The sequence below is a fragment of the Caloenas nicobarica genome, chromosome 26, assembly GCF_036013445.1.
Source record: "Caloenas nicobarica isolate bCalNic1 chromosome 26, bCalNic1.hap1, whole genome shotgun sequence".
NCBI classification, from domain to species: domain Eukaryota; kingdom Metazoa; phylum Chordata; class Aves; order Columbiformes; family Columbidae; genus Caloenas; species Caloenas nicobarica.
In genome coordinates, this window is record NC_088270.1 from 4897854 (window position 1) to 5128404 (window position 230551).

The 230551-nt window shown below is 44.9% G+C and overlaps 3 protein-coding genes across 15 annotated transcripts; 1 reads left to right on the top strand and 2 right to left on the bottom strand.

Annotated features, from left to right (window-relative positions):
• Window positions 1-50454: 50454 nt before the first annotated feature.
• On the bottom strand, window positions 50455-92269 carry ATP12A (ATPase H+/K+ transporting non-gastric alpha2 subunit). Its single transcript, XM_065651889.1, has 23 exons — window positions 91729-92269; window positions 67001-67194; window positions 65484-65543; window positions 64405-64608; window positions 63708-63821; window positions 63415-63549; window positions 62755-62872; window positions 62215-62483; window positions 61174-61372; window positions 60333-60442; window positions 59470-59604; window positions 58999-59191; window positions 58343-58518; window positions 57613-57749; window positions 56765-56915; window positions 54614-54782; window positions 53811-53965; window positions 53519-53642; window positions 53038-53183; window positions 52282-52415; window positions 51678-51779; window positions 51006-51097; window positions 50455-50814 (listed from the first exon to the last, which is right to left on the bottom strand). The coding sequence occupies exons 1-23, from the start codon at window positions 92267-92269 to the stop codon at window positions 50786-50788; spliced, it is 3687 nt and encodes a 1228-aa protein (XP_065507961.1). The 3' UTR covers window positions 50455-50785.
• SCN3B (sodium voltage-gated channel beta subunit 3) lies at window positions 87285-100009 on the top strand. The gene is made up of 7 exons (XM_065652095.1): window positions 87285-87356; window positions 92235-92419; window positions 93978-94141; window positions 95612-95837; window positions 96698-96836; window positions 97400-97496; window positions 97717-100009. The coding sequence occupies exons 2-6, from the start codon at window positions 92365-92367 to the stop codon at window positions 97461-97463; spliced, it is 648 nt and encodes a 215-aa protein (XP_065508167.1). The 5' UTR covers window positions 87285-87356; window positions 92235-92364; the 3' UTR covers window positions 97464-97496; window positions 97717-100009.
• A 3944-nt stretch (window positions 100010-103953) lies between these two features.
• Window positions 103954-191791, bottom strand: GRAMD1B (GRAM domain containing 1B). 13 transcript variants are annotated; one of them, XM_065652116.1, is made up of 22 exons: window positions 188532-188930; window positions 186256-187113; window positions 178783-178860; window positions 136770-136980; window positions 129465-129485; window positions 128372-128395; window positions 121761-121845; window positions 120784-120887; window positions 120543-120638; window positions 120324-120404; window positions 118063-118178; window positions 117418-117574; window positions 116585-116774; window positions 116058-116201; window positions 115441-115559; window positions 114122-114264; window positions 113363-113466; window positions 112768-112971; window positions 112503-112593; window positions 110562-110669; window positions 107035-107152; window positions 103954-106363 (listed from the first exon to the last, which is right to left on the bottom strand). In XM_065652116.1, the coding sequence occupies exons 2-22, from the start codon at window positions 186615-186617 to the stop codon at window positions 106274-106276; spliced, it is 2646 nt and encodes an 881-aa protein (XP_065508188.1). In that variant the 5' UTR covers window positions 186618-187113; window positions 188532-188930; the 3' UTR covers window positions 103954-106273. The 13 variants fall into 13 exon arrangements, with proteins under 13 accessions (XP_065508188.1, XP_065508193.1, XP_065508192.1 ...); XM_065652121.1 differs by lacking the exons at window positions 186256-187113; window positions 188532-188930 and adding an exon at window positions 191704-191791; XM_065652120.1 differs by lacking the exons at window positions 186256-187113; window positions 188532-188930 and adding an exon at window positions 189078-189098.
• Between the last annotated feature and the right edge of the window lie 38760 nt (window positions 191792-230551).

Below are 230551 nucleotides of genomic sequence, written 5' to 3' on the forward strand. Positions count from 1 at the left end.
AAGCTCTTTCTGTTCTCCTGTGTCACACCATTTAATTTTCCTCTGTGTAGTTTATTGCCTCTGTAAATTCAGCGCTTAACTTCGTAAGCTAGGTAGCGATCAAGTTTTTGTGCAAAACAACATGCGAAGTGGAGCTACAGTGTAATTTTAGGTTGCTGTTTTATTGCTGCTGTTTCTCACAGAAGGGGCAAAACTTCCAGCTACCTGGGAAGAGCAGCTCGATGTTGTGTGTGTTGGCACCCTGGCCCTGATAGCGCTTGCATGGATTTAACATGTTGCTGAACTTGGTTGTCCCATATTATATTTTTTGTTATCAGTACGCAACTTGCTCTAGGACTGTAGAACAGGAGAATAGCCCTTGTATCACTGCAGCATCTCTTAGTATGTCTGTAGATTTTTGTATTGGCAAGCGTTGGTTTTTTGTGGTATTCATCCCTGTCTTTATTTCCGAGGTGCTGACAGATCTTTGGGACGCACATTAGAGAGGAGCACTGCGGCAGCCATGAGCCCGCAGTGAATTATGTACGTGATTTCCAGGTATCATTAAAAGGGACTTGCACACTTGGGTTTTTTTGTCTGGTTTTGACCTCTCTGTGCCTTCTTTTCCCCTTCCCCAGAAAGGCTTGCCATGGTTGAAATGAGATGTGCAATTTTGGGGTTTGGCAGGTTTTTCATTTAGAAAATGGACATTTTATTGGGTTTGGTGGCTGAGGAAAACTGCCTACGTGGAAATGGTAACTGATTTCAGGGAGACTGTGACTTTCTGCAAGGTTTGAGGTGGTTCCCGTCCCTGCTGGTGCATTCACCACAAGAGGATGATCTTCCTGCCCTAAGGTAGGCAGCGCTGCTGCCCACATACCAGGAGTCTATTACTGCTGGCAGTGAGCTGAGCAGGGCTGGTTTTTAGTGATCAAATAACGAAAAACGGTGCTTTCCTGTTTCGTGAGGGACTAGTCATGTTACAAGGCTGACTGGTTTCTCTAGGACTGGCCAAAAAATTCAAGAAAAATAGGAGCTTTTTCAAATACGGTCATGTCTGCTGAAGCAACAGTCAAATCGGTGGTGGAAAGATGAGAGTGTCGGCTCTGGAAGCTGAGCTATTTTGTATCCCAGAGGAATGAATATGCTGATACTTGGTACTCCTCCAATGCTTGCAATCGAGAAAAGGACGAGTCTATTTATTTTCCTTGCTGGAGTCATCTTTGCATTTCTGTGTGTTGCGTCCAGTGGCCTAGATTTATAATTCAATCTGTGTCTATTTGTTTCTTGACAGAAGAGGATGAAATAATAGCAAGGTTCTGTTTTCTTTATAGCTGGGAATAGATAGTTACGGCTTACCATCAGCGTAAACTGTGCAGGGTTTTGTGAAGTTTCAGACGAATGGTGCTGCTGCTGCATGAAAGTAAATCGCGGTGTCCTGGAGTCCCAGGTTATTTTGCTGCGCTCGCAGCAGCTCATTTCTGTAGCAGCGCACTTGAGGAGAAAAACCTCAGGCTGCATTCTCCTTTTTGCTAACACCAGGAGCCAGTGTGGCAGGGGCTGGATTTGACCTGTGGGTTATCTCTGTATAAATCTGAGATTTCTATGGTTAATTAGGGAACTGGAAATGAGACAGAGCGAATCTAACCCCTTGTCGTATCTTTTCTGCCTTGCATTATATTTTCCGTCTCTTCTGAACTTTCTGAAGTACAAGGGACAAGCAGGTCAAAGGAGGAAAAAAATCGGAAGCAGTTGGCGTGGTGCCTGCCTTTACACTGCTTTGATCAGGTTTTAATTGGTAATTCTTGCTTGTAATATAAGATAATTGCAGAGATTTCCAGGAATTGTTTGTAGAATATGAAGAAGCAGACACATCTGAGTTCTAGTGAAGGAGTTTAATTAAAGACTTTGTAAAGTGCAACAGATGGTGCTTTGCTAGTTAAGAAGACGGGCGTGAGGCCTCTTAGATGTTCAGCTGTGATGGTTGGAGCTTCTGCTCCCTGCTGGCTAGAGGTGCTCTGACATAATTGTAACTTACAGAAAAAAAAAAAAATGAATTTCTTTGCAGTCTTCATTGGAGCAGGTACTGAACCTTGTGTTTTTCGTGTTATTTCTAAAAGTAGGTTGAAAAACGTCTGTTCTGAAGCTGCACGTTCATGAAATGGCTTCAGGATACGATCTGCTTGTTTACTTTTGCAGTAGAACTGCGGTTCCGGTTTGCTCCCCAGCACTGCCGTAGCTTTGAAATTTAGCCTCGTGCATCATCAAAGTGTTATCTTGGGAAAGGAAAAATTAGCTAGTGGGTAGTGGACATTATGAGGGAGAATCCGGTTGTAGGAAAAGTTCCTCTGGGTTTTTAAATTCCAGGAAGAACCTCAAATTGCAGAACAAGTAGCTGGCAAAGAGGGATTATTTAACCTAGATGTTGAAGTAAAAGAAGAAATTACTGATCCTGTGGGGTCCTTTTCATGGGATCATCTTGTTGGACAGTCAGATCTGCAAAGTGTTGACAAGCATCCTTTTAAGCTCCCTGCATAGCGGATGGTTGAAAGATATGCATTTATTTCATGTTTAAATGAGTTTTCTCACTTTTTAATGTCGGTAATGCTGCAAGGGAGCTTCCATGGGATTAGCGCTTTGGCCGTATTTTCTTTCCGCAGCTCGGTGTTCATTTCACTTCAGGCTGTATTGAAAAGTGATTACTTGGGAGGGATTTGGTTACACTGGGCTTCAACAAGGGCAACACCAGATGCTCAAGAAACTCTGTAAACATAAGCTTTGAGGTTTGTTTTTTTTTTTTTCTAGAACCGTTTACTAACCCCTATGGCAAATGCTTTGAGTTGGCTGATTTTGTTCTGTAGCCTTAGGATCCTCCTGAGAGGTGAGTGGGTAACTTTCTCATACAGGCCATAGGTCATTTAGCTTGGAGTCTTGAATTTTTGTTCATTTTAACTTAAATTTAGGTCTTTTGCTTTCTTTTAGGGACCTCTTCCCTCTCACCAGATTGCAGCGTGGACCGCCAGACCCACTGTCTCATAGACTGCACACAGGGACGTTACTACACGGCTGGCAACTGCTTGGAATGTCCGACAGGTTTCTAGTAAGTCTGTTCCTTCCTTCCCGGTCAGTGTTTAAACCCATGTAATAAGAAAGTTAAACATTTGGAACATCATTTGTACATTGAGAATATTTCAAGAGCTGCCTTGTTATGCAGACAAGGAGGTGGGACACAAAGCCTAGTGACAGTCCCTTAGAGATGGATAATCAGCTGACCGGGAAAACCACCGTCTTTGACTTAAAATGCTCTCTGGGGCTTTCTGCAGAAAATGGCACTCACAGCTCCCCTTGAAGTCAAGGAGAATGATTGTTCTTCGGTACGATAGTCTCCGTAAAATGCGTGGCAGTCTCTGCGTTTGTGGGGAATGTACAGAACCAGATTCCCTTTGAGATTGCTTGGGAGGGATTTTGTGCGTCATGCATTTTGTGTACTGTGTATTTAAGAGGAGCAGGAATGTTATTTGTGTTTGGAGCAGCAGCAAAATCTAGGCTGACTTTCAGCTTAAAAGAATAATACAGGGTATCTTTGGCCCCCAGTGCAGGGAATTCTTCCCTGGAAAATTAATTCTGTGTCCTCGCTACTTACTTACCAACACGCCATTCAGATAACGTGATGTAAACTGGGCACAGAGCAATAATCTGAGAACAGAGAAGCCTGGGCACAAAGAGCAGGGAGTTGCAGGGGGTTGGTGGTTGCTACGCAGAGGTGCTGAACCCAGCACACAGACTATCAGCCAGCCTGGGGCTGCGTTGCAAGCAAGCCCTCAGTTGGAAAGCTGTCTTAAACTCTGGTTTATCCTCACCAGCATGCTCTGTCTTCATCAGAAGAGGAAGATTAAGACCGCTTTCTCTGCCACACGTGGCCCGCTTTAAATGAAAGTAGAGATGGTTATTCTGGAGTTTTCAGACATGATCTCAAAACAGATTACAAAAAACAGGTATTGTTCAAACTGTATTGAACCTCAAGGTCAGGTTGCTATGTGTCCTACTGCAAGTTCAGTCCTCGTGTGTGCAATCCAAGCAATGCACCTCACGCTCCTACATATGCGTTAGAATCTTATGAGATTCTAGAGGGATCTGATCTTCTGCGGCTAAAAGAACATTTGTTAGAGCAGTTAGTGAGGATGATTTTCCTGTGTCTGTACAATACTTATGCTGCTGGTAGGGGATGGTATTCCAAAGAAGTGGAAGAACTTAATTTTATAACTTCATTATTTTTGATCCAGTTGCCCTGGGGGTCAAGCGGCTCCAAGGAAATGCCCGCTGGGAACAGCCAACAGACTGACTGCTCAAGCAGACGTGACAGCCTGCCAGGTAAGCTGAAGGACAGGGGAAGAGAGCAAGCAGGTGAAGTAGGACTTCTTGCTTCTACTTCCATGTATTTTGAATCATCCGATTTCGGGCTTCTTCCCAGATTTTGTAATCTGCTTTGAAATTTTTTCCTGAAATTCCTGCACTGTATTGGGCTCTGATTTGGCTCAGAGGAAGCAAGTTGCCTTCCAGGTAGGCAGCAAGCAGCGCTCCTCCATTCATCGTTTACACCACTGACAGCTAAAAGCACATGTTGGGAGCTCTCAAGAGGTTGTAGGCTGGATTTTGAGAATGATCCAAGATCCTTTCTTTCTGGCACTTGAGCTGAGAATGTCTGAAACAGCTGTTTTACATTATTCATGTAAAGAATATGTTTCTGTGGACCTGATGCCCTTTGTGTCGCTGCAGGTTTGTCCCCGTGGCTATCTCAGCCTAGAGAGCGGAGCTGGGTGCCGTGCATGTCCCGATGGCTACTCCTGCGATCCGCGTAGTGGTGTGCAGAGGAGCTGCAGTCCTGGCCGGTATTCGCCAGAGGGAGAGTTAGAGTGTCAGGAATGTCCAGAGGGATACATCTGCCCAGATGGACGGAACAGACAGGTACGGAATGAGCATGTTATTCTCCAAAGGCAAATTTTCATCCTTCCGGATGGGCAAGGCCTGAACGTGAATATGTTGTCAAGAGAAGACAGGCTTCCCTGGTTTAATAGAAGGATGTGGACCTTTCTGCATCAAAGAAAAGCGTGCAAAACACTTCTGTGGTATAGTAGATCCAAGATCTTCTATAAGTAGCCTGTATTAAGAGAAATAAATATTTCCCATCTAAATTCTGAGCATGTCAGTGCTCCAGCCACCTGCCACCACTAAAACCCTCAGCTGAGGACCCAAAGAAGCTTAAAGTTTGAAGTGCCATTTTTGCTTCTAGAAATTGTCCCTAGAGAATAGAGCTGAAGCAGTGCTGGGAGGGAGGAGAGGGCAAAGAAGGAGAAAGCATAAGATAGAATGGAGTACTGGGCTTTTTCCTGACTCGGGCCTCCCTGGGACACAGGTTTGGGCAGCAAAACCTTTCAGTGGTATGAATTTGTATTTCTTCCCCCTAGCACTGTTTGGCCGGTCAACAGCCAAACCCAAGCCGCACTCATTGTGTAACCTGCACTCCTGGTTCCTTCTCAACTGAGGACGCTCTGCTGTGCCAGCCGTGCCTGGCAGGTAAGTACATCTCACGAGCATCTTCTGTACAGTAAAACATAAAACTTAAGGAGACGGAAATGACATTTTGCTCTGGCTGCGTTAGGACAGAGATAGGCTCCTTGTGTCAAACTGGAGGCTGAAATACAATTCCTGAGATGAAGCAGATGTGATTCAGAAGAGTTCATGAAAAGCAGAGTATGAAAATGAGAGAACACCGAGAATCACATCTGTTTTTATAGTCATCGTGCTTGCTGGGTTTATCGAGGAGGTCCAGCTGATGTAGCCTTGAGACATCAACTAATATGTCTGAATGTGCAAGTGTTGCTGAGCAACAAGGGATGCTTTTGCTTTCTCCTTACACACAGAAAACAGCGCTCTCACTCTGAATTTAACTGATCATCTGTAAAACTGATGCGCACACAGTTACAGCTTCCTCCACTTCAGGGTCTTGACTCACTGGCCATCACAAATACCCATTCATAGTGGGTGCTGTATTCCCAGGTGACAACCGTAGGCATTAGGAATCAGGGACATGTAGTTTTCTTACCTAATTTCTCCTTCTGCTTGATGCTCTCAAAGAAATCCAAATAAGCTCATGTTTAGGAAATTGCAGTGTCGTTGTTGGGTGTCACAAATTCCTTGCTGAGATGCTGATGCAGAATTAGGTAGCAGGGGAACAGACTAGGAGGGACTATGTTTTTGCTGCAAAATAGTTATCTTTTGAAATTATGATAGGTATAGAATGTCATTCCACTTGATTAATTAGCTAAAGACATCCATCAAAGGAAATGATGGAGTAACTCGGGAAACCACCTCAAGTTACCTTCTGGGAGCGTTTGCTATCTGGAAATAATCCCAATACAAAAAGCCAAAGCTTTGTTTTTGCCCAGGCTGGTAGCCTGCCTCTCTTTAGTGAGGGTACAGGTTATTCCCTCCGTATACCCTCAGACTTTAATTCCTATTTCCTAGCCCACCTGAACCCTAGCTAGCAAAAAGGTATTATAGAAATCACGGTGTAGCTGTGGATTTGTAAAAGAATGCATAAGTCACTGCAGGGATGCAGTCTGTGATCTGCAGTCCTACCAAGCTTTTCTCTCTCCTGGAAGCCCTGTACTGCATGTGAAAATGAGTTATTTAATGAAGAGCTCCAGGCGCCTCCTGCAGAGTCACTAAACCCAGTAACTTGATTCTTAGGTCTGTAATTAGAATCCCTCTTATTAAATAATGAAGAGTTCCTGTACTCTGGATACCTTACGTGTTGTCCAGTAGAAGGAGAAATGGAGTGGCTAAAGAGATCGTGCCGGACCAAGATCTCAGTAGTTTAGATCCAGTTATATATAATGCATAGGTGAGAGACTAGAACAGAAGATTTCTTATTTCCAGTGCCTGGGGTTAGGTATGAATAGCAAATAATTCATCTCTCACAAGGCCAGTCATACATGGAAAGTGATGGTGGTTTTGTAGATGTCTGTCACATTACACTTTACTGTGCTCTATAGAGGGCACCAGAAAAAAAAAAAATCAGGAAACACTGGCTTCTTTGGACTTAAGGTAGTATTTATAAATTTCACTTTCCAAACGTTTGAACAAGTGAACAGACATGGGCATGTTAGAGCGCAGATTTGCTACTGTATTATGATTATTTATAGTGCAAGGTCAGCCAAAGGCTGCAGTCAGGTTTCTCTTCCAGGCTATCAACCACAGAACCTAGAGAGAGCAGGGGAAAAATCTCTGAGCAGATAATCAACAGGTTGAATATATGCAGAGGATCTCATGCTGAAATTCAGTCCTTTAAGTGTTAGTCCTTCTTGTGTCCTTAAATCTGCATAAGTCACTCAGCCCAATTGCAAAGCCCGTCGATGGTAAGGAATTTGAATACCATCACAAGCCGGAGAGGCCTGAGGATTCCCAGCGTTCTTTTTCACGGTTTGACTGACTTTAATTATGTATAATCTGTGTACTTAGTATTGCGTGCGTGTGAATGAAGTGTCATTGCTGTGCTGGTACATAGCAATATATTTCAGCATAGCAGTGGTACTTTGATGCCACAGTTAAATCCTTTTTTCTTCTTTTTAGCCAGCAAGTATTTGTGCTTTCCCATTTGTCCTCTGCAACATGCACTCTCTACTCTGAGTCTGAATTGTCCAGAATGTCACTTCTGAACCACGTGTCATTTTCTTCTTCTCTATAGGTCACTTCTGTTCCGATGGCCTCGCAGTGCCTCCGTGCCCAGCAGGGAGTTTCAAGCCCAAAGAAAGACTTCGTGCACCCAGCAGCAGCTCCTCCTGCTTGCCAGGTCTGTGCCATAGCAGATCTTCATTTTAGGCAGTGGATGCAGCAATTCTCACTGTAAATCACACTGTTAAGTACATTCTTATGAAGGGTCTGGCAGTTAGAGTACTTATTTACTAGCCTCTGGCGCAGGCAATACTGGAGCTGAATGAAAGGAACATCCGTGGAATCTCCTTAGAGTCACCAGGTTTGTGGTGGTATCTCCTTCAAATCAAGCCATACATTTTTCTATTTGATAACTTCTTTTCTAGTGGATGACTGAGCTGCTAAAGCATCTTGACTGCTGAATGATTTTTACTCACCAGCTAAGTCTAGGAAATAGCTGCTTTCTGCCCCCTTCTGAAATTAAAAGCAGAAGTGCATTTACACGGTGCAGCAAGGAACAAACCTTACATCTCGTCAAGACAGCAAAATTCAAGAAACAAGGGCCAGTGCCACCTGAAAAAACATTGCAGAAGCTGCAAAGTAGATTAGAGTTTAAGAACTCTTTCGGTTTAATAATGTAAGCTGTTATGCTATGCCTGTACTACTTCTTATAATGATGTTGTCAAATCTCCTAAGGAACACTTGTCAAAGGCAGGACAACGCCTGCTGCAAAATAGGCAGGGGACACATGAATAAACTGTGACAAGCCCTAGGATATTTCGGGTATCCTACCACGAGGTAAATGATGGCTTGTATGGTAGTAGCCCGCGTCCACCATTTGCACTACACTGTCTTAAGTGTGACATACTTCAGGCAAGAAATGGAAAATTTCTGTCCCTATAGCCAAGTGGCATGGATTCTGGTTATAAAATGGCAGTACCTCAATTTGCTAGGGGTGCTGATCCATGCCATGAAGCTTCTGTCAGCTTAAGGCAATTTTTAAAGAGCTCCATGAGTTCGCAGCAGGTATCCATGTGTTCGTACTGAGTGTATCTCCAGTCTCTGAAGCTCGCTCATCTCTCTCTGTATTCAGAATGCAAACACAGAAACAGCTCAGCTTTTGTGGAAACCCCAGGCTCTCTTACAACTGAGGACTGAGCATCATGATTATTACATATACCTGCATCAGAGAGTGTGTTTTAAGGCGGCTGGTTTTGTTTATTTTTTAATGTATCCCATTTCTTGTATTATCGACTCAGAACACAGCCCAGATGGTTTTATTGCTTCCATCAGCCGCTCAACCGCAGTAACATTCAGCTAATCCAATACCACCACCTTCTGGCTTTCCAGTAACTTTATTGTCGGTACGAATGAACCTCCCCTATATTTTCTTGCTGTAGGTGAAAGCAAAGGAAACATATTTTCTAGAACCTTCTGTTTTGTCAGCAGGTCATGCTCCCTTTGGGATCTTAAATATGTTCTCTCTTTAGGAATGGGATTGTGTTTGAAGTGCCCAGCTGGGTATTTCTGTCCTGCTGGAGCAAATTTTCCAGTCCCGTGCCAGCCAGGTACATACAATCCTCTCCAAGGACAGGACACAGCCGCTGACTGCAGAGCCTGCCCGGCGGGGAGGGCTTGTACTCAGGCTGGCTTAGCCCAGCCTGATGCGGAGTGCCTACCAGGGTAAGCCGTGGCTGTTTGCTCTGCTTCTATTTGTCTGCGCGTGTATTTCACCTGCATTGGGTTTTGCTTTTTGCATAGGGAGGTGTAGGTGGCATCCGCTGCTATGTCAAGATTTTATTACAGCTTCTGGTAAATCAGTGTGATGTAGACTGTTCTGGTGGAAGGCACTGCTGCCTTCTATTGCCACAGAAAAGGTGGTAAAAATAGACAAGAATGACACCAGGCCACACTTCCCATGGTTATGAACAATGCGACCTGGCTGAACAACCCACTTTTCTTTTGGTGAAAAATGTGTGACACCACCAGTCCATTCACAGTGCCTCATTTTAATTATTTTTGCATTATTGGTTGTCACTTACGTTGCTGTCAGCCACAGCAACAAGCGCTTCACCTTCTTCCCAGCTGCAGCATTCATCCTAGTATTTTGGTAGGGTACAGGGTTTGTTTCTCTCTTGCATCGAAGCAGCTGTCCCAGCTAGCCTGCTGTGTTTCGTTAGGTACGTGTGCCCAGCGGGGTCGTCCAGCTCTCATTCTCCCAGCAACGCCTGTCCTCCAGGAACAGTTGGCAATGACTTCAACCTCTTTGATAAGTCCCAGTGTGAAACATGTCCTGCTGGATTTGTCTGTGTGAGAGGTATGTGGCTTTATGACAAAGTGAACTGTGTATTTTGCTAGCCAGTATCACAGAGCTCACCAGTAAGAACTCGAGCAGGTCAGTGAGGTATCACAAGGATGGTAAATGAGAAAAAGTTGCCCTTCAGTGTTACTGCAGATATTACTGTGCCTGCTGGACAAATTAATTTTAATTTTACTCTGAAGTTTTCTCTTTATGCCACCCATGGTTACTGTTTTAACTTCGTCACCTAGAAGCAGCCAGTTTTAACAGTCTTCAAAGTTTTTAGCTTATTGGTGGCCTCTTCACTTTAATGTCTGTTCCAGCTTTGGTTTGGAGCACCATGTGGGATACTTGAGGTGCTGAATAATTGCTTTAGTAACCAGTTCTCTGATAGACCCTCTCATCAACAGAGGAAGTCATTATTGTTATCCCATTTCTGATAGAGAAAAAGCACAAAATGAGGAGCAGACTTAACTCAGGGTTACCCAGCAGAACTGGCAACAGAATGAGGGAACTGGATTTTGCGAACCCATTAGGTTACATTGCTTCTCTTACATTTGTCTTTACGTTTACAGGAACTGGGGGGAAGCAGAAGCCTCCCACTCCGTGCCCAGTTGGTCACTACTGCCCACCGGGCACAAAGCACCCGATGCAGCACAAGTGTGCCCCAGGCACCTGGAGCAACAGGACGAGCCTGACCTCGGAAAAGGAATGCTTTCCGTGCCCCGCGGGCTGGTTTTGTGTTGGAGGAGCCCGTAGCCCTACTGGGATGTGCAGCTCAGGGCACTACTGCCCTCAAGGTAGGCAGCTTTTTGCAGGAATGAAGGAGATTTGCTTTATTTCTGTCTTTGGAATTTTTGTGGACTCTGATAAAGTCACGTGCTGGCTTTATCAACATATTTTTTCAGTGTGGAGCTGGATAGAAAACTCTCCATTCTGTATAGTCAATGTTGTAAATCCGTACTGTTTGTTCTGAGCATCTTTGTGTCATTATCTTCTTTCCTGTAATTTGGAAAGAATTAAAATGCACAATCAAGCGTCTGATACAAGCATGATTCTAAATTTGAAACTTCTTGCAAATACATATTTAAATATGTGTTTACATCTAACTCATGTAAATACTTAATAGCAATAAAGAACAGGGGTCTTATTGCCTTCTGTCTTTGAGGCTATATTAAGAATTAGGATGATTCTGTCCTCTTTTTTTTTTTGGAAAGGTACACAGAGGGGCACGCAGCACCCCTGTCCTGCGGGAACGTACAGTCCCAGGCTGGGCAATGGCAGAGTGGGAGATTGCGCTGCCTGCCCCGCGGGAGCTTTCTGCACCAGCGGGACCTCCAAGCCAGTTCTGTGCCCGCTGTGAGTAAACTACACACGCTGCAGTCATATTTCTACATGGCATCTCAGAACACTTCTGATTTTAGGTAGTATCTTTTGCACCAGAAACATTTGCAAGTTCCTTTCACCTTGCATGTTACTGCGTGGTCCGGGCAAGTTTTTCCTGAATCAGACACTTTCTTGGCTGCAGAAATTGTACATTTCCTCTATGAAAAGACTAAGAAAGCAGATGAGAGGTGCACTGTGCTTTCCATGGTCACTTTGCTGCTATTCGTGACACTCCCTTCTGTTGTACTTTCTCCTGCAGAGGAACCTATCGCATGGAATATGGTGCAAAAGCGGCTGCAGATTGCATCCGTTGTCCTGCAGGGTATTACTGCCCTGAGCTTGGCACTGTTACTCCTCAAACATGTGGTGCTGGCAGCTTCTCAGTAAGTAGCAATAATTTTATCCTGGCATCTTGTTCAACATAAGGGCTGAATTTTGGCAGAAAAGGGAGCTTCAAGGGGAGGTTGAGGCTTCGAGTGCCTCGAAGAAGGCGCTGGAAGGAGTCCGCCTCCTTGTGTGATGAGTCTGAGTGTTTGGGGTGGTAGAATGTGCACAGTTTTTCTTCATGTGGTAAGCAGTAATACCCCATATCTACCAAGTTCTTCTTATGTTCCCTCTTCAGGGCTATGGTCAGTCCCTTTGTACAGACTGTCCAGAAGGTACATTCTGCAATGAGACAGGCCTGGCTGCACCCCAGGATTGTCCCACAGGGCATTTTTGCTTGGCTGGAAGTTCTTTGCCTCTCCCATGTCCAATGGTAAGAATCAGATACAGACTTGTTTTTCAGTCAGTGATTTTCAGCAGGCTCCCAGGCCCTTGGCAGGGCGCGCTCACCAGGTCTCTCGTTGTGCAGGGCACTTACATGGATGTGGTCGGAGCAGGTTCGTGCAAGCCCTGCCCAGCAGGCATGTTCTGCAGCGTGGCTGCTCTGACTGAGCCAGAGGGACATTGCCAGCCTGGATACTACTGCATTCAGGGTTCCAGCAGCTCCTCGCCTGTGAGTGCTGAATATCTCACGTTGCTTCAGACCTTTTGGCGCTGCAAAAGCTTTCATAAACCATATTCATTTTATTTTCCTTGCTTCAGGTGGGGTTTCCATTTGGAGATCTTTGCCCACAAGGACATTATTGCCCTGCTGGCACGACACACCCAAAAGAGATGCCATGCCCTGCTGGCACCTGGAATGGACAGAAAGGAGCCCAGGATGCCACATGGTGTCTGCCTTGTGCCCCTGGGTTTTTCTGTAATATGTCTGGCCAAGATGCTCCTGTAGGACTTTGTGCACAAGGTGAGACAAAGCCAGAACTTCTTAAATTCATTTGGTTTTGAATGGGAGCCGAGACTCAAACGCTTTCTGCTTTAAGGCTATTACTGCACAGGAAGGACAAAGACTGCAAAGCCAGAGGATGGTATCACTGGAGATCTCTGTCCTCGAGGACACTTCTGCCCTGCAGGCTCAGCAGCACCCTCTCCCTGTCCCAGCGGAGAATACAGTAATGCAACAGGTTAGAAACTGGATCTTTGCAAATTCAGTGTGATTTGGGGGAGACAGAAACACAGATGGTATTTTTTTGTCTGTATTCCAGAATGCCTTGATAGCCGCTGGCCATTATGAGCAGTCAGTATTTGGTTTTTTTGGAAGGAGGTAGCCTGTCGGTTTTTTCCTCGTGTCATATGGGGAAAATATTTCACCCCTGCAGCAGCCCACATATTAGGATTGTAACAGTGAAACTCAGTGTGCAAAAAGCTAGTAGGAAGTTAACCAGATTTCCTTGCTGTTCTGCCTGCCACCTTATGGTGGGATGTGGAGGTTAATTCCCGTATTTCCTTTACAGGTCAAGACAAATGCTTTCCTTGTCCTGCTGGGTTTCACTGTTCAAAAGGACTAAGACGTCGCTGTCCTCCTGGCTTCTATTGCCCTCAGAAAACTGGAAGCAGTTTTTATCCTTGTCCCCCTGGGACTTACAACCCCTCCTATGGACTCACCCATGCAGAGAGGTGTCAGCAGTGCCCTGCAGGTGAGGAAATGACCTAGTATTCCAGTTGTCCATGTAGGGCAGTGTCTAAGAGGGTGATCTCTCTGCGTATCTCTTTTCTTAATCCACTGGTGTGTGTTTCACTGTTAGGAAACGCAAATATAAAAATACACAGTCCAAGGAGATGCCTTGTCCCTCTGGTCGTGTCTCCCAGTGAGCCATGGGGTTTTTCGAGGCTTTGCAGAAGACTTTGATTTACACTTGGCATTTCCCAGAGGAGCATGATCTGAGTCGGAATGTGGTTTTGTCCCAGTAGTGCTGAGGCTGAGGGATTTGCTTTCTCAAAGTCTTCCCCTTTGCCTTCCAATCAGTGCATGCAGCACAGTGGCCCTCCTGTTTTCTCTCCCAGTTTACTGATAAATCTTTTCCCTCTGTGGTGTTCCAGGAATGTTCTGTGGAGAATGGGGATTATCCTCTCCAAGTGGTCCCTGCTGGCCAGGATTCTTCTGCACAGCAGGTATTGAATTTAGTGTTCACGTGGCAAAAAGAGAAATGAAAAAGTAGGAAGCTGCAGCCCTTCAGAAACTGTTTTTTGTACATTCTCTGTACGTTTCCCGGGGTTTTACTGCAGAGAATGCCAGTATAGTCCTGAGGAGTGAAGCTATGTGACAAGGTTATACTCGGTCACATCAGAAGTTTCTCAAGTACTTATGGTACTTGCTGTTTATTATTCCATTCTGGTGTAGATTTTTTTAGCTTTATTGTAATAAGTGACAATCAGCTGTTCTCTCCTTCCAGCTATGGAAGTGTTTCTTTAGGCACGGAGGACAGACTTGCCTGTGAATAGCAACCCATATCATTCAGGATACCTTTTTTCTGTCTTCCTCATGTAGGAGCAAGTGTCCCAAACCCTAATGGAGTCACAAACACGAGCACTGGTGGCCCGTGCCCACCCGGACACTTCTGCCCAGCTGGCACAAGCATCCCACAGCAGTGCCCCGTGGGCACTTATTCAGACAGGTAAGCTGCTTCCTGCTGCTGATGCTCATTTTTGTTTTCTTGGTTTCTTCATGAGTCTTTTAAGCAAGAAAGCACAGCTCAGTAGATCTCGTTGGACACATCTTTGCGTTGATCATAAAAGCGTAATGGTTGTTTTCACTTGGCCGGAGGTGTAGGCATCAGTGGTCTGCCTACTGAACTTGCACACTTGCTAACAGGAACCCTGCTCTGTCCCTCACCAGGCTCTACAACCAGCACAACTCCAGCTGCACTGTGTGTCCCTCTGGGTATTACTGCAGCTCTGCTGGCCTGACGGCACCCTCGGGACCCTGCTCAGCGGGGTTCTACTGCCTCTCGGGAGCTTCCTCACCATCACCACTTGGTAAGCTTGGTGTCTTCAGCTGCCCGTGTCCAATAAGTAGGGGTTTTGGCAACAGGTAGCTTTAAAAAAATGTGTGGTTAGGCCCCTTTGTTGGCATTGTCTCTCCCTTTACTGGCCATGTCTTCTGCTTTCTGTGTCCTAGATACGTGGGAGAAAGGAGGCCCTTGTCCTGTGAGCCACTTCTGCCCAGAAGGAACCAGCTTGCCCTTACCCTGCCTTGCGGGGACTTACAACAATCTCACCAGACAAGCTGCGTGCTTCCCTTGTGCTGCAGGCTACTACTGCCCAGAAAGCACCACCAGCTACAGTACGAATCCTTGCCCAGCTGGCTTTTACTGCCCCAAAGGTGAGATGGGCCCAGGGAACAAGGCAATCCATTGGCCAGGCTGCAACATCCTTCGTCTTAAAGGCAAGAAGTGATGTCTGTGAACAAAATGTTTGTTAGTCTGGTTCTTCACAGGAGAAAAAACCCAATATTTTAAACCACAGATATGGCCGTTGCTTAACCCCTTCACAGACAAGCTAAACAGCACCCAGAGACTCTCTCTCGGCCATGAAGCTGTGCACTGTGGAGATCAGCAATGAGAGAAACTACAAAAGATGAGATTAAGTGACACAGCAGGACCAATAGCCATGATAGTATTTATAGTCCATGAAAGTTTCTTCCTCTCTTTATTCCAAAGGAACCAGGTTTGCTACCGAGTTTCCCTGTCCCCGGGGTTACTATAACCCTGATCCTGTGACACAGAGCTTGGATAGCTGCTTGCCCTGTCCACCCGGGCACTACTGCGGGAGGGAGAGCTTGACGGCCGCCTCGGGCAAGTGCGACGCAGGTGAGTCTGGGTCTGTCTGGCTGCTGTATTGGGCTGCACTCGGGGGCAGTATGTCTGGGAGGTTGATGCTTGTATCTCACAGCTTTTACCACAGCCTTTCCAGTCTGAATTGGATGCTGTGTCCGTAAAGCAAAAATACTGAATTTAAGGTTTTAAGATCTCTTATTATCTTTGCTGATGTGGTATTATATAAAATCATCATTGCATGTTCTATTGCATGGACAAATATGTCATGGTGGTGTTTAACTTTGTTATTAACCTGTCTCATATTCTGTGTTTTTGTAGTTGTGCCGTGCAGATGTTACATGCAAAGCCATCCTATCTGCTTTATTTATGATAATTTCTGGGGGTCTGTTATTCCTAGAGCTTCTCAATCATGTTTTCTGTTCTCAGGTTGGTTTTGCATCTCAGCTGCTTGGACTTCACAGCCTTTCGATCTGGATAACTACACGAGTGCCAACTGCCTCTGCCCAGCCACTGCCACCGGAGGGAAGTGCACAGCTGGTTTCTATTGCCCTGAAGGAAGCCCAGAGCCGCTTCCTTGCCCTCCAGGCTTTTACTGCAATTCCTCAGGTTAGTGTGTTTGGAGAATAGGAGTTTTGAGGGCAGTTAAAATAAAGAAATTGTGCGGACAAGGAAATGTTTGCTATCTAAAAACTTGTTAGAGGACCCTAAAGCTAAGTTCTGCTTCTGGCTGGTAAACCTGACTTTGCCCAGAATTTGCTGTGTGACCTAAAGTGACTCACGTTGCCTCTGCAGCCTTTAGAGATTGTTTGTGTTCATTTGAAAGATTTTTTACAAACTATCTTCAGTAAGTTTAATTAAGGGGGCAGATTACGGTGTTTTTGTTCAGCAAAGATTGTGAATCCAAAAGCCAAGCAGGTTGTGTTCTAGCACTTTTTCTTTTCTTGGTTACCTCTTAGCGGAAAGACACATACCGTTCAGCCCCTTCTGTAAAGGCGATCCTAAAAAACTGTTTAGGCCTTTAGCTATCTGGTAATCAGTTGTGTAAGTAAATATGGAGACTATAGATCAAGCTTTTAAATAACAGAGCTAGTGACAGGCCTGGAGACTCTGAAATCATTGTGATAACAAGGCTGGTCTGGTTTGTTTAGTCCAGAAACTGTGATTTCTGTAATGCCACGGCCTTATTTGACTTGATGTTTCCTTTTCTTTAGGACTCTCTTCCCCAAGCGGTCCTTGTTTGCCTGGGTATTACTGCACTTCAAAGGCACGGATACCCAGTCCTGTTAATGATGAGACGGGCAGCCTCTGCCCAGCAGGCCACTACTGCCCGGCAGGCAGCAGCAAGCCAGAGCCATGTCCCACTGGCACCTTTTTACCTCGGTCTGGGATGGTTTACCCTAATGCCTGTCTGCCCTGCCCTGGGGGCAAGTTCTGCCAAGGAGAAGGCCTGGCCAGTGTTTCTGGTGCGTGTTGCATGTATCTAACATCTTTTTTTCTCTTCTAGTTTGGATTTTTTTAATGTCTCTTTTTTTTTTTTTTTTTTTTTTTTTTTTTTTTTTTTTTTTTGCTTAAACCTAATGCTGAAACTTTTCTTTCTTGCAGGAACATGTTACCCTGGGTATTTCTGTGATCTTGGATCCACACAGCCAGATCATAAGCATTGTCCCCCTGGCTTTTACTGTCCCGAAGGCTCTGAATTGCCAGTGCCATGCAGCCCTGGAAGCTTCAATGCTGACAGTGGGAAATGGCAGTCAACAGACTGTCAGCTCTGCCCGGCTGGGTTCTTCTGCAGTGGTGAGTCTCTGCTGGTGTGTTTGGGAACTGGAGGGTTACACAATGAGTCAAGATGGCCATGCACAACAGCTTTATTTCTTACAAGCTTGTTTGTAGCAGATATAGGAAGAACAAACTCAGCAGATGCCACACATCATCTTTGGTTAGTGACGGTTTTTGCAGGATGTGCACTAAGTGCTCTGAATCATTTGTCTTCCAAAACTTCACAGAATCACAGAATGTTAGGGATCGGAAGTGACCTCGAAAGATCATCTAGTCCACTTCTATTGGTTTCTCTCAGTAGCAGTCTCAGGTCACCCATAACAATTCTTGCTATTACACCTCCTTTCTTCCTTGGCTCAGCCACCTCTTCTAGATGTCTTCTATGTCTTTGGCCTCTTGAGGAAACAAAATATCCTGTCAAACATGTGCTTGGTACTGGCCAGCAGCCAGGGTCTCTGCTCTGAGCAGCTGCTCCTTCTCGGTGGTTCTCACCATCTGTCTGTACAAGATGTTTATTTGCTCACCCCAACACTGAAATATTTGCGGTCACGCTGACAGTAACAGATTCACCCTTCACCTTCCATGGGACAAAGAGGCTTTTCCTTTCTCTGAGTCTTCCTGTAAGACTTAGTGGAACAACAAAAAAAACTTTGAATGCTGTGACTTCCTTTCTTCTGATAAGGGTCTACAAAGTCAGTATGACATGGATTGGACTGGACAGGCAGATGCATCGGTTTCTGCCAAGAATGGAAGTCAAAACACATTTCAAGGAAGATGAGGTTGTAGGTAAACATGTAGGCTGAAGCCAAATCTGTCTCCTATCTTGGGAAAGAAACTCCATGCCCAGGAAAATACAAGCAACGCAGATATCCCTGTGTGGCAGGTTGTGTAAGCAACAAAAGAAAGCAGACATCTGTATCTGAGCTAGTTTTCTGTACTCCTGTAGGGAAGGAACAGAAAGAGGCACTTCTGTCATGCAATTTACTTTTCTTGTTGTAGATGTCTGCCTTAGGATGAGATGAGTTGCACTTGAAGTGCAGTTCCTCTGGAAGTGCTACTTCTCTCCAATTACTGCAGTGGGAATCTGAACAACTAAATCAGAAGTCCGCACAATGAGTCCCATGTCCTGGGTCTGGCTGAACTAATAGGGGAGGAAGACTGACAATGGTGATAGAGAATGACATTGCCTGTCACCTCTTGTAATATGTGCTGAGGAAGATGCTGTTCTTTGTATCGTAGGTTCTGGAGCACGTGCTCCTGAGCTGTGCCCTGCTGGCTACTTCTGTCTGCCAGGTACCAAGTTCAGTACAGAGCATCCCTGCCCCAAGGGGACCTTTGGCCCCAGGACTGGTGCTGCTAGTGAGTCTGCCTGTGAGCCCTGCCCAGCGGGTAAGTACAGACTTGGCACAGGAAATCCAGGGGTGTACATGGGAAGGCTGAGGGAAATATGACTTCTTCCTTCATGTTATTGACTCCTCCACTGATCTCCTGCACCGGCCCTCACGCCGAGATTGCTTTTCTGTTCATTTTAGGCATGTATTGTGCAGCACCAGGTCTATCGCAGCCTTCTGGATTTTGCTATTCAGGTTATCATTGTGCCGAAGGAGCCATCAGCCCAGCCCCCTTCCAGCACAGGGTGAGTGAGTGCCAGGCAGCAGCACAGTAAACCTGGTGACCTGGGGACAAGCACTGATCTGTCACAGTCCCGTAGCTGCTGGTGTGACATTTTCCAAGCATTACTGCTCTGTATGGGGTTGCTCGTGCCTTTTACTGCTGCCCTCGAGAGCTGCTCAGATGGAGTGACGTGCTGCTCTTAATGTCTGCTGGAGTATGCTGCTGCATGCTAATACATTCTGGCCAGAATTCTGTTTCTGGGGATTGCACTGGAGTGTGCTAATATCTCCTCCAAAAGATGGCATCAGGGACAGGATAGCCATGCCTCAGCAGCCAGTGCCTTTTTTTTATGCCACCTGAAGCATAAATCTTCTTTCGGTAACATTTTTTCTTTCCTTCTCTGTATTTTTGTATTACAGGTGGAATCTTCCAGCCTTGGTCTGCCTGCCAATGACATCTGTCCTGCAGGGCACTTCTGCCCCAGTGGTTCTGGATATCCTGTGCCCTGTCCTCCTGGAACCTTCTCCGCCCTCGCGGGGCTGCAGGCAGAGGAGCAGTGCCAGCCCTGCCCGGCCGGGCGGTATTGCGGCGGGGCAGGATTGGCTGATCTGGCCCAGACATCGCCGTGTAACGCAGGGTGCGGTGAGACGGTCGCTTGTTAGTGGGGAAAATACAGCCAGCAGGTTGGCTGTAGGTTGTAGTAGAGGGGCATCCAAACTAAAAGATACTGGGCCTGAATGTCTCTTGTCAAATGTCTTGCGTGCAAATATTTCTATTCAAGATGAATTAAACTGCAAAGACTTTGTTCTTAGCTCATCGGGTCAGTTATACAGCATCTACTTGGTCTCAGTAAAGTTTTAGAGCCATTCCTTTTCCCTTTATGTTTGCCTGACATTTTGTCCCAGCCTTCTACATGTTTTTTCACTGTTTTCACCGTAGGTTTAGTGTTACAAATCCCTTATTTATCCTCATAATCACCCTTGCTGAGCATTTGACCTGGGCATCCTTTTTCCCTTCTGTATTTTATCTCTTCTCTCACAGGGTGGCGCAATAACCAGTGACAAGGGAGCATTTCTAGCCAGCAAAACGCAAGCAAAAGTTGCCGTTGCAATGTTTGTCCATCTTGTCTATGTGCCTCATAGCAAGAGGTCACAAAAGCAAAACCTTGCTTTGTTTTATCTGTGAAAGAGCATCCTAGAAGTGATTTCACCGTAGTGCTACGAGACTTCATGGGGAAAGATTTCTGATAGCACATGGCTCTTGAATCTAGTGGAGAAAAATCGCAATTAAATTTGGCTAGAAGTCGAAGCTAAGCTCAGAATACAAGTAAGGCCTACATTTGGAATGACTAAAAATAATTAGCCACAAAAACAGTCTTCCTGGGAATAAGAGGGATTTGCCACTTCCTATTTGAATTGTAAGCCCTTCCAAAAATTCATTTGACCCTAGAAAGCTGTTACAGCCTGGCTGTAAAAGTATTAAGGTTTTCTGAGCTGGGAGTTACTGGCTATTACATGATTATAAATGTCCCTCAGCTTCCAAAATGTGTGAAGTTCTTGCCCTCCAACAGGGTATAATTTGTGCTATGCCCAGCTTGCTTTTCAACATCTCTGCCGTATAGCATCCATCACTTCTCATGGCCTGTTCTTCAGTCTGAACAGGTCTTGCTTCTAGGCAAAAAACCCCACAGCTTTGCTGTTCTTTTGTTCAGGGATGTTGCTTTTCCACTCAGTCATTTGCTTTAAGGATTAGGAATTGTTTCTTCTTCACAAACTACATCCTTTGAATCCTTGTTTGCAGCATGAGATGGGATCATGGCTCTCATTTCCTTGTTGCTTAGCTCTTATGAACCGTGGTAGGTTTTGTGTTTCCTCATCTTTATTTGTTGTGAGGGTGTAGGAGGGAAGTGGTAAAGAGAAGAGTCGATGATGACATTAAAACAAAGGCTTACAAAAAGACTGGGGATAAAAGGAGGCTAAGCAAAGTCAGCAAGAACTGAACACTTGGGCTTTGTGCTTTGAAGTGAAAAAAACCTTTCATTTTTCAAAGGCGCTTCCTTCTAGAATGAGAACGCTTTCCAGTCAGCTTGGTGCAAAAAAGCCCTTTACCAGGATTTTCAAGTGGGCACTAAATTACTGATGCAGGGGGAAAGTTGTTAGCAAAACTGAAGTAAAGACTGTTTTCTTTTCGAGGGATGTTTAATGTGCTGATCCCTGGTTCTCAATAAGTGACTCCTCCATCTATTACCTCTGAACAGGGTTGTGAGCTCATTGTTTAAGGTCTGAATTCTCTCTTTACAGGTATGTTTGCCTGGAAGGAAGCTCTGCCCCCTGCCCTGCTGATGGGATTCACGGATACAGATGTCCCAGTGGCTTCTACTGCCCTGCGGGAGCTGGGCTGGAGCTGCCGTGTGAGCCTGGCACGTTCAGCCCTGTGCCTGGGGCAAGCGTCTGCCTCCCTTGCCCCGCCGGCATGGCCTGCAGCAGCACGGCCACTGTGCAGCCGCTCAGCTGCCCCAGAGGTGAGCAATGCGTGTGGCAAAAACCCAAAGCACAAATGGGAAAGGGGCACGGTGGATACCTGCACGGCTCCTTCTGGCTGAGCCACAGCAGTGGTTCAGCCTAAGGGGTGGGTGTTTGCCGTTAGTTTAGCAAGCTCAGCATCCCCACCTCTTTCTCCTTGCGTTTTTTGAGCCCGGTCTCATTCGCCTCTCTCGTTGTACAGGTTACTATTGTCCGGTCCGCACTGCTGTCCCTCTGCCGTGCCCCGAGGGGACGCTGAACGCCTTGGAGGGGGCGTTGGCCCCCACTGCCTGCAGGCTGTGCCCAGCGGGGAGGTACTGCAGAGGAGACGCCAACTGGGAACCTGACGGTGAGTTTGGTTAGTGACACAGCACCCACAACAGAGGGATTGTGATTCAGGGATGAAGGGTGCAGGGAAGTAGGACACATACCTCAGTGAACAGAGGTAGTAAAGGCAACTGGAGGGCACCCTTCTACCCTTCGTCTGCACCTGTCAGTCATTTCTCTGTTTCATGCTTTTAACTGAGCATTTAGCTTGGATATCACTTTTAGGTTGCTTCATTGCTTTCCTTGTCTCCCTTAGTTTCTTCTGTTTTCTCTTTCTTTGCTTTTAACCCTTTCATTGCTGCTCTTTCTGTCCTAAATCCCTCTCCTCACTTTTAAGCACAGAGTAATTGTCACTGGGCCAAAATGCAAAGGTTAGACACATGAAGAGGGGCAGAATTCTTTCCATAGGAAACAAAATATGCGGAACAAATTAGAGAAGTGAGAAGGTAAGCAAATGCCAGATGACACCAACACAAGTAAAGAAAGGAAGTTACAGAGGCCAAAGCTTGGTGGGAAGGCCAACCAAAGGTGAATGGCCCAGGATATCAGCAGTGATAAAACAGGACAAGGATGGGCTTTGGCTTCCCTACTCTGAGTTATCTGCCTCCCTCTGAGGGTTTGAGGAGGCGTCTCTACACTGCCTGTGGCGCCGTGGGCTGGTGATTGTCACCCTCTCTGTTCTCCCATGGCAGGTCTGTGTTCGGCTGGGTACTACTGCGAAGGAGGAGCCACCGATGCCATTCCGCAGGGCACACCTGCGTTCCCACTCAGTGGGCCCTGCCCTCGTGGGCATTATTGTCCAGAGGGTACTCATTTCCCAGTTGCCTGCCCAGCTGGGACCCTGAACAATGGCACAGGTGAGTGTGACTTCTCCCACAGGTTTCTCCTGTGGTCCCCAGGAATGGGAGACTTCATTGCTGGCAGCCGTGGTGAGGTATTGGTATGCTCAGCCAGGCCTGATGGTGGCAATGTTATATATTGATAGAAGTGCTGATGATGTGCACTTTCATCTCCCACGCTCATTGGCACTGACTTTTGGTTTCCTCCTCAGGTGGTACCTCCCCAGAGAGCTGCGTGCCATGCTATCCTGGGTCTTTCTGCGCTAGCGTTGGTTTGAGTTCACCAACAGGACCTTGTACTGAGGGGTTTTACTGCCCAGCAAACTTCAGCTCCGTCAGCCCCACAGCATTCATCTGCCCTAAGGTATTGCTTAGTGACAGCGGCGCAGTGAAAGGGGTGGCTCTCAGCTCTGGGCAGGAGGTGTTTGTTTTCTGCAGTGGCAAAGGGTTGCATATGCCTGATTGAAATGTGGATTACATCCACACAAGGTTGCACTAGGCTTTGGTACTTCTGGGATTCATGCTTTACACAGACCCTGAGTTTGCCGCCATCTCCATGCAGTCCTCTTCCTTCTCTGTCATTGCCAGGGTCACTTCTGCCGGTCAGGGGCAGCCCACCCAACACCGTGCCCTGCCGGGGAATACCAACCGGCCACGGGCTCTGCGTCCTGCGTTTCATGCCAGAGAGGATTCTACTGCCAGGAGCTGGTGACAGGAGACCCCAAGCGCTGCCCACCGCATTCTTACTGTCCTACAGGTACACTGAGACTTGCACACCAAGGTTTCCGCTGTTGTGTGCCTCACTGTGATCCCACAGTTGTGCAAACCTAATGTGTGTCTTCCTGTAGGCCAAGCGCTGAGAAGGTGGCAAAGTTGCTCCCTTGCTTTCTGGGAGTCATTTGTTATGCTCTAATATGGTTCTAGAGTCTTGTCAGATCAGAGCAGTCTTCCTTGGGTTTTTTGTCGTCTCTGTCATCTCCCTTTCAGGCACACAGGTTCCTCTCACGTGTCCTGAAGGCACCTTCACTCCTGCAAACATGTCCGGCCTCTGGAATGAGAAGGAATGCCTGCCCTGCTTACCTGGGCACTACTGCAGGTGACGATTCGTTTCAATCTCACATTTTTTCACTTAAGCAGTTTGGCATCCTTGTTTTGTGCTGATAAGCCAGTGCTGAGTTCCTCCCAGCTTCTCTACCATGTGAAAAGAAAATAAATATTAATATGAACTTAGATACGGAGATGTTGGATCTGCAAATTTTTGGAGGCATCTCAAAGCAGTGTGACATCATTGTCATGGTACAAAGAAGCATCTGAAAGAGACAGTAAGGTAGCATTTGTGAAAACGTGGAAGTAATCCAGAAAGTCTAGCCCAGTATAAAGTGATTCACAATTTCACCTAAAGCAATTTGCCCGTGTTCGTGGAATTTGAGCTCAAAAGTGCCTGGCTTAGTCTAGCAATCAAAAGGTCTATTTTCTTTCTCACATGAGTGTAAGAACTCCTCTTTTTTTTTTTTTTTTGTTGCAGACTTCAGAGTTTGTACCGTCAATACTCACTCTGCCTCTGCACCGAGTCATTAGCAGTAGGTCGTTTATAAATCCTTCCTGTGCTCTCTGCTGCAGGCACGGGCGGCTGCAGGGCCAGTGTGCTGCTGGGTACTTCTGCCTTGCTGGGAGCTCTCAGTCTACTCCGCAGGGCCACAGCTTCTCCTGGCGCTTCCTCTCGGGGTGCCGCTGGGGTCAGATGTGCGCAGGGCTGTGTCCTGCAGGTAAGTGAGAACCTTGGTAGTATTTCAGGTATAGAATATGGACTTGCTTCTAACCAAGTGGAGAGCATCTGTTATCTTGCATTATATATTGTGATCCCTTCTTTGAAGTTGTCATTGCTCATTGGGTTCCTCTGGTTTTACATCTTTGGAACTGAGAGGTGTGTCTGTCTGAAAAAGACACCTCAAATTTATGGCGCTAGACTGCTAGTCCAGAAAAGTTTGTAGGCTCTTGATTTGGCTCTCTGTATGCACAGCAGCATCCCAATAGCTGTATAGAAGTTCATTCTACAACAGGAGGCTCTTGCTGAGTCATTTTTGCCATTGGAAGGCTTTCATATTTTACTTTCATCTCTTTCCCATCCATTTCTATAGGTTTTTACTGCCCAGGGGGATCTGAGGTGCCTACACCATGTCCTGCCAATACTATTAGAGATGTGCCAGGGGCTGTGACGAGAGAAGACTGCTTGCCCTGTCCGCCAGGCAACTGGTGCAAAGCAGGTTGGAACCTGGGGCTAAACAGCGAGGAGAGGGAATGGGAGTTGCTTTTCAGGGGAGTTGTATGTACCCCTGAGTCTGGTGAGGCTGGTTTTGATACCAGATACCGCACTGTGGGACAGCCCTGGCAGTAGGACACGCTGTCTCTAGTGATGAGTTCTAGTGTCGACAGAGAAAAGAGACATTTAACACTATTGAAAATGTAGGAGAGCCTGAGATCAGAACCAGTCTCCAAGCATCCCTGTGTGCCATCTTTCAGAAGAGGGGCTGGATTGCAGAGGTGCATTGTACACGTATGTGCTGTAGTTTATGAGAGACCCAGGGAGGACGCAGAAGAAAGATTTCCCAATTACAATGACAAGATAACTCCTGAAAGCCCTGCTTTCTGCTTGTTAGGGGATCCAGAGGCGTATCCATGTCCACCAGGACACTATTGCTTCGGAGGCAACGGCAGTGACAACAGCAGTCTCTTGGCACCTCAGAAATGCCCTCCACAAACTTACCGCAAGCACCCAGGAGCTCAGAGCCTGACAGATTGCCAGCCATGTCCTCCAGGCTATCGCTGCCCTTTATCAGGTAAGCGCTGGGTGAAAGACATCACTTTCCTACCTCTAGAGCTGATTACAAAGCTCCCTAAGATGAGGTAGGGAAAGGGAGAGGTTATTCTTGTTCACAGCAAAATAAGAGCCCTTCTCTAAAACTCCTCCTGGCCATTCAAGTTCCCTTTCTTTATTCGTTTCTCTTACTAACAGGTCTGACCAGATTTGAGGATTATCCATGTCCCCCTGGATACTGGTGTCCTGGTAAAGGAGACGCCTTCCTTTGTCCAGCTGGCACTTCTAGGATCCAGCCTGGTGCGAAATCACTGCAAGAGTGTGATCCCTGTTCACCTGGATACTATTGTCCAGACCCAGCACAAACAGGGCTGCCTAACACCCTAGGAGTACCTTGTAAACCCGGCTATGAATGCCCAGCAGGTGACATGACCTTGCTCCTTTGTTTTCTTTATTTCCAGCTATTTCTGAGTCTAGGTGGCTGAACAGTGCACAGCAGGCATGGCCAGTGCATTTAGCAGTGACTATAATCCCATTCTTGCAGCAGCCCTCCTGGGAAATGGTCACCAATAGAGTGGCTTTAGAAGTGGATCTATTCCATTACTCTGAAGCCTTTTCCTGGCTTTTGGCCTTTGAATTCCCATCTCCTGCTTCTCTGCCCTCCCTTCCTGTTCTTATTTAGCTGAGGTTCCCAAAGGAAATGGTCTGTGCTTGGAAAAGGAGCACATATCTTTCATCATCCAGGGCTAGCATGCTAAATCGCAAACTGGTTCCCAACAGATCTGTGCCCTTTTATGAGCAATAAGAAAAGTGTAGTTTTTATGGACAGTCACACTTAATAAAGCACCCCAGCACATGCTCTCCTTTCTTAGAATTGCCATATAATCAATCACTGCTTCCCTTCTTTTCCACCAGGTTCAGTAAATCCAAAGCCCTGCAGGCCTGGCTTATACTGTGGTGCTCACACAGCCATGCCTTCCCTGTGCCCTGCTGGGTATTACTGTCCTGAAGGATCGGCAGCATACAACAGTCCTGAGCAGCTGTGAGTACCCAGAATGTTTGGTGCAGCCGGCTTTAAGTTTCTGAAAACTCCGAATATTGTGAAATGTGCCTGTGGTAAAACCTGAGTTAATGCTTCAACCACGGTCTTTGTGCATTGCGCAAAAGCAAGGTATCTTTAATTACGGTTGTGGGTTTGGTGACTGCTAAGACTGAAGAGGGTGATTTATGTTTTCTACTAGTTAGCTTGAGCCTGGAACCAGATGAGAACCATTTTTAATTTTGCCCTCAGTCTATACTGACTGTTGAATCCAAAAATCAAAACACTTTCGGAGACTTTTCTCTTTTCCTGCCTTGTTTCACCTTCCAGGTGTGTGTTTCCCTACTTCTGTCCCCCAGGCAGTGCCCATCCGCTGCCTTGTGAAGGAGGGTACATGGCCCTCAGCTTGCCTGGTCCAAGGGATTCCTTTGAGAAATTCTGCAGGATCTGCGGTGCAGGAACCTATCGCAGTGACCCTCTTATCACGGCACCCTGCCAGCCCTGCCCAGCCGGCTTCATCTGCCCACCAGGTAAATGGAGCTGCGGTGGAGGAGTGGGGCAAGAAATAGCAGCCTAGATTGTAACCAGAAAGTTTTAAGTTCTATGCGGACAAAGCTCTCAATCCTCTACAGTTGTGAATCTCCGGTGTGGGCTGTCACATCAGTTTGTGGAACGTTTGTTGTGGTAGGTTCTCCTGAGAGTTTAGAGGGTCAAGAGTGGTTTGGATTTTGGTGTCCTGTGTCTCAGGGGGTGACCTCTCAGGCCCTTGCGAGCCTTGTTCTCTCTCATTCTGTGACTTAGCTGAGAGGCACAGAGTTAATGTGTCACCAGAAGTAACAGAGCGAACCTGGGGGTTCCGAGTTTGCCGTGTGACAGCCAGCGCTGCTTGGATCCTGCTGGGCTAGGATGCAGGAGTAGCTTTACAAGCATTTGAAAGTCTTTGTTGGCTGAGATGCACCATTAAGTTCTCTGATGTGTTTGCTCCTGCTGGAGAGCGTGGAGGAGATCATGCCTACCCACTCTTGCCACTAGACTTTGTCCAGTGAAGTAGACGGGACAAAGAAATAAAGATTTACTTTGAAATATACATTAAATTGAAAAATGTTGATTAACTTTATATATACATACATATGTATTTATTTATTTGTATACGTAACTGACGGGTGTATATGTGTAACTGGAACAAATAAGCGATCTCTGCCCGCCTCTTAGCGCTTGCTTGGTTCCTTAAGCAGTGTCCGCTTTCTCCAGGCAGTGAGAGTTACCACAAGAAGCCTTGTCCCCGTGGCCATTACTGCCCTCCCCTGACACCTGCCCCTCTGCCCTGTCCCCCGGGGACCCACGGGAGCCGCAGCTTCTCAAAGCACGTAGAGGATTGCCAGGCCTGTCCTGCCGGCTCCTTCAATCACCTTCCTGCTCAGGCTGCTTGTTTCCCCTGTGGCAGCTCCTCTTCCTCTCAGCCCGGTGAGTCGCTGTTTGTGAGTGAAACTTTCACCTCTGTTAAGAGAAGGAATAAAAAGGAAATCACCTAGAAATGCAATTCCATCGCATGGCTTCACAACGGACCACAATCGAGGTATTCCCTACCCGATTACCACTCTAAATCCAACCTCTTCTCGAAGGCGCTACCAGCTGTACCTGCCGCGGGCTGAACCGGGCTTTCCAGCGGTCAGACGCCTCCTGCATCTGCCAAGCAGGGTACGTGTACTACGATGAGAGAGGCAGGAAAGATCCTGACAGCAACGGCGATCAGGACTGCCTGCCTCAGGTACGATTTGGCTTCCAAACACATTTATTGCGTGACACGCAGGAGAGGGGGTGTGAATTTAGTGCTTTAGGCCCCGTCTCGGGCTGTGAGCTCAGTTCTCTGGGCTGTTGCGGACACAATCAAGGCCTTTAACTGTTTTGCTTGAGATTCTCAACCCTTCCTTGTAGGACAGTGGCACTTGTTGTCTTTACCAGAATCTTGTGAGGCCAAATTCGTAAGGGCTGGAGACAAAGGATACTTCCATGTAAATTCCAGATGCTGGAATTTAAACCTCCATGTTGTTACTATGGAGTTTCTCGTCAGACCTGCTTGAGGAATTCAGATGAGATGTGAAATCGTCGTGATCTTTCTTCCATGCTTTCCAAGTTGTCGTGGATCGGCCGTGGTTGGATTATCTTTGCGTTGAATGTCAGCAGTGCGGGTGGGGGAGGAAGAGGATTTTAGAGCTTGTCTTGTTTCACACGCTGGACGAGTGTTGCTCTTCCAGGTGGATGAGCTCTGTGCTCCCGGAGAGGTCCGGCTGGCATCTACGCGCCAGTGCGTTTTTCCTGAGCGATACGACTGTTCTCCTGCTTGTGGGCCTGCGGGTGGAGAGATCAACGCGGAGCTGGGCATGTAAGTGTTGGCCCAGCCTCTCGTTAAGAAGCACCTCACAAGTAGTTCTGACCGCCTGAGTTACTGATCCCATGAGGTCATTCCAGGGTAGGGCTGTGAGAAGTGTTTTTGAGAAACTTGCCATGGCTGGAGTTTCTTTCTGTGGAGATACCGGCCTTCAGTCCTCATTCATTTGGCTTATTCCTCTGCCTGGAGATTATGCCTGGGTTTTCAGCATTACCTAGTGCTTTTGCATGCTTGGGTGGAGACACGAGAGCCAACACTGACAAGGTGAGGGTAGGCAGAGCTCCCATTTTCTGAGGCAGACCTTTTCCACTTATCTCGAGTTGAGCCCCCTAAAGTAGATGATCACTCTAATAGATTTAGACCAGAACTGAGGAAATCAATCCTCATTTCCTCCCCTGCCCATGCCTTTAATGCTGATTAAAACGTTTAAACTAGATCTTGTCATATGATGCTACTTTTTTCTCTTTGTGAATGAACTTCTGTATTGCAAAATTTTCTCTTGGCATGGATTGCACAGAAGTCTAGTGTGTTAAAATTATACTTTGTTCCTTTCAGCCACTTTCTTAAAGCAGAGCTTGAGGGAGGGATGCACAATGCTCTGTTACAGGACTGAGGCTGATCTCTATAAACAGAGACCAACAGAGGCCTGTTGGATAGTGGGGTACCACATTTTGGCCTTTTCCATCCACTGAATAGCAGACACAGTACTGGATGAGATGAACTGTGAGTTTCCTTTACCATCTTTTCCATGGATATAGAGTAGGCCCACTCATTGTGTAGATTGTAAGATACTGGAGCTAGCCTGACCATCACTATGTTGTAGCTGTTTGCTCAGAGGTCATGAGTAACCAAGACCTTGTGACCTTGTGCTCGCTTTCTAGTTGTCACTGCAAGCAGTATGTCTCTGCCGAGGAGCTCTGTGACCAGCTGTGTTTGCTGAGAGCCCCACAGATCTCCTTGGGATTCGGCATCAACAGAGAGCTGCTTCTGCGGATGAACGAAGGAGAAGTGAGGGTAAGTCTGGTGTGGGGGGCTGCGTTCTCAGCTTGCAGGTCTGAGTCCAGGCTTGATTGTGTCAGTGACCAGTGTTCCCCTCTCCTTTTTAATAGGAGGTGGCAAACGTTCTGGGCCCTGACGAACATGTGCAGAAAAGCCAGCGGGTGCATTTGGTTCTGTTTAGTCCCAGCGGAGTGCTAGGCTTCATTGTCTCCAGCACAGATGTTCTGGATGCATTTCTCACAGGTAAGGCTTGAGAGCCCCTGAGAGTGAACCTCAGTTCCAGTCAGACTAAGCCATCCATTTCCTTTAAAGTTGGCAAAGCAAGTGGACGGCGAGTTGACGCAGAGGGAATTTATTGTTAGACGTTCCGACTGTTTACAAAGTAGGGAGAAATCCCATTCTACCCTGTGGAATTTATTCTGGTTTGTTCTGTTGCCTGTGGCAGGAGATTTTTCATCAAACCAGCTGCTGCAGAAAGGCCGTCGGGTCCAGAGGACTTCTTCCAAAGATAGCCATGCCTTGCCCCTCATTCCTAACCCAGTAGTATGTTTGGAAGCGGGAGACACGATCCTTTTCCAGCTTAGTGTCAATTCCCACAGTGAGTGTTGTTTGGGTCTTTGTGTTCTTTGCAAATATGTGTCTAGACCTGTTCAGAGCAATGACTCTGCGTTTGGTAGTACTGCATGTGTCAGCACATTCCTTCACCTCCCTGTCTCTCTTGCCTTCAGGGGATTCCAGAACTTTAGTCTAGGCTCTGCCAGTGACTTACCTGGTGTTTTTTGCTTTTTGACTATGTATCTGTAGATAGCGATAAAATTTTTCCTCTGTTAGAAAGTGTAAGTCTTTGTTGAGCAGTAACGCATACCTCAATTAGATGAGTTGACACTGCATGACCCTATAAAAGAAATGCAGTTACATAGTTCTTCGCCAGGCCAGTGTCAGCTGTCCTAACTGAAGTGGGTCAGAGTTGCTGACGCTCTGCTGAACTGTTCCCAGATCGTGCATCTAGCCATTACCCTGTTTATCAGAAGCAGCACCTATATAACAGCAATCCCAGCTGGGATTTTGGACCCTTCCGAAGGCTGGACCACCTCATCCAGGAGACTCACCTCAACATCTCCTGGTAATATTTGGTGTGATTAATAGTGCATGAGTTATGGGTAGGACTTGAGAGTGAGTCTTTCACAGAATCAGTGGGTCCTTGGCAGTGAGCAGTACATGAACATGCCAGAGCTGGGTGTGTTCAAGACCATGTATTTAACCATCATCACAGCTGGAAGCTAAAGGAAGCTTGGATCACACAGTGCCTGCCTTATTTCTCCCTTTTAGGTTTGCCCATGTTTTCCTGGAGTCTGGGACGTATGTTTTCAGTGATAGGACCATTCAGGAACACTTCCTTGTTGTGACTGTGAATGAAGCAAATGTGGGCTGCGACCCCAGAAATGTGTCCTTCCAGCCCTCTTCCCTGCTCCAGCTGGCCAAACATGGGGTTTTGAAGCAACAGGATCTGAACTTGGCTCCTAACTGGACTGCTATCACAGGTACAGCCAAAACACTGATACCTACCTTGAATTTTGATGCTTAGCCATGACCTTTCTGTACCTCTTTGGGTGTGTTTAAACAAGCCCCTTTTTTTTTTTTTTCCTTTTTTCTTTTTTTTTTAAAAAAAAAAAAAAAAAGTCGATCCACTGGCTTTGTCAGCTTTCATCCCTTTCTCCTGTGGAGCTTCCCTTCCCAAAAGTCACTGCTCTCTAGCCAAGAACCTGTCTATGTAGTAGCTGAAGAGGGAAGGAACAGTTTTGCTTCTCCCCACACCCTGCTCGAAGAACTCAAATAATAGAGGGCTTTGTTTTCCTTGGCTTGAAAGCAGAAAGCACCAATGTGTTTCCATGATAAACTAAACTGAAATTAAATGCATCACTTAGAAGTTCACGAAAGACTAAACACTAGAGCAGTTAAGATCTTTCCTGAAAGCCGTAGCTCTTTGTAAGTACTGTGCGTATACCAGTCCCTTGTCCCTCAGTGAGAGGACATGGAAATGAAAGAGAAATTAAAGGCGAGTAATAGAAATGAAAGTGACTTGCAAGCGTGATCCTTGGTTCTGTCACCTTCAGCTACCAGTGCTGAAAACTTTTCACCTCCTTGCTTGCGTGCACCGGGTCAGCAAGGGGAGAAGTAGAAACCCATGTAATGAATATGGAAGTTGCCAAATGTTGGGTTTGTGTGGGAGGGAGAATGTTTAGTAAAGTGTAAAAGGCAGATTGTGCTGTTGATACGCACTGCTTCTTGCCGTCCCTCTTGGCTTCCCCAGTGGCGCTCTTTGTTCTGGGCTTCCTAATTGTGGTGCTGACAACCCTGGCGATAGTGCTCCAGCCTGCTGTCCCCATCATCAGCCCCCTGAAGAGCTGGAAGCCACGATGGAGGAGCCTGGGCGAGCCACATATCCCACCAGAGTACATCCTCCTTAAAGACAGGTAAACTGCCTTTGCGTGGGCAGGTGTCAGGAGCTCAGACCTTGGTAGCACAAAGCATGTCCTACTGCAATTACTGACTCCCTGGGTCACTGATGCTGGACTTCTTGCCAGCTTTACAGTTTCTTGGTATTGCCCAGGAGTTCCCCAGCAGCATTCCAGCTCTCTCAGTGTAGTGTATAACAGCTTTGTTGTGTCTTCTGCACAGAGCACTATCACCTGAATTACCTTGCCTAGGCTTCCCCTGCATGTTTTGACTTCTCAGTCTAGGTGAAAACCTATCCTTCTGCTTGAACTTAGGCTGGTGATACTGCAGTATCTGATTTTACTGAGAAGAATGACATGCTCTTCACCATCTTCTGTCATTTCCCCTAGCCTTCAGTTCTATCAGATGGTTGGTCCTCGTGGTTCTGGACAAGATGCTGACTCTGGAGAGAAAGGAGCTGCGCAAAATGCAGGTGAAGTGCTGTGCCAACCCCAGATGTTCTCCCATTGGCTTCTTACCACCTACTCCACACTCTGTTGTCTCCTCTTAGCTCTCTGGTATGATAGTTTGATACCTACACACCCAGAAGTTTGTACACGCACACAAGGTCACATGGGCAGTTTAGCTGCTAGATACTTGCATGTTTGTGCACATTTACTCACACACACCTCACACACTTCCATTCTAGATTTATTAGATCTCTTCAGCTGGGGAGAGTAACTGCCTGTCATTAGAACAGGTTAGTGTTTTCTTCCTTGGGAGTTAGGAGGGTAAGCAGCCAGCTCTGACAAGTTCCTTAAAGCAACAGCAGGTTCAAATAACTGATGAAGAAAACAAAGATCTTTAAAAATATTTCCTGGGGTTCTCCTGTTGGTCATTCTATTCTCTGAAGGCACATGACTTACGGGCCTTGATTACCTTCTGGGGATGACCTCATCTTGGGACTTTCAGGATGTTCACAGCGTACAGCAAGTCCAGAGCCCAGCAGATGGCACCACCTAGCGATGCTGAGAACAGCTCATCTAGAAGTAGCACCCTGACAGTTTACTGGGCGAGTTAGGGTTTGATAGTAACGGTCTGTCATCCTCTCCCTCACTAAGGAACGAGACCTTCTCTTACATCTCTTACCTTGTCCATTTTCCTTCTTCACAGTACACAAAATGCTGTTGTCTCCTATGGACAGGCAGGGCCCCTTCTGGGAAATAAATTAGAATAGACTTGTGGCCAGTGGTTAAGTGTGAGAATTACCTTGTATTTCAGAAGAGCGTTTTGCACTGAGGGTTCTGGAGGATTTCAGTGTTCGCACCCTGTACGATAAGCTGGAAGATCAGAATTTGCACCTGGCATCTCAACTGGCAAAGCACAGGATGGATGTGTTGGTGTTTTACAACGGAATCAGGCAGCAGATTCAAAGTCTCGTGGTCAGTGTGAAGAAACAATTGAGGGAAGGGTGAGATAAATGGTTCCCTTGAAGTGGCGGTTTACTGAGGGATAGGTCTTACTCCTTTCAGTGCCTTATTTTGGAATAAAGTAGTTATACTAATGTCTGTTTTGATATGAGCAGCAGAATGTGGAACGGGTAGATTGTGAGGCTTGCAGGATATAATGCTGCTGTTTACTGTAAACAGGACACGGTGCAAGCCCTGGATTCTGAAAGCCTGGAAGTCTTTGCCAGGCAACGGATTCGTGGCCGTAAACCTACAGACAGCAGCAGGACAGCAGCGCGCGTTGAACAACGTGGTGAACGCTGTGTGAACAGCAACAAATTCCAAGCAGGTGAGAGAACCAGAGTGCAGAGCAAGGGAGAAATGGAGTGTAAGGGTAGCATCAGTGGAACAGTTAAAAACCAAGTGTGGCTCATACGCATGAGAAGACATCCCACTGTCTCCCAGTGTTGTTGTAGTTCTGTAAGAGCTGACAGCCTGTCTTCATGTGAGTTCAATGAGAAGATAAGTCTGGCAGCTTAGGAACAGGTAAGCACAGAGCTATTTGGAAATGTTACAGCATGAGGCATCCTGGAGCCATCTTGTGGAATTTCCAAAGAAAGGTTCCTGCTCTTGGTTTTTCTCTGGAGGTAATTACAGTTCTTTGCATGGTTCTGTACAAGCCCATTTAAGTTGCTCGTTGGGTTCATCAGGTGCTTCGTGGCAAGAGGCAACAGAGTTAATGAAAGCTCTGGAAATGCTGCTTGAGAATGCTCTGAACAAGAACGTAGCTGTGAAACGAGCAGTGGAGCAGAAGCTCCAAGGACAGGATGCGGTGGCAGTTGTACCCTCACTGGACAGTGAAAATAAACCAGAAGTGGAAGGGCAGGTGAGGTCTGTTAGACCATCGTTTACCTTTCTGCTAGTTTTTCCACTTGTCCATTTCTTTAACTCTTGGCCCTTTTTATTGCACAGGATCACGAGCTGCCTCAGCAATGTGAGCTCTTCAGTGAGAAAGATGCTTTTTTCAGCTTCCCTGGACATGAAGAACACGGTAAGGACAGTGACTTTGTTGTGGGTGCTGTGGGTACTTTTCAGAGATCACAGTAGAAGACTGATTTAGTGAGGTTTAGGTTGAGAGAGGCTATGTGTGTTTGCTAACAGAGCAACTGTATAATTACTTTTTCCCATATATACTATTTTTTGCTTTCACATAAATTTCTTTGAGGTGGACAACTGAAATTTCCCCGGTTCAGGAAAGCCATTTCTGCCTCCTCTATTCCTCTGTAAGAGGAAAGTCAAGGAACTTGGTCCCCTCAGACCCTTTACACTATATATTAAGCGATTAGAAGACATTTGGTTTCATTATACTAATTAAATGCTAATATGGAGAGGTCAGGAAAATTCTATACCATCAGTTCTGTGATCCTCGGAGCCTCTGGGTGAAAAGCCTCTTCTTCCTTTAGGATTAAATGTGCCTGCCTGTTTTCCTCACGTTTAGATCTCCAGTTGGCATACCTGACTGAGTTGGAAGGCCTGATGGCAGCTTCCCCCCTCGCCAAGACGCTACGTGAGGTCAAGCAAGCTTTGGTGAATCTGCAGCAACCTTCAGACCGTGTTAATCCAGGTAACAAATCTGTTTCCCCATAGTGGTTGGGATATAAGATGACAAAATGGGGGGGAGAGGAGTTGTCTCCCATCCTCAGCGCCTTGCACACGCTGATGTTGAGCTGCAGGTCATTAAAAAGATGTCGCCAGAAGGTGAATAAGCAGAGCGAAGTGCTTGACTAATTCACATGTGTTAGACTTGTTTCCTTCTTTCTCTCAGCAGGTACATACACAAACAGAGCATGTTTGTTTCTTACGAATTAATTTGTTAGAGCTTTCCTGTTAATCACAAGAGGTGCCTGGGAAAAATGTTGTTATGCAGCCAAGATCTGTGACCCCAGGGAGCAATTAACCAGAATAAGGTGGCTGGTTCTCCTCATGCGTACTGGCTTATAGCAGTAAATAAATAAAGGGTTAAGATAAGCAGGTTTTCTTCTGAACTGAACTTTGTCCTCAAGCAGTTGCTGAATTTTAGACTGCGATGCTTAGAGTTCGAAATTATTAATGGCGTGGTTTTGTTGTGATTATGGGCGGATCATTTGGATCATTGTTTTGAAATTCAGACACAGCGAGCCTTGCAAAGGCCTGTCTGTGCTATCGGTGAGCACTCTGCCCCTTGCTCTGCAGTCACTGGGTCGGGGTGCAGTGCTGGCAGTAGATCCCGTCCTGGCGTTTCACCCACTGGCCTGGGCTGCCTTAGCGGTGGCATTAGCAGTCCCTCGGTGCTGTCCGCTGAATTGCACTCTGCTTTTGTTTTGAATTTCTGTAACAGACAGCAAACACGAAACAAGTGTGGGGAGCTCAGCCCTCTTCTGAGCTGCTGGAATCGTGGGTCACAAAGAGGAGTGAAGCTCTGCTGCTGGAGATAAAGAGGAGCTGCGTAGCGCAGATGATGGAAGAGACAGAAGCAGAACTATGTCATCTTCTGCAAAGTAAAATACCCACCAGCTCATTTCCTTGAGGAACTTAGCTTATCCTTGGCAATGGCTGAAGGTGGATTGCGGGAGAGCGTGTGTGTCTGCAGACAGAGCTGCAGAGTGTCAGAATAGATCTGCATTTAGTTACGGATGTACTTGGTCAAATATGTAATGAATAATGCATACTGCGTTTGCTTAACCTGGTTGAAATACTTTCAGACTTCCTTTGGATTATCAATAACTTGTGTGCGTGAGAAGGAAGCTGTGGTTCTTGACATTGTTTACTAATTTTATAGTTTCCATGGTTAAGTCAGTAAAGCAGAAAACATGCGAGGCCATGGGTGGTATAATGGCCCCTACTTATCCGTGCATTCTGTATGGCGTTCATGATCTCTAATAGGAAGGATATTTGTGAGGGTTTTCAAGGACAGTTTAGAGCCATGCTTCTAAGCCTTGCCTACCATCTTTACATTGCATTTGCATGTTTTCAATATACTTAAGTTGATCTTGTAAGGTCTACTGGCAGAGACCTTGGAAGTCCGTAGAGATGTGATTTTTGAGCAGAGAGTACACTGAAACAATTGTCTGTGGTGGTAACTGCAGACATGAGTGTAGCTGCGCATGTCCAGTGCTCTGGGAGCCTGATCTTTAAACTGAAAATATCCTTTCCACCCTTCTTATTCTTTTGGCCTGTCTGTACGATGCCAAGAGAGCCTGGCTGTGAAGTGCGCTTTGCTTCTGTGGAACAAGAGCGGAATCAGAACACCTTCTCCATCTTTCTGAACAATATTCCTTTGCTCCAGGTGAAGTGCAGCAATGTAAAATTTCTTGACCGTGAGCAAGCACGGTACCTCAGCAACCCCCACAGGTAGGCTTCAGCCAACTGTTTCCAACAGCAAAGCATATTTATTCTCTTCTCATTGCAATATTTACTGAATTGCTTATGTGTGAAGAGGTTTGTGAACCCACTTCTTCCTGGTTCCTAGACACAAATCTGTGTTTACTTCTTCTGTCTTTGTATAACCATAGTGGGTACTGAGAGGGTGAGCTCTTAGTTTCAATTCCGCTAACTGGTGCATCCAGAGGAACTGCAAGGTCTTTTGCCCTCGTGTACTCATTTCGGTGGTTCCAAAACCAAAAGGTTTGTTTTGGTTCCTTTGCACCTTCACCTTGGGAGAATTCGAGTACTTACTGACACTTTGAAGGGACTTTGAGAAAATAGGAGCATTTTAGGAAGCAAAACATCCATACAGCCAAACACTACCAAACACCTCTGGGTGACTCTCTGGTGTTGCATCTTCTAGAATATAGTAGTGAAAAAACTGTCATTGCTCTGCTCATTTTTCTTTTTTAGGTTGTCAGCAGGTACGTTTATAACAGTACTACACATTGGTAAGCATCTCCAGTGATTCACAGAATCACAGAATGTTAGGGATTGGAAGGGACCTCAGAAGATCATCTAGTCCAATCCCCCCGCCGGAGCAGGAACACCCAGCTGAGGTTACACAGGAAGGTGTCCAGGCGGGTTGGAATGTCTGCAGAGGAGGAGACTCCACAACCTCCCTGGGCAGCCTGGGCCAGTGTTCCGTCACCCTCACTGGGAAGTTCCTTCTCAAATTGAAGTGGAACCAAACTGTATTCCAGTTTGAACCCATTACCCCTTGTCTTACTGTTGGTTGTCACCGAGAAAAGCCTGGCTGCATCCTCGTGACATTCACCCTTTATATATTTATAAACATGAATGAGGTCAGCCCTCAGTCTCCTCCAGCTCCAGAGCCCCAGCTCCTCAGCCTTTCCTCACACGGGAGATGCTCCACTCCCTTCAGCATCTTGGTGGCTGCGCTGGACTCTCTCCAGCAGTTCCCTGTCCTGCTGGACCTGAGGGGCCCAGCACTGGACACAATATTCCAGATGCGGCCTCCCCAGGGCAGAGCAGAGGGGAAGGAGAACCTCTCTGACCTACTGACCACCCCCCTTCTAATCCCCCCCAGGTCCCATTGCCCTTCTTGGCCACAAGGGCCCAGTGCTGGCTCATGGTCATCCTGCTGTCCCCCAGGACCCCCAGCTCCCTTTCCCCTACACTGCTCTCTAATAGGTCATTCCCCAGCCTGTACTGGAACCTGGGGTTGTTCCTGCCCAGGTGTAAGACTCTACATTTTCCCTTGTTATATTTCATTAATTTTTTCCCTGCCCAGCTCTCCAGCCTGTCCAGGTCTCTGGATGGCAGCGCAGCCTTCCAGTGTCAGCCACTCCTCCCAGCTTGGTGTCATCAGCAAACTTGCTGATAGTACATTGCTGGCTCTGGAACTTCCCCAGGGAAACATGGTACCCAGACAGGTGATAAAGTTATCTGTGTGACTAGTGGCTCCAGGTTATATTTGTAGAAGGCAGGGTGGAAGGCAGTAGCAAATAAAATTTGATAAAATTTTTCTATTGTAGTGGTTTTCCAATGAAAAGTTTTTGGTTTAGATCAAAACAAAGAAACACATATGCAATTTTGCTAGAAGTTTTCTTATTTCCCCACTGTGGTTTTCTTAACAAGCACACTTCAGTTATAAGTAAACATTTTTGAGTTTCAGAATGTTTTGGGTCTTTTTTTTTCCTCACAGAACCAAAGAACATCAATGAAAGACCAGAGTTTCACACAGTGTTTCTTTTCATGCTCTGTTAGTAGGTCCTTGGAAAGGAAAGAACAAATAAAAAGAGGAGTGGTGCAACCATTGATTTTGTTCTAGTTCTGAAGTATTTACTGTTTGATAGCTGTTTTTCTAGTGCTCTGTGGAATCTTCTGGAAGTCCAGCACTGTCTGGAGTAGCTGTAAAGTCCCCTGACATTCGGAAGGGTGCCATTTCCCCGAGACCACTGATAAGTGATCGAGTGCAGGGTCACTTAATTTGGAATTTGGAGAAGTGTTACGGGGCTGTTGGTTTTCCTTCGGTTGCTTCAACTTAGGCCTCTCCTAACAGAAGACGAAAAGGCCCTTTTCAACATTCAATGTAAAGTTCAGCTTCCCCTGGAGAGCATCAAATACTGCTGTGGCTGGAAGAAGGAAGGTATGGTTGAGTGCTGAATTGAGCTGAGTGGTTTCTGCTGACTCTGGCTTCCAGGGTGAGACTGTTGTCAAGCCACCCAGTGCGTTAACAAAGCCAGAAAATGTTCCTGAGGATGTTTGTCACAGTTACTGAGACAGCCCTTGGCTGTGCTCGAAAGGTTAAACCTTGCCTCTTATACATACAGTGCTTCTAACCTGTTGTTAGAAGAAAAGGTCCAATGAAAATGTATAACGAAAATAGCCATCTGAAGAAAGTTAAGCCTCGCAAGTTGCCACTGATGAACATACCCATCATGGCTATTGACTGAATTCTCCTAGACCATAGCAAGAGAAGTGTATTATGAGCCAGCTTATTCCACAGTTGAAAGTTAAAAAGGTTTTGGTTTGTTTTTTATTCTGGATTCCAGCTTGAGCCTTTGAGCATCCTTAGCTCCACTCAGAGAAAATAGGACCTAATGATGTTGAACATTTACTGAAGACAGAGCTAAGATACCAGAAACTGGACACTGATTTTAAGGCTGCTTTTGAAAATGGTCTAGTAGAAGTCAGGCTTACCTCCACATAGGGCAGAGATGGTCTCAGTTCTATCTCCAGGTAATGTTATTTCAAAAGTTTCTGGTTTTAATACTCTGCTTTTATCCCTTTCAGGACGTGAAGGTTCTCAAGAAGCTGTTCTTACTCCACTGCTAAAAAACGACAGCATTGTCGTTCCAAAGTTCCTGGGTAGGTAGCCTGAAGTAGATGTTTCTATAGCATAAAAAGAGAGAATATTGTATCAGTTTTGTTCCTAGCAGAGGAATAAAAGCCTGAAGTGAAGATGAAGGTTTTTAATTTATAGTCAAAATAGAAAGACTTTCTTTCCAGAACTGGGGGGGAAAAACCAAACAAAAAAAACCAAACAAACAAAAAAACCCCAACACTAACTAAAGAAGAAAATGCTTGTTAATCTTTCTATTGTGTGTGAAGTACTGGAGTTGTAGATGACACGGCACATAGCACAGAAGTACAAGAACCGCATTTGATCTTCTCTTATCAGGTTGTTTTTCTTGTCTCTGCAGCTAAATTGGGGAAGTGGGAAGATTCAAAAGTGTCACCTACCAGAGCGAAATCCACAAAATACGGAAAACAGGCAATCTTGCTTTTGGAAGTTCCATCCACAGAAGGTGAGCCCCTGACCTGCATGAAATTAATACTTAACTTTCTTTAGGTTCCCAGCATCTATCCGTGAGTGTATTGTGTTTCTACAGAGGTAAAAAGAGTCATCACAGGGCAACAGGAATAAAACTCCGTCTTCCCCTTCCAAAAAAACTGGGAAGCTCTAATAATGGCAGATCAAAGGAGTCACTTGCTGTTGAATTTTGGAGGCCACTGGAGGCCATCTTCATGCTTATTACTTTACTATTTAATGAAAAAATTTGCCGGGATGTTTCTGAGGCCTGAAATAGTAAATTCCTCGTTGCTGAGAGAAAAGAATAGTCTCACTTGAGCTAATTCATCAGTGAAATCAGTTTGAAGCCAGATACATGCTTAGTAACTTTGCCAAATGAAACCTTGATCCTTACAGACTCTGGACTCATTTCGTGAATCACAGAAACGGGCAGAAGGACAAGCTGACCAGTCTCTATAAATATCTTTTATAACTCCTCGGGCGGGTCGTATCTTCACGGGATGGACCCTGTTCCATCTTCCACATACCTGTTGAATCAGCGATCCTGCTGACTTCCTGTGCTAACTGCTGCTATATATGCACCACAATGAGAAACATATTAAAGCTGCATATAAACATTTAGGTAATCTTGTAAAAGCTATAGGTGAACCTTTCTTCTTCAGGGTTCCTCTTAAAAAAAAAAAAAAAAAAAAAAAAAAAAAAAAGGCTGTAAAACCAAATCAGTGAGAATATAACTTTTCTCTGTACAACACCCAGTGGTACATTGATCTTGGATAAATTCACAAGTGAGTTTAAAGTTGCAACACTTGCAACTCAAGTTGCTGAAAATATTTCAAATTAAACACAAAGATCTTCAATATGTATTCTTTTTAACAATGGCCCCCAAATAAGAAATGGGCTGTTGGGGCTTTCCGGTAAGATTCCCTACATACTGGTGATCATGGAGACCTGGAAAATCCACTTACGTGTACCAAAAGCAACAGGCATTGATTCCCGATCTCCCCCTCACCCATCTGCCAACCAGCGTAAGTTCTGACAAATCGAAGCCCAAAATAGCACAAAATATGCAGTGTTCCCTGAGAAATCTGTTGCAGCCCTTCACTCCTGCACCTTTGAGCAACAAAGCAAATAATTCTGCATTTTATAGTTCCAAAGCCATACCAAATGCACACCTGTGGTATTCTGATTAGGAGAAAAGCCACTAATAAGCCTATTTCTTGGAGAAAATTTGCCAAGCCAAACATAAATAAAGTGACAAAGGTGGCATTAAAACAAGCTGGTGGTTTCCAGATGCCCAACTCTTGCTAAATTCTGCTGGAGAGGCATTGTGCGTAGGTCTGCCAGGCTGGCCTCTCTAAGTGGTGCCGGAGTAGGTACAAGCTGATAACTGCGTTGTGGTCAGCGAGAAAGTCAATGTGTTGTATAGGTCAAAAGCCTCTTGTAATGCTGGATGTTGAGCCCAGTCGCTTTTTGGCAGGTGTAAGAAACAGCTTTTTGAAAAGCTGCTTGCCTGGAGCACCAAGTTCTTAGAACCCACAGACTGAGCCATACTGCAACGTTAGAAGGCGGGAAGGGTGAATTACCAGAGTCCTATGTGTAGATCCTGGGCTCACAGCCTTCTGGAAAAGGGCCAGATAATGAATATTCTCCAAGTGATATCATGGGAGAGATGAGAGGAAAAAGTGCATGCTCGTGGTTTGGATTTATGTTACACCACTACTGCAGAACTTAGAAATAGGAGCTATAAAAAGACATAGTCTTCTCTTATTGCATGCTGCTGTGAAGCTGTATTTACCCCACTTACACGAAATTTCTATATATTTTGCTATAAATGAGATCAGGACCTGTGGAGTGGTTTTGGTTGTGTCAGAGAAGCCAGAGTTTATTTTTTTCTCTTCTAGCAAAAGAAGTGTTGTACATGAGGTAAACAGTCCTTGAACTCTCTCCTGGAGAAATAATTTTAAATCAAAGATATAAATGTTGTTTGATCCATAATAAGTCCATCAGCAAATGGCCCCATCAGTGTTTTATACCACCCCAAGGAGGTTTCGTGCAGTGTATTTGCCTGCGCTTTGTAGGTCAGCAGTAACTAAGAATGAGGAAGACTTTGTAGTGTTATAAATTCTTTGCTTACCTTGGCTTCTCCACCCTCTCTTAGCAAACTGCAGTTCCAAAACTCTTAGCTAAGCTCATAAAGGAAGTATTCACACAGCAGAATTTCTCCCCATGGGTTTTATTCTTTTGTGAGGGTTTTTTTTTCTTCCCATCACGTTCACCTTCTGGACTTGGGAGGAAATCTGAGCCTGGGTTGTGTAGATCCTGGACTCAAGGAGAATCTCACCTTGTGGCAGAGTTCAGTCTCAGCAGCAAGCAAGCTGGATCCAGCTGCGATCTGCACAGGAGGCTGTGCAGCCAAGCGGCTATTTCCCCATCCAGTTACTGGTCATACTTCACTGGGTGGATGCAGTTCTCCTGCATCCCAGTTGACTTGCCCTGGTACGTACCTTGTAAGAAAAAAAAAAATAATGCTCAGTTACAGCTGGTCAGCTGGGAACTGGGAGGAGATTTGTTTTGGGTACATTCTGTCTATTCAGGATGTCAAGAACTTTCCTCATAGCTGGCTACTCCAGGCAGAAATATAGAGTAATTTAAGCCTAATCTAGCAGAGCTGATTTGAGCCCCTTGGGAATTCAAAACGAAATTCATTTCCTCCACAATGAAGAGACAAGACTGGCGCTGTCCCAGCAGAGGAGTGGAGAGAGTTAAGGCAGAGCAAACCCTACATTTCCCAGGATGACTGACTTGAATGCCCCAAATTAAAGAGCAATGCACCAGCATTGTGCTTCTGACCTCCCGTGAGGACATGCATATGTAAATAGGGAAGTTGCTATGAGTAGCTGCTTTCTCTGGTTCTGCTGGTAAATGATTTGTGGTAGATATGTTAATGTTTGTGCTTTGGGAGTTATTTGAACATCGGTGGAAAATTGGAGCTGAGGTTCTTTGGACTATTAGCAGAGGTTTATGCTCTCCTTTCTCCACAACTTGTTTTTTTTGGGTAAACGGAGCCAGCTGGCAGCATTACATCAGCTTGCTTCTCCAAATCGTGGAGGAACTCAGGTCTCCAATTCTAGAAAACACGTGGACCTCCTTAGCTGAAAGGCCGAGTGCAGAGTAGTACTGTAATTAACAGTCTCTGCACCAGCACATCAATGAAGGATGGTGAAGGGGCCTTGCAGGGCTTCAGACCTGGCAAACTGACAGCACAGGAATTTCTGCTTCTACAGAGCAATGTGGTTTTTCTTGTAGTTTCTCAGTTACATAGCCCAAAAAGTTGTCTGTTTTCCAGTTTTACGAGAGTGGTGGCTGGAGAAATATGGAGACTATGTAGGGCTGGAACAGTGGGACAGAAGTGCCGAATGACTGAAGAATTTATAGTTTGGAAAAATAAGTAATGCAATCACTTCCAATATTTTTATTGTCAAGATAGTTTCAGGTTAGGGCATTTCTTTCCTGGTGACAGTAGGTGACTGACAAAGTACCCTGTGCTTTTCCCATTGAGATTGAAATGAGATTGGGCCAAATGGGTATTAATCCAACAGTGGGGTCTCACTATGGTGAAGAAAAGGGCCAGTTACAGACTCTTTCTTAGGTGAAATTTGGAGGAACAGAGGCTTGACAATAGTTATGTTGCATGTGAAGCTTCAAGGCCATGCTATTTGCATCATAGTTATTACATAAAAATCACTACTTGTGTTTATAAAGGATTGGTTAAGTAGAACAGATCTCCGGTACCACAACAGCCCATGTGTTTGTTGACTTGCAGGGGAGAGATTTCATAGTTGTTAAACCCACTTCATTTGGCAGAGAAATCTGTTACCATTTTTACTGTTTTTAATCTTTTCGCCTATTTTACACCTAAGTGCATGTTCTTCCTCATGGAGAATCTTTATCACCTTCATCTGAGAAGCTCTTGTGAACAGAGAAAAGCTTCTGTTTCATGGCTGTAAGTCTTGCAGGTGCACATACTTTGGTTTTGTGCTGTCTGCCTGCAAGGAGCTGAACACATCCCCCGCAGAACTGGAGGCTGCATTTGCTTATTGCCCCTATTTGTGGCATCTGCACATCTTGCTGCCGCCTCACTGCCGGTTGGGAAGGGGCTTGGGTGTGCTGCTCCCTCCTGCTAGAAAGTTCTTTGTTCATACTGGGCATAAAAGCCTGTCTTTCTTTGGTTAATAACCTGGACGTTTTAGGAGTGTAAATACCGAAGTGTATCTGTTCCCAAGTGTATTTATTTAGCTTTCATTTGCCTTAGATTTTTGCCTGAATTTTTTATGAAATACAGGACAGAGAGAATTAGTCTTCTAGTCTTTTCAGAGCAAATCTTTGCCGGTTGCAATTCATTTTCCAATTAAAGTGGCATTAGTTGAAAAACAGTGGTGTTACAGAGTCAGTTGTTAAATAAAGGGCATAGTTCTAAACTGTTTGGGGATTTTGCTGTTTTGCCGTACAAGTCTGCTAAAAAAATGAAGTTTGTCCTTAAATCCAACATACTGTGTTGCTTTGACTGGGCTAGTGGCTCTCCGCTTGAAATTCTTAGCAAACTCTACAAGGGTTAGCAGCACCAAACCAGCTAAAGTTGATTCCAGCTAAGCTTTGTTTCCCAAATAGCAGACTTTGTAATGTGAGCATTTAAATGATGCCAAATGAGCTTTGAAGATAGCATCTCATGGGTAACAAATGGTAGCTTGTGTTGCTCTGGTGATTATGATTAGTCCAGAGAATCTGCCTGCTAGACGAGAGCTGGGGGTAAATGCCTTTGTATCTAGCATTTCTGTGTTTATTTGGTTTGCATTTATGGCCTCAAATTTTGCGCCTTCAAATTAGAACTCTTCTTCCAGCTTAAAAATACACTTCACAATGTGGAGTCAAAGGAAACTCAATTACAGTGTGAGCAAGAAATTGAGTGTGATTATGAATGCAAACTACATCATGCTTTCTGGTGCTGTTAGCTGGAATTAGATGGATGGAGTGATTATGGGGTGAGCAGTGCTGCCAGAAAATATCTGCTCCCAGGGCATCTTTCACACTGGTGGGTCTGGACTAGTTTTTCAGTCATTACAAAATAATGTTTTGGAAAAAGTTCGTGAAGAAACCTGGTTAAAGCAGGTGTAATAAGGCATGACTTAGAAGGTGTTTTTTTCTCTGTGGAAATCTCTAGCATCGGAAGAAATTAATGCAGCCACCTTAACAATGCCTGAGAGTGTTTGTCTGAGGATGGGGCTGGAATAATTGGGGTCTCTGAGACTATGTCAAGGCCCAAGAGTGGCACCATGGCCATACTCTGTAACTGCAATATTTACATAAAGGTTTACATTAACGTACGATGTAGATCTGCAGTAGGGCCCTTGAGAATTTGTTACCCTCATGAGTAGCCAGCCCAGAGTTCTTTGTGCAGCGATGCACCAGCAGTAATCTCTTGAATTACAAAAATAAATGGTCTGTGACCTAGGTGTGTCTTTCTAGCACTATTGTGATCATTTCTATTTTCAGTAAGTGTTGACACTGTAGTGATAACAGCAGTTGACTGCAAATGTTCGCAGGAGATTAATTTGTGTGTTTTTCTTCCTTCTCCAGTGAAGACACACGTGGGCCAGTAATGTCATGGTGTCTGCTGAAGAGGTTGCACTAGAGCTGGTTCTGCCAGAAAAGATAATAAGAATGATTTTCACTGTATAATTTGGTTACAGTTTTTATTTCAACATGTCAACTCTGCCTATGAATTAATGATAGGGAAGATATCTCCACCTCACAGGAGTACAAGTCTTCACTGTATCCATCCAGTCTTCACTGAAATCTCAACATCGCAAGTTCTCTCAATCAATTCTTCAGCTCTCGCATCATATTATGTGGTTAAAAATCTAACACTGAAAATTCCTGGTTGTCAGTCATTTTCAGAGGGGATGGGTATCCTCCACCATGAGGTCTGGAAAACTGATTTATAGGAAAGGGAATGTGCTGCATGTATAATTGTCACTGAAAAGTCTACATATTACACTTAAATTTTACATGTGTCCCTACTGCTCCTGGCAAAATCAGTTTTGTATTTGAGCATAAGGGGAAATTCAGACCTGCCACACATAAGAACTTCAGCTCTTAACGCAGTTATGTTAGAAGGTAGGCACTGTTATTTGTTACCATTTTGAAGCTTGACTAACCCCAAGATAAATCTCCCATAGCGCTGACTTGTTCGAAATCTCTGTGTTAGGAAGTATAATATAAAATCATGTTGTCTAAATCCAGTATGAAGTCTTGCTATGAATAAATTTTTGAGCAACATATTTACAGGGCCAAGAGACAGACCTCACGACACAGAAACTAATACAATTTGCCTGAGTACATAACTTTTTACATTCTGCATTGCACAGCAGTTTTTGCCATCCTTAAATTCTCCCTTTCTCCTTTGCTGCAGAGTAGCACTTTGCCTTAAGCCAGCTCTCCCTTTTCATCTTAGTTGCCTCTTGACCAGAATGCAGGAATTGTCTGGTAACGCAGGTGAAAGGGGAAAGGTGTTCGGGTTTTTTGGAGGTGGGAGGGGGAGATGGCGAGAGCTAGTTTAAACTAGAGAAAAAGGAGGTAAAGGAAAGCTGTGAGGTTCAGCGTAATCAGTAGGGACATCAGACCTGTCTGGTCTGGCTGAGGCTGGAGCAAGAAAGCAGAGTTTTCTGTTAAAGGAAGAATTCTCAGTTTATGAGCTAGTAAATTAACTCTTGGCATGCATGCAACATAGTCATAGGCAGGAAAAAAAGCAGCCTGCTTGAAGGTATATTAACTTACAGGTCAAAATCTGCTTCTCTTGTTGCATATCTTTGAGTTATTGCTACTTATTCGGCTGAGGAAGAGCAGTGTTTATTCCTGCTGAGGCTGCAGAACTGACTAAAGGAATTTACAAGTAAGAACTGACTGGAGGGATTGCATTTCCTTTTTGGCTTAGTATTTAGCACAGAAACAGTTCTCATCATCCATGGTTATGGTTCCTACATGTTTTCTCACCCCTCAAATGAGTATGATAATAATAATGGTTTACACGTAGTAGTAAGAAACATACACAAGGTTGAAGGCTGTTGGTGGTAAAGACTGTGGAAAGCTAAATGAAAAAGCAGTACATAGATCTGTCCAGGAAAGTAAATTATCTTCCTTCCCAGCTATAATATAAAGAGCTTGCCAGCTCAGTTTTCCAGATTCTGGATTCTAGTGTTTGTGTGTGTTCTGCCCAGATTTGGAATTGAACTGGAAGTCTATTACATTTTTGATTTGGAAGCCACTAGAACATGAAGATCCAATGCCATGGTGAATATCTTTGACCTGCTTGCAAAGGGGATACAAAAGAGATCAAATTAAGTAAATGATGCAGCACTAAGTGTAAGAATTGATATCTGATGCTGCCACTTAAAGACTCATTATGAGACTGGAGGGAAGATGCCTGTGTGTGCGAGTTGCTTCAGTTTACAACTGGATTGTAACACCTTCTTTGCACTTTTCCTTGTGAATAGTCTCGACATCGTTGGATGGGTACAGCAATGTTTTCTGGGTTTATCGGGTTAAATGAGGCCTATGATTTGAGCTCAGTTTCCCGTTCGCTTGCATCAGATACCGTAACCTTGTGCCACGGATGTCAAGGGAGGATGGTTGTACTGACCAGGAGGTCCTACCTGCTGTTTCCCACATGTGCTGTTATGCAATGACCTGTCTTGTCCTATGCAGTAATTCCCAGACTTACGAGTTCTAACAAACATTATGCATGCCGGTGAGCAAATGCGGGATTCACTCTTTCCACGCCTGTGACCTCTTTTGTCCGTTTCACCTTAATGAGGTCTTTTGAAATACTGGAAAGTTTCTTAGATTTAGAAACAGTGAATCTGTCTTTAGGTGTTCATCAGCTTTGCCCTTCTTGAAAATCATGTTTATCTTCTGATTTCTTCACTTTGCAGTTGCTTTGCAAACCTCTGATTCGGACTTTCTGCTCAGGCACTGATACACTAAACAGAGTGCAAAGTACCTCTTGTCTTCTCAGGGAAAATGTTGGTGTGATGGAGTCACAGGCGGCCAAGCTCTAGAGCTGTCAGGTTGCCTGCTGCTCTTAGTCTCTGAAGAGAACTTTGAGCTAAGGCAACGTTTGAAATGCCGAAGGCATGCTTGTTGGCAACTCTTGCTAAAAGCAAAACTTGATCCTGCAGGTACTAGAGCAGATTATTTCAGAATCATTTGCTGACTTTGAGGTTTTTGCTCCAGACCACCAGCTCCCTTTTTCCCCCCCCCCCCTCTTGTTACTGATCTTCTAGATGGCTTTTTCTCCTTAAAATGATTATATGTGTGGGAAATGTGATGCTGTAATTCCTCACCACTCACTTTTGCACAGAGGGGACATGGAGACATGTTTGCTGGTTTTCCAGATATTACTATAACATAATTATTTTGCTCTTCTCTCAGGAGCATATGTTGGTGCTAAATCGGATGCATCACGTCCACCTTTTAAGTTTTCCTCTCAAAACTACTAGGTGATAACTACCAGGAGTTAGAGCACAGCAAGAGAAATTTCTTTCTGTAAGAATTCGTTGTAGATTTGGTCTTCAACCAGCAGGAGAAAAGAGTCTTTGCTTTTTAGATCGTTTTGCAGAGCATTTCTCAGTGCATTTAGAGTCTTCTATATTCTGCGAGTGAGCAGCCTATCCAGCTATCTTTCCCACAAGTATTTAAAGCAAGTGTATTTTGGTTTTGAAGTAAAACAAATGTAGCTATATTCTTTCCTGGTTCTTTGCAATAACTGCCCACACGTTGTGCCAAAACTGCTCCCTCTTTTTCTTTCCTCTTCCTGTCTATATTTGAACATGTCATTTTGGCTGAGTACTGCAAATCTATAGCTGGTATAAAGCGGGTTGTGTTTCTCACCCATGTAGCTTCTCCTCATATTTCCCCTGCCTTTGAGGCAGTCCTGAGTGCTGACAAATGACAAGGTGTTGAAATGAGTCAGCTTGGCTCCTCGTGTCCTTGTTGCTGGAGTTACGGGGTTGCATTGCCAAGTGATAGGTAGCGCATATATCTGGACCTTGGACTCACCCACTGTTTACATGCTTATTTTTTTTTGTTGCTCTTCCTTCTCCCTTCGTAATCCCTCTTCTTCATGTCTATATGTGAAAAGCACTGATACCCAGTAAAATTGACACCTAGCCAAATATTAAGGAGGGAGGTTCACAAAATGCACAGTAGCTTCTAGCACGTAAGGGTGTGGACTTTTGGGAACAGGCAGGCTTTAGGCTGCAAAACATGCTTTTTTTCCCTTCCTCAGTTCTTCTCTTGGTTTATTTCTCATTGCTAACCCCTCCTGTTGTTTGCTGTAATAGGATTTCTCTTTCTGCCCCTGTTTCTTCTCTAAAACTCGTGTAGGCTCATATTTAAATGTGAAATACCAACATACATTATTAAACTGGGTAAAGCCTTTGTCTAAACAAGATGTGGTACCTACTGATTCTTGCTAAAACTACCATATTAAAGACCTGGTTCCAAATAGAACTTTAACTGTGCATACCTAATGTGTACTAAGGTCTATTTTGCCATGGAGATTTTGGCCTTTGGAAAGTGAGTATTGAATTTGTGTATTATATTATTTGTGATTGTGTATTTATCAAAATTGAGCAGGTATTTGAAGTACGTTAGTCTGTTAATGGGGACAAAAAAGCAGGTGTGTGCTTCTTTCCACTCCTTTCCTGTTCCTTCAGTTTCTCTCAGTCTTTTTAAGAAAATAAGATGGATAACTGTTTTCTGGAAAAAGTTTTATTATCAAATTATTCCTATACAGCATTTTTACCCTTGGTGAGGTAATATAGATCTATGTATGCACTCACTTGGAATTCAGTTCCACCAAAAAAGAAAATCAGCAAACACCACCTTTAGTGCAAATTCATGCCTTAAGTCATATGAATTTTCTGTCTTTTCTGTTTTTCCTCTATGCATGTTTTCGTCTCAGAGTGGTCTCCAAGTTTGTCTTTGAATGAGGGAAGATTGTGCTTGTTACAAAAATAGGTAGCATTTCAATTTCGAGACAAGTGTCAGCTTTACAGTACAGTGGGAGGTAATTTATCAACCTCTAAAGTCCTTATTTCTTCATGAAATTCATGAAGTCTCATCACCCCTTCCTGGGGCGAACCCAAGCTTGATATTGCACAGACAGGACACGAAGGCAGCAGAGGTTGTGTCAGGTGGGGAAGAAGCTCTTCACGAGGAGGAAGGAGACCAGTGATAAGGACTGTTTCAGTAATACATGTTCTTGTCCCACCAGCCTGCAGTAGAAGGGAGGAGAGGAAAAAAAAATCAGTTATTTTTGCTTCAGAAAGGAAAAGTTATTATTGAGAACAAATGGTCCATTTTTAAGCTGTCTACCTGTCAGCAGCAGCTAAGATAGATGTATGAGCGTAAAGGCAGGAAAAGGACACCTTATGTTACAATACTAAATGTAGAAAAATCTACTCACTTCCTGGGTATCTCCTGATAAACAGCTTGCGGACTTCATCGTAGACCCATATCAAGACAGCAAACGGTACGGCCACAAACCAGTACTGAAACCTGGGAGTGAGAGAAAAGGTTCTCGTTCAGAAGCATCTACCGCTCAGCGGGTCTCTGTCTATGCCGTCTGATGTCACTGAAAGAGAATCTGGCCTTTTTGTCTTGTTATTTCCTTATTTAAGCACTCAAGATGATGTCCATGTAAGCCTCCCAGTCTTAAGTAGTGGCTGCATTAATTTATTCCAGTAACTGTTCAGAAGGAAACATTGCCTGGTGGCATTACAGCCTCCGAACAGGGCAGGAAAATGGAACAGTTCTGACAGTGATATATATAAAAGAAAAGTTATTTGCCTAAAATTAAGCAAAATGCTATCTGATCTCACCAGAATATTTGGGATCCTAGAAAAAAAAATATTAAAATGTTTATTCTACACAAGTAGATTTCTGAATCCTTGGTAGTAAATCTAGTAGAAAAAACGCTGCATTTCCACCCTGTTCTTCATCATGAATATTCTTAAGTATTTATCCTTGACTTGTGCTGCATGGACATCCTGCTCCCATTTGCCTGCTGCTGGCAGAATGGTAAATCTGTCTGTTTATATGTGGAGGACAAGGGCAGTACGTGAGCATCAAACCTCACCTCAGTGGTGTGAAGTTCAGGGCTGTAACATGTCCAAGACCATAGGTGAGAATCAGAGCAATTCCTATCTGGGAAAATATACCCACCCAGATGACTTTGTTCCTACAAGAAAAGCAAAGAGGAAGGGTTATGATGTGCCTCAGACGACGCACACTGCAGACTCCGTAGCGCTGTCTGGCATTGCATACGCCCGTGTCTTTCCCGGTATCATTCCTGACCTACCTAGATTAAAACAAATGTGATGTAAAGCTAGAAATGCAGCGTGCATTATTCACGTCTTGTAGTTGCTGTGAATGTGCGCATTGTGGCTCAAATGTAAACGTAAGGAGGATATATAAATAGGTGTAGGCTCTGGATCTGCAGATAAAGAAAGCAGTTTGCTTTCCTATCAGAAACACTCTGACTAAATGCCAGCTTTGATGCGTGGCCTCCGTCCCAACAGGCAGTTTTAACCATTTGTTTGAGATTTGCGATTGCTCGAAGCCAGATTTAGTATTTGTTCAGACTGAATGTGAGTGGGCTAAATCACTGAGCTAACCTTCTAAAATTAGCAGTAGGCTGACTTATCCTCTCACGTGGCAGGTAAAGAATCTGCAAAACTTACCTGAAAAGGCCCTGCTGGAAAATGGAATTTCTTCGAGTTTTCCTGATGATCAAATCAGCAACTTGCTGAATTGTGATGCTGACAAAAAAGGCAGTATAGCCAGTCCACTGTAGGTACAGCCTCTGGTATTTAGTCTGCAAAGTGAAGGGAAAGTCAAATAGCATTATATCAGACACTCCTATCTTGTGCAGGTGATTACAAACCTTGATAGTAGGATTTCAGTAACTAAGGTGTAAATGCAGAGTTATTCCAGATTTAGATACATAATGATTGGATTTTGGCCAGTTGTTCTAGTTCACTAGTTACTGTGGATGAGTCATGAGGCCGAAGCACAAGCTTGGTGTAAAGAGGTGTTTATATTGATTTATTAATGGCTTCTGTGTCTTACGATTTGGGCAGAATGAGTGAGGGGGAGTGAAGAGTGAAAGGGGCAGGGAGAGTCTGCAAAGTACTTTACAGGAGCGCTGTTGAGAAGCAGGGCTGAGAGATTGAGTCCAAAGAAGACGACGCATCTCCAGAGGCTTTGAATCAGGAGGGAAATTGCAGAAGAATGAATGGAAGAATTGAGTCTGAATGAAAGAGCTGGGTGGCAGGAATTCTTAAGTGTCTATCCTGGGGACCATTAGATGAAAATGAATTATTGTTGCATTTAGATCTCAGTCTTTTTTCCTACTCCTTTATTTTGGAGGAGAGTAGGGAATTTTTAAGCAACTGTTGGGTTAGAGACAGTGCAGGGATGTTTCAGTGCTTCTTTACCCATTCTTGTCCATACGAATCCTCAAAGTCATTAATGTTACTGTCTTCCCATTTGATTCGCACGCCAAGGAGTGTGGAAGGGAGGAAACCTTGTTCAGCATACACGGTGAAGTAGGTCACAAAGGCTCCCACTGACTGCATGATACCTGCAAAATCAAAGGGGTAGAAATGAGGAAGAAACAAAATTTAGGAGCACCGTGGAATGTGCTGGGTATCGGTGTTAGTCTGTCTCCTATGGTATGAAACTTGCCATGAGTCTAAAGGCAGTTTTAGAGCTAGAGCTCTAAGGTTCTTGACCTCTGTACATAAAAACCTGTTGTATTGTTGAATAATGAGCAACAGAAGGGAGTTAATAAGTTTGCTTAGGAAGGCAGGGGATGGAGTTGAGTTTCAGCTCCCGCTTTTCTGAAAAAATGGATCAACTTGACTGTGTCTTGGTTTGCTGATAGAAGAACGTGTTTCAGAGAACAGGCCAACCTACCGATGTGCAGATAGGAGTATACAGCGAGCTGCTCGTTCACCAGTCTGTCTTTTCTCTTGTTACGTGGTCTCCTGTTCATAATATCACTTTCAGCTTTCTCGTAGGCTAATGCAACAGAAGGGATCTACAACAGAAACAAACCAGTTCTCAGGGGGTTCTGTTGGCATCCCCTGCCTTTTCAGGATACAGATAGCGAATGAAAAAAGGATCCGTGCAGCATTCTTTTGACAAAAAGTAACCCTCTTGTTTGTCGTGATATTACGGCAGAAAATAACTTAAGAGACCAACTTACAATGTCTGTGCCCAGGTCAATGAATAGGATGGTGATAGTGCCAATGGGCAGTGGAATGCTGGCAATAATGTAGATGAGAAAGGGACAGAGCTCAGCAATATTCTTAGTCAGGGTGTAGGCAATTGTTTTCTTTAGGTTGTCAAAGATCAGGCGACCTGGAGGAGAAGAAAACACTTCTGTAAAAAGATTATTGTCAACAGTGTTTTCCAGAAAAAAGTTCTGTTTTTAACTAAATGAAGTGAAAACATGTACTGCTTATGTCTGCTTTCCTTATAAATTTCCTTATGTGTTTTGTTTGTTTGTTCGTTTGGTTTTTTAAACTACTAACCTACCTTCCCTTAGAGCCTTGTGAAAATTCAAGTGAAGCTAATAAATCCCTTTCAGTGAGAACGACTGAAGAAAAATTCCCATTCCACAATACGCTGTAATTTCAATGGAAACCACAAGCTCTTTATGGAAAACAGTGGAATGAAGCTGACGTGTGAGCAAGTAGCAGAGTGAAAATGTAGGGAAAACAATGTGTGTCTTTGTGAGGCTCAGAACTGCATAGGAGCAAGGTGGGAAGTGCTTTTGTCTGGAGCTTGAACAAGCAGCGATAGCAGAGCGATGCTGAGAGGGGGATTATTTCCTTAGTGTTTATAAGCTGAATTAAGTCCCGGTCTTCCCAAATATTAAAACCACATTTCTAAGTCCAGAAAGAAGAAAGGGGAGGTGAGTGCAGAAGGGAAGAATCAGGACCCGCCAGTGCTGTGTGGCTGTCAGCAGCTTTCAGCTAAGAAAGTGGATAGCAATGTTATTTTTACCTTCCTCCACTCCTGTGACAATAGAAGCAAAGTTATCATCCAGCAGTACCATATCAGCTGCGTTTTTAGCTGCGTCAGAACCAGCAATACCCATAGCAATTCCAATATCTGCTTTTTTAAGAGCAGGGGAGTCATTCACTCCATCTCCAGTCACGGCAACAACTGCTCCCTGGAACACAGAAAAGGATCTCGATGTGGGGTGTTTGACGAGATGGTGCTGCCATCCCCTAAGGCCAGTTTGCTCTCGGCACACTCCCTGTCCTTATATCTCTAGAGCAAAGATGCTGATATGAAGTTCTGAATCCTCTTTGTATCCACATAGAACATAGCCAGTGATTCACAAAGACACTGGGTAGGATTAATTCAGCAACCTCAGACGTCTCTGTGATAGATGTCTGTGTCTGAGTTTCTCATCTAGACTCCCTTCCTAGTAAAGAGAAGTGGGAAATTCAGGGATGTGATTTGCTACATCCTAAAGAGTAGACATCTAAATTAGGTGCACTTAAAATGCAATTAATCTGATAATTTCTTTCTGTGGAATAATAAGGGAGCTTAAAAATTTAGACATCTGTCTATATATATATATATATATATATAAAAATATATATATATATATATATAAAAAATATGGTCTGTCACAGTCTGAGCAGACCCAGGCTCATCTCTGGCATCTGTGAGAGATTCAATTGACAAAACATGTTCTGTCCTTGTCTTTTTTTTTTTTTGTGAAGTGCTTACAGAATGAGTCAGCTTTCATCTTAATTATAAATTATGTAAGTGTTCAGTTAAACCATTCTCATCCTGTCCCAACAACTTCTAGTCATTGCCAGTCTATGCTAGAATTGTGCTAGCAATCCAAAAGATGGAAAACTCTAATTATTCAACTCAGCTGCTTTGTAATCTTCCAATTAAACCATCTACCGCAGCGAAAGGTCCTGTTGTAGCTGATGCAGAAGTTCATGGCTTGATATCAATACCAAGTGTTCCGAGTGGTGAAAAAGCCCGACGAACTGATTAATACAAATACTGAATGTCCTGTCTCTGTGGGGATTTAGCTCAGTGTCACTACCTATAAATAATGCCATGTACAGAAGGGTGCTTAAGCTCCAAGTACTAAACATAGCATGTAGACTGACTGGCTTGAGGGGGGAGGATGTTCCTTTTCATCCTTTAAAGAGCCAAATCTCCCAGGAGTGTGGGTGTCTAAGCAATGCAGAGCACATTTACCCTGTCTGCCAAAGGCCATTCAAAAATAAAATAAGAAATGCAATTGAAAGATTTTTATCCTTTTTTTTTTTTTTTTTTTTTTTTAACTCTCCTGAAAGCAGTTCAGGCTTAAACCCAAAGTGCTGATAATGCTGACTGGAAGCTTAGCTCTGGTATAATTACGAAAAGAAAATAATGTCTTGTGCCACTTCTCCTTCTCTGCAAAGTTTAGGAACAGCAGTAATGTGGCATTCAATTTGCAGCATTTACTTGGTAGATGTCATATCTGAGGGGATCTTTTGATGACAATTTTTCAGAGCTCTATACATGTCATTTCTTTCCCTTCTGCCCGCTTCGCTGGCTGCACTCCGTGCCCCTTTACATAATATTGCCTGTGGATGGGACAAACTCTTGAAATTCTGCTTTCTGGGGGTTGTTTTACAGGCTTTGAAAGTAACGTAGATAAGGCTCGGTCCTACATAAATCACGCTAAGACATTTCGCGGGATTCATACCTTATTTTGTTTCTAAACGTTCCTGTGGGTGGGAAGGACACAGGTCTAAATGGCCGCAAGAGATAAGATGAGACGTGGTAACATTTTGCTCTTATCTGGGTTTAAAGAACACCTGAGGGAAGGCTCCTTCCCGAACCGTGTCCAGTCTCAGTCCACAAGACCTCATGTGCAGCACAGCAGCAGAATTATATGCAAAAGCCAGACCCTTGGTACAGCTCCAAGCCAGTCTAACTCAGGAAAAGCTGCTTTTGTCAGTAGGAGTTCAGAGTCTGTAACAGGAACCTGAGCAGCCTGGATTCGGTCCAGACAGCGTTTGTGGTAGATAATGTTCTTGCACAGTGAAAAGAGTATAAACAGAGCTCAGAGAGCACTGGAAGTTGGCTTCCACCTATAGCCATACCTATATATAACCTTTTATACCTCTTACTCACCTGCCTTTGGCAGCCTTCGACTATAATCAGTTTCTGTTGGGGCGATGTCCGAGCAAAGACGATCTCCGAGTGGTTACACAAGATTTCATCCAGCTGCTGCGAGCTCATGTCCTTCAGCTCCATCCCATTAACTACTGCTGCTGTCGCTTCCCTGGAAGAGCCATCGGAAAGCTGGCTAAATTTTCAAATCAAAAGGCTCAGATAAAAATAGTGCGCTCGTAGAATGTGTGTGGCTTGGTAGTAAGGAAAGCAGCAAATAGAGTTAATTTCAGAAGCATTAGTCGGTAATCAGCAGGTGTTGAATGAAAGCCACTGTAGAAATTCAGAGTGAATTAGAGTTACTCAAGTACAGAGGGGAGTAATTGGCGCTTCCTTCTGAGCAGCCATAACAGCAGAAAATGCATTTTAAAGAGGACTCTGAGTGGAAGCGTGGGACACTAGAGGAGGAAGACATTTCTCTGTAAAGAGCTTTTCTCTTTCTCTTAGGATGTTACTGGTTTTCACATTTAATGGCTGAAAGAGGAATTTGGACTGATGGTCCTTAGGTCATATGATTCTGAATGCTGCTTTTCGTATGTGTGTCTTTTGTCAAATGGGGAGTGACAGCAAAGTCCAACATGGTCTGCAAAGTATAATCTGCTAACCTTTTTCAAGGGCCGGTGAAGATGAGAGGCACTGACCTAGACACGTAGCTCTTTGTGTTGGATGGACACAGTGGCTGAGAATGTATCAAGGAACAGAGAAGCAAAAAGCAGCCGTGGTGTAGAGATGGGCTATAAAAGCATTGCAGAGGGAGAAGGCTGAGCTTTCAGCACATTAACACATAGGTATCCCCTGTTCGCTCGTACCGTCTATTGACTTGCTCCACGGGAATGTTGAGGCGCTTGGCGATATCTTCCACGGTCTCGCTGGTGGCTGAAATGATGCCGACGCTCTTGGCAATGGCCTTGGCCGTGATGGGGTGATCGCCAGTGACCATGATAACCTGAGGAAGGGACAAGCACTCAGCGTGAGTGGCAAATGTGTAGGCAGTGGCTGGAGTGAGATAAGGTGAAATGTCTATTGTTGTCGACCAGGAAGCGGTCTGAACTTGGAAAGCCGCCATGTGTACATAGCTCTGACAGATTATGACTATTACTTAATTAGCTCTATATTGACATGAGGTCTCTACCTTTTGTTATTGGTGCTATTTTATCAGGGCTGTAAAGAAAGAACTTGTCACAGGCAGCAAAGTTAGAATAATGCAGAATAAAGAAGGCTTTATGTAAGAATTTATATTAGATATACTCAAAGGTGAGAGTTCGTTAGAATATTGTATCTTAAAATGGATACTTGTGACTGAGGTATCTGGACAAATAAGACTCATTTTTCTCTTGAAAAGCTGCCAGGTGCCTGATCTGTCTTCAGAATACAGAATGCCTCTCAAGTAGTTTCTTAAAGTTACAATCCTAAGATGGTATTAACAAATGTCTAGCTTCTTGGTAGAGGTTGCTAGAACGATACTTAAAAGATCTTAAAAGTTACGTTATCGCAAGTCTTTCTGTAGAATCACTCTATGTTTCATTGTAAAATTCCTACCTTGATCCCAGCACTGCGACATTTTGAGACAGCATCTGGCACTGTGGAACGAGGTGGGTCAATCATAGATAAGAGCCCGACAAAGCACAGGTTGGAGGTTGGGAAGTTCATGGAATCTGTGTCAAATGGGTAGGTGTCTGGAAACTCATTCTCAGGCAGGTATAAATGACAGAAACCTGAAAAGAAACTGAAGTTGATGTAGCGTACAGGCAATAGTGGGAGACATAGGAGAGCTTGCTGTCTGGCATCGGGCTTTGCTCTGGTTCATAGAACTCCAGCGCATTTAACCATTAACTTTTCATGGAGAATTTTTTTAACCTGCCATGGTAACCTTCACATGGAAGTTCATAGAGAGTCAGTGTTTCCACATGGCAAATACTGCCAGCAGGGAGGAGTGATTTCCTTTCTGGGTTACTTAAGGGTTTTTTTGGCTGCGCAGTGTGGCAGGTCAACATCAGTACAGAATACAAGGGCAGCCCTGCTGCAAAGAGCGTACAGCACATCAGTGCGGTTTTAACACCCTGCCTAGGAGGCTGTACGCTTCCTTTCTTCCTCCGCTGCAGGAGGAATGAAGTCCAGACACACTGGATTGCACCAAGATTTAAAACCCCACTTTACACCATAGTTCTCTGGTTAATCCCTCTAGTTGGACTCACCCAGCACTCTCTCTCCCATGCCTCCCAGCTCCATGTACGCTGTCTGGAAAGCTTCTGCCTTTTCACTGTCCAGTGGTTCTTCCTTGCCATTGATCATGATGGTGCTACACCTCTCTAAAATCCTCTCTGGAGCACCTTTCATCACCAGCAGAAAGCGTTTGTCGTTGGTATCCTCAGTCTCGTGAATGGAAAGCTGTGTGCCACAGATAGGAAATGGTTTGAAAGAGCATACGTGATCCTCATTTGTTTCTAGTTTTCATCACTTTATATGGGAGTAATGTTTCTTTTTTTCCATGAGGATAACATGCATTCCATCAAATGGAATGAATGGCATTTATTATAGATTAGATTTCCTCTGTTACTGAATTACCACATTAAGACTCTGAGGTCACAAATAGTTGCTTTACGCCCAGTGATAGGAACGGTTTAAGTTGGAAACAGTCTGGCATAATTTCTACAAATGAAACACACCTGGAATTTGTTGGTGGAGTTGAAAGGAATTTCAGCCACTTTCTTGTTCCGCGCCCTAATATTCATGACATCACCCAAAATGACTTCTGCAAATTTCAGCAGGGCTGTTTCAGAGGCGTCACCTACCACAACTCTCTGTGTGCACAAAGAAGAAAGAGTTAATAGCACATACACTTTTGCTCTCCATCAGGAGAGCTTGCATGTTTCTGTAACATGTCATATGCTTAAGCAGCAATGAATCTACGCTGCTACATCCAGGTCATCCTGGAAAATTATTACAGTAAAAATCTGAGAGGTCTGTTGTGCACTTGCTGCTAGAACTAAGCTACAGCAAATAACTGAAATTAGAACTTGGATTCTGCAAAAGCACAAGATTTGTGATCTGTTCCAGGTTTGTGTGGAAGCTTTAATGTGTTTCTAGGGGAGCAGCAGGCATGTACGGATGAACTAATTGAGGCACAAAATCAAGTGGCTTTGAGGAAAAAATTGATGGAGTAAACAGTAGAAATCAGGGATTTGTCCTGGTCGTCTGGTCACCAGAATTCAGTACCTTCAGCAGTCATGTGTAAAGACATTAACTAAGGCATGTTTACCTTTTTCTGTCTTGCTAGATTAAATTACTAGTGTAGAAATTCTTGCTACCTGAATTGTTGTTTTCCTTATGGGGACAGTTGCTCTTGGCTTTGTGGTTTTATTACCCCATATTAAACCTTTTGCGATTGTATAGCAGTAATGCTGCCATAAATAGTAACTCAGAAGATTGCCACGATAAAATGAAGGAGATTACTAAAGTCAAACGGAACAAGTTATATGTATCATTCTTTCAGAGGAAGAGAAATAAGCTGATATGAAGCAGGCAGTACCTTCATTATTGGGAGATTCTCCTGTCCTGGCGCAAATTCTGCCCGGTTGCAGAGAGTTACAATTTTTGATAACGCTGTCCATGATGGAGAACTTTGATCGAAAGGCTGGGCTGAGAGGAAGCAAAATAAATATTGCATCCCTTAGTGTATTATATGATGGAATTAGAAGCTTAAGTTCGAAACAACAGGATTGACTTATTTGCAGAAGAAGATTGCCCTTTTGACAGGTTCTGTTACAGAGAAACAATTTGCCAGTGCCTCACCACCCTCATGGGGAAGAATTTCTTCCTTATATCTAATCTAAACCTATCCTCTGTCGGTTTGAAGCTGTTACCCATTGTCCTGTCACTACACGCCCTTGTAAAAAGTCCCTCTCCAGCTTCCTTGTAGGTCCACATTTGGTACTGGAGGGCTGGAATAAGATCTCCCCGGAGCCTTCTCCAGGCTGAACACCCCCAGCTCTCTCAGCCTGTCCTCACAGGAGAGCTGCTCCAGCCCTCTAAGCATCTTCATTGCCCTTCTCTGAACTCCAACAGGTCCATGTCCTTCTTACGCTGGAGGCCACAGAGCTGAACGCAGCTACTCCGTTTACTGTTGGCAAAAGGGTCTGAATTAGAACTTACTCCAAACTTAATTTATGTGAGTAAAGTTCAAATATGAATTCTTTTTTTCACATCTCTGCATAGCTAAGAAGGGACTTTCCTGGTGCACACTACACTTCTACGTGGAAGGAAAACATGTCTATTTTAGCTGTCAAAAGATTCCCATTGAGATCAGTTTGACAGACAGTAGGTGTGAAACACCACAGGTTTGATTCCCCCTCCCCAATTGCCGTATTTACTTGTTTGATCTTCACTGGTGTCAGCAGAGTAGATCTGATTATCAAACCAGAGATGAGCAACAGTCATCCTGTTTTGTGTGAGAGTCCCTGTCTTGTCGGAGCAGATGATGGAGGTAGAACCGAGTGTTTCTACAGCTTCCAAGTTCTTGACCAAACAGTTCTTCTTCGCCATCCGCTTGGCTGTCAGAGACAGGCTCACCTGGCAGAAGTAAAGAAGTTCAGCTCGTGGTCAGTGAGGTTCAGTTACAGAATGATGCGATGAGGTTACATACTTCTGCTATGCTTTTTGTCATCATTTTTCTTTTAGCAAGAGAACATTTTAAAAAATTTATTTTTTGGTTGACTGCGGTGCGTGTTTTTTTTTTTTAATAGCATTATTAAGGTTTGGCTGTGACTAGAAAAAAGTACATGTGCTGCTGAGAGGAAGCTGCTTGCTTGCTGATAGAAATAAGAATGTCATATCAGTTCAGAGGCTGTTTCAGATGGAAGGATCTACAATGGCAGGGGAAGCTCCTAATCACCAACTTAATGAATCCTGAAATGAGTCTGTTCATTTTTGCAGTGCTGCTGGTTGTTCTTGGTGTAACTTTAGGGCCAAGAGTGCTTAGCAGGTGTGCTGTTTCTCAGCCAGGGATTTTAGTGATGCTTTCTACTTGTTAGTAAGTGAAATTTTCATGTGACTTTTAGAGTACAATATCCTCATTTCCAAACAGGGACAGGTTGTGGGGAAATGAGTCACAGCATATTCTACTGGTTAGCAATTGAGGGAGAACGATACTTGAAGAACCTTGTTTCAAATTGGGTTGTGCTGAAGCTTTTAAGATTATTGGCTCAGTTATGCCAGAATTTCCAAATGAAATGTTTGTCCTTTCAGTTTAATGGAAAAAACCACCCTATTTCAAACCAAACTCGTCCAAGTCATTTAACAGATAGTCTGTTCTTTGCTAATTAGTGTTGTGCTGTAATGAACTTACGAGTGATGAGTCGTGGTAATGACTGAGGAACTACAGTGGCAACCAGTGAACTCAAGCATAGACTTACCGTTACTGTGGCTAGCAGTCCCTCTGGCACATTTGCCACAATGATGCCAATGAGAAAGATGATGGAGTCCAGAATCTTGTATCGCAGCGAAATAGATATAATGAAGAAGAGAACACCAATGGAAACGGCCACTCCTGCCACCAGGTAGACAAAATGTTCTATCTCAATAGCAATGGGTGTTTTCTCATTTCCCACTCTCGATGCGAGAGAGGCAATCCGCCCGATGATGGTGCGGTCCCCGGTGTTGATTACAATGCCAGTAGCAGTGCCTGCGAAGAAATAAAAGACTGTCAGCTCCAGGAGAGACTGATCCTGTCTTCTGTACCCTGTACTGATTGACAAAAACCCTTCCCAGCTTTAATGTGACTGAGACTTCACCCCAGAATTACAGTCTTCCCCTTAGAAACCTTGGATCGGTGAAGAGAAAGACACAAGCTATTTTCATTAATTAGAGTCTTTTTTGATTGCATTGCAGTAGGAATGTGGCGTTGTCCTGGGCACTGCGCAGTCTCACAGCAGACAGTCCTTCTCTGTACGCACCTTCCACGCAGGTGGTGGAGTAGAACGCAATGTTCTTGGTCTCCAAGGGGTTCTCATGGGTGAAGTCACAGGATCGAGACTGTGGTTCTGATTCCCCTGTGAGTGAAGAATTGTCCACCTTTAATGAAATGGAGACATGCCCGTGTTAAAGTTAGTAACGTGCAGTTATGTCTAGCCTAGAAAGCAAGGTGGCAGCACTTTTAATAAGCAGTGACAGGGCCATAATCTCTCAGTGCCTTTTCTCTGAGAGATTTGCCCTTGTCATTGAGAGAATCTCCTTCTGTGAGAATTCAGTTCAGTCAATGTTGTGTGTCTGTCAGTGGGATTTTCAGCGAAAAAAGAAAACGTGGCTTGAAGATCTGCCTCCAGGTCTGTGGAGACTATTGATACTGTATTGGTATTTCTGCCTCTGCCCTGGCAGAGCTTTGCTAGAAGATGGTATGGATGTAATTGCTTCTTTTGATGTCCAGGGAGTGGAGATGTTAGTCCTAGATGAGCCTGAGCATCACAGTATAGATTCTGCACTCTATGATTTAATTAGATTATGTCTAATTAAAGCTCTAATAAATCATATTGGGTGTGAAGAAATTCTTTATATGTAATAAAAGTCTCCAAACCATGTTCCTCCTCTTTTCCCATGCTCTACAAAGTACTGTTTACCTTACAACCCTGAGCAGAGATGAGGCGAATATCTGCTGGGATCCTGTCTCCACCCTTTATTTCCACGATGTCTCCAACCACCAGCTTGTCTGCTGGCAGTTCCTTCTTCTCTGCATCTCTGATGACAAGAGCTTGCTGCAAGACAGACGTGCGACAAAGATTAGCGTTGTGCCATCCTCTAAACCTCCTACCAAGAAGTAAAAATCAAGCTGGGCTTATTGTGCTTTTGTCATTTTGAGGTTCGTTATTAGAATGACCTTTCATCTCAAATGAAATGCATTGGTTGTTCTCACCTGTGGAATCATTTTACTGAAGCTGGCCATGATGTTTGTGCTTTTAGCTTCTTGATAGTAAGCGAAGATACCAGTGAGGATGACCACCAGTGCCAGGACTACACCAAGGTAGAGCTAATCAGTAGAAGACATAATCCAGTTAATTTAAGACAAGTGTTCAGCAATTCCTCTGCTATAATAAATCATAGTTCTATTTTGTTTTAGGAGACTCTTAGAATGAGACATTGGTCAGGTTAAAAGACAGCTTAAGAAAAGAACTTTAAAGTTTTGCCCTGCTAATAATCACGTAAGGCTTTTTGAGTATGAAAAGGGCTTTTAAGACAAGTTTCCCATCTCTCTAAAAGTTTTTTCTAAACTAAACCTGATACAAACCCAAACAAACTGTATTCGTAGCAGAGTGTGACTCATAAGGGAATCTGAGTCAAAGACTCCAGAGTCCTTTGTGGACTTCAGTATTGCTCTTATAAGTACTCAAGGATTATGATTATGGGCAGTGGTTATAAAACCTTTGGACAGGCACTCTTAGACAGAAGCAGTATGTCAGCTATTTGAACCTTTATCAGAAATGTTCCGTAGTAGAGGGAAAGTTTTGAAAGAATAAAAGGCTTCCTTGTAGTTACTGAATAACTGTGAAGTAGTATTTAAATTACTTAGATTGTCAAAGGGTCAAATACCTTGTGGTTATTCAAATACTTACATTGTCAAAGGGTGATTCAGCTCCCTGGGCAAACTGAATGCCAAATGAAATCCAGGAGCAGACAGCTCCGATCCATAAGAGGATGGAAAACCCTCCCACCATCTGCTTGAGGAACTTAATGATTTCAGGTGTGGCTTTGGGAGGAGTGAGCGCGTTGGGACCATCCCGAGCCAGAATCTCTGCTGCTCTTGCACTAGAGAGACCCTGCAAAGGTAAATGACACATTTAAAATGAGGTCTCAGAAAACAGATTTTTGTCTCAACTCAGAACAAAATTCGCATGCTGGTTTTTTCCTTAAATGTTTGTGTCACAGATCAGCTGCCGTAAGCTACATCTTTGATTTCCAAACTTTCTGCTTTCTGGGTGGCTACTATTAGTTATCTGCTGTGAAGAAGCAGGTATTTCTCTACCGAAGCATTGAATTTGGGGCCGTGTCCATTAGGAGTTCTCGTTCTATCAGTTATCTGTCAAGTATATCTGCTCTAAGTGTTTGGAAAGCTGGGGAAAAACAGACACCAGTTCTTTTGCTGCTATTTCTGCATTTCTACCAAGACGTGTAGTTCATGGGTTCCTTGAAATTCTTGTACTCTGGCCATGTGTCAACGCTTTGATATTTGAACATTAGGTGTCAAAGGGACTCAAGGGTATAGTTTCTGAAATCTAGTGTTTCCTTCAAGATAAAATCATTTCCAGTGCATTCTCTTGCTATAGATTGTTACAGACGCTGCCAGTGAAAAATGAATTGTAGCAAAATCGAAATACCAGATAAAAGCTTTAGAAAAAGCTGAGGTCCTGGTGCAAACTTTGAGGTCATGTTTTGTGCAGGGATTTTGATTTCAAAGCAGTAGATCAGACTTGAAAGAAACTCTAAATCCAGGTTGGTGCTGCACGTTGACTTACTGGTTTAGGCTTTATTGGGAGTTAGTGCATCATGCTTTTTCATGCACGCGTACACACATCCATGTATGGATGAGTCTGATTTGAATGCTTTCCTCCTGCTTCTAGGGAGCTTTGGCTAAACCAGAAGAAAGTCAGGCAACCGATTCACGCAGTTTCTTAATGATACCCTATGGACTCACTTTGCTGATGTTTGTACCGTACTTTTTCTCCAGGTCTGAAGGGCTGAGTTGATGGTCATCCTGGATTCCAAAAGAAAGAGAAAATGATAGTGAGCGGGATTTCAGACTGTTGGAAATCTTATTTCAGGATCTGGAGAATATTTAAACTGCGTGGATCTGGGACCAGTTGCTCATATGACATCCCACTTTCATGAATAGACAACATGCAATTTGCGTATTGATAAGCAAAATATCTTCCACTGGAAGATGGTCTTTTCTTTTGATTTTTAGAGTACTTTTGTAAATCACTCCCTCCTCCAGCAAATCTGTCACAAGAACAGAATGGTGTTCTCACGTTAATACTGCTTGCCACAAATGTCTCTGCTGCTTTTGGATAAATAGTTCTTTACATGCTACAGACTCCAGCATTCAGTACCATAGGCAAGATGTAGACAGAAGAAAGGGTGTGGTGTCAGAATGTGTGACAACAACCTGCACTTGATTGGCAAGGCAGGGTATGTGAAATTATCCACCACAGTCTTGTAGAAAGAAGCAGCAGGTTCAAACCACAGTTTAAAAGGGTGTGGGAGGGGAAATCTCAAAGCTCTTCTCCTTTCTTTCCCTGCAGTGACACTGCTGTGGTATCATTGACCTAATTATATCTTGTGCCAAACTGAGATTTAGAAGCCAAGAATTTGAGAGACCTCACAGTTGTTTTCACAGAATGATTCATTGGTACTCGGATGAGCCAATCAACTTGTCTCTGCTTTGGTTTCTCTTTAGAAACATGAGAGTAAAGTTTCATCCCCTGGTGGCAAAGACGAGATATATCGAGAATTATTTAGCTGCTACTGGGTAGATCTTGGAAACATGATGGGTAAACTGATGGCTGATTTGAGGGGTTCCTTACCTTGGAAATACCATCTAGCCTGTAAGTAGCCCCTCCTTTGAGTTGCTCTCAAAGCAATTCAGAAAAGAGGTCAGTATAATTACCTTCATTTTTTAGATTGGGAAACTGAAACATACAGAGAGGAAGCAACTTGTCCAAGATCAGCCAGCAGGTTGGTAGCAAGCCAGAAATAAAATACAGATTTCTTGAGCTTAGTGCACTGTCCTCAAAGTACAGTGCAGTTAGTTTAGGGAAAAAACCCTGTGCTTAAAGATGAGGCATGCTTTTAGATCTGCCAGCAATCCCTGGAGCAAAATGTTGTGCTTCTACCTTTCCCTCCGATTCCTGGCTCACTATGCAAGTGGCAGTTCACAGGAGATACTGATGACAGTTATTCCACCTGGTGAATAGCTCTTCTTTGGGGAGACAGTGTTCTGTACCGTAAGTGGCTTATTTAGACCAGAATCATTCTTTCCTTATAGACAGTAATCCTGCACAACCTTTTTCCGGCACACTTCAGGAGCATGAGGAAGCAAATCCTTCCCTGTGTCAGGATTTTCAGTGCAGCGTGTCTGTTAAACTGGTGCTACATTGGCTTTTCACCCCCTGTCCTGCCAGGTGGAATGGGAGCTTTGTTAGCAACACTCACCAGGTCCAGCTCTTTCTTAAGGTCTTCTGTCTTCTTTTTTTTCTTGTTGCCTTTCAAGTCTTTATACTTCTCCTCTTTATCTCCCATCTCTGTTTTTTCTATATCTTTGGTCCCATAGATCTCAACCGAGTAAACATCAGATTTTTTCTGTAAAAGAAATAAGGTTTTGGCATTGCTGTGAAGATCTGCTGGGACTTGAAGGAAGCAGTAAAAATTACCACAAACAGGTCAAACTCCAACGAACCTACTTTTTGAAGACAAGCTACAAATTGCTACTCTCTCTTTCTCCTGGCAACTTAAAGTGCGAGTTCCTGTCTTACCCTGAGATCTCTCCAGCATGTGTTACAGCAATCGTGGTCAGGTCTTCAAAAGATGAAAATTATAGTCATTCTTGTAGAGATGTGCAACACTTTTAGTAGTTTATGGTCTAACACAAAGTGTAGGAACACTGCCCCAGGAGCTCAGCGTTGCTAGTGAAAACCATTAATTCATTTATCAGCTCCAAGGAACAGATGGATGTAAAAGCAAAAGATATTTTAAAGGGGAGGGGAAAAGTATTCATTGAGAACTTGCCTGTTCCTAGAGCATTTTAGATACATGACTGTAATATTTACTTTTTTAATGAAAATTAACATTTACACGTTTATATTTACACTCAATCACATAGTGAGAAATGGAGGCAAACACCACACTGGTAGCCAAGGAGAACAAGTCTGTTTCTTTTCACCTGGAGCTCAGAGCTGATGGGGACTTAGCAAACTCCTCACTCATTTGTTGTCTGTCTCGTACCAAGTACAGGAAACTGTTAACCTAGAGAAGCTGCCAAACCTCTGACAATGTGGGGGTTTTACTGATAACTTGGTGGGGGAAGCTGTTTCTTAGCTTTAAGTTAATACTGTAGTCTGAAGGGCAAGCTTCCTGTGTTGTTAATTTACCAGCTTTTGTAATCACAACGTTCCAGATCCTAATTATCTTGTAAACTACATGCCATGCCTTGGTAGGACTATTGGTTGACCCCATTTCAGAGACTTCCTGATAGATTAACTGTCAGAGTTTCATGAGAGTCACACTGGGTCTTATCTGATGGTGAGCTTTGCTAGCGGGACAGAGCAGCTTGCAGGCTGCTGTCTGTCTGTCTGTCTGTCTTAACGAGCCCTCATATACTCTGCAGGACATTTGTCAGTGTTTGGACTCCTGCAGAGGTAATATTTCAGATGAGTTGAGAGTAGACAGCTTAATTACATACAGACTAAACCAGAGAGCTCAAGTAATGGAAACAACAAGGAGGAAAACAAAAATAAATAAAGATTGGGACATCTTAGTACTTAATACTAATCTGAACTCAAAAATGGCATCTTATCCTCAGATGCCCTTTAATTAGATATATATTGAAGTCTTGGCACTGTATCTTGAGGAAGGGAAAAGCTAAGAGCTGGTGAATTGTTTGGGGAGTTAAAAGTCTGAAATCATTTTCCTAAAGCACTTGAGTTTGCTTGGTGATATATATCCCAAATAAAGGGCATGTCTTTTACAAGAAGTTCTGTGTTTTTCTGCCTTGCTAAAGATTCACGATTTGATTTATCTGTTGGGATTTTTTCCTTCATCTTCTTCCTTCTCCTCCTCCTCTCTTGATCCCACCCAAAAATCTGTTCAGCTTTTCAAATCGCCATAAAGTAGGAGAAGGACACAAAGAAAACAGCTACTATTGTGAGAACTTAGCAGACAGAGGAGAATAATAAAGAAAACTAATGAAGTTAGTAAAATCTGTTCCTCATTTCTATGCATGGTCTATGTTTAACCTGCAGGTTTTAATAAAATCTCAGATTTTGGCATTTGCAAAAGGGATAGTGTTCATGAAACTGTTCATTATGAAACTAGCCAGTCCTAGAATTCTTCCCTTTCCCATCTGATCTCTTTACTTTTTTAGAATTAGAGACACATACCCATCTAGAGTGAAAATTGCAGTTGTTACACTAGATCCCCAACAGTGTCTAGTATTAGTTCTGTTTTACACTTGGCTCATATTTATAACATAGATATGTATATTAAAACTTAAATTAATGCTTGTTCTTGAGAAGCAACACCTATGCAGTAGGAGCAATTCCATGAAGAGTGTACTCACCTTTACCATCTTGGTGAGTTTATTCCTTTCCTGATGGAGTGAAACAGCCGAGCTAAAGTCTCTGGATGAAAAGCAAAAGCCCAAACGGAGGACGAAGTGGCTCAGAGCAGTTGTGGCTATTGGAGTACAAAAGCTCGCAGAGGTTGTGGTTCCCTCTGAGCCGGCAAGCAGATGTTAGCTGGAATCGCGCTTGCTCCTTGGCATCCTTCAGGCAGAATGGCTTTGAGAAAGAGCACTGTTCGCTAGTGCTTTATAAATCAGCATCTTGTGCTGCCACTCCACCCCTCCCCTTCCAGGTCCAGCCCATCTTCTGTTTCACCTGTAGTAGGTGGAAAAATACCACAGTAATGGGCATGTGGGTTTCAGGTCAGATAGTTTCTAATTATTCCTTTGTAGTGTTTGCTCACAACCAGGGAACAGGTGTATTATTCGTCTTGCTAGAAGCAAAGAGTTTCCTTCAGACACTTTCCAGCACCGGACTCCCCTTATGATTTCGAGCTCTACGGTGGGATAAAGGAAGCCTGTGCACATTTTGTCTTGCCTGTTCACATGATGTTCTCTTTGCCTGCCGGGGGTCCCTAAAAGTCAGATCCCTGCCCTGTTTAGGTACGACTAGGGATTCAGCAGAGTGGTGCTCCTTCAAGCCTCTTAGCTTGGACTTCACTTCTCATTCTTGCTTTGCATTTGTTGCATTTTTAACCTTCACGCATAGGTGAAAAAAGCACTTCCCAGTGCATTTTCAGCAAGAGCACTTACTTGAATGGCTTATTTAAATTGTTTGTCTTGTACCAATTACAAGCTTCCATAAAGGATTTATAATGAGATTTATGACACTTGTGACACCCGGCATATTTCATCCCTCAAAAGTAAATTTAACTTCTTCACCTCTGAAATTTAACTAATGAAAAACTAAGCCAAATGTGGCAAAATATTTTCTATAACATTGTTTGGGTGCAGACTGTCCTTCCTCTGTCTGACAGAACTGGGCTCACTGAACAGCATAGCATTTCAGCAGTTGGTCTTTTACATTATATAATTCATGAGCTTCAAATTGCATCATTTGAGATGCTGTGAGGTACCACGGTCGCTAGCAGGTTACTCAAGTTGTGGTGAGAGATACAGCACATTAATGAAGATAACTAATATTGGCCATTTCATGCCAAATGTATAAGCTGTCAGTGTGGGGAACACTACTAAGAAACACCAACTACTTCCACAGAGGGTTGAATAAATTTGCATTCAAATCATAGTTTTCCAGTGATTCAAGTATCATATCTCCTTAAATGACCCCTACATTAAAAGCAAAGCTGTTTCCACTTCTCAGTTTGTGTGCATTGGTCTTTTTCCATGGCATTCTTTAATCTTAGAAGGTTACGCAAGATACAGAAGTGTATCTGGAAAGGTTTCATGTTTGGTTTCTGCTGTTGGTTGTAGTGAGAACTGGATTGTGTCCTGGGGCTTGAATATAAACCTTTTCATATGCATATAAGTCTTAGAGATTTCACAACATGTGCCATATGAAAGAGCAGTAATATATTGATTGTATTCCATGAATCTGCTTGTGTCTTGTGTTACCCACCACTGAGATGGTCCTCTCTATTGCTGGAAAAGATACTGGAGCAAGACTATCAGGAGGTACAGAATGTTTTCTGGGTCATATGGGCAGTTCTTTCATTTGTCTTCTATAAATCATGAATGCTTTTGCCTGGGGACAGATGTTTGGATGCAAATTAGAAAAGTGTTTGGCAACAAAGTACCCCATACACCCCGGTTGACATGCAATATTTACACTGACACATCTGTCTCCTTAAGGGTATGTTTTGTAACAAATTAATTAAACTAGGAAAGCCTTATAAACCATACCATAGCTTAATAATATTTACAAAGTATTGAGGCAGGTTTGCTGCTGACAAAAGATCTGTATTGAGCTGCCCAGCTCAAAGTGCAAAATTGATGTTTAAAAGTTCTATGGCAGAAATTTCATTAATTTTCTCTACTGAAGGGATTGTTTCCCTGTGAGTTACAAGGTAAAAATGAAAAACAGTGTAAAAAGACAATTCTCTTGTTCCCTGTGAACCAGCACACCGGACAGCATAATATCCCATTGGTGGGAAGAATTACTCTTGTCAATAGTAGTCACTTGGCACTGATGATCTTGTGTTTTGTCATTTGACCCTGCTGAAAGGGCACCAGAACTCGAGTCCACGTGAGAAACCGAGCTGCAGTTCTGGACAAGTGCTTGTACACCACAGAATCCTGCCAGCGAGGCACTTGTGCCTTGGTTTGGCAAGACACGGCACGTACGGAGAGGAATATCCTTGGGTCTGCGCCAGAGCGCTGTAATCGCCACCTCTGTTTCCAGTGTGGCTCAACATCCATAGCTGAGCCCTGTTTAGAAGGTAAAAGGAACAAGTATTGTTCTGATTTCTAAATACAAGATGAGAAAAATAATGTGTCCCCTCGAAGTTATTATGCTTCTCACACTTCTTCACCAGAATTAAGACATATTTTGATGCTATTTGAAGTTCTTGTGTCTGAATGCAAGTCCTGTGAAAGACAGCCAAAGGAAAGCTTTGCCGTTTAACACACAGAGACCACATTTCTCGACTCACAGTGTATGAAGACTTCATTCAGGTTGTGAAGCAAAGGCGTAAGTGTTTGTAAGGGAGTCGTGGAGTAAGGAGAATGTAACACATTTGCCTGCAATTCGCCTGTTGAACTTTGCTGTGGCATTTGTATGCCTGCTGTCTTGTATGAAGCAGGGTTGGCATTAGCAAAAACAGCAGCGCACAGCTTTAGGAATACCTGAAAATGCAGGAATGGGTGGTAGATCTACACTTAACTTTGCTTTTCTGAGGCATGGTGCAGGCTCGCTGCCTTTCCTCGGGGAGAGCAGCAGAGGGAGCGCAGCAGCCTCTGTGCTCAGCGCTTTCCTCGAGCGTTCACCGCTTCCACACCAGCAAAAAATAAGATTTCAGAGAACGTTGCATGCTTGTCTTGGTGTCCTAACACAGGCCTGTTTCCTGTGGCAGACAAGTGGTGTGTTTTTTCCTTCGAGGCCAAGGGTAAAAGAAAAGCTGGACTTCAGGTGATAGTTTTGTGGTGCTGAAATCATCTCTCAGAGGTGGGGTAGAACTGCAGCTGAGCAAGGCATGTGCTAGCAGGTATGTACGTGAGCTGTAAGATTCCCTTGTCCTTTAAATCGCCTTTAAAAGAAGGCTTTGCAGCCAGCTGTCTCCAGTCACAGGCAACCTGTTAGTGAAGGCCAGCAGAAGGGGCTGAGAATATATTCTGGGTCCATCCAGGCTCACAGGCCACGAGTGATGAACCAAGCGCTTGTACGGGGCTCTTGGGAGCCAAATTCAAGCAGAAGCTGAGGTGGTATTTTGACACAGGTAATTGAGGCATCGGTTGTAAAGCATTCCTTGTCTGAGTGCCTGCAGCATTCACCTGCCCGTGATCAGGGAACTGCACGTTCTGTTTTACATAGTACTGTACAGAGTTCATGCAGAGGTATATTTCTGTGCTTCTTTCTAATTTTCCTTTCTTGTTAATCAAAGACAAGCAGGAAATTATAAGGAGAAACAGGCTTAATTCCTAGCTTTTAAGATGGCATTTAAAATGCTGAACTGTGGTGTTCCTTACCATGAATACCATGCTGACTCGATATCCTTAGGGACTTGGCACGGTCACCGCGGCTGTAGTCTGTTTCGGTGAAAGTTTTATCTCAGTTTTACAAAAGGTTTTGGCCTACCCATACCCTTTTGAAGCTAATACACTGCTGAGGTGAGTTAACAAAGAGCTAACACAGATTAAATGTATTGTTTCATATATATAATTCAACGTATAATTTATTTCTTCACATCATCTGAAGAAGAGCTAGTTAGGTATGGGGGAAGTGTCTGGTCTTTTCATCTCTAGTCCTTGTTTGCAGAGTTTCTACTTACATTTCTGCGACAATACAGTCATTTGTACTCTGTTATTAATACTTTCTGAAGTGGAGAACTGCTCATTCAAAACATTTTCACGTTGGTCATTAAGAAGCCGTGGCCATCTCTGATATATCTAATCCTGGGTGATGTGAAATAGTGAGCTCCAGAGGTGTGTCTTCCAGGGTGCACTGTCACCTGCTGAGCTGGCTGCTCCCTGCCCAAGGAAAACTCAAAAATATAAGAACTAAAACTTGCACATTTCTTGTGAAGGAGGATATTACTTAAGAGCAATCTTTCGTTGAAACTTTCTGAGGAAGAAACCAGAAGCCACAAGCGTGACACGGTATCTAGGACTGGTTTGTTCTTTTTGATACATTATATTCCTGCTTCCTGGTGCTACTGATATGAACCATTAGTGAACTCATACTGAACGTGATATAAAAACATTAATGAAAACTGATCTTCTTCCTCTTTGCAACTTCCTAGGGCTGTGCAAAGGTACAGTCAGAACTGGAAGTTGGTGTGGAAACCCAGTATAATGTTCTCCTTCAAATGTGGTGATATTTCCAACATTTCATTTGCAGTCATAAATGATTTATAAGAATTTGTAAATTCTAGTCTTCCTTTCAAACTACTGCTGTCTTGATCCTTTCATCATTCTCAGGCAAAACAATACCTTTTTTCCTTTAAAATGTTATCTGATGTGCTGGTTAATGTGCTTGCACATTAACTACACAAACCTGTAGTTTGCAGTCTGAATCTGCTCCTCTGGAACAGCACAGCGGGGCGGGTGCAGAGACAAGCTGTCTCCTCAGGATGGAGACACGTTGAAAAAGGGACGGTTGAAAGAGGGATGAGAGTATGTGCCTATGTGTAGCTAAAGCTGCGAGGAGAAAATGGGTAGTAATGCAGAGGTATGTTTACCCCAAAGCACCTATGCAAATGTAGATGAGGAAGTGTTGGGCTAGACTTGCTTGTAAAATACATGTCATGTGTGTTTTTAAGTGTATTTTTCCTTATTTGTCAAAAGTCTCTTTGAATAGGCAAGAGTTATTTCCTAATTTCACAGGGAACCAAAGTAAGATGCTCCTTTGCTTAGCAAATTTTGGTCTTATGCCATTTGGGTTTTTTTTTTTTAAATGATGGAAAGCAGGTCATTGCACTAATGTGACTGCACAAGTAATTGACAGCTGATACAGCAGGACTAGATGTTGACCAGCAAGATAATTCTCATTGGAAGGTGGCTGAGATGCCACAGCCAGATGTTTACTGTCTGGATGACCTCTATTGGAAAGTGATTAAAAATGAGTCGATTGGTTGAATGTGGGTCATTCAGCCAGATGATCCTTTTTTCACCCTGCGATGTCCTTGCCTTGCTGCCGTATCACCCGGGAGCTCGGCTAACTGCAAATGGCAGTTTGCGAGCGCAGGAGCGGTGAGTGTTTCAGCTGAGAATGCCAAGATGCTGGCTCACAGCTTGCAACAGCTGCCAGCAGGGCCAGGCGGGATCTCCAGTCACAGCTTGCAAAGCCGAAGGCTGAGACTGACAAAGCGATGGCTCACGGTTTCCAAGAGCTGACAGCCAGCGACCATTGCAGTGACACGGATCGACCTCTGGTATCCCGGCTGTAACACTTCTAGCAGATCTGCGGGAGGGAGGCCAAGTTTAAATGGCCAATAGTTGAAAAGGATATTGAAAACTTCAGTGGCTTAGTGGGAGAGAAGAGTAAACCATGTTTAAAAATGACCGGGTTTAAACTTTTTTTTCATTTTGCCTTTGCACTTTTGCATTCCCAGAAAGGTGGGTGGACTTTATAGAGATGCTACCAGAGCAGGCAAGGTTGTACGCATCTGTTGAAGCATTTAATAGAGAATGCTGTGTCCCCTTCTTCTTTCTTTTTTCTTTTTCTTTTTTCTTTTTTTTATAATTTACATGTGATATCATTGCAGTGGAATTCTCTTGGCCACTTTAAAGGTGAGGAGGGAGAGCATTCTCTACTCAATTTATCATACCTTTTGAGATATTTCAGAGAATCTGTATGTATTTCATTTTTCATTTGTATTTCCTTCTGAAACTCTGTCCTCTGGTAATAATGGTCATATTTGTGTTCCTGAGCAAAATTCAGAGAAGGCTTCTGGGGTGAGAGAAAATAGTCTTGAAATAGTTCAAAGTGTTACACAACTGGGATGTTTGAGCCATGATACGAAGTTGCAAACAGCATTTTACCTGTGGAATTTGAAAATCACGTGGGTTTGTACGCAGCCCAGAGCAGTGCGAAATCTCATCCGTACAGACATTGCACTCGACCTTGTACAGAAAATACTTAAGGTCAAGAAAAACTTGTTTCATATTTGTCAAAGCAACACGAGGGGGCTTGGCCCCGTCTCCATGCCCTTAGCACCAACGCCTCTGCTTTGGTCCCATCCTTTGTACTGGTAACTCGGTGTCTCGCTCAGGGTCACACAGCTGGTCTGAGATGCTGCAGGTGGAGATGAGCAATTTGAAAGGTAAAACACAGAACTAGAGAAAGTGCCGGTGCCGTGACATAGGGCCTTTGCATGATGGATGTAACAAATTCGCAGTGCCGATTCTCACCAGTTTCTAGAAGCCCGGCTGTGCACCACTAAAATGACTTACACAGAAAATAACGATGAAAAAACTGCCCTGACACGTAGCTCCATGCAGAGAAGGTTTTACACACTGCAGGTCTGTACGTGCAGAGCGGTGACCGTAAGGGAGTAATGGCCGTGAAGAGGAAGGAACCTTTGCACCCTCTTGAGATCCTTCCACGAAGCTGCCACGAGCTTTCTACCTGCACCGTGGCCGTCACCGCCCCGTCCACCAACGCTGAGCGTGTCCCTGGACGTGGGCAGAGTTTCATCTTGTACTTTCAGCCTTGGGACACTTAATGCTGTAGGAAAATCCGACCTCACCTTTCACCTACCTTCCTCTTGGGAAAATGCCCTTGACTTTGATTTACACAGGATATTGACTGCCGCTGAGAACCAGTCCAACCGCTCGTTTGATGCAAATTAGAATAAAGTCAGTTAAGTAAGAAATATAGGAAGTTATAGGATTGGGGCTTGGCTGGCAAAGAATTCAGTGGTTTTCACAGTCTATTTGACTTTGGAAATGGCTCAGGATAGTACGGTTAATGTTTTGAAAAGCTATTCTATCCACAAAGAATGCAAAGTTTTATTAGATGCAAGATGTACGTAAGTGTTTTGTAGTCTTGTTTTAGCAAAGCATTAGTATTTAACAGTTCTGAAATGTTAGCTGAGTTAGAAAATGTCAGCTGAGTTTAGATTTTTCCCTGTAGCTCTTTTCTAAGTTGTGCCTGTGGTATCTGTTTTTATCATGTTGAGCTTGAGGAAGGTCGCAGAACTGGGCCTTTTTAGTATCACACGTAGAGGCATTTGTAAAATGCTTCTCATTAGTGAGTAGTAGCACCTATGTGTCAAGGTTGGGGTTTTTTCATCAGTAGATGTAATAATAATTGGCAAAGGAGGTCAGGAGCATCATCTCCACTTTACAGATGGAGAAACTGAGTCACAGAGAGGCAGTGACTTGTACAAGAGCAACCAGTAAATGTGGGGTACGGAGCGTTGCGTCAGCTTTTCTGACTGCCACCTCGGGCACCGATGGAACTCGCAGCATTATTGTGTGAAGCGGTGCAGAGGGGACCACTGTTTGCTGGGGACATCAGGGCTTTTACAGCTGCTGGTCCCCACAGTCCGAGCGCTCCCACAGATAAGTCAATAGCAGCAGTAGGGTCCCAGTGAAAGGATGAGACCTGAGTTTTCTGCTTGCTTGGTTATTGCCTGTTCCCTGTAAAACGTCACAAGATCTCCTAGTACAAGATTGCCTAGGATGGGATGTAGTGCATCTAATTTAACTCCGAGGCTACACTAGTCAGGAAGAAAGAAGCGCCTCCAGACAGCAACTCATCTCATTCGTGTTAGGCGTGTATGAGATAATAATTACCCTATAGAGGCATGCTGTTCTCTGCCTGAATAAAGGACCAGCCCAGAAGAATACTTCAGATGGAATAAATAGCTTTTAGGGGAGATGAATCCTGTCCTTAGGAACACATGCATATAGATGAGTCCAGGTGACATGGTTTAAATATTAAAACAAGCATTTCCTGAGCTTGCACTGTTTGGATGTGGCTTTTTTGTACAGACATGTCTGAATTACTCACAGATGTGAGTATGTGTAGTCCCTGGGTTTCCCTTTAACACATTTTGCAAGTAGTCGAGCTTCAGTTGGTCACACAGGTTCGCCATGGGAGAAATATTCAGTGTTAATGCTGATTTTGACCAAAAGAGGATCTTGCAAGTCCTACCAAGTTTTGCTTCAACAGTCAGTTATTTCGAATGTGTCTGTGGTGAGACGATTTGTGAAAAAGCTAACTGGGAACGAAAGGCTCCCTGCGTCCCCAAATCCATGTTCACTGTGCCGAGTTGAATGATGAGTAAGTAGGTGATGGCCGAGATGTACCATGGGTTACATGTGGGTAAGTACAATGTTAGTATAAGCAAGCAAATGAGCTGAAATATCCAGGTACTGGATCTGACCCAAGTGGCTCCCAGGACGCAGGAGGCTGTTCCTCTCTTGCGGCAAATGCCATGTGCTCCGTGTCTTCCTCTGGAAGTGGAAGAGAGGAATGAGAAGTGAACACAGGTATAGGGAATGCTCTGAATTTAATAAGGCAAAGGATCATGAAGTGCGATGTACGCTCATGCGCTTGATAACCCTGTGAAAAGGTCGACAAAGCAGGGGATACTTGGTACGTTCTGTTGAATGAGCTTTATTACTTGTTGCTGCTGTGTAGCCCATCTGCAGAGCTGCCCGTGCAGCAAAGTATCGGGAGCGAGCGGAGTGTTGAACCTGAGCTTGGTGCTTCGGAACTCAATTCCGAGGTGTTGTGATATTCATATTCCAGGCGCTTTCCAGGCCGGTGTGAGGGAGATGGGATGTCGTAGCACAACTAAACCCTGCAGCAGGGCAGAGACCGCTGGGCTGATGGCAGAGGAGCTCAGAAGCAGCATAATCACATCAGTGTGCTTGTGTTAATAAGCTCTGCTGTATCACGGCGGTAATTGGTACTTGCGTAGCACTTTGCAAATACAAAAGCAAATGATAAATAGGTTGGCTTCCAGACTGCCTCTGTAGCTTGTCCTCTCAGCTAACTGCGCACTTAGGTACTTCAGATGAATGTAAAATAAAGGATTGAATCAAATACCTATTTTACAGTCTGGTTCTGGCCAGATGGGCTTATTTCTCTTCAAATGTGTAGATGGGCTGTGGAACCGGTTGAGCTTAGAAAACTGTTAGCAGAGGAATATGCAGCATATTGGGATGTTGATTCCACAAGGTGCCCTAAAAGCCATGAGAACAACCGTGCTGCTGGTTTGCTTAATTTAATATGAGCTGCTGTGCGATGAATTTACAGTGCTCAGTGCAATAATGCTGACTTGACTTGAGTAGTTTTCATCCTTCATGGTGTCAATGTGAATTTACGTTTGGGAATGTGCGTAGCTTAGTTACCGGCTTAGGGTTTTATTGGACACCAGCCATGTGCTTTTGAGCAATATTAAACTCCGTCCTTGTCTTCTCATGTAATTGTTTTAAATTGTAGTGCAATTTGGGCAGGCAGCACAGTGTATGCAGATAATGCATTCGGGATGACTAGAAAAGTTCCAAAATGTGTCTTATTTCTATCTGCTATGGAAACTGTAATAATGGCAAATTAAAATACATGAGTTAGTATTTTCTTCCTTCGAATTGAAGTTGGATACTGTGATATTTCACATGCGCATAGTAATACTTTCTTTTTAGCTATTCCAGAACCCTGAAAATTTACGGTACTTGGCAAATGAAGCTTTGTACTCACAGCGTGTAGGGGTTTAGACCACTGCATCATTTGGAAATAGATTACTCTTTAACATGATGTGTTCTAAAATGAAGAATTTCAGAAAATTCTGAGCATCCGTTCAAGAGAGCAGCTCTTTATCAGGTTATTGCACAAAATAGGCATCGCATTCAAATATTACGTCTTGCATTATCATCCTAAAGTATATTTTTCAGCTGCTGAACTGATACTACCAAATGAGTGTCATTTTATCACAAAGTGAATTCATGTGAACCCAAACATCAGAAAGTAAGAATTATATGCTATGCTAGTAGGAAACAGACTAAAATACAATAAGAAAACAGTTTTTCGAAGGCCACTGAAGTTCAGAAAGGGAAAACAGCATCATGAAGAAAATCAGTCTTTATAAATTACCAGTCCTGTGTGAATTGTCTTGTACTCTGAAAAGTTCTGTATTTTTCTTCTCAGTAGAATGATTAATGGACTGATTCTGCCAAAGGTAGCATGTTTAAGCAAAACGTAAGCACTAAAAATGAAAGCTTAGTATTTTTGCAGCTGCTCATTGTGAAATTGGTTCTCTAAGGAAGAAGCAAAAATTAGAATACTTGCAAAGAAAGCTGGACCGATGAAATGAAGCAGTTCGATTTTGATCCATCAGAGGAAACATATTGCTTAGAATTGCATGTCTGCCTTGGACATGTGAGCACTGTCACCATGCAAAGTCTGTTATGTGGACAGAGATCCTTTTGCAGGCGTGGTAAGCATGAATATGGATTTTTTTATGTGCGTTTTTCCTGGATTTTTCCTTTAACAAAAAACTGTCTGTAATACTAGCATATTGGGCAGGAGAGGGAGCTTTCACTTTTGGATGTTACAGTATTGGTTGTGATTAATTCCTTTGGTTTTGTGAGAGTGAGGGGTGTCGTTGCATTAGAAAGGATGTTTATGGAGATAATCCATTTATCAGGCCAGGAACACATTCTCTCTCTGCTAGACAACAAATTAGTTCTTCCCTCACCGGGAGAATAAGGGATATCCTAACCCAGAAGAACAGGGGATGGCATGGCATGAAGCTGACAAGATCAGAAATAGAAGTAGAAGCGGGAGATGAAAAATACATTTATTGAAGAATGGCTGCAAAATACTGCAGCAGCTCATCCATCAAGGGAATTTGGCCTTGCCTCACTCTAATCTAAATTGAATCTAATTTAGATTCCAAGCAAGGGATGGGAATCCTTTCCTGAACCAAAACAAGCCTTGCCACCTCCTACCTTTTCATTACTCATTGCTTAATTTGTTTGGGTTTGTTATGTAGGACGTTCAGGAAGAATAGCTTAAAGCTGCGTGCGCCTGTGCTAAATCAGATGTTATAATCACTGCTTTGCTGTACGTTGGGTTGATTTTTGATGAGGTTACAGCACCCAGAGATGGTAATGTGCCTTTGCCCGAGGCCCCCAGAACTGAGGTGTGAAATCTTTCTGTTCTTACCCGAGCGCTGAATTACTTGCGCTGCTGCTTGGCTTCGTCTGGGGGAGCCCACGACAGCCGCCGCCTCCAGCAGTTGCTCCGTTTTCTCATTCTAAAAATCAGCTCTGCTCATGCCTGCATGCATCAATCAACACCATCCTGGAGGAAGGGACTGGAAACATAGTTCATTTCATTTGTGAGATCTCATGCTTGCTGGCCTACTTTCTGTTCTTGCATTGTAAGTTAATAAACAGCAAAACTTGGCCTCCTGGTCTGTGCGTGTCCAGGAAGACTGAACGGTATATTCCTTCCCTAAGGCTTGTCAGGATCCCAGAGGTTCAGACTGTGCTCAGGGCCGTGGCAGCAAACAGGCTTTAGTCAATTCTCGGTTGCTGATATTTTGCCATATTTTTGCTGAGGCTGTTTCCTGAGGAGTGAGAGGAGCTGATATTTGGGCATCGATTCCAGCAGAGGTTTCTGTACTGTGGGGCATGCCAGGACACTGCCTTGGAGCGTGTCCCAAACTATCGCACCACCTCATCATTTTCTAAATCCCTGCCTGATTGTTTGACACGTGCTCCTCGGTATCTCACCACCCTCGCTCCTGGAAACCCATCCCCGTCCTGAGGTGTTTGCCCCCACTATGAATACTCTGCTGCCTTACAGAAACCTCCTGTGATCCTGCGGGTGTGTGCTCTGGTCACTGTCTCAGCGCCATAAATCTTGTCCTACCTACACATGTAGTTTCCCTACAACTAGTTTGTCTCCTGGTGATTCTGAACAAGCCCCGATCCGAACGGAACCGTGGGTTGAGCAGCTTGTTACGGTTCAAGGGTAAAAAGGTTAGTTGCAAGTTCAGGACGTGGACAAAACCCGCCTGCAAGCAGCGAGAGAGAGCACTGCTTTGGGGAACGGGAAAACTGAGTGTGGTTTATAGATCTGAAGTCCTGACTGACAGAGGATTTTCTGCTGTCTCTATCTTAATGCTTATCAGGACTGTGCAGCCTGTTTTAGGATTGTTTGCTGGTCGTACTTGCTGGCCTCCTGATGGAAAGTCCTCCAAGCCACGTGGGACGGGGGGGTGATAAAATGCTTAGTAGCAACCAGCTGGTAACGGGAGGAAGGACTGTGGGAATGCTGCTTCCTTCCCGCTTCTGAGAACTGCATCAAAAAACAAGAACCTCTGTTACACACGAACTGCTTCTCTAGACCGCTCCAGGCAAGGGCTGGGAAGCTTTGTTCTGATTGCGGTAGGAAATTCCAGTCGAAACCAAGGCTGGGTTGGCCTCATTACAGCAGGACACAGGCAGCAAAACATCTGCTTTCCCAAGGTTCCGTTCTTGTTGCTGAGGTGAGTATTGGGGTCTGCTATTCCATGCATCCAGCCGCTTTTCTTGATCCAGTAGTTGTGCTGTCTCTGCAGCCTGGTTCAGTGACGCCTTGTGCTCTCTTCTGAGTTTTCTCTTGCAAGTTTTCTCACGGTTGCTGCTCAGCACTTTGATGCATTTTAGCACATACATAGCTGATGATACTACCATTTTATTGCGTTTGGAGCTGAAAAGAATTTGCAGTTTGGTGTTCGGGGAGATTTTTCAGGAAAGTAGAGACACCCCGTGAAAGAGTTGGTGGAACTGAAACTGATGTTTTTCAAATCCTTATTACATTGGGGGATTCAGCATAAATTCTTATTATGCTTTTAACGTATTGTGGGGTTTTTAATAATTTTTAAACAGCTGAAAATAAGCAATTAACAACTGACAGCCTTAACGTGCAGCTGATGAGCTTTTCTACCCGCTCCAGTAAATGGTGGGTAGAGCTTTGCATTGCTAAGCCTGAGTTCTGCTCAGGTAGGCTGGACCAGAGAAGGTTGCTGTCTGAGAGCTGTTTGTATGGGCTCTTCAGAGCAAAAGCTCTTTTATTTTCTGTGATAGTGTTTCCACGTGACTAGGAAATGCTTAAGTAGATCCCTTCGGTGATAATGCCAATACTCTGATCAAAACTAGAATAAGTCAAGCTCCTCCTCGCAGCGGGGCGTTAGTCTGTTGCATTTTCCAAAGGTAATCAGAAGACTTAAACCTTCCAAGCTACTGTTTTGGCTTTGAGACTAACATAACACCCAGGAAAATCTATATGCTGCTGGAAACGTTCCTGACTGCATTATATCTTCCTTGTCAATCTAAACCTGCATTTGGAATTGTGCCGTGGATTCCCAGGCTTGTGTTCAGTGTTGCTCCATTTCGTGCCTGTTTTGAGTGTGAGGCATGGAATCGTCAAGCTGGCTGATGACTGTTTTCACTGGAAAACAGTAAATTAGCAGAACATTGTGTCAGTTTATACAGAACTGTAGCTATTTGCATACTTAATAATTTGCAAAGAGGACCTTCTACTGTGCTGCTGCAATGTCTGCCCTAATTGTGAAATTATCTGGATTAAGAGGATGCTGCTACTACCAGCAGACAAAGTCAAAGGCTTTTAGTACTTTAAAGGACTAAAGCGCTCCCTGTTTGCGTGAACACCCCTGTGTTCCCAGAGCAGGGTACAAGATGGGGAAAATAAGAGACTGGAAATCTTTGCCTAGAAAGGGAAATGAGGTGAGAAGGCTTTGCTGAGCAAGACGCAGAAAGGAAGGAGAAGCACTGATATATTTGTTACCGAACAAGCCCGTGTGCTGTCATGGGACAGCAATGAAGGTATGGGGGTCATTGATGGGGTGGAGGCTCCATAACCTGGTCGTTAAAACAGGAAACAGGAAGGTCAGGGCCCTCGCCTCAACCCAGATTCAATCTTGGCCATGAGCAAATCCCTTCACCTTGATCTACCTCTGTTTCCACTCTTCCTTATGCAAGGGAGGATTTGACATCTCATGGGTTCAGATGTTAAGATTTTATTAGTTTATGGATGGATATGTATCCAGTACCAACTGCAATCCAAAGTAGGTGCAGAATTGACCCTGCTTGTCTATATTGTCTTTCAAATTCTACATTTACGGACCCCGCAGTCATTGGGAAAAGAAAATCGCACTTAATGCTCTCTTACGGCTTAGGAGCACTCCGGCACTTTAGAGAAAGCGCATTTCTTTCTAAATTGAAATAGGCTTGCATCTTTTGTTGAGGATGTGTGACATTTTATTTCTGCCACAGAAACAGCTTCATGCTTATGCCTTCAGTACGTAGCACTGATGTCCTTTATTTCTTCATTTCTTAGAGAAACAAGGTGTTGATATGTGTTGTTGCTCATAGATGCTGGGAAAAGGCAGCAATGTCTGTGGTATGTGAGAAAGAGACTATTTATAGAACAGCTCCTTTGTTAGGCAGTGTCATTCCCTGTATGATTTACATCAGGATGATGGAGGAGGAGGAAAGACCAGTGTCAAAGAACAGGGAGTTGCCCTGGGAGTGAGCAATCCAACCCCACGGAGCACCCTGCAGCGTGTCCGGGAGCACAGGGGGCTGCACAGAACAGTCCCAGCCAGGGGACGGGGACAGAACCCTTGCCAGGCAAAGGGAGGATGTGTAAGTGCAGCTGAGAACATCTGTCCGAGCTCTGGTTTACAGTGCACAGCTTGGGGTTTAATGTAATGAGATTTCTGGCATGATGCTTATGTATTTTACAGAACAAGTTAATTTTGTCTCTCCCCCAAAGGCTTTGTTCAAAGATGCTTTGGGCAAAAAGCGGACACCCCATCATCGTTTGCTCACCACGCACTGGTGATTCAGAGTGCTCTCTGCATTCTTTAGCCTCCCAGCTATTGTTCTGCTAATAATACAGACTAGCCCATAGACAGTCTTGATAATATAAAATGTCTTGGGGTTTTAGAATGAAAACTGTACTTCCAAAAAATGTTTTTAATCAAGGATTGTTTACATGGTGTGACAAAAGTATTAACTAGCTGCTGTAATGTCCTGTGAGCATCCCAAGTGCATGAACGACCAGAATTTAATACCTCATGTACTGTGAGGGGCTGGTGGCCACATGTGGTGCCACTGGAATGGAAATGGTGCCACTACTTAGTGGGTCACATCAGGAGCCTTTCACCTCATTCTTATCACAGAATCACAGAATGTCAGGGATTGGAAGGGACCTCAAAAGACCATCTAGTCCAATCCCCCTGCCGGAGCAGGAACACCCAGATGAGGTTACACAGGAAGGCGTCCAGGCGGGTTTTGAATGTCTCCAGAGAAGGAGAATCCACAACCCCCCTGGGCAGCCTGTTCCAGTGTTCCGTCACCCTCACTGAGAAGAAGTTTCTTCTCAAATTTAAGTGGAACCTCTTGTGTTCCAGCTTGAACCCATTACCCCTTGTCTTACTGTTGGTTGTCACCGAGAAGAGCCTGGCTCCATCCTCGTGACACCCACCCTTTATATATTTATAAACATTGATGAGGTCACCCCTCAGTCTCCTCTTCTCCAAGCTAAAGAGCCCCAGCTCCCTCAGCCTTTCCTCATAAGGGAGATGCTCCGCTCCCTTAATCATCTTTGTGGCCCTGCGCTGGACTTATGGGGCATTTGTGACCATGCGGATGGCTTCCTACATAACCACTTCTATATAGAGGGATATATCTGTATCTCTTTAAGTGGAATATACGTGTATAGTGTTCTTCTGTATGGTGTTCTCTTTCTGATAAAATCAGTGTGACTCCTCATCAAATATCAGTTGTTATCACTGGATAATTGTACTTGGACAAGGATCCTATGATGCTGCATACAAATATGAGAGAAAAAGAGATTCTAGTTCAAGTGGTTTCCTGTTCCGATTATTTAAATGTATGCATAAGAATATCAAAAAGGAAAATGTTATGTAAGTAGTAGATAAAACTTAATTCTCTTCAGAACAGCAAGCTTCTCTCTCAAGTATGAATAATAACAAATAACCCCCGCTCCTTTTGTTTTAATAGGAAGTGGTCCTCCTAATAATGATCTTCTGGAAGCATTGTGCTGATGTTCTGTATTTATGCATGTGTAAGAGTGATCGGGAACTGTACATCACCAGTGTCCCTTGTCCTTGACTTGGACAGCCTCATCTCCAGCACTGCAAGGAAACTGTTTCTGTTTGCAAAGTACATACCATCCAAAAAGTTGGGTTTGGTTTTGTTTAGCATTGAGGCTCTGGGCAGGTAATAATGGCACCTGCTCATTAGGACCAAGGACTTTCTTGACTTGATCTTTACTTTGCTGGCAGTTGACACTAATTTTTAGTCCTTGCCGAAACACCGACTTGAGCTGCTGACCTAGTTTCAGCTGACCTTGAAATGAGCCACCTCTGTGACCTTCAAGCAATGACACGACTCGGGTAGCTGGCTGTCCTGTCTGCGGAGCTAAGGGTGCTCTTGTTATGCTCTGTTCAAGGGCTGCTGGTGGAACTGAATTATTCCCTGCGCCTTCCAGCTTGTCTGATCTCACAGACATTTTTTTAAAAATTATTTTTTTTATCTTGAAGAACTGGCTGGTATCTGTCAGAACACACTGAGATCTGTACCTGATATCAACAGTTACAGATTCATTCTTAGAGCACTGGGTTTTTTAATTATAGCCAAAGCCAGCATTTTATATAGTATGTAATGACTCACTGTAATTGGTTACCTCATGCAATACAGTCTATTTTTGTGTAGTGTCCTTTCTGCTTAATGTAAACCACCTGATATTTAGAGGCTCCATGGAGCAAAGAGTAATTTAATTGCCCAGCACTGAGAGGTGGCAAGGGCAGGTAAGGCTTGAAAGAAATGGTACACGAGTTGGGGAGGCGCAGGCAAAGCAGAATGACAGAGAAGGTGAGGGTTCCTGTGGGGAGGCAGGAGGAGTGATGGAGGGGAGGAAGGCAAGGCAAGGATGTGGAGCGGCGCAGAGTTGGTGCTGTGTGCCAGGGTTTAGTCTGGAATTTCCGCATCACTCTTGCTTTTATCCTCTCACAGAAATCTAATTCTGAAGTCATACCGAGATTGTGCATCACTTCAGTCCTTTATGGCCAAATGCTTTTAGAATTCGACAGGCACCAACAGAAGAGCTCTTCTGTTGCAGGATTTCATGGCTTTGCTACATCAAGAACTTCAGATGGTTGGGGTGAAAGAGCAGTATTTGCACTTGCATGCAAAATGTTAATTATTGCAGCTGATTCAGTTACCATGTATGACTTGAATGTAGGTTTGCACCCCCATGACAAGTGGGTGCAGCGAGAAAGACGACGAGAGCACAGGAACAGCCACACGGTTTCTGCAGCTCCAGGGTGATGCGTGTTGCCTGAGAAGCATCTCAACGGAGCAGCTCGGCTTCCCCGGGGCGATGCCGAGGGCACAGCGCTATCTGCCGGGTCTGCACAACAGTGCCGGCGCTTCCCCGGGTTGCACAGCGCCAGGCACAGCAACGCATGCTCACGTACATACCTACACATACGTGTTCTCTGTCCCCTGCCCCCCGCTAGAGATTTCTCTGTGTAATCTCTCCTGTACAGTATTTGGCCTCTGGATGGAAACCTACAATAACTCTGAATTTGTGTTTCTTTGCTTGTGCTTTGTTTTGTTCTCCTGGTTGTTTCTTTGTTTAAAGTTAACAAAACAACGACTAAAAGTAAGCAAACTGTAGCAGAATACCTAGCCAGAAGGTGCCTGTTTAGACACTGAAGTGCTAGCAAGGAATTCCTTTTGAAAATGGTGGCTTTGAAGAAGAAAGTGACGTTTTACAGATTCAAAGCTCTGTGTAACTTCCACTATATTACACAGCCCCTTTGAATTTGACTGGGTGATGTCCCTCGCTGTCAGGAAGACAAAAGACCTTTCAGTTCTGTAATTCTGAAGCTGGAAAAACTGTTTCTCCTTCCTCTTGTGTGATGTCTAATGTATTATATATGTGCTTGTTGTTTTAGATGACAGACGATGATGATTGTGCTATGAGGAGAAAGCTGGAAACCCACAGATGGAAGCTCGAGAACATAGCCAAAGACAAAAAAGTTTCTCTTTCCAGCCAAGGTAAGACAGTAACAGTTGCTGAACGAGCTTTTCTTTACAAAAATGCATTCTCTGCATGGTGCTAAAATAATTGATGCGTTTCTGCGTTTTACTAGCAGTAAGAATTCAGAAATTAAGTGAGTAATGTGAATGAGTCTGTGGCAACATGACACGCTAATGGATTTTCATCCACTGCTAAAGTGAATGAGCTGAGGAGGGGCCTAAAAACATACCTGTGGAAGTGCCACCTCGTTAGACTGCAGATTGGTAAAGCTGCACTTTAGTTACAGTACACACAGGCTTGTCCATGTGCCTGTGCATTACTTGATTTTGTTGGCATCGAGTCCCAGAAATCAATACCCCAAAAGTACCTGGACGAACACCAGGGCTTAGAATTTCCAGGATGTATACAGTAACACGCCTGTATTAAAGGCCTGAAAAAAAGTGTTTGTTTAGCTGCTGACCACAAAGTCTTACCCGTGTGCAGAACGTAGCTCAGTGCGTTTCTTGGCCACCGAGGGGAGAATACTCGGTGCAGCCTTCGGAGCGCGCCTGCTGCTCAAACAGATCCAGGTCCCCTGTGCGTGCGTGGGCTTTGGCTCGTGCCAGACGAGCACGTCTGACGAGGTGTTGCCGCACAGGCAGCACCGCGGTGGGAAGCAGCAAAGCCTCACAAACAGCTCAGGCGCTCTGTTTGCCGGGGCACTTAATTCTTGTTCACAGAGAGGAGGACTCTCTAATATCCAGTCCTTCTCATTCCTGAAAAGAAAACAATTCTCAGAGCCAAGGATAAACAGAGGCATGTTGAGCAGCCTGTGTTTTCTCTGGGAGATGAGGATGGCAAAGGGACCATCCTTAGTGACAGCAGAAGGGGAAAGCAGCCAGCATTAAGGGGTCAGAATATTGCCCATCCAGACCAGAGGCCTTGGGAATCAGTTGGCCCCTTTGCAGGCCCGAAGGAAGCTGAGCCAAGCTTGGGTAGCAGCAGTAAATCAAGAAATACACAATCCGTATGTAGTGGAAAGAGGTTCTGCAGCATGGATGTGACAGAAAACAGCAGTTATTGAGTGTGGAGCAGAGCTTTCAGGAATCACAGGGTATGTGCAGGGGGCAATAGATGTGGCAAACAGTGATGCAACGCGGCTATTTGTATAGGGATAGCATGTAAGAACAGTGCAAACTAGTCCCAAGCACTGGGAAATGTGCATCAGCTGGAAATGTAGGTTACAGGTGGAAAGATGTGTGAAGAGTAGAGCTGGAGTCGTCTGTAGCGCATACCATGGGCTGTTGGCAGGTACATGGAGAATGCATTTTAAACCTTGAGTGTGAAAAAGAAAAACTGAATGAGCTTTTATAACCCCCCAGGCACCCTGTAAAGGCAACTAGGAAGTCTTCCCTTGCTACAGATTACTGTAGAATGGTTTTTAAAGTGTGTGGGAAGGATGCCTGCATCCATTAAATCCAACATTTTTAAATGGGTATACATTATCCTGTGTGACTTTTTTGCAAAGTGTTACTGGTTTCATACTGGGCAGAGGCTGCTCTGTAACAGCAGCAGCGAGCACGTGCAAAGGCTGCTCTCTCCCTTTTCCTGCCCGTTCTTCCAGGACTCGTGCATTAGGGGGTCGCTCCGCTGTTGTTTGGTTGTTGCACAGCTCTGGTGGCCTTGCGATGGTTGTTGATCCAGCGGTGGGTCTGTTTTGGCTCCTGACAGTCAGGAGGGGCTGTGCAAGGAGCAAGCTTTGCTGGTGTTTAGCTGCACAATACCGGGGACATTCGCGGTGAAGCGAGCTGATGTGATTGCGGATGGCAGAGGAGGCTGCCGAGCTGGCTGTCACAGGGGGCCAGACACCCAGGCTTTGTGTCCCCACTCCCATAGCCCAGCTTGGGGACCATCCGAGTGAGGGATCAGTGTGGGGCAGGGTGCTGACGTTATTTTTATCTCCTCGTCTTGTTGAGCCTGTGCAAAAGTGCCAGCCGTTTTTTTCTTTTTTTGCCCTTTTTTTTTTTTCTGCAAAGCATTAACTGGGTGGGTTGCCATAGCAACCCCCGCATGATAAGTTGGGCTGCTTCTTGCAGCATTCAAGATTTCTCTCTCTCTCTCTCAACATTCAGTTCCCTTCACCATTTCCCCTGGGGTACCAAAATGGCCGAGAGCTTTGCGGTGTGGGGCACCCTGCGCCCCAAGGGTTGCGCCTGTCCTGCCGCCTGCTCGCCGAAGGCATCAGGGCTGGGTTAGGGCGAGAAGGAGCCGCTGTGCATCCATGCGTTGCATGGGGTTTGATGAATATGTGCTTTGCATACCAGAGCTGAAAATCGAAACAGGCTTCCCATGTGGAATCCCGTTTATTTGCAGATTTTCCTGAACAGGGCTGGGCAGTGTTTGTTGCCTGTTCGGAACAGGCACATGGAGGCATTGGAGTAGTTCCCAGCTAAGCCCAGGTCATAGCAAGAGTGAGATTACGTTACCTTTTTATTCTAAAAACGTAACGGGTTCTGGCAGTTTAATAAACTGGACTGGCTACACTTATTTATTTCAGATCATCTTTGTTTTGTCTGTAGTACACGAAGCATGCCCTAGGTGAAGAGCAAACTTCTCCAGAGCTGGAGGAGAGGGTGTGATCTCCATCTGCTTCCCCAGCCGGTGGCTTTTTGCATTACGATCCACCCAAATCCAAGCCCAGTTTCGCCAGAGATTTTCTTCACCTCTGGGTCCAATTTCCCTTCTTTAAATAGCAGCTAGAAGACTGGTCTAGCATGAAGTGCTTGAGGTCTGTACACGAGCGATTCTGAGGGACAACTCATTCCTTTTTTAGGATGTTTGTTTGTCAGTGTAATTTAAATTGGTTGGCAGGGGAGTTCTGGAGTGCCTGGGGTTAGAGGAGAAAAAGGTTTGTTTCTACCAGGGCTGTGCTGGGAAGGGAGTGGGAAGGACGAAGGGTCAGCCAGCGACTGCCAACCGAGGTAGAGCTGCTGCCTCCTCTTAATCCTCTCAGCCCCTCGCTCTCCTCGCTGGCACATTCTCCATAATAGATGTAATTAGAGCAGCCGTAGCACAAACAGCGCAGCTCTGCTGATCCGTGCTCTGTGTTCTCTGGCAGCGCGCTTGGCTTCCTGAGAACAGATGTGATTTCCACTGTTCTTCATGAAACAGGTGGCTGCCAAATGAGAGAGCCAGGAACATTGTCCAGTAGTTCCTGTGTCTATAAAAAAACCACCCTCAGCGCTCGTCTGCCATGCACAGGCTGGATTGTTCCAGAAGAGTTAGGAGCAAATCCTATGGCTTAGCCTGTCCTTCCTTTTGTTGAGTAGTTGTGATGATAGCAAGGGGCAATGAGAAAAGCGCAGAAGGCTTCATGTGGGAGGCTACGTCTTTCCATCGTCTCTGGGTATCGCGGCTGCCGTTTTGTCCTCCTGCAGCGAAAAGTCAGATTTTATGATTTGGTTACTGTAATACTTCAAGGCCGCAAAGGTTTCAGAGATCACAGAGTAACTGTCCAGTCAGTAAAGTGAGGCTGAACAAGGAACTAGGAAGACGTCCTTAACTAGGAATTACTTGGACTTGTCACAGCAGGGGCTGTAAAAAGTGACATGGAGCCAGTTGCTCCGTGTGTGGTTATTGGCAGATGCTGGATGCAGCTTGCTGGTACAAACGCGATCCGATGATGTCTAGGAGAAATGTTGGCTGGCTTTCTTCTGTGCCCGCTTTGCCTAAGCAGTGTAGGGACCAGCCTGCATGTGTGTGCCCTTAGCAGCGAGCCTGCGGTGCTGCGGGGTGCTGGGAGGCCACAGAGCTGCGGTGGTGCCCGGCACCCGCCGTGGGGTGACCAGCAGCGGCCGTTGGGTGACCAGCACCAGCCATGGGGTGCCCAGCCGGATGCTGCGTGCGGCTGAAGGGCCGGGAGCTGATGCTTTCGGATGGCTGCGAATTTCCCTGTTTGGGTGGGTCTTGCCGTCTGCACTCTGAGGTTTGGCACTGCAGGTTGCTCACGTGTTGTTCTCTGATGGGGTTGGTCAGGTTTAATTCAATAGATTGTGCTGTTTATTGAGCTGCCGTCAGAGCAGATGCTTTAAAAAGAGAGAGCGCATTTAACAAGCACTTCATTTCTGCCTCTCTGTCCGCTGTGACCTTCAAAGTTGGAGAAGCCCTTCAGGGCACGGTGGCCCCAGTCCAAGAAGAGAAAGCCCAGCCTGCTGCTGGCATTAAACTCCTGGGAATCAGACTGAACATGAGAGAGGATTTCCCAGTATTTCCAGCTGTGACCTTCAGAGCTGTGCAAATGGTTGTATTAAACTCATTAGAGGTGGAGGCCTCTCAGTGACCCCGCATGGATAACTCTCCCCCGCGCTCCCCCCTTGGCTTTATTTTGCAGGCTGGACGGATGCTGCTCACGCCCCTCTCCAGCTCCTCCAGGTCCGTGCGGCCGGGAACGCCCGAGAGCTGACCCGAAGGAGCCCGGCCAGCCGGGGCCAGCCGAGCCGCGACCCCTTCCCGGCTGCCGGGAGGAGCCCGGGGGAGGGCGCAGGGAGGCGGCCGCGCATGCCCGCCGCCGGCCGGGCCCCCCGCCCGGGCTGGGCCGGGCTCCGCGCACCCGGGAAGCTGCGCCCCCGCGCAGCGATGCGCGCTCCCCCCGGCCGGGCCGGAGAACAAAGGGCCGCCGGCTGCCGCCCCCCAGCCCCGGGCTGAGCCACCTGCTGCTCCGCGCCGGAGCCGCCCGGTGCCCAGCGGAGCCGGCGGCCGCGCCCGCGGGAGCGGGGAGCAGAGCGGGCGCTGTCCGGGCCCTGTCCGTGGTGCTGCCGCGCTCCCCGGAGCGGAGCCCAGCCCTGCTGGATCCCGGGCACCCCCGGCTCCGACTCAGCCCCGGCTGCCGCCCACCCTCGGCTCCTTCTCGCCGGCAGATCCCACCCAGCGGGCGCGGAGCAGCCCGAGGCATCCTGTTGCGCCGGGTGCACGCAGCGAGGAGGGGAGCAGCAGCGTCTTCCGAAAAAAGCCGCTTCCTAGGTTGGGATTCGCTCCTGGCTCAGAACAATGGCTGCACTGCCAAGGCTGGTTTGCGTGTCTTCGATCGTGTTGGTGGTCTGGGGTAAGTGCTTCCATTCCGTGTTGTCTCCGGCCAGGTTCTCAACCAAATCTGGTGCTTGCTTCTCGTAGGAGAGGTGCTTCTCTAAAGCGCCGCTTTCCCTTAACACTGTCGTGAAGACCAGCCTTCGAAGTGGCTTTTTTGTTTACAAGAGGAGAAGGGAATGACATTCATGTAGAATTAGTATGAATGTAATGGAGTTAATATGGGCAGAGAAAATATGTTACGGCTAAGTAGACTTAAGGCACAAAGCATGTGCTTTAATATGCAAGTTCTTTATTGTTTCCTGTTTGCTATTGTTTTGAAATTTGCAATGTAATTTAACGTTTAGTTGCTTCAGGGAGGATGTGCAAACCATTAAGCAGTGCATGTTAGTGCTAGTTTTACATGGAGTCTATATAAAGTGAAGTAAATCATCTTATTGCGATTATTACAGTTTTTGTTCTGCAACTAAGGAAAGGTTGGTTAGTTTTGCCAATACAGCTACCTTCGATATCCACGTATACCTACAGCTCTGTGTGTGGGTGCGAATCTGCGTGTATATATCTAATTTAACCGGAATAAAGCATGATACAGTAGCTTCTTCCTTATTTCTCCCAGAAAGCTGGTATTACCCATGGAGCTGGTAGTACGGGAGGGTTGGAATCTATTTCCAGGATAGGTCCCAGAATAACACAGTGCTTGAGAGAATGGGTTAATGGTATTTCAGATGCTGGTGAGGAGGGAGCAGCCAGCAAAGTCAGCATCTTCAGTGAGCTGAACTCTAGGCTTTGGAGACAGGTTTGGACAGACAGAACCCAGTACTGTTTAGCCCAGGGGACAAGTGTCAGCAGGGATTTAGTCTGAGATATCGTGCTGAAGCATTCCTTGTTTTGTCAAGTATGTCGCTTTACAGCCAATGATTTTTGACTTGTTTGGGAGAGCAATATTTTATAGTTGCCGGTGTTGGCACAGATCGGGTCAGAAGCGTTTTGAACGGGAAATCATGTAAAATCAATAACTTCCCCTGCTGATAAATTTACTCAAGTCCAAGCCCCTCGCTTCCCAGTACTGCTTATGAAACCTAGAAACAGGAAGGATGGTGAATCCTTCCCGTCGGGATTGAACAAATTGCCACATTAAAACATCCAGGCCTTTGAACTTAGCACAAAGCGCGAGCTGTCCCTGCACACCTCAGTTCTGGGCTTCCTCTCCCACCCGACTGGAATCGCTACTGGAAGAGGAGCATGCTCAGCATGCATGGGAGAGAATGAACAATGCCTCTAAAGTGGCATTAATTAGACAGGGAGAAATTAAAGTTGTGGCAAAGCAGATGCTGTAGAGGTGAATCTGCATGAAGTGATCACCCTCTGTTAATTATTATGAGTTATTCAGGTCTCGGAGGAGGAAGCTTGGTAAAATTTAACATTTGAGGCTTATCTGTTGTCAGAGGGTGCTAGTAATGAATCAAATGGTTTCCCGTTGGGGATGGTGTGATCATAAATGCTGAGATGTGGATAACTGATGGCTCTCTGATTTTGTCTTACACTTCTCTGTCTTCTCTGCTGCTCCTTCTCCCCAGCTGGTCTTTGTTGTGCAGTATGTGTTGAAGTTCCGTCAGAGACAGAGGCTGTCCAAGGCAAGTCCATGAAGCTACTCTGCATCTCCTGCATGAAGAGGGAAGAGGTCACAGCCAGCACGATGGTGGAATGGTTCTACAGGCCAGAGGGTGGAAAAGATGAGCCTGTATGTATGTTCGGTAGCTGAGCCCTTGTTTTCATAAGTCTCACTGTGAAACACGGTCCAGTGAACCCATGTGGGAGAAACCAGAAGGTACCTGTGAGAGCATAAGGTTGTCACACAGCAGGATCCCAAAAAAGACTGTGTAAGGGAAGGAGAGTTCAGCTCTAAGTTGCAGATCTTCATGATTTTGTAGCATTTTCACCCAGAGTTTCCACAGCACCAATTCTGAGCAGTAGTTAAAGTGCCTTTTCCTTGCTTAGCTGATTTCCGCACTTGGGCACAACATGAACTGGTGGCAGGAAAAGCTAGAATGTACTGCCGAGTTCAAACATTTGGGGTTGTACATACATGAATGTCAGTTCCCATTTCCATTCCTTGAATACATGAAGTCTAGAATGGAAGGAAATCAAGAAGGGAAACAGAAGTATGGAGTGACACCTGATACCCTTGACTAAGTCTCCCTTCTTTGGAAACTTCTGAATCCCAAAGCTGTTTTTTGGAGGTTAAATTGGGCTCTGATAAATCTGCAGGACAGGATTTACTGCTTTTAACCTCAGGGAAAGCAGTGGTGGTATGCTGATTGTGAGTTGGTTTGTACCCCTGTCAGGAAAAGGTAAAATTTGTTTTCAGACTGAATCAAAACAAGAATCATACAGATGAGGGACAACTGGAATTCAGGAAAGAATGGTAAAATGGAGAATAAGATAACAGCTGAGCGCACATGTTTCTTTCTAGCTATTTTACACGGGTGTGAAGCATTAGATCAGTGGTTGCATTTCATTGCAATTGAGCAGGGCCAGGCAAGATGGCAAATATTCTCCTGCTGTCTGAAAACTGAAGGGACTGGGCTAAGGAGTGAGGTGGGAATTCACTTTCAGTGACCTGGGTGATACATTTGCCAGCGGCAGCCAAAGAATGTTAACGGAACTGAGCTGGGGTGGCAGTTTAATGCTGGGAACTGTGGTCCAGCAGTTTGCAAGAGATTAGGTCTGTGAAAGCCACCCAAGCTCTGTTCTGACGTATCATTTTCACACTGACATATTTATCCTGCAACACTTCCCTTCCAGTTGAATATCCCAGGGCTTACCGAAAATGACTGTTTGTCTTCGCTGTATTTATTCTGTGGTTCCTTGTTAAGATGATTTTCGTGCAGTGACCGACAGGCAGACTGTGGGATCCTGGCTTTCAGTTCCATTGCTGATCTTTTGTGTCATCATCCACGTGTGTCTCTGTTTTTCTGTGCCTTAGTTTTTCTGTGTCTGTGATAATTCAGTTTTCTGCCTTTTGTATAGTAGTCTGAGGTTTTGAGGTAAAGGATGATAGAATATGAGTAGCTGCTGTTACTAAGGAAGCCATAGCCCAGAACATACATGAGTGTAGCCAGGGGGTGGTGGTGTTCCTTGCATGTGCCATGGTGTTGTCTGAGACACATGTCGGTCATTAATCAGAATGCCCCTTTGCATTTCCTCACAGATCTACGAGTACAGGAAAACAAACCATGAATTTCAAAGCCGCTTCAGCGGTCGGATACAGTGGAATGGGAGTAAAGACATGCAAGATGTATCCATCACTGTGCTAAACGTGACCTTGAACGATTCGGGTATCTACACCTGTAACATCACCCGGGAGTTTGAGTTCGAGATTCACCGACCGCTCTTCACAAGCTCCAGACTGATCCACCTCACCGTGGTGGAGGAGGGTATGAGGACTGGCAGAACGTGTGCTGTGCCTTAGCTTTTTAGGCGCAGAGTGGTTGTGTGAATGTTGGAGGGTATGATGAGCTTGGCAGGCTGGGGCAACAGCTGGGAGCAGCTGGGCAGGCACAAGCAGCAGAGGTTTCCAGTTTATCTGCTCAGAAGCCTCACTTCTCCCCTGGCAACTCTGGATGCTGCAGCACAGCCTTTGCCAGGGCTGCCACAGCTTCTGCTTCCAACCCCTCCCTCTCATTTTCCATTTTGATATCAGTCTCGTGCTTCCACCCTCTCCCAATCCCTCCTTCCCTTTGCGGTGCTCCCGAGTCTTTCTGTTCCTCTTGGTTGTGCTCAGTTCAGTGCTGAAATCCTGACTTGTTAGAAATCAGGGGGAATTGTGCTGTTCTCTTTGGAGAGGGAGAAGAGCTTTTAGCCCTCATCTTTTTCTGCTGTCTTCCCTTCTTCTCCACAAGCACCTCTGTGTTTTGGTCTCTTTCAAATCACCGGTGGCACAATACAGTCGAGTAACACCAGCGAGTAGGACGCACAAAGGAAACAGAGTGAGGATGAGTTAGGCTAACGGTGAGCAACCTGTGTGAATGTGTGGGCGGCAGAGAACACAAAACACATGCAAGATTGAGCATGTTTGATCTCACTGGAAACACGCAGTGGGATCGCTGCTGGCATCTTGTGTTGGCAGCTTCACCCGTTCCTCATCTTTTCCACCCTTACAGTGTAGCGGCATCGGGTATCTCTGGCCAGGTGGGTTAGGAAGGATGACATGAGGGTGGAAAGCGTCGGTGGAGCTGCTCTGCTCCAATAGCTGCGTGTTGTAAATGATCAGAGATTATTTAATTTTTCTTAACAGCTGGAGAAGACTTCACCTCAGTCATCTCTGAAATTATGATGTATATTCTGCTGGTCTTCCTTACCTTGTGGCTGCTGATAGAAATGGTCTATTGCTACAGGAAGGTCTCTAAGGCAGAGGAGGCTGCCCAAGAAAATGCGTAAGTGTGAAATCTCTCCAGATGCAAGTTGTTCTCCAAGGGTTCTTCAGATATTTCAGTCCAGATCAGGCTGCAAGAAGGCTGAGCTTTGCTATTGCACGCTTCTAGCGATGTTTGGTACATCTGGAAACATCCTGACGTTTAGGAGCACAAAAGAGACAGTGCACTTGCCAGGTAGGGAGGGTGGCCGCGGCGCGTGGGATTCCAAAGCGGCCCGGTTGGAACTGGGCACAGCTGCTCTCCTGGAAGGGCTGTTTCCAGAAGTGCAGTTGACACGGCAGATGTTCTGAGTTTTATACTGGCCCACTCCTACCTTTGTACATACTCGGCTTGGATAAGGGCGCTCTTTGCACATGATGAGGGGGCTGTACGCATAGGGAAGTAGGGAAGACTCAGTGTCTGGTTCTGACTGTGCCAAGGAGCGTTTCCTACTGCGAGCATGACATTTGTTACCTTAGAGATACTTACAGGCATTCAGCATCTCTGTAAGGGTGAATGGGCCCAGACTGGTTTTTGCACTGTAGCACCTGAGGTCATGGTTTCCTCCTTCCCTTCAACTACAGGACAGACTATCTTGCGATTCCATCAGAAAACAAGGAAAACTGTGCTGTGCCTGTGGAGGAATAGCAGAGAGGACTCAGCGCAACGAACGGCACCAAGGTAGGCGATGAGGAAACAGTCACAGCTTTCATCTGCCAGCCTTTCAGCCTTCCTACAGTGGGCCACACCTGCTAGGAAGGACTTTGTGTGCAGAAGACCAAAATCTAGATCTTTTAAAGTCTTGTTCACCTTCTGTCAGTTATCATGCTAATTATATCAGGATCCTCACTTCACTAAGGTCAAATGGCTTGCGGTCCAAGAGGAATTCTCTCACTTGCAGGGGCTCTGAAGACAGAAGGACCGTGTCAAGCCAGCCAGGTTTGAGGGGGAGCTCTGCACCATCGGGAGGAAATATGGGAAGTGTAAATTCTCTTCTATTTGCCTTGGACTCTGTACAGCCTTGACTTTGGCCTCATGACTCCATTCTGAGCCGCCAGCGGGTTTGCTGAAGGACTCTTCTTTTGAAGCATGCGGAGCAAAGGGCGCAGGGGTGTGGGCAGCACGGCTCCTTCCCGGGTTTCAGTCCCACCATCACGTTAATGGCTTTGTAAATGTTAAGTGTCATTTCTTAGCTGCTGTCACCACCACCTTTATTTGCTAAATATGCTACTTCTCCATTGCGGAGGTAAAGGGTATGTATGTCATGGTTCTCCAACCTGCAGGACTGAGAATGAGGTCATTTTAGGATGATCTACCACCATGTGTTACAGCCCAAGTAGTCTTATCAGTGTGAAAACAGGAAGAATTTAATTAATTAGTTGTTGCTCTGGACTTTGCACTGCCTGTGCACAGGCAGAGTAGGATGAGGGCTGTAATGCATTAGAATGATTGATAACGTGTGGTAGGATGAGCCCCTGTGCCATGTTCACACTTGCTTCTGAAGGAGGGAACTCAGAATATAGATCCTGAGCAGTATGATGTAAGTATAAGAATCCCTGTACTCATCCCTTTCCTTTAGCAAGTGTCAAAACTCTTAGTTCCTTCCCTTTGCCTTGCATAGCAGGTTTACTCCTCACATAGACAGAGACACAGTGATAGGAATAACCTGCGGAGCCACGTTCTGCAACAACAGGCGAGCCAGTGGGACAAGGTATGAAGCTCACCTATTTCTGGGGAAACCCCGAAAGGAAGGGCAGGCAAAATAAACAGGGTGTGTAGCCCTCCTGGGAGGGACAGCTTTGTAAAATGGTTGTACTTGTAATTGTGCTTGTCTTCTCATGCTATAGTGTGGCACCACCTAGAGGAATACACAGAAAAAGCTCATTTTTGCCTAGTTAATTGTAATTCTTTCTTGTGATAATTAGTCACTGGTTTGAACAGTCAGCACTCGTTGTAAATGATCCACTGCTGCACAGGAATCACGCTGTAAATTCAGTGTTTCCTATGCAAACTTACCTTTTCAGCCTCAGTGCGTTAAGCAGAGTAAAAATTGTTCCCTGGCCTCAAATGCAGATCAGTTGAGCCCAACCAGGATTGCAAGGAGAAAAAAAGGCAGAAACATTGGCCGGGGTGGAATTGTATCTTAAGACAAAATGGGGAAAGGTTTGGTTTTCTTCATACAGCAGACGTGGTTGCATCCTTACTGCAATGGAGCCTGTACTGCTTGCAAGAGTTGACAATTTTTGCTACACTGACCGCTTCTAAATAGTTACCAAGTGCTTGTGTATCAAGGCATGCTTCCCACCGGTGGAATTCCCTCTGCTTTGTTCTGCTGCTTTTTATGTGTTGCTAAAATCATAGATATTACTCCATTTGTAAGTCAGGCCAGATTTCTAACTGGTAGTTGTTCAAAATTCCTTTTTTAGAGTGGGTGTCAACTGTAGTAAACTACTACAATGCAGCCTTCTCGGTAGGATCGCTCTCGAGTCCAGAGCCAAGTTGGGCAACTTGAGTGGATTTTCCAGATGAAACAGCCTTGTAATCTGGGCACCGGTTCCTTAAAACTTAATATCCGAACGGGGAAAAAGCAGCTGCTCTTCTAATTCAGCCGGGTGTCTTTGTTTTCCTGAGGCCAACTTGCCTGGCCTCGGGGCAATTTTGCGCATAATCCTAAATCTAAACCCACAGCAACAGTGGAGGGACTAGACTGTAACTCCAGATTTTCCGTCACTGACCACGGCATTGACACTCACAGTGATTTTTAGGTAAGGTCACGTAACCTCTCTCCTACTCTGACTCTGCCCCTCAGTCCCTGTGAAGCGTTGACAACCCTCTGGTGTCGTGATGTTGAGTCAGAAAAAGGAGTAAACTGAGAACTTCTGGAGAGCTACCTCAGGAGGTAGAGAAGGGCCATCCTCTAGTCCTGCACCTTCCGGTATCTTACTCGCATCTTCTTAAGATGCGTTTTTTTGGACATATCTTTCACTTTTCCAGTTCCTGCAGATGTGACTATTGCCCTGTGTTTGTCTAGGCAGGAGAAAATGGTTTGGAGATTTTGCTCAAGAGTCTCACAGAGGGGAAAAAAAAAAAAAGGATTTTTCAAGGATGGTGTTAAAGGGAGGTTGTGTCCTGAAAGAGATGGTTCTGGTTGGTCTCTGAAAAGACTCTGTATTTGGAAATGGACAGGAGAGACTTTAGGCAGGATAATAAAAAGAACAAAGCACTCACGAGTCGCGCTGTCTGTTTGATAGTTTTTTTTTTTTTAATTTATACCGTACTTCCATTGTACTAGCTACTTTACATTAAGTTTCGGCTGCATAGCCTTTACAATTCCTAGGTTCTAGCAGGTAAGTCTCATTATCATTTAATCACATTTTGCGCACAGCGCAAAATTTATGACAGTTAGACAACTCCTAAAACAAAAGCACTGTTCCGCCCCCTCCCCATCATCCCAGAGTTCACGTTTGCGCCACAGGCGCCTTGGCCAGCAGCCCCGGCCGCCCGGGCTCGGGGTGACAGCCTTGGGGAGGCGCTCGCCTTCGGGTGATTGTCCGACCCACTCCCGTTCCTCGCTGATGTGAGGAGATCCTCGTTAATCTGCAGTTACGCACAGCAGTTGGGGTTGGAGGCTCCAGGGCTTCGGGTGGGTAGAAGACGCTCCAGGTTTTTAGCAGCTTTATCCAGCCCTGGAGCCACGTGATGGGAGATGAACGGCGTGAGGATGGGAACGTCCCCGAGGTGCCACGCGATGCCAGTCCTGGGCGGTTGTGACCTGAACGGATCTGCTGCTCCTCCCTCCCCGCTGAGCTCGTCCAGGAGCCAGGTTAGTGCTTCCAAATCTGCTAAGGGCTATTGCAGGGGAGGTGGGCTTGCGAAAACGGGAACACCGCGCATGTGGCACAGGCTCCACCTCTCTGCTGGATAAAGTCGCTGTTTGGTAACAGCCGCTCTCCCAAATCCCGGTGCCGCTGGGGCAGTTTGGGCCAAAACTGAGACACCACCAAATGGCTCTGGAAGCTGAGCTGCACGTTGGTTTTATTCCCTAACTATTCTCAAGGTTTGGGTAGGGGAAGGTGGCCATTTAACGTTAGCAATGGAATTGGCCTAAATGAGTGAGGTAACAGAAACGGCCAGAGGAGTTAACCTCCCTGAGCCATGTGCAAATATAATTCCTTCCGCAGAAGGAAGTCCTTTTCCCTACTGAAAAAAAATAAAACACATTCACTTAAAGAGCATACAGACTGCGGCAAGGGAAGGCAAGCGGGGACAGCACCAGGTCAGTCCGTCTACGACAAAGGGGATGATTGTCCGGCAGCAAAGGTGTGAGCGGGAGGGAAAAGCCACGGTAAGCACTGCAGAACACGTGTGGGAGAGGAGGGCACGGCCCAGCGCGGATCCGTGCTCAGAGATAAGCCCATGCTGTCTGGCTAGATCGGGAAATAATCTCAATCGGCAGTCAATCAAGACACAAGATTATTTGGCCAGCGTGCACATCTAGAAAAAGAAAGGTATTATGGCACAGAGAGACTGGTGCTGTGGAGACTGCAAAGCACAGAGATCAGCGCATGCCAGGCTGGGGAGCGGGCAGAAATCAGCACAGCCGCCTCTCGGAAACTACACCCACACGCACGTTCTGGGAGCCACTTAGCTTGGGTGCTTTGGTTTAAGAGTCTCGTTTCGAGTATTGTTTTTCGCAAGCCCCTGCTGGGTATTGTAACTAGTGCTGAGACCGTCTGAAAAGACTAAGCCGGACTCCACGTGACTGCACCGTGGAACGTCCCAGCGGCAGCAAACCTGGAGAGGTCCCGTCAGACACATCTCTCTGGAGTTTGGCAGGTGGTGCAGAAAGCGGGTCTGTCGGGGGGAGGACAGTGGCAGCTGCCTCGACAAATGTGACAGAATTGCCTCCCCTGAGCCGGGCACTGTTGCGTTGAAGTGTTCATTACTGACTCTGCTTTTCTGCATACTGCCCCACCTCTGAATTAGGAAGCGGTGTAAATGAACCTGAGGGGAAGAGGAGTCCCAAATATTTTCTCCCTCCTAGTAGCACAGAAAGACCTCACTAGCCAGGAGTGAATTGCTGCTCCAAAACATCTGCCACTAGTCCCTGTTGTGCAGCTCATTCCTCGTTAGCTGTGCTGGACTTCTTAGGGTTGATCTCCAGCACTGTGTCCTAGTGCTGGGTGGTGTGAAAGGTGCAGGCTGCCCTCTCTGTCTGTCCCCTCTAGTTAGGGGCCGTAGGATCACTGAAAGATGATGGAAATACATGTCTGAGACAGCAAAGCTACAAGGAGAAGGATAGTCTATGTCAGCTGCATAATTGAGATGCATTAGGAGAGATCAAAGTGATGTGACTTTTTTCTCTTCTCCCAAAGGACTTAAGGGAGACAGAATGGATTTATGCAGAAGTTCGTAGCACTTAATTAATATCAGAGTTTTCTGACCGAAGCGTGCCTTGGATTACCGCTTAATTGTTGAGCACACAAAAAGCCTGGCTGTCTGCTTAATTCATAGCTAAGCTCCTATTCTTACCATTGCAGGTGCCTTTGTTAAGTGGAATGAAATAACCTGTGTCTTTTTGGTCCTTTGCAGACTTTACGCACAGGTGCTGCACGAGATACGCTCGGTAGCTACTTTACGAATGCATGATTGCACGGCAATTACCCAGGTCTCAGGCTCCCTTTGAGCTCATCTGAGATGCCACAGCCCAAACGCCTCTTTTAGGGTAAGCATTGGCAGACAATGTATTTGTCAGAAGCGAGTTGGTATCAAGCTGGGATTAGTGAGGATGTTGTTCTCCCCTATGAACAGGTGAGACACACAGACTGGTAAATCAGAGCCTTCCGCCCCTTCTCCCAGTAGGAAGCATCTTACTTGGCAAGAATTAGGCTATAGCTGTTGGCATTAGTTTGCACGTTTGGCTGGATAAATGCTTTTTCAATAAAATCTTTCTTTCATAGCTGCTCAGATTCTGCAAGTCCAACCCCAGCTGCGCTCACCTGGCAGATTCCCAGCGGCAGAGGGGTCAGAGGGAGGACTCGGCGGGGAAACGCGTCTGCGAGGTGCTCTACAGAAAGCTGCCTTTGAAGTGGGATTTCTGGCAACAGGTAAGCAAGGCGGGCAAGTAAAGATGCAAAACCCTGGCAGTGGAAGCCAAGCTACAACTTGGCTGTGACTGCTTAGGGCAGCCAGAAATATCACCCCCCAGTAACATTCTTCAGCTTGCTCAGCCTTGCTCCTAGAAAGCGTTGCTAATTTCTCCAGGAAAAGTAATTATAAACTGATGTGTCCAAAATTGTCTATGGCTGCAAAAGGAATTAATGTGTCAATTGGGACCCAGCTGCAGCAGCGATTCCTGTTGTAGCTCTCCAGAGGAGGCATCTGGGTGAAAACAGGCCAAGGTTTCGTTTCAGCCCTCACCGTTAATGCCATTGGGGGTTTTGCCTTAAGGCCTTGCCTTTTTCTCTTTTATTAATGCTGTGGTAAATTAAGAGGCGATGAAAGACTGTGAATTCTATCCAAAGAAAGTAAATAACTAGGAATCTGAGAAAAAGAAACCTCAGGCCTCAAGGAGAAACCTTCCTCGGTCTGAAGGGCACTGCATGTACAAGGTTCTGTTTGGTGACCACGACCCTTAGGCTCTTTATTGAGAGATTTAACGTAGCTGTGTGTCGGTACGTACGTCAAACGCGTTAAACCAAATTTAAAGTAATGTGTGGGCAGAATGAATATTCGTGTTTGTGATTGTTCTAGCTGCCTCTGCGTTGCTTCACGTTAATTTAACCAAGCTTATGCAATTCTGTCTCTAGGGCCAAGCCCAAGGAAGCCGCGTCAGTGGGAGCATCTCGAACCTAACGCGACGGCAATCGGGAAGAATGCTGCAGAAAAAAGACGGATGCACAGATGGGCTAACGGATTTCTTGTCTCCCTAACTGGCAAGAGAATGTGGAATTGGTAAGAAACCAACTCTGAACACTACCATTTATTTTTGACCCTCTTGGACAGGCGGGTTTCTCTGCATTTTGATGGGTTGCATTTGTCTATGTACAAAACCTTCCTGGCGGGGAGGCTGAGACCCCATGTTCCAGGTTTCCCTCTCCAGATGTGGCTTTTTTGTTTTCAAGCACGGGCAAGGTGGCAAGCACAGGGATTCCTCTCTGTCATCTTTCTTGGTGGTTGGATTTAAATTCTAGAAAAGGGGAAGATGGGCAGCAGGAGATTTTGATGTGCTTAGTAACTGTGGGAGTGGCTGATGGGGAAATAAGACTCTTGGGCAGTGGGACAAGTCCCGGTGGGGGTCAGGGCCCTCCTGTCCCGAGAGGAGCCGCAGACTTGCCCTTCCCAGGCACGAGCACCTCAGTGTCATTGTACAGTAGCTATTTCAGCAGCCTCCCTGGAAACAAGTCAGGGAGCAGTACAGTAGTCAGCAGCATTAAATTAAATAAATAATCATAAATATTCATGCTCTCTAGTTACCAAGGTATGTTTTCCCCAGTTGTAGCTTGCTTTCACATTCTTAAATGTCTTTTTGATAACCTGCCTTCATCCACGCTCCTTCAAATGTGAGACATGTTGCATTTAGCACTTGGTCACAAAAATTTGCAGGCAGTGGGTTACTTCTACATATGTCACCTTTTCCTAATTGGAATGCACAAGCGGGAGCTTGGGAGGGTTTTCCTTGGGCTCTGCTTTGTCACCCAGCTGTGCAGAGGAGAGTCTCTGGTACAGAGATACTAAGACCAGTTACTCACCCTCCTGTTCCCTGCTTTTTCAGCGCCTAATGGAATTAGAGACAAGGGACGAGCTCCAACTGCACCGTGTGCGCAAGGGGAACATGCAGCTGGCTCCCTCCTGCCGTTCAGAAGGTGGAAAAGGTGGTGTTGAACAAGGTGGAGATGGAAGGCCTCACATCACCTAATCTGCCTGGCTGGGTAAGATGAAAAAGCATTTATTAAACTTTGAAATGAGCACCCTGCCTCCCAGGCAGTCCCAGTGGTGTTTGGTACACTGTACAGTGCAGCCTCCCTGCCCCTCTCTGTCATTTGGCTGCTAATGGGAGTCTGGAATTATCCCCAGAACAAGTAAAAAATGTGTTTTGTATTTTTAATGCAGCTCCACCACTTGCCTTGCTTACTGAGCAAATATTTCACTATCAAACCTATGAGGGACAGCAGGCGGTGGCCACCCCTCCAGATCTATCCTGCCACCGACTGACAGGCCCCTTCTTCTTTTCATTTTGGTCCCCATGGCCCTTCTTAACCTCTCTTGGATTTCTGGAGGCCTGGTTGCTATATAGATGCAGTCAGGTAAATATCCCAGGGAAGGGATGGGGTTTTTTCCTCCCTAATGTTTTCCCACAGATTAAGACAAGGTAAGGGCTCGGTGGTACGAGCAAAATGGTCTCGCAGACCTGGGGCAGGAGGGAAATTCTTTGAGCAGAGTAGTGGGAGCAGTTGCTAATAAATACTAATTTTGGTTTTCTTTTAATTGGAGTAGTCCCTCTCTAGTGGGAAGTAGCGCAGGTAGTAGCCCTTTCAGCACCGATGCAGATCGTCAGCACAAGGATGGCTTAATGGCAGGGGCCCAAGCACACGGAAGCAGAGAAGTACAGAAAATGTAAAGGGGACACTGTCAAAGGCATGGAAAGGCGCTTTCTGCAGCGTGGCTCTCCTCCATCCATGCACCTTGTAGGCAGATACTCCCCTCCCCACCATCTCCATGGCTATTAATGCAGTATCAATAACAGGAGGTGGCAAAGCAGTGTTTGGAGAAAGCATTTCAGCTCATTCACATTCCGTGCTGTGCTCTCTGAACCAGGCTGGCCGGCACGACAGCAAATGGTATTTCTGCTCCAAGAAGTCCAGAAGGTGAGTGCCAGTGAGAGCTGCTCTCTACAGACCTACGGCAATTCTTCCGGAGGCTTCCTCTCCAGATGCAGAATAGTTCTGTACGGGATTGACAGCGATTGCCAAAACCTCTCAGCCCTGAAGCCAGCAAGGTAAGCGAGTTGACAGTGTCCCCTTTTTATGTGTAGATAAACATAGTCTATCAGGGACCTCCATGCGCAGGGAGGGAGTGGGGGGCACTCACTGTGATGCTTCCCTTTGAAACAACAAAAACTAAACAGACAGACAGACAAACAGCCAGGAATATTACAGAAGAGTGGTGCGCGGGCCCAGGGGAGCACACTCAGCCCCTAAGCGCACCTCAGCGCCGGGAGAGCACAGCCCTCCCACACACGCACACACCACGCTGCCACCGGACGCTCCATTCCAGCCAGTGTTGGAGGTCACTGCTTCCTCTCGATACGTAGGCTTTTTTTTTTTTCCTCTTAAAATCTGTATATAATATATATTTAGATTCTGTATATATATATATTCTGTATATATATATATATATTTATATATCCTATTTACACATATTGCACACCGTCCTCTGGCCTCCTGCATTCCTGCCTGTTAGTGGAAACGTTTCCGTTTCTCCTCTGGATCTGACCCGAAGTCCCGGGACCCGATGCCATTCTGAAGATTTATTAGTGAATCCTTCATCTGCAAGACAAGAAATTTCTCCGCTGTGATGCCACCGAGAGGTGAGAGCGCTTCGGGATTTCCTGCCCTATCACTGCCTCCTCTTCCCATGTAAAGTATCGATAACCATCATCATCTGGTTTTGGGGAGCAGCACGTCAGGGCTGGGATGCACAAATGGGGGCTGAGCAGATGGGAGCCCATGTCAGACTGTTGTCCAAGACAACAGAGAAGGGGTGAGCAGAATGAGCAGCTCTCTCTGTAGAGGAGCGCAGCTTTCATTTATGAACTCTGTTCTAATTAGCTGGTGTACAACCAGCTCTTTAGGCAGCAGATATTGAAACCCCTTGCTTTGTGCTGTTAAGGATCCACGCAAGCTACATATGAATCTAGGGTTGAGGTAAAATGTCCGTTTTCCAGACTGGGATGCCAGAGACTAGATATAAGGTGTGCTCATATAAGGTTTTTGGCCCTGCAGAATTCTCTCCTTGATGTGCGTGGAGCCCTACCAGGTGACAGCGAAGCTGCAGTATCCAGAAAATAACCCTGCTACATCAGAAGATGGATCTACAGGGACACAGCACAGGCGCCGCACCTGACGGACTACAGAGGAACCAGGTAAGGGTCGCGAGCGGGTGGCTGGAGGACACGGTGACCCTCAAGTCACAGAACTCACCGGCCGCGCGGTCTCACCTGGTCTAGAAGCATCACCGAGGATTTGATGATCTCACGCCATTTTTGTAGCTCTGAGTCGTGATACTTCTGCTGAGATTCTAGTAACTGGGCCCATTCTGTCTGAGACTGGGGTAACCTGTCAGGCAGAATATGAGCAAGAGTGAATCTAGACAAAGTGGATTGTGGGGGGGCATGTAGATTGTATCAGTTTATGTCTAATCTTTTAATTTGGGGGGCGTGGGGGGGAAGATTTTCTCGAGCGAAAGTGCATTTAAAGGTGCTTATTATTTCCCTAAATGTTACTTCGTCTTAACAACAGTAATTAATTAATAGCAAAGATGTGCCTTTTGCATAAGTTGTTGTGATGTGGGTGGAACCAAAAGGCCATTTGCCGGGGGGAACGTGTGGACAGAAGGCCGTGTGCTCTCAGTGCTTGGGAGACGTGTTTGTTGAAAGACGGCACCATGGCCATTGATGGGGAATAATGCAACGCAATGTGATGTTGGGGGACAGGCAGCCATGGACAGTTTCTGTGTTTTGGTTTTTTTCCCCTAGCCATGCTGTGTCAATCTTTATTTAATACAAGGCGCTCTCTTTATTATGACTAATAGCGGCACTTTCTTTTTATTTACAGGTATCAAGCCCCTCCCTTCAGGCCCAGTTTATCCTCCAGAACAGGAGCCAAGTGGAGCAGAATCAGGGCAGACGGAAGCACTCAAGGCACTAACGGGAGGATCACAGGGACTGGCTGCCCAGAGCTGCCGCTCGGGGCCTCGGGCAGCGGCCACTGAGGAGCCTGGCGAGGAGATGGTGCTTGGCTGGGCCAGGCCAAGGATAAATCCCAGTCGAGAAAAGCGACGTAAGGAGCGTAGCGATGAGGAGCAAAGACGAGGCAGTTAGCACAGCAGAACGGCAGCCCACTCTGCCTGTTTCTCCTGAGGGGTATGAGTCTTTTCTACTTCTTTAGGCTCTGCTACTTTCTAAGTTAGCTAAATGTCTTTAATAGTTTCTAACATAGCTAAAAGACTTAGCTGCTTTGTCTTCTACTTACTTCTTTGGGCTCTTCTGGTTTCTAAGATAGCTACTTTCTATGTTAGAAACTATTGAAGACATTTAGCTAAGTCTTTTAGCTAAGATAACTAAAAGTCTTTACTACTTCGTCTTCAATAGTTTCTAACATAGCTAAAAGACTTAGCTACTTTCTAAGATAACTAAAAGTCTTTACCAACTTTGTCTTCTGCTTGCCTCTTTGGGCTCTTCTGGTTTCTAACAGAGCTAGAAGACTTAACTACTTTCTAAGATAACTAAGAGTCTTTAGTACTTTGTCTTCTACTTACCTCCTTGGGCTCTTCTGGTTTCTAAGATAGCTCAATGTCTTTAATAGTTTCTAACATAGGTAAAAGACTTTTTTTTTTTTCTTTTTTTTTTTTTTTACTTTCTAAGATAACTAAAAGTCTTTACAAACTTTGTCTTCTGCTTACCTCTTTGGGTTCTTCTGGTTTCTAACACAGCTCAATCCCTCCTCTCAGTCCAGTAAGGACTTTTAAAGTCTCCATAGAAGTCTCTCTTCTTGGGTAAGTTTCTTCCTGGTAATGTAACAAATAGTCTTAACTTGTTCCCCTCTTAACTCTCAGGAGAAATGGGCAGAGTGGGCTGCTGTTCTGCTGTGCTCTCTGCCGATGCGAACTGCTGTGCTAACTGCCTTGTTGATGCTCCTTGTTGCTACGCTCCTTACGCCGCTTTTCTCGACTGGGATTTATCCTTGGCCTGGCCCAGCCAAGCACCATCTCCTCGCCAGGCTCCCCAGTGGCCGCTGCCCGAGGCCCCGAGCGGCAGCTCTGGGCAGCCAGTCCCTGTGATCCTCCCGTTACTGCTTCCATCTGCCTTGCTCAGCTGGCTCCAGACCTGGAGATAAAACAAAGACATGTTAATTAAGCATGACAATTAAAAAAACCAACCGTTTTAAAACACTGCCCCACTTCCCCATGGTTAATTCTCTTAGTCTCTAATAAAAATACTCTATTACTAATAAAGATTGCTTTCCTTGTCTAAGTGAAGAACTACATGCTGAGCCCTTCAGTTTCAGTAGAACCACATCTAATAATAAATGGGTCCATTCTATGTCCACAGCAATCAGGGCTGCAATGCAATTAAGTTACCTGTGTGGTGGGGGAGATAAAGCTACCCATATAATTCCAGTACATGCACATCACAAGAAGCACACAAACACCATATAATTATGTCCTATACTTAAAAGACTACACTGTAGTGATCCAGATAAATAATAAGAGTGCCAAAGGAAAACAAAGCAGGCAAAATCACTCAATGTATCTATCAATGGGAAAGGAGCAGGGTTATTATGGGGAAAATAATAATTTCCTTCCCTAAGGAGGAGAAATATTAACGCCCATAACATGAGACACATGCAAAACAAATCATCACAACAGTAGCATATTTCTAATATTTCTATGGATGCTCACAGTCAAACCCAACTTAGCAAGGGAATAACTGTGACTACACAAAATTACAGCCAGAAAAGGGACAAAAACCAGTAAAGTGGACTTGCGATGTTCTCAACCTCTGAAAATGGAGGAGACACTATTCAGGCGGGATACCTAGCATTTGTGTACATACAGCATTCACCTAAAAATGCCGGAAGGAATTCCAAACACAAAATTGCTGGTTATCATTATAAACAAACACCTTGGGACATCAGGTAACCGCTGTAAAAGGCGTCTACCGAAGGCGCTCTGGAGCGCAGACTGGAAGGTCTGCCTGTGACCCTAGACAATGTGGGGGAGTCCAGACAATGAACAATCAACAATAAATTCAGTCTGGTTTGACGCTGTCCGTGTGCTTTCTGCAAAAAAGGGAAATGCTGCTATACAACCTAGAGCTCTACATGTCTCAGCACATACCAAGCAGACACTATACTGAAGCAGGATGTCCAAAAAGCCTTGGACAAGGTTCCGCACTACCAATTATTCAAGAAACAAAGTCAATCTGCAATTACACTTCACTGCTTACCATCTAGTACTGCCAGGGAACGCTTGGGTCGTTAAGAAGCACCCTGTGTCATCCTCCTGACCTCTCTCTTCCTCCCACCCTCTTAACAAGGTGCTGATATCTGGACTCAAACCTTTTAAAACACTTACCTAACAGCTGATGTGTGTCACAGGCCCAAATTCTCCTCTGAGGACAAAGGGTTCTTTCTTAGACACTGCTTTTCATACAGTTATCACAAAAGGAGAGGTGCCAACCTTGGCCCAAGATGGCAAAACACTAGTTTACAGCATCCTCTGTCACATGGGATGCTGGGAAGAAGCAGAGGTTGCCTTAACTCGCTGTCTCCTGCTGCAGCTGTTCAGTGGTTTGAGATCTGGAAATGCTGATGACCCCACAGCTTCGGCTACCCGCGCTTCACGTGTTTTACACAAAAAGGAAGCAACCTACAATACAGCCCAGGGCTTTGGTGTTCTGAGAAAACCTATAGCATCCCTAGGAAACGTGCATAAAGAGGCAAAGACAAAGCAGTGTGACAGTACCTTTCCTGTAGCCGCAAGCCCTGCCATGCCGTGAGCGTCTGCGTCGTATATTCCAACATCCAGAGTTTGTAGAACAGCATCATATTGAGAATGACCAGCAGCACCAGACTGGAAATCAAGAAAGCAGTCAATTTACAAGGAGGCCTTCACAGCCCACACTGCCGGTCACTCCTGGGAAAATGCCCAAAGCTTTAGGGAGGTGACTGGGCCCAGGTCCACACTCTAGGTGAGTGGCAATTTAATCCGAGTAAGAAAAACCCAAAACTTCACCTCATGGGAGAAATGTGCGAGCAAGGAGGGCGAACGGACAGAAAGACGGGGATGACAGGTCAGACAGAATAGGTTGGATGAGTGGATGTGCTGAATGCAGAGAAAGGGAGGGAAACAGGAGCGTAAAGAGGTAAAAAAAAAAAAAAAAAGAAAAAAAAAAGGAGAGACAGTACCTGAAACAGATCCTAATGGGAGCAGGGAAGAGAAAAGACGGAGTAGCTGCAGGTTAGAAACAGACTGACACAGAACAGGAGAGAAACTGGGCTGAGTAGAGGAGGCTCAGAGTGCAGAAGATATATGGGGGGAGGAGGGACGAAAAGAACAGCGGGAACAGAGGCGAGGACGACAGACAAGTAACTGTGTGCCCGCATTAGTGGTGAAATTCGCTCAGCGAAAGACGAGCTGTGTGTGGCTCTTGTGGACAAGTCCAAAGCGCCCGTGCGGGGCCCTGTCTGACACATAAATGCAGTTACAGCCTGTGCGCGTCCAGCCTTACCCGCTCCTACCGCACCCGGACCAGACACGGCCCACGCGCGGGCATTTCTGCTCCTGCCCTCAGCCACACTCAGGGAACAGACTCCAAAATAACACGCTCATGCCCGTCTCTGAACAGCGCAGCTATTTTGCTGGAAGAATGGCCCACTATCACCCAGTTCAGTCAGGCGGACGACAACTGGCCAGAAGAGCATTCTGGAAACTTTATGGAGGGCTCTGACCACTCTAAACTAACCTACCAGCCTGTCCTAAAGCTTTTTCGTGCCTTCCTACACAAAGTTTAAATCAGCTCTCGCCTGTCTAGATGCACAAGATAGCACAAGGCTGTCTTATCATCATTACACTACTTTACATCTCCCGTATCACTGCAGCGACTGGCTGGGTTGCTGCTGCAAACCTCTGCAGTCTTCATCCCCACCGGGAAAAGGAAATGCAGAAAGGAGCTGAATTTGAAAAGTAACCTCATTCTACAAATCTCAGCATCTTTCCAGCTCACTAAAAGGTAACCGACAGACTCCTCACATACACTGAGCCCTGTTGCGATAGCACAGTAGCTCCCAGAGAGCTTTGCATGGTCATCTTTCATGACAACAATTAGTTTATCAGCAGATTACATTAAATGACTTATTCTAAATTTAAAAAAAAAAAACCCACACAGTTTCTAGATGTCACTGAAAATCTCTAAATGGAGTTGCTGAAATAAAAAAGATTCTTTCTACCTGTTGTTTTCCGTCTCTTTTAAGTATTTAGTCCCCTTGCCCTGTGTGCTACTAACACTGTTGCCTGTGTCCCAGAAAGCATAGCTGACCTGCGGTTAGGACTCCCAGACCCATGCAGGTCTGTGAAGCCCCTGCTTGGTTAAAACAAGATCAAAACTGAGTAGAGAGACACTGATAAAATAAGATCCAGAACCTACAGAGCCAGATCAGTGGCCAGCTAAGTGCTGGCAAAAGCTGGGACCAAGCCAGGCAAAACAGCTGATGGGGCGTTTCGGGGAAGTTTTAATTCCTTCTTTTCTGCCTGTCATTGCTCTTCTCTATGCTTGTGCAAAGTTTGGGTCCAGAGAGGAACATGAGAGAGAAAAATGCCGCACAGGGGAGAGCACAGAACTCGAGAGACAAGAAAGGACCAAAGTTTTTAAAGGCTGACTGTGAAGGAAAGCAAAAAATCACTTACACAAAACTGATGACAAGGAGCAGCTTGGAGACGCTCTGCAGGTGGAAGCCGCTGGGGCTCTCCTCGGGGATGTGCCGTGTCTGAGTGGAACCTGAGGAGACAGCTGCATTTAGGCTAAGAAATGCTGTCCCGTTTCCATCTACCCGTCCCTCCACCTCAGACAACCATAATGCATCCTCCCTGCACCAGAAAGCCCCTCTTCCCACTGCACAAGTAAAGCTCGTTTTTCTCCAGAGGTACCCGTGAGGGCTCTGCAGTTCCTTGCCTGCCACGTGCTTGATTCGATGTGCAACCTCCTCATCCGTGGGGGTGGTGACCGGGCTCAGCACCTCCTCCAGGTGCGGCACCCGCAGATGGGCATGGGCCCGTTTCCTCCGGCGCACGGTCGATTGCTTGCTCGCTTTCTCTTTGGGAGATTGTCTGTGGACCTCAGCCAGGTACGTACTCTCGGTTTTGGTCAGTTCACTCTCTGCAGAGACAGCAAGGGAAAGCAATCAGTGGAAGTGGCCTTGCTTAGATTAAAGCCCTCTAACGGCCCGGCTGCTGGGCCAGAGAAGTGGGCCATGCCAGGGAACACACTACGCACCCCTTACACTTTTTGCCCAACTCTGACCCCGGACTGCCTGCGCTCCTGCCAGAGAGCAGGATTTGATGACTGGATTAATTCCAGCGAGCGCTGCCAACCCTGTGGAAATAAGTCTGGCTGGCCCCTTTCGTCATACAAGCCGCTCCGAGGCCTGGTCCGCAGTAGGCTGGCGGCAGGAATTGCTGTCGCGCTGCCCCGCTCGCAGGGAAGTGTAAACTGTAGAAGCTGCCCGTTTGTGGGTCATTACCGCAGCTCCAGTCATTGCCACTCTTACCCAAATGACGGAAATAATCTTCTAGGCCGCTCCAAAAATTCTTCTCAATGAAGGATTTCACCAGCCCCCAAGGCTGCTTCCTGTAACGTAACTCCGTGGAAACCCTACGTGGAGAAAGGAAAGTCATTCTCCCAATTTTGCTTCCTGAGGGCGATGTCAATCCACAATCCTTTGTCAATGTAAATACGAAAAATAATCATGCACACTGTTATGTCTGGAACGGTCTCAGCCTTTCGTGTTTCTCGAGGAAAAGCGTTGCATGAAAAGTCCTTCCAAAAGGCCACGGCAGGACCCCCGAGACCTTCAGCCATGTGGCAGGCGGACATTTACCTCACTTATCCAAGTCTAACACAGAAGCCCATAGCTTCGCCCGGTACCAAATTCTTCCGCAATTCCCCCCAGGTCCTGCTCAGAGGCACATTCCCTGGAATTATGTCCTGTTGCTTATCACACACCATTGACTGTGTGTGAGCACTGGCCCTGCAAACCACTGCTTCCAAGAAAGGGCCAAGAAAACCCTGTAAATCCTTTCCCTGACCCAGCTGTAACTCCCCTGTATTGGGTCTGGTTTTTGCTCAAAGTCACCACAATAGGCAGCTGCCCCTACGGTAACTCTACGCGACAGCAGTGTTCTGGCAGTACGACAACGAAATAAGGCTAAATTCTCCCCAACCCCTTCTAACACACGAAACAGCAGAACTCCCACCCAAAGATGACTTCTGGACATCAATAAAGCTCTTTATCCCACAAGATGTGTACCTGAGTCGGCTTTTGTTTCTGGCAACACGAGTCAACGTGTAGCGGTTAATGGTGTAGAAATAATCATGGTAGGGGACGTCGTGAGTTAGCACCTCTGCATCTATGACATAGCACTCGCTCTCTTGGCTGGCTTTGTACATTGTCTGCATAAAAGACAGCATGCAAGGCAACTATTAGTCTGGTTAGAACACGGCTTCAATAGATTGGCACCTTCCCTATGGCACTTTACAAAACCAGCTCTGCCACAAATACGAGACTCATCTCCGCAATTTTTCCGTGAACAGCTCACCTTTAAGGGAAAGCATGCTCGAGGAAACCAAGTGTTTCACGCAGTTGTTCCCTAAGGGCGTATTTCAAAAGGGGCATTCGGTTCCAGCAGCTCAACCTCCAACATTTTGTATCAGACACATAGTTACGTACACTGCCGCGCGAGGAGCAGTTCCTTGCGACCTGTGCAAGTCTCACCTCTCCTCACTAAACTGGTGTCTGGCTTGTCAGGGAGCAACGCGATCTAAAATCAGAGGTGGCCCTGCTCTGCGTAGAGGTCCTTTATAGCATAAACTATTCTGCGATTCTAAACACCATAAAAACATGTCAATTACTTCTTTTAAGTGCTTCTGCTCTGCTGCTTTCTTTGCCCCAGAACAAACCTCACGAAGGGGACAGTCCTTTCCCTGAAATGCGGCGCTCAGACACCCCACCTTTTCCAGGCTCCCTCTTAGTATTTCCTCAAGTTCACTCTCCGTGTTTACCTTTGGCCACTTGAACATATCTCTGGACATGAAAGGAGGTGTTTTCTCCCTCTCCAGCTGCAGCCACTATCAGATACAGCTAGTCCGGCTCTTCCCAGTGCACTGCAGATGCTCCCCCCTTTTTACCTTTCCAAACAAATCATCTAATTGTCATCACCAGTAATAAAAAAGCCTGGACAGCTCTGGGTAGAGCTGTGAGAAGGACTCGCCAGTCAGTATCTGACTTTCTTGTGCCCTGCTAATGAACAACATCTGCTGGACTGACTGCAGCTCAAAAAACACCAGTATGTGTGACAAAACAGTTGTTAAAATGTGCTGGCTTGTTTACAAACTCATCTGCTTTTGCTGGAAAATTTATGGTCCTTTCCTTGCAAGGCAATCCAGTGCGAGTGCAAGGTTAGCTATTCACGTTTGCAGTGATACTGGGTAGCATGTTAATACAAGAAAAATGTGTAAAGGAAAATGGATATGGAGAATGAAAACATGCAAAGCAGCATGCCCAAGACAAGAAAACAAATCAGGACCTATTTCTACAAAGCATTACACCCCTGCTCCCCTTTCACATACCTGCGTCTCAGTGACAGTGGCAGTTTTGGGGGCCAGAGGGTTAGTGAGAGTAATGGTATACAAGATCACTCTGGTCTGATTGCCATTTTCTTCCTTCTTCCAGGGATGAAAAATAATATCTGAGAGGACAAAACAATATTCCATTCAAGTAACTGGAGAGGGACCTCGGGTCAGTTCCCCAGGGAAAGGCACAGCCATCTAACCAAGCTCAGGCCAGTATTTCCTTCCCCTTGGAGAGCCTGGCTGCAGAAGCGCTAGAGCTCAGCTGAGCGTGAAAGGTCTGCTGTGCTAACCGTGCATACTTTCCCCTCTTGCCAGTGCAGGGAAAGGGGAGAGGCTGAGGACATCGTGCCTTGAGCAAACCTACAGTTACAGGGGAAGGAGGACTACAGCATGACTACATCACCGACTGCACATCATCACTGAAACACGGCTGGTTCTACCTGCTTTTGATTACCGTTAGTACAGACTACAGCTGTTCAAGATCTGCTCAGCGTATTATCAGGCACAGTTACACCTCCAAGGCGTGTGCCGAGACCCTCCCGCTGTACGGGCCTCTGCGCCGCGCAAGGAACGCAGCGTCCGGCGGCGCCCAGGCTTTGCCAGCAGCGGCTCACCAGAGAACCGGCGCTGTTCCATGAAGTCCCTCTGGAACTGGGAGTCCGTGAAAAGCAAGTCGTACAGCTTGTCCACGCTGAAGTTGAACACTTCGTTCACGTACTGACGGCCGTTCAGATCCTCGTAAAAGGCTTGGACTTCCCCTGTGAGGAAAGACGCCGCAAGCCCCAGTCACGGTCCTCTGTGCCAATATCAGAAGCTGCGCTTTCACAGTACCAGGACCTTCATATTTTACTTTGTGAAGAAGGAACCCAAAGAAGATACTTCTAACCCTTTTCCTCCACTGGTCCCAGGACAATAGTTGGAACATCCAAAGGTGTAATTAACTACATGGGTTATTTTAGGGACATCCTTCCAAACACCCCCCCCCCATTCACCTTCTGCAGCCCAGGATGGGAATTCTTCGCATCTTCTGAACTCTTAAGGTCCAGAAAAGGAATTCAATATTTGTCACTCCAGTCCCTCGCTGGAAAGGACGGGAGAAGGCTGAAAACAACACTGACAAGAACGACCCTTCGCCACATACCTTCATCGTGGGTCTCTGATGAGTCACTGAGCTCAGTGGGGATGTCTTCGTTGTCATTGAAGTCTAGGGAAGGGGAGTTCACGGGGCCGATGATCTCAATCTTCTCTCCCATGATATTTGCAATGCCAAGGTCTTTTTCCACAGGACTCTCCGCCACTGCTTCCTCCTCTTCTGGTAGAACTCCATCGAACTGCAGCCAAGAGAGAGTGCAATGAGGGCAGGAACAGCACCTGGACATTGGGGGTTATTTCTGAAAACCCTACATCTGCAGGCTAATTTTCGTATCTTTAAACATTTGGCCTCAACATGTCTGGAAATCTATTCTGTAAATAATGGAGAGAGAAGGAGGGTTATCACCTCCTCTCAAAGAACCGCACACAGTTCAAGCTCGGGACAGACACAAGGCTTTTTGTTTGTTCAGACAAGCACACAAACAATACTGGTTTTGCCCCCAGGCAAGCCCTACACAGCTAGGAAAATCTGAGGTTATATCTAAACAAGGTCTGCGGGCACACACTGTTTCCTAGGGAATAACTGAGGGCAGAGGAGAAATTACAACCCTTTTATCTCCAAAACTTTTCATCTGAAAGTGCAGAAAAGAAAATACTCTTGCCGCTGAGAGCCCCAGTTTACTGGCTCTTAGGCCAGGCGCGCTTTGCTCACTTTTTCTTGGCCAAACGCCATGCTCACAGATATCACTGACCCGAGGCCTGTGGTCCGCCGCAGTGGAAGACGAGCTGCAGGGTAAAGTTACCCGGTACCTTCGAGGGGTCCCAGCTGGATCCCAGAGAACAGGGTTACTGCTCCCACGGCAAGGGAGGAAGAACACTTACCGAGGCTGGCGCTTCGCTGCTTCCCGTAGACGTCAGTGTGCTGGCGGTGACAGATTTCTTTGGCAGCTGAGGGCTAGCTTCTGGCTTGGCCTCCATGCTGCTTTTTGAGGAGCTGTCATTGACTTCGTTCTCTTCCACGGGGATTTCTTCACAGTAGCTGAGACGCCACAGAGAACACAGGTTTTTAGGTTTACCCCTCTCAGTACAGCTACAACTGGACACACAGAGCAAGTCAGAATACGTCTATGAAGTTTCCAGTCTGAGCGGAAGCAGAAATGGCTCAGCGCAGGGAAGATCAAGCCCAAACTTTTCAATTTTTTATCCGCAGACTCACAAGCATCAGCACTTTCTGACCACGTAACACACTGGCTGGCCTTGTGACCAAGATGCTTTGGCATTTACAGAATTGTTCATCTAGCTAAGCAAGTAGAAAGGCAGGCATTTCAATCCCTACTGACCTCTGTGAGGAAATGGTATGCTTTCAGCTTTCTAGACATCACACATTTAAGGGCAAACATTCAGCCAGAACCCAGAATCTCTCACCAGGGACAAAGAGCAGTTTGAGGTATGCGATATATCAGGACTCCTGCTCTCCTGAGGCCATCTATTCTTCATCACAGGCAGATTTTACTCCTCCTCACTCACCCCATAGTGTTGAAGTCATCATCAGGAGGCACGTAGTCTTCATCATCGCTAGTCAGACCCAGCTCGTTCCCATAACACTGGTGGACAAAGTGCCAGAGCTCCTTGGGACACAGAGGCTAAGAGAGGGAACAGAGAATAGCACACATTTTCACCTGAGAATACTAAAATATAATGAATTTTTGGAACTACCATTGTCAGCAGTATTACATTCCTTGCCCTGAAAGGAGACATGAGAGATTCTGACGCAGCCCCTGGTGGGAGGTGAGACTCTTCCGACAGGCTCACCTCTCCTGAATTCTAGGGATGCTCCAGAGTGGATTATGCGTTACTGGCAGGCTGTCCCAGCTCCGTGCCGGCTAAGGGCTGCAGGTGTACGTATCCTCACGTTCCTCGGCCACGCTGCCTTCAAGGTTGCCCCCACTAAGCAGTAAGATGCCCTTTTGCCAAGGAAGCCTTTGCTGTCAGCCCAGGTTCTGCCCTAAAACCTCACGGGTTATTTTTCCGTGCCACAATCTCATGTTACTTACGACTATTAGAAAGGCAACACATAGTGCAGGACACAAAATGAGATTTCCTGCTACAATGCTGTACAAGTAATAATATAAGCAGTAAATCTGCATTTCCTTTCACACGTGTTTTCCCCGCCTCTTCTGCTGTGCCTCCATTTACTGTCTCCTACTATACAAAATCCCAATGCCTTATGAGGTTTTTTCCCTCCAAGTTTGTTTAAATTAAAGCTGCCTAAAGAATTACAGCTGCAGGGAAAATGATCTAAAACAGCAACAGAGAAAAACATTTCCTGTTGCAGTTTAAAATCAAAGGGAGTTTGTCTCACCAGATAGTATTGTGAAAAGCTTGCATACACTTCCAGCTAATACGAGAAAATAAATTATCAAGACCGTTCGCAAAAGCCCAGATTTTTAGGGATGCAGGTCATTTGATCACCATATGACTGCGCTCTGAGGTTCATAAGAAATGGGGCAGGAGAACTTGTGATTTCAATACGTGGTACAGGGATGAACAAGGATCGATTTTACTCACAACAAGTTTATGACCACTGACAAAGATTTATTGGTAATGAGGGAAAACAAATCTAGTGAACTTTTTCTGAGTTGCTGGTTTGAACTTCTTCCCGTAGTCACTGCATGAGATAAGGCAGGAAATTTTTAATCTAGCTCCCCAAAGTAGCAATCAGAAGCATGGGAAAAAAAACTCTAACGAGAAACTTTTATCCAGAAAAAATGTCTAATTCTGTTACACCTTCTTCCCACATGTACTTTAACTCACATGTCGTATCAGGAAAAATAGGCCAGGCTCTTTCTCCCTCTCTCCTGCCAAGCACCGATCCTACATTTGGAAGAAGAGTTCTGGAAGTGTTTCCTGCCTTTATCACTGCATGTCTCAGCTCCCACTTGCTTTGACCTTGAAACCAAAGGCACTGAATTTTGTGAGGAACTTCAAAAGGCTGATCAAATTACAGCAGATGGTAGCAACACAAGCTGCCCAATGCAAAGCGATCCTTTTACATACTAAATACTGCCCTGATTTTCAGGACAGGGTATTCTGGGTGCTCGATTACTTCAGCCTTCCAGTACGGTATGAACTCAAGCCAGAACATCTCGAAATGCTAGTGGCACTGTACGATCAGTTCACGAGTCTTACTCCCTCAGTGAGGCCAGAAATACTCAATGGGCTGTGGAACAGATACTCAGATCAAATATAGGATATATGGGGCCTCTACCATAGCAGGTGCATGTTCCTGCTTTATTTTAAAATCCAATGCACTGAGCCCTTACCCAGTGCACCCCACGCCCACCGTTGGTCTCGTTCGGTTTTGGGATGCCCTGAACATCTATTCTATATGCTCTTTTGCTGTCCTGTCTTGAACTCTACACTTCTGAAGCACAGACTTGCTAAGAGCTTTGCCTGTGCACTGAGCTATTTCTGTTGCATTTTGAACTGCTTTCTTCGGGGCGGTTTCACTTGAATTACGGACCTCGAAAAAACGCCTTCCTGAGACACATGCTTCCACACCTCAGCAGAGGCAAAGCAGCAGCTACTGTGTGTGCAGGACACAGGCAGAATCCTATGCAAAAAGAGAGAATTGCACCTGCAGTTACATACCCGCGCTGCCTAAACACACGTGCTCACAGTCCCTGCGCCTTTTTGTGCACGTGCATTAGTCCCAGGTATTACGCTTCTGCACATATTCGTCACCTCCCTTTCATCCCACCCCAACACGGAGGTGCTGGTCTCTGTACCTTGTCAAGGAGAGCATTCTGCCAGAGTCTGAACATCATCATGTACGTCCTGTCTCGAGCCCCAAAGGAAGTAAAAAAGTGCTGAATGGGAAGAGATGGAGAGAAAAATCAGTTCAGAAAAGGGTCAAAAAAGGGAAAAAACCTTGCAACACACTTATGTTCCCCTGGCCCTTACAGCCATAAGGAGTGACCCCAGAGGTGGAGGCTTCAAGGCTGTACCTTTTCAGTGTCAGTGCAAACTTGGATGGCATTAGGAATGAGCCGTGCTGTTTTTTCCTTGGTCATCGAGCAGATATCCTTCAAGCGAACTGTCAGCTACAGTCAGTGCCATGCAGAAAGGGCAAGGGGAAAAAGACCACAGGTAAAGAGAGACACTGATGAGAAAGAGTGCTCTTAAAGCAATGTCAGCAAATATGCTGACATAAAACACGTGCTCAATGCAGCAGTCTGACAGCCTTACCAGTGTCTCCCAACGGAAGATGTTGCTGTAAAAGCAGATCCAGTTTTCAGAGAGGTAGAGGCGGCCCTGCAGGAGAATGTCTCTTTGTAGCGCACATGAGTAATCTGTGGGCGGACAACAGATGATAATTTAGGAGCACCGAAACCAGAAGACAGGACAACCTAAACGTGAGGATAGGAAGCAGCATTGAGAGAAAAAGCTACTTGACAGAGTCCTGCAAAAGCCAAAGGCAGAGGCAGAAGGAACTGAGCCGCAGCTGCTGCTCTGTCCACTGGGTTAGGATTCCTCCCGAGGGCCTGTTACAGACAACCTCCCTACTGACTGATGACCTTGCCTTACTAGCTCGTCATTCTGCAGCATCCTATGAACTATTTCCAGATTTTATTCTGTCTTTTCACCTTGTAGTGTAATTGTTCACGTCTCTCTCAGTTTATGCATCCTAAATAATTTCTATTCCTCTGCTAAGATGTGCATTTTTCAACAGTATGAGATCACCAGTTACATAAGGTAAAAGAACGGATGCAATGCGCTAGGCAGTCACTAATCAGCTGCAAGGCCAAAGCATAAATGGGCTTGGGAAGGGCAGTCATGTGTGACTAGCAAGCATAGAGGATGTTAGAAAAAAGGGAAGCTCAGCGGTACATACATTGAGACATGCAACTCCGACCCAATGAGGAAAGAGCTCTAACATTAACAGGCTGTCAGGTTTGGGGGAGCACTGTGGAAGAAAACATGCTCCTCAAATGATGAGGGAACAGAGCTGTAGCTGATACAAATCAGCGTTACTCTCACTGAAGCAAAATGAATGAAACCCATTAGAAATGGTACGGAGGGGTTCCAACTATGCACAAGAAAGACACGATGGGCTTGGTGGCAATTTCTCCAAAGAAGAACAAGCTGTATGCACGTGTGCTCTCATTTCCTTCTCAAACCACAGGCCAGCACGACAGAGCACTGCACCAAGGAGCCGACCTTACCTACGATGAGGCGCTCCGTGTCAGGAAGCTGCTTGAAGAGTTTCCTGAAATCTTCATTCCGTTGTTTGTATGTCGGACTCAACACCTGCAAATAACAGAGCGCCTGTTAAAGAGAGGGGCGGGCATGAGTACAGAGAAATGGAGTGGGAAAACAGGAGCACCTCGGTAAGGAGAAGGGGGATCAGATGCACTTACAAAGCATGAGGCCAGGAGCTCCCATCACAGCAGACACACAGACGGGAGGATTTGGGATTTAGTGCATTAAGTGAGAAGAAGAGGAGAACCCGACTTGGAAGAGCAAGTACAGAGCAGAAGGGCTATACCCACATCTGCGAGGTAGCAAAACGGAATTGCACGGAAGCTGTGGCTGCAGGAGAAATCTCTTCCTGCGATCCCAGACTGTACAAGGTGTGACACGTGCTCTGTTTGCAATGCATCAGTTCGCTGCCAATCCCCGGCTCTCGCCATAGCAGTGCAGCAACACCAGAAAAAAGGTGCTTTACTACAGCGGCAGCCCTGCCAGAGGAACATGAATGATCGCTGCCATCAAGAGCTCAAGAATAATGCAGTCATCCCCCTTCCTCTCCCCATCAAGCGCTCCGCTTGGCGGTCAGAGAACACACAACCACCCGCTGGTGCAGCGAGAACACTTCTGTGGGGCTCAGAAGAGGCTCTCGCAGGGACTCAACCGTGTTCTGCACTTATTCTGCAGACACGAGGTCTCATGGAAGGCCTCAGAGAAGATGCTGCTCTTGGCTGGAGGGAGAGCAGAAGCTGGCTGTGTACTAAACTATAAGGTGACTCTGTCCACGTTAGACCAGCTCCTGTGCACCATGCCCAGGCGGACAGCTGCTCCATTATAGCCAGAACAACTTTTGAAGGCAGAGTTGACTGAAATAGAAGGAGATACAATTTCAGGAGGACCGTATCTCGCATCTAATCTATTGGGTTCTTTCTCCCATAAATGCAGGATGGTAAAGCAACCACAGGTACAACCTCCTCCCTCCTTATCTCCATTTTCTCTCAACAACCCTCTCCTATCTCTTCCAACTGCGCACTACAAATCTCCCAAAGCACAAAAATGCGCGCACCGCAGAGCCTTCCAGCAAGGGCCCCAAAAATCAAAGTGATTACAGAAGGTAGCTTCTGTTTGAGAAGTGGTGGTGGTGAGGTTGCAGGGGTGGGAGGAATATGAAGATTATTTAGCATTAGCCTTACAAAATTGTCAAATGCTGTCAAATCAAAGAAGGAAACACAGACACCATCACCTCCCAAAAAGCATTCTCTCTTCCTCACACCAATTCAACAAACTAGAAACAACATTTTTTAACATCAACTCATATATTTGCTCCAGACCTGTGGGCCCAAAGGAAAGTATCTTACTCCTAAATAAAATGTGCTAACCAGCAGATGACAAAAATATGAATTTTACTTACCAAACTTCTAGCCTGAACATCTGGCAAAGCTCTTGGCCAGAGACGGGCTCCAGCAAGAGCCCAACCCCAATATTTCCTGGGACAAGCAGACAGGATGGGAAAGGAGGAGGGAATAGAGATTACAGTCAGCTCTGAGCTTTGGGTTCAGTGCATTGCAGCAACCCAACCAAGCAGCGCAGTCTTCATGTGGAGAGCTGCTCCCCTCCCTTCCCGCGGTAAGGGATGCTCTGACCTGTCTAAAACCTGTACTACAAGAGACGCTTCTGCTTGGCACCAGAACTGCTGTGACAGGGACAAACAGTCCAGTTTAGAGACACTCACAGCTGGAATTTCATCTGATCCCCAGCTGACATTTTCTTGCGATAAGTCGACAAGCGCCTCCAGGTCCCACAGCACACACGGCAGCTCTTGATCCAGCACAAGATCCCAGAGAGCCCCGCACTCCAGCAAGGAATCCATAGCGTTCCCTCAGCTCTTGCACAGCTCCCCGTGTTCTCGATCGAACTCTGCTTTTCCTGTTCCTGCTGTCACCGCTTCTTGTTTAGATTCAAAGCCAAAAGAGATACAGCAGCTTGGCAGAAGTTTACATGCCTCTCCCTACTTTCCTGCTCACATTCAGTTCATTTGCCCCAGTGGACTCTGTAGATCTGAGAGAGGATTTGTCATCCAGAGGACTTTGAAAAAGTGGCTCATTAGGGTAAGTGCTGGTGGGCGACCTTCGTGCTCTTCGGTTCCAGTCTCACCAGCTTCTTGCTGTGGGCAGCAGCCCTTACAGAAGCACAGCAAAAGTGCCGACAGCCCGAGCAGCCCCAGACAGCTCCGTGCAAAGTATCTGCAACTCCTGACCGAGGCGCGATGCCCAGGACGGCCAGAGCCAGCAACTCAGATAGCTCCGACCGCCAGGACCCCACCGGACCAGCTGTAATTCACAGATCCAGCCGCGGTTCCCAGGACCGAACAGGACGGCAAACGGCTCAGACTCCAGCTGCTTTCTTTTTCCCCTTTGAAACCAGAAAAGCAGTTATTCCTTCAGTGCCTGCCTCAGGCTCTCCTCTCTAGTCCCTCTCTGCTTTGAAAGGCAGCTTCAGTCCCTGTTCATGTTTCTCATGGAAGGAGCGGGCGGGGAAGATACCAAAAGGACTCGCACAAGCTTTAAGTTACCGTAGCTGGGTAATTCTGCCGGCCAATGCCCTGCAGTAACCCAGGCTCAGCCCTGCCTCCCAGCAGATGTTTCCTGTAATGGAAAGTTGCTGGACAGAGTGTGCTGGGGGAGGCGCGAGGGGAGTAAGGAGAGACCAGTCTAAAGAATACAGCTATGAGAAATCAGCCATGCGAGACCCACACAGCTAGAAACCTTCAGGGCTCTGCAACTCCTGTGTGTATCTCTGAGCCCCCCCTCAAAAGCACTGGTCTTTCTAGGTTTCATTCATTACTTGCCCTTGGAAATGAAGGGCAAGGGCTTCCTTCAGGCTCCCGCAAATGAACTCCCTGCAGGTTCCAGTGCTCGGGGGCTCAGATGCACCTCAACAGCGCTGTTAGAAGGAAGCGGGACATCCATCTGCCACCCCAACGGGAGGGGACGATACACAAAATTTATCGAGCCTGGTAAGCACCAAGAATTAGGATTACAGACATCCGCAAGGTACCTGCATGGCTTCACTGAATGGCCCTCTTTGCTGGAAACTCCTTATGGGATTAATTAAAAAAAAAAGGCAAACAAACAAACAGAAATCACCAGGATGCTTCTGTCCACACACCCACCCACGTCCCTTTGCAGGACAGACAGGAAGAGCTAACCTGGAGGTGGGGACAGCAAATATTAATTCTACCGCAAACATAGAGAGACAGGACAGGATGGCACTGCAAAGGGTGGGGAGAAAAGGCTCGGTGGGGGAAACGGGGAGAAAAGGGTGACTCCCCATAGTTAAGATCTCCCTGTTAACACACGAACAAGCCCTCTGACAGGAACTGTAAAGCAACTGTTGCTGGGGGGTGGGACAGCACATGGAAGTCTGACAAGACGAGAACTGAGAAAGGTATAGTCTGGTACACCACGCGGCACAGAAAACGGCTGAGAAGAGATTGCAAGGGGCAGAGAGGAAAGGGAAAAACTTCTCCAATTTGCACGACTGATGGACTTGCTCGTAACTCTTTAGGGAAGATTTACGTTGCTTCTGGACACAACAGGAAAACTACTGGAAAAGAACAGAATACATTCCCTGCTTGTGTGGGAGAGTTTAGAGCCCACTGACAGCACGCCTGCTATGCTGATTAATGCCAGCAAAGAAACCGGCCACCTGTCCCACAGCATTTCTTCCAAATCCAGTCTGGTCTCTCAGGTTTTCTTCCTTTTTTTTTTTCTTCTCCTTTTAAAAGTGAACAAACAGCAGAGGTAGAAGCTTCAAAGTAATCACTGGCCATTTGGGGTAGAAAGTGGATTCGATTTCATTATCACATGAGCTTGCACCAAAAGCTCACTTCTAATTAAGTGCCTCTTCGCCACAGTACCTGTTCCAGACCTGCTAATGCATGCACCTAAAATCATGGAAAATCTGAAGGGAATTGCCTATGAAAAATACAAGGTCTACAAGAAGGTACTGCAAGAAAAAAAACGGGCTCATTTCTTATGGCGCTCGGTCTCGGCGACTGCTTGACACTGTTCTTAAGAAGCTGCAAGCGCTGCGCAAAGCTCTGCACAAAGAAAGGCCCTTCGCAGCATCACAGCACACCACGGACCCTCAGCCACCTCCCGTCTCCTCCAGCACAGGCTTCTGCAGCAGTTTTCCCAAAGGAAAACCTAGGGCTACCTACTTGTATTTGACCAGATTTAACTTTTGAGACTTTCACCTCTCGCAAGCCAGGCTGAAAGCTGCCCTGTGTGCACAGCATTTGTTTGCAGAACTGCAGGTGCAGGGCTCCTGTCCCACTCCGTGTAATCCTCAGTGCAGACTTTGCTCTCCCAAAGATAAGTGGGTACAACTGTGCTCCTGGTGATCTTTTCAGTCTTTTCAGTCTTACTGCCAAATGTTTCTCGTAGTATTTAAGAACACCTAAAGGGACAATAAGTGCCTTTTCACTGTAATTTTTTCCCCACTAACCGCTCTGGGGCCACCGTGCACAGAGGTGAAGAGGGGGTGGCTCACATCAGTTATAGAGAGAAGCTCTAAGTAGAAAAAAATTTAAGAACAGTTGCAAAAGAGAAGGCAGGTGCAAGGAATGTGTGTAGATAAACACAAAGGAGTACAGAGTAGAGCAGACCTTGGGATCTAAATAGTGAACTGAAAACCTCGTGGACGGCTACAAATCTCACCTCCTCCCTGGTGTCAACTGTGTTTGTTGTAACTTTACAAGATCATCTTGTTTTCTTTTCTGGGAGTATGTTCTGTAGATTCTCCTGATGCCTGGTGTCTACCAGCACAAGGACTACAGGAGGCAATTTACAGAAGCAAGCCTTGCTATGGAATGGCAGCTAGAAACGCTGCAGAAAATCAGAGATGTAAAACCTAATGTAGGAACAGTCAGGGAAGCATAAGGCTCAACAGTGCAATTGAGAAAGAAACAGGCAGAAAATCATGGCAGACTCGGGAGGCTCCGAGCCCCAAGTGTACATTGACCCCAGGACACAAAAGCTGCGAGCTCCCCCGTGCTTGGAAATGGGGCCCTTCACCCCAAGCCCAGAGAACAAAGGAGAGAGCTTTCACCCTTGGCAGCAAAGTATCTCTGGTTTGTCTCTAATTTTAATGACGTCTGCTGGGTGACAAATTCCTTCTACCAACTCGTGGAGTTCGTGCCACTCCCACAGCAAATGCGACCTTGTCCTTCATGTCATCAGGGAAGTGAAACACTAATTTCCTACCTCTCTAAGCGCATCAGGTCTACAGAGTAAGTCTCATCCGTTTCAGTAACTAAAATTACAGAGAAAATTTGCTTCTGAGGTCTATTCTTAAAAAAAAAAAAATTATTAATAATTTCAACACGCAGACACACGAGTCTAAAGCAGACACCCATTAACTGCATCTTGATATCTAAGCATGGATGGGTGGGGCCTAAACCACAGCTGACCGACAAACCGAGTTTCGCTCCGTAACATTTATTCTAAACCAGAGTCTCCATGTCTGCAGTTCCTCACTAAAGACATGAGAAACACCTCAAGGACTTTTTCTTTCTGCTGCTAGTGAACTCGGGCAGCCCAGTGATCTGCTCTTCCACCACGAGGACATGAACACAAAGCAAACCCTGGAGGGTTGGGTATATTTATTCTCAAACTGGTGTTCTTTTCTAAATCTCACAGTGCACCCAGACCACTTTGCATTTGTCCTCTGGAAAGCAAAGCAGAGAAAGAACACCAAGACCAAGAAAGGGCAGGTCTGCCAAACCGATCCGTGACCTCGGTTCACCCCTTTTCTCCCACTTCTCAAGCTGGGAGGGCTGTCAATCCCAAAAAGCACTGGTAGGGGTCAAAAGGAAAACACACAAGGCAAGCAAAGTTGATAGCATCTGAAGGAAAAAGTAGAGAAAAAGGAATCCAGGAGAGGGAAAAGGAAGGATTCCAACTGGCAAAGAGGGATACAGTGCTACAAGGACAAAAAGACCAGTTAAAAGCAGCAAAACCTGAAGTAATCTGAAGTAAGTGACATTTTGACCACGGATGCTCTAGGGATCTTTGAGGACCGCATGCTCTTTGAGGCAAGGACTGTATCTTTGGTTTGTGTTTGTACAGTGCCTGGCACCCGGGGCTGCTAAACAGGCACAAAGGACAATGTGGAGGGTGTTTGCTCTAAGCATAGTGAAGCTTACGCAAAATGAAAGTGGGGGAAAGTGAGTAAATCGTAGGGGTGAAGACGTAGCCTCCACAAACTCATTTCTACAGCTCCTCTCAGTGAGGAAAGAAATAGAAGAATCAGAATGGTCCAAATGCCAGAAAAATCCTGCCTGGAAAGAGTTGGCAAAGAAGGGAAACTATATCAAGGAGATGCATTAGCAAATTTTTAATGGTAGTAATACTGCCATGTAGGATTGACTGCCTTTCTGGAGTCTGTGGCCCATCCGTATTTCCACATTGCTGCTTTTATCTGGCCAGAATGTCTCTACTAACTTGAACACGGTTTTGTTTTGCTCTCGAAAGGAAAAAAACTGGGGCGGGGGGAAACCACAAAAAATGCAGCCAGTGCTTACTCTCCGGATGTACTGTCTCTCATGCTGAAAATATATGAAGGAAAAACAAGAGAACAGAAAGATAAGATAGAAAGGACATGAAAACACGAGAGACCCACAGAAGCAGACCACAGCAAAGCATCATGCAGCAGGGTATGGATCTCAGCAGCCACGGTCAGAAGCAGCTCTTGTGTAATAGCAAAAGTCACCTCTAGCCGTGGCCAAAGATTTACATTTTTGCAGCAGTCTGGTTGAGTCTGTGCATCTGCTCAAACTGCCACACTCCACGTTCCGTTATCTGCCACTTCTCCGTCAGTTTGGCCTACTATGGCTTATACTTCATTCTTAATGCCATTGCCGCTGCGCTTCTCTCTGGTTCTGAGATCACGTCTTTTGCTGTCCTTGCTACTATCCTGGTGCTGATTATATACAGCAAGTAAATAAGTCTGCGTCTGGTGACTTTGCCCAACCTGACTGCATTGTATCAGCCAAAATCACTGGTTCTAATGTCTTGTGCTGCAGGAAGCTAGGAACTGCTGCTGGACACGGGACGGCTGCTGCGTTTGCCTACAAAAGCATGGTGTGCTGGTATCTATGATACTTCAGAGCGCTCGAGGGGTGGGGGTTCAACCGTGCAAAGGTGACACCAATCGTGGAAATCTGCACGCCACCAGCCTTGTACCAAAAATACTGCCACTCGTGCTTGCAGAACGAAACTAAGATCAAGGCAGAAGCAAAAGGTGGTTTGTGTTTCTGTGAGGTCAATAGAAAACAATTCCTCTCTTGCCCCACACCACCCTGAGAGATGCAAAGGGTTTGCGCAGTGGCAGCTCTGCCTGTCACCACATCAAGACCAACTCTGCTGGGAAACGGGAAGGTACAGGATGTGGAGATCACCAGAAGAGTGCCTGAAAAGACAAAGCTTTGCTCTCTGTCTCTGGCATCCTTTCCCTCAGGATGTCAGTCCTCCTTTGCCAGTTCCGAGCCATTTCCATCTCCTCTTTTTGGAAATGGTCAGTCTGCCCCAGTGCCACTGCAAAGCCCCCTGCACCTTCCCCCCACCCAGGCACCCAGCCCATATTCACCCAGGGACAAGAGAAACGGCAGTACTTACATTATACCAACTCTGGCTTTTCTGTAAGGACAAAATAAAAGAGAAGCATTAGTTAGCACAGAGATCTTAGGATCATAAAGAAAGATGGACAGAGAAACGAGGTCCAATCTGGTTTGTATAATTAGTGAAGTGAAAGTGGGATTAAACAGAAGATTTCAATGTATTTCATAGCGTGGTCTAACACAGGTATTTCCAGGTACAGGAACAAAGAACAAATCTAGAAGCACGAGTCCATAATAGGAAACAATTCAGGCTAATGTGTGCATGTCCACATGCACGCACACACGCACAAACTCACACGCGCATGCTGTAATCATTTTTGCAGAACAGCAGCGCCTGCTAGCAACGGAGGAGCTAATCGTAATCACTGCCAGCCATTTCTTTTAAAGGCTTCATTCTTCCACGTCTGCTGGCTAGGTTGCAAAAATCACATTGTGTTCAATGGGCACTGTGCAAATAAGCCCTCGAAGAACTACCAGGGGCCAGGGACACAATTTTACTCGCAAAAGCCATCAGGCAAAATTTTCAATAGTGTTTGAAATTTTAAAAGGGAGACATATACAGAGACAGGAAAACTGCTGAAGAAAATCAGAATTTCAGTGCACAGGGTTTTGCATCATCTGCACATGTGATTTTTTTTGTCCTTATCATGGCATTTCAGATGGTTTAAGAGGACAGGCCGCACGTCACGCTGGAGCATATGAGAAAGCTAGCTCAGCTTGGAAAGCCACCCGTGGCGATTTGCAGCTGGAGGCGAGATTTATCCTCACAGAGAGAGGAAGAAATAACCTTCACGCTCCCACTCCAGTCAGACGGGCTTTCCAATGTCAGTACGCTGAGCGGAACTGACAGAACGTCCAGGCATCCCCCGTTTCGGGGTGGATTTACCGCAGGGCAATTAAGCCGGGGGACACTGCAGCCTTTCCCCGCTAAGGGTGGTCAGGTACGGGGCACATTGCCAGGCACGGTGTGTGTCAGCAGCCGCACAAACATGCCTGTTCCTGTCTCCCACCAGCAACGGCATGTCTACATGACACTCGTGGCAGTCTAATAGACAAGGACAGAAGCAATATGTCACTGCATTTCTTTCATCGAAGTCATCTTGCTTCTGACCTTGGACTGGGAGTATTTTTCACAGCTTTGTACCCAGCCTGGAACATGAAGGACGACATACTGTTGTCTGACTTGTCACAGAGCCTGCGGAAGTTTCACTCGCAGAGTTAAGTTCATATGCACAGTAACACAGAAACTACCTGCCCTGGGATAGCCCAGGACAGGACCAACAACGTACAGGATGTTTACCATAGGAAAGTAAGTGCAAAGTGTTAATGAGATCGGATTGGACCAGAGATTTCTATGAAGACATGGGGTTGCTTACACTGTTCTTCCCCTAGACCTCCTTGCTTGCAGGTTCCTGTGCTCCCTATACACCATGCCAGTAGATGACCTCACTGGCATCTGCATCTCATTTATGGAACAAACCTTCCTGAAGGGTCCCTTGCAACTTTGGGCGTTTCTGCCAGTTCCGCTGCACTGGTCCCTAATCGAAAAACCCCACAGTAACGTAGTATATGCCACAGGCCAAAGTACAAAAGTTTGACATTAAAAAGAGGAACACCCGTAAGGCTTTACCCCAAATCCTGGGGAAACGATATGAAGAACTGAATACACAGTACGGCTCATCAACTAAGAAGCAGCGGAATTTCCTCTTACTTCCTATGCTTTTCCATACTTGGCCATATCCTCCATTCGTAAAGCGTCTGGTTGAAGTCATCCTTCTCTGCAAGTAGGACACGGAAAAAGGCCTTATGCAATTCAGCCTATACTAAAAAAAAATCGGGGGAATTAATCTTAATCCACGTACACACCACCTTGCCCTCAGGAGCACAGGGTCTAAGATGGAGTGATTTTCCTGCAGATTTGTTTTGCCACCTGTCTGCCTTAAAGAGCAAAAGGCATAACTCAGAAATTCCTGGGGAAAAAAAAAAATCATAATCAAACTATAATTGGCGTAGATAAAACAGAGGCACTCCTGTCACTGTGTCTAATAAATCAGGGTGCACGTGTCGTGCTGTCAGTACACTGCCACAGCATTTCATTGCCCTCTGCTGCATTAATTGCAGTAACTCTTTTCCGCCTCACACTTGAATTGCTGCAAACCGCGGCTCCTCTGTGAGGGAGCTCTGCAGCTCCTCAGCTCTTAAGCTCTTCCACACAATTACACTGACATCCAAGCCTCATAATTTGCCTCGACCAAGTGTTCTAAATATGAGGAGATTCATTCCCCGTGACCCTTGTTTTGCACGTAGAGCAGACTACAGGAATTCCAAAGAGAAGGGAGAGTCAGTCCCTAAATCTATCTGCAATTGTATTTACCTTTTTTTTAATTCGCTGAGAGTTAGAATCTAGGGGGATGTGAATTGTGAAAATCAAGAGACAGTATAATGGAGGGGGAAAAGAAAGAAAAAAGAAAAACATATTCTTACTTTGAGCAGGTTAAGTCTGTCATACTGGAAAAAGAAACCATAAGCATTAGAACTGAAAAGAGAGAATAAATAAGCAACAGAGGAACAGAGTTGCACACAGAAGTGGAAAAGATGTCACTGATTTGCAGAGACGATGCTACAGGAGCAGATACCAGAGGTCATAGTTACATGGTGGCTGTAACCAGGAAGAACTTAGGAGAACTTGAGGAAGACAAAAAATGGTGTATTTTCTCTGAGCCTTTAATTAATACAGTGTTGCCTCTAAATCTTCATGGGTCAATGATCTCATTTTTGCATATACTGCTATGGAAGATTACAGCTTTACGGTGCAGATGGGAAGCGGTGGATCACGCACATGAAGTTCAGCCTGCGGACTTGATGCCAACAGAAGTTGTCACCTTTTAGCATTACTGGGAGCAGGATCACAACTCACTCCTACGCAGTGCTGCTTCCAGGGGAACAGAAACGCTTTTGCCAAGTGAATTACATGCCACAGAGCTCTAGAAGTATACCTATGTCCATTTTACAACTGGGGAAACAGAGGCACAGAACCAAGGTGAGGGCTGAGCTCCGAATGGATTCCAGAGCCCTTTCTCCTGACCTGTGTAACTTTCAAAAGCTATGATATTCACCTGGCTTCTAAATGTCCGTGGCCAAATCCCTCAAAGAAATCCCTCGCCTCAGTCCAAAATGACCAGAATTTCATGACCTGCTACCTGAAGGGAGATTACACCACCCAATGGAGGGGTAAATGAGAAGACACAGCCAAACTCTTCTCATAATTGCACACTGAAAGGACAAGGTGCAACAGTCAGAAGCTGCAGTAAGGGAAATTCTATTCGGACAGAAGGAAAAAGCCAGTTCACAACAAGAGTGGTTAAGCACTGGAGCAGGGGCCTGACAAGGCTGTGGGATCTCTGGTCTTGGAGGTTTGCAAATTGTGGCTGGCCAAGACTTTAGACCAGCCTGATCTAAGCACGTCAGACCTGCTTTGAGCAGGGGCTTGGACTACAGACCACCTGAGATCTCTTCCAACTTAAGCTGTTCTACAGTCTCCAGGGCCTACATCAAAATCGATGTTTTACCCTAACCTGGTATTTATCTTCAGCATTCATTATTAGCTACAAACATTGGAAAGACTCTGTAGGATTTGCAACGGAGAGGAAATTACTTTTATCCTTGGGAAAGGGCAAAAGAGTTAAAAACATGTATTTCATCGTTGCCTGGTAGCAAAAAGTGGGTTTTTGCTGAGTTCAGAAAGCTGTTCCAGAAGCAGCTGCGTTTGCCAGTAAAAGCCTAAGGCTGATGCAGGCCTGTGGGTGGTTCGGTCCATGCCACAGTGGTGGACAGCAAGGAAAAGCAAGCTCCAGAAAAGACTTCTCCAGATGTAACCCAGTGCTTAAAAACTCCTCGTGAAGCGCTCCCTCTGCTGGCAACACTGCAGCACGACAATTAACACAACAGACAAAAGAGGGCAAGGGTCTTCAAGCAGATCTGTCAGCAATTGTATAAACACAGCATCAAACTCATGGGCTCAAGCTGTTTCATTTCATTAGTGAGACAGGTCGGAAAAATCAGACCGTTCTTCTTGCAGAAGTGGGGAGAGGAGAAGAGGCTGAGAAAGGAGACTTTTACATTTTTGTCTTTGTTCCTAACCTCTGTCCTGAATTAATACCATCATCATCTGCACGGGGAGAACCAGGGGGCTTATCACTCCTGAGATTCCTCACGTTTACCAGAGGAAGCCACCTTCTGGAGCACAGCAAAGAGACGGAGCGTTCACACTGCTTGAAGCTCACCCCGTGCACAGACCGCGGGCGAGCAGGGCAGGAGGCTCTGGCACAGGCTGGCAGATGTGCCCGCGATCCCCTTCCCTCTGTGCGTCAGCCTCCTCGCATTGGAACTCCTCCGAAGCCCGCTTCCCTCTTGTTTCTCTAATTGTCTTGAAGACGTTGCTTTTTTCCTCTCAGAAATGCAAGGGGCTGGCTGCAAGCGCATCACAGTCCCGCTCCGAACACAGTTTACGCGCACATCGCTCTCTACCGGTGTTCCTCTCCTAACAAACCTCTCCATCGCTCAGCAAAGCGCCTCCAGCCTACCGCAGCCTATCCGCGACCTGTCTGACCCACTCACCAGCAACCGTTTCAGGACTCTCTGCTACGCCAGACCGGCATTTCCCAAAGAACTTCTTTCACACCTCACCTGAGACTTCAGTCCCACAGCCCTTCTTTCTAGTTATCCAAGCTACGGCTACCAAGCACAAGAGAATCTGTCTAAAAAAAAAAAAACACATAAGGAAGCTTCCAGCAGACACCTGCAATCGTGGAAGGCCAGGCTGGTTACCAGAGGAATTACGACCAAAGAAAAACAATAATCCAGCACCGTAGACTTCACTGCTCTCTGAGATCTTGCCTGGAAGGAAATCTAAGGCATCAGCTGGGGAAAGGCCAAGGCGTTGACTTCGTGGATTATGAAGCCATCCAAGCCATTCTAGTTTTAACTTCACTTGTGTACACGTGGAAAATGCCAGCAGCCTGGCACTTTGTCCAATAAGCATCCCATCTGCATTTCTGATTTTTACACTCTTCTGAGGGGAGCACAGCGATGGGAGATCAAATCTCAGAGGAGTTTATCTCCAATCCAAGCACCCACAGAGGGATCTTCTACTTATGACCTTGCAGAGCGAGCCCATGAATTCTCACAATTCATTTGGGACAGGTCTGTTCTAACAAGTGCAAGCTGGGTTCATTTGAAATCACTGATCTTTAATATTTACGTCACACAGGAAAGCGTGCAGGGGCAGTAAGCTGAGATCGCTGGCCACAAAACTACTTTTCACCATAAAAAGCAGGGAAGACATTAAGGAGACCAACTCTTGTTTCTGAAAGGCAGAAAGTAAGAGGAGAGGAAAGAGAAGGGATTATGGTACTGTTCAGCCTACCAAAGCCAGCAGATTTCTCTCTGGCAAACATAGCAGCTCACTCCAAGGGAGAGGGAAAGCAAACCTTAAAACAAAGGCTAAAATTAGTTGGCAGTAATTGAAGGAGTGTGATGAACAGGCCAGTTCTCACACCATGTGAGCAAATATTAATAAGATCCCAGTGACATAAGTGAAACCAGCTTCTCAGCTACAGGCATTGGGCTGAGCTCTTGCTGACATTCTCGCAGCCGCACCAGGAGAATGCCTTACTGGGGTCACCGCTCAGTACCATGGGGAGGGTGTCTGAGTGATGAGACAATTCTACAGTGGGGACAGGAGAGAAAAAAGAAGGCTTACTTTGGAGAGGCGCTTGTGTGACTTAATCGGAGAGAAAGCATGCAGGAATGAAAAGAGAGAAATTAAGGAAAGAAGAAAAATTACCTCGCAAATCAAGAGAAGGAAAACCCACAAACCCAACAGAAAGCATTATATCCCCCCCCGCTTTTCTTGTGAAAAGCACCATGAATTAAAGTCAAGCTTTAGCAGTCACCGTGTCGGTAAAAATCGCGCTCCCATGGCCTTAAATCACAGTGCTTTATGGGCCAGGGCAGGGCAACTCATCTCTGTAACTGCCCCTCCCCAAGGACGCAGTTCCCCTGACGGCGTCCCCCAGCGTGGCTGTGGGCAGCGTGCCCTGCGTCCTGCCTGCCGCCCACCTCCGTGCCTTTCTTTTGGGGCGTTTGCAGGTTACTGTGTGCACAGGAAGCACGTCTGACCTCAAGGGCAACCTCAGAACTGACGGGTCTCAAATGATTCATCTGGAAAAAACCCTCCGCCCCCTCTTTCGAACTCACATACACCATCCCCCTTGATGGCGAGATATCAGCTCAGCCCAGCGACCGTGGGCCAGTGAACCCTGTTTCCTCCGCTGACAGTGACGACAAGGGGAGCGGATGAAGACTTCTTGTGTGCGTGACACAATCCAGCAGTAAGTCAGGCAAAGATCTAACAACTCGTTTCGCACAAACCATCAGAGTTATGCCTGTGACACTGTGAAGTTATTCTGGCTGAAATATTTCACTTCAAAAATCTGGAAACACACAAGTGCTCCGGACAGCTAATTATCATATAATATGCCAGTGACATCAGGGTTATAATCAAAGGTTATGTTTGGCTCCCGAGGCCCTCGTGCCTGTTTCGCCAGGTCCCACTGCTCACAGAAAATCAAGAGTCCCCAAACCTGAAACCCTCTTCTTCAGTACAGCAAAGACAAGGCCGATAGTGTTTCTAATATGGTCAAAAGACACAATACCTTTCTAGGGAAAGTATCATCTACCCTGGCCAAGATTTGCAAGGAATTTGCCAGACAGTCATAATACTGCACCGACAGGAGGCATTTTGAAGAGCATTAGCAAACTGATCCTGTGGCAACTTGAACCTCATCCCAATGCTGGGCTCAGACAGGACTGCAGAACTGCACGGGCCCTTCACGGGCCGTTTGCACAGAGGAACTTCCTTTCTTCCAAGACCCTTTAGGATCCAGACGATAAAAAGTATTTGCGCCACCTGACTTTCAAGGTCTTTCTCAAAGCCACAGAGCCTCCCAGGGAAACAGGGAGGCAAACCAGCTGCAAACAGGTTAGCCTACGTAAACCATGATGGAACTGCAGTACAAGCCATCGGCAACTCATGGACTCGGGGCACGGAGAAGGTAACAGAGGTGTGCTGAAGGCTGACCCAGGCAAATGGCTCCCCGTTAGGAGAATTTTCAGAAGTACGATGGGGGAAGAAGGCGGAAAGTCAGCCAGAGAAAAAAAAGGTGAAAGACAAAGCCTGCATTAGAGTTCAGAACTGAGGACACGTGCACATCTTGACCAAAGTCATTTGCTCGCTCCTCACCTTGGAATTCTTGGCCCCGCTGCGGCCCGACTGAGAGGAACAGCTACGCTGTACACCCTGCTCCGGCGTGGAAGGGGATTTGTCCGACGAGTGGTCTGAGCCTTTTTCCACCATGGCGTCTCCTTGGGAGTCCTGCGGTGTCGGGGACCGGGAGCGTTTGCGCAGGATCGGGGAGCAGGCAGGCGTGCTGCGGTTTGAGTTACTGGCAGTACTGCAGAAAGAAGGAAAGAGTGGGGTTAATCATCTTCAGCTCAAACAGAAAACAACTGCACCCATGCCCTGAGGTGGAGCATTACCCGCAGATGTCTCCACTAGCACAGCAGACAAATCTGGCTTCTTGAAGAAATGCACCCGATGCCACGCTTAGGACTTACATCCCCAGTAAAATGAGGCTGTGAACAGTTATCATTTTCCAGCAGCAGAGGTAACTACAACAGCCTGCCAGTGTCTTTCTCCACCCACTCTTCAATTCAGCTGACCACAGATGAATGCCTACAAGAATGAACTCATTCTCTCCTGTAGGCTCTGAGACTTTAAAATGATGATCTGAGCTTAGAAAACCTAAACTTGCACTCAAGAATGAGGGAGCTGTCGGTATGTCCTCGATACAGTCCCACCGTGTCCCTCCTTTATTTTATTTCAGCAAGTGTAACTACTCTCAGCAGGATGCACAAAAATGGAATCGTATCTTTTAGGAAACACTCCGTTAAAGAACATCAAAAAGGATGGGGCACGGGGAGGGGACTCCCGATGACAGACAATGCAGTCATGATTTCCTGCATCAAATCATCCTTTCCCGCACCAGCTAGAGCTGGGCATGAAAGTGTTTTGCTGTAGCATAAAAGCTTTCATGGTTTTTTTTTAAAAGTTCCCCTTTCATAATGGGAAAAAGCAAGACCTTTCAGATTTCTACAGAAATTATGAAACACTTAGGGGAATGGAACTTTTCATCTCATGTCTTCAGCAAATGACCTAACACCTTAAACCAGAAAGCCATTTACATACATATTTATATAGAACAGGAAAACTCAGATTTCCTCACTGTTCCTTCTCTTTTGATGCCTCTTCTTCCTGCCAGACTCCAAAATACCACATGCTACATCCATTTTTCCCTACGTAACTAATTTCCTTCAGCAGTCAAACCTATTTATGACCAGCGCAAACATCTTCGGGGCCTTTCCAGCCAGTTCAACTCTGGAACCTGGGCTGATCCAAGGGTGAACTCTGTGCTAACTCTGCCATGCTGACTTGTTACGGTACCCTATAATTTTCTGAGCTCTAGACAACCGGCCACATCTGAGCACCAGAAGAGCAGGCAATAGAAAAAAGATGAGGGAATTACAACTGTAAGGGATTGAATTAAAGAAGCCAGTACAATCAAACTCTTAAGGGTTATAACTTAAGCCCAATTATATATAAACTGAAGTTTGTTTCTCACAATGTGATGTACAGTGAGGAAGTTAAAATAGATCGTTTCCTTTCTGAAAATGTCTGAGGTTTCATTAATTCTCAGATAAAAATCATATCCACCTCTTACCTCTGAAGATATCAGAAGCATTTTACAGATGTTAGTTAGTGGGTACGGGTAGATAATGTCATACGCTCATCCAGTAGTTACCAGGTTTAGTTTGGTTTAGTGCTGGCTGAACTGCTCTCATAAATTATCATCTGTTTGCTCACTGCTTGTGTTAATGCACAAATGATGACACTTTCCCTAAACAATTTGCAGAAAGTTGCGACAACATTGCTTATGCAGACATTAACAGAATCACATTTCATACTCATACACACTTGCGATTGGCAAGAACAGTAACACGGCACTTTGCAGAAAACCCTTTTAGAAGACATTTTCAATAATATAGACTGTGGAAATTCATACAGGTAACAAAGAGGCTAGAGAAAATGGGTCTGCAAAGTGTTCTGTAAACAGGAAGAAAGATGGATGAAATTACAGACTCCGCTCTGTTCCATATTTCTCCTTAATAGACTGAGAATCATATAGATACGGAAAAAGAAAAAGCTGCTTCTTCAAGTGCCACCTAAACCCAAGTCAGCTCCAGTGCATCAGCAATGCTTCCAGAGATGGAAATGGCCTGGATTGCCATTCCTACAGTTAAGAACTCTGAATTCTGGGGCTGTATTGCTCCCGCTCCTGCTATGTTATTTGTTATCTGGCATTACATCAAATTTCCTAAATCTTGACCCCAGGCATGCTTGATTCAACACAACTTGGTTTATTTGAGAGGTCCCTAGAAATACAAGGCAAGTATTTGAAGCGAATGTTCCTGAATCACATACCAATGCACTAAACTTGTCTGAACAGATGTACTAATTTTTCTTCTACCGCTCTACGAAACCTGAGTTTATCATGCACAACCTCCTCCTCATTTTCTGTTCGTGTGAGTTCATACTCACGAGTTTCACCTTGAGTTTCAGCTTCGAGCAACTCTACAAAGACCAAGTCAAATTCAGTCAAGGTTCTGCCCGCTTCCAGGTTACAGTTATGAAGGAGCACGGAGTTTTTACTGCTTCTAATGTAAAGCACAAAATTACCAGTTCAAAACCAGGGTACGGCTGCACCATTTTTCGGGTGAAACCCGCTAGGAAGTTCAGCAGAGAGCTGATCAAAATCAGGAGGTCTGAATCTACCTCATACCATCTGATGACTGGGCAACACTGAATATTTCTCGCATGAAGGGCTCCAGAGGGGTGCAAACAACGAAGGACACGAGGAGTCCGCAAACTCAGGCTTTCATCGCCAGCACAGCACGGATGGGCACAGAACCCAGCAGCCTGCAGCTCCGTCCCTCTCGCCTCCCCCTGCCCTGAGCCCCTCCAAACTCTCGCTGCTCCCGCCCGGTCCCTGGAGTTTGAATCGGACCCAAGGCAGGGCCATGACGAACGCTTTCTGCAGTTGCCATAGTGACCGAGGCCTGCAATTGAACCGGGAATCAACGCCTGAAATGCCAAAACGGCTTGACCCACTTTGAAAAAAAATAATAGTAATAAATAACGCTTTACAGACCTAATTGACCAGAGCACATTCACGGCCTCACATAGCCCTGCAGTGTAGCCTTTAGCAGTTACAACAGATTAAGCCAGGGACGGAACACAAACAAGCCCACCGAAGCAGCAGCCCCCTGCTCCCAGGTGAAACGCTGCACGGAGTGTGTGAAAGCACGGAAGGCAGAGTATGTCTTCTTGGTTTATGTTCCTCCTGTGCCTAAGAGAAACACCTCGTCTTATGATTGGAACTGTGGTAGAAATAACATAAGCAAGCGTGACACGGGTAGCAAGAGGCCAAGCTCTGTTCAGGACAAGCCTCGATAGCTGCAGGAGCATAGCGAAGAACTGAGCTTTTCTTTAGGTGATGGAAAAATGCACAGCCAAACTATCTGCTCACACCCTACTCTGGATGCTCCGCAAAGCAAGGACACAAGGCAAGATGCAAAAAGGCCAAACTGCCTCCTCCGACAGAGTATTTCCTCTAAAGATTTGGACCAGCCGGTGAACAGAGACCTCAGCAGGCAGCAGCTTCTGGGAAAGGCGACAGTCTGTACCCCACCAGCTAAGCCTGGGACTCTTACAGCTATAAAGGAACCCTGAGGACTCTTTGCAATGGAGAACACAACACGAAGTCTGATTTCGTTCAAGTCTGTTAAATAAACTCTGCATGAATGACATTCAGGCGGTCCTGAATTGACGTGAGAGGCTGTCCGTCCTACGAGATCTTCTGAAACGACCACTCTGCCTGCCACTACAACACAGCCATCCCAGACGAGCACCCTGCAACAGTCCTTTCTCAAATCACGCACGCCCTAGCAGCCAGCAGCCATCCTCCGGACAGACGAGCTTGCAGAAGAGCACTGTCACAGCACCGTCACGGCACCGTCACGGCATCGTCATGGCACTGTCACGGCACCGTCATGGCACCGTCACGGCACCGTCACGGCACCGTCATGGCACCGTCACGGCACCGTCACGGCACCGTCATGGCACCGTCACGGCACCGTCACGGCACCGTCACGGCACCCGCGGCCACACTGCCCAGCAGCGGCTTGTTCCCCTCTCGGGTAGTGACACGCACAGATTAAGAATACACACGGTAAATCCATTTGAATCTGCCGGTTGCGGGATCTGAATTAGAATTTAGCCAGAGTAATGACTACGTTACCAAGAGTACCAAAGGATCTGCAACAACCAGACAAGCTCATCTAAACAAGTGGCAGTTTCAGGCACAGGAGGCTCCCCACCTTGGTTGTGATCAGCAGCTTCTCAGCAGAAACGCATCAATCGCACCATTTCCTGCAGTGTATTTCTGAACCCCTTGGACTTTCTTGAGAAAGTCCTGGTCTGGAAAGCTAATGGGCAGCCTCCAAGTGCACCACAGTTCTCAAAGGAACTCTGAATGTATCTGTTGAAGTTGCTCACATCTCCCCGCAGCCCATAGCACCCACCTGATAGTAAGCTCTTCGAGGCCCAAAACTGGGGTTACCAACAGCATTGAAAATGCCGGGCTTAATTCTGACAAGTGCTGAGCACTGTGTCCCCAAACCAGCAAAGAACTTAAGCAGATATTTAACTCTGCATATAGACCCACTGAAGTCTACAGGCTGTGCAAACAAAGTGAAGCCCGTGCTGACACATTTTTCTAAATGAGGATGAAGGAGATCCTCAAGCATTAAACAGAACTCTCCTGATAAAGTCCTGAAAAGAGCAAAGAAAGCTACGAGGTCAAGAAGGCACCTCAAGCCTGGCTGGAGAACAAGAAGAGTTAGTTCTCATCAGAAACAGCTAGTAAGGGGGCTAATTAGATGCCTGCAAAGATACTTTTCTGTGATACAGGCTGACATCAGTGGAAAAAGCTGAGATTCAGAAACTCATTATGCAGTCTACCAAACAGCAAGCAGATGGTAACAACTTTCGGTCAACACCAACCTACACCCACTTCAAATTGATAATCCAAGAATGAAAACCCCCACATACTCTCAAGCAATTCCCTGGGCTTGCCATTGCTCTATAGGCAATAACAAAATGCTGCACTTCTATTGAATCTCCCAGTAAAAGAGACAAAAAAGAAAGGACTAAATTAAAAAGCAATGGCACCTGGAGAGCTGTACAGAAAGTGAGCAGTGTTTCATGACAATTGTCTGGAAAAGAATAAGAATAGTATACTTTCTGCGTGTTTTTTTAAATAACTAGTTTTTAACAGAAAAGTCCATCCTTGTCAAAGATTACTCTGATTATTTTGACATTTCACAGAATGGCATCCTCCTCCTTTGACATTCAATAGCATGCTTACATATTCATGAGATAAAATTAATGCAATTATTATGCTTCAGGGGATTAGCAAATCACTGCAAGCGTTAGGAAGGAATTTGCCTTCTGCCCACATACAGCACTGCAAGGTTGGGGAAATGTATTATTAACAATGTCATTGTCTTTCTCTGAATCATCTGATACTGGTTACCGCTAGAGACAGACTATCAACTCTGATGGACAAATGGTCTGATTATCTTACAGAAACTCCCACTGCGCTGTGTTTGAAACAATCCCTCCACTGCTCCCTTCCTACTTGGAGTTATTGCAAAAATCCCAAGAAAAAGTTGAAAAATGTTTTCAAAATAGAACAAGACAGATCTCAGTAATACTGCCCAATAATGCAACGGCCATAATTTAGAAAGGATCGTTACTCTGCAGAGAACCAACACATGTTATAAATCATACACTAAACCACTCCATCACTAACTAATGTAATTCCATTTGCTCTGAAGGAAGACAAACCACATGGAACAAAGTGTGATGGATAACACAAAGAAATCTGGGAAGCAATAAAGGGGAAATAATGCAAAATAAGAATATCACATCCCTCTGAAGCTGAGGACACGTCTGCTTCAGACCCAGCCCCAGCATGGTCACCTGCAGGTCACTCAGCCTACGGCTGTGCTTCCAAGGATGAACAGATATGGGCTTTATTTTCTCTCCTCCTCACCACAATGCCAACGGCTTTTTAATAGCAGGAATTGCAACATCTGACGCTGTCTTCAAAACCTCAGAGCTAGGAACTTGAGGCAGAACAGAGCTTGGAAGTCTTGTTTAAAAAATAAATATAATAATGGACACTGCTAAGCCTTCTCTGATGTGAAGTTTGGAAACCTGACAGCTCAAAGAATAAAAAATAAAATGAAAATAAATCCGAGCATGTTTATTTTAAACCTCATTATTTCCAAGCTAACATCAAAATCTTTCAATGGTTTGGAGACACAATGTTGCTGTCATACATCTAATCCGTGTGCATCATTTCAAGAGAGAGGGAGAAAAATGCAATGTAGCACTAAATAGCTAGTGATAAAGGTCCATGCCCATTTTTGGATGCAGACATAGGTGTGATACAACTAGATTACCTCGAGGAGAGCACAAGCACTCTTTCTGCCCGTCTCCTGCTCTAACTTGCTCAGCAAGGCTATGAGCACGCCAGGACTCTACCCCCCGCACAGGTAGCATCCCCCTGAACACATCCCCATCTCACGGCAGAGGCTTTATAAACCACAGATTAAACGCCGAGATTAAACACCACATCTCACCAGCGACAAAGCGGGGGTTGGACAGGGATATTGTGTATCTCAGGAGTAGAAGACAAAGCCAGAGCTTTACATCTTCCCACTCACTCCTGCTGCTCACCAGCATCGGCTTTCATAAGTCAATGGAAGATGCTGAGATCTTCAAAGCTGGGATTCACATCAGTTTCTTTTGCTCACCACTTGACGTTCCATCCCTTTACCATCCTGAAAACAACAATGCGATGATTTCATGTCGCCTCACCCTGATCTCCTCCAGGCAATCTCTCTCCTTGGCTCTAACCATGCAGCAGCACTGTCCGGATGAAAGTTAAAAATAGAGAGGGCCGAGGGCTGCAGCTGATAGCGGGGAGAGGCAGACACCCCCAGTGCACCAGTCACACACAGTCCTTTGTCCTGAGGACCTGGTTCAGGCTTGTCCCCTCACATAACATATTCTCTCTGGCTTTACCCCGTGTTCAGTGGCATGGGCAGTTGGGGGCTTCCCTTGGCAGAACGTTGGGCACCCGGAGTTATTGCACTGATGTAAAACACATCTCTGAGATTCAGCTTGAAGTTTCCTTCCATCCTACGGAGCCAAGATCACAAGCTCCATCCTAAATTTTTTGAGTTCTCCTGCAGATGCGTGTGACTTAATGAAGCAAGGAAACAGGAGTATATCCTCTTTACTGAACCAAGGATTTCCACGATGGACAGGACAATGCTAGTCACCGGTAATCTAAGAAAAATCAATTTTTTAGTGAATGGGAATTCAGAAGATGGTCATTGCCTAGAAACACGCAGGGTGCAATGAGCCCTCATTTTCTCCTGCTCTCCCCTGCCGAAAAAAACCCCACCTGTACAGACTCTGGAGGAGAGCCTGAAAAATAAAGAGGCACAAAATAAATTCTGCCTCTCCCCATCACTGCAAATATACAAAAATATACAAGCACAGAGAGGAACGCAAAGCAGAACCAAGACATCAGCGTGCATGCTCCAAGCCTTTTTAAGAGCAAGGGAGCACATGGGCAAACAAATACACCATATTTCTGCAGCAGCTCCAGCCGCCCTCCTGTGACGCATTGCCAGTTCATCAAACTTCATCCCCGTTCTGACCCGCTCCGTATACCCAGATGTTATGAGAGCAATAACTGCCCCTTCGGGGCTGGGGGATGGGGGAGACAGTAGGCGTAAAGGGAAAAGGAGGAGGGGTGAGGGGAAGGACAGCTGAAAAAAACAATCAGATTTGCTCATCGGTTGTTTCAAACAATTGAAAAGGCTGCTTTAGCAATTCCTCTGCAGGAGAGGTAGGGCGCGTGCATGGGGGAGAACAAGGGAAAAAGGAATCAGGCTGTGGAAGGGAAAAGAAACGAAGCATCTCTGCAACATGATGTCACGCTGTCTGCTTTCAAGTCCCCCAAACAGAAAGGAGCAGCAGCAGCAGCAACCAACATGGACTCCAGATTTAATCTGCCTTGAAAGCGTATGTCTCAGACGGTAGATTTGCTCGTCAAACCTGGGCTGAGCACAGCACACACAGCCCTTTGGCTCCGTCTTTCACATGCATAGATGCACACATGCACGCGCGTGCACACGCATTCGGAGGCTGCACATAGACACACGGAGCGGAGAGGAAGAGATCTGCAGAAGGAACAGGAGAGTAACACTAACCTGGTAGCCATTAGGGACCGGAGTGCAGCACGGAGCAGCTAGGAATTCATTCATTCATGCACTTGCGTGTGGTGGGGGGAGAGCGAGGGTGGGCCAGCGGTGAGGTGGGAGGGTACTCACCTCCTGCACCATCTCAGAGCCCTGGGGCTCCTCACGGGCACCCAGAGCCCCCCGGCTCAGCTGCCTCGCATGCTGCTGGGGCTCCTGCCACGGCTCAGCCTCTCTGCTCCCCCCGCCCCGCTCTTTGTGGTTACGATTGACCGGGCGCCTCTCCCCGGCTGCCGGGGCTCCCGACACGCTCCCGCACGCAGCGCACACGGCGCACACGCGTGCGCAGGCGGGCGGCCCGTGGGCCGCCGCTTTACATAATGCACCCCCCTAATGCCTTCGGTACCCACCCCTGCAAGGGAACAGGGGGAGGGGGAGCCCCTGCCGGTTTTGCCAAGGTCCCCTGATTACGTCTGTCACTTTTACGTGAAGTCGGGCAAAGGCTGCAAGTTAAGATCCTACAGGTTGGAAAAATCGTATTCGTCCTTCCTGTGTACACACTAGACCGTTGCCACAGGTGGGAGAAAGTTTGGAAACCTGTAAGCGTGTCGATGCATGAACAGTCAGGAAAATGAAACCCTAATTAACTGGTAAAGTGGATTATCTAAACTGAATTAAACACTGTGTGAACACACTCATTCCGAATTAAGGTGACCTCAGCTCAATTTAGCTTACTTCGTCTAGGAAGCTAATTTGTTTCCATTTTTCATGTCTATCCGTGTGTAAATGGGCCTGGGATTTTTAAAGAAATGTGATCGAGCAAAGTTTACAACTCTACCGTGTATTAGCACATGGTGTTTCTGTATCCCTACATACCCGCTCATGGACATCATTATGCCAGAATAAGAGGGGTTTCAGACCCTCTCAAAGGCCACAGTACAATATAAATAACATAGGCTGAAGGATGAAAAAGAAGAGAGCAGAAGAATCAACTGGCTTGCATTTTTCCTTCCAGTATATGAAATCAAACCTTGTCTGTACAAGGAAATAGTGTAGAACCGACCTGGCCCAGTCTCCTGTACTGACACGCTTGATTTGAAGCACAAGTGCTGGAGATCTGCAAAGAGTACCCAACAAAATGGATCCATTACACAATCACCAGAGCTGAAAACTGTTATTTGTCACTTCACCCAGTAACGTCTGACTTTATGCTTTCAGCCTGCAAGTCCCCATAAGGATGGAGCTTTCTACCTATGTGGAAACGCGCTGTCTCCAACAGAAGTTGTAAAGCTAAGTAACAACTGGCAATGAAGAGTTAGGGCCAAATCCCACACCATCCTGTCCTTACACACACTGACTTTCTGCCAACACAGAATACACTATGAGTTTCGCAATGCCGCCTTCTCAAGACTTTAATCTTCAATGCATTGGACCACGTTTCAGTGTCTACGGGTAAACCTGTTGTGTTTTACGACTGGACAAATCCACGTGCAGTGGTCCTCACCAAAACCACTGAAGTATTTCTCCAATGCAAACCTCAGCATGAAAAAGAATACAGCAGAATCTCATTCTCCAGTCAGAAGAACCAAGGTGATAGCAGAGCCACTATAATTTGCACCTTGACTTTTCATTTTCACATATGACCATTGAAAGTTCAAATGCTTACAAAAGTTCATGAATGGGTGAATTTACAAGTGCATTTAAAGCAAATGGCACATAACATACAAACTTTCCTACTCCCTGTCTCCAGTGCAATGGTCCTTCAGTGCTTTGTTCTTATGGCTTTCAAAGATTTATGAAAATAGACAGAAGTGTGATTCTCAGCCTCTACAAATTTTGGTATGTTTTGTCTGAATGACTATTAAGGTTTGAACAAGATACTATTTTTCAACAATCAGGAAAGTTACACAGACCCAAAGGCTCTGATGAAATTCGGTATACGGGGTACTTCAGATCTGGAACCATGGAGAACACGCAAATGCTCAAAGCAGGTCATAAAGTGGTAGGATTGATTCAACATATGAGACCTAAGCACTCTTCCGACTGTCAGGAGAGAAGATGAATCAAACAAAAGCTCTGCTTGCAAAAGCACTATAAAAGTAGCAGTAAAAATGCAAGGCTAAGAGAAAAGCTTCTTAGGCTATATGGGAGGGAGTGCGAAAGGCAAAGTTATAGGTAATTTGAAAAATCAGGCAACACCTCAAATGCTTTACAAACTTTATCAGATCTTCAAAATTCAACCCAGAACTCTCAGAAGGACAAATACTCTTAGTAGATTTCAGGGTCTTTGGAGCACCATTCATGTCACTACGAAGACAGCTTGTCTCATGGTGATAATACCGCGCGGAGGATTCTTTAGGGGCCTTTAAGGAAGCTCTTCTGAATGTAGAGCTACCAGGTTCCCGTTGTGTTCCAGAGCTGCAGAACGCATTTTACGTCAACTGGGTTTACTTGCAGAAACGTCTCTCAGCCCTTGGCCAGGTACCGGTGTTAAAGAATGGAGACAAGCACCAGGGCATTATTTCCCGTGTGAAGAACAGCTTTAGGAGGGCTTGACCGCTGAGCTGTTGATGACATGACACGGTCACACACCACAGCCCCAACACCGGAGCGCTTGCAGGAGCGAGGGGCAAGGCTGGTTTCTGCTCTGCTGCCTCAGACCCAGCCGTAACACAAGCATGCTCAGACGTATTGCATCTCTCAGGTGAGAGAAATGATGCACTGTCCAAATAATTAAAAGCCCAGGGCTGACGACGGACATGCACAAGACAGTCCAGTGCCTGAATGTCAAGGCCAACAGAGCAACAAGTGGATATGAGATAAACTCTGTATTCAGCTAGAGCAACCTTACCCTCCCTGTAAGCCGCACCAGTGATACGGCAACAAACAGCAGGCTTTAAAAGTCTGTCTGCAAAATCTGGGAACAATGAACACCTGCATCAGAACACACGTTAATGTTTCCCACGTCCCCTTCCCCAATAATTCTTTGTCCACTTTTAATATGATCTATTTTGAAAACTTAAAGCCATTGAGACAGTTTTTGCACAACACCTCTACTTTTCGGCTGAGTTCAGAACAGAACCAGGAGACATACTTTAACAGAATTTCTAGCCCTGTCTTCAAAAAGACATATTAGAAATGTCAGGAAGGCACGTCTTCAAGGAAAACTCAGTGTAATGCTACAGCCTCGAGATCTGCAAGTAGGATTAGCGGTAGCAGGTAACTGGCACATCTGGGTAGCAATTAATATGTTGCACATGTTTAATTTTTTGGCTTGTACCACTGTTGGAGCACAGAAGCTGCGTTTCTCTTGGATACCCTCTTTAACTGTGAATGTATGGACTCTGCTTTTGAATGCACAGCATTATACAGGCTGAATTCTCCGACTGGGACTTGCGGCCCTGTTTGCCAGCTCCTGCTCAGACCATGGAACATCCTTCCAGCCTCCAGCGTACAAAATGGGTGCTACTCTTCAAACCCCACAGTATTCTCACCCCATCAAGCAACAAGGAGCATTGCCAAAACTCTCCCTTCTGCCTTGCAGAAAATGGGCTCCTAGACAGGTACCAGATTAAGCAAAAGTCTTTTTAGAGTACTCTGAACTGACAATGGCATTTTCATAGAGCGAGATAGAGTGGCTGCTAAGAGCGCGTGTATTCCTGCGGCGATGGGGGATGGAGGAGGAAGGCAATCATGTGCTCCAAGGCATGGGGAGGAAGAGGGGGAGGAGGAGAACAAGGAGAGAGAGAGAACAAAGTGTCAACATCTTAACTGGGACACACAAAGAGCCAGTTCTTAGTAAGAACTTAATCCAGGATTAGCAAGAGGTCAGCTACCTCTGCAAGGAGACTGCACTAAAAGGAGCTAATTAGCTCTCCTTAATTACACAAAAGAAACCACACAGAACTAAAGACATTCACCAGAAGGAGATCCCACCTCGCCTAGGAAACTGAGCCCTACCTGTTGTCCTCAACACCACGTGAAAGCCGAAAGCAGGAAAGGTGAGCTGATGTAGGGAAGAGGCTGTGGGGAGTCAGGCTCAGCATCAACGAGTGTTTGAGTGAGAGCTGGAGCCTACATCCCATAGGACACGAATTTTTAGCATGGTCTTTGTCTTCCCAGACAGCTTCTTCAGCGACCACTGCCATCGCATATGGAACCGCCCGAGATCTCTACGGTAACTGCAGCTATCACGTTCATAAACAGTATTATCCATGAGGATATCTACTGCGATTTTAGCCCTCTTTAATTCAGTACAATCTCTGAAAATGAGGAGGAAGGACAGCACAAGGGCAACCAGTGTAGGCTCAACTCTGTGCTGTAGGTTGAGATGGACAGAATCACATCCCAACACGAGTAGGCACTGCATGCTGGTCAGGACAGAGAGCATAGAGCAAATGCATCACGGATCGTGGGCAGGTTAATACCTCTGGCGTGGTGACCACCGGCTCAGGATGCAGTGGAAAAGCTGGCTGAGCAGACCTCCCGCAAATTGAACTTCTAATCACATATTACAAAGGCACTTACCTATCCTTAAGTCCCCTACTAACTTCCACGTGATACTAAATTCCTCTCATTTTTCCTCTGAAACCAGTATATGTTCTGTTCTGGTGCACTGATGATTAGCTGGTGCATATTTTACCCCAGAAGCACTTGCACTGCACTGACAGGTAATGTATATAGCAGGGAGTGTACTCGAAAATAAAGATTAACAGCATATCAATAACGCTAACGAACATCTCTGAGATCGAGCACTAATAACAGTAACTCCGGTATTTGTGTGCTGAGGGCTGGGCAGCTTGCAGACAGCCAGGGCCCTCACCCTGAGCAGCTTACAGTGCAAGACTCCAACTGTGAAAGGCACAAAGGTGAGCGGCTGCACTGATTTTAAACCCTACTGCAATGAAGGGAGTCACCTCCGACCAGCCGGGTCCGAGGGCATCCCAGCCGCAAGGTCAGCGCCCAGCTTTAGAGAGGATGAAGAGAAAAGCAAAACTACAGGTTGACGGGGGAAGGCTATCACACACCCACAAAGAACCCGACAGGAACAGGAGATCATCCATGAATTACAGGTCCCTGTGGAATCATTGCAAGTACTGTCTCCACTATCTACGCATCCTTTTCTTATCCCTTCAGGACAGAGTTAAACATCATGCCATTAGATTCATCCCCATTCTCGCTGATTGACTTTCTTAACCTTTTCTTCCAGAATGCTCTCAGATTCCTGTAATTTGCTGCTGGGCTCACCAGAAAGTCACTAAGAACACCGAGCAGCTACTCAGTCGAGCCCCTACTCCCACGAAAACAGAACATTGCTCTGTAAGAGTCCTGCTCAGCTTCTTCCCCCACACCTCCAGCCTTTCCACCCCGACTTAGACTTCTCAGTCAAAGCCCCTGGGATCTCCATCCCACCCTGCGGTGCATCAGGGCATCCTTTTTCCTGAGGAACCGCCTGACCTCACAACATACGCGCAAACACAAAGGAACCTGCATCCACAGGAAGGAGTCCTCCTGCCTGCCCGCGAGATGAGAAATGAAGAGCTGAATGATCGCACCGCCACCTGTTCCCGCATCGCATTTCCTGGGGCGCAGCTGCGTGTCTTCCCTGCTCCTCTGCTCTCCGATTCTGAAACCACCATTTACACTGCAGATAGAAGCAATTCTGCTAGCGGAGAAATCATTAAACCATTCAAGAATCTTACTGCTCCGGTGCATTTTATGCTCTCAAAATCAGTTGACAAGAAGATTCCCCGCTCTGATAGCAGCTTGGCATGGCTGAAACAAACCCTTCTTTGCAACTTGCTACCCAGCTCTGGCATCTGAACTGGCTGCTGCCCACTAGAAAGAAAAGCACCCACTGTCTCTTTAAGAATGCCCTGTAGCCCACATCACTAGCGCTCAGTTAACCCTGGCTGCTCCTCACTGTTCACTGATGACAGCTACGAAATTTCAGGATGACTTCTCCTGCTCTTACCTGCTTGTTCTACTGCCCTGGCACAGCTTCTCCACGTCGTTGCACATCCCTGGCATCCCAAATATTTTTGTAGGGGCACTTTAGCTGAGCTTTGTTAAATATCCCTGTTCTCCCTGCTGTAAAAAACACCAGGGAGTACTTCTGTGACAGCAAAGGACCAGAGCAGTCAGCATGGACCTGAGCATCCCCGTTATCTCTAACCGCAACTCACTCCCGCAATGCACTCTTCTCTGCCTCAGTCATTTCTACAGACACACTGACTCTTCACCTTGCTGAGCTAGAGGGACTATGCGCCCTCTCTAAACCTTATCAGACACAACACAAACCATCTACTTCCCTGATACAACAGCAGGCGACGCAGCCAGCAACAGGAGAAATATTTGCCTTCAGCACATGGGTTATTTCCAAATATAAAGGCTTTGAAAGGCCACCTTCTACAGAGAGGTTATAAAATGCAGAAGGTAACAATGTGACTCATTCAAAGCGCACATAAACACACATACAAAAACCTGCCTCACAAGAAAAATAAACAGGCTGTGACTGATTCTCTTCCGGGCAAAGCATGAAGAATGCTACCTGCCACTGTTCTTGATTCTGTACCTCCTCCAAACAGGTGTAACAGAGGGAACCAAGTCACGTCCAGCAGTTCAAAGAACTGAGAAAGGAAAAAAGCAGCACAGCTCGACCGTACACACGGTAAGAGCATAAAGCAAATTAGACATGTTCTTGCAACATCTTATAGGAGAAGGAAGGACCAACGTGATTCAGAGCCACAGAGTCTGATCAATCATATCTCATGGAAGCTGATGAAACATTTGCTCTGCATGATCGGTCTCTTCTTCTTCTATAGCTGCTTTACTTCTATTCCTACAGGTACAGAAATAGACCAAAATTACAGCCCTAACTTTCCACCAGCTTTCTAAAATGCCTCTGTCTCCAGTGCAAACCTTTTCATTCACAGCACTTCATGTGTGATCACCACACAAGTAAGGGGTGAGACCTTGGCAAATGATTTCTCTGAAATCCTCAAATCTTGCTGTCTATTCCTCCAGTCATTTAAACACAGGCTCGTTTGATTAGTATTTCATTAAAGGAATGATTCTAGTTAAAGAGAGCTGTTCTTACACTAAAGATAAACAAGTCATCCTTCCTCCTCCCTTCACAGCTGATTTGTTACTTTATATTATATGCATACATGGATATTTTTTCTGTTACCACATTCTTTGAATATATACGTCCTTCTTTCCCTCCTAAGTCTTCTTCATTCCATTCACTTTCTCCTCCATTTTCCTTCTTCCAGTTCCAAGGCCTGAAATTAGGAGTGGTCAAGCCACGTTCTTCCAAACCTGGTATTCCAAGTGGTTTGAAAATGGTTCAAAATATGTACCTCAGATAAATATCTCCGCTCCCGCCCCCCTAAAAAAAAAATTTAAAATAAAATAAAAAAATCCATCCTTCTCTGCTCCTTTGCCATATGCATAGAGCAGCTGTGACATTGTCAAATGAGAATGGCAGCATTTTACATCTTGTTTTAGCCGAAAAAAAGCAGAGCATCTACCCCCAGGTCACTTGGCTGTGACCACAGAGCGCCACAGAGAGCATTCTGTCCAGGAAAAATGGTTACAGAGAAGAAACCACTGGAAAATATAAAGTATAATCAACGGCACAGATCTAAGGCTGGGCAAACGGAAAACTTTAGTAAAGGAGCAGCTCAGAAAACATTCCACCATCTTGTATTCAGCGTGCACCTCTGCAAAAGCATGCCGAAGTTACAGAAGGAAAAGAAAAGCTACTGATTTGCTTACAGCATTTGTTTGGGTGTCTCCATTTCCTGAACTTATTTTATACTCGGACACTATTATTGCTATTATACCTCAATTTATATAGTTTACTTTCACCAGACTCAAAATACTGAAAATTAACAGTTACCATTCATAATAAGTCTCAATTATAATAACAATGGCAGCCTGCCATTAAGATGCACTTTCCACCCAGGACTGAAATCAGAGGCGTGCAAGGGAAGACTCAAGCATAAACACAGCAGCGTATTCGGCAACTAAAGGAATACCACTAACTAGTTTAGAAAAGAGAGCAAAGAAAAATCCTGTTCCCAAGGGGAATTTCAGATAGCAAACGTGATGAAGCAAAAGAGATCTTGACCGGGATAGAACGACTCTTGCATAACGTGCCACGAGAGCTTTGATGGCAACGTTTGGCTCTTTCGGACCTTGACCATGGCCCCTTGCTGAGAATAGCCCTGATCAAGTAGAAATTTTAAGTATGTGAGAGTTTCCACTTAGTTCAGGAGAACTGTTAACACGTGCAGGGTGAGTCGCATGCTTACAAATTGTGGAACGCTGCTGAACGCGCCCCTTCTAGCACCGTCACACGGAACCATCAAACTGCTTCAGTAAGAGGGCGCACAAGGGGAGAAGGAAGAGAGGAACGGTATGGCCTGTTTTGCAGACGGGAAACCAAGGCAAGGGCAAGATCACAATACAGCCGGTCAATGACAAATCCGGGTGTAAAACTGGCCTCTCGTGACTTACAGCTCCAGCAGCCAGGGCCTTCCTCCTCATTTGAAGGGACCAAGCGGTTAAACAGCCGACAACAGCCTCAGCTCCACACTTAAACCTCGAGAGAAAAAAACAGCATCTACAGCCACTTCTTGACCGAATTCGCCTCTTTCCGTGCTTTTCCCTGCTGTATACATGAGGAGAAGAATCTCTGGAGAAGCCTCGCCGCGGCCTCATTCATTTCAAGTGAAGCAAGCAAGGGCTGTAGAATTCCAGAACGGTTCCAGTCGGTTTGCCCTTCACTTGACATTTGTGAGGCTGCTGAAGGACTAGAAAGAGAACAAAATGACTTTACCATCTGATAAGCAGAATAGGCAATTTTAGAGCAAAACAAACGATTAGGATTCAATTAGCCAAAATAATCTACAGCCCAAGGAGAGATGTGAAGGAGAGATTCTGGGTGTTGGCAGCAACCTCTGCCGAGCGCGGCATCAGCATCTTCGTGCCCTAAGCCAAAGAACTCTTCCGTCTGCTTACCCTCAGAATAAAATTATGGATGTTTATCCAGTTTTAAATCAAAAATTGATGCCAAAAGCACACCACATAACAAAAGAAAAAGACTAAAGTGGTAGTTTTGCCAGTCTGTCATCAAACAGAGGTACAGCAAACCAAATGTCAGATCAAGGGCTTCATCACGACTCAGTTTTTTGTCAAATAGTCTCCTTCCACTGTAATTCCTTTTTTTTTTTTTTTAACTAAAATAGTCACTTCACTTGTACTTTGTCCCGTATTACCACCGAAGGTATTAATTCAGTGTAGGAGTGTGCAGTCCAGGACAAGAACTGGTAATCATCTTGGTGCTATTTCTGGCTCGGTTGGTGACTACGAGCACTGTTGGGCCAAGTGAATCGTGTCCAAGTTTTTTCCTTGACATTAGTCTACTTGGATTAGGCTCCTAACTACTTGCTGTCACTTCCCACTACCGAAAAGCCCGGATCAATTAGCACAAAACCTGCTGCTAACCACTTCAGTGCACTACGAAACGTTTACAAAATAGAGCTACCAATCCTGTTCAGAGTTGTTCTTCAGGTCACCTCACACAACATGATAACATTTCTTCCTGTTGAGAAACGATACAAACTGTACTTTATAGACGGAAGGTCAGTCAAATTCTTCAGAATATTCTGGATACAGGGAGAGGCAAGTGGCCTATTAATATAATTTCCTTTTCCTACCGCATCAACAGCAAGCGGGAACGTTCTGATTCCTAAGATCCATTTGCAGAATTTATAAGGAGTGAAAGCCTCTTCTTTCCAAAGTGCTAGAGCTCTATTTATATGTATGTGGGTCATCTTTGATGCTTTTTAGTGGAGGATTATCAGCACCTATTTCTTCCTTTTGAATAAAAAGCACAAAGCACAAAGATGTAGATGCAGAAGAATCGATGAAGGCTGACGAGAAAAGAACACTGAAACATAACATTTTAACCTAGAACGTGAAGGTCAAACAGCACAATATGCACAACAGCACAATTATGTAACTTGAGCAGAACAATTTTGCTGGCCTTCTCCAAAAACCTGGGGAAGAATTGAGTTGGAAATTCATCTTGCATTTGCAATGCAATAGAACCAAGTTCATTTTTGCTGCACACGGTAGCTCTTTAAGGCTCTGCAGTACGGATATGAAACTGAAAGTGATTTAAACGGCATCATTGTTTCACTATGTAATTAAGGAAGCAAGAATCCCAAACACATTTGTCACCTTTCTGTATTACAGCAAGTACAAACGCTGTGCAGCTGAAGGCAGAATACAGTCCTCCTGTCTCTTTTTCACCGATGTGTTATTTTAGCCTCCAAAGAAGTTGTGATACTCGACTGCAAGGACAGAGCTGCGCAGGACTGGTGTGACAGCTTACGAACACCCTCCACCCCTCCTACATGCGTGTGGCCTTGAGACACCGACACATCAATGGAAAGAGCAAATATCATTAGCCTGGTCCAAACACAGAGAACTGGAGTCGCAGCCTTACAGCACGCGGGACTCAAACTGCCTCGCGTTAATCGTCGCTGCTCCCTGACATCAAACGACTTCTAATTTTAGCTTTGCTGTTCTGTAACCCTACCTAGCTCCCATCCCACCCCCACGACTATATAATAGATCCTTCCTTCAGATAAGTAGGGTGTTGGAACATGGAGAGGTTTTTTTCTCACCCACAGGCACTAGCAGAAAAATGAATTACAGATTTATTTTTAGGTAGAGCCTTTGGCCCTTATTTTCTCTGTAGGTTACGTATAGCAGGTTCTGTGGCTCTGAAATATTCCAATCAACAAAGCAGCACAAGCAACGCAGAAAGAGAATCATATAAACAGTGTTTTGTTCAGTATCCCATTTATGAGATATCAAGCTCAGCTACCAGCTTGCTTTTGTCCCTTGTAATACTCTTCAGTCCTTTCGTTCTCATTTTTCATAACAGATCCAAATTAGTATCCATCTATGCTGGACGATGAGCTCCCCAAAACTCCTAAGGAGGAGGAATGCTCCCTCGAGGGGAGGGAAAGCCAGCCTGCCTACCTGCCCTGCTCTTGTAGTTTCTGGCTTTCTGAAATTTAAAGCTCAGGGCCTGGCTCATCAGAGTCCCCAAGGGTCTGTGAGATAACGGTGATGTAAGACTGGAAGCAAAAGTTCTCTCTCGCAATACCACATCACAACATAAAGACGTATGCAATTGATAGTAAAATATTACACTGTGATGTGAAGATGACCTATCAAACCAAGACGGTAGGCCCTAACAAAGCAAATGTATACGTTGCCATATGATAGTAACTGTCCAAGGACTGCAGCACCAGTTCTGATACCGCGATGTTGTACCGTAACACTATGATGCTGCGATGCTACGTCAGGACCTCGCATCATGATCTAATACAGTCGTGTTCTGATGTCACAAAGCTGTGACGGTCACACGTCAGGACCGTGCTGTCCTGCAGCGTACTGTGACCAGCTAGTGACTCCACGGTATGCAGCTACGCCACGATATGATTCCAGATGGTGATGAGATCATTTTGGCCAGAATTAGGTGATGTACTGTAAAAACGCGTGACATCGTATTAGAGATCAGCACGCTGTCTTGTCCCAAAACAAGCTCGCACCGAGACTCAGAGATGACCAGAAGTTCCCCGATAAAATGCGTTATGTTATTTTGTGCAGACGAACAGCGTAAAATGAACGGCGGTCTAAAAACAGGCAAGAGCAAGTCCTCTTCCTAACGGCCAGAGAGGGCTGCTCCTGCTGACAGCATTCTGTCCCTGTGCTACTGCCCTTCCTGGTACAGAAAGAAATCATGTGTTTTGCTGAGAACGCTCCATAAGGAAATGTGCATTAACCCCAGCAGTGCCATCTAGAACTGGGATCACCACTTCTACAGCCAGAACCAAAAGATCTGTTTGTATGCCACGCATCTGACACGTTTTTTTCTTTAGACAAATACTAACCCTGTAAAGCCATTTCACAACAAATATTGGAGGCTGTACAGCCCACATTAAAGCACCCAAACCAAGCTCGACAGACAGCAAAGAGCAGGGAACTCTGTGTTCTATACTTAGATGCATGTTCCTCTAGAACCATGCCAATCAGGCCAGTAGAGACAAACACATATACTTAGGTGAAACAGGGCTTGAAATAACATCCTTAACTCACCCTTCTGTACCTGGATATTTCAGCACAATCAAATAAATAAAACTGCCTGTAAACATCCTACAGCGAGAACTGAATCACTGCTGCAAAGATCCAAGACACCATACGCTTTTATTAAATAAGGCAAGCAGTCAGAATACTTGACTCGTTTCTCTTTGGGATTCAGAGGAAGATGAAGGGGGGATGCTGACGAGGTAGCTCAGGGAGGGCTTGGTTAGCACCCTGCCAGTGTTTCCAGAAGAGCCCGCGCTCGGGACCCTTACGGCACCCCCCACCAGAACACAGGCACCCAGGGCCGCACAGTGTCCCCAGGTCCCTGCCAGGAGCCTGCGACGGAGAAAACTCAGAGGGAAGAGCGTCACCTACTGAAACACCGCTAGTGTGTCACCCGGCACATGACTAATCTTCTTATGTCCCCATCCGGCTCCTGAATCTACCAGCCTCGCTTGCTTAGCTCTGAAGTCTGACAAAATTAACAGACTAGCTTCAATTTTAATTGTTACAAATGCTGTGATAGAGCTGGCCACGCAAAAGCGCTCCAACTGCACGATTAACAAAAACGTCCAGTGTTGCTCGTGGGTAAGTACAGAAACGAATGCAGTAGGGTGCCATGTTTTTGCAGATACACATGATCCCGGCATTTCTAACACATGCTTTGCTCTCCCGGTAGTACGCTAAGCTATTATGCAACTCATCAGCCCAACTGCATACCATGTAAAGCAGCAAATCAGTGCAAGAGTTGGGCTTAAAAAAAAAAAAAAAAAAAAATAGAAGAAGAAACAAAAATCATTTAAGATTTCAAATGCTAATAGCTATATCATTTGTATAGTCTATGTTACACGTGGCCATATACACATACGAAAATTTCAAAGGCTCTCAGTATAATGAAAAGACAAAATTACAGAAATTAGAAAAAGAGATGACCTATTGAGTCATCCCTGGCTCCAGTACGTCCCCTGGGGCCCGGTACAAGATGCTTCCTAATGCCATGCTGTGGTGCTTTTATTTTTTACACAGAAAAAAAAAAAAAAATAGTGACAATAAATAAAACAACAAATGAAAAATAACTTCACTGTTTTCTCACACTTTGCAGGCAAGAATCTCAGAGCACTAAATTCATACTGATGCAAAACAGCACACTTGAGAGGGAGGTTGTTACCTCTATGATTACTTCCTTTTTCATTACAGAAAAAAAAAGGATTAAGAAAAAGAAACAAGCCTTCACATTGCTCTTGTCCAAATTACAAAGTCACATTTCACTACTAACTATGGAACCATTCCTATCTAACAAAGTTCTGATTAAATTAATTTCACCACCAATTCAAAAACTATTTATTCTAACTAAGTAGTTTTGACATACTAAAGATTTAAAACCATTTTGATATACTCGAGATTTTATATAAATCTTTGCCGGCCAAGTTTATACTAGGTGCATTATGTATATAATTGCCTCCATGTATATTACATCCCTATTTACCTACCCATATAAAATACAAACTTAACCAACAAAAATATTTACGTGCAAACATTCTAGATACACGAACAGCTTTTTTGATCGACTTTCGCTCACATAATGTTTTCTTTCACTGCCCACTTGCCCAAACCTAGAGAGTTTTCCCCAAAAAACACCCCAGGAACAATCAAAGCATTAATGAGCACTTTGGTACCTTCGAGGAAGCTGTTAGTTGTCTGACTCCAAGCTCTAATACATTATTACAGAAACACGCCGATAAGGTGCATCCCCAAAAGCAGCTATTTAAAGGACAAGCTAAGCAGAAGCCATTCCACGCACATAAGATTCAAAACATTTTCTCTACCTTTCTTCACAAAAAAATGCACGTACTTATTTTCTCTGTACACAAACAGTTACTGAGTCCAGGCGCTCAGGTGTGCGGATGTTATGTGCGTGCACACACAGATGCAAATTCACGCACAACCACAGCGAAAGCCGGGAAGAGGAGGAGAAGGGGTGGCGGCAGCAGGGAGGAAGATGCAGCCAGACCAGAGGGAGGCTCACGGCATCACAGTCCTGATGCAGAGATGCCCGCACAGGAACGGCCCGTCACCGCACCTCTTCCCGATGACTTCCCCGGCGGTCCCCTCCCAGCTGCAGCCCGCACAGATGTCCCCTCGGCGGTGCTGCAGCGGCCCGCGATTTGCAGCGCAGGCACCGGCCAACTGAGCGGAGCGGAGCGCATCCCTTCCCTGCGCCGGCCCCGCCGCCCCCCCGCCGGCAGCGCTGCGCTCGCTGCTGCGGCGGCAGCGGGGCTGGGAAGGACGGAGATTTCGGGAAGGACGGAGGTTTCGGGAAAGACGGAGATTTCGGGAAAGAGAAAGATCGCGTCGCCCCCTTTCCCCAGCGCTCTGCTTACCAGGCGAGCTTGAACCCTTTCATTAGTACAGTCACAATAATCCGATGCCCGCGTCCTTGTCTGCCCACTGACAGCTCCAGAGGTCCCAGGACATATTGGAGGAGACCCGGCCGGCGAGCGTCCCCCGGGCAGCGCCGAGCCCCATGCACAGAGCCCCCCGCGGCGGGGTGCGGCCGCCGCCCGCCCCCGGCGCCCCCCCAGGCCCCCGCCGAGAGGCACAGGGCTCCCCGCACTAGCAGCGCCAGGGGCTGAGCCGGCCCGCTCTCTGCTGAGCATGTGCAGCACCGGCGGGCCGGCGCGCCGCGCAGCATGCCACGGAGCCCTGCCCGCCCGCCGGCCCCGCGGGGCGGCCCCGGCCCCCGCCCGCCGCCGCAGCGACGCTCCGGCCCGGAGCCACGGCCAGGGGAAGGCGCCGTCCCCTCCTCTCCTCTCGTCCCAGCCCTCCCCGCTTCACGCGTTCGGGCAGTCACAGTCGCGCCCCCCCCCCTACCCCCCCAAGGGCTCCCTCTAAGTCTTTGCGTGGGGAATTCATTAACCCAGCGCGCCGAGTGCAGAGCATCATTAACGCTGATTAGCAACTGCTACAGAAAGTGACGGAAGTGCTTAATTGAAACTGAAATTTTCAGAGGCAGGAGACAAAGTTCCTGCACTGGAACTGAAGTAGGGAATATTTTATTCTCATGACACCCACTGTCAGCATTTGCACAAACATAATGCTATATAGCTGCCTCTCCTGCTATTTATCGCATTACAATCAAGACTTCTTGTCCCTTACACCATATAATAAAAGATCTCCTGCATCAAAGCTCTCAGAGGGCTGGGCCATGGGCACAGCCTCACCAAACAGAGAAAGAAGTGCCAGTTATTGCATCACAATACCCAACACTGTTCCTGGGAATGCTTCTGTTTATCTTGAAGGATCTAAATATATCACCTGCAGTTTAATTACTTCTTGGTAAAGGATCATCTGAAGCTTGGGACTGGTCAGAGGTGAACACACACACTCCACACACAGAGAGCACTGAACAGCTTCGGTCTTGGGACAGACTCTCGTTTTATCAGCCCTATGAAGGATGCTGCAGTTTCAGTGACAGTAAAGACAGGAGGCAGATATGTGAGAATTAAAAGATCACACTGGTTTAAGTGGGGGGTTTTTGTGCTATTCATTATGCTTTTGCCCCCAAAATTAAGGTCGATGTATATTCACTCACCGCCCCCTGGCCATCTCAACAACTGCAATTGATGTCTCTGAATGGAATGATACCAAATCTTAACGTGTAAAGTCACCACCTCCATTCTGTTCATCTCCCAGTGCACAGGGAGGGAGTTCAGGTCTGTTCTGGTTGACAGAGCTTCCTGTGAAATTTATCCTCATTACCAAAGGAAACAGCGAGACTCCGATGACCACATAAACATGTGCTTCTCCATTTTCATATTTTGCTTAATAAAGGTACCAGCTTTTTTTTGGTGATTCTCCCAAATTCTGAACAGATGGACAGAAGCAAAGTTCCAGTTCTGTATTGAGCAGGAAATCACTTCTGTTGGGCTTGGGTCATTCCAGGGCAGGTGAACGGAAATAGGATCTTTGCAGTGGGGCTGAAGTTCCAGAAACTGCGCAAGTAACAACTGAAATGTCTTTCTGGGGAGTTGAGTCACCAAGGGAAATCTCAGCACAGTGCTAACTCCTTCCAAATCGCTTCCCAAACACTTGTGACATGGTGCACTCACTGCTTCATTATTAAACACCATCGTGCTTGAGTGCTTGCTGCAGAAGGCAATAGTATAAAACTGCATCTTGTTTAGAACTGTCTTCCACTCCATTTCTGTAGGAAAGCAATGGACAATACCCTGCAGGAGTGCCCCACAGTAGGCAGAGAGACTCGAAAGAAACACCTGCTTTGAGAATTGTTTCCAACATGAACTTTGCAACATACCTTCTTGTTTATTCCTAGACAAAAAGCACTAACTGCCATAAAGCTGGGCACACACATTTCCACATAACACACCATACGGGAAAGCCACATTCAAATCTCACTCCACATAATCCCAGATTCAGCCCTCATTAGGTCCAACTTATATCGGATGCCTGGCTTGGACTCAACTTTTCTCCATGAGATGCTTTGCAATCTGTGGCCTGCAGGTTGTCAAGGAGGAAAGCAAATCACAATGCTGTAAAATGGGTCAGGAGACCTGCAAGCTTGGCAAATCTGGGACAAACTAATGCTGCAGAGTCACATGTTTAAAAATCAAAGCTCAGGCAAGAAAGGTATTACGAGATAAGCAGTCATGTACTTTTTTAAAATAATGTGAGGGTTAGGAAATTATCAAAGGAGATAGAACACTCGGAAGAAGACAGTGCCTGTTCAAGCATCCAGCCGGCAGGCGCAGCCACCTCTGCCACAATTCACCCGCAATCTGCTCTCTGAAATCCTTGGTGCAGGGACTGCAGGTCACCCCAATCTTCAGTGCACCCCCAGGGAGGTGACCCCACTGTCACTGCTATTTACACTCTCAATTCCACATTCACCGGACTGGCCCATCTATGTCAGCTAATGGAGAAGCCCTTTCCTTATCCTCTGTCCCCTGCACATAACCACTCCAGGCAGGGGGAAGAAAAAAATGTATATTAAAATTAAAATAAGGTAACAAAAGAGCATATGTAGATATCAAGAGAGACAAGCTATGCACAGCCACCCTGTCCACCTCCGCAGTGCTAAGAATACTTAGAAGTCACATGCAAGTTGAATTCCGGATAAATTATCTACCTACTCCATCCTGAGCATCCATCCCACAAAACTGGAAAATGGGAAAACGGAGGCAGCACAGCTCAAACTGTGGCTTGTGAGATCCAAGCCCATTTCTGGCTCTGCTACAGACCTCTGTTTTGAAAATGGGTGAAGTCCTATAATCCACATCTTTTCACCCACCCATGGAACTACCTATCATAAGGAGACATAACATGGTTGTAATAAGCATCAATGACAGATCATTTTCAATTGTAAAAATGTCCATATAAGTGAGATTTTCCTTGATCATGTTTTGCATACAAGAGAGCTTTCTCAGTCCATGGTTATTTGGGTAAAAATTATTTTATTTTTCCACACATATAGTAAAAAAGAGCAAAAATAGCAATCAAAGCATAAACATTGACTTTCCTTTTAGTTTGTTTTCATGTTTTGCAAAAACAAGCCTAACAGTTGAAAACAGTGAAAGATTTCTGAGTGCGGGTGGTATTTGGCCAACATTAGCTATCACATACCCCTGAAAACTCCACGATAATATTCTCTCCTTTATGTCCTACCCACCACGGCCTCTCCTCCCTGGCCCTCTGTTCACTGCCACTTCTGTGCCCATATCAAAAAGGTCTCTTCTGCCTCTTCCTAAAGAGCACCCTTGTCCCTACACCTGCTCCTTCTCTCCTTTATTTTATATACCTCCTCCATCAGCTATTTCATACCATTTTTGTTGGCTGACTTCACATCTTGCAGTGCTGTGTTCTGTTCTCGGCTCCCTTTTATACCTCAGTCAGATCACCTTTTTTTTCCTCCCCATCTCAACCCAGTATTTTTTTCATTCTTTCTTTCCATACCCATCTCCTTCTTCATACTCTCTTGTATTTGACCTATTTACGGAGCCATATGTATATTTTCACCAACGACCGCCCTTTATACAGGGTGTTAGATCAGATGTTCATAATTCTCCCCTTCTAGCCATAGAAATCTAAATCAAAGAATTTGCTTGTTGCAATACAGTTGTGTTTGGGAAATTGGTCTCCTTTCTTAATATTAGGTACATCATTTGCTAAGCATAAACATTAATAACAAGACAAGTTTACATGGTGCCTGTTGTCCGCCCTCGGCCCCTGTCCCTCCCTGTCAGGCAAAATTCCCATAAACTTCAGAAAGGATTAAACAAGATCTCTTGGACCCTGGCCCACTGCCAGTGACATTTTCAGTCCTTCTGGTCCAGAGCAAGAATACCATGAATACAGCCTCCCTTGTGGCTTCGGGTGGCTTCCATCACCAGCCAGGATGAGGAAGTCGAGCAGCGCACGCAAACACTAAAAACAGCAGCAAAGTAAGAGCCACGCAGAACTTTCTCAAACTGAAGACAGACCATTGAGCAGCAGGAAAAAGGAAAAAAAAAAAAAGTTAGAAAAAAGACCGGATGTTTTCCTGACCTGTAACTATAAACTGTCAAGGCCACATGAACTAAAGAGAGCCAGGGCTGTAATACACAAAACCAGAGTTGTTTGGGGATTTTTTTTCTGACTTTCAACTTGGATGAAAGAAATACTAAACGGCACTGTCCAGATGAGACCGTGCTTTACATGTCCTCTGCACAGGCAACAACATCTGTACAAGGTGACGGCCGGTAATGAATTATGCCTCGGTGTTCTCTGGCATTCTGGTCAGACCGCAAGAAACAGGCAAATCGGATGCAGCGTCAGGGCCTGGATGAAAACTGGAAGCACAGAGGTAATTACAGAAGTGTCATACAACAGTATTTAACATTATTTCACTCACATACCAGCTATTTTGCCTGAATCTCTTGTCCTTTTCCCCTTAAACATATTTCTCCAAGCAATCCCAGCCTGAGCAAGCGCTACCTAATAAAAGCCAAGGAAATAATCTCCAAGAAAAAGCTCTATGGTACATAAATAGGCATCTTTTCTGGCTGCACTCATCATTCCCATTACAGCTCATAAGAGGAACACATTTCCTTCAAGATAGAACTAGTAAATCAGGTCCTTAAATATCTGCCCCCCGCACCCTAAAAGATCTGAGGACTTCCCATGTATGTACTCGCAGTACAGAGAACAAGAACCTTTCAGTGTCCGGGGAATGAGAGGCAGCTCACTGATTGACATTCCTCATTTCCACCAGCTGATTACCTGGAAAGTGATTCATGCTTTCCCAGGAAGCATTCTAGCTTCACATTGGTGTGATGGTGGGGTTTGGGCTCTTTAACAGGTTAGCTACTTTTCCCCTTGGCACTGAGCAAGGAGCAGGCACAAACCCACCAGAGTTCACACTTGTAGCAGGGCAGCGTGTAACCAAAGCTGCGAGGTGACACCGCACCGTGTCACCACCCCACAGCAAGGTGCCCCATAGCATACAAGGGACAAGCAGTTTTCCAATTGCACCAACAGTTTTCTAATTGCACCAGCAGTTCTGAAGAGCCTCAAGATGAAAATTAATGGTTGTTTACCCTGGGATTAAAAGCACAGGCTACAAAATTGTTAAAGCTGCACCCCGCTCTGTTTTCAATGTGCTAAACATGGAACCATTCTTGGGCATTTCAGGAAATGCCAGTTCTTGAGATACCCTGAAAGGTGCCCCAGCAGAAAAGGAAGCAACAGTGCAACACAATGGAGAGCAGGCATGGCAGTAACATCCTGATATGACATTCCATGACCGCTTTCAGCATCATCTCAGGAAAATAAATCTGTTAAACCTTCTCAAGTTTGTTGCTAGCCCAGGGCCCAGGCTAACCCCAGCAGAAATTAAGCAAAATGAATAGCAACCCTTGGATGCTCCAAACCAGCCATACAGGGGTAACTGACTCAAACTCAGGAAACAAAATTTTAAAAAGAATGGAAAAACATTTGGGTTTCAACAAAGAACAGGGGACTAAACGTAAGCACTTGTCATGATCCAAGTCCAAATAAACCTGCTTACGTTCCAGCAGTATTTACATCAGAACTCATTTCCAAGATGTATCTGGTTTAGAAGGTTCAAACTAGACTCAATTTTTCACTCATGATACATTTTCCTGGAAAGATAATTAGGTCTTCAGTACATTTGCACTAAGATGGTGCTTTAACACTGTAGGTCATTAAAAGCAAGAAACCATCAAAAAACTGGTACGGACAACACAAATTTTAAAGTGACTTTGCTGGTTTTGTCTTTGAAAATGTCTGTTTTTCAACACAGAAAAGCTGGAGTTCCCCAAAATGCCACAGCAGTTATAACTGGAGTGTAATTTTCAACTGGCTCCCATGCCACTGCACCTTCAGCATTCTCAGTGGTCATTTTTTTCAGGCACTACAGTTCTAGGTGGCTTTGTAATAACAAGCGGTTGAAGCTTGAGCAAGTATGATAGTGAGGATGATTTCGCCTTTACAAAGCAACATTTATTCGGAAGTACTTAATACAATTTTTTTGTCAGACATTCAAAACTCAAAACCTGCACTGACATGCAACCCAGTCCCAGGGCAAAACAGGGCAGCTGTTCACCAGCATCACCCAGGCTTCTGGGAAATGGAACTGGAAAGTGTACAATATTTAGCAAAAAATGTACATGAAAAATGAGAACTCAAACTCAACTTGAATTCTAGCTGAGACATAAAAGAGCCCTACAACCTGTCAACTGCACCACAAGGTTTTTTTAAACCCTGGACTTGTACCCGCAGGTAGAACAGTGACTTGCTGGAGCACAGCACGCCGTATCGCCACGCTATAGCACCCAGTGCAGTGCAAGCTCAAAAGCACAAGTTTCATAACTACTAATGCCATTTCCTGCTCTTTCCAAGCCACGGCTCATTTCAACCACGCTTAATTTCAGACTCTGCTGAGATAACAGCACAAGATACATTTTGCAGACACATTGCCTGCACTTTAACCTTGTTCTGATGCCAAGGAAGTCACGCTCGTGGCAGGTTCATGCTGGAAAATAAACCATTTGCTAGGAAGACATCCCCAGTGGTCCCTGCCATGAGGCACAGCCATTCCGTGGTGAGACAGTCTTGTGCTTCCCAGGTGTCACGGAGCCGTGCTGAAGCCATGCACGGTATACGTTCCCATTTCTGCCTCACGAGCCTGTCTCCATCCATCCCGTTCCATTCTCACCAATTTCCAAGTCTGCCAGCCCGCAGGAAAGCAGAATCTACAGCCTGGGAACAGCAAGCAGCACAGGCAGAGAAGCCTCATAGAAAAGGGCGGATGCACCTACAAGCTAGAATTACTTTCTCACTCGGCACTCCCCTGACATCCTTTCCAAAAAAAAGAAATAACGCTGCCAAAAGGCATTTCTACTCTCACAGCAGTGCCCAGGGGTGGGAAAGCTGCCCCTAAAGCACCCTCTAGTGTCATTTTCTCATACAGCAAAGCAGGTTTCCGCCAGCATCCCGGCTCCACAGACAGACTGCCACCACCAGCAATGCACACTCCTCCATTTCTCTACCAGCCACCCCAAACCTTCGCCTAGAGCATCAGCACGTCAAGATTTGCTCAAATCTTACAAGAAAAGCAACATGTAGAGACTGTGGCCACGATGTTACTTCCTCCCAGAACCTGAACCCCATCATCAACCCCAGCACTACTATCAACTCCCAGTGCCAGGGAAAAGGGTCAGGAGAAAGCAAAAAGGGCAAGAGAGAAAGTAAGAAGTTGCCAAGCGAAACCACTTACGCACAATGAGGCCGGCAGCATTTCCATCCTACCTTTGCTGTCGCCATATCAGACGTCTCCATGTTTTCTGCTTGGCCTATCAGTAAACAAGAGCATTGGAGAAGGGAGGGGAGAGAAAGGGAAAGTCAAAAGAGGCTGAGCAAGAGAAGACCAACAACTTGACAGAAGGATGTGAAATCACTTAAGCTAGTGCCAAGTGTTCCCTCCTGCCCCCACAGATGGGCAGAAAATACATCTTGGGCAGATGGTCCCAGTTTAGTCACTTGGCTGTAGCCTGGCACAAGACCTTAGTCACTGCCACCCCCCAGCTCCTCCCCAGCCACCACCCAAAGGTCTAGCAGGAACGTGAGGAGCAGAAAGGACCCTCCTCCCAGCTTCCTTTTCAAGTCTGAGCTTCTGCAGGGAGCAGGCGAGCAAACCACCTTCTGGACAGGCTGCTCTTTCTCCCTCTTACTCAAGGGGGAAGGGAGAGTGACACAACCAACCCCCCAAATGGGTACTTTAGGAATCAGGAGAAAGGAAGAAAGCAAGTGGGTTCTGGGCAGTGCGAAGGTAGAGGGATCAGACATGAGGAGGATGGAAGTAGGAAAGGAAGAGGCAGCTTCTCAAAGAAAAGAGTGAAAGGGCTCAGCCAGGCAAGTTGAAAAGCAATGGTGCAAAACAAACAAACATACTGCAGACAGACCATTTAAAAAGAGATTTACACGTGCAGAGAAAAATGCAAGGTGGAGGCTAGTCATCTGCACCCTGCCGAGAACACTCACCTCCGAGTAACACTCAAATGATTGGGCCTAAACTAGGAACTATTCGGTGCACACTCTCAGCTCAGACTGAAAATATCAAATCATCATCTAAGGTAAAATTTGTCCCCGCATCAAGAGGCACCCGTAGCCGCTGCAGCCCTGATTGGCGGAGCAGAGTGACTTCACACCGCCCCATTCATCACCTCGCGTCTCCCTCCTCGGTCCTGCTGGCTCCTCCTGCCCTACTTTACTACAGTAAATCAGTCGGGAGCCTATTAGCCGGCCAGCCCAGGAACCGCTGTACGCGACCCCTCCGAGCACTCTGGCACTGGCAAACCAGACAGACATGAGCAATCCTGGCTGGGAGGGAGGGAGGGAGGTAGAAAAAACACTGCAGGGCTCAGTCAAATTAAGAGCCTCTGAGGGCTAGGAACATCAGTGCTTGAAAGTGCTTATTCATCCACGAGTGCAGCACGCTGTGCCGAGGCACACAGCAGGCACCGCAGTGTAGCACGCAAGACCAGGGGCACCAGCAAATGATTTACAACACACTATACAGTTTACACACATCGAAGGGCGGCTACGTAGTCTCTGCAAAACCATACTGCTACTATTCCCTTACATACAGGCATACACAGACACACGATCCCATAGAGCAGTTTATTATATCAAGTATTTTGCAGCCCTGCCATTAGGATGCACTGGAATATAGCAGATGTCATTATCATGCAGATGTGTGATGTAAACAGTACAGAGGGCCCAGCAGTCCACAGACAGACAACAAGCACTCAGGTCACCTCTAAAAAGGGCCAGCAGTACACAATATACACTGAGAATACCCCTGCCAAGTCCCGTCTTGGTATACAGGAAAATATACATTGCTAGTATGTATTTGTCTTGATGCATTCATGCAGGGTCCTGCTTATAGAAATCAAGGCTGCCACAATTCACCTTTTTACTCAGCATATTCAAATACACCAGTCCCAAGCTTATCAAGGACATAAAGCCCATCTTATGAACACATATGCATTTTTCCATCTCAAGCATCGATGTGGATATCATGTAGCTTCAACATACCAAATCCAACACCACATAGGAAAAAGACCACTACACCACTCGAGTTACGCGAAGCTAAGAACTATCATCCTTGCTGCGCGTGAGATGGGTTTCCAAATGCCTCCTTCGCTATAACATGGATAACAGTAGTCTGAAAAGCAACAATAAGATATCCAGTGCAGACACAAAGCTACACAAACAGCAACTGCACCACTGTGGAAAATCTACCCCCCAACCCCTTTTTTCTGGAGCCACTGAAGTCCCTTAAGAGCAGTTTACTCGTGTCCGTTTTACTACAAGTGTTCACAGCGGAGTGGGGAAAAAACCCCCAGCATCATGAAGGACCTTCAGCAAATCCTAAGCTAGAGAACCAGGAAAGCCTGACTTTGCAATTTCTAAAAAAGTGGAATTTTTACATTGCAGTCTCATTACAGCAGAGTTTATCCAGAGTTCCAGCAGGGTGCATGACCTTAAAAGCTAACAGGAAACATCTCCTGAGGAAGTCCACTTCTCAGAAGGGAACAACTCACTATGACACACTTGAGGTCTGGGTATGAATTCAAAGCTCTATAAATAGCTACAACAATAGTTACCTTCGCTTGGGGTTTCAGCTTGTAATTGCCTCCAAAAAGATATATTACAAATTAGAAGACATTGCTTGTTATAAGCACTACCTGCAAGTGTCACTGCCCCTTCAAATAGTCACACACAGTCACAACTCTCAGCCATTGGAGCATCCTCTGTGTAGATAGATCAGTGTGGCTTTACTGCCGCCCATCATTACCGTTCAAGCTTCACACTAACCGGAGTAGACTCACCTCTCAAAGATTCACGGTAACTGAAAAAACTGCTTATTCACATACCCACAGAGTGGAAACAGACTTGGATGGCTCCGATTAGTTCACTAGAAAAGGTAAAAGGTGCGTGACCTGCGAGCACAGAATGCAACATGCTACCTGTGAGGCACCACTTCAGCTGCAGTTTGCTTCTCCTGTATGACAAGAAATTCTGCAGGAGTCTGAGCAGCAGTAACACACACCCCATGCCTCTGAAACGTGCATGCAAAACAAAACCTGTTAGTAACAGAACTAGTGGGAGGGAAAACTAGGAGCAAATCAAGCAGCATTATGGGGAGAGGAATGGAACTTCTACAAAGAATGCCAGAACATAAGGGGAACAGAACGTTTAACTGTTATGCACCTTAGTGTAAAGGTGTATGGATTCCCAGGAAAATGTGCCAGCTGGATAAGCTCCTGAATCTTTCCTGAAGTCAGCGGTGTTCTGCAGCTCTACAGCCTCTGCTGTCAGAGAAAATCGTACGCAATCACAGCATCTGCAAGCCAGGGCACACCTCCACTGACCCAGGGAAATAAAAGCAATCTCATAAGGAACTCCCTCTTTGCTGCAGCAGCTGGGAAGTCATGTGAGGCTTCATTTCCAGAAAGAAAATATGCATTTCACCCTCCTGGCATCATGGGAGCTGTAGTCACACTGTATACGGAACAGAAAGTGCCTGCGGGCCGTTTCTTTCTGAGCTATGTGAATGCAGTGCTTGTCAGGCATGCACAGGTCTCGGAAGGGAGAGCAAAAACATTTAGGTCAAGATATTCTGAAATAACTCCAGGTATGAAGTCAGTCACATCACATCACAGCCCAATACATCAACTAGATTTTTACTCGGGATAACGCTGAACATCTGCTCTCTCAAAATCAGAGCACTTTGAAGTGCCTAACAGGCAAGACACTTTGGATCTTTTGTAACTTAAAATATTTCCAGTACATTGAGCTACATTTTTATCTGGAGGAGTCCAACAACCTTCGGTCTTTGGGCTGGCACGTCCTAAAGGGTAATCTGTAGACACACATAGGTAGCACACCAGAGAAAGAAAACTTTCTGTACTCATCTGGACCTGTGGGCTATCTAATGCAACACCCTATATCCTGGGCAAAAAAACCCTAACCTCCTACATGGCATATAAATGGTGATAACCTTGTAGCAAGAACATGCACCACTTTAAGAATAAAACCCCTAGAGGAATGACTGCAATTTTATGAGAAAAAAAATCCTGGATCCTTCATTTCTGAAACCTGAGAAAAGAAAGTCGCTAAAGCACAGGCTCAAGACCCAGGTCTTAAACACAAGCTTCCAGTTTGCAGACAGAGAGCCATTTCCAATCAGCAGCAGAAGCCTCTCTCAGCTCCACTCACTCACTACGTTTTGCATGTTCGAGACATCTTCCAGTCCAAGTGGCATCAGTGCCAGAATAGAAGGGAGGATGGCAGGCTGCAAGCATGCCTGTTGTCCCACAGTGCTATAGACAAAGCTACATTTCGTTGGGAACCCGGAATAAAGATTGCTGGTTTCTGAGTGCACCGACGCACGGCAGGTGCTGCACAAAGCAACAGCCTGCTCAAGCTTGCACGTACAAGTCAGGACACTTACACGCCTAAGCCTGAAGCAAAGATTCTTTTCCAGAGCAGAGATAAAACAAAATCTTACAATGCTGGAAACTGTTACACCCTTATCCCTCAGGCAGGCCCATACAATATATGGCCAGCCATTTAAACAAGAGAAATAGGTTAGGAAGATAAAGCACTTAACAAAGCATACCACAAACAAAGATTTGGGACAGGGTACTTCAGAGGGAAGGGAAAATAAGCAGCAGAGAAGGCTTAAGGTTAAACTTGCAGGAGAAGAAGAAAAAAAAAGGAGCAGAGGGACTCAAGGACAGACCTTGGCTAGTACCATTACAGTACCTGACCTTGTTACAACACACGGTGTGGTGAGCAGACACATGCTGCCATCTTATCACCAAAACGCACAACAAATACTCCACAAAAGCCAAGAAAGAAATGGATAAAAAAAAAACACAACAAAAGCACAGCAAGGAAAGAGAAGGAAAAGAAGAACTGCGGAGGTCAGTCAGCACTCACACGGTTACAGTCATCTGCAGCAATGGGGAAGGCTGTCCGAGAGCAAACGTGCACCCCAGCAGTCTGAGGAAGCGTCACTTGAGCAGCAAGGGAGCAGAACACTTGAATTAAGAGAGGACACAATCCCAGCTTCTTTACACACGCACAGTAGTTCCGGGGAAAGAGCAGCACAAAGCGGTGAGCTCAGAACCCACGGTGGAAAGGTGTAATGCCACCACTGACACAGTTCTTTTATTGATATTATTGCAGTCACTGCAGTTTGGCCCCAGAGAGCGCGAGCAGTGACTGGGCTGCTGAGACGGCAGAGCTACGGAGAGATCTCCAAAGGGTTTGATCTGCACAAGAGACACTGGTCTCCTCTCTCTGCTCTCAGATTTCTTCCATCACAGGCAATGCAATTTTAAAGGCGCAGCTGCCTTTAAGTCTCTGCCAGAGATGATGCTCCTATGGGACACTATGGAGTAAGATGCAAAAAATCCAAGAAAACTAGCAATTCTCTATTGAAACAAAAAGAATGAGGTTAATAATTACCAGAATGGAATTCTCAAGGCCAGAATTAACCAACTACCATTTCTCTTCAACTAGACAGTCCATTACGAGGCAGAGGCTAACACAGCTTTCCCCAGGCCTCCTGAGACGGGGAGAAAAACTGGTCTGAGCATCAACATCCCAACTAATTTTCTTCTGGTGAAAAGCACGGGTGCCTAGCTCGGATGGAAGGCCTGAGCAGAACTTGCAGGGGTAGAGTCCATAAAAGGATGTTCCAAGCCCAGCTGACCCATTACAAGGAACTTTTTCTGCTCTTTACCTTTTCTGCCAGAACTTTCCAATCCACCGGTAAATGGCGCAGTCTGAGCTAGCAGGTCACCACAGGGGACCCCATGTACTTTCTGCTTGGTGATTAAGGTGCCCCCCCTTCTCCCACCAAAAACCAGCACCAATTAACGCTTCTTCCCACGGATACGCAGATGAGCTCCTCTTACTTTGTCCAACGCTCTGCTAAATGGAGTTAGAACCTCAGGGTGAAGAGGAGCTACGTAAAAAGAGTCAGGCAAAACACCGAGTTACAGGTATCTCTTTTTAAAGCAAGATTCAACTTACTGCTTACGTTAAGTAGCTATTCTTTGTGCACTGTGTTTCAAAACAGCTTCTTATATCCCACGGCCACGGAATGCAGCAAGAATTAAGTACATGCTTACCATCACCACCTAGCTCCCCTCCTCCCCACCCCACATTGTGTCTGTTTCTTTTGTATTACAACTTCCAATGCTCAGTATTTCCCCGTTTAAACAGCCAACCATAAAGTGTAAAAATGCGTGTTTTCCAAGGTAACCATTACAAAGACTCGCGTACTCCAAAGACATATAGCACTAAAAGCATGGAAGAGGCCATGGTAAAGTGTTATGTGCTGACTGTAAAGTTAGGAAAAACCCGATTTGTCCAGGGACTCACAATGAGGGCAATCTGTACAACAGATAGCAGCTATCTTCGAGTAGGAGGATGTTTCACCAAGCAAATCCAAAATAACTTGAATTCCCAGTTCAGAGGAGCGCTCTTAGATTTTGGGGGAGTTTTTCTGTCCCTACAGAAAAGAAATATCCTGCGCTGCGCAGCTGGGTTTCAGAAACAGCTGATGACTGCGCTCTAAACAAGGGCCTGTAAAGGTCTCTATAAGGGCAGAAGTACATGCATATAAGCTGGAAAAAAGCGATTTCCCAGATCTCCTTCCGCTGCTCATATAACCTGCCAGCATCTCAGGGGAAGCTGAGGCAGCATCGTGGGCGAGCGGCGCTTTCTCCTCCAGCTGCAGGCTGAAGCTTCGGCAGAACCATCAGCCTCTCTGTGCATTCTGCTTCCCTAAGCAATCGGATGGAAAGCCAGGGCAGCAAACAGCAATGCCATAGACATATACTATGGTCCCAGATTCTCAAAAAATTGAGGTGGGAGAGCTAGAAAAAACCACACACTGTAAAGAAAATAAGCCTTCAGTTTCTGCCCTTCAACCTATGCCAGTCCTGTCTGTCAATTTATTGGCTCAACAAATTGGTTTTAACTGGCTTATCCCTGCAATACTTCTCCTCCACCTAGTCAGCTGAGCATTTCTCTTCTTCTCTATGCCCACTGCATGTCAAACAAGTCACTATAAATTAGGAGATTTTGCTTTACCTCATCTCCAGGATTGTTCGGTAAAGCTTGAAAGCTTAGAGCTCTTATTAACAATTGAGGCAGATTAAAGCTGCAGAGAGGTTAGTATTAAAACCTTGAGAGACCCTTCTGACTCCAACGCTCGGAATTGCAAACCCCTGTACTAAGGATGGTAAGAAAGATGCTACGTACTCCTTATGGACATCACGATCAGCAGTTCCATCTGCTAACTTGCCTTTTCAACAGTAGCACAAGCTGAGACCCTGTATGGTCCCCTCTTCAGCTGGGATGTCTGTTTGACATCACATTTTAGTCTTTTATTGTTGATTATTAAGTGGATACACAGGTCTCATTTCCACCTCCCAGAAAATATTCTGAAGAGAGAAATACCCCTTTCAAACTGGCTTTTTGGCTCCAAAGGCCACAGAGATGCTAAAGGACAAGTTCGATTATGTGCATTCTCCTGTACCGTCTGTCAGCTGACTGTTGGCTGAGATTTACAGTTTGAGATCTGTGCAGCTAAGGTCACTTTTGCTTCCACTTTAATAGCATAACAGGTCCCAGACTATGACCAGGGATCCTAGGCATTACTGTATGAAAATAATGAATATTAATAAAAGATTTCAGTAACACATAAACTAGATTTGCAGCTATTCTGTCTGAGACAGGGGGAGGGAACGGGTCAGAGTAAGAAACTTAAAGACTGAAAAAGTAACACAAAACTCCAGAGCGATATTTTGAGATGTACTTTTTTGGTGTTTGCTCAGCTGTTTCCCCAAACATCCCCTTGACTTCACAAGGGAGATTAGAAAGAGGGGACCTGGAGATCTGTGCACCATCCCATCCCATTTTAACACCACCTTTGTTTTACTGCACTGTACCCAGTCATGCCACCTTAGGTGGAAGCAAGGAACAACGGACTTTCAGAGCTTTGCTTCGCAGAGGCCAGGCACATTCATGACATGACTCATAGGAACATCTCAGTTTTTGATGACATCTCCATTAAAATGTTCCCAGCATGAAGAAAGGTGGGTTTCTCTGACAGGGAGACAATGAGGTATTGCCTACACGGTGCTTTTTGTGAGGAATCCCCACACGGATTTCTAGCATCAGTTTGTTTTGAAGTGTTATCAAGAAAAAGAAAGATCGCTAGAACAGTTAAAACTCTCAGACCCTTACAAGTTTGGGCACATGCAACAGAATTAGAAGGACAGTTATAGCTCCTAGATACCTCCCAGGCCACATCCCAGCTTAAAAAGGCATCCCCACCAGAAGAGATGTGTTGTACACCTCGGGATTTAATTTAGAAGTCTGCAATATACATTCTATAGCCGTCACTCCCTGCATCTCTTGTAAACTCCCAGTCTCTTCTCTCCCCTCCATTCCCCTGTAGCCTATTGCTCATCATACATGTACTTTTTCCATGCTCACCTCCTCTCTTCACCACTTTGTCTCCTCCTTAGACTGAGTATGACAAGCTTAAGGACTTCGTTTTCCCTCTGTTTCAGCAGCTTAACTTTTAATTAAAAGATACTCAGCATGCTAAACCTGATGGGCGTCTCAGTGCCAGGACAAAGAACAAGTCCTTGGACCAAGCAGAAACAGGCTCATGAACTTGGACTTAACCTAGATAAAAGCTCAAGTTAATTCATACGTAACCTTGCCTTGTTACAGTGATTATGGGGTCTGTGTGCACACATCTCACCCAAGCCTCAGGCTGTCTCCATCCCGACTTCACCCACTCGTGAAATTACTTCAAGTCAAGCTGCTACCGCAAGCACAATTATTCAGACACTAAGTAACTCAGCACACTATCTTTCTGCATTTACAATTGTGGCGTTTCAGCATCTGAGCAACTCGGACTTCATTCTCCACCTTTTTTTTCCTGTGAGGTAAAACTTACTTCATAAATAGCGACATGAAATGGCTCAACCAAACTCATGCAGGCAGAGTGCAGGGAACTGAGCTTTCAGTTTATACAAAACCTGACTCTCGCTAGCCTGTTCCATTAACTTCTCCCTTCTGTGTCTCTAAAAATACCCATAACACACAGTTACCCCAAGACAAAAATAAAATCTGTATAGGCTCCCTTCTCAGCATAAAGAACCAGGCACAGACACATGACACCTTACATGACTTTGCAGAAGGAAAGCCTTTTCTTCAGGGAAGATACGTGCAGGTGGCAGACCTGCTTCACCGCTGTGCCGCTGGACGCCTTCTCAAGGTGTGGATTCCGCACCATGGCAGTACTTCACAACGCACAAGCCAGCAGCAACGCTCACACCTCAAGAGAAAGAATGGCTAGAGCGCGCTGAATTCATCTGCCAGCAGCAGGACAATTCTCAGTCTTCTCTGAAAAGACCTGAGGGCTGGAGCGTGGTCCTTGACAAGCCACCACTGAGAAGTTAACTCCGCTTAGCAGCACCTCGTCCTACCATCTTTTCCTGTTAAGATCTTGGCTACGCTTAGTCCAGATTTCAGCCATCCTCTGCTACATATTCCTCTCTTTTTTTCATCCCACAGTCAACTTAGCAACTCAGCATCCCTCTCAGCATTTTCCCAAAGGTGCCGAGGTAGGTGAGATCCTCGCTTGCTCTCTGCCCGTGAGATGAGAGGCAGCATGCCAAGAGAAGGTGCACCTTTCGGTACACACCACATGATTTTTTGCTCTCCCCTCTCCCGCACTACGCTGTTCAGCTTTTGTCGCAACGCACAGGATTGCTGAAACCCTGTGTGGTTGTAGTTTGGTTTGGCTTTAAGAGCTGCTGTACAATAGTCAATTGATCAAGTGAACAGAACTGCCTGTAAGTCTTTTTAAGGGAAGCAGAGAGCTCCAAACCTGTGGGTAGAGGACCTTTTTAGTGCTCAAATATACCACCAAAAAGCAGCTAGAAAGACCCTCTTAATTCAATTTTCAAGAGCCTAGCAGATTCAAGATGTCTCAAACAACCTTCAAATTCATTAATAGAAATAGTAAACAGCAAACTCTCAAAGGCTTTGTTAGCCTTCTCACTAATTCATGTTTGCTTCACATCTTACATGAAACTCAAAACATATTTGAGTTATTTTTTTGTTAAGTTTCATAAGCACAAGCCACTGGTATGCAAAGGAAGATTATACCAGTGGAGTCTGATGCAACTACGTTAGCAAAGGAGGAAACAAAAACATAGTGGCAAAAGAATTTACTAGCCCTCATATGGATCATTTTAGGATCATGATCCTCCCCGAAAACACAAGTTACTTATCGTTAAATCCAGGCGGCAGGCGTGTTGCAGGTCCCAAATAAGAGAGGTTAGTGGGCTCAACATCACCTTGGCTTTGCATAAATAGGTCTGAGATCTGCTTGTGCTGCATCTAAACACAACCCTTTGGCCAGGAAGATATTCTCAGCACAGTCTGAAGGCACCAGTTTAGTCTAATCTGAAACAGGCAGTGCTTCCAAATAATTCCCTTCTTGCTATGCCAGAAATACCCTCCCTGAATATTAATGAAGCCTAACCCTGTTTGACCTACAAAATCCCAAATCAAATGGTATAACAGCACCCATTACATAGAGGGAGCCCAGTTATGACCTAAGTACCCATCTGCTTTGCTGTCAGATTCTTTATTTCCTGGTTGCAAACACCGTTCCTCACTAGTCAATTATGCCAGGCTCTGCAGCACCAGAGAGTCCGGTAATTGGAGCGAAACATATGGAGGAAAAGGTTAGCTACAACTACCAAGTGCTAATTCCAAGCCAAACTCTGTTGGGATATTAATTAGCTCTTCAGGGTCAGGACGTTCTCCCAATTGAGTCAATTCCTCAGATACCTACTCAGTTCTTACTCAATCCATTGGGTTTTGACACCACAGTGGGGAGTGTGAGTTTGCTGAGCATTTGCCATACCACGCAGTTATTAGGAAGACTTCGGAGACAGCTTATGTGAAATGACCGAGACAGAGACCTGAAACAATGCTCTTCTGAGGGACCACGTCCAGATATAAGCACACGGAGTGGATGATGCCACATTCAGATGCCTCCTCTAATCCGCTACACAGTAGCACAAAGGAAGCGGTTCCCAAACTCAGCATGTGCCCTCCCGTGTGCTCACTATAACCCCAGTCACAAGATCTGCTAAGTACAAAGCAACGTAACTCCACTGTGCAATGCAGTAGTCAAATAATGGGAAATTCAGAAAACCGAAGTCCAGATGTAACGCTGGACCCAAGGATGCTAGTAAGGAGACAGGCTTGCAGGAGGAGACCTGGGATAGAATGGTGGTAGTAGCTCAGGGGCTCATAGTTCACACACGGCAGAAGAAAATGAAGCAGATTCAGGCTCAAAAGATAAACTTCAAGATAACAGCAAAACTATCATGTGGCTCTGAGCAAAGCAACAATAATAAATCATGCACAAAAATAAGCATTCATTTTTCAGCAGCTTTAGTGCCAATGCTGCAATTTGAAGCAGTCATTAATCAACCTGAAGTATAAGAAACTTAAGTTTCTTCTGGATCTTCATAGCAGTTGTCATCCAGCTGCTACACATGAGCTCTAGATACCTCAGGACTGTCAGACCACATCAAAAGCAAACTACGACTAAGTTCAATATTATCTTTGCTGAGGACAAGAACCACGTACAAAAATTCCCTTGTGTATTTTCAAGGATCAGAGCTGCTTATCACTAATATGCAGCAAGTTGATGGCGCTATCTACACCAACTATGGTTTTGGGAAAGCAGTCTCAAAGGAAAATGCAGGCTACTGCAGTAGTTGGATGCATTTGTCCCACAAGTCCGACCTTTAAGTAGATTAAAAAAATGCATCTTTTTTTTACACCTTGATAAAACCAATGTACGTCACACGTTAAACAACTCTGAAAAATACAGGAAAAATAAATAAGGACCTCAACCATCCCAGCCCATGTAATTTCACCAAGTCATTCCGGGCATTTCCCCAGTTTAGCCACAAACTTACCTGTCCTCACGCATATGAGGGCTCAAGAACCGGGAGGAGTCGTCATCGTGGCTGCTTTGCTGGCTGCTCTGCTGGCTGCTGCAATGAGACAGGAAAACAGAAGCAATTAGACAGGTTTGCATAAGTCCCTCTGAAACACTCTGGTTTAAAGCCAGAGCAAGAAAAATGCGAGGTTCATGCTTCGTATTTAGGGGCGCAAGTGGAAGACAACAGAAGACAGTAAGTTCATATCTGGTATACGACAGGAATGACTGGTTTGAAGCCACTTCGTGAGGCTTTCCTAAGAACTCTCTGAAATACAGAAGCGACCTCACGCATGGCGTGCACACAGTGTTTCATCATGCCATCCCAGAACAGCTGCTTACAGCTTGACATTCAAATGCCAAACTGCTGCATGTTTATACACCCCGACTTCTAGGCAGCAGGACACAGCAGCAGTTAAAACAAATTATTACGAAGGATGAAGTGGCCAATACTGAACTTCTGGTGAGAGTTGCGTGCTGAGCCCACAAGATGTCACTCTCCTCCTTTAAATAGGTGGTTTGGGGCAAGATTTTTTTTCTGTACACATCTATTGTATGGAGTTAGCCTTAGTCCCTTCCAGCAGCCTCTGCCTGGTCTAGGCACTCAGTTTCTGCTTCTCATATCTATAGCTTCATTTCTTTGCAAAAGCTTTCCTCCTGAACGGTACATACATCTGATTCTGCCTTCAGGTAACAGATTGCAGCACAAAGAGCAAAAATTCCCAGGCTAGATTTCATCTGCTTTGCCTGGGTACCACTGGCTACCAAGTCGTGGCAACACAGCTCGAGCACAAAGTGCACAGTCCCGCCTGGGACAGCGGGTACACCCACCTGAGCACCCCGGCTGTGCCAAAACTGCTGCGGCTTCGCTGCTGGTACGAGCCGAACTGTTCAAATCAAGCCAGTGTACATATGCATGCTTGCTTCTACCGTACACAGATCTGCACATCACAGAGCACAGAAATACAGATACAGTATCAAAACCACCCAAATCACAAATCCTGGAAAAGATTTAGAAGTTTGGCTATCATCTTGTCTTCATACTTGCAAGGAATGACAAAATACAGCCAAACAGGCTGGGAAGAACTAGAACCACCGAGTTCCTCTGTGACAAGAGACACACCTGGCACTGTCCGCTATTTTTTGCTACTTGTTCAGAACATGAAGCAGAAAACTGTTCCTTATTTAAACAAAACAGAAAGGAGAGCAGGCTGAAGCTTGCAAAATAAAGTGATCAGAATTTATAAAATCCTCAAACAAATAATACAGAAATTAGCCTTTGGGGCTGGACACACAAAACCACAAAACTCACAGTATATGTGACTTTCAGCTACGGATTTTAAGTATACGCTTGCATAGAAATTATAGGCATGCATCTTGTGTGGGCACATACAATTCCGCAGAGCATACTTGGCTTCTTTTCCCATTGCATAGTATAGAGTTTTACCATCAGAGCCAATACAGGTAAACATTTTTACAAAAGCCTCTCAGAGCAAGGGGACACTTAATTTTCTGCTCCCACACCCACATACTTAGTCATTCTTTTAAGTGTCTCACTGTAGAAAGAATAATCAGAGAATAAAAATGCCATATTGGCTTCCAGCTATAAATCAACAGCTGGGTAAGAACAATTTACTCCAAAAGGCAAATAAACATCTTCCCTGCACTTCTGAACTTAATTATGGCCCAGTGAACTGGTTTGGAAAGAGCACAAAAGGAACCACGCTGTCCCTCCTAATTCAAAGAAATTATCACCCTTTTGATAGGAGAAATCAAAGCAGGGACTATTTCTAATAGCTACTTGTTTCTTCATAAAAAGCCTCCCGCAAGACTTTGCCATTTCGATTCAGATCAAGCAGATAGAACACAACTTACCCAAGGAGAATTCCTGATATACCACAGCCCAACGATAGCACCTGCAATGCTGGTAACACCATGTGACAGTTCACTTCTGAACAGCTATACAAGATGAACCTTAGACCTTTTCATACTCACCCACCCATCATTAAATTCCTCATTTAGAAAGTCCTTCCAATCAAGGTTTAAAATTTAATGGAATTCAGATACTGCAACACACCACCTTACCCCCTTGTCATCAGGAAACCCAAGATTACAAGAAACGAAACAAACTCAGACCAGGAGAGAAAAATCAGGTTTTACCCACTTATCTATTTGATTGTAACAAGCTGTGTTGCACTAAACAGAGTTTAGCATGGAAGCTTTGCAAAAGCTTGTGAGCTTTTCACACAAAGAAAATCATTTCAACAGTCTGAACAGTAGACAGTGCAGCTGTTCAGTTCCCTAAAATGTACAGAGTGGTTGAAATGCATAGCATACTGTTTTATTATGCTTTTCAGTCCATTGTAGTTGACTTGCTTGTAGGATGACAGCATTCCTTTGAGATGGCATAACAAGTTACTGTTATATTGGAGATAATACAAGGATACAAGAAAGGTATGATTTGTACTGAAGAGTAATATGGGGGAAGCTTTTAGATACAGTCATATCAATTTTGTATCCAGAGAAGGCCAATAGCTGGTTAAAACTCTCAGGAAATCAGCAAAACAAGCTTATCTTACTCTAAAGCACAATTATGTAGTTCAACTCGGACAAGGTTAAATCTTTGGGTACACAGCGTGCCCCTTTCTCTTATAACTTCAGAGGCACTGAACATCTCTTTAAGGCTTGTACCCTGCAGTTTGTCCTCAATTCTCATGCAGACTCAACATTACTTATTACTTTGGAAGCTGATGAATAGTTTTCAGTACAGATTAACCATGCCTTTGAAGCATTACATCTTGGAAGAGTCGACTTCCACCACTCCTCCACCTGACTGCTCCCAACCAATTTACCCAGGTACCCCAAGTACGAAAATCAACATTTTTCTGCTGACTGAAAAACAGGCGTTCTGATCACACCCCCCCACACTTTACTTGACTGTGGAGATAAAAAACCCCACAGTTTTGCACTATTTGTAAGACTTCTCCATACTGAAGAAAAATGAGTCGATTGTGCGGTGAAAGAAGCTCTGTATCGTTTGAGCAACAGTCACGCTTTCTGGTTTTGCTTGGAAGATGCAAACCAGCATGGATGCCAGCTAAATACCCAAGTATGTATTCCAGTCCCAAATGCAATTCATAAGGATATCGACATACCACTCACATTGATTTCTGGAGAAAATGGAAGCAAAGTTTTTACAATCATTTTTAAGATTAACAAGGAGAGATGTATTTTAAAAACTTCAAATGGTATTAAAATGTGTAAATTATTTTGCCAACAACCCCCTACACTTCAAAACACACCACGTCTAACATTTGTTTTCTTAAAAACCTCAATTAACCAACTCCAGCTGCAAGCAGAACATGACAAATTGCAACCCATTTGCCTCTTCCATCATGAAATCACTGTGGAGCTGTCGGTATCTCAACACAAATGAGATTTGAACAAGAATTTTATCCCAACTTGAAAAAGCAAAAACAGACTTGCAATCCCAGTATGCACATATTACCACTTCCTGCAGCTGCTTGCTGTAGTTCTAAGGAGAAGCCCCATTTCCTCTCCTCTCACCTAAAACTGAAACCTAGTTTATGAGAGCAAGAGTAATTGAGAACTACGACATTTACAGAGTTACTCATTTGGCAGCTTCATGGCATTGTATGGCATGAAGTGAACAAAACCTCGGTCCTCCGAACCTTCCTAGTCCTCTCCTTCATCACAAGCAGCACAGCGCTTGAACAGTTTTCTCTTCATCAAGTACTTTTTCTCATGTTAGTAAATATTGCCACTGGTATTATCTCAAGACCGTAGTCTTTTTCAGTTACGTATTCATTACATGAGAGGCTCTGTAGCCTTTAGTATGTACAGAGTACATTCATCTTTAGCAATGTCAACAACTATAGGACCATCTATTCCCCACTGATCCAACAAAATGAACAAATTTCACATTATTTGGAGCACCAACGTTTTAAATTTCATTATTAACTAGTCTGGTGCTGTGACTGATCAAATTTAACTTTTGGGCAAGCGTTACCAGAAAACAAAACAGGTGAACCTGGAGAGCTGAGGGCAAAGGGAGCTCTGGGGAGGGACTGTAGGCATCGGGACACAACAGCTGCCAGGACCTCCTGCAGGAGCAAATTCAGCAAGGAACAACAACGGGAAGAAGATGATTCAAACCTTCTACCATCCTTGGCATTCTGGCTTATTTCTTCCCACAGTAGGGGAGCATGTTCACATTACCACTAGTACAATCTTTGCTCAGCATGAAAACCTCACAGGAAACTGTTGAAAAACAAAATATTTACTATAGCTCAACTATTACTTACATACTGTTCTTGAGCATTCACCCAGGAACCTAAATCAGGCAGTGATAGCGCAGGGCTCACCGCCTTACTCTCAGCTTCTGCCAACGCAAGGGTGGAAGCACAGGATCTCATTCCGACACTGATTTTAGGCCAAAATGAGAGCAGTCCTTTAAGCCCAAGTGATCTACTCTCAGCAGTTTTTGCCTTACACATCAAGAATCACACGCAGTTCCAGAGATTACTAGCAAGGGTGGCTTTAAGTAGTGAATAATAAATTAAAGCAGATACACTCTCACATCCCCACGTCAATAATGCATGTTCATTACGTGCATAGCAAAATGCTGACAGAGTGTATCTCCTGACCCGGGAGGAAAGGCACATCATCACATCATAATAAAAAAAATCTGTGCACGGTTCATACTTCATAAAGCTGTATGCAGGTAAATAGCTTCTATCATTACGTGGGTAGTAAATGATGGATGAGGAGTATAGGGAAGATGCTGTCTGCATCCCTTATAAAATCATCCTATTTATCATCTGTATAGGCCCCTAGAGCACCGAACTTGTAGTTTGGATCCTCAAGCTTTTGAACAAGGACAAGTTACAGGTCAGCTCCTGTCCCTGAGAAATGGCTTCTTCCTGCTCTCTCACCTTGAAAAAACGGTGTCATAGGCAAGCCAGGCTCTTCCATGCCATCTCAGCTGTTTAATGGAAAGAAATAAACAGTCTGTCTTCTGCTCTGTCAGCCACCTAACAGCTTTTAGAGAACCAGCAGGTAAACAAACCTTAAAATTATCCAGGCTGTTAACAACTAAGCAGTGCTACAGGATGTTTTGTAGGCTGGAGTCTCTGGATGAAAAAAGCAGCCAGTCTTCATCAGACCGGGAGCATTACGGGCAGCCCTTGAGTCCTAAAAAGCATTTGTTTATTCACTTGGATGCTTACTGTATGCTGATGGTCACAGAGCTATTGCTCTTGCTCAGGGGCATGCCAGCAACACATGCATCACTGGAAGAAGGCAGCCGGTGCAGTTTGCTCTCAACTACCAGCTCTCCTGGGAAAAGTCTGCCTACAAACAGGCAGATAGCTGGCTACGTAACGGGGTAAAGGACTCCGAAAAAACCCCAATTCAAGTTACTTGATAACAGCTTAACTAGAAAGAGGGAGTGACTGGAAGCAAAGTGCATTCATTTCCCTGGGGTGAACCACATGCTGATGGCTGCCCCGTTTACCTGGTGAAATTTGGGAACCTTAGCAGTTAGTGTACCGGCACTCCTAGCAGATGTGTGGCACACTGACCACATCGGGAATCCCTGTTACGATAGCGTCACAGTTAACCAGCTGGACCGTTCAAGCTCCATCACGCTGAGACAGGGCTCGGTGGAAAAAACTGCTGGACGAAGCGCTTCAGCCTTCGCTCTGATACAGTAGATCCTGTTGCCCCTAAATGAACAGCACGGTAAATGACATTCCTAGCATCTGTTACAAACAGGAACATAATACAACAGCAGCAAGAAAGAGCCAGTGCTCTAGATGACCAAGTCTAAAGTAGGGGAAGATACACAGGCAGTATTTATTCACTTCACAGAAAGCCAGCTTCCTGCCCTGCTATTTTAGAAGGGGAGTTCTTATGTAACAGCCTCAGGGCACAGTAATGTTTGCCCCACACTGCTAGCTGCTCGTCTCTCAAATTAATGCCACAAACACCTTTAGGGTTCATCACTCTCTCTGTGACTAACTCCTCACAGATCCTGCTTTCTCTGTCTTGTCTCCGTGCCTTCTGAGTTTTGAAAGCCCATCGATCATCTCCGCATTGTGCAAGCCCAGAGGCTCAGCACAAAGTGACCGGCAAACTGATTTTTCTTTTTGCTCTGGACTAAAACAGCAAAAGATCAATTTGAAAATATCCTGTTCCCCATTGCATAAGGGATAGATTTGGAGCCTACTACACAAGAAAGAAGGTGCCATGCTGACTTTGGTATGCTCATGCCACCACTTCAGCTCATTTCCAGTCACTGTTTTACAAACATAAACAGGGTTAAGGCAGAAATGTCTTAATAATCCACTTTATTGGAATGGATATTAGTAGAAGAAAAATATGTCCTATAAACACTCAAGCAACACTGCAGTCAGTAAGTCAATCTAGTACTTTGGGTGCAGAAACAGTTCGAGGGGAGGTTTTTTATGGAAGCACAGTACATACTTTCAGGCATAAACCCACACATAGGCTGCATGGGAGCTGCAGAGCAACAAAAGAAAAATTGGCCCACATTAAGCTAGTATTAAGGATTTATCATGCGCTAATTTCTTGGAGAAACTTCTCAAGTATCTTGTGTATTTTTGGCTTTCAGGAAAGGTAGATTGTTCCACTCTGACCTGCGTGTTGTAGACCGTGATTGCACCTGCAGAGGGTTACAGAAGGTATAGCTTGTTCTTTGTATGGCCACACAATATCTTCCTGGGGATTCATTTTCCTGTGTTGACAAGCTCTTAGAGGTCTTTGTGAACGGCAAGTCCCCTTTTGAGCCAAAGGACTGAGTGACTTTCAAGTCTGGAAAGCGGCCAAGAACTGAACCCAGACATCTTGACAGAGACCCACCTACTAGACACAAGGCTCCTTTGTTCCTCTCTGTCTTCACATTCTCCCAGTACCAGCTACTGCACTAAGGATTTCAGAGGACATCTCAGCATTAGGAATGAACGTTACCAAAAAAACGCTGATAAAGGTTTGTCATCATCACTTTCTGCCCTGGTAATCCCAACTGAGACGTCACCTTAGGAGTGAGTTTAAGAGTCTCCTTAAGACAATTTAATGAAGTTATCACTGATACTTTCAGGACAGTCTCCCTCAGAAGTTCTTTTCGCTGGCTGTGTGTTGCCTGTAGAAGGTACGCAGAGGACCACGCACAAGGACAGATCCTAGCACTACCATTTCTAACATACCTGCCGTTTGCACCTAAGGATTATGCCATTTGGTCTGGCATCAGCATGTCTGGTTACAACCACGTTACCCATTCCAGTCACTAGGTGAGGACAAAGTCCCAACAAGAAGTAGGCAAAGATCTCTAGGGGAAAAATAGACCCTCCCTACCTGTTGCAGACAGGCTCTCCTTGGAAGCACAGAAGGGAAAGTGGCCAAAACATACCTGCTCTCACTGTATTCCTTCTTCTCTCTCACACGCAGCCACTTCCGAAGGAGGAAGCGCTTGCGCCGCGGGGAGGCACTGGGTGTGGAGCAGTTGGACCAGGGAGTGTCCTCATCACTGGAGGGGGTGATTTCAATGGATGGGAGCTGCAGGTATTCCTTGCTGGAGGAAGGAGCATCCTGATACCTGTCGGCCTCCAGGCTCTGCTCCTGCACATTCTTCATCCGCCTCATCTTGAAGCGCCTCCTGCGCAGGGTCGGGGTGGACGAGCTGGACCAGGCAGGGCCACCCTCTACCACCTGCTGCTCCGGGACTTGCAGTGCTGGGAGCTGCAGGGTTTCCGTCATATTGGCAGCTGGCATCAGATGCCCTTTCTCTTCCTGCTCCCACCCACGGGCACACTAGCTCTGATCTCGGTGTAAACCACACCACCAAACTACAACTTGCCTTCCTCCTCCCTCACCCAGTCCAGCACTGCCCTCCCTTCTCAAGCAGGAAACCTCATGTTCTTCACGTGCTTTCATTTAACAAACAGCAGGGTAGGGAGGGGATGTTCAGGACACAGAGATGCCACAAAGGAAGCCAAGTTTCAAGTTTCTTTTCTCCTGCTCTGCTCTACAAAACAGAATCCGTCCCCTGCCGGGTCTCTCTCTCCAAGCAGTGGGTTTAGCACCGAGACACGGGTTGCCAGCAACGGCTTGGCTCACTTTCGGCTTCCCCCACCCACCCCCCGCCTTTGCCTTCTGTCCTCTTTGCCTAATGTTGGCTCAGGAAAGCAAATCTCCTGGGGCTGTGCTAGGAAACTCAGCTGTGGTCTTCTCAAGAGACGAAGCAAGTATGGAGTGGAGCGGCGTGGAGCTGTGAGGAGGTCAGAAAGAGAAACAAAGAGAGGGAGGGAAGCAACAATACTAGATAAAAATCAGGAGGAAGAGTAGGAGGAGCAGCCTGTTCTTTTTCTGTAGTGGGTAAAATATAGGCAGGCAGCTGTTGCAAGCGTAACTGCAGTCTTAATCCCAAAAGACAGGGTTTAAATTACCGAATATGCTGCTGCTACAAATCAACCAAATGAAAAAGCATCAGAGGGATAACAGCCCTCTGCGGAAGCCAATTGGACAGGCTTCCCCCTTGTCCCACCTTCTGCTCAGACAGCCCACCCTGCGGAGGGCACAAACTTGGGCTTCCAGGTTGCTTTCACAGCTAGGGGGTTTTATTCCCCATTGACTGCCCACCGAGAAGACAAAGGAGAGGGACTGAGGAACAGCGAAAAAGGCAGTAGCAGCAGGCGGCATCAGAACTGGAAGGCTGCTTGATTTTTTTTTAGCTCAAGTTCACACAAGTGAAAGCTGATAAAAGTTCTTGGAGAGCAATGCTGCTTCCAAAATGACAGTGGATGATGGATGGTTTCAGGTCCAGGAACCAGAGACACCACACAAAAACAATTAGACACACAAAACAGATTTTAGACCAGGAGAAAGACGCATACTACATGGAAGATTCCCAGCCATTTATTATGCTAAGGAAACTCTAATAAGGGTCAAGAACTGGGAGGAATAGCAGCCTAAAGACAAGCCTTGCAAAATTCTGGTAAGGAGACCAAAAAACCAGTGTGACAGATTGTCCATTAAGATCCTCAAATTTTACTGAATGCTCCTAAATAAAGTGGTATTTTCAAGTGGGAAAATTGACATAGAACTTCAGTTCTCTAAGGAAGTGACTAGAATTCAGCTGTGTACATTTCAAGCATGCTGTCAGGAAAAAAAGCATCTCTAAATCAACCTGACACAGTTTTAGTTTTCATTGTTCAACTGCCCGAACCTTTAAAAATATTACTTTCAAGTTAGAAAATATTTGTAAATCCAAATCAAAATAGTTTTTCTTGCATGGACTGCCTCGGTTTTGTTTGAAAACAAACTTGACGAGAACTTTGAACATCAAACCTGCCATCTAGGACACAGATAATTAAGTATGTCAGAAAAGGAAGATTCTTAACAGGAGGAACAAGGGGGAATGAAAGATTTCAATAATATGTTTTGGGTTGTTTTGGTTTTGGTTTTTTTAATTCTCAATGGCTAGATTCTACTTTGTTGTACTGTCCTTTTTGCTCTGCTCATCCTGTAACCTAATAGCTTGAGTAACTTCGATTTCTGGAGCTCCTGTCACCTTGGTATCTATGCATCAAGTACACACACAATCAGAACACCCTCTACAAACACCCACTTAAACAGGAGATCTAAGTGAAATAACAGGTTTTTCAAGTCCAAGAAACAAAAACCTACAGATTAGACAAAACACCACATTCCAAATTCGAAGACTTGCAGGAGTAGCTGTGCATCCTCCCTGCCTTTCAAAGGCAGAGACCTTCTCTTCTTCCCCCCTGCAACACAGAGAAATCTGATGACTTCAGCCACCTGTTGCTGTGATTTCTCTCATGTGATCACACATTCAGAAGTCACTTGCACATAACATATTACTGGCTACCCATTAACACAGAAAATTAACTTTCGTCTTCTTCCCGTAGCATCTGGAAATCAAAACCCCACAATGTGACTCCTAAATTTTAACAAAGTACGTGCAACTTTGCAGAAGGGATCAGTAGCCCTTTGGAGACTATCATAAAGTAGTTTTGCTCCACATATTAACGACCTTAATCTCATGTGGAATCTTTCATCAACTATGCAAGATTCTCTTTTATTCGCAGAAGTGCAAATAAGGGTCACAGTTTGCACTTCTGCGTGATTTCTTCAGCAATAAATTGCACAGTGGACATTGCAAACCCTCAAAGTCCCCACAGACTTGATCTAATTAATCAATAAGAGACTCACGCTACTTTGACCTGAGCAATAGCAGCACTTGGTAATCCCTTGCTTTGGGAAGGAAAAACCGGCCCTTTCGCCAGCCTGCTCTTTGTTGCCGTGGTCATGCCGGTACAATTTCTCCACCCTCAGCCTCTCTGAACACTAGTGGAATTCAGCAATATAGGGGATCCTTTCCCGCCCCCTTCAGACATACAAACCTGAAAATAATTCTCAGGCTGTGCTATGATATTCCTTCCACTGGGGACAGGGTACTCATGCATGAGGACTATCCCTTTAATTCCAAGTACTTCACTGATTAGTAAGCAGCACTTATTTGCACTCCAACATTCTCAGCGTATTTCTATTTTAGAGGGAGGATGCTGGCCACCTGTCTGATGTTCTTCACAGAAAGAGAAGCGATGTAATGAGAGACAGCTCAAGCACCAGGCCCACAAAGTGAAAAATACCAAGCATGATCAAGCTCTATTTCTGTACAAATCACAACAGCACAATTTGTTTCCAGGAGAGCCTGTGTGTTCCTAGATCCTTGTTTAATAACTATTCCTGTAGTTTAATGATCTAACGACAGTTAATTTCTTCAGGTAGTACTTTTCCTCAAAGATAGCAAGCAAAACAAATTAAATCAGTGTCATGACTGTAACAGTAATTTATCAGAAGACAGCAACAGGACAAAGGTTCCAGGACCGTTTCCTCAGAATTTTCTTTACCATTTAGAACTGAAGTGAATTATGTGGCACTGCCTATTAACACTGCTCAAGATCTCCTGCTTGAGCATCACAAAGGGAAGCTTATTTGTTCTCATAACTTTAAGGGAGGGGATCTAAGGTAAATCAAATCAATTCAGTCCCTCGCAAAACAGAGCAAGCCATTAGAATGAATTTTCCTAAGAGCTTGGCATTTGGTTTGCACTATATACATCGTATTCGAAGGAAGCAAGATGATTCTGTCCAAATTTCTCTACCTGTACAGCTTCTACTTAACGGGTCACTGCTCACAGCACACACCATTAACCACAGGGGAACAAGCCTCTGAGTACAAAAGGTCTCTGAACAGTTCATTCTTCCCTATCCAGCCAAAATACCTATTACACTAGCTCAGGTCAGTCAGGTTTGCTGTATTTAACCCAGACCTGCACACGGAAACCTGCGCACCAGCTCAAGGAACTCAAGCACGCTAAAAAGCTTCACTCAACTACTTGTCAAGATAAACCCCATTGCCTACACTGGTGTGACAAGCTCTCCCAGTTCTCATTAAAAAGCTGAATATGCCTGAATGCACAGGTGTGAAACAACTGATAAATGCCTCTGCAATACACTAAGGAACGTAGCAGATCCTGTATGTCTCAGAAGCAGTCATTACAGCTACTGCCCAAACGTGACAGACACGATGCTCCCAGTTACGTCTTCCCAGCAGCAATCTGTTAACTGCATTTTTATTTGCTAAGGCTAATGTTGCCTCTGCTGCAGAGTATGTTACACTGCTAATACACATCGCTAAATATACACACAATTTCAAGTGCCACGGAGTCTCTCACTGACCTAGTTCCAAACATTTGCAGAAGATCAATCTAATGGTCGTCTTTTAATGAAATAGCTTAGAACTGTCAGGTTACATTGCAATTGCTAGAGAGCTGCTTCCCATATTCCCCCCCCCAAATTATCATTACTATGCTCTTGTAAGACTTCTGGGGAAAGCAGGATCAAACTCTGCAGACGCTCAATTTAGGGCAGAGTCAAGGGCTTTGGGGGCAAACTTAAAATAAATATGCCCAGACTGTGCTCTATTTCATCTATCCCCAGAGCTACAAACACCAGCAGTGACCACAAACTAAGATAAGTTTTCTTTGGTTTGTTTCCTTTTTAATATAAAAGCAGCAACAGAAGTAAATAGCCGATACTTCTTCAGCTGTTTGGGGTTTTATGTAACATTGAATAATATTTCCTATTTCTATGTACCAAGATTTTTACCCAGCAAGCACATTAGATTGAAGTAGCGCTAAGAGGTTTTATCTGTGATCTCAGTGGGCACAGTTTGCACCACACATCACCCTTTCTAGCCTGTGATCAGTCTCTCAGCAATTCTCCCAGGATTGCAACCAGTGTAACTGTCTACTGAGAAAAGCTTCACTTTTCCTTCAAGCCAGGGAGATGAGGCACAAGCTAGATTATCACTGAGACTGGATACCAGGGCTCCTGGGATACAATCTGACTTCTCTGTCCTTCAGGGAAAGCCATTTCACATTTTGTCTCAATTTCCTTGCAGATAAAATTGAGATTAAGATAGCTGCCTAATGTGTTAGCACTGTTTAAGTTTAATTAACCACAGTACATAACTCACACAGCGATCATCAAAAGACAAAATGTACAGTCCAGGAGACTTGAAGAGTTCATCTGAGTTAACAGAGCTGAAAATTCCATGTCCTGTCACCAAGAAGAGTACAGAGAAAGCATCCATTTCAAGGTGGTGAACAGAAAATTACGTAGCTTATTCTTTCTCCTTCATTATCAGAGCTAAAGCATGCATTCAATCCAACTGCTTGTGAACTACAAAACAGGGCTTTTTTTGTCACCTAACAGAATTTTTTTCAAAAAATAGCATCTTAAATCAAAGTCTGTTTGTCTCACCATCTGACCTGTGATTTAAGTGAAGCATCCACAATGGACCACTTGTTCAACCTGAGGTTTTTGGACATATTCGTACAGTAAGATGAGTTTTACACTTCATCTGGCTTTCTGAAGTTCACAGCCCCACAGATCCTCTGAAAACCCACAACCGGTTCACCGAGCAATAGCACAAAGCCCTGGGGTGCAGAGTCTTAAGGCAAGCCAGACACATCACCCATAAGGCACAGAATGCCTCTTTCTTCAAGAGCTGGGGTGTCCAGTTACCTACTGATCCTATCCATCAACTCGGGGAACTGCATTTGTTAAAATATTAACCACTGCCAATCTTAGAAGTGTGTATAAAGTAGGAGGGATCAAGGACATCGGGGGGGTGTGGATGTGTGTGGAAATAGTGTCATGCCAAGACATTTCTAATCTGAACTATTTGTCTTTCTTTAAACATGGTTTTTTGTTTTGTTGTGTGTTTTATAGACTGAACTAATAATTTACAAGCAGACCAACGTCTTATTCTCAGGGTCAAATTCCAGCTGCAGTGAGGGCTGAAGGGAAAAAGGCAATTCCAGCAAATGATGTCCCTACACTTGGAACATGACCAGAAAACAGGCAGAGATGAAATCTTTGAACCATTAATTTAGTTTCCAAAGTTCTGACTATGTTACAAAATTATTCAACCCAGACTCAGCATGAGTCAATAACCTCTGCAGGAATGAATCTTTAGTTCCTCACAGAATCTTTTCATTAGTTATAAATATATCTGCCATTCATTCTTGCCTGCATGCAATTTTACTCCCACTTCTTCCCAGCCAACCTGTATTAGATACAAGCAAACAATGACCCTTATTAGACTATTTTTGTTAATTATATTTCTGGGCTTCTCATCAATTTGCCTATGGCTAAACTGCACAATGACACCTTTATAAAGCTGTAATAAAAAGAAGCCCAGATGAAACAGAAAAGAAAAAGCTCCAGCAAGCAGAAGCCCAGTGAGGCATGAGATAAATGTCTTTCTTCAATACACTAAAATCTGGCGATCACCTACTTCGGATGAATTGGTGTCCCTGTGAGTAACATCCGTAATTAAATCTAAGCCACAGAGTTTATTTAAGAGGTTGATTTGAATCTAAAAGAACCAATGAGCTTTGTAATTATGCATAGCTGAAAAGGTACCAATAGCAGCAGAACAACTGCCAATTGCCCAACGCAATTCCTGAAGGCTGAGAAAGCAGCAATCTTCTCGCCATCTCTTTGGGACAGAGCCAGGGGACATGTTGATCTTCTCTTCTGCTACAACCTAGTCTGCCTCCAAAGAGAATGATCCTGTATTTCATCCCCAAGGTCAGGCCCGTTGCATCTTTGATATTTACACAAAGATGTGTCGTTGTCTCCAAAGTCATATCAGTGCATTTTAAGTCATCCCTTGGCTTAAGCATGTTGGAAAGCAGCTCACGAGCTTTAAGCATTTGCTTCGGCCACTATATAGAATTAACATTTGAATCCCACTGAAAGTTTGCAGATAGCTAATTAAGCTTTCATCTCCAGTACAGCACAGGTAATTAATACTTCCACCAGCTTTTCCCTAAAAAAACAACCATAAGGCTTAGAGGAGAAGAGATTCGTTCGTACTCATATTTTTGTTCCTGCATAGTCATAGTTCAATAGGATTCAGATAATCCTTGAATGTTATAGGAATTTCACCAGCTTTCAGTGAAATTCTTACTCCCATACTGAGCAGGTTTTTTGGATAAGAAAAATTGCTACTTGTGCTCAGTGAGATAAAGTGCTGTGCAAAAGTAGTTATCCCTTTTTTCCTAATTTAGATGGACAGACAAATCAGGTATAAAAATACCTACACAAAGAGCTGTATGTCCGAGACTACAAAAATACATCTCCTAACAGGTCGGATCAAAACAATCTGCCCATTTAGTCTAAAATATAGCACTTAATAACAAGGCAGAAGCCCAGACAGATGGACGAGCAGGCTGAGTCTCTCCCCCTCAAGAAGTGAGGATTCAACAGCATCTGCTCAAGACATCCAGAAGGTTTCTGTCACACAAATAAACATAATCGTCATCTGTCAGTCTCCAACCACTTCAGCAAACTCACATCCATGAAGAATTGAGATTCTTAGCTCTGGGAAAACCAGCTCTTCTCCAGAAGAACTACACCAAACTTGTGAACATACAAGTCAGCACTGCCTGGGAGTAGGGAATCTGCATCTCTAGCCACTGCTGGCTGGCGTTTCCCACAGTAAACTCAGTCCGCTGCAGGAATTGGGTATTTGCTTAAGTTCACATAGTACAAACACACTTTCAGCAGGTGCTTACACAAACCGTTTTCTCACATGAAGCTAGGGCAAAACATTAAGACTGAAACAAGGGAAAACCACAAATGACTTGCCTAAGGACTTAAAACACAAAAACACAACCACCACACGCTCTTACTAGGGGAATCGAAAGAAAGAGGAAACCAACCAAGATGTAAAATTAGAGCGCCATGTTGCAGTGTTTCATCTCCCTAGAACAAAATGCCCCGAGACAGCACCGCAGCTGTGTATAGGTTCACACGAGCTGAGTCAGCATATCTGAGCCCCCTTCCCACCGGCACAGCCGAGCTGGTGCTGTGAAGAGGCCTGGAAGCAGCACACACTCCACTCCAGGCACTTGTTCTCAGCCGTGACAGCAGTGGATGTGACACTCATCCGTCTCATTTACTGCGCGGCATTGGGATACCCCAAATTTACGTCTGTTATTCAGGTGGGATGCTCAGCGCTGCCGATACAAATTGCAGGAAGATCGGACATCCAACACTGACTGCAGAGGGATCAGCACTAAGAACCATCAGCAAAATGTGCCGAGGGTGCCTCGCTGCACTCCAGGGAAGATGTGAGCATTTCTTCTCGAAGCTGCATGCACGTGTTCCACGCAGCATCCTAAACCGTTAAGAATCAGGAAAATGAATTCTCTTTAGCCACCATCCTATTGACAAACACGCCATCATTCTTGTTTCAAGAGCATAAAATAGTTCCTATTGGGTTAAATATTCTTTGGTCCCCACCTCCCTCAAAAACAACAATGGAAGAGAAACCAGGACACATTCAGCTACATTTTTAATGTGTGTTATCATAAGCTTCTCCAAGACACAAAACCCCGTTATTTCTTATGTTCTAGCCACCTAAAGGTAGCAAACTTCCCGCAGAGCATTTAAAGATGTTCATTTACTTGAGTGTGAACGTTTTCACCCACCTCAGATTTCACAAAGTTATCAAGTAGAACAGTTCAGGAGATCACCACATTTCAAACAAACATCGACTGTTTAGACCAAATACGAAATCGAAGCAGTTACCCACCCCTCTAGGAATCGGCTGACAAACGCATTTTACGTTTTTAACACTGAAGATTAAGTCAGCTGTCCACAAAATATTTAGAAAACATAAGCATAATACAAATTATTCATTTAGTGTTGCTTATGTACTTTACAAATCAGACCAATTACTTCGGAATGCTCAACATATATCTCAACATACATTATAAGATAACTTTGTGTCCCTGTAGAACAGAGTAGTATATTGAACTGAAAACCGTGTCCGGGGTGAGTTTTCATAAACATGCAGCAGCATTTTCTTCAGTAGCTATTTTACAATTCATTTGCATTATTGCAGCCCACAACAGCTACTTCTTAGGTGCCGGATTTACACCCATAACATACCTTGAAATCTGTACGACAGTATTTAAGTCATTTCACCTGTATATCACTGGTCAAGAATCCCCATTTTACAAAGCTGACCTACATAACATCGTAATGCTCTCTCTGTATAGCACTTTGCCACTCCAATTCCACTAGCAGACTCCTCCACATTCATTACAGTTTCCTTCAAAAATACATCAAGGAAGCTGTTCTGTACAGCCTCACATGAAAAAACCTAAGCTACAATCAACGAGACTGTTTAATACCCACTGTTGCACATCCTCTACTCACACTTTTCTCCTTTCTGGTAGCTGATACTTGCTGGAGCTAAAATGAGTTTAAGTAGTTACGTGCTCAGTAAGTAGATTATGCATTTCAAAGAGCCAGTATGAAATGCACGTGGTGGTGCAGCACTTACGGGGTTAAACAAACAGCAGAGAGCACAGGCAGTCTTCTGTGGCTGTCTTCAGCAGGGACACCCCCAAGGCACAGCACTGGATTCATTTCATCACCTTTGGGAGCTGCGGGGGTGTTGGAGGAAAGGCACACTCCATACGGATTCGTATGTGGACAGAAAAGAGGGAGTGGGGGAAGCGGAATAGGGAGGATCACCAGACCATAGGAAATCCTACTGAGTAAAGGATGAGAATCAGGCAGGATCTTCCTTGGCTCTCTGACCATCCCTTCCCACCGCTATCCTAAGAGCGGTTTCAAAACCAGAGGCAGTACACAACAGGGCTATGACTAACAAAGCTCACATTTATAACACTGGCCCTAATCTGTCCGAAACAGCAGTAAATTAACAGCTTGCTCTGGCATTCCAGCAAGCGCAAAAAGCAACTGCAAGCAGCAACTGCGACTAGAGCAGCTGCCACAAGGACCAGGAGGAGAGCGAGCAGCTGCCAGGTGGGTCTCAGCCCTGCAGATACACACTGAAGAGGAGATTGTCCCTCACATTGGGCTGCCTTTAAGAAGCAACTTGTCTGCTGCATCTGTTTTTAGGGCAGAAGGCAGCGACAGATGTGAGAGGAGATGGTCTTACGAAGACAACATGGAAGACAACTTTTCAGAAGCGACTAGTAATTCTGCACATCCTTCTTCACCCTAGAAAGGGTCAGCAGTCTGGATGTGTAAAAACTGGGATGTGCCTGAAGGGGTTTCTTCCCTCCTCCCAAGAATTATCGGTTGGACTGCAGCAGGAATTTGGCTTACGTGCAAGTTCCTTCGCTTTCAGGTGCTGCTTATGAAAGCACACACACAACAAGAGCAGAAAGTGAACTGAAGCTCTCCATGTGAAACAACAGCTGTCAATAACCCGAGGAGCAAAGATGCACATGAATATTAAACTGATCCCTTACTAGGACACGCTCCATATTAGTCACTTTCAATTCAAGAAAAGGCAAGTGACAAGAATACAAAGAGCTACAGTTGCCTAACAGAAGACTCAAGGCACACATTTCCCAAGGTTCACATCATTTTTCTGCAGGCATTTCTTTAATATAGTAGTTGATAATCCACCTCCAGACGCTCAAGCACTTCAGCCCAACTCTCAAAGTTTGCCACAATCTACCCTCTTATTTGTGAGTCATTAGCAAAGCCTTTCCATATTCCTCTCAGGTAATACCACTGAAATGCAACTTCAAGTCACTGAACTGACATACATACCCAGGGCTAAGTTTCTTAAGAGAGTTTTTGGCACCTTTTCCTTCTGTAGGATTCTTCAAAGTATCTTTAAAGCCATAGGGTGTGATTCAGAAATCACCGCAAGCAACAAACCCTCTCATCAACTCCGTCAGAAGTAAAACATCTCTAGAAGTGTAGTGGAATGCTCCCATGTGAAAGACGCTCCTTCCTTGACTACTCGTCTTAAGTGACACTAATATCAGATCAGTAATTACTAGATTCTTTTCACCTCCAATCAGTTCAAACTCAAGTTCAAATAGCTGGCTGGGAGGCAGGGGCATTGCAGGACACATGTGGCGTAGCTGACTTTCAGGTAGCTTAAGACCTACCTTTGTCTTTTCCCCCAAGAGGTCCAGTATCCTTTTCTAAGCAGCTCCAGCCTAGATTTTTTGTATGAACCCCATAGATCAGATTCTGCTGTTTCCACTGCAGCCATTTCCTGGTCTCTGCTCTGGTTCCAACACAAATGAGCTCGCCTTCCCAATACTCCTGAAATTGCACAATTCTGTTGGTGTTGGCCTTCACATAATTTACAGTGAGTATTTTACTTCCTTCCTCCCCCCAATACGGCAAGTTTAGGGAAAAAAAGCTTTTTCTTTTAGATATACAGTTCAATTATTTTTAAATAATTAATTTTTATTATTTTATGACCTCTGTAAATATTAAAAACAAAAGCTGATGTATTTACAGGACTTATTACTATCCTTCTAGAAGACTGACTGAATGAAGTTACATTACACCACTCATTTCTAATCTCGGATGTCTTAACTGTGTCATGCTGTGTAGAGCTGTAAAGTTTAACTGTTCAAAATTCCTTTTTTCTTTTAACTGTAACTCTCAGAGTTTGAGCTTTATTAAGCCAGGCAGTCCCTCAGGCTTTTTTCCACAATATTTGGCACAGCTAGCAAAATAATAGGGCCATGAACACTGCCATCCTGTGTGTTATGAGCATACAACCATACATGGGGCTTATCAAGAATCAGGTCTTACTTGCTTCAGGTATAACGGGATCTTCCCTCCTCAGATGTTGCCATAGAAACCTCAAATTATGTCTATAGGGGAACACGAAAAAGGTTTCCTAAGGTATGGATGAAATAGCTCCATGGAAACAAGCCCTGACTGTCAGAGGAGATGAAGGGAAGGAGTTTGTGTGGGAAGACACCAAGATGATGATCATCATCTCAATACGTGAAACAAGAGCCATGCAAACCAGACAAGCTGTTATTCAAGTATCTGCCTACTTCACGACCAGTATTGAGACCTCACGGCACAAGAACTCCTGGTATATTTGAGATCAGTTGTTGGCCAGTGATTCCAGTGCCCAGAGGCACTGGCGGTGTACCGATATCGGTCTATATGGCTATAATACACCATGCCACTACTAAACCTAGGAGCCAGTCCAGTGCGACCTGGCAGAATTAAACGTGATGCAAGACACAAAAAGTTAGAAGAGGTCCAGAAATTCACATAAACACACCCCTCACGTATTCTCAACCTTACAAAAATCTGAAAACCTGCTCTGAAAAAAAATATGGAGAGATTTCTGGTAAATTTACATCCTGCTTGTCTACGAATATCTTCAGATCAGCTTCTTTTTAAAAATATGGTATTTATTCTTTGAGGTGATGTTGGAAGTGCACACTCTGGAACAGGCACCATCTAATGCAAGAATCAGCAAGAAACCTTTGGGAAATTCCCATTTTCTTCAGAAGGCAGAAGATTAAACCACGGCAATATGTATCATTGACGGATTGTGCTCTCGTCTCTGAGACTGAGTCAGCCGCCCTAAACATCTCATTCTGTTACCCTGAGCTCCCTCTATAGTTCTGAGATAAACATGCTGTTATCTCATGGTGAAATAAGTTTTTAAATACATCAGAAGCCTAGAGCAAATCAGTCAGATATGATCCTTAATCAGCACATGCTAGTCTACTAACCTCAGCCAGATTATTTAATGCTGTTTATTTGAAACTATCTGAGCAGCTGATTATCTGCACCTCCATTCCCGAGCTGTAAAACAGGAACATTATCTCAGCCAATAAACGATTCATTCATTGAGTACTGATACCGGTAAGTAAAGCGTAGGAAACAATCAAACAGACAGGGCAGTGTGCCAGATATTTCCAAGGAGGGGGGAAAAAAAAAAAAATTCACCAAAACACACACACAATAGAAGCAAAAAAACCCAACAACAGCTTTTGCAGCATCTGGCTGCTCTGTCAGTGATTTAAGCAGCAGAGTTACAAAATGTACAGAGTCAGAGATACAAAGTTCCAGTCTCAGCTTTTTTCTCAGGTTTGGTTTTTTCTTTTGCACTCTATGTTTCCCTTTTCCATTCTCTCTCTCAGATTATATTTACCTGAAAAGAACTTCGTATTCAAACACTGCTTTGGAAACTCACATTAATCCACCCTGCTGTAGTTCACAACCCTGAGCCCGTGAAATATTGTGAAACCACCCACAGTCAACTCATGGTCAGACAGTCTACAGGCGTATTTATATTTTTCAAAGTCAATCCAAGGCAAGGCCTCTCCACTAAGACCAGAATTCAAAGGCACACACAATATCCTGCCTGCCCCCAGCTTTCCAAACCCTATTTCATGGTTTCTTCATTCCACATTCCCCCATTGTCACCATGAAGATGGCAGTTTAGAACTACAAGCAGTGGGACACTGTCAACAGGTCTGCAGCAACTTAACCAAAATTCAAACCAAAAAAAGCAGCCATCCTTCTGAGATGCATTTCTAACAGATTTTCTACCACCACTGAACAGAATTACCTTGAAAGGCTACTCCAGTATTTATTTGTTCTGCTTTTAAGCAAGCTTCTCCAAATTGCCTACATTATCTTCTTTCACTCCTCAAACTACTTCATTACTTCCATTTGTGTCCCATACTGATGCATTAACTCACATCTATTGTTGCTCACCATACAGAAGCTACATTCTCTCCCTTTTAGTGCAGGTTTTTTTAATGCAATCACTCCTTAATCCAGAACACTCAAGTAGGTGTAGGAATTCCTGACTTCATTTCCTCCTCAGAGTTCCAGTAAAGCCAAATAATCAGCTGAATTAAACCTCTAAGAAAACAAAACAAATATCTTGGGAATTCTGCTTACGATCCAAGGGTGTTAAAGAAAGGAACAACATACAGTAATGATTAGCAAGTTATTCAGAGCTTTACTAGAAAACACACAGATGGCACACAGACATTCAAATGCTACACATATATTTTATGACATTTTGGAAGCAGCACATTTGGATTCGAATACGCCAAGCTGTTACTCAGAGCAGCTTACTTGCCATCAAAACTCTACCCCATTTATTTTCATATTGAAAGACACATGCAGCACATATCTTTAAGCACAGTCATAGTAAAACTATTAACATGGATTTGCTATGTTGCTGTGATTAGTTTTCTTCTTCCTCTTGAATCTGGAGGCAGCCAAAAGCCAACGCAAATAGAAAAGCAATACATAAACCCATGAAAATGGTACCTAAAGGAACAGACCCCTTCAGAAAACTTCCTTACTCCCAGCTCATGGAAACAGTCACTCAAGTGACCATTATAGCTGCCTCTGCCAACTTGTCAAAGTCCTTATGGAAACGAGCCCAAGACTCTTGTATTTCCTCTACCCACCACAGAGGTTAAAGATGAGCTGGGTTTGCCCATTCTCATGCTTACCGACCCCTGCAGCAGATGGAGACGACCAGTTTCCATCTTTACAGGATTCAAATCCTCTGACAGTTTTGCAGTCAGCTGAACTACTTCAGCAGAATTCTGCTCCATTGCACCGATACACCATAAGATTGAGTACTGTTACAGAGGGTACTAAAATGTGCTTATTAAGTGAAAGGCATTTCACATGTTTTGTAAATAGTGGGGTATTTTAAAGCTGAGGAAGCAGAGCTGCTAGTCGGAGCGCAGTACACCAACACACCAATTCATTGATTTCTTTCAAGCAACCTTGTGTTGCAAAATCACCAAAAGCATCTGCTCTAAACCCACAGTGCAGAACTATGCAGAATCACGCAGCCAGTCACCAATGCCCATCCTGGGCATAACCCAGGAGATGGACTCCCTGATGGCTGCTACAACCCCTAGACTACACTGAGTTAACCGCAGCCCTCTTTCAGGCTGATGCCAGAGATAAGAGAGGCTCAGTTACTCCTAATAGTCCCTTGATCATAAAATAGATACTCTTATAGCTCCATTGCAAAGTGGCCAAAAGAAAATGCTTTCTTGTGGACAGGGCTTACAGGTTTTAGCCTTGAGCCATCTCATCTCAATTTGTGTTCACCCTTCAGGATGAAGAGTTGTCTCCAGAGAGTGAAAGGCACTAATAAGCAGATCACTTCAGCAATAATTACACTTGACATTTAAATTATGTAGCCCAAAATAATTTCATTTAGGCCTTCACTAAGTAACAGAAGAAAAACAAATTAAAAAAACACCAAAAAACACCACCACACACACCACATCACAGAAGAACAACAGAGCAGCTTTAAATTCCTTAGATTCTTACAATTTGTCCAAGACTCATGAATGAGGGGAAGGGAAAATACAGAACAAGCCTGCTTGCAGAACTCAATTGTCTCAAAAACAAGCAGATCTCATAATAACAATTGTGTAAAAACTGAACTGCATTTAGAAATAAACAGAGCAACAGTCGCTGTGCCTTGTGTGGGTTGAGTGGTTTTCAAGGGTCTGGAATTGGAGCCACAGTCCTTATATGACATCGGCTTTAGGAAAAGGGTCTTTACAACTGTTTTAAACATCCTAAAGGTTTCTTTTGTTGCCGATATAGTGCTGAGATCCACAGCCAATCGAAACCATTCTACTACCTAGTGTTTAAACTCAGAGTACTCAACAGTGTTTAAATAGAGAGAGCTCAAGCCATCTCCCTTTTCACACCCAAATTTAAGCAGCTTTGCTTGTTATTAATTGTCACAAAACAAAAGCACTTTTTCCTTCTCTGGAAGGCTCTTACATGCATTTGTCCTTCACACCCATGAAACGCTGTCAGTAACACCACCTGGACCACTCTGTTCAGCCTCAATTTTTGCAGTTATCAAAGGAGACAATGAACGAAGAGATGTGGCCACATAAAAGCGCAGACTTACAGTGACTGCAGAGCCCTGCAGGACCACATGAAAAAGCAAATCACTGCAGGCAAAAGTTCTTAGCTGGCATGAAGTAGAACAGCTCCATTGATTTCAAGACAGCTGCATCAGGTAGTACTGAGCAGTGGGGAGCGTGGCTTTATGTCCCCCAGTTGTGATCCATAGCATCTGTGCTCTGGCACCAAGCATACTCCACTGGAAAAATACAGTTTGCCATATAAACCAAGACTTAAAAAACCCCACTCTTATTTCCTGCTCCAGTGAAATCTCCTGTTCCCCTGAAAATTCCTCACATCCATCTCCCCCATCATATAGAAAGGGATAATATCTACACAAGAACAATGCTATTAATGGTACAGCATTAGAGCCAAGGAGCTCTTGTAGATGAGGACCATGTCTTCAAATTTTAATTACTCACGAAATAAAAAGATTTCACTGATTTGGTAACTGATTCTGCAGTTAAAAAATAACAGGAAACTGGCCAACTTTGCCACCAAGTAATTTGGCTAGAAAAATTCCCTTGGTCTGAGGAGTTTGTGTTTCCAGTCTGCTGATTTTATCTTGCCAACTACTCGTAAGACTCCAAAACCAAAGTGTGAAATACCCATTAATTTCTGGGTGCCCTAAAGGCAGGAAAAGCTTGATATTAAAAGGGAAAAGAAAACCGGTACAATAAAGAAAAAACCAAGAATAGTAAAGAAGAAATTGATAAATTAGGGTAGAATAAAAAAGTTTCTATGTGTACATCTTGGTTGGATGACAGTTGCAGTGACTCATATAATAAAACATCACAAGCCAGAGTTCTTTAAGAGGTCTCCAGAGTGTGAGGCAAGGAATAGTGGCAAGGAATGAACCAAGACAATTATGTGGATGTTTTTCAGTCAACACAGCTCAACTTGAGTGAAAAGATAGGCAAGGGGTGTTGGTTGAGGCACAAATAAGGATTAAGGCCATTTTGTAAAACTTGCATCCAAATACAGTTTGTGATTCCCAGCCTGGTGATCAGAAACAGATTATTCTGTAACCATTTCCCAGCACAAAGGGTGGAACTGATTACATAAATAAACCACCTTTCCCATGTCTTTCATTAGGGCTGGACTATTCATAACTATGGAAATCATTACAGCAAACAGTCACAAAGGCATAATGAACAAGTTGCTGATTTTCTCCATCCTCCTGACCACTTTTCCAGGTGTCCCGTTTCTAGAGTAATTTCTAGCACAGAGTCTAAGTCCTAAGCATGATCACTGACCTGGCATGGTCAGGAAACCAAGTCTTAAAACCTTCTCCACAGCAAGACTGCTGGTCAACTGCCTGGGGTGGCTTGGGTTTGGGGCACGCTATCACCAAACTATTCATTTTTATCTCCGCTAATTCAACTAACCTTGTGCTCTTTAGTCAAGAAGTTGAGCCCTTCCAATATTTATGCTGTGAAAACTCCAAATGGTGTCACCTCAAGTCCAAGTTCAGTTCCCACTTTACTGAAATTTCAGAATTCGCAATAAGCCGGATGAGAATTGCTAAACTGAATTTTTTGTGAGCGTGTCACAGCAGGTTTGTGAAAACCAGCCATAGGAATTTGTAATCTTCTAAGTGCTTAAGAACCTACAAGAGAAGGGATCCACGGCAGTCTACAAACAAAAGTGCACACACTGCGAAGAGAACATAGCTCTGGACATCTTAATGTGAAGCTAGGAGACACGAGTCATTTACAAGCAATGGCCACAAAGTTTTATCAAAGGGAGAATCCCCAAGTTGTTTTTGTAACTTCACCTTCAACCACGCCTGACATTACACTAATTACCTTCTCTCTCTCTCTCTCCCGACTAGTTTTCTGATCTGTAGAAGAGGGAAAACATAAAAAGCATTGAGGCCACAAGGTGTAAGTGCCAGGGCAAAGCATCATCACTGAAAGGCAAGAGCTGACCCAGGCCAAGCCCAGTTCTCTCCCTGGAATTTAAGGTTGCAAGACTAAAACTAGTAACATAAAGGGGTTCACATCTAGCAGGCAAATACAGACCAAACACATTCCAAGTGTGAGAAAAGGTGCGTTTGCCTCCAAAGAAAGGACAGCTGAAGGGACAGGAACTAAAATTGAGCACAGGAAGGGAACAGGCAGCAGACAGACGGGGGCCAGGTGATAAAAATAGCTTTGGTTGGTTTCTCATTCTGTTTGCCATAAATACATTACTTGAGTCTCTCCGCACAGGAAGAAGAAATCTGCCTGAAGCTTGCCTGCCTTGGATGGATGTGTCAGTATTTCTTATTCCCTTACAGCTGCATTCAACAAAAAAGTTCAGAGCAACCTAGGAATCAAGTTTGATTGTTTCTCTGCTTGTGGCATTTACTAGGCAAAGACCTCTTTATTTTTAGCATCACAGATAACCTGTGCAACCCACACCGACTCCACAGTGCCAGGGCTTAGCCTGCCTAAGCTCTACCAAAAAACACACTAGTATCCTTTCAAGTCTCCCAGTCACTGCTCCAGCTTCCCAGCCCTTTATCACACTAGATGCCACTATGTGGCCTGTTTCATGCATAGTCTAGAAGACACCTTTTTCCTCTTCGCACTTGCACTCTCCCTTGCAATAGTTAGCTGTACTGGAGTAGTTTCTAGAAACTACAATCCAAGGTCACAGTGGGTGCTTTGCATATAGATAATTGCAGGTATAGAAATAACTGCTCCAAGGAACTTAAGATGGAGTAAGTATACTTCACTCATCTCCCTTTCTGGTACTTAAAATACTCTGCCAGCAAATACTGCCAGTTGAAAGATCATGAATTATTTGGGTAAAAAAAGAATATTAACCCAACAGTGCTCTCTCCTGAGACTCAGGTCTCAGCCAAGTAGTAGAAGTCATTAGTTGAACTCTGCAGTTTTACCTCTATCACAGCAGTGCATCAGAGCTGCTCCTTGATTAATCTTTTATCTCGACACAGATAGTCTGTTAATGTTTGAGATTGTTTGTCCTCTTTCCCTGCCACAGAGTTAATTAAAAACGTAAGGAAGAGCAACAGTTCCAGGAGTGAAATTTTCATGTGGTATTATCAAATAACCTAATATACAGCTTGGGACCTGCACGCGTGCTGATTCTGTTCTTCCTGACCCCCCACTGCAGATTTTCGTATAAGAGCTGCTTTAAATAAATACCTTATTCATTAAGTAAAAATTGGAATAGAGAAAACGTGTGGCTCTATCACAATCACCAGGCCTGCCAGCTAGGCATGGTTACTGTAAATGACCTAGTTAGAAATGGAAATGTGCAAGAGAAAGCTGCAGAAATCTCATACTCCATCAGCACTACAGCCTAGACCAGCACACTGAGCCTTCAGTATTCCTTTCCCTACCCAGCTGGGCTCTGTCCTACCAAAAGCAAATATCCCTCTGAATGGCACAAACAGTTCTGGGTTCTGAGCGATCTGGTTAGTTTAGCATTAAACCAGCAAGGCACAAGCCAAGATGCATCTTCCTTCCCTGTGTATGCTCTGTCCCACATTTTATACCATTAACTTGAAAAGCAAGCCTGTCAGATCAGGTAAACTGCTCTGTTTTGATGGGTTCCCTCCTTGCTTCAGGGGGCAGAAGGCCAGTAAGGTTCCACAGCTTGTGGGTCTCTGTCCTTTCTACTGTATCAAGTGTCACAGTGATGAGTGTCATACCATAGGCAGAGACAACAGCTTGTTCTTTTATATTAGCTTCTCTTAGAAGACACAAGGGCTGAAGATGATCATAATTATCCCCAAATAGCATTTCCAATCCCTCTCCCTTCCAATGTAGTATGCATAGGACACGAGTGTCACTATATTATTCCTTTGTCTCACGAGGAAGAGGTGGTGGAAAAAAAAAAATACAGGACAACCTTTCAGAATTTGGGCATGTCACGGAAAAGCCTAACACACCACAGGACAAACCATGGCAGCTACAAGCCTAGGGCATGGCCTGGTCTGTCTCATCTAGTACTCCTGCTTCATCTGTCAATAGGGCAAGATATTCCACAGCTACATCTGAAACACCACCTTTTGTTCTTCAAAAAATAAAACATGCTATGAAAGCTTGTGAAAATATCCCTGTATTCCTTAGGCTGGGTAAGACTAAGCTTTGTCCTTTGTCTTCTGCAGTCCTTTTTACTGTTGCCTTATCATCTCGCTGCTCATCCCAAATAATTTTAAGAATCTTCCTTAATCAAGAGCCCAGAACTCCAGCACTTCATCCTTTATGGTATAGATCAAATTTGGTTCTACAGAAAAACTTGGCTTTAGAAGTCTGTTTGAAAATTAAAAAAAACAAACAACAACAAACAAAACCCCAATGCAGTGTGAATAATCAAACAAGACATTTAAGTTATTCATGTAATTAAAGAGCAAAGGCTTTAGAAATAGTAGTTCTATGCAGAACTGAACAAATTCTCAAACTCTGCTTAAATTCACCTCTGATATAGACAGGTTACAGTGTAGCTACAAGCATAGTATTTCCCAGACAGTCTACTATAAATTCTTCGTCTTATTTATAAGTGGAACATCATAGAAAGTTTGGCCAAGCAGACAATAGTATTATTTCCTGTCAGATGTTGCACTTTACTCAGTTTATTATCTTCCCGGGGATTACATAGTCTCCTCCAAGATTCAGAACCTTTTCAAAATGCAAGGTAATCAGCATCATGCATTCTCTGCCCTTCGGCGGCACACAGCCTTTCCATAAATAACTCTTCACTCTAGAAATCACTTGTTAGTTATACATGGTATACTTTCCAGCTTGTACTGATCATTCAGGTCAAAACACCTTCCTTCTCCACTGAATAAGAATCCTTTTTCCTTTGCTAAATTTAAGTGAAAAAATACACTTCAAGCCAACAGTAAGGCACGGTGTTTGAAGGGGTGTGCGGGTGTGTGGCTTGAAGCCCGTACATTCCCCACCTCTCTTCAAGGTTCTTCTCCCCACTGCTACCACATACACCTTTTCACACCATTGCACAGGTCTCCCATTTCCTCCTATGGCTAACAAGGAGATTGTCCCATCTCAAAACCAGAGAAACTCCATTAGGCATTTCTTCAGCCTGTGTGGATCATTCTAAGACTGCCAGAGAACATTAACTACAGCAATATTTTGTGCACGTTCTCAGCTGCTGGTCAGTAAATAACAGCCAGGAACTCCTGCTCTAATAGACACTCCAGCCACATGGTGTTCCCCCAAGGTGTTAGATTTTTGCACACATCCTCTGAGGAACCTCAACAGCACGTCTCCTCCGCACACACAGGACCCTCAAGAGCATCGAGAGATGATGCTCTAATTGTGCTCCCTCCCTTCTAACATCCTTTTGTTTAAGAGTCCCTGATCTCTGACTTCCTAGCAAGGAACTGATGAACTGCCAGATGAATTTTAATGATATACATCTACATGCAGAAAACTGATGCTAGGAAGTGCTGACCATGCTCTTTCCAGGACAGGCTAAAGACAGAAGTATTTACTCCCTGCTTCCATACTTAGGGAAGAAAAAGGCAACGGGAGCTTCAAGCCTTGAACTTTACGTTTTCCAAGACCTAAGCTCCAGACTGATCATTTGTATTCACTGAAAACCATTTGCAGAGACAAAGAAACAAGAACCATTCAGAAGTCATCTAATCCAGATAAAGCAAAATCCAAATCATGGCTATACTTGAATACATGAAAATTCATACAATTCTGTAACAAAGCTCTTATTTAACATTTACTCAATTGTTTCAGGCTTCTTACGTGGGAAAGGTCAAAAGCAGGCAATGGTAACAGCACCTGATCTCTCCATATTTACCTTAAATTTCTTTTCCTCCTGTTTGCTTCAGCATGTTTTAATGAAATATGCACACGGGCACAATGGATTATGTGTCACATGGTGCAACATTTTGTTGTTTGACAAATGCAAGGCAAGCAGACCAGCTCCAGTCACAAACCATAGTATTCTTTCATTCCAGTTTACATGTTTGCAATTGCTATAAGGAACAGGACACTAAGTAGCTGTGGAAAAGACTAAGCAAAAAAAGAGAGAGGGAATGCTTCCTAGACTTTAAGTTAAGCTTTCACCTGCTTTTTTCCTTTCCGAGTTTGACACTTCTATCAGAATTCCACTCACTTATGAAGTTTGCAATTTCTCCACTCTATACGTGTAAACATATAGGGCTAATATTTGGGAAATATTCTTTGTCAAACATTCAGAGAATCACAGCCAGCTAACAACCAAGATTCAGTGCCATCTTTTAATTAAGGCCTAACGCCTGCTTCTGTGAAGGATCACTATTAATAAGATTAGGTGGGTATACATTTTATGAGCCAAGTGCATTCACAGAATAACCAACGTGTGGTCAAAATCCTTGTCTAGCTCAGACTGCACTCCAGCCAAGGATTTTTGGCAATTCTGTTCGTTTACTGCACTAAGTAATGTCTCCTGTTATACACAGATGTATAGATGTTTGAATTACGTAAGATATTCAGGAGCCTTGTTTAAGTTCATTCTAAAAGCACACAAAACTAGCTATGAAAGTGTGGTCAGACTGACAATTTGTTGCAATTGCTTTTTTGCAACTCAAACAAGCAAGCTAGACTAACCTGCTGTGTTCAGTAGCCTGCTAACTCACATTTAGCATTCCATTTCCAAGGCAATCACTTAAATGTGCAAGCTAGGAATACATGTTGACAGAGCTAAAAGCTCTTTAAAAAAACCCAAACAACTAAAAAAATTATTCTTACATGGTATGTAGTATTTTCATACTGTGACTCAAAGATCTGTCTCAATGACATTCAAATCTTGTGACATGAAACAAGAGTAACACAATTTCTTATCTCTCCAAAAATACAAGTCGATCTTTCCCATCACAGCCTTTTTAACAGTCCATGTTAATAGCTTTACTATTGACTTACAGTAACTTCAATGCTTCAAACAGGGAACATAGCTGATAAGACGATGCACGTCCCCCTCATAAACACCTCCAGAGGGGACAGTATGACAGTGGCCCAAAGATCTCTACTTTTTATTCCACGCTGAGACCAGCGTTGCCACGTATCTGCCTGGGTTCCCACAGACCACGAAAGCCCAGTGCCTACAGTACCACCGCTGACTCCCAGCTGGAATGGAAGCAAGAGTAAGGCTGTCTTACCTGGCTCTGCTCGGAGGGGCACTCATTCACCAGCCAGCTCCTCGCAGCAGCGCACCAGGGTCAGCTGCCACCGTGCCAGGAGGGGAAGATCCCATTCCGGAGAGGCAGGATGCAGGGCTGGGAGGCGGGGACCCTTCAGTCTGAGCCAGACATCAGCTCTGGAGATGCAGGGTTAGCCTGACAGCCAGCAAACTGAACAGAGAGCTGCTCCACTCCTCTCATCCTGTAGCACATCTCTCACTGCCAAGTGCACACACTGCCTGCACAGGAGCTGTGTGCCTTATTAACCCTCTTCTGGCTGGAGGACAGAAAGCAGGAGCTCTCTTTTCTTAAGGGATCTTCCTTTCCAATACATCCTCTCAGAGCCACACCTGGAGAAACCCTTCTTCCACATCAGGGGAGATTGTGCAATGTAATCTAAAAGAGAGAGAGTTAAAGGAATGACAAGAGGCTGCCAAACCAATAAAAACCTAAAAAAAGAGCTGCAGATGTGGAAGACACAAACAAAACATACCAGCAGAACAAGGGTCTGCTATGGAACGAGGGTGCCTAGACCGAATCCCACACTGTTACCAAACACACAGGAGTGGAGGTGGAAAGTAGCTTGAATCTTACAGTGGAGTAGTCAGAATATTTATATTTCCTTCATTTACAGAGGGATTTAGAGAAGGTCAGAAGTTTTGTGCATCTATCCCCACCACCTGCAGCAAGAATGAGGTTATTTGGGAGTTTATATATTTATTTGTTCCCAGAATCAGAAAGGTTAGGTCATTAGGATTATATATACCTGAAAAAAAAAATACAGAAGACACAGATAGTGAGCTAGACCAGGTCAATGGGTCATCAGGTTTGTTCTAGCATTAAAACACTTCTGAGCAGAGCACACCACTCCTCTCTGCCAAAACAAGCTCACAGCTTTGATGTGATCCTCTTTTCCTGATCATGATTACTTTGCTTTTGCACATTGTCTTAATTCAGTGATCACAGCCGAAATTTTCCTTCTTTAAAAACATGCCCTAGGGATTTGGACACCAAGTTCTCATTAACTGTAATCAAGTCAAAATCCATTGTGTAGCCTGCAACTCAGGCACCTGAGCCTACTTTTTACCACAGTTCAGTGTAGCTCTTAAGAGCTCCAGTTCTGACAAACACCAGAACCCATTCTGTGGTTGACAAGCCTCAGGGGACAGACTGACTTTTACGATGCATGTCAGAGAAAGCTGATGGACTTTTTTAGTAGGTGGACATGCTCTACCATAATCAGAGAAAGAAAAAAATTAAGAAAAGCAGCACATTTCCTCAAAATCAAACACATACCGCAAGTGAGCCATGGTCAGAAAGATGAAGCGTAGCTTTAAGCACACGGTAGAGACAGCAGATTAACAAAAAACCTTCACAAAACAAAACCCAACCATGTCCAGCACCTTCTCCCTCCCAGACAGTCTAATTCAGGGCTTCTATACTGTTTGTTCTCAAAGCAAACCCCAGTCTTCATAGTTTTAAGTCAGACATTGGCAAACTCCGGTGTTTGTTCTTTAATACCTGTGAGGACACATGATGTGGTACGATCACGCTTTTTTTTTTTAGGTTGTGAACAGGCTGTCAGCAAAGAGCAAGTAGTCTTCTAGAGACCGACCTTATCTAGCAAAAGGAGTATTGCAGCAGCCAGACAAAACTGCAGAGACAAAAGTTTTGTCTACACTGCAGTACAGACACCCAACTTATCTTGGCTAGCAGATGAAATGTAAATGGAGAAAGCAGCAGGGTGCATTAGCCTACACTGTGCAGCTAGACTGCTTGGCTCACGTACACAATAGCATGTATAGAGGAAGGAAAAACTGACATCTCCCACTTCCTTCAAGTGTAAAAGACAGTCTCCCCCTAATTCCCAGTATAAAAGCCCCTGTTCATAAAGAGTACCACTTAGACATTGTTCTGATCTAATACAGAATAGCAGCATTACACATGTTAAGATGCATCACCGCTGTGACTACCACCGGGTTACAGCAACACTAGATATTATACAAGACAGCAGGTAACAAGCTACACATCCACCTCCCAACAACTTCCATTGACTGCTTTTCTGTAGGTGTTAGCCAAGAAAATTTGCTCCAGGAACTTTTCCCTGCTGGTTTGCCTTTGCTTGGGGGAATAGCCAATATTTAAGCCCATCACAGCATCTAGTAGTCCACAAAACATAGCCTCTTTACCTTTTACTGAGGAAAGTGTTTTGCCTGGGCTCCTTACTGTATACAAACAGGCACAGAACCAAAGCCACTGATCCTCGGCTAAGTGGGCATAGCTGAGTAAAGCCCCGTTCAACTGTGTTCTGTGGGCTGACAGCACGAGCAAAATGTCTGCAAGAGACCATCCAGACATACTGCAAGCTTCACATTGTATTCAGTATCTTTGGTCAGCCTATCGTGACTCGAAAAAAAATCCTCTGCTCAGAAGCCAAAATTCATCAGGCATATAGGTATTATTCAAATACAACCTTAACATAACTTGAGTAAGGGCTATCTTTATCTCTCTTCTTTCGAGTCCTCATCTATAAAAAGCAAAGCCAACCCTTTCCAGAAGCCTACTCCTTCATGCATCACCTGATCACTCAGAAAAGCATCCTTGAAAACAGATCGTCAATGCACAGCTTAAAATATTCTTAGTATGAGCAACTTACACAAGGATTTCCATAGGAGCCGAGATGGTGACTTTTAAAGGTAGAAAAAAGATGGTAATATTACCAAAAAGCATGCTTCCTGTGCTTACAGCGATTATGCAATTAGACATCAGGTTTACACCTGCCTATTTTCAAATCTAAATCTGTTCCCTTGGGAAGAGAAAACATTTGTGCCCCTACAGCCAGCTCTACCATTTTACCTCCCACAGGCTCTAATCTCCCTTCTGCAAGCAGGGAGTCAGGACAAAGCTAATCCAGTGCTTCTGAGAAAGGAATTTGACCCCAAAGACTTATGTGGATATTGATCAGCTGCAAAAGAAAAACAGTTTTAGAAGAAATAAAACATTTTAAATAGCCCACCTAGACCTGAGATTAAGTCTAATTGCACAACAGGTTCCTATTTATTACCCTCAAATATGAAATTTTTTGCTAACACTTGACTCAAGGGTAAAACCAACATTTTGGTTTTGCTAAACAGTCAGTTTCCAACACAGTCACATGCTGTTTGATTACTACACATATGCAGCATTTTTTCCTCTGAGCAGGCAGACAGCACCTTTCTCCTAGAGAAATAAACCACAGAACCAGACTTCACACTTCTCTACTCTTCCCTGCTTTCAAAAATGCTACAGTAGTACCCCATCCCATAAAGAGAAAGAAGAGATTGCCAGAGACTGGTTTAGAATTTAGGACCAAAACTCTGTCCACACCAGAGAACTTTCAGTTATTCCATTGCTTTTCTTTTTTGCAGACATCATTAGGTTAGGACCACATGTTCATTTCCATCCCAAACCTAGCAGAGAAAGCAGCTGGAAGCTCAGCACTGCAAGTACAGCTCTTAAATCATTCACGATTCCAATCGGCTCCATCCAGCTAGAAACCGCTGTGACTAGCTTTTACTTTTTCAGCTGCCAATTAGAAAGAAAAGCCAAAAAAAGACCTCATTCTTCATTTGAAAGTCCTTGGGGGAGACCTGAAGGAAAACGAAATTTGGCCCTTCCATTCCAACAGAAAATAGAGCAGTGGAATTTATTCCTCCTCCCACCACCCATAAATTTGAATGCAAACCAGTTAGGAGTGAACTGGAGCAGGGAGAAAGGAAAGCAGGCTACTTAAACACTGGAAATTCGCAAAGAAATCGAGCAGCCTATGCTGTTGCATTAGGCAGCTGGAGCATGGGATCTGAGTGACTTCATACCATTTAAGAGGTCACTAGACATCTATTCAGTCCCCTTGAGCATTCTGCAGGATTGTTCCCCACTGGAGACTGCTAGAACATGTAGTCCCATGTTCAGGAAAGTCTATTGTGAAACGACACAACTGAAGATGGATTCACCATCTCTCTTGGGAAATGACAGTGCATTCAGGTACCTCTCCTAGAAAAGGTTTCCAAAAGCTTTCTGTTTGCTAGCCACTCTAAGTTTAAACTTGTACCATAAGAAAAGATTGGTCAGCTGGTCACAAGGTTGAATTTGCAACTTGTGAGCTACTAAATACTATAGCAAAAATAAAAGGAGTCAGGAAACGGGTCCTGAGTTTTCACCTAGTTTCCTTCCATATTTTTTCTATATAACCAATCTAGTTTCAAGTAAAAGCAACAGGTAATTCAGAAGACAACAGCCATCTTACTACTTGTGAGTGCTGAAGAAGAGAAATTAAAGCACAGGTAGATAGCAGAGACTTTGAAAACAGAAATATTAGTTCATCTCTGAACCCTTTCCATGAAGACTTCTTGGTCTACAAGCTACTTACACCAGAACTGGACTTTCCTCAAGTCGTGGAGCTCAGGCCAGATTTGAAAATTACTTGTAACAGATGTGTCTCTTCTCCAATTAAATACTCTTTGCGGGAATGCTCAACTGTCAGTACTGAATTTCTTCAGTGAAACATTGCATCCTACTCATGTTTACTTCAGAATACCCACATAAAATAACAAAAAAGCACAGATGAGTAATTGGATGCAAAAAGTACAGTCTTCAAAGGCCTTAGCACCCTACCAGCAGGAGCAGGCAAAACAGACCTGGCAAAGAATGTGATAGCTTTGAGCTTCCTTTTCTCAGGAAATAAACTTATTATCTAAGTCTTGCATGCTATAAAATGACTATCTTTTATTTGGCAGACTTCTAGCAGAACTGCACACCAGTGAGACTTTTCAACTCTTGAGGAGCCTTTTCACTCTTGCCCATTTCCTGAGATACTGGGTTACACTAGACTTGAAGATCAAGCACACAGTGTAACACGGCCAGAGCCTTGCGACACCTACAGCAATAAAAAGACGGCAACTAGTACGTCTCAGGGAAAAAGGTCTCATCTCCCAGAGGTTAAGCTCTCAGGAGCAATCCAAGCAGATGATAAAAGCCTAACCACCAACAATACCACTTTCAAACACACGTCAGAACTTTAGCAGGTTTAAAACTCCAACCCCACACTTGCAACTTGGAATTTTACTTTTTGTTAAAAGGCAAATCTGAACCAATTTCCACACAAACGAAAGCTTTACGCAAGTTCAGATACAAAGTCAATGCCCAAACTCAGAACAACAAAAAAAAAAAGTTGGTTCTACTTAGAGAAGCTCATTGGGCATTTGGGGGAAAACGTATAAATACCTAACCTTAGAGCAGAGTTAGGAGCTGTGCATTCTTGGGCTAGAATCCCACTTATTTGCCAGAATAACAGCCACAGTTAGAATTTGGTTTTAAAGGCCAGAAGCCAGGCGCAGAAAAGAGTCACAGCCTCTTCACTACCCTCCTTTCCCCTCCCATTCCAGTGGTCATTGCCATCAAGGCCAAGACAAGCATACAGCTGATACATTAGAGGCAGGCAGGGAGCAGGAGACAACAAATACCAGAGATATAAAAGTTCATAAGAAAAACTGTGGCCTCAAGGCTTTTTTCAAGGACAGGGCGTTTAATAATAAATGCAAGATTAATACAGCTCTCAAGCACCAGGGCAGGCCTTCGGGGAAAAAGACAGGGCTTGAGTCTGTTTTATTAGAGTCATTTAGCATATTCACAATGTTTGCTCCATACCAAAACCACTCCACACAAACAGATGCATTGTCCAAATTTAGCTCTAGCATTTCCACACACAAAACATTCGTCAAAAAGATCTTTAAAGCAGCAAAGAGAACAAAGCCTGTGAAAAATCACCAGTATATCAAGGGCATCATTTCTGCTAAACAGTAAAACGGTTTCTCTTCAAAACAATCTAATGAGAAAGCTTCCAATGCGACGGCAGAGAAAAAAAATTGCACTGAGCATATGGGGAGATCATCTGCCTTCAAAGCTCAAACTCTCCTGTGTTTCTAGAATCTAAGTAACTACAATAAACATGCCCCAGCCTGACCTCAGGATCATAGAATAATATTGACTGTCACCAGTTTACATACAGATGCCAAACCACAAACAACCACACTCCACCTCATTATGTCTGAAACTCCAAGACATGTGCTTCAGCAACAAGAACTGTCAGGTGCCTGGAGCTCCAGCACGACCACTGTCAGACCTGGGCTTTGATACCTACACGTACCAACACAGTTTCTTAACCCTACACTGCGGGCAAGCGACTTCCATTTCACCCTGTGTGAAGTTAAGAGTGCAGCAATGAAGTCACGGCTGATCCTGCCTCTTCAATCAAGTCACTGAAACAGACAATTATAATTTTCAGCTTTTGCGGCTTCTGTCATAGGGTTATTTAGCGTGCCTACTCTAGAAAGATTCGCAAACGTAACTTACAAATTTTTGCACCTTAAAATAGCTACAGAACAAAGAGCTATCTGGATTTCTTGGCTTTGGCATCTATTTTTATTGCCCAAATTATAAAGCAGGAGCACCAACTAAGGTATTATAACAGATTCCGACAGAGCCACCAGAAGTTGATTACTTTGGCACCAGTAACATTTGGGGATTTGCAATGTTATAACAATGATTCATCACTTTCATGTCTTTATTGTTTCAGTAAAAAACTTCTTAAACATGCAGATATTTACAGAGCATATGAAAAAGAAAAAAACCGGCCTTTCAAGACTAATCCATTCTTCCTTCATGAGAACCTGCTCAAGTGTCCTACTGCAAGTACTTGCCTTTATCTACCCTGCAGCTGTGAAGCAAATTCGACTTCCAGATATTAACAAAGCAGCCCAGTTAGTGCTACTAAACGCATTAACAACCATGAGCTTAGCAAAGGAGAAAAACCACGTAACAAACTAATACAATGCAAAGCGTGGAATATTTAGCTCAAAGATTATTACATTTGTAACCAGAACACTTCAACTCAGGTTTACAGCATCTGCTCTAGACTTTGTATCAGCAACTAGACAGTTTCCAGGCAAAAAAGCCTACCTGAAACATCACAGAGACAGAAAAAATTCCCTTTAAACAATACAAGCCAAGACCAATGCTTAATCCTAAGACATAACTACAAGCAAGTCCTTTCTCCCAGTCTCTCCTTCCCATGCAGTGACTCCTGACTATTTAAACCACCACGTCTGGTGTAAAGGAAACAGGCAGAACAACAGATACCTCAGACGCTCCAACAATTCCCATTTTTCAAGGGCCTTCCCCTTCTCACAGCCCTGCAGGTACTATTTCATTTCACTTCACACTCCTGCTTTTTTTGGACAGGAAAAAGCCAGTCACCCATAACGAGCAATATTTATAGCAGCAGAGACAACTAGGAGGTCAGAAGGACACTAAGAAAACAAGAACTGTAGCAAAAACATTATTTACTCGTATTATTTACTCATATTATTATTATTATTTACTCGTTATTTACATTATTTACTCATTATTTACCCACGTTCCTGCTCCGGCGGGGGGATTGGACTGGATGAGCTTTCGAGGTCCCTTCCAGTCCTTGCGTGCTGTGATTCTGCGGCACTGCCTCGCACACAGACCGCTGCGGTCCCGCTCCCGGTGCCTCGGCATCTCTGGCAGGCCGGCCGCTCTTGCCAGGCTGGGCACCCACAACTCCCATCTTGCCTTCTCACGGGAACCCCCGGCTGTTCACATGGGGAGCACTTTGTGGGAGGTTTCCAGCAGGTGCCTTGATTGCGACTGCTGATGCCTTTGCTCAGACACTCTGGTGGTATTTTTCAGCAGCAAAGTTTTTGTTTGAATTCCTCTTATACTAGAAGAATGTTCACTAAACAAAGAACCTTCCATGCTTTGAGTTCTTTTGTTTAGTTTGTTGTTTGGGTGGGGTTTTTTTTCCTCCACTTTTGATGCCACATTGCATTCCTAAACTAAATTCAAGGAAGTGTCTGTCTGAATACAAGGGCTGAAAAAGTCTGGCAGACATACAGTGCTGTGCAGAATTTGAATTCTAAGCTGTCCAATGGAAGGAAGTTGCATGCAAATTCATTATGCCATTATCTAAATCCAGATTATCTGAACACCTCTGATCCAAGTCTTAGATTACTCATTGTTCACTCAATAGAAAGTATTAATACTTTGAGGTTTCCTAAGGTAATGTATTTTAGCCTGCTAAACAGCAAAGTGAAATATTCATAGCAAACAGCCTTAGGGAAGAAAAGGGATGTGGTGGCATTTACCAATATTCCCCTCCAGTGCAACAAATTAGTTCAGCAAAACCAAAACCTAAATTAAAAAAGCTGCATAAGGCTATGCTAGCAACTTCTTATTTATATTCTCCTTCAACTGTATTTTTAGGCTTCGTTAACAACACTTGTATGTACACTTAGGTCACATTGATCTTTTACCAAGACCATTTTCAAATGCTCTAAAGAACACAAGTGTGGGCTGTCTGTAGAGACAAAGATGGAGCCGCTCTCTCAAGATCAATTCTTGCTGTGTTTCACTTACTTAGCATGACGTTCCTTCAGGATTCGTGCTTTTGAAAAATACACAACAGCTTCCTGGCTGACAGCAGGTTGGACAGCAATAAGCATAAAAATGTGTTTCCTAGAATTGAAGAGCAGATGCCTCCAGTATGTAGAAGGAAAACTAGTAGGAGATTGTGAACCTTGAACATCAGAACACATAGCAGGCAAGGCCAGCAGCACATTACTTATTTTGACTACTGAGAAGTTATGGCAGTAGCAGGTCTGCCAGGCTGGAACAATCAAAATTATTTCCAGTACTATAGCAAATTATAGGCCTTCATATAAAGATTTCATGCCAAACCATTTTTTCATAGCCACAGGATTAGTATCAAATACAGGAGTATGAATTATTTTTGCTGGTATTATCCAGACTCATGTTTCTGCTGCAGTCTTTCCCTGCTAGGCTTTATTACACAACCACATCCAGTGCGCTCCCAGAGGCGAAATTTCCCTTTTTATGTAAGGCAGCAGCGGCAGATGCATTCCCCAATCTGAGTGGGGGAAGGACAACTACCATGTGAAGTGAAAATATGCTTTACCTTGACAGTTTTCTGACATAAGCTTCAGCCCATCTAGCCTCCTTTAGCGAATCCATGCCTCATTTGAGTTTATTTACATAGTCCATAAAAAAGCATGAACTTTGCTGCGTAAGCCACAACATTTTACTGTACAAAACTGGGAGACACGAGACATGGACTGCATACAAAAGGGTGTTGGGGGGAAGAGGTGTCCTTAGCATACCAAGATGTTAACATAAAAGCTTAACTGAGCTAGAGACCTCCACCAGGACACAGACCACCTAATTCCAGAGCAACAAGCCTTTGAGTTCCTTATTTCAATGAAGAATATATGTTGCTTTCCATGTTCAATCAACATTTTCAAAGTGCAGCTTGAATTGCTAACCACTTGACAGGCAGACTGATTGCTACTGAGAACGCTGATTACCACAAATCGTCTGCTCTCTAGGGATGCCAGCAGGACACCACCGACAATTGGTAAGTCACATTTCAGGACTGAACATCAGAAGCTAGCAGAACAGAAAAAAGGGAATATTAAAGAATAGAGGCAGCACACCACTCCACACAAGAGCACGATGCTCTAAGTACGGACACCATCGTGCAGGCATACATGCATTCCTACATGATGTATTTGCTGAACATATTAACTCTCACTATCAAGACCATCTTCATAAACGAATTAATACCACTGCTCAATGACAGATGTCAGAGACCCTTACAAGTTTTGGCTTTACCTGACAAAGCTTCCTCTATTGTGCCACTGCTTTCATCCACACAGGAAAAGAGACCAGCACTTCACACACAGCCCCTTCACTAAGGAGTATTCCAGAACACCCTGGGTTTTAAGTAGGCTGCCCCTTCCCACAGGTCCTCAAGGAAAATTCTAAAGCTCTAATGGGAAGCATAATTTTACTCCTTTGTAAAGGAGTAGAAAGTTGTTGGTGGTTTTTTTTTCCTCAAAAGGAAAACACCAAACACATTGTCCTCACAAAGAGGAACTCTGGCGTTTTTTTCCCTAGCCTCCCGTGTCTTTCAGCCTGGAGAAGCTGCTCAGATGTCAGCCACGAAACCCCAGAGAACAGGATGTGGTAGGGCCTAGCCTCTTTGCTGCATGCCAGCAATTCCTAGAGCTATTTTAAGCTTTTTGTAATTGACTTAATTTGCGTGCAGTATACTACAGAAGGCAGGAACTGTATTTTCTTCAGTGTTTATGTAGCACCTAGCAAAACAGACTTCTTGTCCATGCTTCAGGCTCCTGCTAGCTAAATTATAGTAGATTTATGCACCCTACTGCTGAACTATCTCTAGCCTGGGAAATCAATACACTACCTGGGGAGTGTTACAAGTGAGGTCTTCCAAGGTATTCCAAGTGACAGGAGTCACTCAGACACCAGTTTCAACCATGTACCCTTCAAAGACCTTTCCTGATGTCAAATGTACCATTAGTGTATTCTCTACCACATCCCTCATTTTAGATACCCCTGCTCTAAGTTCTCAACTGTGCATGTCATATAGGAGAATCCAGCCCTTATATGCCCTCTTAGGCCTTATTATGTGGTCTAGAGCACAAAAACCATGCCTCTTGAATCCTTCTTATATTAAGCAACTCAGAAGACATATTTGCATACATTCGCTTGCATGAAATTCTTTTCCATAGCAAAATGTCCTTCCTCCACCAGCAAAACACAATGTATCCAGACTAGCTCTTAATTAGCATTGCCTAATAAGCACCTTCCAGCTTGAATTTGCTTTCCTCTTATGCTAAATAGCAGCCTTCCCAGCCAGTCTTACACAAAGGACTTTCACCCAAAAAGCAAATGATTGCATGAAATCTTGTTAATTGCTCAAGTCTGGCTCCTCATTTTGCCTTTAGGGGATTTTGGTAGCATCCAGTAACAGAGAAAAGCATACACAGGTATTTGCAAAGAACATTGCTAGGACACTGCTGTGACATCTGTGAACAGCTGAAGCAGCCATCTGTTTTCTATACGATCTGTTTTAACTATATTCCTGTTAGTGCGCACTGAAATGTCTGCGTATAGGAGATGAGTAGAGATGCCTGCAGACCATCCTGGTTTTGCCAGTGTGCATGACCCAGTAGTTTGCTTCAGAGCATAAACTCTGCCACTGGGCACCAAAATAACCTCTTTTCCTGGAGCATTTACCATGCAATGAAGAGCACACTTTACACATATAAAACTACCAAGAAATATTTCAAGCAGCAGTGGAAAGCAGCCACCAGTGCACACCGCTGCAACAGTGTAGAACTAAGAGTGATCACGCAATATTTCCTTCTGATGGAATAACCAAAATGACAAGATACTATTGGCTTTGAAACAAAGCCAAAAAGAACTAACTTTAGACAGAAGTACCACATGCTATTTAACACCAATAAGCATATGCCAGCAGGACCTTGCTCTTTCACACCACAAATGCATCTCACATAGTACATCGTCCAAAGTAATGGGGAAAAAATTCCAGTATAAATCATCTCTGCTCAGACTTAATGGGTTATATTTAAAATTCTTTATTCAGATGTTAACCTAGGCTAACCTTGCTTGACTTGCATTGCCAGATAAAAATAATGACCTAGAAAAAGATTTACTGTGGAAAGTAGCAAAAGAGCATGCTTGTAATTGAAGCGCAAGGAAAAAGATAGATAAAAGCACTACGGGAAGGCACTGAAGTTTATTTGGAGTCCTGGGGAGAAACATATTTAAGCTTTAATGTGGTATGACATGAGTAGGCTTTATCAACTGTTGGATCATGATCCAACCTACTGCAGCCTCCTCCCTGAATTCCTAGCAGAGAAGCAGCACCAGGCTCTGGTCAAAACTGCCTCCGTTTTTTTTCAAGCTGTTAAGTGGAATGAGTTTACTGGGGCAACTTCTTTTATCTCTGCCTGACCTGTGTAGTAATTTCTTAATCTTCTGGATCAGCTCACGCGAAGAAATAAGCTTCAACTATTGCTCTTTCCTCCTTACCCCACTAACCCTTGCCTTGCAACTGCTTCCGGACTTTTTGCTTGCCAGAGCGTGTCGAGCAGATGCAGCAGTAACCGAAAACAAAGGCTCAGCAAGGGCTCCATCTGCTGGGACACGGGACGGGCCCCGGGCTCTGCCGGCCCTTCATCCTCACAAGAGCTCGCAGGCAGTTCGGGTGCCTTACAGTTGGTTACAGCATTAATTCATACATTCAGAACGTTCGTACAGCTGAAAATCCAAGGGGCAGATGCTTGGGTAAGACAAACAGCGTGTCCTGTATTTATACAGGCTCTGAGCTCTACCAAAACTCGTTTTTCATCCTTTTGGCTACTGGACTCAAGTGATCTCTGCTTCCCAAAGCGTTTGTGATTGAGAGCTTGAGAAGAGAAAGATACTTCACGGAGCTACGTTTGGACAGAGGCTCCAGCTCTAAACTAGAGCAAACAGCTCCCAGCCAACTAGCTGCATCCGTTTTCTCTTCCTTTGTGTCTTCACATCCCCTCAGCATTTGTAGTTTCTATGCTAAGCATGTTTTCTGATGTGCCCAAATCCTTGTCAGACAGTGCTTATTCTGTATATCGAGATAATCAATGCTAACATGTAAAAACTGTTGGCAGTCTCCCCCAGGAGTGCTTGTTATCAAATGGAAGCAGAAGGGATGCTCCTGGTCTGCAGGCAAGCCATGAGCTTATTTCACACACACTTGTTCCTTGTGACAGATCTACCATTTCAATGGCAGCATGAACCCATAAAGCAGCCATTTCTCCACAAGGATTAAGGAGACCTAGTCATAGTGGGGAAGAGGATTCTTTTTTTTTTTCCCCTCCTGCAAATGAGTACAAACCCATGTAACTGTCCTGTGCTCTGCTATTAACAGAATTGTTTCCTTCTGTTTATCACGGTCACAAGATATCACAGCATGTAACAACAGCTATTTTTGTTGATGCTGCAGGCCAAGGAGTCCAAGTGTTCTCTCAACCACGCTTGCCCTTCAAAGTGTGCCAGATCTTTCCACTAGGAGGAAGAAAGGTATATCAACTCTTCACAAAATGATTTTTTTTTTTAGGACTTGAGGACAAAACAGAAAATCAAGTGATCTCATTCTTCAAAGGCATCTCATCAATACTGGTTAGTGGAAGGGTTACATGACAGCCCTAGCGATTAGAAATATCAAGAACTTTGAGGAGGCTACTTCTGCATACCTTGTCTGTCTCAGGTGGTTGTGGGATTTAACTGCACTAACCGACCTGTGAGCTAAGCCCTTTGAAATCTTGAGTAAAGGAGCAGTGTTCAGGACGAACAAGTTAATAAAATTTCCAATCAGTAAGCTACAGTTGGCATTTTATTTCTTTGATATGTATTTGATAGAGGTGTCCAGAAATTCCAAGTTAAAACCCGCTGCTTTTAAAACTGCGAGTTAGAATCCACCATGTAGGTCTCCTCTTACTACAGCAGCGAGAAGCTGGAAGTAGCAGGTAACAACTGAGTAACTAAGCGTAAAAAGTAATGGTTACCAAGAAAATTGTTAGTAGCTAAGTCTGTATAATGGTTAAGGGGAATAAGTAGAACATTGGCAAAGGCAAATACCACCAGCCTTTCCAAAGCACCGGGAGCATGCTCTGCTCCTTTGCTTCCAGCCTCGCCCGGTCCAGTCGGCCCCAACATCTCACACAGGACCATCCTTCCCACCGACCAAGCCCACTAGATGGCACCGGTACTAAAAGAATAAGAGCCTAGAAATTCGTTATTTCACAATCTATCAACCAATCGTCAAATACAACCCCCCAAGCCTTTACTGAAGCTGGAAACCACATTTTCATGAAACACGGTGGCATTTTAATGCCAAGTTTTCCCTTAGCTGAACACTAAGAAATAAAAACTCAAGACAGTATGCGTTCTGCATTTTTAGAGCATCTAATGTCAATACGCACAGCTCTGAGTGAGGCTCTTCATTGCTACTATAAATCAAATGACATTCAGCTGCCTCCTCTGAGGGACAGGATGAGACACAGAGGCTTGCATCAGTATAATTTTTAGCTTTAACAACAGCTACTGTCTGGACTCTACTTTTAATGAACCTGTGTTTAATGCCCCAGAGCTTTCATCCTGTTGTGCATCTCCTCTCCAGTCCTAATTTTCATAACAATGACATCAACAGAAGCTCTCCCATCAGTTTCATTGGTTTTGACATATGCCTCAATATTTAATGACTAGAGTAGACCACTGTCTTCCTTCTCTATGTCCCTTGTTCCATTTCAGGTTAGAAGTCTGAGATTTTTTCCTATTTTACCATCAAATGATAAATATGCTCTGACTTTCTGTTAAAATGCTGTGGCCAGCAATTGCTGAGAAATGTTGCATTTCTGTTTAACTCAGTCTAACATAAGCAAAAATCTTACCCACTTCAAACCACTAGATAAGGATCAAAGAAGCCTTTGAATCAACTCACATGGGAAAAAGAATGTATCCATAATTTAAAAAATTGTCTTATTGCTAGATAAGTAGGAATAAGAAACAATCTTCTTTCCAATTCCATTAGATATTGATAGCCAGGCTAGACAATTTCTGTTGTTGCCTGCAGAGAGCAAGAGCTGCAAGAATCATGGTTTCTGCTGCTAAAGATCATTCTGTCCTTCTCTAAGATCATTGTAATCAATGTGACAGAGGAATCTGAAACAAGGTGACGTTTTCTACTTCACTGTGCAAAACACAAAGTAGGAATAGGTTGCATTCCCAAACTACCAGCAATCGCAAGCATCTTACCAACCAAAGGAAAAAATTAACAGGCAAATACCACACACTATGCAGTGCGTACGCACACGCATAAATGGCAGAAGCCCTCCGAAAGATGGTGGGTATGCTTTCCTGCCAGGGGAATGACAAATAACAGGCCCAAAATTTATTCTGATTTTTCCCACACGAGTCAAGTTTCTGTTCTTCAAACACTGAAACCACAAAACACATGAAAGGCTTCCATCGTGCCCTGAAAGCAAGGCAGGCTATGAATATCTCCAGTGCATTGTTCTTGTTTCTCCTACCTATCATTTTCCAGTTTGGGAGTGGCTTTTCCCTGAGTTCCTGTGGAAGAGAGAGGTCATGGAGAAACCAAAACTCTGTTCCAAGGGGGGACTACCCCACGTACCCATTATGAATTGTCTGCTCTTTAAACGCTAATGGGGTAAGAAACATTAAATTATAGTCCCTCTTCCACAGATGGGCAGCCTAGGCACTGGGAGATCAAACGAGTAGCTCCATATTACCCACGACTTCTGTAGCAGAGCCAGGAAACAAACACCGAATGCAGGAATCCCGAGATTATTGCTGTTCTCCCAAGAATTACTTGTCCTTTTTCATCAGGCACCATATGTACACTCAGTGAGCTAATGCCAAGACACTGATACACCTAGATAACAGCAGCTTCTGGTTCTGCTCTCATACCAACCTGAGCGAACACAGGGCAGTAAAACCAAGTGAGAGAAGACCTTTTCCTCTGGCTTAAGTTAGAGAGGATTACCATGTGAAAACTGGGAATTCAAGTTAAAACAAGGAACAGAACATAATATTCTGAGAGGATACTGGTCAGCATGGAATTTATGCCACATTAATGGATGGCTTTTCACTGCAATTCTCAAATTTGCAACTTATTCAACAACAAATTTATGGAAGAGAAAACAATTTCAGCTCCTTTAACAACCCAGCTCCTTCAGAAAATGAAGGTGGAGGTGTTTGTTACAACAATGCATCCTCATTTTTCTTGCAACTTGTTTGTTCCTCTGACCCTACAACTTTTAAAAATTAACATTCAGTAACCAAGACTGCAACACACAAGCTACAGAAAACCAGGAATGTTGATAGCCATCTACCCAGTTAGAGGCACTAATCCTAAGGGAGCATGATCTGTGAATTATTCATTAAGCAACATTTTTCTTTCCTTTTTGCGGTTAGACATGGAAAAGCCACAGTATCTGTAACATTATCTGTAACAACTTGCATATCTGCCTGAAACATACTTTTCCTTTTAACAGGCTTCTAGTTACGTTCAGTAGAGTGTGGAGCTTCTGCCTTCAGATGTCAAGGGACAGCTCCCCAAAGGTCCATGCAGCCATGTCAGAGGTAGGCAGGCCCAAAAAACTCAGCAAGCATCACGGAATCCAACTCTTGAGGTGCACATCCAGCCTCAAATTCCCATCACAACGCTGGCATCGCACTTTTGATCAGCAGACGAGATACCCAGGTTAGTCTCCTGGCTTCCTTCTCTCTTACGTAACGACTTCAACCCGCTTATTCCCTTCAGACATCCAGTCATTCCACTGTAGTGAGGTCATGTCAAATCTGCTGCCAAATTATTCTGAGGAACAGATAAATTGAGGGCTGCAGAGCTGTCAATCTAGAACTTGAAATGAACAGCCGCTTTCAAGACAGAGCATCAGTCAAGAGAACGAGCAACAAATCACTTGACCTTGATAGCGCAGAGAACAGTCTACATTTTATGACCCATCTCTTTGATTCTCAAAAATAATAAATATTTGCTGCTCCTTTCACATCCACCTTCCCACCCCCTAGGGTTCCTTCCCACCCCTGTTGCCCACAGTCTAAATGGGAAACAATTTTTCACGCCACAGTGAAGGTGGCAGTGCAGGAAAAGCCACAAGTCAAAACAACCAGCTACATGTGATAGAAAGCAGCTGCAAATAAAACGAATGGAAATTTCCTTTTGTCTGAAAGGCCAAGGTCACTGCCTTTTAAACTCCATGCTAAAGTCAGGCAAGGGTTAGACCATAGCCTGTTCCATCTGTTAGCAAAACCAGGAATACCCCTCTTCAGATAGCTATAGCAGTATCAGCGATCAAGCGTACCATTTTCCCAGAAAATGTACTTCTCAGTGAGTTCTCACTACGAAGAATGGGATAATGGCATAAGAAAAAAGCTACATCTGTATATTTTACAGTGCCAGAACTTGCTTCCCCCCAAGTGACAGACCACCCAGCTTCCCCCTGCTCAGAGACAGCAGGGCACAAGTTCCTGCAATTTATGTTCCAAAGAGCTTTTTGTTTTATCATCTCCCAGACATGTTATTTTGTCTTCAGTTCCAAAAAGACACACAATGTACTTACGAAAGATATTTACATTTTTAAAGCGCTGCCATTAACTGGGTTTTCCTTTTTCCTTTCATTTTGAAGGTCAGTTGTAAATAATTCAGAGCTACATACTGAAAGAACATGCAAAGCTCAACTTTTTACATACACTAGAGTTAAAGGACCAATTTTTCCATTAATAGAGAATCAGAGGGTAATCTGTGTGCTATTACATACGTTATGAAAATCTATTTAAGCACAGGAGTAATGCAGAACTAAAACACATGAGGTATTTCAAGAAATTCTGTTGCAGTGATGCACAGGCATACCTTACCCTGTATCAAGCAGATGTTGATAGGCCATCTTATCTAAATGCATAGTTATGAGCACAACTAAGCATAGAGTGACTCACATTAAAGCCTAAGACTATTTATCCTTTCTGAAACTTCACAGAAGCAATAACATGGGATGCTAGATAAAACATTGAGCCATATACTTGTACAAACCAGTACAATTCATGAATAGCCTAGATGAAAACAGCAGGTTTTATCTTCTTCCGATTTCCCCAGCTCTGTTGAGTTAAAATAGTTTATTTTTTCTACCAAACATTGGGAGGCAGTTACAGCCTCTGGCTCAAGGAATCTCCAAATCACTTCTTGTAAAAACAACTGGGTGATGCAAAGGAGAAGGTCATACTGTGCTTGCCTGCTTCTTGTACTCATCTGCTAAGCTTTTACTATAAACTAGCATCACACAGAGAATACTGCAATTTCTGGACTTCTGATCAAGTACAGTTGTTCTACTCTTTAGATTTCAGCTTCCACCAGGCAGGGAGAACATTCCTGTGCGTGAACCCAGCTAAGACAGGACTTGTAAGTAACACCGCAGTAGCGGAGTAGGATATGATACAAGGAAAAGTGCCGATGCTTCAGAAATGCTACCATCCTCACAAGGACGCATGCACACGCTCTTCACCTGATGGTTTCTGCTACCTTGTGAGCTCTAAACTAGCCACTGTCCTCTTGGCCTGAGGCTAGATGAGTATATAATCTAAAAAACTTCTATGTTTGGGCCAATGTCAAAGAAAGAGCATGTCTCACATTGCTGTCAATGTACCACCTGTTTATGGAGCCTCTTGTTAATTTTCACAGCAACAAATTGTGACAACTTGTTTTAAAGTTCAGTAAAAACATTCATCACAAAAGCAACCAAGAACATTTCTTCAAGAGGAAATAACTAGTTTTATTTCTTCCCCCAACTCCAGCTTCTTATCCTCAGGTTACCAAACTTAGAGAAAATAATTATAATCTAAAGGAACAAGAATAGGAACATGCGAGGAACAACTATATGAAAGGGCAAGAAGCCAAACATCAAGCCCAGAGTTTTTGGAACAGGAATATTGCCTAGGAATTGTACTAGCTGACCACCCTTTGCATGTAGTTTCTAGCCAGCGAAGAGCAGTTAAAGCTCATACGGCCACCTGCAATACATCTGATGAAACTCATAGGAGTAGAAACAAAAATATCTGAACATTTAATTCTAGAAATCAGGGTATTTCCGCCTCACTTTTTCTGATTTTTCACTTTAAACCATCCCAGTGACTTTAAGTAGCAAAATGTCAAAGTTATATCACTAAACGTTACTGTAAGAAAATCTTTAATTCAGTGTTTAATTCGCAAAGGTTATTAGCTGCTTGTGTCTACATAGAATTAGCTGGTTAAAGCACATTATCTTCATCACATTCCTCAAGTCCTAAGTCTGCATTTTATCCCAGTCATAGTCTGCAGGGTTGATTAATTCCACGAAATTTATTGCCATGACAAAAGACACAAGTGTTGTCCAAAACAGATCTGTCATGTATCTGTTAGAAGCAGGAAATGAGTCACCTAAATTTGGGATCTACTTTCTTGTAGCATCTGTTCCTTATCTGATGGTAGACTCCTAAAAAGCACGATACTGAGAGTGAGCTTAGATACAGGATATACATATTAGAATCTATTACACAGAAGGTGCAGCTGGTAACCCAGGAGAGGTTAGCAAAAGGACCTGACCGCTGAGCAGTTTTCTCCATGTGCACCTGAACAATGAGAAGGAAAATCCCGTTCCAAGCGCAGTGTTTCTGGCAAAGGCACAGTATGCTGAATGACTAAACCAGCATACAAGTGAGCATCTTCAACTGACTAGCAGTGTACAAATGAGATTTCTCCCCCACACTGCTTTTCCAAGCTAAACAATTTCCATTTCTACCTTTACCCTCTCTGTCCTTCCCCCTCCTCTGCACCTTTAAAAAATATTTTGTATTTTTACGTTAGTTGCAAAAATTTAGTTTGGAGCTTTTCCAGGTTGGAGCCTTCAAGTCCCTGTCAGCAGAAGCCTGTGAGTTAAGAGAAAGAAATTTGCAAAAATCTGACACCTGCCACTTTCCATTGAGCTTTGGGTGGAAAATGTCCCTGGCCTCTTCCATTTTTAATGTCAGGCTCAGCCTGGCGGAAAAGATTAGCTCCAGGTAAAGTCATTCAGAACAGGAGTTTGCCTGCCAAGCTCCTCCTCTTTCACCGCTCCGCTGATGTACCAGAGCAGCCATGTGTACTCAGGCTGAGCATCGCTTTTTCTTCTACGGGGGAGATGCATGCAGTTTGCACAGCCAGGATTGCTGCCTCTCCGGTTGCTATTTGTGAGGCTAGGACTGTAATGATACCCTGATGAGATTCTCCTCCGCAGGAAAGGAGCAGGCTGTCCCCTCGGCAATTCTTTCACAATAATAACCAGCTCATTTCAGGGGCTGGAAGAGACACCAGAAGTCAGCCATGTGGGAACTTCCAGCTTCCTAGATATTTAGCAACCCTCAAATGCCCGCAGTCTTCAAGGGGACAATCTCAGTTGGAATAACTCAGTTTTGTTCCAAAACCTACAGGATTATTCATTTTAGCTCTTTTCAGCATGGCCTACATCTATACTAAGAGAACAGCCTCCTCCTGTGCTCTGTATCTGTGCTGCAAATAGGAAAGAAATAAGCATGTGAGGTTATGAGAGTTCACTTGAGCCAGAAAACTATTGGACACATTCAACAGTTGAACGGAGGCTGGTCAGCTTTAGGTTTAAATACATTTGAATTAGAAGCAAATTGCATTGAAACACTTGGATTAAACTCCTCTCGGAGATCAAGATCTCCAGCCTAGCAGAGGAGGTACTGCATGGCAGAACTGACAAACCCACATTCCTCTTTACAAGGGGACTGCATAATACAGAATCAGCAAGGTGATACCACCAATTTACAGTTACCATCCCTGCCCACGTACCAAAAATCCACCAGCTTGCTCTGCTTCCTTCTCTACATATGCTTATTGGGGAACCTGCATTCCTGATGTTCCTCCAGGATCCCTCCAGCCTGAAGTCGGGGCACTCAAACCTGGCAGCCAGCTATCTCAGACACCAAGGGGCCCGTGGAGAGGGCTCAGCGAAGTCTCACACAGCTGCTCATCCCCCAGTGAGCTTAATGGATTCCTTTCGTGCCACACAAAGTACTTTTCAAAAATCAAATCCTCAGAAACGTGCTTCAAGTGTCATTTTGAGCTGAATATTATAACCTGAATGTTCTAAAATAGAAGGAAATAAAAGCAAAAAGAGATGTCATTCTTTTCTCACTAATGTCAGAAGATACTGATGCTCTTTATTTATTGATAGAGTGCTCTCACTCCAGCCTAGCAATCTCAACATCTTCATGAATATTTCTATGCACACAGGAAGGAGATCCTTCTGCTTCTCTCCTTTCTGCTGAGACCATGAAAACTGGTCTCCTTAGAGATGCCAGGCTATTGTCATTCAGCTATCAAGAAACTTGAGCAAGCCCCTCTTGTCTACCTGCTCTCCTTAAACTAGAACTCCTTACAATCAACTGAAATCCAGTTCCAAATCACCAGGAAAACCTTTTGAGAAAAATTACTCATTTAATAAGATGGTTAATTCACAGCACAGTACACGTGTGACAAGCCTTTTCCAAATACTTAAACCCATTGCCATCCGCCAAGAATAGTCACAGCAGGTGGAAGAAAGCGAATAACAGAAACTCCACAGTCAAACTTATCAGCTGCAAAGAGAAGAATAAGACACCTTCCAAACTTAATCAGTCCTGCATGGTGTCAGTCC

Coding starts and splice junctions, on each gene's coding strand:
- ATP12A (XM_065651889.1), bottom strand. CDS start 92,269: ATGCCTCGGGCTGCTCCGCGCCCGCTGGGTGGGATCTGCCGGCGAGAA. Junction 54,783..56,764: donor TCGAAGGCTGCCAAAGGCAG/GTGAGTAAGAGG, acceptor TCTGTGTTCCAG/GGAGCAGTTGTTGCCGTGAC. Junction 53,966..54,613: donor TGTCACAGGAGTGGAGGAAG/GTAAAAATAACA, acceptor CTTCTCCTCCAG/GTCGCCTGATCTTTGACAAC.
- SCN3B (XM_065652095.1), top strand. CDS start 92,365: ATGGCTGCACTGCCAAGGCTGGTTTGCGTGTCTTCGATCGTGTTGGTG. Junction 92,420..93,977: donor GATCGTGTTGGTGGTCTGGG/GTAAGTGCTTCC, acceptor CCTTCTCCCCAG/CTGGTCTTTGTTGTGCAGTA. Junction 95,838..96,697: donor CCTCACCGTGGTGGAGGAGG/GTATGAGGACTG, acceptor TTTTCTTAACAG/CTGGAGAAGACTTCACCTCA.
- GRAMD1B (XM_065652116.1), bottom strand. CDS start 186,617: ATGCCAGCTGCCAATATGACGGAAACCCTGCAGCTCCCAGCACTGCAA. Junction 120,405..120,542: donor TTTGCACTGACACTGAAAAG/GTACAGCCTTGA, acceptor CTTCCCATTCAG/CACTTTTTTACTTCCTTTGG. Junction 113,467..114,121: donor AGAAACAAAAGCCGACTCAG/GTACACATCTTG, acceptor TTCTCCACGTAG/GGTTTCCACGGAGTTACGTT.